At 42.4% G+C, this 243,793-nt stretch overlaps 1 protein-coding gene, 1 long non-coding RNA gene and 1 pseudogene across 7 annotated transcripts; 2 read left to right on the top strand and 1 right to left on the bottom strand.

The window, feature by feature from the left end:
• Positions 1 to 642: 642 nt before the first annotated feature.
• On the bottom strand, positions 643 to 198,194 carry MAP3K13 (mitogen-activated protein kinase kinase kinase 13). Of its 4 annotated transcripts, none has more exons than XM_089332064.1 (15): positions 198,032 to 198,194; positions 196,328 to 196,454; positions 53,526 to 54,082; positions 41,243 to 41,426; positions 37,481 to 37,672; positions 35,858 to 36,016; positions 33,106 to 33,264; positions 32,439 to 32,547; positions 20,352 to 20,461; positions 18,664 to 18,780; positions 17,879 to 18,016; positions 9,738 to 10,527; positions 6,789 to 6,856; positions 3,491 to 3,788; positions 643 to 2,990 (listed from the first exon to the last, which is right to left on the bottom strand). In XM_089332064.1, the coding sequence occupies exons 3-15, from the start codon at positions 53,998 to 54,000 to the stop codon at positions 2,889 to 2,891; spliced, it is 2,901 nt and encodes a 966-aa protein (XP_089188190.1). In that variant the 5' UTR covers positions 54,001 to 54,082; positions 196,328 to 196,454; positions 198,032 to 198,194; the 3' UTR covers positions 643 to 2,888. The 4 variants fall into 4 exon arrangements, with proteins under 4 accessions (XP_089188190.1, XP_008264806.3, XP_008264807.3 ...); XM_008266584.5 differs by having other exon boundaries at positions 198,128 to 198,194; XM_008266585.5 differs by lacking the exons at positions 196,328 to 196,454; positions 198,032 to 198,194 and adding an exon at positions 152,419 to 152,553.
• Positions 198,195 to 201,257: 3,063 nt separating this feature from the next.
• Positions 201,258 to 202,821, top strand: LOC149127050 (single-stranded DNA-binding protein 2 pseudogene; annotated as a pseudogene). Its single transcript, XR_016233207.1, has one exon. The product of XR_016233207.1 is annotated as a single-stranded DNA-binding protein 2 pseudogene (transcript).
• A 1,779-nt stretch (positions 202,822 to 204,600) lies between these two features.
• On the top strand, positions 204,601 to 225,079 carry LOC149127049 (uncharacterized). 2 transcript variants are annotated; one of them, XR_016233202.1, is made up of 3 exons: positions 204,601 to 205,234; positions 220,137 to 220,209; positions 224,640 to 225,079. It is a non-coding gene; the product is annotated as an uncharacterized LOC149127049 (long non-coding RNA). The 2 variants fall into 2 exon arrangements; XR_016233203.1 differs by lacking the exon at positions 204,601 to 205,234 and adding an exon at positions 205,471 to 205,623.
• The last annotated feature ends 18,714 nt before the right edge of the window (positions 225,080 to 243,793 follow it).

The raw sequence follows: 243,793 nt of genomic DNA, 5'->3' as shown, positions 1-243,793 counted from the left end.
ATGCTCATATGGTTAATCCAGATAAGGCAGAATTAGCATGATAGCCAATGTGAGAACTTTAAAAAACAGATGGAAGTTAGGAGTTAAAATGGGTGGGTTTTGTAGGCAGACCATTGACCCTCAGGTCTTCTGTGTTGCCACTGAAGGTGAGAAAGAACTGGACACACTCAAGTGTACTGAAACTTGTGTTTTATGTTGGACCAGAAGAGGATATGGAGTTGTAGCATCTCCATTCCAAGGAGTAATGAACCAGAGAGATGCCCACAATACACGTGATCTGTATGGATGGAAAATGTGACCTCCCAAGGTGCTTTCCAGCCTTATGATCCTCAAGCGGTACAGGTCTCCTCTGGAATTTCTCTAGTCTTGTTATGGATGACAACACAGCTAGGTGTTTCATGTCACATATTTATGCCATGTACATTATATAAATGTATATTAACATATATTAGCATATATGTGTATTCTTTTTTGACTCTTTCTGCTACTCCCAACTAGGAGAGAAAAAATTGGTTTTGTGGGCTTTGGCAGGAAGGAGATCAAAAACTATACTCAATTCTCACAACCAATCCAGGAGCTCCATGCAGAAACTCTCTGGGTCTCTCCCCTTCAGGGTGTTAAATAATTCTCTTTTGCTTCCAGTGTAGTCCCATGATTTTATTCTTAGGAAACTTGGGAAAGTATACAGCTTTTGAACTACTTGTCCATCCACTCAGTCATCTGCCCGCTTAGGAGCTTTCATGGTCAAGTCAAAATTACAATGTGTTCACTGGGCTTCAGGGCGGGACACACATCCTCAGATGATTGTTGCTGGACACAGAAAATTAGGGATTACAGCTCAGATGAATACCAGGGAGCTCCCCAATGGCAGTTCCATTTTCATTCCTTCATTAAAATCATGAAATCCATTGTAATTCATGGTTAGCAATAAACACAATCATTGTGTTACATCGTAAAACACACCTTCTGATCTACAGAAAATGAGAATGATAATATAAAATAACAATAATAATGTCATAACTTAAGATCATTCATGTAGTCCAGCTACAGAATTTATACAAAATGGAATAATTTAATGCAAACAATACTGTCCTCTGTATAAGTTACACATTTTCCTTCATCCTACCTAGATGCTATAAATTACAGACACTACATTTTAAATCAATGTCTCAACATAAAGTGTAAACAAATGGAGGGATCAGACAAGCGAAAGGAACTGCTCTCAACTCCCTCCTGCCTTTCCTTTTTGGCTGATGCGGTCAGTGGAACCCGGAGGAGGGGCAACATGTTCACCTGCACAGGAAATGCTTTAATACCTGAATGTGCAAGTCTCCCCTAACTTCCAGCATGATGTGCCGTCAGAGCTTCAAGAGTCTACAGAGGTCGTTTGACAGTGACCTGTCTTGCAGACAGAGACAGCAACGAGGTCCACGTGGGTTTGTACAGAGAATTCTAGTTAAAATTTTCCTTTAAGCCAAGGTGCTGTGGAGTTACCTTGGGATGCTTTTCTGAGTCCGTGACCCTGGAGACAGGAAGGACCTCCTCGTGCTTGGGACAATGTAAAGTCTTTCCAATCCCTGCTTGGCATCAGTTGTTCTTTCCACAAATTTCCAAATCCAGTTATCCAAGAACGGTTTTGATTCAGAGTGAAGTAAAATGTATTTTGCAAGTAGTAGTTAACAAAAACGCTATTGTGCTGGGAAAGGGTTTGCTTGCTTTTCTAAGCTGCCTAGCTTGCCTTTATTCTGACAGTGTAGTCAGTCACTAAAGCTTCAGGACAGAATGTGTTATTGAACAAAAACAAAGGAGGGTTTGGGCTTGGACACAGACGGACATCCTAGCTGCCTTCAAAGGCTGTTCTGCTGCTTGAGTCAAAATGACTCCAGCAGACAGCACTGAGCCCTCCTGAGGATATATTTTCACAAATTCTACAGATGCTTTTCTAACACTGTTGCAAATGCTCTTTTTCCCTATCCTTTTCTCCTCAGAACCCCCCAACCCTTTTTCCTAAAGGAAGTGGCTAACAGGTGGAAAGGACATAAGCTACAAGAAAGCGGCACGTGAATCTAAAAGATCAACACACTGGTCAAGATAACACATTGGTCAAGGTAGTGACAGTGACAGCATTAACAAGGGGAGTATTCGCCAGGGACTATCTGCAAGCCTCACTACCAAATGCTGCTTATAAACTTGAAAATGAAATCAGCTTCCGCATACAGTTTGTTTCCGCCCACAGGAAGCACACGCCCTCAAAGACCGCGGGTGCCAGCATCTGTTCACCCAACTTCTCTAGATCGTGTCCATCCTCCACCTGGACAAGCTGTTTGGACTGAACGTGATCTGTTCACAAGTCACCTGCCTTTCTTTTGTCCTTCACAAGCTAAAATGTTCAGTATGTCTTGCTCTGGCTCTTCTGCCATCACTTATGGCCAAGGAACTGGTCCCCTGTTGAAGCAGCAATAGTACCTCCCAGCCCCACAAATTCCAAATGATGTTGTTCCTAAATTCCACTTCTTTCCATTGTTTTTCTTTTTTTTTTCAAGAAATTATTGTGTCTCTCTATATATCATATATAGTTCACTCTTTACAGTATAAAGTGTTAAAATGTCAAAAATAAATATCAATGTTACAGTAGCTAGAATATTCAATAAAATAGATCCCTGCCATTCTTGATTGAAATGTTCAGTGAGACTTAATTTCACTTGGGTATTTTTCTCCAGAGATTTGCGAAGTCTCATGTTCCTGTTATTGCAGCTCGTTTCTAGGGGTAGTGAAGACGGGGCAGCTCCCTTCCCAGGCAAAAAGCGGGGAGAGGGTGGGCGGAGTCTGGGGGTGGGGCGGGTGTGAACCGCCGCGTGCGGGGGGCTTCAGGACCGGCTGCTTCTTCGTTACCAGGTGGCGGAGCTGTAGGGTTTGTTGGTCCTCACCGTGGCGTCGGAGCACTCCCCGTCTGAAGAGTCACAGTCCGATTCTTCAAACTGCATCGGGTTCTGCAGAGCCAAGACAAAACAGGGTCACTCAGTGGGCACGGACCGCGCGCCTCGCGGGAGGGGGCGGCGGGAAAACGCGACCCGGGGCGGTGCTTGTGAGAGGCGCGGGGCGCCGACGCCCCTTTTCTCGGGTTTGCAGTGCTGGGCCCCGCTGCGAGGGCTCTGTGTCTGGTAACTCACTTCATCCTCGCAGGAACCCTGGGAGACCGGTGCTGTCACCGCCACCGTGCTACAGAGAAGGAGCCTGCCCTACGGATTGCCCGGGGACGGCCACACGCTGGGGCAGGGTCGGATTCCGCCTACAGGCACCGCGCTATCCCGCCTGTCCTGAGCGTGCCGCCCTCACGTGCCTCGCAAGGGAGTGGGGCCGCGAGCCGGTGAGGTTGCAATCAGCCCCGGAAGTGGCGGCCTGCGGGCGAGGCTGCCCTCCCTCCGCCCATTTTCTGCCGCCGGAGCGCGAGGGGAGGGCGCCGCGAGGACACGGCCCGGGGAGCGCCCACCTCGTAGCCCCGGTCGTCGGCGCACAGCTTGCCCAGGGACATCTGCGTCTTCACGCGGCGCACGGCGCACTCCTTGTCCGAGAGGCCGTCCGAGTGTGAGGAGATGTCGATGGGGATCTCGGGCGTCTGCGACAGCAGGTCGTCCAGCTGCTCGGCCAGGCGGCCCTCGAGCCTGCCGGCCGGCTCCTCGGCGCTGTTTGAGTGGTCACTGGTGTTTCCCTCCTCTCCGTCAGACACGGAGAAGTTCTCGGAGCTGAAGGTGGAGTACGACTGGCAGCTGCTGATGCAGCGGTGGGGCCTGGAGGCGCGAGGGGCAGAGGCACTTAATCACGGGCCGCCGCCTTCCTGTCTGAAACCCCCACCCTCACCCAGACCCCGGCACAGGAGAACCTAGTTTTCAAGCAGTGCGGAGGGGCTGTGGGCCCACCGCTCCCCGCACTGACGTCCAGGGTGTCTGTGTCTGTTCCAAGACAGCGCTTGCCACAGGTGAAATTTAATGAAGCCGTCAGAGTGCGGTCCTAATCAAATAGGTGGCTTTATAAGATTTCTGGGCCGGTTAAGCCGCCACCTGCCGCACCCATGTTTTGTGTCTGAGCGAAGGCTCACCGCCCAGCTGCTCCGCTTCAGATCCAGCTCCCTGCAGATGCACCTGGGAAAGCAGCAGGGGATGGCCCAGGTCCTGGGGGCCCTGCCACCCAGCTGGGAGACCCCGGTGGAATTCCTGGCTTCATCTTGGCTCACCCTGGCGGTTCGGCCATTTGGGAAGTGAACCAGTGGATGGAAGACATTCTCTCTCTTTCTGAAACTCTGACTTTCAAAATAAGTAAGTAAATCTTAAGGGAAAAAGAGGAAGAAGAGTTCTGTCTCTCCGTCTTTCACTTGCATGCATGGAGGGAAGGCCATGTGAGGACACGGAGGGAAGGTGGCCATCAGCAAACCCGGAAGAGCCAACCGAATCTGCTGGCGTCTTGATCTGGGGCTTCCCAATCTCCAGAACCACAAGAAGTCTGTTGTTTGGGCCACCCAGTCCGTGGTAAAGCCTGCAGTGACTAACACAAAAGGGAAACCTAAATTTCCCTTTTTATTTCGCTATGCGTTTGTGTAACTAAACATCACAACCCAAAGCTGATGCCTATCACTGGTCTTTGAAAAAACCCAGCTTGTCTAATCACACTGTGTCCATGTATGCACAGTGCCGAGATGTTTGTGTGAAATTAGGTTTCTTATTCAGACTGTCATAGATTCTCACGGTGAGAGATTTTGAGATTCTCTGATCTAATTTCCCAAATAGGAAAACTGGAGCCAGAGAAGGGAAGTGGCTTGTTCGAAGCCTCCCTGTCAGAGAAGGCATGGGCCGGGCCTACTCATGTCCTGATCAGGGTCCTTCTCTGGCCCCCAGACCGCCCCAGCCACACTTCCTAGTGCCCAGTGTGCACGGAGTGTGGCCACCCTGAAAGGCTAAGTGCCTTTTTAACTGCTGAAATGAGCTGGGAAGCAGCGTTCACTGCAGCTAGCTCTGCCGAGCCAGTTGCTGGCGCCTTCCAGTTTACACTGGGCTGTAGTCAAAGCTCCTAAGAAGAGAATTTCCAAAAGATTCTCATTTTTCCCCCATTGTTTACAGGTAGCTTAGTAAATATGAATGCTGTTAGCTTACACTAATTTAAAACCAAATAATAAAAAGAAGACTGTTTCTTCTGCCATTGCCCTTTCTGTATTTCTTAGTACGAGCAGTTCTGCTGGCCAGGCCAGGTGGTGGGGAAGAGTGGGAAAGAGGCTGGCGAGAGCCCAGATAGAGGAAGCCCTGTGGGAAAGAAAAGTTGAAAGTGGGCCTTGCACAGGTTCTAAAGGCTGGTAATCCAGAAGGGAGAGGAGGAGAATATTATGACTTAAAAAGCAAAATCATGAAGTAAAAACGTAAATGGAATTTACATCAGACACCCAAAACTACCAAAAGTGTATGAGTCCCTTGAGTGTTTCGGGAATTCCTGTTTGAGGGCAGGTGCACAGACCCTCCTGGGAGATTCTTACAGCCTTAGCCTTGCACTGTAAAGACAGAATGTCTATTAGCAGAAAAGGCCTCCTGGGAGGGAAACTACCTTTCCCACTTCTAAGAAGGGGCATCTTTCATTCTAGAAGTAAAAGGAGGTGCTCTTCCTTTAAGAATGCCAGCAAATTTGTTACTGTTAGCTAAGCCAGAAGGTATCTCCTTTTAAAATTTTTATGTACTTGTTACTGAGAAGCAGAGAGATAGGGAGAGAGACAGAGGGAAAGAGAAAGAGAGAAAGAGAGAGAGAGACGCACTTTCATCCATTGTTTCATTCCCCGAGTACCTGCAATGGCTGGGCCCAGCCAAGAGCCAGGAACTTAATTCTGGTCTCCATGTGGTGGCAGGGACCCAACTACTTGAGCCATCACCTGCTGCCTCCTTCCCAGAGTGTTCATTCGCAGGAAGCCATGATGAGGAGCACAGCCAGGACTAGAGCCCAGGTGCTCCAACATGAGACATGAGCATCCCAAGCAGTATCCTAACTATGAGGCCAGACACGTAACCCTGGAGGCTATTTCTAAGGCTGGGTTAAAGGAGGACTCAACACTCAAATAATGTAATCATACTTAGGTTTGCATAAAATCCAAGGCATGGGGAATGCTGTGAATTGAACTGTGTCTGCCCCTCCACCCCTGCATTTCCTATGTTGAGGCCCTAACTCCCAGTGTCACTGTATGTGGAGACAGGTCTTTAGGAGGTAGTTAAGGTTAAAATGAAGTTATCAGGCTGGGACCCTAATCTGGTAAGGCTGGGACCTTACCAAAAAGAGAATCCCCTGACTGCCAACCATGTGAGGGCCCAGTGAGAAGGTGGCTGTGTACAAGCCAGGCAGAGCCCTCACCAGGAACTGCATTATCTGCAACCTTGATCTTGGACTTACTAGTCTTCAGAACTGTGAGAGAGTAACTTCTGTTTTCAGCCACCCATTTCTTTCTTCTTTTTTTTTTAATAGCAGCCTGAATAGGCTCACACAGGGAAGTGCAGTAAACAGATAAAATTACTGATGAACATCATGGCTATTGTTTACAAATGGCCCTCTGCATTTTCAATTGAATCTGCTCATGCTCCTCATCTTGAAGTTCCTATGAAGTGCATTTTGATGAACAGGCTCTGCTGTGCATAACCAACTGCCAAAATGTGGCAGTGGAGAAACGTGGACTCAGGGGCCTGGCAGTGACATGTGATCGAACAGGGGTAGCCAACCCAATTCCATCATTTCACTGAAAGCCATCGTGTGTTTGTTGGTTTTACCTCTGTCTTCGTGGAAATTCAACTTCACTGTCTACTTCCCCTTCTTCTTCTGAGGAGTCATCCCCACTCTGAGGAGAACAAGGAGAAAAGAATTTATTTCAACATCACTCCCTCTCATCCCTATCCCCCAGTACCTGTTAAAGATTTAATTAGCATCAAAAGGCACTTGGCAGTAGCTTGATGTGTGTCACCTTTAGTCATACATATCCTTATTTACTCATTTAGCAACTTTTCCTGGTTGTTCATTATGGCAGGCCCTGGGAGACATACAGAACTCTGTGAGACTTTATCTGAGCCCTCAGGGAGACAAATATTCCATGACAGGGTGAGATGGAGAGGGAAGCTGGAGAGGAGGTCTTGGGGGAAGTCTCATTGCTACCGGTGGTCCCAGCTCTGTCTTAGAGATTCCACCAAGAAGTGACCTTTCAGTTCTTCAAAGCCCAGCAACTCCCCTGTTACATACTTTTTCACTAATGTTATAGTGATACTAAGATATATATTCTTTGAGGGTCAGACCATGTCTTGTATTTGTATTGTATTCCTCATGCCACCATGAATACAATACTGCACACAAAAGAGATACTTATCCGCACAAATACATATATATATATGTATATATATAAAGAGTAATTATTTGCCATTTTTAAAAAAGGGGTGCCTACTGCAGTTTTACTGAGTCAGCATGTTCGCAGGGATAAGGGAGCTCCGGCTGAGACATATGAGGTCTCACGATAGGTCCTTGGTTGGTCTGGAAGGCTGAGTAAGTGTGCCAACCAAGAAGATGACATCTTTTACAAAGATCTCATCTCACAACAAGGGCATGGGAAGAGCAGCTTCATGTGACAGCACTGTTCTAACCACAGCACCACGATGCTTGGCTCTCTTTCTTGTGCAGTGGGTAACTGGGTCCAAGTAACTCTACTGAGGGTGGGGATAATTTACATATCTAAAAATCAGTTCTAAAACATCATGACTCTTTCTCATTTGTATTCTGATATGTTTTTTTGAACAGGAAAGATACAAGATGGAGTTACCCTGTCTGCTGACATGAGTGCCATCCTAGAATACCCAGGGGAGTGTATCTTGATAAAGGGAAGCTGAGCTGCAATGGGGAAGAGCAGTCCTAATGAGGCTGAGGCTGCGGCCTGTAGACCCACAGATGGCACCAAAGTGGCATCAAAGTGGCATCAGGATGGTTCCAAAATCCACGTTCCTTGGGACAGTCTGGGGATGGGTAACTGATAAAGGGTGTGGGGTTTCTTTCTGGTGTGATGAAAATGCTTTAAAATTGGTTGTGATGGCTGCACAACACTGGGGATAAAAGCATTGAATTATATACTTTAAAAGGAAGGACTTGATGGTATGCCCATTATATCCTAATAATGTCATAACCAAAAAACACACGTTACTGGCCATGGTGGTAGGGGACGTAGAGAATCAATCAGCCCAAATCAGCTGCAATCACTTGAAACACAATGTAACCTCTGGGGATGCTCAGGCACTAGCAGCGGCAGCTATAGAGGAAGAAATACAATTCTAAGGCAACGACCTTCAGCTTCACTGATTTTTTACCAAATTTTTACCACTAATTTTTACCAAATGCCTAGTTTACCAAAAAGATGGCATTGATAATCTAGATCCTTTCACTCTTTCAACTTAGTTGCAGATGAATAACACTGATGAGATGAATCAAGGCTTAGAATCCAGTGGGTGTTTACCATGTTCTAAGCAGTTTTCACCCATAATCTTATTTTCTGACTCACTAGCGAATGAACACACATTTTTAGAAGGCTGTTGCGGGTCAGGCCTGTTCTAAATGCTTTATATGTATTTGCTCATTTAATCTTCATAACAACATGAGGCAGAGTCCATTTACAGGCCCATTTTAAGGACAAGGAAATCAAGATTCATAAGGGTACTACTTGTAAATCTTTTAAAAATTAAAAAAAAATTTTTTTAATTTGGATTAAGCTGCCATCTGCAGTACCAGCATCCCATATCACTGGTCCAAATCCTGGCTGTTGCACTTCCGAACCAGCTCCTACTAATGCTCCTGGGAAAGCAGTGGAATATGGCGCAAGTGCTTGGACCCCTGCCAACATGTGGGAGATCTGGAAGAAGCTCCTGGTTTCAGATCGGCCCAGCTCTGCATCGGATGGCAGACCTCTCTGTCTCTACATGTACTAGGTGGAAGAACCTGACTTTGCACTAAGATCTGCCTGATTCCCACAATGGTGGACTGGCTCCCAGCTATGAGGCGCCAGGCAGCCAGTGCATGAGGTCATGATGCTTATTAATAAAGGCATCTTTATTAATTTTTATTTTTTATTCATCTTTTTTATTTATATTTTCATTTTTATTCATCTTTATTAAACTTGCTGGGTCATGATGCTTATTAATAAAGGCCATGTTTCCCAAAGTATAACATGCAGAAAGTAAATTCTGTGAGGGGACTTACTAGATGTTATTTTAAAAAGCTGCACAAATAGGCGAGGGAAATGTTGGATTAAACAAGCTGACCACAGGGTTTCTCAAAGCCCGTGATTTGTTTATGTGCACTAGGAACCTCCAAGAGGGCACAGAGAATACTGGTTCTCAAACTTGTTTTATAACGGGAGCCTTCCTTCCTGCAACACTCCTCAGGACCAGGGTTCTAGGGTAACGATTGCCAAACTGTGTTGATCACACATCCCCCAAGTACGGCTATCTGGCTATAAAGTAATACACATTTCAATCATTCCCCTGGTTCTGCAGTTCCCACAGGGTATTCCCTGGTCCCTCCCTTAAGCAGTGTGGAAAGCAAGTATTTAAAAGACTTCTATTTATGTTATTATCTCATCCATTTATAAAACATGTCCTTTGTATGTCCCTTTTATAACGTGCATAAAATGACAGGCTCTGGTATTCTCTGAAGGCATGACACAGATTACCCTTGTCGTGATACCTTACCTTCTGCAGGGGCCTTGTTTTTCGAGGTAGCACTGGGGGGGTCATGTGATGAGGGGTGCCAAGTGATGAGGCAGACCCACAGCCATCAAATTCATTTTCTTCCCTTTTCTCAGGACCCTGGGCATTTTCCGAGAGGGGATTGTGTGCTGGTGACTTGGAAAGGTTGGGGCTCCTCCCCACGGGCTCAGCGGTGGGTGTGTCTAAGGACCCACACTGTTCAGGCCTGCATTGGAGGTAAGGGTCATATGGGCCAGCCTGACAGCAGCCCCAGGGGCCAGGCTGGCCCTGGCCCGGCTCAGAGCTTCTCCAGCAGTCTGCTGCCATGGCTGTGGAGATGAGGTCGGGGCTGGAGCCTGGCATCTGTCTTTGAGCATGGTTGCTGAGTGGGCTCCTCAGGGCGGCTGCTGGGCCGAAATACCTCAGGTTGTTGGCGCAGGTTGCAATGTCCTGTCCGTGCATATTGAGTCTGGGGTGGGGGCTCTGAGACAAGGCAGGAGGGGGTTGCTGGTATTGCTGCTGCAGAGGAGTATGGTGACGGACAGAAGGGTGTTGGGACTCATCTTGTGGTGGGGAGGAGGTGGGATGGGGGGAATTCTCCTGGGCTGGCTGGGTTTTCAAGATGGCTGCAAAGTCACTGTGGCTGCCTCGGCTGTTCCCGCGGCGGTGCCGTGGTTTGCTCCGATATCGGCTCTTGCTGCTTGAGGTGGACATTTTGGGACTTCCGGACAAGGGGGATGCAGTAGGAGCTACTTCAGCACTGGGGATACCTTCAGATCTCAACAGATCTGGCCTGGAGAAAGAGCAGGTTTGGTATTACACACATTCAAGTTTGAAGAAATGTATTCCAAGCCTTAAAATACATACACCCCTTGAATGCACAGTCACAATTACAGGGATTTACCCTGTGAAGATAACAGATGTGCACAAAGATATACGTTTGATGATGTTATATTATGCTATTGCTTAAAATAGTGAGAGGTGGAAACAACCTAAATATCCACTAATGGGAGATTTCCTTTATATCTTTTGTTTTTTATTCTGTGCCTCCCTCCCTCCCTACAGGGTAGAATTAAAAATCTTTCTCTATCTTTTTTATCTTTCTTTTTCTTTATTTTTAAAAGATCTTATTATTTATTCAAAAGAGTGACAGAGAGAAAAGGAGACACACACACACACACACACACACACAGAGATCTTCCATCTGCTGGTTTACTCCCCAAATGCCTGCAACAGCTAGGGCTAGGCCAAAGCCAGGAGCCATGAACTCCATCTGGGTATCCCACATGAGTGGCAGAGGCCCAAGCACTTGGGTCGTCTTCTGCTGCCCTCCCAAGCACATTAGCAGGGAGCTGGATTCCAGGACAAGAAGCTGGTACTCGAACTTGCACCCCAATAAGGGATATCAGTGTCATAGACCATGGGCCAACTTATTGTGCTACAACACTGGCCCCTCTATAGCTAGCTAGCTTCCTTCCTTCCTTTTTTTTTTTTTTAAAGATTTATTTGTTTATTTATATGAAAGTCAGAGTTACACAGAGAGAGAAGGAGAGGCAGAGATAGAGAGAGAGAAAGAGAGAGAGAGAGAGAGAGAGAGGTCTTCCATCTGTTGGTTCACTCCCCAGTTGGCCTCAATGGCAGGAGCTATGCCAATCTGAAGCCAGGAGCCAGGAGCTTCTTTCAGGTCTCCCATGTGGGTGCAGGGACCCAAGGACTTGGGCCATCTTCTACTGCTTTCCCAGGCCATAGCAGAGAGCTAGATAGGAAGAGGAGCAGCTGGGACTCAAACCGGCGCCTACATGGGATGTTGGCACTGCAGGCTGCGGCTTTACCTGCTGTGCCACAGTGCCAGCTCCTCTTTTTTTTTTTTTTTAAGATTTATTTATTTATTTAAAAGGCAGAGTTACAGCGGGGGTGGGGGGGAGACGGAGAGACAGCGAGCGAGCGAGCGAGAGAGATATCTTCCATTTTCTGGTTCATTCCCCAAATGGCCACAGTGGCAGGGGATGGGTCAGGCTAACTAACACCAGGAGTCAGGAGTTTCTCCTGGTCACCCATGTGGATAGCAGGGGCCCAAAGGTCCAGGCCATCTCCTGTTGTTTTCCCAGGTGCATTAGCATGGAGCTGGATCAGGAGTGGAGCAGCTGGGACACAAACTGGCACCATATAGGATGCTGGCACTGCAGGTGGTGGTTTAACCCTCTGCCACAGTGTTAACAGCTGTGCCACAGTGCTGGACCCCTCTTTTTTTTTTTTTTTTTTTAAGATTTATTTATTTGAAAGAATTACAGAGAGAAAGAGAGAGAGAGAGATCTTCTATCCACTGGTTCACTCCCCAAATGGCTGCAATGGCCAGGGGTGGGCTAGGACAAAGCCAGGAGCCAAGAGTTTCATCCAGGTTTTCTACATAGGTGGTAATGGCCCTAGCACTTGAGCCATCCTCTGCTGTTTTCCCAGGCCATTAGCATGGAGCTGGATAGGAAGTAGAGAAGCTGGGACAAAAATCAACGACTATATGAAATGTAGGATCACAGGTGTTGGCTTGATCTGCTATACCACAACACCAGCCCCTGCACAGGCTTCTTGATCTCTTCCTCACAGTCCTAGCTGTCAATTTGGTGCCAGTATGTCAAGGTGGGGTATGGGTATTTGACCACCTTAAGCAATGTCAGATGATGAATCTGGGAAGATCTCCAAGGGATGACAGAGTAAAGAGGTCTAGAACCAGAGAAAGAAACTTCAAGTTAATCACCCAAGAGGCTAAGTTCAGGGGTTTGGGCCTAGACATGGCCTCCCCGAGGGTCTTGTTATTGTGTGTGAAGGACCGGATCAAGGAACCCTGCTCCATAAGTCTTGAAAGAAGGGAAAGGAAGGGAAGGATCTTGGAAGGGAGGATAAAGTAGAGAGCCCAGGAGGATGCACCGAGGTGGTAAGAGAAGGCTAATGAGGAGTGACGCTGGCAATCTAGTTTGGTCATAAAGGGAGGAGGTCCTCTTATAGCTCCATTTCCTATTGCCCACTGGGCTAGCCACGAAGATCATGTACAGGAAGAAGCCAGAAGCCTGAAGCTCAACTTGCCCACACTGGCTCCAAAGACTAGAGGCAAACAGTACGTGGTTTCTGAGCTGATGAAGTGACTCATGGCAGAGTGCCATGGAAGTACTGCCACTTCCTTCCTGCCAGGGAGTCACCTCACCCTTCTTTGGGACCAGACAGATAAAAATAAACTGGAGATTTTAGAGCTGGAGATCCAAACTTTTGTTTTTTTAACAACAGAATCCTTCTCCCAAATGGATTATTATGAAAGAAAAAAAAAACAGTAAATAGAACAGAATAGAAGAACTTGCTAAGGTCAGAGGGATGGTGTGTGGGGAGAGCGCCTCCCTACAGGGCTCCCTCTCCTTAACTTTCTAATCCCACGGCAGATGGCAGCCTCCACGACATCTCTGTGTAAGCCCTCAGGGATCCCAGGCCTTGCTTGGGGACCACAGATACAGCCCCACCTCCACGTATGTCACAGGGAACCCAAAGCCCAGCCAGTGTGGCTATGGCTTCATGGCTCCTCAGCGGTAGAATCCAGACAGGAAGGCTCTCCTAACTTCCAGCCTGGTCTAGTCAGTAGTCAGAGCACAAACCTGGATGTTTGTTGTGAATAAAGAGTTGGTAAGATGATTTTGATTCTGTCAGTCTGGGGTGTGGCCTTATAGCCTATGATTCTAGCAAACTCTAAGGTGAGGGAAATACTATTTAAGTAGCTGTTGCTGTAGTGTTTAGGGAATAATGACAAGAAAATCAGTCTGTACATGTCCAGTCCAAATGCAATATTTTTCCCCTAGGATTTTCTATCTGCATTTGGTAGACTCTGTTGATATAGAACCCATGGATATGGAAGGAGGGCCGACTGTAGTTCTCTTTTCTACTTTTGAAGGTTTATTTATTTGAATGGCAGAGATAGAGAGAGAGAGAGAGAGAGAGAGAGAGAGACACCTTCCACCCACTGACTTAATTTCCAAATTGCCACAACTCGCAGGGCTGAGTGAGGCCAAAGCCAGGAGGCAAAGACTCAATCTAGGGGTTGACATTGTGGCATAGTGGGTAAAGCCGCCAGCTGCAGCATCCCATATCTGCGCCTTTTTTCTTTCTTTTTTTCTTTTCTTTTCTTTTCTTTTCTTTTTTTCTTTTTTTTTTTTTTTTGACAGACAGAGTAGACAGTGAGAGAGAGAGACAGAGAGAAAGGTCTTCCTTTGCTGTTGGTTCACCCTCCAATGGCCGCCGCGGCCGGTACTGTGCCTTTTTAAGTCCTGGCTGCCCCACCTCTGATCCAGCTTCCTGCTAACAGCATGGGAAAAGCAGTGGAAGATGGCCCACGTGCTTGGGCTCCTGCCACCCACATGGGAGACCCAGATGAAGCTCCTGGCTCTGGCCTGGCTCAGGGGAGTAAACCAGCAGATAGAAGACCTCTCTCTCTCTCTCTTTCCTGTAACTCCAACTTTCAAATAAATAAATAAATAAATAGATCTTAAAAACATGGGGCTGGCACTGTGGCGTAGTGGGTTAAAGCTGCTGCCTGCAGTGCTGGCTTCCCATATGGGCGCGTGTTTGAATTCCGGCTGCTCCACTTCTGATCCAGCTCTCTGCTATGGCCTGGGAAAGCAATAGAAGATGGTACAAGTTCATGGTCTCCTGCACTTGTGTGGGAGACCCAGAAGAAGCTCCTGGCTCCTGGCTTTGGATAGGCGCAGCTCTGGCCATTGCAGCCAACTGGGGAGTGAACCAGAGGATGGAAGACCCCTCTCTCTCTCTCTCTCTCTCTCTCTCTCTCTCTGCTTCTCTTTCTCTCTCTGTGTAACTCTGACTTTCAAGTAAATAAATAAATCTTAAAACAAAACAAAACAAAAACAAAAACAAAAACAAAAAAACAAAAAATAAGAATTCAATCCAGGGGGGCAGCGCTGATGTGCAGTTGGTTAATCCTCTGCCTGTGGTGCCAGCATCCCATATGGTCGCTGATTCGAGTCCTGGCTGCTCCTCTTCCAGTCCAGCTCTCTGCTGTGGCCCAGGAAAGCAGTAGAAGATGGCCCAAGTGCTTGGGCCCCTGCACCCGCATGGGAGACATGGAGGAAGCTCCTGGCTCCTGGCTTCGGATCGGCGCAGTTCTGGCCATTGCGGCCATTTTGGGAGTGAACCAACGGAAGGAAGATCTTTCTCTCTGTCTCTCCCTCTCACTGTCTGTAACTCTATGTCTCAAATAAATAAATAAATAAAATCTTAAAAAAAAATTCAATCCAGGTCTCCCATAGGGATGGCAGGGACTCAAGTACTTGAGACATCATCTGTGGCCTCTCAGGGTGTATGTTAGAAAGAAGCTGGATCGGAAATGAAGGTGGGACTCAATCCCAGCCACTCCGGTATGGGAAATGGGCATCCCAAGTGGTGGCTTAAACAGCTGTGCCACAATGCCTACAGAATCTTGGTTTTACTGGTAGGTAGACTGCAGGGAGGAGGCAGTGGATGACTCTGTCCCTCATTAGTACAACAAAATAAAAGACGTATTTGGGAGTCCTCTAAGGGTTGTACCAGGTGCAATCCAAAAATACCATCTCAGGACCTGACCATAACATGGCCAGGGGCAGTAAGTAAAGGCAAAATTGGAATTAATCTAACCTCAGTGGAAGTTTATATTTATATTAGTCATGCTATGGTAGAATGGTTATCACTCTGACAGCCTTACTGTAAAATATTACTGAAAATATTACTGAAAAATATTTATCTATTTATTTGAAAGCCAGAGTTACAGAGAGATAAAGATCTTCCATCTTCTGGTTCACTCCCCAGATAGCCACAACATCCAGGGCTGGGCTAGATGGAAGCCAGGAAACTAGAATCCAGTCTCCCCAATGTGTGCAGGGGCCCAAGGACTTGGGCCATCTTCCACTGCTTTCCCAGGCGCCTTGGCGGAGAGCTGGGTGGGAAGTGGAGGAGCCAGAACATGAACTGGTGCCCATATGGGATGCTGGCACTGCAGATGGTGGCTTAGGTGTAAACCCTAAATGTGTTTTCTCATGACCTTTATTCTTACTGTATTTAGCTTGAGTCTCACTGTTGATCCTGCACTCCAGGTTGAAGGACATTCCTTTCCTTTACATTAACTCAGCTAGGATAGCGCTGATTCTGTTATTTGGAGGAATAAGGCTATATATAGAGTTTAGTAATAAGTGAATGGAAGATTATTCTAAGATTAAAATAAAAGTAAATACATCATCAAGTGGGGAAAGAGCAATCTTTTTTTTTTTTTTTTTTTTGACAGGCAGAGTGGACAGTGAGAGAGAGAGACAGAGAGAAAGGTCTTCCTTTGCCGTTGGTTCACCCTCCAATGGCCGCCATGGCTGGCGCTGCGGCCGGCACACCGTGCTGATCCGAAGCCAGGAACCAGGTGCTTCTCCTGGTCTCCCATGGGGTGCAGGGCCCAAGCACTTGGGCCATCCTCCACTCCCTTTCCGGGCCACAGCAGAGAGCTGGCCTGGAAGAGGGGCAACCGGGACAGAATCCGGCGCCCCGACCGGGACTAGAACCTGGTGTGCCAGCACCGCTAGGTGGAGGATTAGCCTATTGAGCCGCGGCGCCAGCCAAGAGAAATCTTTTTAAAACTATTTGAAAACCCATTTTTTTGAGCACCTATGATTTGATAGATGATTTAACATATCATTTTGTTTAAACTTCACAGAAATCCCAGGAAGGAGTCCAATGAGGGGATTCAAATGTTGGATACAGGTTATTATTAAAGTTCATGCTTTTGTTTTGGGTGTTATTAAGTTATTACATTATTAAAAAGAACTAACTAGATGTATAAATAAATGTTGGCCATGCATGAAATGTTGTGTCAAAAATCAAGTATTATGATCAATTAATTTGTGACCTAAGAATAATAAAAATTAGAAAAAAAATCTCACGGGGTTGGTGCTGTGTCACAGTGGGTTAAAGCCCAGCCTGCAATACCGGCATCCCATACAGGTGCAGTTTCGAGCAGCAGAGGATGGCCCAAGTCCTTGGACTGCTGCACCCATGTTGGAGACCTGGAAGAAGCTCTTGGCTCCTGGCTCCTGGCTTTGGATCGGCTCAGCTCCAGCTGTTACAGCCATTTGGGGTTAAACCAGAGGAAGGAAGACCTCTCTCTTCCTCTCTCTCTCTACGTCTCTCTGTAATTTTGTCTTTCAAATAAATACATTTAATAAATATTTTAAAGAAATCTCATAATCTCATGTGCTATAATTATACCACTTCAAATATGAAGACACTGGCATTCAAAGAGGCTAAATATGGGCTGGTGCTGAGGCATAGTGGGTGAGGCTGCCACCTGCAGTGCTGGCATCCCACGTGGATGCTAGTTCAACTCCCGGCTACTCCACTTCCGATCCAGCTCTCTGCTATGGCTTGGGAAGGCAGTGGAAGATGGCCCAGGTCCTTGGGCCCCTGCACCCGCGTGGGAGACTCAGAAGAAGCTCCTGGCTCCTGGCTTCAGATCAGCACAGCTCTGGCCATTGCAGCCATTTGGGGAGTGAAACAGCAGATGGAAGACCTCTTGGCCGGTGCCGTGGCTCAATAGGCTAATCCTCCGCCTTGCGGCGCCGGCACACCAGGTTCTAGTCCCGGTCGGGGCGCTGGATTCTGTCCCGGTTGCCCCTCTTCCAGGCCAGCTCTCTGCTGTGGCCAGGGAGTACAGTGGAGGATGGCCCAAGTGCTTGGGCCCTGCACCCCATGGGAGACCAGGAGAAGCACCTGGCTCCTGCCATCAGATGAGCGCGGTGCGCCGGCCGCAGCGGCCATTGGAGGGTGAACCAACGGCAAAGGAAGACCTTTCTCTCTGTCTCTCTCTCTCACTGTCCACTCTGCCTGTCAAAAACAAACAAACAAACAACATGGCCCAAGTCACAGAGCCTGGAAGGCAGGGCCAGGATTTAGATTCAGCTCTATCTATTCCTGGAGCTCATGGAATGCTCTTACCTTCCTACTGTTTTATTTCTGTTGTGTCAGTGTGCTAATGATGAGCTACAGAAGGGGCCAGCCACACCGGCCAACACATGAGAATGTAGCATCAGACAACGTTTTCCCATATATCTGAGGATCAGGTGGGCATGGTGTCTCACCGTTTGGTCTGCATGCCAGGCTTGTGAGGCACACCTTTCCTCTTCATGAGCTTCTCCATGGCATTGGGGTGGATTATTGGGCGGACAGGGTGTCGTTTGTAGGTCCCAGGGTACTTCTTTTCCACTGCTTGCTCACGCCTGCAGAATGAGAGATAAAAGCCACAGCTCAGACACTGGAGACAGAAAGGATGGGCAGGATGCTGTCACAGGCTAATTCTACCCACAGGTTCTGGCCACACTTCAAAATGCAGGTGACTTGAAAAACAAGGCTGTTATTCAGGTTAAAAAACCAAACCAAACCAAGCCAAGAAAGCACTAAACTCAAATGAACCTGACTTCATCCCGCACTTCTGTTCAGAGAGGCAGGCGCAGGCTCTCTTCCCCTGCACAGTCCCGCCTATTTGCAGGAGCCGCAGTTTGGGTCAGGACTCCTGGTCTGCCTGTCACCATCAGGATTACATGAAACCACTTTCAGCAGCCACTTTACTTCCCTGGGGGGTGATGAGCTCCCACCCCTCCACGCCGCGCTCCTCCTGATGAGGGGCCGTGCTGCAGGGTGAAGTGCAGATGCCTGCCCAGCGCGTGTTCCCCTGTGACCAGCTCTGTGGCAAGACGATCTGTACCGTCATGGGGGCAGGGACCTCTGCACAGCACATCTTTAGGGATTTCTGGGCGAATGAAAATAGTAGCTGCCGATTCTGAGTAGCAGCCACATGGAAGAGCTGTCTGTTTCTCTGACTGGCAGACTCAACGTGGCAAGCACAGGCACCTGTCTGCATACGTACTTAATGAGCTCCTTCTCCCGCATCTCCAGCTGCAGCATGATGGCACTCAGCTCCATGTATAAATTATTGGCCCGCTCCAGCTTCCTCTCATAGTGCTCACGGATATCCAGAGCATGCCTATCAGAGAAGACACAGGATCAGCAAAGCCCACCTATCTGGGGGAGAACAAGGGTGAGCTGCAATGAAATGAGAACCAGGATGGTTTGTCTGAAAAGCGTTTGCCTAAGAGCCCTCCATTTGTAAGGCTCCTTTGTTTGATGCAGTGACTCAGACAAGATGGAGCAGGAGATGGGAAATCCAAGCTCTTCACTCTGCTTATCTTTTAGGGCCCAATTCAGCCACTCGGAATAGCTACGAGGGTCACAGATAAAATCTGAATGTGACTTGTGCATAATTTGTAGCCCTCATCTGTGTGGTACTGGCACTATCTTAGTAAGAATACAGTATCGTGTACTCACATGTCAATGGAAATATGCAGTTAAGACCAACATCATCACTCATTTATGTATATCCCTGGCACAGATCATGTCAGACATGGTGGTTGCTATGGTCTGAATGTTTGTGTTCCCCTAGTTACACCCTAGGTGGTGATATCAAGAGGTGGGACTTTTGGGAGATGCTCTGGTCACAATGGCTCTGATTGGATTATTGGGCGCCTGAAGGAGGCTGGAGGGAGTCCTTTCGCCTGTTTGTGTGAGGACAGAGGGTGCCATCCATGAGGACTGGGCCCTCATCGGACACCACATCTATTGGTGCCTCCACCTTGGACTTTCCAGCCTCCAGAAATGTGAGAAATAAATTTCTGTTGTTTTTTTTCTTTTTTTAATTTGAGAGGTAGAGTTACAGATAGTGAGAGGGAGAGACAGAGAAAGGTCTTCCGTCCGCTGGTTCACTCCCCAAATGGCTGCAACGGCCGGAGCTATGCCGATCTGAAGCCAGGAGCCTGGAGCTTCCTCTGGGTCTCCCACACAGGTACAGGGGCCCAAGAACTTGGGCCATCTTCCACTGCTTTCCCAGGCCACAGCAGAGAGCTGGATGGGAAGAGGAGCAGCTGGGACTAGAACCAGTGCCCATATGGGATGCCGGCACTGCAGGAGGAGGATTAACCTACTGTGCCACAGCACCGGCCCCATCTGTTGTTTCTAACCACCCAGTTTATAGTATTTGTTATAGAAGGGTACTTTAAAAAGTACACATATTATGAAAAACCTATGCATGAGTTTGAAATTTTTTGCACTCCAAAACAAATTTATCTTTTAATTCCATTTTCCATGAGCTTTTTGAAATACCCTCACAGCAGCCCAATCAGATTAAGACAGTGGTTGTCTATAAGCCGTGTTGTGCCCCTTCCTGGATTCCAAGCACCTCGAAGCCAGGGACTAAATCTTACGCACATCTGGCCTCTGTGGCATCTGGGCCAGTGGCTGACAGAACAAACAGCACTGCTCCAGGAACTGTGGTCGCAGATTTAGTAAAGGGGGAGAACAGGACTGTGGGAGAGGATTAGAAAGAGATATGAAGGAGGGCTAACTTTCAGGGCACCGTGAAAGAGCACAACAAAAGCTGAGGTGAAGGGCATGCAGGGAGTGCAATGCTGATTCACAGAGAGGCTCCTGGTCCCCTCTGAAGACCCTGCGTGGGCGGGGTGGGGGTGGGGATGAGAGGCGGAGCAGGATGGACCAGCTGACCTGAGCTCTTCTCTGCGCCTTCGAATGAGTTCTTCATCCAATCGGTGTATGCACGTTCCTTCACTTTTGATCTTTTCAAAGTGCTTTTTCACTTCTTCTCTCCACTCAGCCTGGGTAGGGACAAGTTAAGTTTTATGAATATTCTAGGAGTTTCAAACCCTGATATCACCATAAGATCATGTACGAAAACTTTTCCCCAAAAAAGCTTCTATATGCGTTTCCTGAATTTCCTATGTGCTACCTATATGGGCCTTATTCAGAATCTATGTTCAAGAAATATGTTAACTGATAGTAAAATATCTCATGCTACTCATCTGTATGTCCTATGACATTTTCTGTATTTCTACTCCAATATATGATGCTGTCTTTCCTAGTTCTCCTGTAGCACTGGCTACCAGCAACATGATGGCTGGTATAGGGGCCTTCACTTCTGGAACAAAAGAGCTCAAGATGGTAGCCAAGACAGCCTAGTCAGAAAGGACAGCTCTTGGGGCTGCCATTGTGGTACAGCAGATTGAGCCACCACTTGTGACACCCAGCAACTCACTGCAGAATGCCGGTTCAAGTCCTGGTTGCTCCAATTCTGATGCAGCTTCCTGCTAATACTCCTGTGAAAGCAGCAGAAGATGGCCCAAGTGCTTGGGCCCCTGCCACCCACGTGGGAGACTTGGACATTGAACCATTGGATGAAGACTTCTCTCTCTCTCTCTCTCTCTCTCTCTCTCTTCTCTCTTCTCTCTGTAACTGTGACTTTCAAGTACAATAAATAAAAATTTTAAAAAAATTTTAAAAATGTATTCATTAAATAAAAATTTAAAAAACTACAAAAAAAAAAAAAAAAAAAAAAAAAAAAAGGCAGGCGCCGTGGCTCAATAAGCTAATCCTCAGCCTTGCAGCACCGGCACATGGGGTTCTAGTCCCGGTCGGGGCGCCGGATTCTGTCCCGGTTGCCCCTCTTCCAGGCCAGCCCTCTGCTATGGCCCGGGAGTGCAGTGGAGGATGGCCCAAGTGCTTGGGCCCTGCACCCCATGGGAGACCAGGAGAAGCACCTGGCTCCTGCCTTCGGATCAACGCGATGTGCCGGCCGCAGCGGCCATTGGAGGGTGAACCAACGGCAAAAGGAAGACCTTTCTCTCTGTCTCTCTCTCTCTCACTGTCCACTCTGCCTGTCAAAAAAAAAAAAAAAAAAAAAAAGAACCCAGGCACTCTGATATGTAGGCATTTTAACTGACATATTAACTGTCAGGCTAAATGTCAGCCCCTCATCTGTTTTTATAAAAGAATTATAGTTGTTTTTAAAGTGATCATTCTGCTTATATATATATGAAGTCTAATATATATATCTTATATATATTTGATCTATATATATCATATGTATATATGATTTGTTGCTTAAAAATTGAGAGAGGTTTACAAGTTAAGTTTTATGAATATTCTAGGAGTTTCAAACCCTGATATCACCATAAGATCATGTACGAGAGAGAGGTTTCTCTCTCAACTTTTAAGCAACAAATCCATCCAATGTCATCAGAAAGCCAAGGTCAAGAATGCATGAGTACTACCCCATTGTTTGGTATCAGGTCTTTGCATCTAAGCAATAAGTGAAAGTTTGCTGGAGCCCCAGGTAATGCTGTTGTCTCAATCACTAGATCAAAGTCATAGGGTGGGGAGAACATTTGAGCTTTAGAGGCCTCAGAATGGTAGGAGCTGTTAGACCAAATAAGGATAAGGGAGAGGCTCAGAGTTGGGTCTAAAGCATCCTCTTTGGGCAACTGTATGTCACTGGATCCAGAACAGAACTTGAAGAAAGAAAGGACTAAGAAAAGAGTATCTCCCTCTGGTGGTGACGAATCAGTTGTCATAGGCCAGATTTTTTTTTTTTAATTCTAGGGGAAATAAACCTGAGATCTAGTTTATGATTGTGGGAAACTTGAAGAGAATCTTTGGAAGACTGAAACCTACAAAAAGTAGATATTTCAAAAAAGAAGTGGCCTCCTGTGAAGAGGAAACAAGATGTGTGGGAAAATACCAGTTACTAATTAATAATGTGTCTTCCCCAAAGGAATCATATTCCTGGTAGATATTAATTTGGAGTTTCATCACGTACACTTAGATTCTTTATGTAACAGGAGTTCCAATTTGAGCTTAATCTGCGATTCAGACATATCTAAAGAAATGGAGGGTGGGAGGCCTGAGGCTAATTTGCAGGGACAGAAGCACCTGTCAGAGAGGCCCCACCCTGAGGGAAGAATTCCTGCAGGAACTTGACCTTTAACACCACCACCGACATGGGAGTGGAGGGGCATCTACCACTGTTTCACTAAAATATCTGTAAAATACACTGGGCCCGCAGCCAGCATTGCCAGTCACCCTTCACACAGTGTAACTCAACTTCAGAACTCCAGAATGTCATTACAGCAGGCAACAGTAGCTCTCAGCAGCTATGGAGGTGACTTAAGGATATGGAGACAATGGATTTTTCATAGAAAACAGTGATGGCTAGCCAATAGATACCCAGCAGATGCGAGGTGAGAGGCTGCTGTATCTGGCTCAGATCAGTGAAAAGTAGGACAGTCATAAAAAAAAAAACAAAAACAAAACAAAAAAACCTAAATGAAAGATCTCTGTGAGTGAGATCCCAGCGGAAAGAACAGGCCATCAAAGAAACAGGTACCTTTCTCTGAAGGGAGGAGAGAACTTCCACTTTGACTATGGCCTTGTCTAAATAAGATTAGAGTCGGTGAACTCAAGAGGCTTCCGTAGCCTTGGCAGCTCATGACAAGAGCCTCGGGTGATTACTGACGACAAAAATAAGAGTGTGAATTGTTAAATCAACAACGGGAGTCACTGTGCACTTACTCCCCATGTGGGATCTCTGTCCTTAATGTGTTGTATTATGTCAATTAACGGTATAACTAGTACTCAAATAGTTCCTTATACTGTGTTTCTGTGTGGGTGCAAACTGTTGAAATCTTTACTTAGTATATACTAAATTGATCTTCTGTATATAAAGATAATTGAAAATGAATCTTGATATGAATGGGATGGAAGAGGGAGTGGGAGATGGGATGGTTGCAGGTAGGCGGAGGTTATGTGGGGGAAAAGCCGTTATAATCCAAATGTTGTACTTTGGAAATTTATATTTATTAAATAAAAGTTAAAAAAGAATTGATATTAAATAAAATTTGCTTAAAGACAAAATATATAAGGCAATTTAAGATCCCCACTGCTCACTGGGGACTCCTCAAAAGTACATGTGGTGGAAAGGTGGGCAGAGGGAACTACTTAACAAGGTACTTAAGTTCTGTGCAAGCAAGTAAGGAAAAAATCAAGTGAACCTGGGGTCAATACCATTAATAATATATTCTTTATGTTCCAGGTGAAGTCTGAGAAACTCCGTGACATTTAGAAGGATTTTGTCTTTTGTCATCTTCAAGTTATCCAATCAGTAGATAGATGTTCTTAGGCTCAAACCTTGCTTCTATTACAGGAATGTTAAAATAAAATTGAATCAGGGGCTGTTGCTATGGCTTAGTAGTTGAAGCCTCTGCCTGTGGTGCCAGCATCCCATATAGGCTCATGTCCTGGTTCTTGTCCCAGCTTCTACTCTTCCAATCCAGCTCTCTGTTTATGCCCTGGGAAAGCAGTGGAAGATGGCCTAAGTGCTTGGTCCCTGCACCCACATGGGAGACATGGAGGAAGCTCCTGGCTCCTTGCTTCAGATTGGCCCAGCTCCGCTCATTGCAGCTATTTGGAGAGTGAACTAGAGTATGAAAGACATCTTTCTTTCTCTCTCTGCCTATGCCTCTCAAATAAATAAATAAAGATAATTTTAAAAAGATTTATTTATTTGAGAGGCACAGAGGGAGAGACAGAGAGAGACGTCGTCCATCCAGTGATTCACTCCCCAAATGGCCGCAATGGCTGGAGCTGGGCCCATCCAAAGCCAGGAGCCAGAAGCGTCTTCCTGGTCTCCCACATGGGTGCAAGGGCTGAAAGACTTGGGTCATCTTCTGCTGCTTTCGCAGGCACATTGGCAGGAAGCTGGATTGGAAGTAGAGTAGCCGGGACTTGAACTGGTGCCCGTACAGGATGCTGGCACTGCAGATGGTGGCTTTACCCACTATGCTACAGTGCCAGCCCCAGAAGTAAATCTTTGAAAAATAAAATTGAATCAATAGATGAATGGACAAACAAAATATGGTATGTATGATTAAATATTATTTAGCCAAAATAGTACTGAAGCTCTGACACATGTCACAGTATAGATGAAAACATGCTAAGTGGAACCAGTTAGAGACAAAGTACAAATATCGTGTAATTCCACTGAAATGAATTATCTAGAATAGACAAATTCAGAGACAGAAATAGAGATACTAGGAGGAAGGAGAAATGGGAAGTTATTTTTAAAGGGGTGATTAAAATTTTCAGAAATAGTGGTGACAGTGTCACAATATTGTGAATGTAATTTAATGTTACTGAATTGTACTCTTAGAAATGGCTAAAATGGCAAATTTTACACTATATATGTTTTACCACAATTTTAAAAAATTTTTATTTGAAAGGCAGAAAGAGAGACAGAGAGAGATCTTTCATCTGCTAGTTCATTCCCCAAATGCCTACAACTGTGCTAGGCTGAAGCTGGAAGCCGGGAACTCAGTACAGGTATCTCACATTGGTGGCCAGGGGGAAGTATCTGAGCCATCACCAGCTGCCTCCCAGGGGATGCATCAGCAGGAAGCTAGAATCTGAAGTGGAGCAGGGACTTGAACTCAGGTACTCTGGTATGGGGTGTGGGCACCCTAAGTGGCATCTTAACCACTACACCAAATGCCTATTTCCCCATTACCACAAGTTTTAAAAAGTAAACAAAACAAAAAGTTGAGCCACTTCAAGCCTAGCTTAAGGAATAGTAAACCAGGAAGCTGGGGGCACAGCGGGAAATCATAGCCTCTGAATCAGAAAAGCCTTAGAGAGCATCAAATTCTTAACTGGTACATGAGTTGTCTCTGCTGTCTCCCTAGGATGAGTGCCCAGCCTCTGCCTACACATCTACTCTCTCATGAGGACATTGCTCATAAGCTTAGTGCAACTCTCAAGCCCTGAACTTCCGGGTGGTTATGGTGGCACTCCAGGAGAAGCTGGATGGTGCAAAGGCAGTGGGTGGTGGAGGAGCTTGGAAGCAGATCACATAACCCACTCAGCAGGTGGGATCAGGGACAGGGCTACAATGTTTTCCACAGACGCATATCAAGTGTTAACTGAATAGCAGGAGCAGTAACTGCCTAAGTGGAGAAAGGGTGATTGTCTAGGAATGCAGCATATCCTACTGCACGGAAAGTGGCAGAAACTCATATTGCACTGAAATTGGTTGCTTTGTCATCTGTGCTATAAATCCTGTTTCTTTGCACATGGGCTGTTTAAGGGGAACAGATGAAGTATTTTCTCTCTGGAAGGAGTCAGCTGGACCTTAGGCAGGACTCTTGGCTGACAGCTCCGGTGGGAGGTGGAGACCAGGAGCCAGGAACTACTCGTTGATAACAGGCACTGAGAGGATCTTGTTAGCAGGTAGGATGAGGCAAGGCGTCAGGGACAAGACTGCTAGAGAAAGAGCAAAACCATGTGGGAGGCCGGCGCCTCAGCTCACTAGGCTAATCCTCCACCTTGCGGTGCCGGCACACCAGGTTCTAGTCCCAGTTGGGGCGCTGGATTCTGTCCCGGTTGTCCCTCTTCCAGGCCAGCTCTCTGCTGTGGCCAGGGAGTGCAGTGGAGGATGGCCCAAGTGCTTGGGCCCTGCACCCCATGGGAGACCAGGATAAGTACCTGGCTCCTGCTATCAGATCAGCGCACCGCACTGGCCGCAGAGGCCATTGGAGGGTGAACCAACAGCAAAGGAAGACCTTTCTCTTTGTCTCTCTCTCTCACTGTCCACTCTGCCTGTCAAAAAAAAAAAAAAAAAAAAAAAAAACCCACAACAACCACCATGTGGGTACTAAACAACCAGTGCTTTCCTACTGAAAAGATAGAAAAAAGTCAAAACACAATAAGAGTTCTCTAGCTGCCATCTTCTTTATTTTGGGAGTTCATCAGAAAAAATTACTCAGATGCAAAAACTCAAAGTAGGCTTAATTTTTGTAGCCTTGTGGGAGTGAATAATAACATATTTCAATTGAGCAGTTCTTGATAGTTTACAATGTACTTGCACTTTCATCTTATTATGCAGTCCTTGTGGAAACTCCCTAAGGAAGGGGAGATATGATTATCAGCGCTGTTTAGATGAGTAAGATGCAGCTTAGAGAAGTCCAGTGATCACACAGTAGTAAGTGACAGGAAAGAGTTTAGACTCAAGGTCTCTTGTTTTTCTCAGTACTTCTCTAGCCAGTTCATAAATACTGTATTATCATTAGCCAGAGAGTCTCAACTTCAGACCAGAAACAAAGTGGATTGTAAATACTTGAAAATTTTCAGGAATTACCAAGAATAGCAGATTTGGGTTTAAGGAAAAGTGATTTCCCCCTAAATTTTATTTATTTTCATTTCATTTGAAAGGCAGAGACAGAGACAGTCAGATAGAGATTTGCTAGTTTACTCCTCAAATGCTTGTAGCAGCCAGAGTTGGGTCAGGTCAAAGCCAGGAGCCTGGAACTAAATCTAGGTCTCCCATGTGGGTGGCAGTGACCCATATACTTGAGCTATCACCTCTGTCTTCCAGAGTGCACATTAGTAGGAAGCTGGAATTAGAAGTGGAGCCAAGACTCAAACCCAGGTACTTGGATATGGGATATGAGCATCCCAACTGACATTTTAGCTTCTGCACTAAATGCCAATCCCCAGAAGGCTGAAATTTTATTCAGGAAGAATAAATGAATATTAAAAGATGTTAGGCTGGGTGTATGGTTAAGATGCCAGTTGGGATGTCTGTATCCTGTATCAGAGTACTTGGATTTCAGTCCCTGGATTGAGTGCTGGGCTTCTGGCTTCAACCTGGCCAAGAGCCAGGTGGCTATTTAGGGTGAACCTGCAGGTGGGAGCTTTGTCTGTCTCTCTCTGCCTCTGAAATAAATTTTAAAGATAAGAATTGTATCTGACTTCTCAAAAGCCACATGAGCAAGAAGAGATTGGGTTGAAATATTAAAAAAAAAAATTTAAAGGTGCTACCATGTCTAAATATTTGTGTTCTACCCTAACTCATATGTTGAAATCTTAACACTCAAGGTGATGGTAGTAGCAAGAGGGCCTTTGGAAGGTGCATCCTCATGAATGGGTGAGTGCCCTTATGAAATGGGCCCAAGGGAATTTTCTTTTCCACTATGTGAAGACACAGTGAGAGCAATCATCTATGAACCAGAACTCAGGGCCTCCCCAGATACCAAATCTGCAGGCACCTTGGACATGATCTTGAGCTTCTCAGCTTCAGAACTGTGATAAATAAATTTCTGTTGTTTACAAACTACCCAGTGTGTGGTATTTTCTTATAGCAACCCAAATTAAGACAAAGGCCCAGTGCACCAAATTTTCTCCTCCTCTTCCCCGTCTTGCCTTCTTTTCCTCTCCTATTCTTGCCCTCCACGATACTTTTCTATTTTAACGTGTCATGCTATGGTATCCTGATACAGAAATGAGTTGGTCCAAGTGAAGATATGGGCTGTGGATGCTTAGTTGTCCTGCGTAGTAGCACATGGTAGTTTCTCAGAAAATGTACTGGCTTTAGACTGATACTTCGAGTAAAATCTGTTTAGAATTTTAGGTTTTCCAAATCACAGAGTTATACTGACTGTCTTAATGGCTTGTGATTTATTAGTAATCTCTTTTTTTATTTTTTATTTTTTTTTATTTTTTGATAGGCAGAGTGGACAGTGAGAGAGAGAATGACAGAGAGAAAGGTCTTCCTTTGCTGTTGGTTCACCCTCCAATGGCCGCCGCGGCCGGTGTGCTGCAGCCCGCGCACCGCGCTGATCCGATGGCAGGAGCCAGGTGCTTATCCTGGTCTCTCATGGGGTGCAGGGCCCAAGCACTTGGGCCATCCTCCACTGCACTCCCGGGCCACAGCAGAGAGCTGGCCTGGAAGAGGGGCAACCGGGACAGAATCCGGCGCCCCGACTGGGACTAGAACCCGGTGTGCCAGCACCGCAAGGCAGAGGATTAGCCTAGTGAGCCGCGGCGCCGGCCGATTTATTAGTAATCTCAACTAAAACTTGCTCTGAGCTCTGGTTGCAGTCATATCCTAAAGTTTCCTATAGAGTACTTTCATTCTCTTTCATTTCACAAAAGGGCTAAGTCTTTTCTGAATATTAACAGAAGACATTTGAAAGATTTCTTAGCCAATGCTTTATAGCCACATGTGTTTGAACAGAGAGGCAATAGTTTCATTGGTTCTAAGGGAATTTATCTGAATGCATATCAAAGAACATAGGAAATCTCATGAAATCAACTGCCTATGCTTCTTTATTTTCTCTAAAACCAAATATTTCACTTACATAGCACTTTATAAACAGTAAAAATCTATAGTGGCAAGTCTGACTGTTTAAAGACACCATTATTGCGGGAGCTAAGTTTGTGGATCATAAACACTGTGTTAGAACTTTGGGCAAGTTGTCTGGAGTTTTGGTATAGCAGGGAAAGCTGCCGCTGGCATCCCATATGAGTGCTGATTTGTGTCCCGGTTGCTCCACTTCCAATCCAGCTCCCTGCTAATGGCCTAGGAAAAGCAGCAGAAGATGGACTAAGTACTTGAGCCTCTGCCATCCATGTGGGAGACTTGGATGAAGCTCCTGGCTCTTAGCTTCAGCCTGGCCCAGTGCTGGCATGAACCAGCGGATAGATCTCTCTAACACTGACTTTCAAAAACAAACAAATAAAAACTTTCTTAGGTCCTCTAATAATGACTCTGTCCTTTGTTTTAGACCCTGTGTATTTAATCTGCGTGTTAGATTCGTTTTCTCCAGACTTGAAACTGTGAAATTCTAGATGGCCAGGCATGTGAAACCTCAGATGGAAGTAGTTTCTGCCAGCTGGCACTGCGTGTCCCTCAAGAAGTGACCTCCTGCTGGACCCTGTCTTGATTGCCATTCCCTATGCTGCCCCTTCTCAGCTTGAAGAAGCCAGAGTGGTCATTGTCCCGTATCTCCTAACAGAAGTTAGGGTCCATTCTTCTGGGGAAGGGAATGTGTGGAGTCAGGCATGTTAATAGGCAGTCAGGTTGGTCGTGGTGGAAACTGAGGGTGCAAAATGCTTGTTTTCCCCGAGTTATCCTTAGCTAGGTCAAAAGTGCCTACCCCACTCCTTGAGAGCTTCCAATCTTATCATGAGAATAGCAAGGGAGTGGCCATTTCATCCTCCTGAATTGTGAAAACAAGTTACCTATCCCAACCTTTTGATGGCTTTTTGCTTTATCATGAGCAAGCCAGACAGGGCAAATAAGATTACAAATCAGGTCTTTTGATGGGTTTTGTCTCCGACTTTTAACTAATGAGTGTCAGTTCCTCCCCCAAAAATTGTGCTTAAAAACCCCACTACCACCAGCCCCTTCAGGTTTTGCCTCATTTGGAGCTCCCATCCTGGCTACTCCACCAGGTGGTCTTTGACTTAAATGAATCATGCTTTAAAAATAAATAAATAAATAAAAATTTATTTTTGAATCTCAAAAAAAAAAAAAAGAAAAAAGAAAAAAAAAGAAAACCTTCAGGCAATAAGGCAAGAGTGTATTCCTTAGAAATTGGAAAGAAATCCAAACCCTTGTACCTTCATGAAGATATTTCTCATGTCTGATGGGCTGAGTGTTTCTAATTATCAGACACCAGAGAAGCAAGTACTCCAAGTCTCTAGTAGGGCAGTAGTAAGGCATATCCAAGGACATGTTTAACTCTCAGGGGGTGATATCTTTCCCAAATGTCAGTACTCTTTCAACACACACTTTCCTGGAAGATAAACTCATCACCCACGGGGGATGGGAGGCCATGAGAAATAGAGTGAATGCCTTTAAATGGTGGTCCCCAAACTTTGGTCTCAGAACCCCATTACTCTTTTTCTTTTAAAGATTTATTTATTTACTTAATTTTTTATTTGAGATATAGAGTTAGAGAGAGAGAGAGAGAGAGAGAGGTCTTCCAACTGCTGATTAGCTCCCCAAATGGCCACAACGGCTGGAGCTGAGCCGATCCAAAGCTAGAAGTCAGGAGCTTCTTTTGGATTTCCCATGTGGGTTCAGGGGCCCAAGCACTTGGGTCATCCTCCACTGCTTTCCCAGGCACATTAGCAGGGATCTGGATCGCAAATGTAGCAGTTGGGACTCAAACCAGCACTCATACAGGATACCGGTGCTGCAGGCTGGGGCTTTAATCTGCTGTGCCACAGTGCCACCCCCCACCCCTTAAAAATGAGACCCTAAAGAGCTTTTGTTTATGTGGGCAACATCTCTACTGATACTTACTAGACTAGAAATTGAAACTGAGAATTATGCACTGGGACATACAAGCAAATGTTCACTATCCATCAGAGCTACTTCACCACTCTGTGTCATGTGAATGAAAAAGGTAAATGACAAGGTAATATTATTTATGAAAACAGTCTCAGCCGTAAAAGGGCTCTAGGGGACCTCTGGAAGTCCCCAGATCACATTTTGAGAACTGCTACCTTATACTTGGAAGAACCAAATTATTTTGTTTCATTAACATTTTTCTCATTATTAGCTTTAAAATATGTAGCTATACATTTTCTTTTCCCGAGTTAACTTTCTTTGTATTTTAGTCTTTTTTAGTCAACTGGTAATAAAATATCTTTTCTAAAGACAAATGTTTGAAATGATACTAGAAGTCAATGGGGAGATGGATGTTCATGTTACAAAAATTCATTTTAGAAACACAGTAAAAAAGCTAAAAGAAAAAAATAAGAAATTCAGTAATACAATAGTTAAATCTGTAAGCACAAAGCTATAAATTAGGTTCCTCAAAGCCATGGTTTCACCCCTTTTGATATTTTCTGGGCCTGGTAGGGGTAAGGCCCTTACTCCTTGCTTGCCACTCCTTATTCACAGTGATGATGGTGAGACCATCAATCCTTATGACATTTACAACCTTTTCATTTAAGAGCCACAATTCCCCCTTTCTAGATTCGTGCCCTTACAACGTGCTGTTGTAGATTCTCTTGTCAACAGGTGAGAACTGTTTCTCAATCTCTAGACTCTAGGTTGTACTTCGAGTTGCTTTGGACAATGGGACATTAACAGACATGATGCAAACACAGGCTTGAAAATCACTTGTATCTTGTGGGGTGCTCGCTTGTTGCATCTGTTATTTTGGGAACTCGACGTGACCAAGCTCAGGCTAGCCTGCTGAAGAGGCTGTGGAGGCAACTGAGGTGCTCCAGCCAATGACCAGGCTATTGCCTGGCTTGTGGGTGAGGCTATCTCAGGACCACCTGCCAGCCAACCAGGCAATGGACTTGCAGACACCTACGTGAGTCAGTCAAAGCCAACAGGAGAAGGAGAAGGGTCAAGCCCAAATTACCAACCCATAGAATCATGAATTAAATAAATGCTTCTTGTCTTAAGCTATAAGTTTTGGGATGATTTTAGTACAGTACGAAGACCAACACATACATTAAATCATGTTTTATTTGGAACTACTTGTGACACACTTAGAGTTAGGGAAAAGAGTCTCTCTGGGCCTAATTGTATCATGTGTGCTTTCTGGTTTTAAACTTTCCTCTTCTATACTTCAAGGAAAGCTTTTCTACTTTTCTACTTCAAGGAAAGTAATATTTTCATTAAGGTCAGCAGTAATTCTATGTCAAATTTCATACATTATAGTTTTCACATTAATTTTTCCTTTTTTCTTCAACAATTTCACTGGATCCTGCTATAAGGATGACATTCTGATGTGTTCCTTTTGAGTGAGATAACAATATAGGCTAAACGCTTTGAAAAACTCCCAAATGTCATATACATGAAGTATCACAATCACTGTCTCACCATGAATAGAGTTACATAACTGTTGTAGGGAGGAGAATGGCCCCCTTGTAAGAGTTACTTGTCTCACCCAATAACTGTCCATCTGTCCACAGCACCTGGCAGGAAGTTTCCTGGCTTACCTGAGACTTGAAGTAAGTTTCCTGTGGGGTGGCGAGGACGTCTGCGGACGCGATATCTAAATGCATGAGTGTCTGCCGAAAGGAAGGCCGATTGCGAGGTTTACTCTGCCTGAAAGTAAAAAAGACAGCTGCGTGTTTCGGAAGTTGTGTCCAAGAGGATGCATACTCTATGGAACTTTTAGAAAAGGTATTTACTCCAAATTGGCCATATGTCAGTTTTCATGTACTGAAGAGCAAAAGGAAAATGTAATTATGAGATAATATCTGATGATGAAATGGAAACCTAGAATCAGTGAACTATTGGATGATAATCCATCTAGATGGTAAAGTAATAATAGTCATCATTTACTAAAGCCTACTATTTCAAGACATCATACAAAAATTTTTCTTCATAAATTTTAATTAGTTGGTATACAACAACTCTAGGAATAGGTGCTGTCACTATTTTACAGATGAGAAAGTTGACTCTTGGGTGACATGCCCAAAATCACAAGTTGGAGAAGGGCAGTTAGCATTTCAGCCCCAAAATTCTCAAACTCCACAGCTCCTAGTCTTCACTCTAAGGTGATCTCTTCAAATACATGTTAAAGACTTCCCTGCTGTTATAGAGTTTTATATATACTTTTGAGGAAGAAGGTAAAAAGAGTGGGGAAAACATATTTCTTACCATGTCTGTTTCATAAGGATCTTGAATCCATCAGGGCAGGTGGAAGGAACTGGAAGGTGCAGGCTATTGCTTCCAACACCCCAAATGATGGCTGAAGAATCTACATCTTTGTAAGGAATCTCCCCTGTCAACAGCTCCCAAAGCACCACTCCAAAAGACCTATGGTGATACCAGGAACAGGTTCAAGACATTTCAGAAACACTTGTTTCTATGTCTATTATTTATTAAGTTTAATCAAATGAAGCACACACCTAATTTAAAAATTGTAATATTGTCATAAGAAAAACAGAAATATCCAGGAAAACTTTAAGGGGTAACCAACACTTCCAGATATTAAAATATATTATCACAGGGCCTCAATAATTAATTCTGGTGCCAGAATAAACAGCCAGACTAATGGACGGGAATAGAAATACAGAAATAGGGGCAAGCTTTATGGTATAATGGGTAAAACCACCGCCAGTGATGCCAGCATTCCATACAGGTGCCAGCTTGAGTCCTGGCTGTTCCACTTCCAATTCAGCTCCCTGCTAATGGACTGGGGAAAGCAGTGGAAGATGGCCCAAGTGTTTGGGCCCTTGCCACCAACATGGAAGACCTGGATGAAGCTCTTGGCTTCAGTCTGGCCCAGCCATGGCTGTTGTGGTCACCTAGGGAGTGAACCAGTGGACGGAAGATCTCTATCATTCTCTATCTCTCTTGTTCTCTCTACAACTCTGACTTTCAAATAAATAATTAAATCTTTTTTATTTAAATAAATCCATAAATGGACCAAATGTATACAGACATTGGGTATACTTACATGAGAGAAGTGATGTAGGGAAAAACTGACTCAATGAATGTTGTTGGGACAACAGTGAACAGATTAAATCTACACCATACATCAATATAAATTATAAATGGATCAAATATTTAAATGTGATAAATGAAATAATAAAAATCCTAAAAGAAACCTTCGAGGGGAGATTTCTATTATAACCCTGGGTGATAAAAGGCTTTTCTAACTATGAAACCTAGATGCCATAGAAGGAAAGACTGATAAATCAAATTGTATTTTAAAACACATTTTGGCTAACCTTTTATATAATAATTGTTATTACTCTATAAAATATTCATTAATTAATGAGAATGAAGACCAGAAATTTGAGCAAAGAATGTGAGTGCTCACAACTAAGAAATTACAATTGGCTCTTGAACATACCAAAATATGCATAACTTTGCTTATAATAAAAGGAATACAAATTGAAATGTACCCAAGATACCATTGTTTACCTACATGCTTGGCCAAAGTTCCTAAGTTTAACACATTTTGTTGGTAAAGCTGAGAAAACCCTCATACTCTATTTTGGTGGCAACTTAAATTGGTATATTCCCTAGGAAGGACACTTTGGTAATAATCTTATGAGTGACAAATGTTCCCACATTTCTTTTTATTTACTTAGTTATCCTATTACTCTAGTTTGACATGCAATTTTTTTTAGAAAATTTATGTATTTATTTGAAAGGCAGATAGAAACAGAAGAGAGAGAAAGAGATCTTCCATCCACTGGTTCACTCCCCAGATGGCTTCAATAGCCAGGGCCGGGCCAGCCAGAAGCCAGGAGCCTAGAACCCCATCTGGATCTCCCTTGTGGGTACAGGGGCCCAAGGACTTGGGCCATTTTCTGCTGCTTTCCCAGGCACATAAACAGGGAGCTGGATTGGAAGTAGAGTAGCCAGGACTCAAAACCAGTGCCCATATTGGATGGTGGTATTATAGACAGTGGCTTAACCTGCTATATCACAATCCTGGCCCCTACATGCAATTTTTAAAAAAAATTATTTATTTATTTGAAAGGCAGAGCTACAGAGATGCAGAGAGAGACAGAGAGAAAGAGGTCTTCCATCTGCTGGTTAACTTCCCAGATGACTGCAATGGCTGGAACTGAGCCGACCCGAAGTCAGGAGCCAGGAGCTTCCTCTGGGTCTTCCATGCAGGTGCAGGGGCCCTAAGACATGAGCCATCCTCCAAAATGCCCCCGCAGAGAGCTGGATTGGAAGAGGAGCAGCCAGGACTTGAACCAGTGCCCATATGGGATGCCGACACTGCAAGTGGTGGCTCCACCTGCTATGCCATAGCACCAGCCCCTCTACACGCAATGTTAACATTTGTTATTTGTTTGGTTTTAAGCCTGAAAGCTACTACTCGCCAATTTTAAGGGGGAAAAAAGCAACTGCAGGGGAAACTTCAGAGGAAAAACTGATACTGATAAACAAACAAAGCACAGCTCATAGAGGCTGTTCAATAAAAGAGCAAATGGTCTTACTTATGTCCTTAAAATAAGTCTAGAACACTGAACTCTATGACAGCAAAATGTTACTGATTTGTGTCATCACGTATGAGTCATCAAGAACAGATAAACGTTGTTTAATGTACTTTCCTCAAGACACGTGGTGATTATGCAGTACATTTCAGAAAGACTTCTATACTAGATGGCCATCTAGAGTAAACTTTGTTTTCCAGAAGGTTTTGAATGTTCTCTGAAGGCCCCCCAAACTACTGATCTACTGAATGGATATTCACCCTTACTCCCCTCTACTCTTTCTCACCAAATATCATACTGGGTGGTTCCTCAGATAATGAGACAGTAATCAACCAGAAGTGAGCAACACTGAAGAATATTCTGGGGAAATAAAAGTGTTGCAGGATAAAAGTGTTAAGAGGGTGAAAGTGGGAAAAGGCTTTCTGATTGGCACAAGTGATGTCACTCACCAGATGTCGACTTTTTCTGAGACAGGTTCATTCCGTATCACCTCTGGCGCCATCCATGCAACGGTGCCAGCAAAGGACATCTTGGTACTTTTATCGCTGAGTTCCTTAGATGTCCCAAAATCTGAAATTTTTACTGCATCTGTGTGAGTCACTAAGACACTTTAAAAAGAAATAAAGAAAACATCCAGATCATTAGTACTAATGAAAACCATGACTCTAAATGGCAACTGAAGGTTTTGCTCACTGCCTCCTACTTTGCAGAATTCAACCTGTAATTTCGAATATTACCAGAGCATTAGCTATGCATTAGAAAAAGCATCATTCGTATTTGTGAGGAAGCTTAGCAGAGTGCACTTTTAACACCTGGTTTTATCCTGCTTCCACCGCCTGCTAACTATGTGATCTTTGCCAAATTACCTATTCTTCTAAGCCAGTTTTCTCATCTGTAAGATGGAGGCAATTCAAGTCATAGCATCTTATCCACAATTCAGAAAGGCAAAAAGCTTTCAAAATGGTTTACGATTTTAAAAAAGATATATTTATTTATTTGAAAGGCAAAGTTACATGAGAGAGGGAGAGAGAAAGGAGGGAGAGATCTTGCATCTGCTGGTTCACTCCCCAGATGGTTGCCAGAGCCAGGACTGGGCCAGGCCAAAACTATGAGCCAAGAACTCCACCTGGTAGGAGGGACTCAAGTACTTAACCATCATCTGCAGCTTACTAGGAACATTAGCAGCGAGCTGGATCAGAAGCAGAGTAGCCAGGACTAGAACCAGCACTCGGTTATGGGATGTGGGCATCCTACGTGGCAGCTTAACTTGCTGTGCCACAACGCTGGCCCCTGTGAATATTTTTTCGTATGTATAAAGCAAACTTCATCCTATTTTGTGTGACTATCACAGGTTCCACTATAGATATGTGAATGTGGCTGGTGACAGTTTGGGCACCAGTCATGATGGATGCCTATGTCACCTTTCTGAAGTTACCTGTCTCTAAGAGTTTTGAAAAAGGGATTAATGGGCCTGAACTAATGACCTCGTAGAATTTTCATTTTAAATTAAATTTTGAATTAAATGATATAAGATACGTAAAGCACCCACGCTCAATAAACATCTTAGTTGCTCCATCTCCTATCCAGATTTCTGCTAATGTACCCTGGGAAGGAGCAAATGATGGCTCAAGTGCTTGGAACTCTGCTACCCACATGAGACACTCAGATGGAGTTCCTGGCTCTTGGCTCAACTCAGCCCAGCTCTGGCTGTTGTGGGCATTTGGGGGAGTCAACTAGCAGATGGAAGCTCTCTCTTGTCTCTCTATTGCTCTGCCTTTCAAGTACATGAAAATAAATAATTTTTAGAGTGATGAAGTTTTTTATTATTTCAGAATAGTTTTAAATTTACAAAACAGATATGGTATAGTTGTACAAAGATTTCTCATATATCCCATATCCAGCTTCCCCTGTTTTTAAACATATTAGTATATTTGTCACAATCCATTAAAAAAAACAACAAAAACGAATATATATATATAATATAATGTATGAAAACTTTAACTGTGGTTGATACAAATTCCTATTTCCCAACAACAAAACAAAATAGCTGGAAAATAAGCTCTAGAACTCACTTTGGTGATTTGAGATCACGATGAATAATCTTATGGAGATGCAAATAATTCATTCCACTTGCAATCCCTGTGGACCAGTCTACCAGCAGTCGAGGTGTGATCTTCCTGCCAGCTCGCAAGACCTCATAGAGTTGGCCATGAGCACAGTATTCCATGATGATACAGTAACATGGGGCCTGAGTACAAACACCCCTTTCAAGAAAACACAAACAAGTGCATAAATACATACATACAAACATATTTATATTTACATTTATATTTTAAGAATATTTATTAACTTTAAGAAGATACGAACAGAATGAATGTACACTAATACATGTAATAATAATGTAACTAATAATATCCAAATTATTTTTTAACATGGATACAGAAACTATTATTAAACCACCCCTCTCCCCCAAGTCTACAGGTTTCTCTATTAGGCACATAGATTTCTGTTTTGTTCACTCCAGATACCACACGCTGTGCTGTGTCTGGTGGTTTTCTGTGGAACCATTCCATTCTGGGGCAAAGAGCACCCTCTCTTGAGGTTTGTGTAGGCTATGACACCCAGTTAAAGTCTTCAGCCAGCCACCAGTTCGTCTCCTGTCTCTTAGGCTGCCATAGGTCAGGAAAGACTTTCGAGAGCATGCTTGAGGCACTTATCATGTTAAGGACATGCAACAATAGCGGCATATGAAGAAGTATAATTCATCTGCAATTTCCCTGCCTTTTTGTGCCGGTCACATGCCACAAAGCTGTTCCTGTTACTCCCCTCTCATTTTCAAGGCTACCCAGAATTCTCTTGATTTCTAACAAAATTTTTTCTTCCAAGTTTCTGTGATTTGACTTTAAGGAGAGCTCAGTGGAGGAGAATCATACAGTAGGTACAAGTAGATAATTTAATTATCATGACAGAAATAATGAATAGGGAATAAATAATGTAATGTGTTGAAGAAAAATAGTTGTTTGAGGATACTCAGCATTCTGCTCCACTGTGTTTTAACTTGTCACACAAACACAGAAACGGTCTAGCAGTGACAACACTACGTACTTTTCATCTTTCTTGACTGACGAATGAGAAGCAATCACTCCATCAGCCCTACAAGGCTGCAAGGCTTCTTAGAAGCTATAAATAACAGTTCTATAATCACTTCTAATTGCTACCTTTTCTTCCCTTGGCACTGAATTCCATTAAGAATAGTCAGGTTGGGTTTTCTTAAAAGAATATTTAAAAAATTGGAAGGAAAAAAGAACATAATATTATTTTGCACTTTCCCTTCTGTATATGGCTCTGGCTAGCATCAAAAAAAGCTGTAAGCACAGAAATCAGTATCCAAAGACAGATCTGTTAAAATCTAATCATGCTCTCCCATCTTCCAGACAGTTCTGAATTTGATTCATTGGCCAAGCAACACATGGCACAGATGGCAGCAAACACAACACTGTACAATGCCCCAAGAGCATGGGGTAATGGGCCAGGGACACAGTCTCACTATTGTTTCCCATGAAGAGGTAAAGACTACTCAAGTATCTTGAGCACAGAGAGTTGGCACTAGCATGGCAATGCTTGACCAACAAGGCTGAAAACTGCATAGGCAGGTAGGAGGGTTGGAAGGGTGAAGTGGGAAAAAGATGGAGGAACATGGAAGAAGCAAAAATAAAGAAAGGAAAAATAATGCTTCTCATACCTTCACCCTTTCAGGACACATTTCTACCTCCAGTTGCCCAGGGCATCCTGCTAGAAGGCCCACTTTTTGGAACACACAGCCTAGTTCACTTCAGGAGGCCAAACATCCATGCTAATCATTAGAGTATTCTGTGTCCAACTTGATGTCCCAGTGATCTAAGTTTAAAAATCCTTTGTTTGGGGCTGACACTGTGGTGTAGTGGGCATCTCTGCTGTAGTGCCAGCATCCCAAAGGGGTGCTGGTTTGAGTCCTAGCTGCTCCTCTTCCAATCCAGCTCTCTGCCATGGCCTGGGAAAACAGTAGAAGATGGCCCAAGTGCTTGGGCCCCTGCACCTGTGTGGGAGACCTGGAAGAAGCTCCTGGCTCCTGGCTTTGGATCAGCTCAGCTCCAGCCACTGTAGCCATTAGGGGAGTGAACCAGCAGATGGGAGACCTCTCTCTTTGTCTTTCCCTCTCTCTGTGTGTAACTATATCTTTCAAAATAAATAAATAAAATATTTTTTAAAAAGCCCTTGGCCTTTTGTCCCCTTTAGGAGGGTATAGTATATGGCTGTCTTGGTGAAGGAAACAAGAGGGTCTCTATTCATTTGTTTGTCTAAAATAATCCTCCTGTTATCTTTGGAAATTTATCACCCTTGGAAACATTGTTACTGATCTCTATAGCATTTCATTGTGGCTGCACATCCGCTTGGCCTTAATAGGACTGCCAGTGATGAAATTACTATAGCAACTGACACTGTCTCCCATGTCCTCTGCATGAATGTCCCTTTACAAGGAAATGAATCCAAAGTTTCTTTCAGTCTCTCAGATCCTGGCAGGATATTTCTCTTTTTGTCATACATCTTTTTTTTTTTTTTTTTTTTTTTTGACAGGCAGAGTGGACAGTGAGAGAGAGAGACAGAGAGAAAGGTCTTCCTTTTGCCGTTGGTTCACCCTCCAATGGCCACCGCGGCCGGCGCGCTGCGGCCGGCGCACCGCGCTGATCCGATGGCAGGAGCCAGGAGCCAGGTGCTTTTCCTGGTCTCCCACGGGGTGCAGGGCCCAAGCACCTGGGCCATCCTCCACTGCACTCCCTGGCCACAGCAGAGAGCTGGCCTGGAAGAGGGGCAACCGGGACAGAATCCGGCGCCCCGACCGGGACTAGAACCCGGTGTGCCGGCGCCGCTAGGCGGAGGATTAGCCTAGTGAGCCGCGGCGCCGGCTTGTCATACATCTTTTCACTGCCAGAATGGATTTTGCTTGGGAATCAAAATTCAATCTCAGCACTGATTTAAACTCCCTACCTGTACCAGCGATTTCTATCTTGACTTTGAAGATGTGATTCCAACTGAGGTTTACCATATGATAGTTGTAGCTTTACGAGTTTTATCAAGAAAGGATCCCTCTTGGGGCTGAGAGAAGTTCCTTCTACTTTAGGGAAGGGGGATCTGTAAGTTATTTTATTTCTACTCATTGGTAGCCTCATTGGTCACACTACTTTCCGAGTATCAGGTATACCAAGAGCCTCTGTTTCTAAACTATCATCTTACCTAAAGGCTGCTTTTCCTACTCTTCACCCTCCCTTTGCTACAGTCACTTAGCTGTACATTTGTTCAGGTCTATGATAGCATGTAAAGGCTGGCAAGGGAAGAAAGTCAAGGGGAAGGTTCAAATAGAATATTTGGAGCTCAACATTTCCAAGTTCGGTGACTTCTACAAGTTTATCTTTGACCCTCTTCCTCCTGTTAGGGATCCCAGTTGATATGAAAATAATAATCTAGACTACAAAGAAATAGTCACATACTCTTGGAAACAGTCACCTTGAGAAATGACTATAATGTGTAACACGATTATCATAACTATTATCACTAGATTCAGAAAGCTGAGTGGCTGAGTTCTTTCTAAGCGGCACATGCTCTGGCAAAATGAACTACTGCATTATAAGATGCTTATGGACATGACTCAGTTTTAATGGCCCTTTGGTACCCTCTTGAAGCACCTAGCATAGGCTATGGAGTGTTTTTGAAACATCTTTCAAAGCAGGTACTTATGTGTAATATATTGGGAGAAAAAATTCTCTATTTCTTAAAAAGAAGAAAAAGCCTTCACCTACTTGAATGCGATGATGTTGGGGTGCTTCAGCTTCCTCAGATGCTTGATATCCGTCTCATTCTGCTCTCTCACTTTCTTGATGGCCACCTCTTCTGCTCGAAACTTGCCCAAGAAGACAGCTCCTTGGGCTCCACTACCCAGCCACTGCAGCTCTGAGATCTCCTCAAATGGCACTTCCCAAGTATCTAGGCACACGAGCAAGAAATAAACTTGAAGGAATCTCAGAATTTGCTGAGGAACTATTCTGTGAGGCCATTCTGAAGGCACCCATGCCACTGTCACCAAGAGTGATCTCTAGCCCCTGTCTTCTACCAAAAAGTAGGCCTTTCTGTGGGCCCTGGTATGGCATATAATCATATATGCATACAGACCCAATTCTATCAACTTTTAACCACTGAAGTCAAACAGATCAGAAATCTCCAATATGCTCTCCTCCAGACCAAACATCCGGACAGTCCTGCAGCCCCGTCTTCTCACTGAAGCATGCGTGTTCAGTCAATTCACCTGTTTCCACACCCCAATGATTCTTTCCTAAGAGCCTAATTATGCATTCTTCTTATCTTAGTACTTACCTTCTATTGAGTACTTACTATATATCAGGCACTAGCATAGTGTTCTACATATATCATATGCTTAATCTTTATAGTAGTCCTACTAGTCTTGTCTTATTATAGGTTTTTAAATATGAGAAAACTAAGGAATCAGGTAATTAAGTAGATTTCTCCAAGTCAGAGAGCTGGGAAGTGGCAGAACTGGGCCCACAACCCCAGAATTAGATGATTTCAGGGACGGTGCTTTGTCTGCCGGACCACATCGCCGCTCACAGACTAACCGAGGGCCATTGGTCACGATCTGCTTACACAAATGCAGCATTTTCACATTTCTATTTTCCTTAGAGCTTGCTTTTTTTTGCATCAAAAATTTAACAGAGTTATTTCTAAGTGGTGGTATTGTTGTAGTTTCACATTATATTCCTTTTCTGTGTAAAACAATTTTTTAATCACAAGCCTATGTTACTTTTATAATAAAAAATACTATTTCAAACAAAACGCTTCAAAAATTCAATCAATGTGTGCTTTTTAACCTTATGAACACTAGAAAAAAAAAAAAAGAGACTCCTTTGATCATTCTCCTGGTCCCCTTTTACTAGGACACTGTCACAGGGAAGAAATGAACATCAAAGAACTCAGAGCCCTGAGGAGTAAGGAGGAGGATAACGGTATTAAAGGTTATGTGAGATTCTTGTCAGATCACTAAAAGGCCACTGTCTGCAGAACATAGAACAAAGAAGTGTTGAGTTAGCTTTGAAGAAATTCTGGTGTTGAAAGCAAATCAACCCATTCGCTACAGCATGGATGAAGCAAGAGCAGAAAACATTTGTCAGTATCTAGAAGTACATTTTCCTATTCTCTAATTTTCTCTACCTCAAGAGAAAATAAGTTCTGTAGGTTCTTAATAAAATGTAACTTATCATTACAATAGCTAATTCTTAACCTTCAGAATATAACTAATACATCTCTCCCTTTCAAATAAATAAAAATAAATAAATTATAAAAAGAGGAAGAAAGGGGAAGGCGTTGTGATGCAGTGGGTTAAGCTGCCACTCAGGATGCTCACAACCCATAACTGAGTGCCTGAGATCGAGTCCCATCTGCACTTCCAATTCAGCTTCCTGCTAATGTGCACCCTGGGAGGCAGAAGGTGATGGCTCAAGTACTTGGGTCCCTGCCACCCACATGGGAGACCTGGATGAAGTTCCTAGCTCCTGACTTCAACCTGGCCTAGCCCCAGCTGCTGCAGGCATTTGGGAAATAAACCAGTGGATAGGAGATCTCTTTCTCTCTCTCCACTGCTTTTTCAAATACATAAAAATAAAATAAACTTTTAAAGACACAAATATAATGACATATATTACATATAGAAAAAAATAGGGTGGTTGTGGGATGGGCATTTGACCCATTATCCTGATACAAGCAATACTGTAGGTTTCTGTTCTATTGAAATTGAACAAATGCTATAGAAAGTTACATCTGTCCAAACTACAAATAGCTCACACATATGAAATCACCAAAAAAACAAGTAATACCAGGTGAGATCTGGGAGGAAACAGTGAGTTAAAGCTTCACTGTTTTCAGTATCTTCAGAGTTTTTACAGCAAGTATCAAGAGGCCCATGACATCCCATTCTCATCCCCACAATCCTATGCAGCACACACAGTAGGAGGATGTTGCTGGCCTACTGTAAGGGAATCTTCCTCAAAAGGGTTCCAGGGAAGAACTGAAGACAGCATTTCGACCATTTTGGGGGCTGAATAAAGTACTATTACAGGATTCTGGGGCAAGAATATAACAGGACAGCATATGTTAAATAACCTTACAAAGATCAAGTCACTCTAATTTTTTTTTTTTTTTCCTGACAGGCAGAGTGGACAGGGAGAGAGAGAGACAGAGAGAAAGGTCTTCCTTTTGCCGTTGGTTCACCCTGCAATGGCCACCGTGGCTGGCGCACCGTGCTGATCCGAAGGCAGGAGCCAGGTGCTTAACCTGGTCTCTCATGGGGTGCAGGGCCCAAGCACTTGGGCCATCCTCCACTGCACTCCCTGGCCACAGCAGAGAGCTGGCCTGGAAGAGGGGCAACCGGGACAGAATCCGGAGCCCCGACCGGGACTAGAACCTGGTGTGCCGGCGCTGCTAGGTGGAGGATTAGCCTGTTGAGCCGCGGTGCCGGCAAGTCACTCTAATTTTAATACAATACTAAAATTAGGCCAACGTTTGGGTGACTTTTTCCCTGTTGACTCAATCTTTATTTATTATTACATATTATAAGCTTAAAAAAGATTATAAAAATCAGAAAAACATATTTTATCTTAAATTCCATCTCCACTTGTCATCTTCCCTTCTAGCGTTCAGCCTTGTTTACAGCTGTGTAACTGTTGCATGTGATATGTAATTTTTCTTTTTTCATGTGTTATGGACTAGGGCTGGGGAATCTTTTCTCTCACTTTTTTCCATCACTTTTGGCCATACAAAACTATCAATTTAAAAATTAACCTGCTATTGGGGCCGGTGCTGTGGCGCAGTAGGTTAATCCTCCACCTGCGGTGTCGGCATACCATATGGACTCTGGTTCTAGTCCTGGCTGTTCCTCTTCCCATCCAGCTCTCTGCTGTGGCCTGGGAAGGTGGTGGAGGATGGCCCAGGTCCTTGGGCCTCTGCACCCGCATGGGGGACCGGGAGTAGGCTCCTGGCTTCGGATTGACACAGCTCCAGCCATTGTGGCCATCTGGGGAGTGAACAAGTGGATGGAGGACCTCTCTCTCTCTACCTCTCACTGTCTGTAACTCTGCCTCTCAAATAAATAAATAAAATATTTTTTATTAACCTGCTATAGATTTATTGAAATTCAAGTCCCCACTGTGGTTGCCTTGGCAAGACCAGACCAAATGACTTCGTAACCCTTAATATGGTCCATGGGCCAGAAGTTCCCCACCCCTGTTAATATGTGTTCTTCAGATAGCCACAGTCTTAAAAGTTTCAGCAGCTGTTTATTATACTCTCTTGCCTTTTCTGTGTGTGATTAAGTGATTCTATCTTTTGTTTTGTCAGTTTAAATTTGACACTGTTTCTTTATATTATTTCCTCAGCATCAATCCCTAGGTTAAGGAGTAGTTTCCAGCCTCTGGTACATACATTCCGAATTGCTACCCAAAAGCATTTTGCTAGACAGTGGCAATGTCTGAATATGTTGCTTGCACAACTTTGCCAATAGAGAATGTGAGCACTGACTTTTTTTTGGCTATAACCTTGTGTTTGTTTTTTTTTTTTCTTTTGAGAGGCAGGGTTATAGTCAGAAGGGGAGAGACTTTTTTTTTCTTAAAGGTTTATTTATTTATTTGAAAGTCACAGTTACAGAGAGAGGAGAGGCAGAGGCAGAGAGAGAGAGAGAGGTGTCTTCCATCCATCTGCTGGTTCACTCCCCAGTTGGCCGCAATTGCTGGAGTTGTGCCGATCTGAAACCAGGAGCCAGGAGCTTCTTCCGGGTCTCCCACACAGGTGCAGGGGCCCAAGGACTTGGGCCATCTTCTACTGCTTTCCCAGGCCATAGCAGAGAGCTAGACTGGAAGAGGAGCAGCTGGGTCTCGAACCAGCACCCATATAGGATGCCAGTGCTTCAGGCCAGGGCGACAACCCGCTGCGCACAGTGCCGGCCCTGTTTGTAAGCTAATTAGGGATAGTGTTCTATAAGTTTATGCTAGTTTAATTGCCAGTGATGTAGAATATTTCCTCCACATTTGTTTTATACTCACATGTGCTTTGTATGAATTTTCAAAACCCTTTTGCTCATTTATCTATTAGGGTCTTGAAGGTTTTTTTTTTTTTTTTGACAGGCAGAGTGGATAGTGAGAGAGAGAGACAGAGAGAAAGGTCTTCCTTTTTGCCATTGGTTCACCCTCCAATGGCCGCCGCGGCCGGCGCGCTGCAACCGGCACATCACGCTGCTCCGAAGCAAGGAGCCAGGTGCTTCCCCTGGTCTCCCATGCGGGTGCAGGGTCCAAGCACTTGGGCCATCCTCCACTGCACTCCTGGGCCATAGCAGAGAGCTGGCCTGGAAGGGGGAAACGGGAACAGAATCCTGCGCCCCGACCGGGACTAGAACCCGGTGTGCTGGCACTGCATGGTGGAGGATTAGCCTATTGAGCCACGGCGCCGGCCAGGGTCTTGAAGTTTTTATAAACTCAAAGAAGCTCCCTATGTATGTCTTTGATTCAGATGAAGAAACTAGTTTTATAAGCCTTTGCCTTTCAATTTTATTTTTTTAACAGAATATTTAATATGAGGCTATTTCAAAAAGTTTATGGGAAAATGGAATTAAGAGATGAAATTTATTTTTGTCCAAAATTTAAGACCATGCATAGTTTTTTCATAATATGAATTTTCCATGAACTTTTTGAAGGCTCCTTATGCAGCTGTACATCATTTCTTTCGTACTTTCTTCCACTGACTAGCCTATCTTCTATCAGGTATCTACAGCTGATTTTTAAAAATTTAATCTTTACATCCATCTGGAGTTTATTTTTTTAAAGATTTGTTTATTTATTTCAAAGGCAGAGCTACAGAAACAGAGGCAGAGAGAGACAGAGAAGCCTTCCATCTCCAAATGGCCGCAATGGCCGAGCTGGGCCAATCCAAAGCCAGAAGCTAGGAGCTTCTTCTGGGTCTCCCACATGGGTGCAGGGACCCAAGGACTTGGGTCATCTTCTAGTGCTTTCCCAGGCCACAGCAGAGAGCTGGATCGGAAGTGGAGCAGGCGAGACTAGAAGTGGCACCCATATGGGATGCAGGCACTGAAGGTGGCGGCTTTACCTTTTACACAACAACACCAGCCCCCTGGAGTTTACTTTGAGGTATGATGTGAAGATAGATATAAATTAATTTTTCCATACAGCTATTTAGTAGTGATTCCAAAATAATTTATTCAGTAGTGCTTTCTTTTCATATTGCTTTATGGTGCTTACATTGTAATTTATCATTTTTTGTTTGTTTTTTAAAAGATTTATTTATTTGAAAGTCAGAGTTACACAGAGAGAAAGAAGAAGAGGTAGAGGCAGAGAGAGAGGTCTTCCATCCTCTGGTTCACTCCCCAGTTGGCCACAACAGCCAAAGCTGTACCTATCCAATGCCAGGAGCAAGGAGCTTCTTCCAGGTCTCCCATGCGGGTGCAGGGGCTCAAGGACTTGGGCCACCTTCCACTGCTTTCCCAAGCCACAGTAGAGAGCTGGATTGGAAGTGGAGAAACTGGGACTTGAACTGGTGCCCATATGGGATGCTGGCACTGCAGGAGGCTGCTTTACCCACTATGCCACAGCGCCGGTCCCAACATAATTTTTTTAAGAAATAATTCCTATTAGTATTTTAATAAAATGAGAAATAAATTTATTATTAAAATACAAATGACAAATACATATGGCACTCAAATACCAAGTGTTCAGGATATTATTAATAAAGAATAAAATTCTTGGTGCCGGTGCTATGGAATAGCAGGTTAAAACCTCGGCCTGCATCCTTTATGGGTGCTGGTTCGAGTCTTGGCTGTTCTACTTCTGATCCAGCTCTCTGCTAATGTGCCTGGGAAAGCAGCAGAGAAGGGCCCAAGTGCCTGGGTTCCTGCACCCATGTGGGAGACCCAGAAGAAGCTCCTCGCTCCTGGCTTCTGCCTGGCCCAATCATTTGGGGAGTGAACTAGAAGATATGCAATCTCTCCTTCTTTCTTCTCTTAAATGGTTCTTTCAAATAAATAAAATAAATTTTTTTCAAGATTTATTTATTTTGGGCCAGCGCTGTGGTATAGTAGGATAAGCTTTCGCCTGTGGTGCCAGCATTCCACATAGGCTCCAGTATGTGTCCTGGCTGTTCCTCTTCTGATCCAGCTCTCTGCTATGGCCTGGGAAAGCAGTAGAAGATGGCCCAAGTGCTTCAGCCCCTGCACTCCAGTGGGAGACCTGGAGGAAGCTCCTGGTTCCTGGCTTTGGATTGGCGCAGCTCTGGCCGTTGAGGCTATTTGGGGAGTGAACCAGTGGATGGAAGATCTTTCTCTCTGTCTTTCCCCCCTCTGTAATTCTACCTCTCAAATAAATAAATAAAATATTAAAAAATATTTATTTATTTAATTAAAAGGCAGAGTCACAGAGAAGCAGAGGCAGAGGCAGAGGGGGATCTTCCATCAACTGGCTTGTGCCCTCCCTGCCAAACAGTCGAAACGGCTGGAGCTGGGCTGATCCGAAGCCAGGAGCCAGGGGCTTCTTCTGGGTCTCCCATATCGGTGCAGGGGCCCAAGCAGTAAGGCCATCTTCCACTGTTTTCCCAGGCCATAGCAGAGAGCTGGATTGGAAGTGGAGCAGCCAGGCTGCTATGCCACAGCACTGGCCCCTAAATAAATAAAACTTAAAAAAAAAAAGAAGAAGGAGAAAAATTTCCTCTACCAATTGTTACTCAGTCCTTTGCTACTGAGCTGTATTCAGCCAAGTCTTAACTATCATTGAGAAAATAAAGGGGATAGCATTGGTAATTCAATGTAAAATAAAGTAATATTACTGCCTTGTCCCTATCAATCTTTTTACTAGAACTAATTACCAGAAATAAAACTGATTGGTGTGAATTCATTCTTTTTTGTCCCATCTCAAAGTCCCTGTCAACATCTAGCGGGGAGCCAAGGAATGGGAAATCGGCAGAAGAAAGGAAGTAAGGATAAGGATGTACAAAATTGCAGCCTAGATTTCAATGAGTGAGATAATTAACCTCATAATGATAGAGGACTATCCACGCTCTCTCCAGGGTGAGTCCTAGACTTTTTGCTGCTTTTTTTTTTTTTTTTTTTTTGGTCCCCATTGGTACCCTTCCCGGCTTCTGTCGTCTCTTTGATTCATCACTATGACTACTGTCTTCATTCCAACACCCACCATGATCCCTAGGACTAAGAAAATGCCACATGTCCACCCACTTCAAGGCAGCAGTTCTCCTTTGTTTATTCAGACATGGCTATGACAGTTACTAGCTTTGAGACTGGAAACTATTTGGCAATAAAAGATTTCAATTACACATACTGCCTTAATTGGATCTCATACTAAAAGGGAGATTAAGACATTATTAAACATTAAAAAAAAAGTAGTGAAATTTTCTCCTAAGTACCAAATGTAGGGACAAGTCTGTTAGATGCAGGATTAAAGATTAGCTCCTGATCCCAGAGCTGACAAGGAAAACACTAAGTTTCTGGCTAGCAAATCTCTTTTCTGTACCATAGCAACATCAGCCCTCAATAGGCAGTATACTGTAATCTATCAAAAGAGGTAGACACCTGCTATACTTTTGAAAGAATTTTAAGCCGACTAGGCCTGCTTCTTACTTATTCCTGAAGTAAGCCTCTCTGAAAGCCACATAATCAACTGGGAGACAAATTAAGTACAAGCTTTTGGAACAGTAAAAGCATTTTAAAGGTTCATTTTTAGCAGACATCTAGGATGTGTCTGTTGAACTTCTTGTGAGTCTGAATCCCACTGATGTGTTTGAATTCCAAGATCTCCAAATTATCACTAAATTAAGTATGAGACTGGGCAAGTGGAGAGCCTAAAAATCAAATGCAGTTTATCACATAAGCAGATATACACATTAGGTTTTGTGTCTTATAAGAAAACATGGGAAATTTTTTTTTTTTTTGACAGGCAGAGTGGACAGTGAGAGAGAGAGAGACAGAGAGAAAGGTCTTCCTTTGCTGTTGGTTCACCCTCCAATGGCCGCCGCGGCAAGCGCACCGCGCTCATCTGATGGCAGGAGCCAGGTGCTTCTCCTGGTCTCCCATGGGGTGCAGGGCCCAAGCACTTGGGCCATCCTCCACTGCACTCCCTGGCCACAGCAGAGAGCTGGCCTGGAAGAGGGGCAACCGGGACAGAATCCGGCGCCCCGACTGGGACTAGAACCCGGTGTGCCGGCACCACAAGGTGGAGGATTAGCCTAGTGAGCCACGGCGCCGGCCGAACTATTTTTTTTTTTAAAAAGATTTATTTATTTATCTGAGAGAGAGAGTTACAGAGAGAAGGAGAGACAGAGAAAGAGGTCTTGCATCCGCTAGTTCACTCCCCAAATAGCTGTAATGGCCAGAGCTAAGCCAATCTGAAACCAGGAACCAAGAGTTTCTTCTGGGTCTCCCACATGGGTGCAGGGGCCTAAGCATTTTGGGCCATCTTCTACTGCTTTCCCAGGCCATTTAGAAGGGAGCTGGATTGGAAGTGGAGCTGCTGGGACTCAAAACTGGTGCCCACATGGGATGCCGGCGCCACAGAGATTTAACCTAATATGCCATAGCACTGGCCCTGAGAACTTTTAAAAATACAATAAATTAAGAACAGTTATCTCTGGGTTGTAGGATGACAAATGATTTTGATTTTCCTCTTTGTTTTATCTTTATTCACAATTTTAAAAATAATAATATTGGTTAATATAGGAATCTTCAACCTTTGTGTCACAGACAAGTTGTAGTTTCCTTGAAATCAGGGAGGGACACCGAGGGTTGCATATACAAGATATTGGAATATGGATGAAAGAGAGAGACCACAAGACAGGTAGATACACACACATAAAACCTGGGACTGACCGAGAATTTCTGCAAAGAGCAGGAACGGACGGCCAAGCAACCCTGAGAAGTACCTGGAATCGACAGGCCAGTAAATCCCAATAAGTTTATGGAGAATGAATACAAAGGGAGAAGGTGGCATTTGGTTTAAGGGAAAGTGTTTCTGAAATAGGAAAAAGAGATTGCATAAGAAACGTAATTTATGGTGACTGATGCTGACTGGCTGTTATGGGAAAGCTGTCAATAGTTTTGACTAAAAGAGATGAATACACTTTTAAGGAAGGGTTTGAAATCCAGTTATAAAATAACCTAACCTAATTTTGGTCCATATTTTTCCTTTCTAGATTTTTTTGATGAGAGATTTAATAAAAACAGAATAATTGACATAAGGCTACAAACATATTTATCAAAAGTCTTAAAAACAAGTGTTTCAGGACCAAGCACTGTGGCGTAGTAGGTTAAGCCTCCACCTGCAGTGCCAGCATCTTATTTGGGTCCTGGTTCGAGTCCCAGCTGCTCCATTTTCTGATCTAGCTCCTTGCTGACAGCCTGGGAAAGCAATGGAGTATGGTCCAAGTGCTTGGGCCCTGCTACCATGTGGGAGACCCCGAGGAAGTTCCTGGCTCCTGGCTTTGGACTGGCTCAGCTCCAGCCACTGTGGTCATTTGGAGAGTGAACCAGCAGATGGAAGACTTCTCTCTGCTTCTGACTGTGCTTCTCAAATAAATAAACAAAATTGTTAAAAAAAAAAAAAAAAGGAATAAGTTGTTTCAAGCCCCAATTAACAAATTCTTAAAAAAAAAAAGTCTTTTGAGCCCAACTATTCCTCTTCTAGGAATTTGTCTTAAGAACTAAACAAAGTATGTGCAGAAGTAAAGAAATTCAATGTTCCTTTAAATGTGGATTACAATCACCAAAAATGTAAACAAGTATTAAATGATAGGTGATTGTTTAAATAGGTATGAGTGCATTCATACAATTTAATATTTTATAAACATTAACAATGATGTTAAAGAATTATATTTAAGAGGCTGTCGGGCTGGCGCTGTGGCTAATAGGCTAATCCTCCGCCTTGTGGCACCAGCACACAGGGTTCTAGTCCCGGTTGGGGCGCCGGATTCTGTCCCGGTTGCCCCTCTTCCAGGCCAGCTCTCTGCTGTGGCCAGGGAGTGCAGTGGAGAATGGCCCAGGTGCTTGGGCCCTGCACCCCATGGGAGACCAGGAGAAGCACCTGGCTCCTGCCTTCGGATCAGCGCAGTGCACTGGCCCAGCGCGCCGGCCGCGGCGGCCATTGGAGGGTGAACCAATGGCAAAAAGGAAGACCTTTCTCTCTGTCTCTCTCTCTCGCTATCCACTCTGCCTGTCAAAAAAAAAAAAAAAAAGAATAAAAGTGAGGTCATAAAGAATAGTAGGTCTGTGGCACCCAGCTGAAGCTATGGCTTGTGATCCCATATTAGACAGAGTCCTGGTTTGAGTCCCAGCAGCTTCACTTCAATCCAGCTTCCTGTTACTATCAGAAGGCAGTAGATGATGTCCCAAGTACTGGGGTCCCTGCCACCCGTGTGGGAGATCTGGATGGAATTCCTAGCTCCAGGCTTTGGCCTGGCCCAGCTCTGGCTGTTGTGGCCATTTGGGGAGAGAACCAGAGGATGGAAGATCTCTCTGTGCACATGAGTGCTATCTCTCTCTTTTGCCTTGTCTTTCTCTCTCTGGCTCTCTTTCTCTCTCCCTCTTTGTTACTCTGCCTTTCAAATTAATAAACAAATACAACTTTTTTAAAAAAAGAACACCAGGGCCATGTGTTCTCTTTACTTCAAAAGCATAGCACTTGAATTGTAATATATGAATCTGTTATATACAGAATGCTGACATTTAAAAACTTACTTTTTAAAAAGTTGTGGGATATAGAAATAACGTCTTTCAAGCTATTTAATTTCCTCAAAATGTGTGTTCTATGCCTTGACTACAATAAAGTAATTCCTTTTCATTGCAACCTCTGTAGCCTTGTTATCTTCAGGGGCATTGCCATGTGCCCTCTGGTTTTGAATTAGGCTAGTGGCCATCAGACTTTTTTGGTGGTGTATAAAAATATATAAACATCATCCACATGATTTACTTATAAATTATATATCTGTACAACTATATTAAAATATCAAATGCATCTGAAAAATGGATGAAAGTAGAAATTTTACAGGGTGAAATAAAATAAACAGAAGCTCTAATATTTTATTCTTATGGCCCCATGAATTTTCTTGTATGTATTCTACTTTGGACACCACTAGACCAGGTGACTACAACAGATGGGATCTCCATCATGCAAAGGAACCTCATCCCTTTTCTTTTTGTCCCGGCCCACCCCCGCCTTCTATGTAGGGAGCAGAAAGAAGGCCTTTACCACCTGCTGGTGCCTTGATCTTGGACTCCTCATGCCCAGCAACTCAGAGTGTGACTTCATTTGGAGACAGGGTTTTAGAGCAGTGACTAAGCTAAAACAAGGTCTTTGGGATGGGCCCTAAGCCAATATGACTGCTATGCTCATAAACAGAGGTTAGGACACAGACCCATGCAGGGGGTGACTGTGTGAAGACAGAGGGGGAAGGCAGCCAACTACAAGCCAATGAGAGGGGCCTCAGAAGAAATCAGCCCTGCTGCACCTGGATCCAAGAACATGACATTGCTTTGGCCTCCTTATTTTTTTTTTTTTATGATTTATTTATTTATTTATTTATTTACTTGAAAGGAAGAGTGACACAGAGAAAAGAGAGAGATCAATCTTCCATCTGCTGGTCTACTTCACAAATGGCCTCAATGGCTAGGGCTGGTCCAGGTTGAAGCTAGGTACTGGAAGCTCCATTCAGGTCTCCTACATGGGTGGCAGGGGCCCAAGGAGTTGGGCCATTTTCTACTGCCTTACTAGGCACATTAGCAGGGAGCTAGATTGGAAGTGGAGCAGACTGGACTCAAACAAGTGCCTATATGAGATGCTGGCATTGTAGACAGTAGCCCAACCACTATGCCACAATGCTAGTCCCTGGCCTACTTCTTTAATTTACCTACATGCAGGTAAAAAATTTTCTAGTTACTTGTCACAGAAGTAATGGCAGCAGTGGTGATGGTGTGATCATCCAAGAAATATCTCCCTAGTCCACACTGTGGCTTACCTTGCTGCTGTAATTTGTAATCAGTGGAATATGCCTTCCCAATGATGTTCCACACAGGCCTCAAGCAACCAAAGAGTCCTTCAAGAAAGCCACCACTGCCACTGCCCGACCTGCTGAACTGAATCTTGACATCTTCTGTTCCGCTCGTGCTCTCTCCATCCACAGTGTGGCCATTCCCCTGAGACACAGCCACGTCTGGGTCATCTTGTTCCCTCAGCTGAAGAACACTGTTCTCAAACTGGTCCCTGGAATCCTCGCTTATGCTGGTCAACACAGCTGCAGTGACGGGGCTGCTCACGCTCTCCATGAGCTCTGTTTGCACCACCCCCTTTTCCTGCTGGTCCTCGAGCAGCTTGGGTGCAGAGTGGTTCCCCATGGCTGTGAGCTCATCTTGTAATCCACTGAAGGTTTTGTTTTCACTCAAGGATAGATGTGGAGAAGAGGAGCAGCTCAGGTGCTCCTGAGGGCTGGCCATCGTGCCATGAGTGTGACCGAGGGCCTGAGATGACACTCAGATTTGTAGAAAACAGTTCTGATGTAAGAGAGGGCTCCAAAACCTGAGGAATACAGGGGGAAGACATGAGATCGTCCTTTTCTTTAGATCCACACTATTATACTTCTGTTTATAAAATAAAGGCGATGAAACAATGAGGATTAGTTAAACTGGTTTATTCCACATGATGGAATTCTGTGCAGCAGTGAAAAATTATGTTGTATGAGAGTAGTTACTAGCATCAGAAAACATTCATGACATATTCATATTTAAAAGGTAAGTTATAACAATATATGGAACATTAAAAAATTTTTAAATACACACAAACACACTATAAAAGAAAAAAGTCTAGAAGGATGCAGGCAAAGAATTAACAACATTTAACTTTAGGTGCTAGATTTGGGAGCGATTTATATGGTTGTGATTTTCAAGGTATTCCATGCATTTTATATCATATCCGTTATACTTTTTTTTAAGCACAGTTGTTCCTCTTCATTCTTTTTTTTTATGAATTATTTATTTATTTTAAAGGCAGAGTTACAGAGAGGCAGAGGCAGAGAGAGCTGTCAGTTTACTCCCTAAATGGCCACAAAGGCTGGAACTAGGTCAATCCAAAGCCAGGAGCCTGGAGCTTCCTCTGGGTCTCCCACGTTGGGTGCCGGGGCCTAAGGACTTGGGCCATCCTCCACTGTTTTCCCAGGCACATCAGCAGGGAGCTGGCTCAGAAGAGGAGCAGCCGGGACTCAAACCAGTGCCCATATGAGATGCCAGCCCTGCAGATTGCGGCTTTACCCACTTTGCCACAGGGCAGGCCCCATCTATCACACTTTTAATCAGAAAAAAATTATTTCTCTTTCCAGAAGCAAAATGAAGTTGTTGTGATATAATATACATATTTTTATTAGAAGTCACATCTTGTATTATTTTAAGTCGCTACTAATCTTTTCTCTTGGTTTTAATGTTTTATCCATTGTTTCACTTTTTTTTTTTTTTTTTGACAGGCAGAGTGGACAGTGAGAGAGAGAGAGACGGACGGAGAGAAAGGTCTTCCTTTTCTCCGCTGGTTCACCCCCCAATGGCTGCTGCGGCTGGCGCACCATGCTGATTCGAAGCCAGGAGCCTGGTGCTTCCCATGCGGGTGCAGGGCCCAAGCACTTGGACCATCCTCCACTGCCTTCCCGGGCCACAGCAGAGAGCTGGACTGGAAGAGGAGTGACCGGGACAGAATCCAGCGCCCCAACCGGGACTAGAACCCAGTGTGCTGGCACCACAGGTGGAGGATTAGCCTAGTGAGCCACAGCGCTGGCCAATTGTTTCACTTTCTAAAGCATTCATTAACTCCTGTAGATAATTGTCTTGTATATATCACAAGACAAACTCCTGAGTTGCAGAATTTGTTGTTATTGCACTGCACCAACTCTGGGCAAAACAACAAAGCAACAGCTCTTTAAGTTTGTTCTTTTTTTTTTTTTTTTTAGAATTTATTTATTTTTATTTGAAAGAGTGACTGAGACACACACACAAAGAGAGAGAAAGAGAAAGAGAGATATCTGTCATCTACTAGTTCATGACTCAAAATGCTTTCAACAGCTGGGGCTAGGCCAAGACAAAGCCAGAAGCCAGGAACTCCGTGTGGGTGGCACAAACCCGGGAGGTACCTGAGCCATCATCTACTGCTTTTCAGGAAGCGCAGAGTAGCTGGAACTTGAATCGGACACTTTGATATGGGACGCAGGCATCCCAAGTAGTAGTTAAATCCACTGTGCACAACACCCACCCATGTTTGTCCTTTGCTTCTGATCTATTACCACTATTTCCTTGGGGCCACCTAATCTCTGAAAATAAAGCTCATCTTGTAGTTCTGAGATTCACCAGTTCATGCAAAGTCAATTTTAAGTTCATTCAAGGTGTGTTATTAGGTATTTACTTTCTTTGCAAATCCCTATTTAATAATCCTTCTTTCCTAAACTCTGTATTAAGCAGAGTGTGTTAAAGCCTGGTTATAAAGATGACCTCACTTTATCCAGCTGAAAAGCCCATGAGAGTATTTCAGGCATAGAAAGCCAAGACACTCTGGCAAAAAAAAAACAAAAAAAAACACTAAATGAAAGATCTCCATGAGTGAGATCCCAGTGGAAAGAACAGGTCTTCAAAGAAGGAAATACCTTTCTCTGAAGGGAGGAGAGAACTTCCACTTTGACTATGACCTTGTCTAAATATGATCAGAGTTGGTGAACTCAAAAGGCTTCCATAGCCTTGGCAATTCATGACACGAGCCTAGGGTGATTACTGATGCCATAAACAAGAGTGTCAATTTGTTAAGTCAACAACAGGAGTCACTGTGCACTTATTCCTCATGTAGGATCTCTGTCCTTAATGTGCTGTACATTGTGATTTAATGATGTAACTAGTACTCAAACAGTATTTTTCACTTTGTGTTTCTGCGTGGGTGCAAACTGTTGAAATCTTTACTTAATATATACTAAACTGATCTGTATATAAAGAGAATTGAAAATGAATCTTGATGTGAATGGAAGGGGAGAAGGAGCAGGAAATGAGAGGGTTGCAGGTGGGAGGGGGAAAGCCATTGTAATCCATAAGCTGTACTTTGGAAATTTATATTCATTAAATAAAAGTTAATAAAAAAAATGACCTCACTTTGCAAAGGGGGCAAAAGACAGACTGACAAAGGCTGACACCTCAGTACTTATCATGAGTCAAATAAGAGCTCTGAGAGCACAGAAGATGGAGGGGTCATTTCAAGGACAGATGCTACAAGATGATCACTTCTGCTCCATCTGAAGGCAGGACAGGAATGCACCTGGCAAGTGGGAAAGGCAGGAGTGAAACAAGGAGAGGTGTGAGGAGGAACGCATGCATGATGGCCTGCAGGGATGGAAGACTGTGGAACGGGTGAGAAGTCCAAAGTGGCTGGAATGTGCGTTATATGTATGTACACAGAAAGATATGAATGGATACACAGGGGAGAGGTTGTAAGGAGCTTTGGATGTTAGCCTAATAGGTTTGGATTTTAACCTGAAGGTGATGATGAGCCGCAGGTTCCTATGAGTATATTGGAGATGATGGGTAAAAATATACCCCCCATTTTATTATTTTCTTATCTTTATTCCTGAGAACCAAATGTTAACTCTTGTTTATTTGGCCATATCCTATTCATAACTTGTTTATCCTATCCTCTGAACTCTCTCATTCTTTTTTTTTTTTTTTAAAGATTTATTTGAAAGTCAGTTACACAGAGAGAGAAGGAGAGGCAGAGAGAGAGGTCTTCCATCGCCTGGTTCACTTTCCAAATGGCTGCAGTAGCTGGAGCTGAGCTGATCCAAAGCCAGGAGCCAGGAGCTTCTTCTGGGTCTCCCATGTGGGTGCAGGGGCCCAAGGACTTGGGCCATTTTCTACTGACTACCCAGGCCATAGCAGAGTTGGATCGTAAGTAGAGTAGCCGGGACCCGAACCTGCGCACATGTGTTGCTGGCACTGCAGGCGGTGGCTTTACCCGCTACGCCACAGCGCCGGCCCCTCTAATTCATTCTTTCAAGAATTTCTGAGCTCCTATTATATGCTATATAATACATTAAGCACTAATGAGTGGCACATGGGTTCTCTCCCTTTAAGAACTTACAGGCCGGCGCCACAGCTCACTAGGCTAATCCTCCACCTGCGTTGCCGGCACTCTGGGTTCTAGTCCCGATTGGGGCACCGGATTCTGTCCCGGTTGCTCCTCTTCCAGTCCAGCTCTCTGCTGTGGCCCGGGAAGGCAGTGGAGGATGGCCCAAGTCCTTGCGCCCTGTACCCACATGGAAGACCAGGAGGAAGCACCTGGCTCCTGGCTTCGGATCGGTGCAGTGCGCTGGCCGTGGTGGCCATTTAGGGGGTGAACCACTGGAAGAAAGACCTTTTGCTCTGTCTCTCTCTCTCTCACTAACTCTACCTGTCAAAAAAACAAAAAGAATTTATAATCTAGAAGGAAAGACCAACAGATAATAGCTACATGGTTGGAAATGATATAAAGACATTCACAGGGTGCTATGGGGGTTCTGAAAAATAAATGTGAAATATGGCTAGAGATGTCATAAAAGTTTTGAGTTGCATCTTAAAGAGTGAATTAGGGGCCGGTGCTGCGGCTCAATAGGCTAATCCTCCACCTGCGGCGCTGGCACACCGGGTTCTAGTCCCAGTTGGGGCGCAGGATTCTGTCCCGGTTGCCCCTCCTCCAGGCCAGCTCTCTGCTGTGGCCCGGCAGTGCAGTGGAGGATGGCCCAAGTTCTTGGGCCCTGCACCCGCATGTGAGACCAGGAGAAACACCTGGCTCCTGGCTACGGATCAGCGTGGTACGCCGGCCACAGCGGCCATTGTGGGGTGAACCAACGGAAAAAGGAAGACCTTTCTTTCTGTCTCTCTCTCTCACTGTCCACTCTGCCTGTCAAAAAAAAATAATAATAAATAAAATAAAAAAAAATAAAAAAAGAAGAGTGAATTAGGGGCTACTAGGAAAGAAAGACTGAGCAGACAAGTTAGTACTGCAGAGAAGCCCAAGACGGCTCTAAGAAAAGGTAGGCAAAAGTTGAATTTTAGTGGACCCGAATGACAAGCTAAACCTTTTGGATTTTATCCTCTAGACAACAATGGTTACTAAGGACTTTTCAGTAATTTGGTTGCATTTTAATTTAAAATCACATCCACACAAGTAGAGGTTAGATTGAGAGGGAAAACATGAAGGTGCAGTGAGAAGGAAGAGTTCAAGTAAGAAAAGATCAGGGCCTGGGCCGGGGCAGTAGCAATGACAATGCAGCACATGGGATAGATTTAAGAGACAGAATGGGTAAGCTCTAGAAATAGACAGCATATGTGGTGGTGAGGAAAAGAAAAGAAAAAGAAAAAAAGGGAAGGAAGGAAGGGAGGGAGGGAAGAAAGGAAGGCAGGTAGGTTTTCTAGATAACTTACTTAAGAAACTGGATCTTGGGGCCAGCGCTGTGGCACAGTGGGTTAAAGCCCTGGCCTGAAGAGCTGGCATCCCATATGGGCGCCAGTTCGTGTCCTCACTGATCCACTTTCGATCCAGCTCTCTGCTATGGCCTGGGAAAGCAGTAGAGGATGGCCCAAGTCCTTGGGTTCCTGCACCCACATGGGAGACCTGGAAGAAGCTCCTGGCTCCTGCTTTCAGAGTGGTTCAGCTCCAGCAGTTGCGGCCATCTGGGGAGTGAACCAGCAGATGGAAGACGCCCCCCCCCCACCCCGCCTCTCGCTGTAACTCCTTCAAATAAATAAAAAATAAACCTTATAAAAAAGAAACTGGATCTGGATAACATTGTAACTGAGTTATGAGATCCCAGAAGAAAAGAAGGTTTGGGATGAAAATAATGAGCCCAGGTATGGACATAAAGAATCCCAGGGCTATTGTGTATCACATACAGAGCTAGGCTCTTTATTTAGACACTTAGTAGAGTGGTATTTCAGGGGAGGTAAAGATGGAGACTCAAATAGCTCAGGGGCATAAGTTTCAAAATTATATGAATTTAAGATGTCTCTACGAAATATTCTGGGAGCTGAGCCACGCACTGGGCTCTGGAACATTATGTTAACTTACTATTTTTAATGATAAATAAGACCAAGTGCTTTACAATTTACAGAGCCCTGATTATATAAACAGGTAAACAGGTAAGTACTGGTAAGTCAGCTCTCCAAAACACAACAGCAATCCAATTTGGAGTGTCTGTTGATTTATCAGGTATGAATACTCCCAACATAGCAGATTTCAAGCTAACAATAGTTTAGCAACCTACTTGCAAAGTTTCTAAATATTTGACAGTTGGCTTTTACTATTGGCATAGAAGTCAAGCATTTTACAACAGAAGAAAACTCTTATTAAGTAAGTGAAGAGTAGCTCAAAATTAAGATTCCTAAATTCCCCCTCCAACCCCCCCTCTTTTAACAACACAATGGAACCTCTTAGGATAACCCTTCACTTTCTTAAAGTGCTGTTAAAATCCTGTTACCTCTGGCCCTTTGGTCTAAACATTTGATTCTCTGTGTAAGGAATCTAGAGCAAGGGATCATTATTCGCATCTTTCACAGAAGGACACTAGGCCTAGAAAGAGGAATGTGTTACAGGCCACAGAGCCAGGACTGACTACCAGGCTATTCTTCCTAATTCCATGCAGTCTCGGGGACACAGTTCCTACCCTGCTGAAGCTCGTTGACTACTTTGGAGCTAATAATTATACTGAGGGAATTATTCCCGACTCCCCTCTTTCCCTCCACAGCAAATGAATGGTATTCTGTTGTGGAGAGCTGCCAGAGAAGGACGGGCTGAATGTAAGAGCTAAGACTTGGCATGAAGCTTTGAAGGTAAGAGGTGTGACAGAGGGAAGGAAGTCGGGGTGGAATGACAGCATAGCAGAGACAGAGGAGCAGAACAGCCAGGGCCTGAGTGACAGTGTTGATAACCTAGAAATACTAAAACAGTGGCTAATGTCAAGTAGTGTGCAGTGAAGCTGACTCCTGCCTCCACACATGGGCTCTGACAGCTTATGACCCAAGGCAGGTGCTTCTTTCCTTTTAAAAATCAGAGAGACCGGCGCTGTGGTGCAGCAGGTTAACGCCCTGGCCTGAAGCACCACCATCCCATATGGGTGCCAGTTCGAGACCCGGCTGCTCCACTTCCAATCCAGCTCTCTGCTATGGCCTGGGAAAGCAGTAGAAGATGGTCCAAGTCCTTGGGGCCCTGCACCCGCATGGGAGACCCGGAGGAGGCTCCTGGCTTCGGATCAGCGCAGCTCTGGCCATTGTGGCCAACTGGGGAGTGAACCATCAGATGGAAGACCTCTCTCTCTCTCTCTCTCTCGCTCTCGCTCTCTCTCTCTCTGCCTCTCCTCTGTGTAATTCTGACTTTCAAATAAATAAATCTTTAAAAAAAAAATCAGAGAGATCACTTTAACTGGATGAGCTGGGTTAAGAGGGACTTAAATTCTAGGGCACGGAGAAATCCAGGTGTTGAAAAGCTGCCTGAGAATATGAGCTTGTGGGGAAAAGGAAGACATTTTTGAGTCTTCTCTTAGAGCGACAGCTGTTGGGTGAGTGGATCCTACTCTCACCTCACCTTTCCCAACCTCTGTTCTTGTGTTCATCTCTAAGCTTTGACATTCCCTGTCCCTTCTGCTTTCTCCCTGGTCACCTGCCACAATCTTCAGCTGTCCCTTCGTTTTGGCCTTCCTGACTTTGCTCTGCCTTATCTCTTTTGAGAATGCTGACTTTGTAGCATTTGACCTGGCCATTGTCTCAGCACTCACTTCCAATTGGCCACTGTGCCTGGGACTCCTGGTTAAACTAGATCCACAAGGCACACACTATGCAATTAGCTCACATCAAACTTTAGAGTTGTGCAAGAACTGAGAAGGGAACTTCAGCCAAATGCCTGTTTGTGTAATTTATTTCTTGAATTAAACTACAGACTTTATATTAATGCCTAGTAACTGTCCATTTGTCGGTTTTCTCCTGAGTTTCTGCCTCAACACACCATACTAGAACAAGCTCATACACAAAAAGTCAGAAAAGCACGTGTATCTTTGTAGTCTCTTCTGATCTCTGCGAGGTTAAGAGGGAGTATGAAGCAGAGAAGTTCCTGCTGGCGCTGGGAATGAGTCTATTCTGGCATCGCATGCCGTTTGATATTTAAGAGACCAAGGAAGGCAGGAGACTGCAGGAGTAGATGGTTCAACCTGCTTGTATGTATGCGGCCCAAATTGTAGACAGATGGCTGCCTCACTCACTGTAGTTGTCTGTTGCTTCAAACTGCTGATGACAAAATTAACAGTAACCACAGTGCCATTCTAGATGTGCTAATGCCACTCCCCTGGAGGTACAAGCAAGTGCTCTGGGATGGAGGGTGACTCTGCCTCTGCTAACAGCGGTGGAAGGCTGGGTACCCTGTTCCTGGTGATTCAGCACTGTTCTGAGAGTGGGGAGAGGTAAGGGACTCCTCAAGTGTGCACACAGATGTGCAGTCAAATACACCTCCCCCGCTCGCCGTGAATACCAAGTACAGTGACAGCCAACAAAGGCAGAGCAGCTGAGAGGCATAAGAACAAAGGGGGTGAAAAGTCATCGTCATAACTATTTCAAATATGATCTGAGCTGACTGTACGTAGAAGAAGAGTGTAGGAGGATCCAAGCACGCACACTCTACCTGTGTTTCTAGACATCCACACGCTGCCACTGCATGGTGAAGAAGCCGGCAAGCACAAGCTGGCGGCACCCTGCAGCTCCACACGCTCTGGTTGGTTGTCTACTGTCCTCTCAGTTTCTCTGTCCCTGTCCAGATTTGGCCCAGCTACCCCCATGGGAACTAAATTCTTTTAATTCATGAGAAATCGCAGTCACTATTTATTAAAAGGGGATGGAAAGGAAATGAGGCAAGATTGCCAAACCCTCCCTGAGAGTCAGATGGGAAAAGAAGGAACAGCAGGGGGGTAAAGGGTCAGGTTGGTGCGTCACCCTGGGCAGGAAGGTCATGGTGAGGTGATGAAGCTGCTACCGACAATGGGTCTTGAGCCTGCGAGAAACACAAGGTAGGCACCCTTCTCTGCCCTCAAGAAGCACTTCCCCAGCCCTGTGAATTTCTTGGCCCCAAGAAGAGGAAATGGTTTGTACGAAATTGGTAGGCAAGGGTTGGAGACAGCAGCAGCTGTGCATTTGGCAGGGTGCTGCCAATTTCTGGAAATTATGTTGGCTTTGTGCCAGGATCCCAGGATGCAGCACAGAGAGAAAGCGGAATGGAATAGGTAATTCGACCCTCAGATTCATGGCTTTTTTTATTATACAATTTTTCCTGTGTTGCTAATCAAGAACAATTCTATAATGATCAGGTTTTGAATTTTATATTATAAATATTAATAAATAAATGATTTGGGAAAATTTAGCTCCACAAATAAAGTTTAACCTGCTGTGCCACAATGCTGAACCCAAACTTGCTTATTCTGAAGTGGGACGTGGGCATTTTTTTTCCAGATTATTTATTTATTTATTTGACAGGTAGCGTTACAGACAACGAGAGGGAGAGACAGAGAGAAGCATCTTCCTTCCTCTGGTTCACTCCCTAAATGGCGTCAATGGCCAGAGCAGTGCCGATCCAAAGCCAGGAGCCAGGAGCCAGGAGTTTCTTCCAGGTCTCCCATGTGGGTGCAGGGGCCCAAGGACTTGGGCCGTCTTCTACTGCTTTCCCAGGCCACAGCAGAGAGTTGGATAGGAAGTGAAGTAGCCAGGTCTCAAACCGGTGCCATATGGGATGCTTGCGCTTCAGGCCAGGGCATTAACCCACTGCGTCACAACACCCACACCATGAATAAAAATTTTAAATTAAACAATATTGCTGTAAGATTTAATGACTGCAGGGGCTAATGCTGTAGCATAGCAGTTAAGCTGCTGTCTTCAGGGCTAGCATCCCATATGGGCGCCGATTCAAGTCCTAGCTGCTCCATTTCCAATCCAGCTCCCTGCTAATGTGCCTGGGAAATCAGTAAAAGATGGCCTAAGTTCTTGGGCCCCTGCACCTGTGTGGGAGACCTGGAAGATGCTCCAGGCTCCTGGCTTTGGACTGGCCCACTTTGGCCATTACAGCTATTCGGAGAGTGAACCCAATGGATGGAAGACTCTCTCTGTCTCTCTCTCTCTCTCTTTCTCTCTCCATCTGCCTCTCTGTAACTCTGCTTCTCAAATAAATAATCTTTTTTTTTTAAAAAGGAAGATTATAGTATATATAGAATTTAAGTTAGTCCTTGATAAAAGCATCATGTATACAGTAAGCACTCAATAAATGCTAGTTCTTTTCCTTTATGGTTATTTTGTGACTTTCACCTTTCTTTGTGGAATTCTGACTTTTCAAAAGATATATAGCTTAGGAAAAAACAAACAAACTGAAATGACTCTTGAGTCATTTTAAAATTAAAATTAATTTAAAAATTAAAAATCAGGCTATAATGCACACTTTGAAGTTGTTTTGCAATCATTCATTGCTCAGAATCTTCCATGTACTTCTATTGTGAGGACATAAGAGGCAAGGCACTGAAGGAAGACAGATTTGGATTCAAATCCTAATTATTTAATTTGACCTTAGCTCTCTAAGCCTCAATTTCTATATCTATGATTGGTGAGAACAGAATCCACTTCATAAAATAGATTAGATGATTATATGAGATTATGCATATATAACACACTTACCCAGTACACAAGGAGCCCCCAGTACTCATTAGCTATCTGAATTTTAGTTAGGAAAACTAGAATAAGCAGATATATAGCAATATACTCAATGTATTTGTAAAACCAAGTAGAATAAAAGGAAGGGCAAGCTTTTCTTAAGCAAAAAGACAAAAAGAGAGCCAAGAAAAAGGGGATGAAACTGACACAAGTTGAGCTTTTAACATTAACTTGAAATTATAAATGAAAGCACAAAGAATCAATAGTTAGATACCTAGTCAAAACGGCTAAAGTAAAATGGAAAATAAAAGAGAAAAATCCCAGATGTATGCAACTTCTTTTCCATACTTAATTTCCTTTGTCTTGAGTCACAGCAGTTATTTTTACATTCCAGGTTTTAATTAAATTCCAAAAAAAGACTATTAACATTATGTAGTTCTTTTTTTTTTAAAGGTAATTCTTTTTTTTTCTTATTTTTTTTATTTTTTATTTTTATTTTTGACAGGCAGAGTGGACAGTGAGAGAGAGAGAGAGAGAGAGAGAGAGAGGGAAAGGTCTTCCTTTGCTGTTGGTTCACCCTCCAATGGCACCGCGCTGATCCGATGGCAGGAGCCAGGTACTTATCCTGGTCTCCCATGGGGTGCAGGGCCCAAGCACCTGGGCCATCCTCCACTGCACTCCCTGGCCACAGCAGAGAGCTGGCCTGGAAGAGGGGCAACCGGGACAGAATCCGGCGCCCCAATCGGGACTAGAACCCGGTATGCCGGCGCCGCAAGGCGGAGGATTAACCTAGTGAGCCGCGGCGCCGGCCTAACATTATGTAGTTCTAATACTGGGGAGAAAAATTTTAATTCTGATAGTTTAAAAATTATCATGTTATAAATAAATCTTTAAAAAACTATCATGTTGGGGGCCAGCACTGTGGCATAGATTAAACTTCCATCTTTGGTTCTGGCATCCCATGTGGGCACCATTTTAAGTCCTGGCTGCTCCACTTCTGATCCAGCTCTCTGCTGTGGTCTGGGAAGGCAGTAGCAGATGGCCCAAGTGCTTGGGTCCCTGCACCCACATGGGAGACCTGAAGGAAACTCCTGGCTCTTGGCTTCAGATCAGCCCAGCTCCGGCCATTGTGGCCATTTAAAGAATGAACCAGAGGCTGAAAGACTTTTCTCTCTCTGCCTCTGCCTCTGCCTCTCTGTAATTCTGCCTGTCAAATAAATAAATAAATAAATCTTTTAAAAATAATTTTTAAAAAATTATCATATTAAATTATCACATTAAATTAGGAGTTGATTTTATTGATAAAAGAAAATATCTCTAGGAAAACATTGCTTATGCTTTAAATTAAAGAACAATTAGAACACAGGAGAACTACTGCAGGGCTGTATTCCCAGGGAGATTACGGAGTTTTCTTCCTGAGAGATCTGCTTGTTTCCACTTCGCATTAGGGACACATGATGCCAGTACGCCTTTCGGGAGCTGCCTAACTCCACACTTGAGTCACCACCTTTTTGGGCACGTGATTCTGTCTTCTGGCAGCTTCCCCAGGACAAAGTCTAAAAAGTTTCCTGTGGCTCTAGGCTGAAAGAAGTCCACACAATAGCAATTCTGCCAATTTAGAAAATACATAAAAATAATCCTTAAGTGATAAACTTTTGGCATTGTTGTTAAAATGTGTGAGCTTTGGATTCGACCTGTATGGGTCCTGATACTGATTCTATCATGGGCAAGTTAGGTATTTTGGTGTGTCTCAGTGTCCTCTTAGGGTTGTAATGAGGGCTAGAGATAATACCTACAGAGTGCTTAATATATTCCCTAGCAAAGAGTAAGCATTTAATAAAAGTTTGCTATTTATATTCCAAATGAATATATATTTTATTCTAAAATAAGAGAATATTTTTATTAATAAAATATCTGTATAATTAAAATAATAAGCTTAAATAAGAATATATATTTTAAAATAGATTTGTTCTGGGAATGGGCATTTAGTGGAGTGGTTAAGATGCCCATGTCCTATATCAGAGTACGGCTCTGGCTCCCAACTTCACCTTCCTGCCAATGAGGGTCCTGTGAGGCAGTGGTGATGGCTCAAATAACAGGGTTCCTGCCATCCACACGGACAGCCTGGATTGTGAACCTGGTTCCTGGCTCCAATCCTGGCTTAGCTCCAATAGTTGTGGGCATTGGGGAGTGAATAAGTGGATGGGAGTGCTCTCTGTCTTTCTGCCTCTCAAATTAAAAAATAATAATAAAAAATAAAAAACAAAAAAACCCCACAAAACTTTGAAAACAGTAGATTTGTCCTCGATCATAATATAATCATGGAGGGGCTGGTGCTGTGGCATAGCAGGCAAAGGTACCACCTGCAGTGCTGGCATCCCATATGAGCACCAGTTCGAGTCCTGGCTGCTCCACTTCCGATCCAGCTCTCTGCTAGGGTCTGGGAAAGCAGTAGAAGATGGCTTCAGTTCTTGGTCCCCTGCACCTGCATGGAGACCTGGAAGAAGCTCCTGGCTAGTGGCTTCAGAAAGGTGCAGCTCCTGCCATTGTGACCACCTGGAGAGTGAACCAGTGGATGGAAGACCTCTCTCTCTCTCTCTTTCTCTCTCTCTCTCTTTTTTTTTTTTTTTTTGACAGGCAGAGTTAGTGAGAGAGAGCGACAGAGAGAAAGGTCTTCCTTCTGCTGGTTCACCCCCAAATGGCTGCTATGGCTGACGTGCTGCACCAATCTGAAGCCAGGAGCCAGGTGCTTCTCCTGGTCTCCCATGGGGTGCAGGGCCCAAGTACTTGGGCCATCCTCCACTGCTCTCCCGGGCCACAGCAGAGAGCTGGACTGGAAGAGGAGCAACCAACGGACAGAATCCGACACCCTAACGGGGACTAGAACCTGGAGTGCAGGCGCCGCAGGTGGAGGATTAGCCTAGAGAGCCGCAGTGCTGGCCAGAAGACCTCTCTCTTTATCTCTGACTCTCCTTCTCTCTGTGTGTAGCTCTGACTTTCAAATAAATAAATAAACCTTAAAATAAATAAATAAATAAATATAAATAAATAAATACATCTTTATAGCCCATAGTAAAAGACAATCTTAAAACTGGTACAAAAAGATGCTATTTCAATTTTATAATGAAAACATCATTTGTTTCCAAGTGGTTAAATAGAGCAGCTTAGCTCAGAAGTAAGCCTTGGCCTAGTTTTCAAGATGTGTCACTACTCATTGGCCCCAGGCTCGGGACTATTTGGATCACTCTTTAGTCTCTATGCCTCAATTAGTTTGCAACAAAACAAAAGAAAAAAAAATCTGAAGAACAATGGATGCTGAAAAATTAATAATCCCAGCTCCTGGCTTCAGCATGGCACAGCCCAGACTGTTGTGGGCATGTGGGGAGTGAACCTGCAGATAGGAGATCTCTGTCTGTCTCTGTCTCAGTTTCTGTGTCTGTCTTTCCACCTTTCAAATAATAAAGTACAGAGATTTAATAATTGTTTTTAATAAATGTGACAATATTCATATGTAGCTATATTTGTTTACTATGGCATATTTATCTTCCTCTGTAGACTAGGCATGATTCTAAAGAAAAAAATCTAATTAGAGATTCATATTCCAAATATACTAGGATTAAACTGAAGGGAACCTTCTATACAGTTCATCATCATTTTTTAAAAAGATTTATTTATTTATTTATTTGAAAGTCAGAGTTACACACACATACACACACACACATACACACACAGACAGGGGGAGAGAGAGAGAGAGAGAGAGAGAGAGAGAGAGAGAGAATCTTCTCTCTGCTAGTTTACGCCCCAAAGGCTGCAATGGCCAGGGCTGGGCCAGGTTGAGGCCAGGAGTCAGAAGCTTCCTCTGTGTCTCCTACCTGGATGCAGAGGCCCAAGCAGCTGGACCATCATCTGTTGCTTTCCCAGGCCATTAGCAGAGAGCTGGATCAGAAGTGGAGTAGCTGGGACACAAATAGGTGCCATACGGGGTGCAGGCGACATAGGCAGTGGCTTTACCTGCTATGCCACAATGCTAGCCCGCATCATTTTCTGAATTAAGAGTTTCTGGTGTTTGAATGACAAAGTGACAGAAGATCAGCAGAAGTAGATGTCATCGCTAAAGTTGCTCTAGTAACATATATTCTTTTCTAGATGCATACGTGAACTAAATGGCACACTCAAATGAATAAATGCAGAGAGCGGTTTTTTTTTTTTTTTTTTTTTTTTTTTTTTTTTTTTAAATGAGATGACTGACAAAGGTGTGGGTGGGCCAGCACTGTGGTAAAGCCACTGCCTGCAGTGGCACCGGCAACCCATATGAGCGCTGGTTTGAGTCCCAGCTGCTCCATTTCCAATCCAGCACTTTGCTAATGTGCCTGGGAAAGCAGTGGAAGATGGCCCAAATGCTTGGGCCCCTCCACGCACATGGGAGACCTGGAAGAAACTCCTGGCTCCTGGCTTTGGATTGGCCCAGCTCTGGCAGTTGCTGCCATTTGGGGAGTGAACCAGTGGATGGAAGACTTCTCTCTCTTTCTCCCTCTCTCTCTCTTTAGTCTCATTTCAGAAATTATAATTTGAATTCATTATAACAGCATATGTTTTCAATATATGTGTTTCTCAAAAGAAGCATATAAATCATATTTTTGAAAAAGTAAACATTAAAAAAAAATCACAAGGGGCTGGCGCTGGTTCTAGTCTTGGCTATTCCACTTCCGATCCAGCTCTCTGCTATGGCCTGGAAAAGCAGTAGAAGATGCCCCAAGTCCTTGGGCCCCTGCACCCGTGTGGGAGACCTGGAAGAAGCTCCCAGATCTTGGCTTCAGATCAGCACAGCTCTGGCCATTGCAGCCATGTGGGGAGTGAACCAGTGGATGGAAAACCCCCCTCCTCTCTCTCTGCCTCCCCTCTTTCTGTGTAACTCTGACTTCAAAATAAATAAATAAATCTTTAAAAAAAAATCACAAAACACTTAGAGGTGTACCTACGGAATCTGTATTCATTAAATAAAAGCTTTCTAAAAAAGTAAAGTACTTAGCAAGGTTCAGAAAAAAAAATCACAAAACAAAAGTTACTGTTTTCAGTAACACTGGTAAATCTATTTGCAAAGTGGAGAATCCTGAAATACTAATGGTTGCATTACTATTGTTCTTCTTCAGTTAATTTAGATTATCTTCTGTCACAATGTTGGTATTAGTAGAGGAAAAGCCATCAACTTTTATGACTGTTAGTAAAGAAGCCTGAGTAGTTAGGATGTTCAATAAATCTATTGGTGGGATTAGTATTTGTCATGGGACTGGAAAGCACATAACCAGACTTGTTAGAACTGTGTGTGAAATCATAGTACTTGGGTTTTGTACAAAGGCTTGGGGACTGTTCTTATGAGTAAATCACGAGATCTTATACATGGACTTTGAGACATCTAGTCTGCCTATGTGGGAACACTTCCCCCCTTACTTTCTGTTTTTTAGCCATCTTCTTTTCAGTTTTACTTATTTATTTTTATTTATCTGGAGAGAGACAGAGAGAGAGAAGAAGAAGAAGAAGGAGGAGGAGGAAGAGGAAGAGGAGGAGGGAGGGAGGGGGAGGGAGAGAGGGAAAGGGAGAGGGAGAGGGAGAAGGATGGATCTTCCATTTGCTTGTTCACTCCACGAATGCTCACAACAGCTGGGGCTGGGCCAGGCTGAAGCCAGGAGCCCAGGTATACCTCAGGGTCTCCCACATGGGTAGCAGGAACTCAAATATTTGGTTCATCATCTGCTGCCTCCCAGGCACATTAGCAGGATGCTGGAAGGGTAATGGAGTTAGAACTTGATCCAAGACACTCTCATGTGGGATGCAGGCCTCCCAAGTGGCAGCTTAACTAGCTGCACCACAATGTCTTCCCCAACTTTTTAGCTGCATTCTAAATAACTGACAGTAGATTCATGTCTATTTATGTCTAGTTGTTTTTATTTTGTAAAGATTTATTTATTTGAAAGTCAGAGTTACAAAGAGAGAGGGAAAGATAGAGATACAGAGAGAGATAGAGATAGAGAGATAGAGAGAGATAGAGAGAGATAATCTTCCATCCACTGGTTCACTCCCCAGATGACGGCAATGGCCAGGGTTGGGCCAGGCTGAAGCCAGGAGCTAGAGCTTCAACCAGATCTCCCACATAGAAAGCTGCTTTTCCCACGTGATTAGCAGGGAGCAGAATCGGAAATGGAACAGCTGGGAATTGAACTAGTGCCCACAAGGGATGCTGGCATTGTAGGCAGTGGCTTTACCCACTATGCCACAATGCTGGTCCTGTCTAGCTGTTCTTAAAGCACAGCACAGTCTACAGTTAGAAGACCTTATAAACTGAGACTAAGAAAAGATAACCCTACCTGAAGAAGCTAAGGAAATACCAATGGCCCTTTTAGTCTCATGTTTTGCTTCTGACAATAGCTTTAAAGGGGGGTATAACTGCTTTTTTATCATCAGCATTTAATATTATAAATGATTATGATTTCTTAAACAGCAATGTTTTTCTCATTATATGAGAAGTTTACTGAGGCAGGGATTATTTTAATACTGGCTTTCTTAGCATCTAGCACAGAAGTAGGCATTAATACAAAAAAAAGGCACATTAATTAATGAATAGAAGAAACAAAATGCTTTTCAAATTTAGAAGTACCACTTAAAAATCTGTCCCAAAACTCTTGCAAATTTCAGCTGATGTTCTAGAAGGCTAGAATTCTAGAATTTGCATACTATGATTTTATAAATATGAATTTTTGTTCTTCAATATTGATGCATCTTAGGAGTTTTAGCCTGCAATCCTAAAGCAGAATGCACCCTCAAGTCATTTTGGTTTCCCTGTTTGATCTATCTCTACCTCTGCTCCATCTTCCTTTGAGATGACCCCCTGGATGTATGCTCCAAGTGTCACTGCTTCCCTGGTTGTGGATGAAGACAAGATACTGCTTTCTATTTCACTTCTATTTCAATGCACCCATTAGTGAGTTGGCCGTAGACAGTGTACTGAGCAAATTTCATCAGTGAGTAATCTACTACTACTTCAAGGTTTCCCCAGGACTGTAATAAATCATGCTGTAATTAAGCCCCGTATATTATAAATAGCTGTTTTCTCCATCATTACATTATGCTTATGCTGTACTGTAGTTGGCAAGCAAGAAGGTTTGCAAGTCAGAAGGCCTTATTTGATTCCTCATTCTGCCACTCATCAGCTGTAAAGTCTTCAACAAGTTATATAAATATTGCAAACATTAGTTGCCTCACTGGTACACAGAAGATAATAAACCTCCCTTTTGTGGTTGTTGTACATTGAATCAAACTAATAGGTACTTATTGACCACCAAATCTTCAAATGGTTTTTCTCTGTTGTTATGGTATTTCTCACTCAAAATCAGTTTAATTTCAACTGAAAAATTGGAAGATATCATTCTATATTCCCATTTTCTGATTTTTTTTGCTAGAACTACTAAAAATATTTCTAGTAAAATATGGTACCTTGAAGCTGAACATTTCATTTCTGCTCTCCTCCACCACACACCAAATTCATTAAGATGAAATTAGGTAAATAGGCCGGCGCGCAGCTCAATAAGCTAATCCTCCGCCTGCGGCGCTGGCACCCCAGGTTCTAGTCCCGATCGGGGCACCAGTTCTGTCCCAGAGGATGGCCCAAGTACTTGGGCCCTGCACCCGCATGGGAGACCAGGAGGAGGCACCTGGCTCCTGGCTTCGGATTAGCGCAGTGTGCCTGCTGTGGTAGCCATTTGGGGGGTGAACCAATGGAAGGAAGACCTTTCTTTCTCTCTCTCTCTCTCTCTCTCTCACTGTCTAACTCTGCCTGCCTGTCAAAAACAAACAAACAAACAAACAAACAAACAAAAAAAGAAATTAGGCAAATAAAAATGCTATTCGGGGCTGGCTGAGTAAAGCTACTGCCTGCAGCGCCGGCATCCCATATGGGTGCTAGTTCAAGTCCCAGCTGCTCCACTTCCTATCCAGCTCCTGTTATGTCCTGGGAAAGCAGTAAAAGATGGCCCAAGTCCTTGGGCCTCTGCCTCTCTCTCTGCCTCTACCTCTCTGTAACTCTGCCTTTCAAATAAATAAATAAATATTTTAAAAAAATAAAAATAAAAATGCTACAGCATGCAACAACATGGATGAATCTCAAAAGATTCAAAGAGAAAAATCTAAGAAGAGCGAATAAAAAGACAATGTACTATATACTGTATGATTCCATATATAAAAAGCCATTTACAGGGGCTGGCACTGTGGTGTAGAAGGTTAGGCCTTTGCCTGCAGTGTTGGCATCCCATATGGGCACCAGTTTAAGTGCTGCCTGCTCCACTTCCTATTCAGCTCCCAAGTACTTGGGCCCTTGCACCTACGTGGGAGACATGGATGAAGCTCTTGGTTCCTGGCTTCAGCCTGGCCCAGCCCCGGCCATCATGGCCATTTGGGGAGTGAACCAACAGATGGAAGATCTCTCTCTCCCTCTCTCTGTCTCTTCCTCTCTCTATATTTCTGCCTTTAAAATAAATAAATCTTAAAAAAAATCATTTACAGAAAAAAAAAAAAAACTGCAGAAAATGGATCAGTATAGGCCGGCGCCGCGGCTCACTAGGCTAATCCTCCGCCTTACGGCGCTGGCACACCGGGTTCTAGTCCTGGTCGGGGTGCTGGATTCTTTCCCGGTTGCCCCTCTTCCAGGCCAGCTCTCTGCTGTGGCCAGGGAGTGCAGTGGAGGATGGCCCAAGTGCTTGGGCCCTGCACCCCATGGGAGACCAGGATAAGTACCTGGCTCCTGCCATCGGATCAGCGCGGTGCGCCGGCCGCGGCGGCCATTGGAGGGTGAACCAACGGCAAAAGGAAGACCTTTCTCTCTGTCTCTCTCACTGTCCACTCTGACTGTCAAAAAAAAAAAAAAAAAAAAGGATCAGTATATAACACCGGCAGGATGTGGGGAACACTTTGCTTCCCCCAACTCTAAAATCTCTAAACTATCCTGAGCAATGGATGGTAGAAATCACCAGAATACATTAACAGGCTTCCAAAGACACTGACACTTTTCCTGGTACTTTAAAAAAAAAAAAAGATTTATTTTATTTATTTGAAAGACAGAGTTACAGAGAGAGACAGAAGGAGAGGTATTCTATCCACTAGTTTACTCCCTAAATGGTCACAACAGTCAGAGCTGGGCTGATCCAAAGCCAGGAGACAGGAGTTTCTTCCAGGTCTCCCATGTGGGTGCAGGGGCCCAAGCACTTGGGCCATCTTCCACTCCTTTCCCAGGCCATAGCAGAGAGCTAGATTGGAAGTGGAGCAGCCGGGACTCGAACTGCTGCCCATATGAGATGCCAGCACTGCAGGCAGCGGTTTAACACCCACTGTGCCATAACACCAGACCCTCCTGGTACTTTTGCTCGGTTGACTTTGACAAAGTCCATTTAGTTGTATACGTTATGGCAAGCTTTGTTAAAATTCAAAGACACTATAGTTATAACTTTCTATTTATGTGTACATTTGAATTAGAATCCTATAACACTGGTTAAGAGAGAGAGGTATCTCAATTGTTTCTAAGTGAAAATTAACAATTATGAGTCTAGAGAATAAAATGAGGTGAGAGTTTAGCGCAAAAGTTGTATCTTTCGAATTTGAAATCTGTCCTTTGACATTCTCACTCTAGAATCGGTATTGGATCCAGGGTCTGCTAGTGGTAAAAAGTGGTTAAGGAAGAAGACATTACTGATATTCTGAGGGGTCACAAATGCACGATCAGCTCTTCAACCCTCTCCCTCACTTAGGCGAATCAAGCAAAATGTAATTCCCATGCAATCTTTAGGGTTCCTATTGTACTTTTATGATTTTGTTTCCTTCCAGGCATGCTTTTAATCTTTTAACATAATATTACTAGATAACAGTTTTTTTAAGATTTTATTTATTTGAGAGGTAGAGTTACAGACAGTGAGATGGAGAAACAGAGAGAGAGGTCTTCCTTCCGTTGGTTCACTCCCCAAATGGCCATAACGGCTGGAGCTGCACTGATCCTAAGCCAGGAGCCAGGAGTTTCTTCTGGGTCTCCCATGCAGGTGCAGAGACCCAAGCACTTGGGCCATCTTCTGCTGCTTTCCCAGGCCACAGCAGAGAGCTGGATCGGAAGAGGAGCAGCCGGGACTCGAACCAGTGCCCATTTGAGATACTGGCGCCACAGGCGGAGGATTAACCTACTGTGCCATGGCGTTGGCCCCTAGAAAACAGTTTTATGGGAACACACCATACATTTATTTTTTTTTAATTTATTTGACAGGTGGAGTTATAGACAGACAAAGAAAGAGACAGAGAGAAAGGTCTTGTTTCCACAGGTTCACTCCCCAAATGGCCGCTACGGCTGGCGCTGTGCCGATCCGAAGCCAGGAGCCAGGTGCTTCCTCCTGGGCTCCCATGAGGTGCAGGAGCCCAAGCACTTGGGCCATCCTCCACTGCCTTCCTGGGCCACACCAGAGAGCAAGACTGGAAGAGGAGCAATCAGGACTAGAATCCGGTGCCCATATGGGATTCCGGCGCGCAGGCAGAGGATTAACCAAGTGAGCCATGGCACCAGCCACTATACCATACATTTCTTCTGGATGATCCTAACCTATCTTATGATTTCTAACTTTTGTTCTAAGGATTTCCCATAGCTCCTTTTTCCTTGCCTGGGATAAAAATAAGCACGTTTATTAGTGAGAATAGGTACCTCAATGGAGTATCCACTCAGCCTCACTAACAATTAAAATACAAAAATAAATCATTATTAAATACCTATGGAGGGGCGCTGGCACCGTGGCGTAGCAGGTAAAGCTGCCGCCTACAATGCTGGCATCCCATATGGGTGCCGGTTCGAGACCCGGTTGCTCCACTTCTGATCCAGCTCTCTGCTGTGGCCTGGGAAAGCAGTAGAAGATGGCCTAAGTCCTTGGGCCCCTGCATCCTCGTGGGAAACCCAGAAGAAGCTCTTGGCTCCTGGCTTCAATTTTTTTTTTTTTTTTTTTTTTTTTTTTTGACAGGCAGAGTGGACAGTGAGAGAGAGAGAGAGACAGAGAGAAAGGTCTTCCTTTGCCGTTGGTTCACCCTCCAATGGCCGCCGCGGCCAGCGCGCTGCGGCCGGCGCAACTCGAAGATCCGATGGCAGGAGCCAGGAGCCAGGTGCTTTTCCTGGTCTCCCATGGGGTGCAGGGGGCTCCTGGCTTCAGATCAGCACAGCTCTGGCCATTGAGGCTAACTGGGGAGGGAACCAGTTGATGGAACACCTCTCCCCCACTCTTTCTCTGTGTAGCTCTGACTTTAAAATAAATAAATAAATCTTTTAAAAAAACTACCTATGGAGGGGGGCACAAAATCTTTATACCAAGTATATTAAATGGTCTCCTTCTCCTAATTACTGAAATGAGAGGGCTAGTGTGGTTCACATATTAAAACGAAACCTTAGTAATTAACCTGACTCTAATACCTTGGCCAATCCAGTCTTTGGGATTAATGGCTTCTTCCTTTAGCCTACATTTGTCTAACATCACTGGACAAAATTAGAAGGCATGTTTGGCTACTATTACAGGCACACTCAAAGAATAGTCTGATTATTTTTGATCCCCATAGATTCAGATTCAGATTTTGATTGTTTTTTCTCATTCTCCTTAATACCACAAGAGAATCAAGAGAAAGAACAAATCCACAGTAGCCAGGATTTGGTCTGATAGTTAAAGTAGTAGAACAGAAATGTGTTTAGCATACTTCTAAATATGTCTCCCGCGTTGCTGGCTTTATTTCAAGCCTTTTGTTGACATGAGAGGATAACTGAATTAAGGAAGGTGCTACAAAAAGAAAATCGAGAGCTAAATTGCTGGCTAGGAAAGGCTAAATTGAGAGTGAAGTAGTACCTTGGGCTTCCTGTTTTTCTAACTTCAAGCTCTTTTAGGTAATTTTTCCTGGCTTCTCTGGGGCCTCCCAATCTTTTAAAACTCTTCTGTGTTTGGGCTTTCATTACTCTTTCACCCAGACTCACTCAATGATACAATTCTAGGGGACTCATTTCCACAGGCAGCCCTGTGTTTATTATTTCTCTCACAACTGATTCTCAAAGTCAAAACTGTTTCCAACAAGATCAACTGACGTCAACTGGCTGTTTGACTTTAGGGGATTACAAACCTGTGCTGTAAGCGTGTGAGATCCTGCACAGCAGTCCTTCTAATTCCTTCAGTCAGTAAACACACTGGGCATGTGCCAGACCTTGTGTTATGATGCCACAGATGATGGAAAACAGATCACACCTACCGTCAAATTGCATGTAAACCAGTGTGTCAGATAAGCAAGTAAACAAGTAATTACACTGCAAGGCAGAATTAAGTAATCCTTTAAGGGCTGCATGAGCTATGGCACAGGAGAGGAAGTAGCAACTAACTCTTGAGAATATCAGGGAAAGATTTTACAGAGGAAGAGAATTTTGAGCACCAAAGTAAGGCACTCAAGGAATAATAAGAGTCACACTGGTGGAGAAAGGATGCATGTGGGGCTGGCACTGTGGTGTAGTAGGTTAAGCCCCTGCTGTGGTGCCAGCATCCCATATGGGCGCTAGTTTGAGTCCCAGCTGCTCCACTTCCAGTCCAGCTCCCTGCTAATAGTCTGGGAAAGCAGTGGAAGATGGCCCAAGTCCTTGGGCCCCTGTACCCACATGGGAAACCTGGAAGAAGCTCTTGGCTCCTGGCCGTTCTGGCCATATCAGGAGTGAACCAGCAGATGAAAGACCTCTTTCTCTGTCTCTCCTTCTCTGCAACACTGCCTCTCAAATAAATATTTTTTTAAAAAAGGACGGAAGATGGACAGATTGGGTTATCATTTAAAAAAAAGAGCCATTTAGTTATTTGAAAGGCAGAGTTACAGAGAGGCAGGGAGAGAGAAAGAGAGAGGAGACACACACACACACACACACACACACACACAGAGAGAGAGACAGAGAGAGAGATCTTCCATCCTCTGGTTCACTCCCTAAATGGCTGCAACAGCCAGAGCTGGGCCGATCCAGAACCAGGAGCCAGGAGCTTCTTCTGGGTCTCCCACACTGGTGTAGGGGCCCAAGAAGTTGGACCATCTTCTACTGCTTTTCTAGGCCATACCAGAGAGCTGGATCAGAAGTGGGTCAGCTGAGTCTTGAACCAGCACCCTTATGGGATGCCAGCACTGCAGAAAGCGGCTTTACCCACTATATCACAGTGCTGGCTCCGTGGGGTGTCATTTAGAAGATGACACACATTCTTGTCAAAAGGAACTGCACACAGAAGAGAATGGAGGGTAAGAAAATAAATGGCATTTTCCAAAAATAGCAAGCAGTCTGGAATAGTTGGAACATAAGGTGCATGCAGAGCAGTGATCAGCACTGCTGTAACTGTAGGGTGGTGTCACACCATGGAAGGGTTTGAATGCTGGGCTACCAAGTCTCTTTTCTCTGATCAAAAGAATTAAGCCTGATAAAAACATTTTCATTACTTTTACAATGATCAGAAAGCCTTTATTCAAGACCACAGTCACAGTCATTGGAATGGGTAAAATGTATAGTTTGGAATTCATGTTATTATATTAAATAATGCATAAATATCTTATTAGCAAAATACTATTGTGGGGCACAAAACAGAGGCAGTTTCCCGTAAGTCATTCACTGGCACAGAGACAATGTTTAAAGCCATTTCTAGAAATCTTACAGTAGCCATGTAGGAATAAGAATGCTGGTCTTTGTCCAAAAAAAAGCAAGACACAGGAAGTGTTCACTGTATACTGATACGCACTGATGGGAAAAAGACAATATACTGAGAATTTTATACTTTGACAAAAGGACTGGTTATAAAATTTGTATGGACAGTACAAAATGAAATAGAAAGACCATTTGTTCAAGAACTATTAACAATTTCAGAGAGGTGGGACAAGATGGCGGCTCAGTCAGACATTCTGGTGATTGTCTCCCCAGACACAAATTTGAACAGCTGTTCACACACCAAGTCACCTTCCCAAGAGCTAAGGAAGCCAGGTGGAGAGATCACGGTGCCTGGTTATAGTATAATTAGAAAAGATGCATTAAAGAAAGCAGGAAGGAAAGAGTTGTTCGTGTCATTCCTCCCACAGCCTGAAGGAGTGCAGCATGGGGAGAGATGCCTGCCTCACCTTCCCTACAGGAAGGAGAGGGCACTGAATCTAGACCTTAGGTTGGAGACCCAGTACCAGACCCACTACAATAAAATCAGGGCTGAACGGGGCCCCATGTGTCTCCCTGCTGCAGACTGAGCCTTTGGACATCTTCAGCCAGGCGGTTAAGAATTAACCTTCACCATCCCTCTCCCACCTCTGGCAGATAGTGACGCAAGACTCCAGCTGCTGGGGAGTATGCTAGGGAAGTGTGCTTAGGACTGTGCCGGGAAGCTCAGAGCCAGTCCTGCTGCAGTGCAACCTGGCACCTGATAAAGCACAAAGGCCGCTACCCTCGGGCCAGTGTCAGCAGACAGAGCTCCTCGATTTGCCCTGGCATGCTTGTATTTCAGTCTCATTTCAGCAAGTATCAGCACTGGGCTTGGTGAGGACCCTGAGACTAGGCAAGGTAACAGTAAGACCCAGGTGTGATCCGGCTTGGTTTCAGCCTGGACTACCTTTATCCCCCACCCCCAATTTTAGGCAGACAGCAAGGAAGCCTAGGACTGTGTCTTGGGTCTGATGGCCAAGCTAGTAAAACAAGACCCTGGGAAGGCCCAGGCCAGTACCCTATGGATGGAGACTCTGGATCTTCTCCAGTGCTGGGTGGAGTTTCATGGGTCCAGTTGATCAATTTACATCCCAGAAAGTATCACCTGTGGTGGATTGCAGAGGCCTTGAAGGGACTGGGGCAATGGGTGGGGGGAAACCCTGCTAACCAAGAATACTGAGCCCAGGGGCTGGCATTGTGGCATAGCAGGTAAAGCTGCCACCTGTGACGCCAGCATCCCATATGGCCACAGGCTCAAGTCCTGGCTGCTCCACTTCCAATCCAACTCCTTGCTAATGTGCCTGGGAAAAGCTTTGGAAGATGGCCCAAGTCCTTCTGTGTGGGAGACCTGAAGGCATCTAGTTCCTGGCTTTGGCCTGGCCCAGCTCCAGCCAATACAGCCATTTGGGGAGTGAACCAGTGGATGGAAGATCTCTCTCTCTCTCTCAGTCTCTCCTTCCCTCTCTCTGTAACTGTACTTTTCAAACAAAAAATAAATAAATCTTAAAAAAAAAAAAAAGAATACTGAACCCAGTGATGCTATACGTTATTTTATTTTATTTTATTATTATTTTTTTGACAGGCAGAGTGGATAGGGAGAGAGAGAGACAGAGAGAAAGGTCTTCCTTTTGCCGTTGGTTCACCCTCCAATGGCCGCCACGGCCGGCGCGCTGTGGCCGGCGCATCACGCTGATCCGAAGGCAGGAGCCAGGTGCTTCTCCTGGTCTCCCATGGGGTGCAGGGCCCAAGGACTTGGGCCGTCCTCCACTACACTCCTGGGCCACAGCAGAGAGCTGGCCTGGAAGAGGGGCAACTGGGAAAGAATCCGGGGCCCTGACCGGGACTAGAACCCGGTGTGCCAGCGCCGCTAGGTGGAGGATTAGCCTATAGAGCCGCGGCGCAGGCCAATGCTATACTAGGAAAGAGAGATAAAGACTTAGGAATCTAAATGAACAAGAGCTGAGAGAACTTATCACCATCAGACCTGTCTTCCAACAAATGCTAAAAGAAGTTCTTCAGACTGAAAGAGATGATATTGAGTAAGAAAGGAATACAAGAAGGTAGAAAATTTATGGCTAAGAGTAACAATACAAATTCAGAGTTCTTTAATACTGTAACATGGTACATAAACCGTTCATTATCTTTAGTATGAAGATTAAAAAAATCAATTGTCAGTAATAATAACTACATTTGTATGTTAAGAAACAGGCAATACAGACTGCTGTAAAACAAAACATTAGAAATTCAAAATATGAGAGAAATGGAGTGTAAGATTCTTTATTAGTACTTCTTATTCTTTTTTCTTTTCCTATCTTTATCTTCAATATTAAGTCACTATCATTTCAAAATAGCTTGTTATAATCAAAATATGTTTTTGAGAGCCTCATGGTAACCACAAAGCAAAAATCTATAATAGACTTACCAAAAATAATATGTAAGAAATCAAAACACACTACTGGAGAAAACAAAGGAAGACTGTAAGAGAGGGAGAAACAAAGGAACTATAATGAAACTAGAAAACAAGTATCAAAATGGCAATAGTATGACTTAATCTATCAATAATCACCTTTATATAAATAAATATAAATAGTTAAAATTCTCCAATTAAAAGACAAATAATGATTTTTAAAAAGTGGATAAAAACCCAAAACTCAACTACATTCTGCTTATAGGAAATTCATTTCACCTCTAAAGATACATATAGGCTAAAAGTGAAAGATGGAAGATACTCCATGTAAATAAAACCCTCCCAAAATTAGGAGTAGCTATGCTTATATCAGATAAAATAAATTTTTTAAATCAAAAACAATAAAAAGAAAAAAGATCATTATATAGTGATAAAGGGTTCACTTTAAAGGAAATAACAATGGTAAATATATATAGGTACCTAAAATTGGAGCTCCCAAATATATAAACATTAATAGATAAAAAAGGAAAGATAGATGCCAATATAATAACAGTAGGGAACTTTAATGCCCTACTTTAAGAAATAGACAGATCATCCAGACAGAAAACCAACAAATAAACAGCATAGCTAAACTACATCATACAGATCAATTGGACCTAACAGACATCAACAAAACATCCTACCCAACAGTTGCAGAATATAGTTTCTTCTCAACAGCAAAGGGAACACTCTCCACAACAGGTGTTATGGCAAGTTACAAAACAACTCTCAATAAATTCTTAAAAATTGAAATCATGTTGAGTGTCTTTCTCAATACACTGCCATAAAACTAGAAACCAATAACCAAAACAACTTTGGAAACCAAATGAGTATATGGAAATTAAATTACCCCTAAACAACCAACCAATGGGTCAAGAAAGAAATTAAAAGGAGATTAAAAAAACTTTTTAAAAAAAGATTTATTTTATTTGAACGACAGAGTTACAGAGAGAAGTAGACACAGAGAGAAAGATCTTCCAATTACTGGTTCACTCCCCAAATAGCCACAATGGCTGGAGCTGAGTTGATCTGAAGCCAGGAGCTTCTTTGGGGTCCCCCACATGGGTGGAGGAGTCCAAGGATTTGGACCATCCTCTGCTGCTTTCCCTGGCTCATTAGCAGAGAACTGGATTGGAAGTGGAGCAGCTGGGACTCAAATCGGTGCCAATATAGGACATCAGTACTGCAGGCCAGGACTTTAACCTACTGCACCACAGTGTTAGCCCCTAAAAATTTCTTAAAATGAATGAAAAGAGAAACCTAGCATACTAGAAACTACAGGATATACCAAAAGCAATCCTAAAAGTGAAGTCTATGGCAATCTATGCCTATATAAAAAAAAGCACAAAGATCTTAAAAACTCATTGTTGCATCTCAAGGAACTAGACAAACAAGAACATATCAAAACCCAAATTGGTAGAATAAATGAAATAAATGAAGGACTAAAAAAATTGAAACAAGAGCTAGTTCTTTGAAAATATAAACAAAATTCAAATTCCTTTATCTAGACTATAAAGATTAAAATAAATTCAGAAATGAAAAGGGAGACACTGCAACTGACATCACAAAAATACAATAGACCTTTAGAGATTATTATGAACAATTATATGCCAACAAATTTAACAGCCTAGAAGAAATGGACAAATTCATGAGCATGCACACCTTAATAAGACTGAATCATGAAGCAACAGAATACTTCAACAGACCAATAACAAGAAGTGAGATTAAATCAGCAACAAAAGTTCTTCCATCAAAGAAAAACCCAAGGCCAGATGACTGCTTTCATGAATTCTATGGAAAGTTTAAAGAAGAATTAATATCAATTCTTCTTAAATTATTCCAAAAAACAGAAGAGGAGGTGAATTCTTGTAAACTCATTTGATGCAGTCAACATTACCCTGATATCAAAACCAGATAAGGACAAAAGAAGCCAATATTCTTGATGAACACAGATGCAAAAGTCATCAAAAAATACTAATAAACTGAACTCAACAGCATAAATGATTATTCAGTATGATTACGTGGGATTCACCCCAGACATATATGAATGGTTTAATATAGGCAAATCAGTAAAAGTGATAATATACCATACCAACAGAATAAAGGACAAAACCCAAATGATTATCTCAATGGGTGCAGAAAAGGCATCTGATAAAATCCAATATACCTTCACGATAAAAACTCTATACAAATTAGGTATAGAAAAGGACATACCTCAATATAACAAAGGCCATATAACAAGCCAACAGCAACATCATATGGAATGGGAAAAAGTTTAAGGCTTTCTCTCTCTCTCTCTCTCTCTTTTTTTTTTTTTTTTTTTTTTTTGACAGGTAGAGTTAGACAGTGAGAGAGAGAGAGACAGAGAGTAAGGTCTTCTTTCCATTGGTTCACCCCCCAAATGGCTGCCATGGCTGGCGCACTGCGCTGATCTGAAGCCAGGAGCCAGGTGCTTCCTCCTGGTCTCCCATGCAGGTGCAGGGCCCAAGCACTTGGGCCATCCTCCACTGCCCTCCGGGCCACAGCAGAAAGCTGGCCTGGAAGAGGAGCAACCGGGACAGAATCCGGTGCCCCAACCAGGTCTAGAACCCGGGGTTCCGGCGCCACAGGCGGAGGATTAGCCAAGTGAGCCATGGCGCCAGCCAAGGCTTTCTCTTAAACCTCAAGGAAACCTACTTTCAATGCTTTTATTCAATGAAGTACTGCAAATCCTAGTCAGAGCAATTAGACAAGAGAAAGAAATAGAATATACGCATTGGAAAAGAGGAAGTCAAACTGTCAGTGTGTGTAGATGAGATAACCTCATGTAGAGAAAAGCCCAAAGACTTCACCAAAAAGCTATTAGAAATAATAAACCAATTCTGTAAAGTTGTAGGATACAAAGTCAACTGCAAAAATCAGTATGGTTGTTATATACTAATAATGAATTATCTGTAAAAGAACTCAAGAAAGCAATACTATTGTTCATAGACACACACACACACAAACCTACCTAGGAATAAATTTAACCAAAAAGGTAAAAGATATCTATAAATGAAAACTATAAAACTATGAACAAAGAAATCCAAGGGAAAACAAAGAAACGGAAAGAGTTTTTCTCTTCATGGATTAGAAGAATCAATATCATTCAAATGTCCATACTACCCAAAGTGATCTACAGATTCAATGTAATACCTACCAAGATACCAATGCCATTTTTCACTGAGCTAGAAAAAACACTGTTAAAATTTGAATGGAACCATAAAAAAGTTCAAATAGCCAAAGTACTGATGAGCAAAAAGAACAAAGCAGGAGGCACTATACTACCTGATTTTAAAATATATTATAAAGCAACAATAATTAAAAGTGTGTCGCATAAAACAGACACATAGACCAATGGAACAGAATAGAGAGTATAGAAGCAAACCCTTGCATCTACAGTCAACTGATCTTTGACACAGAACACATACTGGACAAAGGATAGTCTGCAACAAATGGTGCTAGGAATATCAGATGTTCATATACACAAAATGAAATTTTATAACTTATCTCTCATCACATACAAAATCAATTCAAAATGTATTAAAGAGCTAAATGTAAGAACTGAAATTTTGAAATTACTAGAAGAAAACGTAGGGAAAATTCTTCAGAACATTGGATTGGGCAAGGGTCTTTTTCTTTTTTGTATCAGATCTCAAAAGCACAGGAAAAAAGCAAAATAGACAAATGGCATCTCCTCAAATTAAAGTGCCTCTACACGGCAAAAGAAACTATCAATGGAGTGAAGAAACAAACTACAGAATGGGAGAAAATATGTATAAGCTACATATCCAACAAGGGGTTAATGATCAGAATATATAAGTAACTCAAACAGCTAAAAAAAATAAACTGAAATAAGCCAAGTAAAAATGGACAATGGATCCAAACCAACATTTCTCAAATGAAGATACACAAATGGCCAATAGATACATGAAAAAATGCTCAATATCACTACTCATTAGGGAAATGCAAATAAAAAATGAGAAATCACATCATTCCAGTTAGAATAGCTATTATCAAAAGACAAAAAAAATAACATGCTAGTGAGAATATAGAGAAAAGAGAATCCTTGCACACTGTTGCTGAGAATGTAAAGTACACATCCATTGTGGAAAACAGTATGGAAGTTCCTCAAAAAATCTATGATCCAGAAATCCTGTTACTGGGTACATCTGTGAGGGAAAATGAAATCAGTCTGTTGAAGAGACATCTTCAAGGTCAGGTTTACTGCAGCACAATTTACAACAGCCAAGAAATGTATCCATCAACTGAAGAATGAAGAAAATATGGTACGTGTGCACAGCGGAATTCCATTCAGCTATACAAAGGATGGGATCTTTTCATTTGCAACAACATGAATGGAGCTGGAGATCATTATATTAAGTGAAATAAGCTAAGAATGGAAAGATATTCAAATGTGTAATCTGAAACAGCAGGATCTCAGAGAAGTAAAGACTTTAATGGTGGTTTGCCAGAGGCTGGGGAAAGCAGGGGTGTGAGGCCGAAGGGTAAAAGTCCTTTAATAAGCACTAAGCCATAGTTATACAGGGTATGAAGTAGGGTGATTATGGATAAGAAAACACACTGTACAATTTTCTAAAACAAATTAGAAGAGAGAATTTTGAATGTTCTTACCATACAGAAATTTTAAATTTGGGGGGAGATAGGAGTTACTTTGCATCCCATATTAGAGTATGGTTTGAGCTCTGGCTCCTCCACTTTTGCTCCAGTTTCTTTCTGATGGATCCTGGAAGACAGCAGATGATAGCTCAAGTGCTTGAGCCCCTGCACCCACGTGGGAGAACTGGAAGAAGCTCCTGGGTCCTGGCTTTGGTCTGGTTCAGCCCTGGCCGTTGTGGCCATTTGGGGAGTGAACCAGCAGATGGAAGATTCTCTCTCTCTCTCTACTTCTCTCTCTGTAACTCTGCCTTTCAAATAAATAAAAATAATCTTTCAAAAAAAAAAAAAAAAGAAAATACTTAAGGAGACAGATAAATTTACCATGACTGAATATTATCCAATGTATATACATATTAAAATATCATGTGGTACCTCATAATATGTACAATTTTCATGCGTCAATTAAAATTTTTAAAAGATATTTTTAAAGAAAGAATTTTAAGATGGAGCAGCAGAACATTAAAGTAAGCATGGTGCCCTGTGGAATGGCATAGGTTAGGTATCTCTGAAGCTGGCCTCCTGCCAACTCTAACTTTTAATGATAATCCATTCAGGTCCAGAGGTAAGGGGGCGATCACATTCAAGTATAGGCTTTGGCCACCACTTGACCCGCAGAATCGATCCTGTCTCCACCGCTGGCTTTCCTCCCTGCCTTCACATGCAGTGCTGAGTACAACAGAGCTCTTCTTGGAGATGTGCTGACCTTTTCACCTGTTCTGGCAATGCCATTCTTCTGCTTACTGAAAATTCAGGCTCTTTATCCTCAGTCTTCTGTGTTTAAAATGTTCTCTTCAGGGGTCGGTGTTGTGGTGCAGTGGGTTAAGCCGCTGCCTGAATGCCGGCATCTCATATGAGCACCAGCTCCCAACAGATCCATTTCTGATCCAGTTCCTCCCCAACCTCACCTCCCCCGCTAAAGTGCCTGGGACTTGTGTCCTTGCCACTCACATGGAAGACCCAGATGGGATTCCTCACTACAGGCTCCTGGCTTCTGGCTTTGGCCTGGCTCAGTCCTCTTTGTCTCTCCCCCTCTCTCTGTAACTGCCTTTTAAATAAATAAATCTTTTTCTAAAAATAAAATGTTCTCTTCCTAAATTCTTTACTAATCAAGGTAAGAGAGTAAGTTTTCAACTATACACAGTATTTAATCCTAAATGCATGCATGAGTTAGGCTACTAGTTATGCAAAGGGTAAATGTGGCTGCTACTGCTATTGATAATGTGGATGACAGTGGCGGCGGCAGTGATAGGCACTGCTTGCTGAGTGATGGGTACTGTGCTGGGTGGGCTTTCACAGTCCTGAAAAATTACCAGGAGATGATCCCACTCTTATATGATTCCCTTCTATTTTAGCCCTCACCTTCCCTGAAGGAAAGGCAAAGGAAGGAGGAAAAAAAAAAAAAACCTCATGTCAGTTTCACTACTTACTAATTCAGTTGGTAACAAAAGCCCACTGATGACTTTTAAAAATTATTTAAAACAATCACTTAATTACAGCTTCTATATTATCCGTGTGTTCCATTTATGCTCTCAACCTTCAAAGGATAAATTGGCCATTAGGTTTATCTGTATCAATAAGCTGGCCCTTTTAGGTAATAAATTCATAGAGGGAAGACACTGTGCCTTTTTTGTTTCTGTCTTCTAGTTTTATTGAAGTACAATTGAGAAATAAGAATTACTTATATTTGTGGCCAGAAAGAAATTGACAACAATGACATAAAGTGTATAACATGATGCTTTGGTATATGTATACATTCTGAAATGATTACCACAATTAATCTAATTAACATCCATCACCTCTCCATGCCTTTTTCAACTACATTAATGCAACACACACATGACCTTAATTGTCTGTGGAAAAACTAAAACAGGCATTTACTGCAGCTATAAATTCTACTCAGCCAATTAACAAGAACATATATTATACCAAGCTTTGTGCTTCATGCTATATTTAAATGGTTCAAATTTTCATAACTGTTAATATACTATCACCATTGAACTTCAAATAAACTACCTTGTGGCTCTGAATCAATCAAGATGATTTGATTGATATTGTATATTTGGTTCAGAGAGAGGTTAATCCATTTAGACTTCCCCAATTTCAGAACAGCAGCAGATCTAAAGTCAGATATTCTCAACTGATCTGAATTAAATTCTCTTGATTAGATTAATCCTATATGATTTGATTAGATGGGGAATATTTTAGCCTACTAACAATTTCCAAAGTGCTCTATGTGTAGCTGAAATTTGGTACACAGTTTTAACTTCCATTTTGCCTTTTTATTTTTGATTTGGGAAGATTAGATACCTCTCTCCTCTGAATATGAGAAAGGGAGGTTTTCTTGTTTTTTTTTTTTTGCTTTTCTTTGAATAAAATATCTCTAGTACCCAAGGATTTTTTGCCTTCTGAGCCACAGCTTAACAGCATTAGCAAAAGCAGTTCATCCAGAGGGGAATTGGACAGCAGCTGAGTCAGTCTAATAATTTACACTGGGGAAAGCCCTTGGAATTCAGAGGCACATTGCCCAGCTGGGGAGACAAATCTAATCTCTGCTAATGATGTTCCTCCCTGTCTTCCCTATCAGGGCAGGGCTTTTTACACATGCGCACATAATTATATATGCACACTCAGAGTCCAGTGAAGCCAAACAACACAGAACCCAGGATTAAATTACACAGTAAGACTTCCAGGCGTCATCTGGCCCCTACATCCTGTCTAATAAATGTTGTCCATGGTTCACATTGTGGAGCGTTCAAGATCTTAAGAGTTCAAAAACCTGCAATTAAATATTAAAATCCAAAGGTGATGATATTATGGTTTTATTATGAGAAAATAAAATAGGCTGGATTTCTTAAATAGGTTTAAGTTAAAAAGAAATGCATACTAGAAAAAGATATATGGAATTTATTCCAAAGACTTGAGGCTGTTGACAAAATGCACACAGTACAATAGGTAAAGAGGTAAAGGAAAAATATGAATAAAATGTCAGGAAAAAAGAAAACCACTCAAGGTACAAAACAGTAGATAAAAATAATTTATATGCTAACAACTTCTAAAAATGCTTCATGAATTTGGACCAGAGATTTATGTGGCTCAAAGTAAAGAAGAAGACACAGTTATTCAAACAAAATGAAAACATACCAGTTGTCCATGAAAAACAGTTTTTATTCACACTGAAGCCTGGGAAGCTTTTTGTCATTGACACATCCGAAGCGAGGAAACCAAAATCGTGTCAACAGTGCATTCACAGCAATGTAGTAGCATCTTTCCTGGGACAGTTTTTCCAGTGTACCCTTCTATACAGGCCAAAGCGCCCCAATTTCCAGAAAAGTCATACTCACAGTAAGAGTTTCCATGCAAACTGCTTGTTCAAAGTCTGATTTCAGAAGAAAGGCATGGGCTGCATCTCCCTCAGGAGATCTTCCTGATCATCATTTATCACACTCAAGCTTTCAAAAATATGGAGTAGCTAAAAATTATAGGTTATATGCCCTGGCAAGAACTGGGAATGCAAGGGTTCTGGGGTTACCATGTAAGAGGTAGACCTGTAACTTTAACAATTGGCCACCAAAAAAGAGCTGACATTCTCCAATGAAAATTTAGGAACCTGACCAGAATTTTTGCCTCAAAACTTCATTTCCACTTGGAGGTATGCCAAGAAACATAAGCCTGGCCATGTGTGTTTTTTTTTAATTATTATTACAGTGAATAATGTTCTTCACATTCTGATGAAACTTTAGTCTTTAAAATATTTTAATAAGTCTATGCGTTCTTATACAAAGCCTTTTGCAAACAGCATCAATTATTTTAAAAGGAGGGAAGCAATTTAATAGTTAATACTTCTGCTGCTTTACTGCAGTAAATAGGGAGTGGTGGGGTAGGGAGTCGCCATCTGGGGCTATAAATTGTAATCCTGCTACATGGTAATGGAAGGAGGGCTGATCCCTGAAGCTCCCCTAGGAGAGTCCATCTATCAGTGCAGCCAGCCATGGAAGGGACCATAGAAAAGCACAGCTCTGAGCCCAGACGAGCAACGGTGCAACCGCAGCAGGCACAGCACTGTCAGATCCTCCACAGAAACTCATGGACATTCACCCACTCCCGCACTGGTTCGCGAATTCAGGAAATGATAGGGTACATTCCCACACTTTCAGTATTGGCAGTTAGGATTACCCCGACTTGATCATTATCCATTGTACACACGTATCAAATTATAATACAGTACCACCTAAGTAGGTAAAATACTTCTTCAACTAAAAAATTCGAAAGATATGGGCACTTGAAGGGGAACTTAGAATTCACAGAGCTCTGGGCAGTAACGTCCTCAAGGGAGAGAGAAACGAGTAAGAGGCTCAGGACCATTTAACACATTTTCAGTCAACTCAAAAAAAAAAAATGGTGTTATTGTTTACCACAAATGAAAACTACTAAGAAGGAGTTACCCTAGCAAGAAACTATGCAATTTTGCACGGACCTGTGTCAACTTGCACAGCTCCCAAACCAGGAGACCTAGCAACTGGTTATTTTCTTCTGCTTCTTACTGTAAGAAGTAGCTGCCGTGGACTGGTTCCCCAAGATAGGACCATTTTAAAGATAGGGTGAGCAGATTCAAAGAAGTCAGAATACAGGAGTGACCCTAATAAGATGAAAAACCACAGAAAACCAAGTTTTTCAAAAGAATCAGAAAATTACAAGGTGTAAGAAACCTCACAGTTGTCCTTCAGAGCACCTCAGATTTTTCTTAGAACATAATTAGGAGTGCTAAAACACCATTTTTCAAATTACACCATTTAAATACTTAAAAACCTAGACTTGCCTTTTCTTCTAAAGTATTCAAGGACTCTAGTAGATGTCTGCACACCAGTTCTCAGCACAGCCCCCTGAGAACGGTGGTCCTCAGTTTTGCCACTGAAGTCACGAAACCACACCCTAAAACTCCCTTTTCTCTGAGCAAAGTGGTCACTTATCACAGATTTTCTATTCACTCATTTGCTGATTCCACAAATGTGCTGTCAGTCTTTTACAGTGCTGGCTCTGTGGTGAGTAACGAGGATGATGCAAAGATGAACAGAACCATGGACCCTACTCTAGAAAAGTCTATTAGAGGACAAGCATATGAATAAATCATTGCAATGTAGTGTGAGAAGCTCTCTAAGAGAAATGGGTACAGGTTTTTGAAGTACAAAGAAGGGAAAATCACTATCCAGGATGTGGAGGGAAGAGGTGTGGAGGACACGGGCCAGAGGAACAGCCAATGTGCAAATGTACGGAGGTGTGCAGACTCACATGGGTATTTGGGAAGGAGTGAAAATGGCAGTGGTGGGGTGAGGAGGGGGTGAGAGCTGCAGACAGGGCTGGAAGCTGGGTTAAAGCAGTTTTCCTCCTGGGTTACAGAACTATAGAAGGGTGAAAGGAAGTGGAGTGATTTGAAGGGAAGGAGGATGGAGCGTGGAAAAAGCTCCAGTAGGAACGGGAAGGCTCTGAGAGAGGTGAAAGGGAGAGAAACGGCAGACTTCGGGACTGGCTGATGCGATGGGGAGGGAGGGCTTTCTCTGCAGAGAACAACTAGCCAAGGCAGAAAAGCCACAAAAGGTGCCAGCTAGGAGACAGCAGTGAGGAGGTAACAAGCAAGGGGTTACGCCTTCAGACGCCATCAGGCACGGTGGCTGGAAACTGAATAAGGAAGTGTCTGGGCTGAAACTGGCACAAAGAAGTACAAATACTGCTGGAGAGAAAAACACAAGGGAGCAGTTTCATGGAATTAGCATATTCGGGTCAGGAGAGTCACACGTGGACTCACTTTGTCCTTAGCTTGGTGACCAGTGTTCATCCATTCTCTAAGGTGATTTCACCATTTCCCTTTGCTTCTTTTTCCTCCCCTTCCCTCCCCAGCACTGACATAGCCATGAATAGTCTCCAATCCTTTCTTCCAAGCCCTCTGTCTTCCAGGAGCCACTCTGGTCTCCTCAGCAAATCACTGATGGCTAAAGAATGCAAGAGTGAACTCAGGTGAACTACTTCTGTCACCTGAGGCCAAAGCCATATTCCCAGTAGCTAGGTACACCTTTATGGCTTCACTGCCTTAGTCAAACTTTAAGTCTTCTCAATAGAACACTCGGCTACTTCCGAGTTCCAATGACCATTAAGATTGTGTAATGTAGGCACCACTGTTCCAAAGGTGTTTCAGAGTAGCTACTATTTTCACAAATATCAGGTACATTGGCATTGACCGTGAGAACTCAGGCATCCAGAGAAAATGACTCTGAGCCTATATAATCTGCAAATAGAAAGGATGACTATAAGTATAAGAAGGAAGTCAATTCCACAATTCAACACAAGTTTCCGGAGTGCTTGCTACACACTAGGGACTGTGCCTATAGGAGCCACAAGGATATATAAAGTCCTAAAGCTCACATCCTCCTTATCTTTCAGTCTGCCTAACATATTTCATTATCTATAAAAGATAAGAAAACAGGGGCCGGTGCTGTGGCGCAGCGGGTTAACGCCCTGGCCTGCAGTGCCAGCATCCCATATGGGCGCTGGTTCGAGAACCGCCTGCTACTCTTCCAACCCAGCTCTCTGCTATGGCCTGGGAAAGCAGTGGAAGATGGCCAAGTCCTTGGGCCCCTGCACCCATGTGGGAGACCTGGAAGAAGCTCCTGGCTCCTGGCTTCAAATTGGCGCAGCTCCAGCTGTTGCGGCCAAGTGGGGAGTGAACCATTGGATGGAAGCCTCCCCTCTCCCTCTCTCTCTCTGCCTCTCTTCTCTCTGTGTAACTCTGACTTTCAAATAAATAATTTTTTTTTTTAAATAAGAAAACAAAGGTCCCTGTACTTCAGAACTAATCTAGCCATGTAAGGGGGGCAGCCCCAAACACAAACAGTTCTAAATGAAGGCAGACCATGCCAGGTGCTTATAATAGAGGAATCAAGTACAGGAAGATTAAAATAAGGAATAGAGAGGTTAATATTTCTGCTTTGGGGAAAAAAGAAGCTAGTCATGTATCTTTACAGGGATATGAGAAAATATTTGAAATCTGTGTGTGTGGGAGAATATTTTTCTTGCTGATGCATCTGATAAACCTTAAATGACTGTTTTTATATCTATAAACAGACATTAAGGACAGCCCATTGGATTATAGACCCACAGATGCCACCAGGTCCCCTTTCTGAGGTTAGTTATTCCTTGGAACAGAGCACTGTTTGCAAGTTCTTTATATCACACCCTTTTTGATGCTCCCCTCCTTTCCCCAAGCCTGTCTAAATAGCTCAAATCCTCTCATGGTCTATCCAACTGTTCTCTCTCTTCCTCTCACTCCTCCCCTCCCTCTACTCACACAGGGCAAGGGTGAGCCTAAAGCTTCCAATGAGTAATTTCATAGAACAAAATGCTTGCAGATTCCCTTTAAATGCAGCCCTTCCAGGAGGCAGGTGAGACCCGGCAACCTTTTACAGTCTCCCTGGCATATGGGCAGGCTCCACTCCAGCCTCATCCACACTGCCACTGACAGGCCTGGGACCCACGCCTGACAGGAATATAAAACAGCCCTTGGCTCCAGGCCACTCCACAGCCCTCATGTCAGGGAGAGAAATGTGTTCTTGTGTCTTTGTGGCCATATGACTCCTTAGATGTATTATAAAGGTCAGAATGATGACTTCCTTCTCCCCCACACCCTAAAAAGGAAAGCAAAGTAAAAAAAAAATTGTTCTGTTTAAAGCAGGGAGTTTTTTTTAGGAAGCTTTAAGGAATTCGTTATACATAATTAGCAGAAAGATTATTCTGACTTCTTCATTGGACTCAAAATCAGTTTATCCACAGTACAATATGAATATTTGCTAGACTAAAATGTGCTGCATATCCAAGTATTTATATACTGCATAATAGCATTTAATATCACTCAACCTTTATGACTTCAGTGATTTTGCAGTTTAATGATTTAGAAAGAAGTTACATGAATCAGGAGTTCCCAGCTGCGCCATACAATTCTTGGCCTTGAGCAAGTCACTTAACCCCTGCGGGCCTCAATTTTCTCATCTGCAAATTGAAGGAATTGGACTAGAATGATCTCGAAGGTCCTTTTAGCAACTGAAAAAAATTCTGTGACTATGAGGAACCAGAATAATCTGACAATGGACTAGTATGAACTGATTAGCTCCCTACCCCTGGAACTGCTCAATGCAGGACATGTCCATTAGAGAAATTACACAAAAACTCCTTCTTTGGGAAAGAAGATGGAATGAAATGGTCTCTCCTATGTCTTTTCAATTGAAAGAGTCTCTCATCTCACAGATGCACTTTGGAGGCTATGACACAATGAAAGAATGAAGTTAATTTAATAACAAAAGTTTTGGAGGGGGGCACAAGTGGTTAAGCTGCCACTTAGGATACCTGCATTGCAAACTGGCAAGCCTTGGATCAAGTCCTGCCTTTGCTTCCTATCCAGCTTCCTGCTAACGTGCCTGGGAAGCAGCAGATGATAGCTCAAGTAATTAATTGAGTTCCTGCCACCCATATGGGAGACCCAGATGAAGTTCTGCTCTTGGCTTTGGCCTGGTTCAGTCCTGGCTGTTGTGGGCATTTGGGGAGTGAACCAGCAGATGCAACATCTTTCTCTATCTCTCTCTCTTTCTCTCTCTCCTTCTTTTTCTGTTTCAAATAAATAAACCTCTTCTTTTTAAAGTAGGGGACTGGCATTGTGGAGCAGCAAGTAAAACCCAGCTTGCAACGCTGGCATCCCATATCTGAGTACTAGTTAAGTGTTCTGGCTGCTCTGCTTCTGATCCAGCTTCCTGACAATGTGCCTGGGAAAGCAGCAGAAGATGGCCTAACTACTTGAGCCCCTGCCACTCAGATGGGAGACCCAGATGGAATTACTGGTGCCTGGCTTCAACCACACCCAGCCCTGGTTGTTATAATCATTTTGAGGGTGAACCAACAGATGAAAGCGCTCTCTCTCTCACTCTGTGTGTGTGTGTGGGTTCCTGTCTCTTCACTTTGCCTTCTAAGTTAAAAAAAAATCCAAAAGAAACTACACAGATTAGTTAATTTTTTAAAAAGTAGAAGAGGAAATGCCATGTTCTGGATACAGTGTTTGATGCTTTGTTAAACAGTGATGACAGGTATAGCAAGTCACTGTTTGGCCAATGGGGATTGTTTATCTTGGGACAGGTTGCTAGGTGGTGTAAATAATTCTGCAAACACAACACCCAGCAATGAAAGGGGCTACCTGCTTTCAGTCATTCCAAACTGGGCACCCAGGGTTTCACCGCTCTAACTCTTCTGATTGGCAGAATAGCTAAGAGAAAGAAGGAAGAAGTTCACTTTTAGCTCTCTTTTGTTTGGGGACATACAGATACTCCCTAGCCTGAGTCCTTAGGGACATATGAGGGGGTCTTTAAAATGTTCATGGAAAATTCATAATGTAAAAAAAGCTATGTATGCATTTAAAAAAGTTTTGCACTAAAAAATATCCTTATACTTTAATTCCATTTTTTCAGGGCCTGTGCTGTGGTGCAGCAGGTTAAAGCCACTGCCTGCAGCACTGGCATCCCATATGGGTACCAGCCTGAGTCCCAGCTGCTCCACTTCTGATCTAGCTCCCTGCTAATGGCCTGGGAAAGCAGAGGAAGATGGCCCAAGTGCTTGGGACCCTGAACCCATGTGGGAGACCCAGAAGAAGCTTGTAATCCTGGCTTTGGCCTGGCCCAGCTGGGTCATTGTTGCCATTTGGGGAGTGAACCAGTAGATGAAAGATCTCTCTCTCTCTCTCTCTCTCTCTCTCTCTCCCTCTCCCTCCTTCTCTCTAACTCTGCCTTTCAAATTGATTTTTTTTTACAAAATATATTTATTTATTTGTTTGAAAGGCAGAGTTAGAGAGAGGAAGAGGCAGACAGAGAGAGAGAGAGAGAGAGAGAGAGAGGTCTTCCATCTGCTGTTTCACTCCCAAATGGCAGCAACCCTGATCGGAAGCCAGGAGCCAGGAGCTTCTTCTGGGTCTCCCACGCAGGTACAGGGGTCCAAAGACTTGGGCCATCTTCTACCGCCTTCCCAGGCCATAGCAGAGAGTTGTATTGGAAGTAGAGCAGGCGGGACTTGAACTGGTGCCCATATGGGATGCTGGCACTGCAGACCAGGGATTTAAACCTGCTGTGCCACAGTGCTGGCCCCTAGAATGGATAAATCTTTTTAAAAAATTAATTCCCATCATACCTGCCCTCCTACTCCCACTCCCACCCCACCTCTTCCTCCTTCTCCCATTCCCAGTCCCATTCTCCATTAAGGAAAAAAAATTAATTCCATTTTTTCACAAGCTTTTGAGGTCCCATTGTATAATAAAAGAGCAGCAAATAATGACAATCTATTATCTTACGTTTGTATAGGAGTTGCATTTCTGAAGTAACTTCATATATGCTAATTTCATTTGGGCCTCAAAATAGCCAAATGAAATAGGCAGGGCAGATTTTACCTATATTTCTTTGAGGAAAATTTCAGCTTAGTGAGGTTTGGTAATGCACCTTCTCCTCGACAATGGTAAAGATCTCCTAACCTTATTCTACTGCTTCAACTAAAAAGAGGTCTGGAAGGTTATATCTATTTGTTTATGGTTTTAGTGTATTTGTATATATTCAGGCAATGGCAGAGGAATATAATAATGATATAGAATTTCAGGAAATACATTTTAAAAGCAAAACGAACAACAATCCCGAATTGTAATTTTTTAAAAAAAAAAACTTGCATTAGAAATGCCTGTTGTATCTAAGAAATAATAAAGGGGACCATACTAACTGTAATAACCCCAACCCAATTGTCTTCCAGCAATGTCATTCTGGAAGCTTGAAACGGTAAAACTTAGCACATTGGAAAGAAAACAAGAAAAGTCATGGCATAGCGGGTCAAGCTGCTGCCTGCAGTACCAGCATCCCACATGGGTGCAGGTTTGAGTCCTGGCTGCTCCACTTCCAATCCAGCTCTCTGCTATGGCCTGGGAAGGCAGTAGAAGGTGGCTCAAGTGCTTGAGCCCCTGCACTCATGTAGGAGATCCGGAGGAAGCTCCTGGCTCCTGGCTTTGGATCAGCCCTGCTCCAGAGTGAACCAACGGATGGAAGACCTCTTTCTGCCTCTCTGTAACTCTGTTTTTCAAATAAATAAATAAATAAGTCTTTAAAAAAATGAGAAAAGTCAGGATAATGGGAAGAAAGAGAAAAGCAAAGGATTTCAAATAGGTGGTAAATACATCAATAAAAAAGGATCTTTACTGAAATCATGTTAAAAATTAAATTTAGACTGATCAAAAAGAATTAAGCAGAGGAGCTAAGAGCTAAATATAGCCCATGTTCAAATAAAGACACATTTTAGAATAAAGTAAGCATGTAAAGGCTTTATACTTTTTTTTTGACAGGCAGAGTGGACAGTGAGAGAGAGAGAGAGAAAGGTCTTCCTTTTTGCCGTTGGTTCACCCTCCAATGGCTGCCGCGGCCGGCGCACCGCGCTGATCCGATGGCAGGAGCCAGGTGCTTCTCCTGGTCTCCCATGGGGTGCAGGGCCCAAGCACTTGGGCCATCCTCCACTGCACTCCCTGGCCACAGCAGAGAGCTGGCCTGGAAGAGGGGCAACCGGGACAGAATCCGGAGCCCCGACCGGGACTAGAACCCGGTGTGCCGGCGCCGCAAGGCGGAGGATTAGCCTAGTGAGCCGCGGCGCCGGCCCGGCTTTATACTTCTGAAGAAAAAATGTCAACACCTATAAGCCACCTACTTACATTTAAACTTTAAATATACTTTATCTCCTTTAATCTTTATAATTTTTTTAAAGTTTTTTTTTTTTTTTATTTGAAAGGCAGAGTGACAAAGAGAGACATCTTCCATCTGCTGGTTCAACCCCCAAATGCCTACACAGTCGAGGTAGGGCTAGGCCAAAGCCAAGGGCCAGGAACTCCATCTGGGTCTCCCACCTGGGTGACAAGAACTCAGGCACCTGGGCCGTCATCTGCCACTTCCCAGGATGTGCACTGGCAGAAGCTGGAAAGGAGGCAGAGGCAGGACTCGATCCTAGGCACTGCTATATGGGAAGTGGGTGTCCCAAATGGTGGTTTAACCTGCTGTGCCACAACACCTGCCCTAATCTTTTTAACTTCATGGAGGTCAGTATTTTCATCTTTATTTTTAAAAAGATTTATTTATTTTATTTGAAAGGCAGAGTTACGGGAGAGATGGAGAGACATAGAGAAAGAGATCTTCCATTTGCTGGTTTACTCCCCAAATGGCTGCTATGGCTGGACCTGGACCAGATTGAAGCCAGGAGCCAGGAGTATCATCCAGGTCTCCCACATGGGTGCAGGGGTCCAGGAACTATTTTCTACTGCTTTCTCAGGCACAATACCAGGGAGCCAGATCAAAAGTGAGCAGCCAGGAACCAAGCTGGCACCCAAGGTAGGATGTGGTGCTGCAGGCAGCAGCTTAACCCTCTAAGTCACAATGCTAGCCCCCATTATTATCATCTTAAAGACAAGAGAATTGAACTGCAGAAAGGTTTAAAAAAAAAAAAAAAAAAACCTGTCCAAAGTTACACAGTTAGTAGATAGCTTATTAGGCTCATTTGATTTCAGACTAGTTCTTTTATAAAGTTGGTTACCTCTTTATAGAAAATAATATATTTAAAGTTTGCAATTAACACTTGCTTGATAGAAATTGAGAAATAAAGAAATATTTTAAAAATCTGTCCTGATAACTGGAAAGCTGAAATTCCGTAGCTGCTGTAATTTAACTCACCCATCCTAGTTAATCTGAAATTTAAAGCCGTAAGAGTTGGGTTTTCATGTTGGAATCTTTCTTGAGCAGCTCTATGACCTAAACCTTCAGGCCACAGCATGTTAGTTTTTCATTTCATATATTTATGAAACATAATTGCTCGATGTTATGCTAAACACCACAGTTATAGAAGGATGCACAATGCTTAGATCCTTTTCCTCAGAGTTTATTTTCCTTAAATCAATTTAGTTAAATCAAAATCACCTTCTATATTCTTTTATTTATTTATTTATTTATTGACAGGCAGAGTGGACAGGGAGAGAGAGAGAGACAGAGAGAAAGGTCTTCCTTTGCCGTTGGTTCACCCTCCAATGGCCGCTGTGGCCGGCACACCATGCTGATCCGGTGGCAGGAGCCAGGTGCTTCTCCTGGTCTCCCATGGGGTGCAGGGCCCAAGCACTTGGGCCATCCTCCACTGCACTCCTGGGCCACAGCAGAGAGCTGGCCTGGAAGAGGAGCAACCGGGACAGAATCCGGCACCCTGACCGGGACTAGAACCCGGTGTGCTGGCGCCGCAAGGCGGAGGATTAGCCTAGTGAGCCGCGGCGCCGGGCCCCACCTTCTATATTCTTAATCAATATCCTTCTTTCAGGTTTCCACTCCAGGTAAGCAGATCCCCAGGGACAAGTGCCCAGAGGGACACACGGTAAATGAATAGCCCTAAATGAGAGGCCACTGACATCTGTTGGTCAGAGGAGCACTGGACATAACTCTGCAAATCTTTCAGCTAGCCAATCCCATCTTGCTCACATTTCCATTCTCCTCCATTCCTGCCCAAGACTTAAACAGCACTGGTTTATAGTCTCAACCCTGCTGCACTCCTCTATGCATCCTCCTCCCTGAGATCTGCCACCAAAACTCTCCCTTTGCACCCTCCTGTTCCACTTTCCACATCTTGGCTAATGGTCCCCTCAACCTCTTTGAATAAAGTCACACTTGACTTTTCTCTCTCTTTTCCTTCCTGCTCAGCATCACTTCATCCAATTGTTTACCAAAACCCTACAGACATCTTCTTGCCAGGGGAAATTGTGAAAGATTTTGAAATGGGCAAAAAGATGACTGGGTATTCTTGCCCAGGCACAAATCTCAGTTGATGTGAGCCTATCCTTGTTTTCAAGATTACAACTCTATATGGTAACAAACACTAATGCAACTGATTCTTGTCCAGAGACATGAAAACAAATTGTGTCTTGTGGAATGCAATTGTCTATTGCCCAAAAAGGATAGGCTATACCCAACAGATTATACTGGAGCTTGTTTGAGTTTTTATTCTATCAAGTTTTTATTCTATCAGAGTGGGTTTATCAACTGATTTTGGCTCTAACTGCACATTCCTGATTGTCTACATATGTCTAAGTATGGTCTTTGAATTTTCCTTATAATATGTTACTGGTTCCCTCATTAATTCTTGAGTTAAAATCTTTGACACTTATTTTATGTGAGTATGTATCACTATTTTACCCTTTAAAAAAGCCTCCTTAAACATTCTGAATGTCTTTGGCAATTGTGCACTTTGTTTGATCCCAATAACCCTGTACAGCAAGGTCATTATCATCTTTACCTAGATTATGTTCACAGTCCCGTAATTGTATCCTTGTCTCTAGTCTCTTCATTCTATTCCATTCTCTCCACAGCCAGAAAGCCTTTTCTAGCATGTAATTCTGAACACACCACTCAACTTCATAAACTCTCCTACTCCTAGAATAAAGTGCAACCCTCTTGGCATATTTTGCTTCTCTGGCCTCATGTTTGTCCTCACCCTGCAATTTGCCAGTCAGGCTCATTTCAGTTCTCTGAATTCGCTGCCCCCTCTCTCACCTCTGGAAGTTAGCACTGGCAGTCCCCTTCACGTGCAATACATTCCGGACACCTCTCTTCACTCAATTCTTGCTTGTTCTTGAGGGCTCATCTCTATTATCACTTCCTTCAGGAAGCCTATCTGGATCCCTGAAGTCTGGATTAGACTTGGGTTTGTTTTCCTCTAGCAGCTTGTGGTCTCAATGCCTTTCCCTCTCCTCCTATGGTATATACCCCACTGTGTTACAGGTACTCTTTAGTTATCTCCCTTTTAGTCTGTAGGCTCCACAAGAGCAGGTGTCATGTTCAGGTTTGAATTCTGGAATCCTTGCTTAGGCGGCTATATGATTTGGGGTAGGTCCTTGGAACACTTTAGGTCATAATTCAATATATAATGTTTCTAGTATATTGCTTTATGTCTAGTGTGTCTGTATCTGCCACTGTTTTCACTATACCTCCACTGCACAGCATAGCACAGCATATAGCAGGTATTCAATAACATACTCTTTTTTTTTTTTTTTTTTTTTTTTTTTTGACAGGCAGAGTGGACAGTGAGAGAGAGAGAGAGAAAGGTCTTCCTTTTTGCCGTTGTTTCACCCTCCAATGGCCGCCGCGGCCGGCGCACCGTGCTGATCCGATGGCAGGAGCCAGGTACTTATCCTGGTCTCCCATGGGGTGCAGGGCCCAAGTATTTGGGCCATCCTCCACTGCACTCCCTGGCCACAGCAGAGAGCTGGCCTGGAAGAGGGGCAACCGGGACAGAATCCGGCGCCCCGACCGGGACTAGAACCCGGTGTGCCGGCGCCGCAAGGCGGAGGATTAGCCTAGTGAGTCACCGGCGCCGGCCTCAATAACATATTCTAAAAGCTGAGTTCTCTATGTGGTCCCAGGATAATAACATAAATTTTCCTATAAAAGTTCTTCTCAAGGGCCATGACCCAGCCCTCTTACTTTAGTCCCTCCCCACCCCACCTCCCAAAAAGGACAGGCTATACTCAAACAGAATGTACTGGAGTTTTTTAGGTTTTTAATTCTATCAAGTCAGAATAAACTATAAAAGCCACCTGCTTTTTAATTGTGAACATTTCTATAAAATGGCCATTTCTAGCAGAAAGAGAGAGAAGAAGGAGGAAGAGGAATAATAATAATAATAATAATAATAATGGAAGGAAGGAAGGAAGGAAGGAAGGAAGGAAGGAAGGGAGGGAGGGAGGGAGGGAGGGAGGGAAAAGAATGCCAGAATTACATGAAAACATCCCCAGTACACATGATGGGTTCTAGTTGTTGCTCATTTTTTAAAAATCTCCTACTCAGCTCTTATATGCCCCCAAGTAATATTGAGTTTTATTGAAATATTGTTATTTTTATTATTATAAACAAAAATATTGAAACATTGAAATATTTTTATTATAATATTTTATTGAAATATTGAAAACAGTAACTTCTTAGTAAGACACAAATGCAGCACATTATAGGCTATGTGCCTTGCAGGCATTTGGGGGCGTGAACACATGGACCAGCAATCTTTTTCCATGTTAGACAATCAGTGAAAGCAATGAAACTAATATACTCAAACATTAACAACTATCATTTGTCCAGGGCCTGTATATGTTAGGTACTGTGTTCACTGTGTATACACTTTTTTTTAAACCTCATTTAATTCTCTCATGTTCTGTAAATAGCCCCATTATATACATAGAAGAAACTTCAAAACATTAAGTAACTAGACATACAGATTTCTGATAAATGAAAACACGAGGCCTCACTCTTATTGACTGACTTTCTAGGCCAAAGGAAAAATGAAGAGAGATTTGAAAAACTATGATTAAGCAAGACAAAAGCTTTCTGTCTAACGCTAATGCTGAGAAGGTCTTTCCTAAGGTCAAGTTCTCAACCAGGCATGTAAGAGAGTGAAAAGGATCTCCGAAGGATCTAGTAAGGCAGAAATGTTGAAGTGTAACATCTTAAAAAGCAATGTAACAATATTTTTAAAATTTGAGAGGAAAAAATAAATATAACAACCTAATGCAAAAGTTTTTTTGGTATATGTTTTGGTATATGTTATTATTATTATTTACTTTTGGTAAAGTTTTGGTATATGTTTCTCAACTTTTTTACTTGAAAAATATTTTAAATATAACTCTAGTTCTACTGTACTTCAAACTTTGTCTCTTGTTTCTCTTCCTTTGCCACTATATCACACAGTCATCCCCTGGAATCTGTGAAGGATCGGTTTCAGGACCTCAAAAAGCTACAATGCCCTAGTCTCTTATATTTAATAGCATAGTATTTTCATATAATCCATGCACATTTTCTTCTACACATTATCTCTAGATACTTAAAATACCAACACAACATAAATGCTATATAAATACTTGTTGTATTGTTTAGGCAGGGGTGGGAAATGTCTGGCCTACAGACCACATAAGGCCTGTGAAATCCTTTGGTCTGGCCTTGCCAAGTTGCCAAGGCAACTGCAGGTGGAACTTGAAATTCAATAAATCGGGGCCAGCACTGAGGTGTAGCACATACAGGCACCAGTTCAAGTCCCAGCTGCTCTACTTCTGATACAGCTTTCTGCTATGGCCTGCTAAGCAGTGGAATATGGCCCAAGTCCTTGGGCCCCTGCACCCGTGTGGGAGACCCGGAAGAAGCTCCTGGTTCCTGGCTTTGGATTGGTGCAGCTCCAGTCGTTGCAGCCATCTAGGGAGTGAAACAGCAGATGGAAGACCTCTCTGTCTCTCTGTAACTGCCTTTCAAGCAAATAAATAATTTTTTTTAAGATTTATTTGTGTGTGCGTTTTTTTTTTTTTTTTTTTTTTTGACAGGCAGAGTTAGAGAGAGAGAGAGAGACAGAGAGAAAGGTCTTCCTTTGCTGTTGGTTCATCCCCCAATGGCCGCTGTGGCCGGCGCACCACGCTGATCTGAAGCCAGGAGCCAGGGCTTCCTCCTGGTCTCCCATGCGGGTGTAGGGCCCAAGAACCTGGACCATCCTCCACTACACTCCGTGCCACAGCAGAGAGCTGGACTGGAAGAGGAGCAACCAGGACAGAATCCGGCGCCCCAACTGGGACTAGAACCCAATGTGCCGGCGCCACAGGCAGAGGATTAGCCTATTGAGCCGCAGTGCCGGCCAGGATTTATTTATTTGAAAGTCAGAGTTACACAGAAAGAGAAGGAAAGGCAGAGAGAGAGGTCTTCAACCGCTGGTTCACTCCCCAGTTGGTTGCAAGGCCGGAGCTGTCCTGATCCGAAGCCAGAAGCTTCTTCTGGGTCTCCCACATGGGTGCAGGGGCCCAAGAACTTGGGCCATCTTCCAAATGCTTTTCCAGGCCACAGCAGAGAGCTGGACCAGAAGTAGAGCAGCTGGGACTTGAACCGGTGCCCACATGGGATGCTGGCACTGCAGGTGGAAGCTTTATCTGCTATACCACTGCGCCGGCCCCAAATAAATAAATTTTTTTAAAAGAAATTCAATAAATCTACAGCAGGCTAATTTTAAATCTTTAAGTTGTATGGCCCATGAATGATGTTATAAATATCCAAATGGCCCTTGGCAGAAAAAAGGTTCCCCACCCCTGGATGAAAAGAAAAAAGTCTGTACATACTATACAGATGAAAACTTTTTTTCAAATACTTTTGATCTGCAGCTAATTCAATCTGTAGATGTGGAGCCTGTGGCTTTGCAGGACCAACTGCCTATGTTTTTCATATTCTTACACAGATTTCACTGCCATCATTTTTAAATGGCAATATACAGTATATCCCACCAATTCGTTATTAACTGTCATTAATCCTTGTTATTTGCAAAGTTATAGTCCTTAAAGCTTCTGTAAGCATTAAATGAGTAAATACTGAACCACAGCCCCTAGGAGAAATATAGAGTTAGGTTTCTGTGAGCCTTTGGTCACACGTTCGTCAACTGATCATTATACAACCTTGTCTCTTGTGTGTTTTTGTTTAAAGACCCCTTATATAATATATATTGTTGATTCATTAACATGAAACTCAGGGCCAACAGCATACTGACTCAGGCCTAGCTGAAGCTCAAGTGTTAAAACATTTTCTCTGGAAGGCACATCAAAGCCTTCTTATGCTTAGGCACACTAGACAGCACTTCAGTATTATGCTTGAGGGCCATTTCAAATAGCAGAACCCAAAGAAAAAGCACAAAAAAGCAAAAAGCAGTGCACTAGCTAGACCCCAGGAAGGAGAGAACTGAAACAAGGCAGCAGAGATTATCTTGTGTGACCTCACCTGGGAATGTGTGTGTCAGGTGACACAAATTTTTACTGTTTTGTGTGTGTCTGTGAATAATTGTAATAGCACTAGGCGTATTTATTAATATTGGTGTAAAAATTAATTTTATGTGCTAGGTGACTTTGTAAGTATGTTATCTGCAAATAATAAAAATCAACTCTATTTCTGTATTATCAGAAGTTAAGGTATTTCTTTTTCTATTAAAATAATGCTATGATTAATATACTTATGTATAAAACTTCTCCTTTTAGGAGTATTTCCTTAGGAACCACTGGGAGAGTGTAATCTGGATAGAGCCTACACACTGCAGCAGTTCTTGGCAGATCCTTGCCACTTACAAAATGGAGTCCTAGGACCAGCAGCATCTGCATCAACCTCACCTGGGAGCTAGTTAGAAGTGTGGACAAACTCACCCCCGATCAAGAGATCAGAATTCAGTATAATGCAAATCCTTAGGTGGTTCCTATGCACAATAAAAGTCTAAGAAGCTCTGCTAGAAATCAAGAATTCTCAAACTGTAGCAAGCATCAACACGACCTAGCCAGCTTGTTAAAACACACCCCCACCAGCATTTTGATTAAGAACGGCTATGGAGTAGCAAGGGGGTGGGGGCATTTCCTGCAAGTTCCCAGGTGATGCTAATGTTCCTGGCTCTGGGACCACACTTTGGAGAACCACTGCATTCATTGCTTCTTGGATCAGATTCTTGCAGGACTAATAGCTTAAAATTCTTATTGTATCTTTTTGATAGAAGGGAAAAAATAATCAATTCACAGTTCATTGAAAGAAATCTTTTGGAGCCAGCATTGTGGTGTACTGGGTTAGGCCACTGCCTGCAATGCCATCCCATATGGGTGCCAGTTTGAGTTTTGGCTGCTCCACTTCTGATCCAGCTCCTCACTAATGTGCCTGGGAAAGCAGCAGAAGATGGCCCAAGTCCTTAGGCCTCTGCACCCACGTAGGAGATCTGGAAGAGGCTTCTGGCTCCTGGCTTCAGCCTGGCCCCATCCTGGCTGTTGGGGCCCTTTGGGGAGTGAACCAGTGAAATTCTCTCTCTGTCTCTTCCTCTTTCTCTCCCTGTAACTCTTTCAATTAAATAAATAAATCTAAAAATAAGAAAAGAAAAGAAAAGAAAAGAAAAGAAAAGAAAAGAAAAGAAAAGAAAAGAAAAGAAAAGAAAGAAAAGAAAAGAATGCCTTCTTACTGTATAGGGCTGAGCTTTGGGGAAGTGAGTTAAACTAACCCGGCTGATCAGACTTACTCATGGTTGGTAGGGTTAGGCCACCATGGATGGGACAGCTGAGAAACACCTACCTATCTTTCTTTCTTTTCTTTTCTTTCTTTCTTTCTTTCTTTCTTTCTTTCTTTCTTTCTTTCTTTCTTTCTTTCTTTCTTTCTTTCTTTCTTTCTTTCTTTCCTTCCTTCCTTCCTTCCTTCCTTCCTTCCTTCCTTCCTTCCTTCCTTCCTTCTTTCTATTTTTTTTTAAGATTTTATTTATTTATTTGAGAGGCAGAGTTACAGACAGAGAGAGGGAAGGACAGAGAGAAAGGTCTTCCATCCACTGGTTTACTCCCCAAATGGCTGTAACAGCAGGAGCTGGGTTGAAACAAAGCCAAGAACCAGGAGCTTCTTCTGGGACTCCCATGCAGGTGCAGGATCCCAAGCATTTGGGCCATCTTCTACTGCTTTCTCAGGCCATAGCAGAGAACTGGATAGGAAGAGGAGCAGCGAGGACATGAACTGGCACCCATATGGGATGCCAGTTGGAGAAACACAAATTTTTTTAAAGGTTATTTTTTTCTCTTGTTATTTAGCCACACCATAAATGAATCTATCATTAAATTATCTGAAAAATTCTTGACTTTTTTCATACATGATATTTTGTAAGTAATGTATAAAAACAGGACCGTCTTTTTTTTTTTTTAACCTTTTCTATTTCCTGTGTTGAAAAATAGTATATAGCAATAAAAGGATAGGTCCCCAAATAAGGCTTCAAAGCTTCTTTTCCTGGTCTGTGGCAAATCCATGTCTGCCACTCCCCAGGAATAATCTGGAGATTTCTTAGAAGATGGAAGCCTCAGGACTACAATTTTTTCATCTTGAGCCACAGTCGAGCCAAGTGCATAACTATTCATTCTTCCACATGCAGGAATTTCTACATGCACTTCAGATTGCTCATGCGCCTGGGGAGGCTTTAGGCAGTGTCTTCCTTTTCCTTATCCTCAGGCCCTCTGTGCTCTGCATTATTAATGACGTTTTCTTATCACCCTTCTTTACTTTCCAGACCTGGTTCCAAGGCTTTTAGCATCATCCAGCCTGTTCTTTGTTTTGAAAACCATTCCATGGCCTTTTACATCATTCACAGGAAAAAGACAAAGGCTATTTATAAAGCAATCTGTGGCAAAAGGGGTTGACTCTAACAAAAGCCAGAATCAAAGGTATAAGATTCAGTGAAAAGAAACCCTTATCAATGCAGGTAACCCTTTAATGGAAGGACAGCAGGTGATGGGGAGTGTATACCATTTCAATGTGTTCCGGCAGAAGCCCTGATTGGTGAAAATAAATCATTTCAGAAATATAAAGGGGCAAGCATTTGGCACAGTGGTTAAAATGCCACTTGGCATGTTTGCATCCCACACTGGAGTGCTTGGGTTTGGAGTCAAGGCTCTCCTGATTCCAGCTTCCTGTTAATGCACACCCTGGGAAGCAGAAGGCATGACCCAAGTGCTTGGATCCTTGCCTTCCATGTGGGAGACTCCAATGGAGATCCGGGATCCTAGATTCAGCCTGGTCCAGGCCTGGCTATTGTGGGCATTTGGGGAGTGAACCAATGGATGAAAAATCTGTCTCTGTCTCTCTTTTTCTCTCTCTGCCTTTCAAATACTTAAACAAACAAACAAACAAACAAAACCCCACAATGTTTTAAAAGAAAACACAAAGGATTATGTGATTTTTTTTCTCCCAGAAACCTACTCTGGTCTCCAGGTCTCTGAGAATACTGGAAGGCTAGATTAGGGCGTAGCTTCGATTATTAACACAAGCAGTGCATCTAAAGCAAATGTTCAGTTATTTTTTTTCCTAGACAAACAGATGGAAAGCATTCTGCTCAAGAGGAGGAGGAGGGGGAAGGGAGAACCTGGCAAAGCAGTAACATTTCTTTTCAAATTGGCTCTTGAATCCTAACAGCTGCACTATCAGGTGGGTGTTTCCCAGGAGTTTCTGTGCTTAGCAAAGATTAAAGCGAGTCTGTAATTTAGGTCTAGAAGTAGTGACTAGCAATATCCAAAGGTATGTTGCATCTGTTTATTCTTAATATGCATACATATTTAAATTTGTTATGTGAGAGAAAGTAATTGGTAAGTAATTAGTAAAATGCTTAATCTTACTTTAATCCCTGGAAAAAGCAATCACTTTTTTTTTTTTTTTTTTTTGCTGAGCTTTATCTCGCTAGTCTCAATTATCCATGGTTATCCACGCCTGCAGTTAGCTAATGTGTCCCATTAAAGGAAGCCGGCCAGCTACTCAAAATGCAGGCACAGTGCCTCAGGGGAATCAGAAGGCCTCCTGGGCTTAGTTTTGCAAATTGGGCCCTCTTTAGGAATAGCAACTGTGACAACCCCCTCTAGGACACTAGAAGAGCCTCTTTCAGTCTGGGTCCCAGATCCAGTCTCATCCATGGGAGGTGGGAACTGTGTCCTGTCTGCCACCTGCCTCATGAGGTCAGCCAGTCCCCTGGGCTCTGACTTCTCTTTTTCTCATCAACTCTCTCCCATCTTTCCTCTTTGGCTACTTCCTTGGCCCTTTGCCTTCGATCAACTTATCTTTCCACTTCTCTGGCCTTTTTTAAATCCAGAATTTCACTAAAAGGTCCTTGTAGAATTGTTTTGCTGTACAATTACTCTGGGCCCATAAATTAGCACATTGAAGATAATCAGCATCTGTCAGCAGGAAGTCCTACACTGTTTTTCCTTAAAATTTTTGAACAATTAAAATTGTACAGTTACTGCACATTCTCTTATGGTGGCCTGCAATACATGATGGCTTTTGCAAGATGTTCTTTACCACAGTGCTATGAGGGTAAGTATTGTTACTATATGGAGCAACTATGTGAAATTATCATAGTATTTAGGACTAGACACCAGGCTTGTCTGCTTGACAGTTATACAAGTCAAAAAAGATATAAGAAAAATTAATGAATTAAAATGAATTAAAAATGAGAAAGGGGTTTTCTGTTTTGTAATTTTAAAAAATTCTATCTTTTTTTCTTTGACAAAATTTTCAAATTCAAAACACCAGCCCATCAGCCAAGGAATTATTTGGAGAATTATAAAAAGATTAATTTTTGAAAACTAGCAACCATCATATAAAATAACTTAGTCATCTTATTTTTACACAGATTGGTTAGACAATGTGTGGTTTTAGCAGGTCTTCATTTTCTTGTTTATTACAGTCTTCATCCTTCATAAAGCATCAGCCAAATTAAAGTTAAAGGCCAACAGGAGTTAGTGAGAGATGGGTAGAAAAAACCAGTGTGATGAATTTTGCTTCATAAGAGCACTAACAAAGGTCACGTATAGGAAAAGGTTACAACCCCAAACCAAACCAAGGTGAACGGATTATCAGTAGCCATGCTCCCGTTAGTCCAGACAAGTCACTAGTTAACTCTTGACTACAGAAAAGCTCTCTCTTGACTTCAGAAAATCAAGCCAAACAATATTTATAACGGGCACGCACTAAGGCAGCAAGTTGGTATCTGATCAGGACTCTACTTCCTGCTAATAAAAGGAAGTCCTTGGGCAAATCTGAAAGTGATTTACCATTTTTATGTCTCACCCAGATATCTCATCTGAAATACTTCTGAAACCATCTACTTCAAAGCTACAGCAGCATCCCACAGGGGTTAAACTTCTGGAAAAGCATTGTGAAACCAGATTGCCTTAGAAATTGCCACTTGCCCATTTGATATTGGCAAATAACAACCAGATTCCAAGAATCCTACCGTGTTAGAGTTAGCAAAGAGACTTGAGCTCACTGTTCACCTCACAGGTTAAAACAAAAGTTTAGGAAAAACTGAAAAAAGCTAAGAGTGCAAGTGCATTGCCAAGGACAACTTGAGACAGTTACACAGGCCCTTTTAAACTCCAATTCTCTTTCAATTGTATCATTGTGCCAAGTAGATAGAAAATGTGTTGATTTCATCCGTTTCAATACAAATAATCTTCCAGACAAAGGCAGCAGGTAAATGGTTGTAAAATAGAACCTCACTATTAAAAAACTTTACAATATATTAAGGGTTCAACTCACCCTCCATTCAAGGTCGTTCATGTGAATCACCTGCTAAAATGTGAAAAGCAAAAGAAATGTTTCTCCAGTATTGCCTACACTGGTGGTTCTCTGAGAACAAGAGAGTTGATCTGAGAACAAGAACACATTCCCCCTCATTAGCAATGGCTAACTATATGGTGATTCCATGGAAAGGTACACACTCACATCCACAGGTACACTTAGGAGGATTGATCCTAAAAGGGCAGCAAGTAAAGATGGAAAGGATTCTCCAAGCACCACCCCTGCCCTGGCCTCTACCAAGGAGAAAAATCACTAAACAATAAACATGCTTATGGAGCATCTCCTCTGTGCCAGGCACTTCTGAACAAAAGGGTAAAATGTTAACCTCAATTTTTTTCTTTTCTTTTCTTTTCTTTTTTTTTTTTTTTTTTTGACAGGCAGAGTGGACAGTGAGAGAGAGAGACAGAGAGAAAGGTCTTCCTTTGCCGTTGGTTCACCCTCCAATGGCCGCTGTGGCCGGCGCGCTGCGGCCGGCACACCGCGGCCGGCGCACCGCGCTGATCCGGTGGCAGGAGCCAGGAGCCAGGTGCTTTTCCTGGTCTCCCATGGGGTGCAGGGCCCAAGCACCTGGGCCATCCTCCACTGCACTCCCTGGCCACAGCAGAGAGCTGGCCTGGAAGAGGGGCAACCGGGACAGAATCCGGCGCCTCAACCGGGACTAGAACCCGGTGTGCCGGCGCCGCTAGGCGGAGGATTAGCCTAGTGAGCCGTGGCGCCGGCCCAACCTCAATTTTTTGGACTTGCCTGACTTGGTTAACCACTGACACCTTTGTTTGATGAATCTAGATTTATATATAAACAATACAATGAAAAAGTCCCATTTTGACTTTAGCTACCCTAAATAATCTCTATTCTCCCCCACCTTTTTTTCTCCTTAACATTTATCACTGTCTAAACATAATGTACTTATTCACTATTCCTCTCTTTTCACTAGAAAAACATAAGCCCCAAAAGGGCAAGAATATTCATCTGTTTTATTCACAAATGTGTCTTATCTAAAACACGTAGTAAATGCTCAATAAACACTTGTTGACTAAATGAATGGGAAAAAGTGAATGTCAACACCCCTACCTCCACACTAGGCAATTCTACTTGGATCATCTTCTTTTTCATCTTTTCAATGGTTTCACCCACCATTCTCTTTCATTGTTTTCTCATGCTGGTTGTTTGGCCCGCTGTCCTCTCAGGGCTTTTTCTGCTGGCTATATCTAAGGCAGAGTGCAGACATTCTGGGCTCCTTGATCATTTATTATATGCTTATCCTTATCTATGCCCTCCCATCTTCTACTGCACCTGCTCTGCCAACTCTTATCCCAATATCACCATCTAACTTATCTCACAGTTTTCCAATCTAGTGTAGTGCTAGAGAAAAACTTTAATTCATGCTGGATTAGACCACTAACAGAAAGATAGTGAGCCCAAGAATTAGAGAATTAGAGCTGCTTTTGAAAACTGAGTATAAAATGAACTACCTGGTGTCATTGGTTCAGTCAGCAAATTTTCGAGTGTTTTTGTCTTGTAAAATGGTGATAATAGTACGTATTTACATCATGAGAATTATATTTGAAATGAAATAATGTATGCAAAAGCTCGCAAAAGATTTAGAGGCACACAGAAAGCGCATAATTAACATTAGCTTCTCCTCTTTCTCTTCCTGTAATATATTTCACTAACTTCTAGAAATACCCTCACACTCTTTCTTTGAGAGATTAACAAGAATATCCATGCTTTCTGATTTGAATCCTCTTAATTTTCCTTTCTTCCCTTCTTTTCATATCAGAATTGCAACTTTTGATTCAGAAATAATGTTTTTCTTCTTTTCTAAGACTAAGCCGCTATGCATGGCATGCCAATAGTTTTCAACTCTGGCTGCACATTAGAACCATCTGCAGAGCTTTTAAAAATGCAGATTACTGGGCCCTACCATAGTCCAATTAACTATGAATCTCTGGAGATAGGAACACAGCCTCACTATTTTTCTTTCTTTCTTTATTTTTTTTGGTAAGTTCTGTGAGAGGGTGCCAAAACAATTCAAGAGGTGTAACTATAGTCTCTTAAACAAATATTGCTGCAATAAATGGATGTCCCCATTCAAAAGAATATAATTGAGGGCCTTATAATATATGTAAAAATTAACTCAAAAATGGATCACAGACCTATATGTAGAGCTAAAAATACAAAACCCTTAAAAAAAAAAAAACACAGAAACAAATCTTCATGACCTTAAGTTAGCCAAAGCTGCCTTAGCTAAGACACCAAAAACATTAGCAACAAGAGAAAAAAAAACAGGTAAACTTCATCAAAATGTAGGTTTTTTTTTTTTTTTTTTAGATTTTTTAATTTATTTATTTGACATGTAGAGTTACAGAGAGAGAGAGAGAGAAAGAAAGGTCTTCCTTCTGTTGGTTCACTCCCCAAATGGCTGCAATGGCAGGAGCTGCGCCAATCCGAAGCCAGGAGCCAGGTGCTCCTTCCTGGTCTCCTGTGGAGGTGCAGGGGCCCAAGCACTTGGGCCATCTTCTGCTATCCCAGGCCACAGGAGAGAGCTGTACTGGAAGAGGAGCAACCGGGACTAGAACTGGCATCCATATGGGATGTCGGCGCCACAGGCGGAGGATTAACCTAGTGCGCTATAGCACTGGGCCCAAAATTTAGTTTTTTTTTAATGCAAATAGTATCAACAATAAAGTAAAAGACAATCCATAGAATGAGAGAAAAATATTTGCAAATCATCTGTCTGATAAAGAGCTTATCTACTTTAGCTATAATTTGACAATGAAAAAAGCACAAATAGGGGCTGGCGCTGTAGCACAGCCAGTTAAGCCTGTGCTTGCAGTGCTAACATCACATAAGGGCACCAGTTCGAGTTCCCGCGGCTTCACTTCTGATATAGCTCCCTGCTAATGCTCCTGGAAAGAAGCAGAAAACAGCCCAAGTGCTTGAGCCCCTGCCAAGTGCTCCTGGCTCCTGGCTTTGGCCTGGCCTAGCTCTGGCAGTTGCAGACATTTGGGGAGTGACCCAGAGGATGGAAGATCTCTCTCTCTCTCTCTGTGCCTCTCCCTCTCTCTGTGACTCTGCCTTTCAAATACATTTTAAAAATGCAAATAAATAAATAAATAAATAAAATTTTAAAAAAGCAAAAATAATCTAATTTTTAACATGGGCAAAGGATCTGAATAGATACTCATTCAGAGAAGACTTACAGATAACCAGTAAGCACATGAAAAAACACTCTACATCATTAGCTGTCAGCGTAATGTATATCCAAACCACAGTGACATCCTACTTCAGACTCACTGAGATGACTCTAATCAAAAAGACATGAAATAACAAGTGTTGATGAGTGTGTGGAGATATCAGAACCTTCACACATTGCTGATGGGAATGCAAAAGTGTAGAGCCACAGTTCATCATATCCTCAAAATGTTAAACATACAGTTATCATACAACCAAGCCAATTCTACTCCTAGGTAAATATCAAAGAGAAATGAAAACATATTTACACAAAAACTTGTACACAAATGTACATGGCAATCCAAATGTCCATTAACAGTTGAATGGATAAGTAAAATATGTATATTGGTATATTATTCAGCAATAAAAAGAAATGAAGTGCTGATATGCTCTATAATGTGGATGAACTTTGAAAACATTATGATATATTGTATGACTCTATGTGTATTAAATGTCCAGAGTAGGCAAAGCTATATACAGATAGATATAGATAGATATAGATACATACACACACATACACACCCATAAAGTACTTTCATCATTGTCTAGGCCTGGAATGAGGAGAAATGAGGAGTAACTACCGAAAGAATCCAGTTTCTTTATGTGATGATGAGAATGTTCTAAAATTGATTGTGATATAATTGTATAACTCCATGAACATACTAAAAAGCACTGAATAGTTAAAAAAAAAAAAAAGGAGAGCCAAAAGCTCCATAGCTAATTCTAATATTAAAATAAATCTTTCTAATAATAACTTTAGATGCCCTAGCTTTAAAAATTGCATCTTCTCAATCTTTGTCTCTCCTGTATTTTTACTACAAACCAACACTGAGCTGGAATGTGATGTCTTTTGAATTTTTTTTTTCAACAGCAGAGTATTCTTGGGCAATTTTCTTTATTTTAATCAAAATTACAAGAGTCAGGCTGCCACCTGGCAGAACTGGTCATCTTGGCCATCTTGATTTATTTGAGCTCCCCAAGCGATTAATTCAACTGTAGCACTTGGAAAGAGGGTAGGTAGATGGGGCAAACCAAAGTGACTGGTTCTGCCATCCAAAATCTGTTTGTTCTGTCTTACACCAGCGAATGTGGCCTCTGGTCCTTAGGAACCATTCTTTTGACAACTGCCTAGGACACAGCTCTGGTTTGAAGGACTTTGTTTACTAAATAAATTAATTCCTATTTCTGGAGAAGCTTCAATTTTTAAACAGAAAGCCATCTATTGAGAGTCTCTGATACACAGGATTTTATTGTTTGATATTAAACAATTAAGAGTTATTGTTTTTTTCTACAACTACGCTATACATGAAAATCAATATAATCTAGAATACAGCCACTAAGAGTGGGGAAGACAGGGGGATTCTACATCCATTCTCCATGTTAAAGAGACAGTTTTACTTTAATAAATCCAAAGTGCAGGCTATACTTCTTTCATGGAAACACATCTCTCTTATGGTGAAATTTGTGCATAAAAGACAGACTTTGATGAGCTTGTCTGAAGATGAATTTGATTACGTAAACACAATTTTTAAAACATATCCTACAAATTTGGCCTTTTGATTTGGTAGACTTCAATAATTTAAGATAATTTTCAAATTGTTGATTTCAACATAGTCTCTGATGGTACACAAAAAAGAAAAATGCTAAAATAAGTGAAGTTGTTTACAAATAAAGGAAAAAGTGTCTAAAACATTATCTTGTTTGTTCAAACCAACAAATAGAAAATACCAAAAATTTAAAGCTGCAATTGTCTGAGAGCATAAGACAAAGATCTGACTCAGAATGAAGCAGAGGTTTTCCCTTCAGTAACTCTAAAGTGTAGTCAGACAACCAAAATGAGTGAGGGCTTAGCCAGGATGAGAGACAAAAGAAAAAGTTACAGTTTCAGGAATGATCATTTGGAAAATAAATGAATTTACAACTGGAAGGTTCATTAAGAAGAATAATTCAAAAGATATCATTAAAACCATAATTTAGAAGCTTTGCTTCACAAGGAAAGATTTTAATATGAAAACCTCCAAACTAAGTATTGATTATGCAAGGTAAACATGACAAGGCTGGATGGAAAGACACAGCAGGCATTTTGCTCGCGTAAGCGCTCTCTCTCTTGCTTACTTTCTCTCTTTCTTCCTGGAAAGAACAACCAACCAACTGCTAGCTGCAAACTCTGATATAAATTGCTCAAAGTGAGGCAGTTGGGAAACAGAGATTATTTGGGGCTAGGAGCTGCCACAGGAGCAGAAAAATGTCACAATGTCACATCTCTCTTCTTTTCCATCACAACTGACACAGGAATAAACCAGAGAAAACCAATTTAATCACAAATGCTAACTTCACATTCAAACTACAAGCAAACTATCAAGCCAACTTCACACATGGAGCTTATCAGAACTTATCCATGTTTCCCCAAACACAAGCAGAATAAACTACTTAGGGAAATATTCATGTGTACCTCTACACAATATATGGAATTTAGTAAGAAATCACTTAGTTTTAATTAGAGGTTATGTGAAAAGCTATGAATTTAAGGGTAATTCCCTTTTTGCCTGTGTTGCAGGCTTTTAAGTTTTTGATAATGCAAATAAAATTCAGACACAAACGTGTATAAATACACCACTGTAATGCCCATCATAACAGCTTTTGACAATTGGTTGAACAAGTACTCATCTTGCCCAAATGGCAATCACAAGATGTTGACTGTTACACAATTACGAAACAAAGGCAAGGTGAAGGGTGAGAGACGGCAGAGAGGACAGCAGCAGGGAAGGCAAGTGTTCAGCAGGGTGGAACTGCGCCTTCCTGCCAGCCTGGCTTCCCCCGCACCTTCCTGGTGCTCTAGGTTTTCCTCTCAGGGCGTTCACTTCACCTTTCCGAGAAGCGAATCTCCCCTGAAGGAAACCCAAGCCAGCAACCAGAGGTGAAGCGGTAACGTGCGGAACCGTTAATGAAAAATGTCCACGTCTAAGCAAGCAGACAAGCGAAGGAAAACCAGCTGTCAGTTTCAGAGGCTCCGAGCTGTAACGGGGTTTCGGGTTTCTCTGCGCCTCTGCCTCTCTTGCTGCTGTGTCTCCCTCGATAACACCAGTTTTCTAATTACTTCAAATCACAAATACATTCTCTGAAATGAATGAAATAAATGCTGATGAAACAGAAAAATAGAGTGCAATACTCACAACAATGAAGGATTCCTACACATGCTGTCCCATTTTCTTGCTTTAAAAAGTAGAAGGTTAATTTAAACAGCCTTGCAAAATGATAAAAATACAGGCGAGGGGGATTCCAGCCACACAATCCTCCAGCCCACTGCAAAGGAGCCCACAGGCTTGCTGACGTCACAGATCATGAATGGATGTAAATTGGGTTGGTTTAGGATTCCGCACAGACTTCCCTGTGGTGTGTGCAATGAAAAAAAAAAAAAAAAGGGTGTGGGGAGGGTCCAGAGTACGCCTGGCCAATAGGCTTCAGGCAGTCACAGGCTGCCTTCTTTTAGAAGGAATCTGGTCACAGAATAAACAGAGCCCGCCAATCAGGCGTCTGCTATTGCCTTAAGACCGACTGGTCGCTGGAGGGCTGAGTGTGTGTGCGTGTGCGTGTGTGTTTCAAGTCATAATAATATTATTATTGATATAGAATGAGGGACTCAAAATAGATTTTCAGTGAAGTCAATGCTATCAAAAATACACATAGAAGAAATCACATTTTTTATTCATTGGAGCTATTTTCTTTAATGCTTTTCTTGTTGTTCAGCAACGTGAGATAAAAACAAATCAAAGTCATAGAAATAGTTTCGAAAACGGACTGACAGGTATACCCTGCACAAGACAACTCTAGGAGATTACTTTAAAACGTTTGTGGAAAGTGGAATAAAAAGCTAAGTTTATTGTGTGTAAAAGACAGTATATGTATATATACGTATATGAGGGGGTCTCCAAAAAGTTCATGAAAAATGCATATTATGAAAAACTATGCATGAATTTCTTTTCATTCCATTTTTTCCATTAACTATTTGAAGAAAAGGCAAAATAATAATAAAAATACTTGGGAATAAAAATCTAGTGACTAAGGAAACATAAATATCTGAGGTAATATTATATAAGTGTAACTGTTTTGTATAACAATAACATCTTACTGATTTTTCTGACATTTCAAAATTGGGCACGGATTAGTCACTTAATGCTATATTTAAATAAGGTTCAGTATTTCCCCATATGTATATTCAACTTCTGACAATAAATTAAGACATGGGTCCAAAATGAAGTCTTACTAATCTTTGGGCAAATTTTGGCTTCAGTGATATATCTTATTATTAGCAGTAAAAATAGCTGTGTTAAATTCACCCAAATGGGTGACAACATTTCTCCACTCTTTGTACCTTTTCAAAGTCACACAAAAGTGAAGGTTAATATAAATTACCTTGCCTGTAGCCCACCACCTTGCTCCATAATTGCCAACACTTTTATAAAGAATGTTGAACTGACCATGTTGTTTATGAGCTTGGGAAATGGTCTCAGAGCCTTGAAATTGGAACAGCAGTGGTTAATGTAAGGCCTCAGTTATGAGGTGTCCAGTGACCAAGAACATTCTGAACAGAGATCTGCTCTCTTGATCAGATCATTGTGTGTGCAGCAGGGAGAAGGAACATGGTTGCCTGTTTCTGTGCAGTTCTGGAGTGTCCAAACCTGACCATTAATAAATATTGCACAGTACTTAGCTCATTTGGTAAAAGAAAACTTTCCAGGATTATTTTACATACAGCAAAGATGTTTAGTGTACTGTCCTACTATACACTTGAGCAACATAATATCGTTGGCAAATACACAGTCAGCACATGTCTCTAAAGGAAGTTATTGAGGAATGTTAGGACTGAAAAGAACCAAAGAGGTTTACCCAGGTAAGATGAAAGTGCACAAGACCAAAACAACATTGGTGTATACCACATAAGCCTGTATTAATACACATGGCCTTATATCAAGACTCTTTAGATCAACAATGGAAAGAAGATGAAGAACTTATACCTTCCTTACTATTTGAGGAGAGAGAGAGACAGAGAGCTCCCATCTACTATTTCATCTCCTTAACACCCACAACAGCTAGAGTTGGACTGAGGCTGAAGCTGGGAGCCGGAAACTCAATCCAGGACTCCCACATGGGTGACAGGGACCCAACTACATGAGCCAACACCTGCTGATTCCCATGGTCTACATGGGAAATCAAGAGCCACAGCTGGGACTCAAACCCAAGTACTCTGATATGGGATGCAGATGCCTTGGCCTAATAGTTAAAGAATCACATTTACTTTTTCTTGCAAAATAATACACATTAACTATAGAAGGAATTATAGTGGACTGTCTTATTGTAGGCTATGTTAATAAGATGGCCAACAAGCATATCAGGTTATATACATTAAATATCTACAGTTTTCTGTATGTTAACCATACCTCAATAAAGTTTTTTTTAAATGGATTTACTTATTTATCTGAAAGGCAGAGTGACAGAAAAAGAGAAAGGGAGGGAGGGAGGGAGGGAGAGAGAGAGAGAGAGAGAGAGAATAGCTTCCATCTACTGGTTCACTCCCCAGATGACTGCAACAGCCAGGGCTGGGCCAGGATGGAACCAGGAGCTGAGAGTCCATCTGGATCCCCTACATGGGTGGCAGAAATCCAAGTACTTGGTTCATCTCTTGCTTTCCCAGTTGTATTTACAGGAAGCTGGATTGGAAGCAAAGAAGAAGCCAAGACTTGAACCAGCACTCAGATATGGGATGGAGGCATCCCATGTAGCAGCTTAGCCCTATGCACCACAGTGCCCATACCAATAAAGCTGTTTTTTTTTTTTTTAAATAAGATGGCCAGATCTATTATAGAAGCTAACATATTTGCTGTAAGGTTCAAAAGCAACATAATTACTAACAGTAAGTCACCAGGGTTGGGGGAGTCTCAAAAGCAATTTGACAAAACAAGGTCTAGAAATGTTTCTAATGTTCTTGGTTCAAAGTACAGTCTTGCAAATAAAAACCAGCTGGTTCTGTGGACATGCCACTTCAGTAAGAAACGTAGAGCAACTTGATCTGGGTTATGGGTTAGCATGATTTCCTGTGCCACAAAAATATCAACTAGGCCAACAAAGATTCTTGTATGTCAAATATCATGTAGAATCATTTGGGAAAATAAGCTGTCTCCCCAAATGTTGGAAGTTGTAGAAGTCATTCTTAGAGGAAGCTGCTTTTTTTGTTTTGTTTTGTTTTTTAATTTTAGGGACACAGGAAGAGAGGGAGAGGTCATGGAAGAATGTATACTCCAGAGTAGTACTGGCCAAGAGAACTTCCTATAATGATGGAAATATTCTCTAATTTGCAATTACACAGTAGCCCCATATTGCTACTGAGCATTTGAAACATGGTTACTGTGTGAGGATTTTAGTTTTAATATAATTTTAATTAATTTAAACTTAAAAAGTTACATGGAGCTGGTAGTTACCCTATGAGACAGTGTAATTCTAGATAGCAAGCCAAGTCCCACCATCATAAGTACTTTTTTATTTTAGCATGTAGGCATGCTAAGTACAGAGGACTCCAAAGCCGTTGTCAAGTAAGTGAACTCTTTTAATAATCAAATGAACCTCTTCAAATTTCAGTAATAATTACAAGATGACTATGGTCTCACTATCCAAGAAGACATGGAAAACTCAATATTACATAAAAATATAAGTATAGAAGTTAAGGTACAACTATTCAGCTATAAAAACAAACTTCTAGTTTTTGGGGTTTGTGTGTATGAATCAGTGGATAGAGGATCTCTTTCTCTATACCTCTCCCTCTCTCTGTGACTCTGCCTTTCAAATAAATAAATCTTCTTTAAAAAAGAAAGAAAGATCTAAGAAAAATTAAGTACTGGGGCTGGTGCTGTGGCGCAGCAGGTTAAAGCCCTAGCCTGAAGTGCCGGCATCCCATATGAGCGCTGGTTCTAGTCCCAGCTGCTCCTCTTCCGATCTAGCTCTCTGCTATGGCCTGGAAAAGCTGTAGAAGATGGCCCAAGTCCTTGGGCTCCTGCACCCATGTGGGAGACCAGGAAGAAGCTCCTGGCTCCTGACTTTGGCACAGCTCCAGCTGTTGCGGCCATCTGGGGAGTGAACCAATAGATGGAAGACCTCTCTTTCTGCCTCTACCTCTCTCTATAACTCTTTCAAATAAATAAAATAAATCTTAAAAGGGGGGGGGGGCTGGCGCTGTGGCATAGCAGGTAAAGCTGCTGCCTCCAGTGCCAGTATCCCATATGGGCAATGGTTCAAGTCCCGGCTGCTCCACTTCCGATCCAGCTTTCTGCTGTAACCTGGGAAAGCAGTAGAAGATGGCCCAAGTCCTTGGGCCCCTGCACCCGTGTGGGAGACCCAGAAGAAGCTCCTGGCTCCTGGCTTGGGATCGGCGCAGCTCCAGCCATTGTGGCCAATAGGAGAGAACCAGCAGATGGAAGATTTCTCTCTCTGTCTCTCTTTCTCTCTCTGGCTAACTCTGACTTTCAAATAAATAAATAAATCTTTAAAAAAAAGAAAAATTAAGTATTACAAAAATCTGTCCTTGTATCAAGGAAGATCATCTAAAAGCTACAGCTATCTAAAAATCATCACCCTATTACCCTTTAGTAGAGTCACTATCATTGAGTATTATGGCCTGCTTTTTTATCAAGAATTATTGAAAGAAGAACCATATTGCTTCTGTGTTGTCCATTATCTTGCATGATGTAAGGAATTCACATGAAGAATTTGTTTTACAATTTAATACCAGGGGAAAGTTTTGTTCTGTCCTTGAAAAATTATTAGGCATCCACCTTTTAGTTGACAGCAACGTAACCCACTGATATCAATTTTTTGGTTCCTACTGCTGGGAAGCTCAGAGTCAACTTTATGCTCAATTTGTATATGTATATGTGTATACATATATATAATGGTATATATGTTGTATAGATACATGGTTTTGTGATTAGCATATTTGCTTTCTTATCCTATGGTGGGTTTATTTTTCTCTTTTATTTGTAGTGGTATATATATACTGGATTTCAATTCTTCAATATTTTTTATCAATGATAATAAGTAGCTGGAGAAAAGCAATTGGTATCTTATATACCATTTAGAATCAATCTTAATGAAGTTTTAAGGTATTATCCTTCTCAAAAGGATGACTATAAATGAAAGATATATTTTTTCTGATAATGCAAATGCACTAAAGCAAATCAAAAGCAGATGATTTCTCAATAAAATACTAAACACTCCTGAAATACCATTCCATAACATACAAATTCTGGCAAAGTACCATAAACCAAACCTTTGTAGGGCTAGAAATAGTTTAGTTTATAAGGGCACTTTACACATTGAAAAAGCAAAAGGAAACTCTTCATTCATCAACATAAAATTCATACTATGTTCTGATAGCACATATAAAACAATTCTTTACCATTTAACTTTTGATTTTATTTTAACTTCTCCTTCTTTAGTTAGATACAAGTTGGCATTTCCATTTTGGTCTCATAGTACAAACAACATAACTGATGATCAAAACATCAGTAGTGGACATTCATATTTTTTGTTGTTGTTTAACTCTGCCCTTACGTCTTCTCCAGCTGAGGGAAACATTCCTCCTGAACTTTCAGTCCAAGCAGTTCAGATGGAGCTGACCCTGCCTGGGGCTATGGCTCTGAGAGCACTTGGCACAAGCTTGGCCAACTCATCTACTTGGTCACAAAGATTAGCAAAAAGATAGACACAAGATCTGAGCCAGCCAGTGAGAATCATCTGAGTCATCCCCAAGATGTTTGCTAGAATGATTGGTAGCAGTAACTCAAGTGACTCCATTTCCTCTCCTTTTAACAAAAGCTAACTGCTGACTTCGAGACTAATCAGACTTATGTTTAACTGAACAGATAAACAATGCTTGCTTAACAATTCCAGGGACTGACCTCAGGGAAGCTGGCTGAAATTGCAGGACCTCAGGATAAGGCAGGAATTTATGACAACCAGCTGTAAATAGCCAAGCCCCAGGTCAAATGGACTACCACCTGGCCAGATTCGGGATGCTATCAGAACCGTGAGAATGTGCCCGGAGGCAACAATGCTCATTATTGTCCCTAACTGCCCCTTAATTCCCCTTTCTCCTTTGAAAAGTTCTCCCATTAACCTGAGGATTTAGGATGTGCCAAAAATCCATCATACCCTCAAGTTGCCGGGCTTCTTAAATAAACCTGATTTCCTCAAGTCAATTGTCTCTCAAATAAGGGTTTTTTTTTGAGTGGTGAGTAGAGGGGAATTTGCTCTCCCTAGTACTATTGGGGAGGGGGCAACACACATTTGTTTCATCAGCTAGCCACAGGACAAGTAAGCAGACAGCTGTCATGTCTGTCTGTAAGAAGGCATAGAAAAGCAGACCAGATAGATTCCTGACAACAGTAACGGAGCATCTATCTAACTTCAGTCACTTACTCTGCCAGACCTCCCATCATATAAGCCAATCATTCTCCCTTTATTTTAATTTAAACCAGTATGATATATATTTCCATCACTTGTTGCCAAGACTCCTTATAAAATGTCATTAATTGATTCTCTTCCATCATATTCAAGAAACCCAAATTAAAATCAGATTCCCTACACTATGCGAGCTCCTTTCCTGATACTAATAATTTCGGTGCTTTGGTAGATTAACTTTCGAATTCTGCCTTCTAACTTTTACATAGTGTTTACACATTATTATTTTCCTTGTCATACTGATGTGGTCAACATTCTTAAGACTCAACATTTCCTCTCAATAGTTAGCTCTATCTTTGCTATTTTGAAGTCAGAGAATTTCACAGCACTATTTTTATTGTTTCTTCTCAATTCATTGAGGCTTTAAAATACATTGGCTCCAAAAACCTGGGTAAGGTTATGTAATGTTCCGTGCCTTTCTACAAAACGGATCTGATCAAGATGGTAAACAATGTTAGCTCCATCACTCAGTAGCCACATAATCCAAGCCAAAACTAAGCTTTTCTTTCTTTTTAAAAAACAGATTATTTATTTGATAGGCAGAATAACAGAGAGAGAAAGAGATTTTTCCATTCCCCAAGTGGCTGCAACACCCAGGTCTGGGCTAGGCTGAAGCCAGGAGTCAGGAACTCCATCTGGTTCTTCCACATGGATGGCAGAGGTCCAAGTACTTGGGCCATCTTCTGCTGCTTTCCCAGGTATATTAGCAGGAAACTCGGTTGGAAATGGAACAGCCAGGACTTTGAATTCGTGCTCTGATAGGAATGCAGGTGTTGCAAGCGGTGGCTTAACCTGCTGTGCCACAATGCTGACCCCAGAGTTTTACTCTTCTATCTCTAAACTGCATGCATTTTTTCCCACTGGTTGTCCTCATTCTGAAGCTGACAGATTATAACTTGAAACTCTTTAGACTGTTTATTATTACTCCCCATTGGAGCTCAGAAAAGGATACCCTAAAGTGAGGAAGGCCTCAGAAGCAGTCTCTGTCCTTCTTTTGTCTTCTTGTCTCCTGCTCTCTTGTCTCCACCTTCCTCCTCCCAAGGCAAGCCTTAGAAATCATAATTTCTCTTCCCCAAGGTAGGTCCTAAAAACCAGGACGCTTTCCCCCAAGGCAAGCCGTAAAGCTAGAAATATTACTCTTATCTTTCCCCTTCTTTCTGTCTTGAGGATGGCCATACAGAAATTCTCTGCCTCACATGCTGAACAGAAAGGCCAGAAAAATCTAAACAGGCCTTGCTGGATTTCTCCACTCAGTCTACTACAGTTAGATCAGAACCTTTGTATCTAATTATACATCTACACGGTTTTCCATGTTTCACTGACTATAAGCCTAAAAATGGATAATTCAGCCTAGGACCTTTTATGTCCAATCATATGTCTACACAGTTGTCCATGCTTCTTTGAATCTAAGAATAAAAGTGTATAATTCAGCCCAGGTCTTTAGGTCTCAGTCTGAAGGCTCCTGTGTCATATAAAACTATGATGAAACCAATTTGTTTTGCTTTTCTCTTGTTAACTTTCTCTTGGTATAGAGGGGAAGCAGGAAAGGAATAATCCTTTTTATCCTTTTCCTGCCCCTACATCTCTATTCAAAGAAACAAACACTGATTTTTCCTATGATTTGCCTTTCCCCTGACTTTCATTTTAAAGTTACATCTCAATTCTCTGAATATTCACTCTGAAGGGTTTCTCCCTGCTCTGATTAGTCTGTGAGTGCTGAAGGAATTTAAGCCCAACCAAAACATAAACAGAATGACAGAGTTTGCCAAGAACTTTTTCTGTCAAGTGAAAAGCTATTTTCTCATTCACTATTTGAATTATCTGTGCCACTACTCTCTTTCATTGGTGAAGACAGGATGACTGCTGACTATAATAATAACATAGCTGTAAATGATCAGTGTTTACCACACATCAAGCTTTGTGCTTAGAGCCCTGCATAAATATCTCATTTAATTCATGCGATGATTTGACATACGCATCTTAATCCTCATTTAAGATGAGGGAGGTGAGGCATAGAAAAGCTGAAGAACTTGAAGTCACATAGCCAGTGAAAAAGCCCCATGTTCCAGAATCTGTCCTTTTGTTATGCTAGACTGATTGTAAGACAAAAGATAATTCAAGTGGGAATCTAAGACTGGAAGCACTCAAATAATTGGATAAGTAAAAATTAAAAAGTTTTAAAGTTAGTAACATTTATGCTACATTAACTGTTGAAAAAGCCCATTTTAAGAGGATGATCCACAGGCCTGTGAATCCAAGAGGAGCTGCCTGGCAGCCCCACCTGTGACAGAGGCAAGGACAGTGACAGGAAATGAACACCGGATGTGCTAGAACCTGTGTCCTGCAGAAAACGTTTCAGGGCTTTCCAGGCAGACTGAGCACATGCTTAGGACTCCAGCAAGAAAAGAGACTCTTCAAATGTTTATTTGGGGCAGAGTTAGATATTTGAAAAATTGTGGTCAAGAATCAAAGTTGTTATTCTGGGGAAAATGAGAATTATATAGACTATATTATACATGTTAGTTAGCACTATGTGACGATTTTTGACTTAAAATTTGGGAAACAGGTAATTTTTGCAGTGGCCTTGAGGCCACAAGGGTCTTAATCTAGCCTTGGGTTTCAAAACATACTAATCTCATAAATTTATGGAACAAAGGGCATTGTCTCCCTAGCAGGAGGTACTCCAGATGCACTTCACAGAAGAGCAGGCTGAACACCAGAGGTATGGCACATTGAGAGGGGGTTATCCCCTGGGTCTTTTCAAAAGAACTGATGTCCTATCTTCTTCAAAAGAAGTTGTTAAAACATAGCCAGAGTTTCTTAAAATGTTAAACATACACCTATCATATGATATAGCTATTTCACTCCTTGGTTATTTACCTAAGAGAAATGACACATAAGCCTGTGTGAAGACTTGCACACAAATGTTCATAGTAGCTTTATTTGTAATGGTCCCCAAATGAAAACAACCCGAATGTCCATCAACAAGTGAATGAAGAAATTGTGATATATCCATACAATGGTAACACTGTTCAGCAATAAAAAGGAATGTACTGTTGATACATGCTGCCACATGGATGGGTCTCAAAGTAACTAATCTGAGTGAACCAAGTCAGTTAAGAGCACACACTTGGGTGGGTGCCGTAGTGCAGTGGCTTAAGCCATCTCTTGGGACACCCACAGCCCATGTTAGAGTGCCTGATTGAGTCCTGGATACTCTGCTTCTGATCTAGTTTCCTGCTAATACACCTGGGAGGCAGTGCATGATGGCCCAAGTACTTGTGTACCTGCCACCCATGTGGCCCAGCCCTTGCCATTGCGGCCTTTTGGGAAATGAACCAGAAGATGGAAGATCTCTTTGTCTGACTCTCCCTCCCTGTCACTCTGCCTTTCAAATAAATGCATCAATCTTTAAAAAAATAAAAAAAGAGGGGGCTGGCATGTGGTGTAGCTGGTAAAGCCACCGCCTGCAGCGCTGGCATCCCATGTGGACGCTGGTTTGAGTCCTGGCTGCTCCACTTCCAATCCAGCTCTCTGCTGTGGCCTGGGAAAGCAGTGGAGGATGACCCAATTCCTTGGGCCCCTGCACCCATGTGGAAGACCTAGAAGAAGCTCCTGGTTCCTGGCTTCAGATTAGCACAGCTCCAGCCATTGCAGCCAACTGGGGAGTGAACTAGTGGATGGAAGACCTCTCTATCTCTCTCTCTGCCTCTCCTTCTCTCTCTGTGTAACCTGTCTAAGTAAATAAATAAATCTTTAAAAAAAATAAAAAAAGTACACATTCTATGATTCCATTCACATAATATTCTAGGAAACACAAACTAACGTACTGTGATTCAGAACATACAATGGTTGCCAGGTAAAGGGGAGTGTGGCAGACAGAGACTGTGAAGGGATCCCATCAGCTTTTGGGGAATTTGTGTATATTCACTATTTTGACAATGGTAAGGTTTGCACGGGTATAGTTATGTAAAAATGTGTACCAGTTTCTGTATATCAATTTTACCTAAATAATGCCATTGAGAGTTTAATACACATATAGAAGTCAAAATATATTATGAATGTCAAAATTATTGCATAATATTTCATAAGTTTAAGGTAAGGAATGAGCACTATAAATAATAGTGTTCATTGTGAGAAATAATAAGTAAAACCAAATGTGTTGTATTCATATCCTTAAGTATTTAGAGTCTGCGCAATGTGTTTTTTCTATTTTAAGGTTATCAAATATTTGATAGATTCAGAAGAATGACAGGAAATATTATCTTTAAATGAATCACATGATATATATAAAAGGGACTTTAAGAAAATATTTTTGGGGCCAGTGCTGTGGCATAGTGGGTAAAGTCACCACCTGCAGTGCCAGTACCCTATATGGGCACCGGTTGGAGTCCAGGTTGCTCCACTTCTGATCCAGCTCTCTGCTATGGCCTGGGAAAGCGGTGGAGGATGGCCCAAGTGCTTGGAACCCTGCACCTGTGAGGGAGACCAGGAAGAAGCTACTGGTTCCTGGCTTTGGATCCACATAGTTCTGGCTGTTGCGGCCATCTGGAGAGTGAATTAGTAGAAAAAGACCTCTCTGTTTCTCTCTGCCTCTGCCTCTGTAACTCTGCCTTTCAAACAAATAAATAAATCTTTAAAAAAAACCTTATACTGTATTTTAGTTTACAAAGTATTTTAAAACAGGGTAATTGATATTCCCATCTATATATGAGAATTTGACTCATCTACTCTAGCTTTTTCGAAACTCTGAAATCCAATAAAAACTGACTATATTGAAAAAAGTATTTCTACTGGAAAGGCAGAGGAAAGAGAAAGAGAGAGGGAAAAAAGAAAGGTATCTTTCATCTACTGGTCCACTCCCCAAATGCTCATAATAGCCAGGGCTGGGCCAGGCCATAGCCAGGAGCCCAGAACTCTATTTGGGTCTGTGTGGAAGTGACAGGCCAACCACTTGCGCAACACCTGCTGCCTCTCAGGATGCGCTGGCAGGAAGCTGGGCTGGAAGAAGAGCAGACCATGAACTGGTACTCCCAAACAGGATGCCGGCTCCCAGGTAGCCCACTGGTCACCATACTATTTGCCCCCAACTCCCTTAAAGAGTTGTCTTTGATTATCTGATGAGTCAAAATTAAGGATGAGGGGCCAGTGCTGTGGCACAGCAGGTTAAGCAGCCATATGCAGCACCAGCATCCCATATGGGCACCAGTTCGAGTTCTGGCTGCTCCACTTTTGATCCAGCTCCCTGCTAATGTGCCTGGGAAAGCAGCGGAGGAGGGCCCAAGTGCTTAGACTGCTGCATTCATGTGGAACTTGGAAAAAGCTCCTGGCTCTTAGCTTGCACCTGGCCCAGCACTGGGCATTGTGACCATTTGGGGAGCGAACCAGTGGATGGAAGATTTCTCTCCTCTCTCTCTCTCTCTCCTTTTCTCACTGTAACTCTGACTTTCAAATAAATAAATAAATCCTTTTAAAAAATTAAGGATGGGGGCCAGCGCTGTGGCGTAGCAGTTAAAGCCGCCACCTGCAGTGCCTGCATCCCATATGGGTGCTGGTTTTAAGTCTCCACTTCTGATCCAGCTCTCTGCTATGGCCTAGGAAAGCAGTAGAAGATGGCCCAAATCCTTGGGCCGCTATACCCATGTGGGAGACCCAGAAGAAGCTCCTGGCTCCTGGCTCCAGATCGGTGCAGCTCTGGCCATTGAGGCTAATTGGGGAGTGAACCAGTGGCTGGAAGATCTCTCTCTCTCCCTCTCTGCCTCTCCTTCTCTCTCTGTAAATCTGACTTTCAAATAAAATAAATAAATCTTAAAAAAAAAATTAAGGATGAATTTTAAAATCTGAAAGGTTTCTGGTATCAAGGAGCTTTGGTGAAATAAATACACCAAATGGTGTAAGTGCTAAATTAGTGGGGTGGACTAGAATTGTTTTTGAGGTTGGAAAACAATACTAGAGGGGTTGGTGCTGTGGCGTAGCAGGTAAAGCCGCTGTGTGCCATGCCGGCATTTTATATGGAGACCAGTTCAAGTCTTAGCTGCTCCTCTTCCAATCCAGCTCTCTGCTATGGCCTGGGAAAGCAGTGGAAGATGGCCCAAGTACTTGGGCCCCTGCACCCAATGGGAGACCTGGAGGAAGCTACTGGCAGCCATCTAGGGAGTGAACCATCGAATGGAAGACCTCCCCCACCCTTTTCTCTCTTTGTACGTCTGCCTCTCTGTAACTCTGTCTTTCAAGTAGATAAATAAATCTTTAAAAAGGAGGGAAGTTAACTGAAATTTGGGGGCAAGAATGGTTTTCCTTCTATGAAGGCATTCTATAAACAGAGTTTGATATCTGCCCCTACCCATTCCTTTTTTTTTTTTGACAGGCAGAGTGGACAGTGAGAGAGAGACAGAGAGAAAGGTCTTCCTTTGCCGTTGGTTCACCCTCCATTGGCCGCTGCAGCCAGTGCACTGCGCTGATCCTATGGCAGGAGCCAGGTACTTATCCTGGTCTCCCATGGGGTGCAGGGCCCAAGGACTTAGGCCATCCTCCACTGCCTTCCCGGGCCTCAGCAGAGAGCTAGTCTGGAAGAGGGGCAACCGGGACAGAATCCAGCGCCCCGACCGGGTCTAGAACCTGGTGTGCCGGCGCCACAAGGCGGAGGATTAGCTTAGTGAGCCGCGGTGCCGGCTCCCTACCCCATTCCTATAACTGCTCTAATCTTGTTTATAGCTTTAAACAATTAATTTAAAATTTAAATTATTTTAACAGATTCAATATAATTTGTAGATAGAATTCTAAGAACATAATGATATTCCCTTCCTGCCTCCTCCCCGTCTCTCCCTCCCACCCTCTCCCTATCTTTCCCTCTCTCTCTTTTTTTTATTTGACAGGTGGAGTTATAAACAGTGAGACAGAGAGACAGAGAGAAAGGTCTTCCTTCCATTGGTTCACCCCTCAATGGCTGCTATGGCTAGAACTGCGCCAATCCAAAGCCAGGAGCCAGGTGCTTCCTCCTGGTCTTCCTTCCCATCGTACCCACCCTCCCACCCACACTCCCACCCCTCATCCTCTTCCCTCTCCTATTTCCAGTCTTATTTTTTACTAAGATCTATTTTCTTTTTTTTTTTCTTTTATTTAATGAATATAAATTTCCAAAGTACGACTCATGGGTTACAATGGCTTCCCCCCCCATACCGTCCCTCCCACCAACAACCCTCCCCTTTCCCACTCCCTCTCCCCTTCCATTCACATCAAGATTCATTTTCGATTATCTTAATATACAGAAGATCAGCTTAGTATACCTTAAGTAAGTATTTCAACAGTTTGCTCCCACACAGAAACATAAAGTGAAAAATAATAGATGATTTTTTTAAAATGATGATGAAATCAGATCAGACCTATTGTCATGTTTAATCCCAGTGAGAGTCAAGTTGGGAATTGAAAATTTCTTTCTTTTTTTTTTTTTTTTTACAGAAGATCAGTTTAGTGTACATTAAGTAAAGATTTCAGTCGTTTGCACCCCCATAGAAACACAAAGTGAAATATACTGTTTGAGTACTCGTTATAGCATTAAGCCTCAGTGTACAGCACGTTAAGGACCGAGATCCTACATGAGGAGTAAGTGCACAGTGACTCCTGTTGTTGACTTTACCAATTGACACTCCTGTTTATGGCATCAGTAATCTCCCTATGCACCAGTTATGAGTTTCCAAGGCTATGGAAGCCCCTTGAGTTCTCCGACTCTTATCTTGTTTAGACACGGTCATAGTCAAAGTGGAGGTTCTCTCCTCCCTTCAGAGAAAGGCACCTCCCTCTTTGAAGACCTGTTCTTTCCACTGGGATCTCACTCACAGAACTAAGATCTATTTTCAATTAATTTTATACACAGATTATTCTAGGGAAAGAGTTCAACACTTTGTATGAGAAAGGAAAGGAAAAAGAAAAGGAAAAAAACTGCTTTCTTTAGTTTTTGAGAGAACATATTTTAAGTTGACATTACAGTAAAAAGGCTCAATGCTTCACCAAGTAAATTTAACAAGTAACAAGCAGAGAGAGCCTAGTCTAGTAGGCAACCACTATAAACAATAATTAATGGAAACATGACCATTTCACCCATATACAGTAAATTTTAATGTAATTATAGTAGTATAACATTTCTAACCATTGGTTTGACAAAAGTATAAAACAGTTTTACAAAACTGTATTTGCAGCAACACTGATACACACCAAAGCATTTCTTTCCTTTTTGTTGATTCTTTAAAAAAATTTTAGCTCCTACATATAAAAGATGTAGGATTTGCCTTCCTTTATAGCTTACTAAAAGTGCCCCATGCGTTTGTCTCCTTAGGCACTAGGGGACTGAGACTGCCCCAATTTAAAACCTTCATGTTAGATTACAGCATGGTGCTCTCTGCTGCCCTCTGTTGACATAGAGGGGAAGAGCAGCCTTTTCAGACCAGCTCCTCCTGTTCCTTGGCAAAGAATATGAGGGTACTTCAAAGGTTTGTGGAAAATGGTATTAAAAGATAAATTTGGCCGGCACCACGGCTCACTAGGCTAATCCTCCGCCTTGCGGCGCCGGCACACCGGATTCTAGTCCTGGTCGGGGCGCCAGATTCTGTCCCGGTTGCCCCTCTTCCAGGCCATCTCTCTGCTGTGGCCCGGGAAGGCAGTGGAGGATGGCCCAAGTCCTTGGGCCCTGCACCCCATGGGAGACCAGGAGAAGCACCTGGTTCCTGCCTTCGGATCAGCGCGGTGGCCATTGGAGGGTAAACCAACGGCAAAAAGGAAGACCTTTCTCTCTGTCTCTCTCTCTCTCACTGTCCACTCTGCCTGTCAAAAAAAAAAAAAAAAAAAGATAAATTTATCTTGGTGAAGATATTTTTTGAAATCCATGCAGAGTTTTTTTCATAATACACATGCTTTTAAGATACTTGTATGTACAGATTTCAAAATTTGCATCAAAATAAACTTAACCTTTTAACTGCATTTTCCATAAACTTTGAAATATCCCTTTCTAAGTTTCTTAGGGAAAAATGTAACAAGGACAAAGATGACATGCCTCATGCTGAGGCCCAGGAAGAGCCCTAGGAACGTGGGGTGAGTCTGAATGGAGGCTCAGAGCTGCTCTTCCTAGCAGGGAAGGCGGCCAGTCCTTGAGAGTTGCTGGTCTTTGGCAAGGTGGCATGTTTGGAAAGGGAATAAAGGCCGGTCCTTACACAAACACACTCTGTCCTTCTGCTGCAGTTTTCTCTCCGCTCCCGGTTTGCAATGCCACCCTCTGACCCAGGGCTTGAATTAAGTCTTTCTTCTTTCTGATGGAATGATCGCTTGGTGGGGATGGTTATGGTCAGTTAAAGTGAGGAGTGGACTGGGACTGGACCTTGAAGGGGAAGGATTTGGGGAAACTAGAGATGACAGCAGGGACAATTCTTTCAATATCACTTCTTCCATATCAAATATAAATGTGGTAAGGCACATACTAGTACTTGTCATTCCAATAGAAGATTATAGCAGACAAGTACAGCAGATAAAGAACTGGAAGCCAGAGAGGATAAGATGTGACCCCTGAACCATAAAACTGGCCCCGGTTTTTAAAATGAACCTATATGACTCTCCAAACAAGCTCACATGACTGGGTTCACACTCAGCACTGGAGGCATCTCTTTATTATTGACACTAGTGAAGAGAGAAAAAAAAACCCAAAATATTTCAGGGGAAAATTCATTTTAAATTTACTCATTAACATATGTTACATCCAGGGAATACAGATAAAACCAAATAATGAAGCCACAGTGGAAAGCTCTTGGTTTTTCAATTACATGTAATTGTACTACCCCAAAATAATATTATCTTTACTACTTGTAGTAAGAGGCAGTAGTTGCTACTAGTAGCAATGTGCTCCAAATCAATTTATATGCTTTTTCATTTTACTACTTTGTAAATTCTAATCTAGTCTCCTCCACTAGGTTGAAAATTAAAGCTTTATATGTAATATTAGTAAAGAAGAAATAAGTAGACAGAACAGAGGATAGAGATGGAGACAAGGGGTAGGCATGGTATTTACTTAGATACCCTGAAAAATCAATATACAAAACAAATATATACTGCTTAATATCTGTGTCTAACATATATACACATAGGATTAATCACAGGCCCAAAGCTCAGCTTATTTCACTAGAGAAGAAATATAGTAAGTAGGAAAATAAAAAATTATTAAGGTGGCTCCAAACCATAATAGAAAGCAGAGCAGTGGTGACTATCCCCTACCAAACAATCTTTACTCTTTCCTTTAGTGAGGGTCCTTGACTTACAGTTTTAGATGGGGACAAGGCCGCTCCACTAAAGGCTTTGCTCCTCTCCGGGCTGCCAGTGGGACCACCTGAGGAAGCTCTAGCCAATGGGATGTGGGTGAGGGTGATGCTTGCCACTTTCACTTGGAGAATAAGCTGCTTGTCCTGGGCCCTTTTCCCCAGCCCCACGTGGAATCAGCTTGTACTCTTCAGATGACGACAATGCCCCAGGCAACAGCAGTGTAAAGAAAGAGCAGTAACCTTGGGTTTGGAATATTCTAGTGACTCAAAGTCGTCTCTGGGCTGGAATACCTGTCTGCCTTAGGGCTGTTCATGAAGAGAAAAACTATATTTTTTCTTTTCTGAGATTCTATTACTGCTGCTTAGCCTGTATCCCAACTCAAACACCCTGCCATTAGGTGGTGTAGGATTATTTCCTAAATGAGATAAACAGGCAATGATCGTTCCAGACATTCTGAGAAGAATGAATGAATGACTCAGAGGCCCAAGGAGCTGGGAGAAGCCTTGCCAATCAATCTGGCCTCTTCTTTTCTTACAAACGAAGAAGCTGAAGCTCAGAGACCTGCGCACAGTTGCAGGCCAGGGATTGATCCCAGGTATGAGTATTACATCCTCATATTCTCTCTCTCTCTCTCTAACAGTGCCCACTACTGCTTTTTTCTTTCCTCGACATAGTCAGTTAAGAGTCACTGGAACATAGAACACTGCCTTCAGTTCTAAAGGAAAACCAAGAAAACCACATCTTTTCTCTCAAATCTGTCTGCAATCTAATACAAGAGAAAATCTCAGCATACCTAGAGGATACTACTAAATCAAGGAAGATCAAACAAGAAACACAGAGAAGGAGGCGTTAATGCCTACTTCACACCGCTAAAGAGCACATGGAGGAAGGGCCAATTTTAGGGAGACCTGGAAGCAAAGAGTGAGAGGGGAGGGTCACGGTGAGGCCATTATTTACCTAGGGAGTCAATAAAAACTTGCTGAGCTCAGTCTGTGCTGGCACCGGGCTGAGGTGTGCTGAGAAGTACACGGCTCCTGCCTTGAGGAAGCATCAGCACACATCTCCACATACAGACTGTGGGCGGGCCTGGAGTCAGGGGTGAAAGGATGCTTCACCCCAAGTCATCCTAGAGTGGGAAAGCAACTCCGGCTATCTTCACTTTCGTGAAATCCAATCTGTTCGTTCCTACTCTGAGGCAGTCTTCAGGAAGGGTAGGAAAGGAAGCCGTTGCTTCTTGTACTGCATTTTTCTTACAGACTTTGGTTGCTCCTGGTTTAGGATAATCTGGTCTCTCTGCCATCAAGATCATCATTAACTTCAACTGGCCAGAATAGCAACTGGCCTTTCCCCCTCAAAACCCATAAGTACTAGGCCCGTCTTGCAGCCATTCCTCTTAGCCCATGGAGCATAATGTCCACCTGCAGTTCCTTTTGGAAACAAAAGCAGGCATGTCTCCAGGTCCCTTGCAGTGACACTGACTGCCTCTGTGTGAATGGACTACAGACAATGCTCAGCTACTTTAGGGGAGACATTCATGATTTAGAGTCAACTATTATCCTCTTGAGAGATGTGTTGGGCCTTAAATTTAAGATAACCAAGACTGGGGCTGGCATTGTGGTCCAGTGGGTTAAGCCGCCACTTGCGATATCAGCATCCCCTATTGGAATGCCAGTTCAAGTTCCAGCTGTTCTGCTTACACTCCAGCTCTTGTTGATGTGTCTGAGAAGGCAAAGGATGATGGCTCAAACACTTGGGTCCCTGCTATCCATGTGGGAGACCTGGCTGGAGTTACTGGCTCCCAGCAACTGTAGCCATTTGGGGAGTGAACCAGCAGATGGAAGATTCCACCCCCCCCAACCCCCACTCACTCTGCATTTTGAATAACTAAAGTAAATCTTTAAATTTTTTTTTAAATTAGCAAGACAAACCTCCACTGAAGACATTCATAATGGAAGCAGAGGTTTAAAAAGGTCACATTTTCTTATATTTTTACTCTATTAAATTACTCAAGGCTCTGTATTAAAGACCACTCCTCTGGAAAAGAAGCTGGTGTCTTGAAGTAGCCTTCACCATAAAGAAGTACATTTTTAAAAAGGCAGGGTGAAAAGTGGAGACTCCAGAAAAGCAGCAACACATAATTGGTAAGCATTACAACATTGAAAAATACAATGCATTTCCCTCTGGTGAGAATTTGTGGGAGCTTACTGCTTAGCTGGACTACAAAACAGTCACAAATTTTATGCTACATTTACAGGTACATTTCTGGAGTAGTCTCCATCAAAAAGCCTTTACATTTGGGGCAAGTTCCTTTATTTAGGCCCCCATAAATGCTTGATGACTTCTGAATGGGAGCAAAAAATGCTTTCAGCTGCTGCCACCAACTGTGCACTGGAAGAACATGTTTGAAACACTTGAACGAGAACATGCAATACATTAACATTACTGAAGAATATGCAAGTCAGACACGTACACTGAGATAAATGTCATGCTTCACTTTTTTTTTTTTTTTTTTTGACAGGCAGAGTGGACAGTGAGAGAGAGAGAGACAGAGAGAAAGGTCTTCCTTTTGCCATTGGTTCACTCTCCAACGGCTGCCACGGCTGGTGCACTGCAGCCGGCGCACTGTGCTGATCCGAAGCCAGGAGCCAGGTGCTTCTCCTGGTCTCCCATGGGGTGCAGGGCCCAAGCAGTTGGGCCATCCTCCACTGCCCTCCCGAGCCACAGCAGAGAGCTGGCCTGGAAGAGGGGCAATCAGGACAGAATCCGGAGCCCTGACTGGGACTAGAACCCGGGGTGCTGGCGCTGTAAGCGGAGGACTAGCCTAGTGAATCACGGCGCCGGCCAGGAATTTTCAAAAAGGATCTAGTTGTAAAGATTTTATCACATAATTGCTTAAAACAAAGATAATTTGAAACAATACTAGGGCATTTCAAAATGTTAGTAAAAAAGGCAGAATTAAAAGTTAAGTTTATGTTGGTGCAAAAAGCTTTGAAATCCACGTAGAGTGAATTAATTTTTTTTTCATGAACTTTTTGAATTACTATCATATATGTATATATATTTGTGTATACAAAATTTTGCAAGACAACAGAAAAGTACAGATGACAAGATTAGAGATGAATAGAAAGAAAGCTGTAAAATCCCATTCCCAATAACATTACAGGAGGCACAGTCACCTGGTGAAAGGGAAGGGAGACGGAACTGAGATTGCAGGGAGCAGGAGAGATTTGGGGAGCCACCACAGGGAATGCTAGAAATATGGATGAATTAATGGCAACTATTGAACTATGAGTACCAAACTGGCAATGCAAAGCAATCAATATGGTAGCAGAAAACATGAGTAGGGAGGTATTCTGTGGTGGGCACAGTCAAAAGAGGAGGAGCCGAAAGTTGACAAACAGTGAAGGAAGGACAGGAAGGAAAACTGGAGAGAGGGATTATTGAAAGACTCATGTTTCCAGGCTGGACAGGGCATGAAGGGAAAGGAGTCAGGGACATATTATGTTTGGCTACTCTGTCATCTACTGCCGTAAACAGTACAGAGTAGAGTAGGGTGATACAATGGTTAAGAAATGAAAAAGTAGAGAAAGGCTGTGTAAGGAGAGGGGATGACAGCTCATACAACTGAGCACCTACTATGAAACAGATCTTCTGGCACTGATAAATATGAGCACATTACATCTTTAGTGTCTTTTTATTGGCTGGGCTTCTTCTTTGCCTATAAGCATGTCCACGTTATCTCCTTTTCAAAATTTCCTTCTGATTTATCTACTCACTCTGTTGTCCTTTAGCACCAAACTTTTTATTTTATTTTTTTTTATTAGACAGGCAGAATTAGACAGTGAGAGAGAGAGACAGACAGAAAGGTCTTCCTTCCGTTGGTTCACCCCCCAAATGGCCACCATGGCTGGCGCACTGCACCGATCCAAAGCCAGGAGCCAGGTGCTTCCTCCTGGTCTCCCATGTAGGTTCAGGGGCCCAAGCACTTGGGCCATCCTCCACTGCCTTCCCAGGCCACAGCAGAGAGCAGGACTGGAAGAGGAGCAACCGAGACTAGAACCCGGTGCCCATATGGGATGCTGGCAGCGCAGGCGGAGGATTAGCCAAGTGAGCCACGGCGCCGGCCCCGCACCAAACTTCTTGGAAAAAAAAACAAACTGCTTACCAGGGTTGGCAGGTACTAGATACATGTGCCTCTCCTCTTACACCCACAGCAGGTATAGATGGTAGATGGTGGCAGTCTTTCCTAGTGACATATACCATAAACCCGTAAAACCAAGGAGCATCTAGCAAAGGGCTCTGTTTAAAGGAAGCATTCAACAGTGGTCTGCTGAATGAATGCATGTATGCATGCCATGCAGGAAGGTAGATTTGGGATCTAGTGGAACAAATAATAGAAATTCTTTACACTGTAGCTTTGAGCTTGGGAAATGAGCTCCCTATATGCAACTGGAGATCCTCCACCACCACAGGCTCCTTAAATGCAGGAAGCCATTGCTTAAGTCAGTCTAGCTGACTGTACACAAGCTGTTTCAAGCTATAGTACATTCCAGTTTAAGGGCTATATTTTGGGATTAAGTATATATGTTACCTGCCAGCTTTTTATTATCCCATTGCTATTCATTAAATAACACCCTTCTGAGGGAGAATCACCCATTTGCAGCATAAAGGAGGAAAAAAAATAAAAAGGCAATACATTGCCTTTTTAGTATAAAAACCATCCATCCGTCTTAAGTAATGGATGGGCCATTCATTCTACCTTGGGAGAGGCATTTGCATGACCTCCAAGTCCGCTGTAGCAGACATGCACTTCAGTGGCCTCAATATCTTTACCGCCCTGTGTTCACATCCTTGTGGGATCCCCTCCCTTTGAGTGTCGGCAGGACTTGCCTCTAATCAACAGAGTTCAGTAAAGGTGCTGCAATATACGTGATTACATGCACCTAATTATGTGCCTGTGCTATATGAAACTACGGTGCTTATCTGGAGTCTCTCTCTCTTTCTAGCTGTAAGGAAGCAAGTGGCCGTGTTGGGGAACCCCATGTGACAAGGAAGTGTGGGTGGTTTTTATGAGCTAAGGGCAGACTCCGGCCAACAGGCAGAAAAAACAAAACAGAACAAACTGAAGCTCTCAGTCCAAGCACCACAAGGAACTGAACACTGTCAACAACCACACAGGCTCCCCAGTGGAGCCTCCAGACAAGAAACCCAGCTCTGGTCAACAACTTGATAGAAGCTGTATAAGACTCTCAAGCAGAGGACACAGCCAGGCCATGCCCAGTCAGTCACTATGTGTTGTTTTAAGCCACTGAGTTTGTGATATATATTGTTATGCAGATTTATAGAAAAACAAATTCATCCACAGAACTTGATACCATCCCCACTAGAGACCACTTGGGTTTGTATTTATTTAGAAAATGTAAAACCCTGAGGCATACCTAGTAAATATTATAATGGCATGCGCAATAATTCCTTTAAATAAATAATAACACAACAGAGCAAACATTTTGACTGATGCAACTGAGTATGATTTAGAAGCCTAAAACCAGTGACAATCATCATGCATAGTATTATTAGAAAATGAGGAAAAATTGTGAAAACTACAGAAGATGCAGGCTCTGCCTTCCAATATACTTTGTTCCTAAAAGACTTGTCCATGTCATCTTGGAGCTCCTGTACCTAAAGTTCTCATTTCCCGGTATGTTTCTAAAAAAGCAAAGGCCTGTGTTTTAGATCAGACAGGCAGAACAGCTGGCCAGCTGCATTGAGATCTGCAGAAGGGGAGTATGAGGATATTAGTAGTATTTTGCATCAAAACAAATTGCTCCAAACTAAACTTAACAGCTGATAACAACAAACAAACATTTGGTGTCTCACATTATTTCTGAGAATCGGGAATCTGAGAGCAGCTTAGGTGGGTGGTTCAGGCTCGGGGTTCCTCATGAAGATGCAGTTAAGCTGTTGACCAGGGTGCAGCCATCTGAAGCCTTGAGTGGGGCTTGAAGAACTATTTCCAGTCTGTTCCCTCACATGGCTAGGTGCAGGAAGCCTCGTCCCTCTCTTGCTCTTTGCAGGAGGCCTTGGTTCCTTGTCACATGGGCCTTCCTTGGGCTGGTCTGAGTGCCCTCATGACAAGGTAGCTGATTTCCCCAAGAGCAAGTTATTAATAGCAAATGAAAACCTCTCTGCTTTTGATGACCCAGTTCAGAAATTGACAAGCTTTTTCTTAAAGAGGTAGAGAGTCACTATTTCAGGGTGCATGCCACATGGGCTCTGTTACAATCAGTCGCCTCGGCTGTTGCAGTACAAAAACAGCCACATACCAAACAGAAACAAATTGGCATGGTATGTTTCAATAAAACTTTATACATAAAATTGGCAGCCTGTGAACTGTAGTTTGCCAATCCTTGATCTTGTATCCAAATCTGCACACACCTGCACACCTTCCTCTTTATTCCAATCATTAGAAGCAAGTTATTAGGGTCTAACCCATACTCAAGGGGGAGAAGAATTAAACTCTACCTCTTGAAGAGAAGAAGCAAAAGAATTTGCAGACCTATTTTATAATCACTATTGTGGGCCTAACATAGTAAGTAGAATGTGAGCTAAATATTGCATTGATTTTTCAGGGATGCTGTAGCAAATTACCACAAACTAGTGATTTAAAACAACAGAAATGTTTTCCTTTCACAGTTCTAGAGGCTAGAGGTTCAAAACTCAAATTTGTCAGCAGGACCATGTTCCCTCTGAAGGTTCCAGGGAAGACTCCTTCCTTGTCTCTTAGCTTCTGGTGGCTCCTGGAAATCCTTAACATTCCTTGGTTTGTAGCTGATTCCCTCCCCATCTCTACCTCTGTCTTCACATGAACATCTTCCCTATGTGTGTCTATGTCCTCTCTTCTTCTTCTTTTAGAGATTTATTTTATTTATATGAAAGGCAGAGTTAGAGAGAAAGAGAGAGGGAGAGAGAGAGAGAATCTTCCATCTACTGGTTCACTCCCCAAATGGCTGCAACAACCAGGGCTGGGCCAGACTATAGCCAGGAGCTTCTTCTGGGTCTCCCATATGGGTGCAGGGGCCCAAGTAGTTGGGCCATCTTCTGCTGCTTTCCCAGGTGCATCAGCAGGGAGCTGGATTGGAAGTGGAACAGCAGGGACTCAAACTGGTGCCCATATGGGATGCTGCGGTCGTAGGCGGCAGCTTTACCTGCTAAACTATGCCACAATGCTGGCTGATCCTCTTCTTAGAAGGATACCGGTCATTAGATTTAGGGCCCTCCCTACCCAGTATGGCCTTGTATTAATGGATTACATCTACAAAGAATCTTTTTCCAAATAAGGTCACATTCTGAGGTTCTGGTGGACATTCATTTGGGGGAACACTAGCATGTGCACGTGTGTGTCTTAAGCTTTATTATATTTATTTATTTGAAAGTCAGAGAGAGAGAGAGAGAGAGAGAGAGAGAGAGAGAGAGATCTTCCATTTCTTGGTTCACTCCCCAGATAGCCGCAATGGCCATGGGTGGGCCAGGCTAAAGCCAGAAGCAATGAGCTTCATCTGGGTTTCCCATGTGGGCGGCAGGGGCTCATGCACTGGGGCCTTCTTCAACTTCTTTTCCCAGACCATTAGCAGACAGCTGGATTGGAAGTGGAGCAGCTGGGACATGAACTAGCGATGTGGGCATCACAGGCAGCAGCTTTACCTACTGTGCCATAACACCAGCCCCTACTACTGTGTTTTATAGTAAACTGATTATTGTTCTCTGAAATTCGTTTCTACCCAGAACCTCAGAATGTGATCTTATTTGGAAGTAGGGTCCTCATAGATATAGTTAGTTAATATGAAATCATACTGAGTAGGCTGGGTCCTAAGTCCAATGACTGGTATCCTTATAAGGGGAGAGGACACACACTTAAGCTCTGAAATATGTTAAGGGCTTTGTCCTCATAATCCTCAGAATAAAGTACAAACTTGTTAAGTTGGCACATGAAGTCATTCCTGATACAACTCTACCAACCTCTCTCACTTCCTGCCACTCTCCTAATGCTCAGCCCAAGCTCTCATAAAGCTAAACTTCTCCTTCTCCCAGCCAACTAGACCACATGATCTTGCTGTTGTCTCTCCCTGGACTGTTCTATCACTCTTCTTTCTTGAATTTAGAGGGTACCGCATAATTTACATTAGGTTTTATCTGTCATAACCATATTCTCTATTGTGAACTGCAGGTGTTATACTAGACTTTTATTTTGTATTTAAAAAAAATGCTTGGGGGCCAGTGCTGTGGCGCAGTGGGTTAACGCCCTGGCCTGAAGTGCCAGCATCCCATATGGGTGATGGTTCAAGACCCGGCTGCTCCACTTCCGGTCCAGCTCTCAGCTATGGCCTGGGAGAGCAGTAGAGGATGGCCCAAGTCCCTGGGACTCTGCACCCACGTGGGAGACCTGGAAGAAGCTCCTGGCTCCTGGCTCCTGGCTCCTGACTTTCAAATAAATAAATCTTTAAAAAAATGCTTGATGTATACTTTACAAAAATGAAACTCATGATTTCAAGCATTGCATACAATGAGTATTGAAAATTCTATAAATCCACATAACTACCACCAAAACAAGACCCAGAAAAATTTCTATCACCTCTAGAAAGTTCTCTAGTTCAGCTTTCCAGTCGACATTTTCCCCACCTCTCACCAAAACTGTTGTGACAAAAAAAATTAAAGTTCACAAAACAATAATTTTCCCCACTGATTATTAAAAATGCTTTACATGGTTTTAGCTTTCGTGATTATTGTTACAGTTTCACACTAGCATGCTATGTGAGAGCTCTATATTTTTAAATATTTTCTTGCCCCCCCATTTTAGCTGCATGTGTTTTGCGCATATGTGTGACAGTTATTCTAAAGCAGAGGTAGGCAAATTTTAGCCCATGGGCCAAATCCAGCTGGCTGCTTTTAAAATAAAGACACAGACCCTCTGGCTTATTTATGTATTGCCAATGGCTGCTTTTGTGCTATAAAGGCAGGATTAAGTAGTTGCCATAGATAACACATGGCGCAGAAAGCCTAAAATATTTATTATCGGGCCTTTACCTATTCTACATCAGTGTTTCTTAAATTTTTGTATGCATCAGAATCACAGATTGTTGTGCCATATCCCCAGAGTTTCTGGTTCAGTTAGTCTGGGAGTAGAGCCCAAGAATTTCATCTCTTACAAGATCTCAAGTGATGCTGACTCTGCTGGACTGTAAGACACACTTTGTGAACCACCAGTTTAGAGGTAATATTATATAATCGTAACTTACAACATTCTGTATCATATATTATACTACTTCATCTCCATCTTTGGTAATCTTGCTATATATTTTATTTCTTCATATGTCTTAACATTATTATTCACTAATATTTTTGCTTTGAAAAAGCCAGAATCTTTTTTTTTTTTTTAAATTAATGCACAGTAAAATCGACTCTAAGAGTTTGGCTCTAAGAGTATTGATACCTGGATTCTTGTAACTGTCACCAAGTAACTCCCTTTCTTAAAAGATTTCGTAGGAAAGAGACATATAACAAATGGGAAACTTGACTGCAGAGATGGAAAGCATAAAAAAAAGCAAGGAGAAATAATAGAAATTGAAAATACCATCACAATTGAAGAATTCATTTGCTAGGCATACACGTAATGCTGTGGAATGAAGGAAGCTTCTGTACTGAGTTGTAGGGTTTTCATGTTTTTAGTTTTTTTCTTTATTTAGGTAATGAACACTATTAACATCCACTCACATGTTGGTGATCTCCAACTTGCTACTAATTGCTTTTAATGCATTTCTTGTACAATTTCTTAAGTATTTTGTTTGAAAATTTCATTATTTAAGCTTTCAACTGGAAAAAGGTCTCTGGCAAAATTATTTTCTTTTTTATAGTTTCTCAAAGCAGATATACAAATCACTTGTGTTACATGTGTATTCCTATGGACCTTATTATCCAATCATTTCCCAGATAATAAATTACAGGTAGCCATTTTCAATTTTTCAATAAGTGATTTTTTTTTAATGTTGCTTCTTTGGTTTGGTTCCCTGGCTTGTCATTCCCTAGTTATTTTAGGCAACTTTTGTGAGGCAAGTTTGCAGTTTCTTAGACACTGGATAGTAACTGTGTGCCACACTCCCTTGCCTCCATTACTGAATTCTGAAAGCTGGGAAGATAATGGGAAGATGGACTAGAAGTGGGCTCCAGTAGTTCTTAAACCGTCTATTCTGGTTATACAAAGGATTGGGTTACTAGAAGAGAGATCAGGTTTGCCTCAGCAACCAGGTCCAGGTTATTAGGTATGCGAGTCAGGCAAGCTCCTTTCCATTTGATCCCCACAAAGTCCTTACATGCTTCCAAGGTACTGCTCATCCTGCTAAATGGTTATCTAAGTTTTAATACAGACCCAATTTTTTTTTTTTAGTTCCAATATGAAACTGTTTTCTTCATCATCTGTGTTGTCATCTTCCCTCTACTTATTTGCCTCAGTATTTCTCTTGCCCATTTTTTCTTTGATGAGGTGTGTCACAAAGCACTGTGCAGGGTATGTTTACTTTGTGTCTCATTTATTGACAAATAGAAGAAAGGTTGTTCTATACTTTCCAGGTGTTCCATAATTGTCTTTGATGTCTGTGAAACATCCTGTGAAAATTGCTTCCACTAAATTTGTATTACAACTGTGTTTTTTAAGGAGAAAGATTTATACTATTTGAAGAGAAACCAGAGTATACAAATGTGTTTTTTAAACTTAAAAAAGTATTCTTTTAAATTTTTAAGTTATTTTATTTTTTTTTTTTATTTGGGAACCAGAGAGACACACAGAGAGACATAATGAACAGAGACAGCTCCCATCTGCTGATTCACTTCCCAAATACCTGCAACCATAAGAGCTGGGCAGAGCTGGGAACACAATCCATGTCTCCCACATGGGTGGCAGGAACCCAATGACTTGTGCTATTACTACTGCCTTCCAAGGTCTGCATTAGTAGAAGCTGGAGCCAGGAATTAAATCCAGGTACTCTGATATGGGATGTGGGCAATTTAACAAGTAGGCTAAAAGTGCTCCTACAAATGTATTTTGAAATAAATTTTATTTGGATTCATCATATTATTTTGCTACAAAAACCACTGGTATACATAGAAAATATGGCATTCAAAATTTACTCTTTAGTTACAGTAATGCACAAAGTAGTATATTTTGATTACCTGGTTATAATCATATTTATTGTTGTATGAAGAAGGCAAAGTGAGATATTATTACCCCGTTTTCCAGACGGAGGAAGCTGAGACATGGACAGATGATTAAATGAGACAGCACACGAGAAAGTACCTAGGACACAGCCTGGTGTAAGTGTACTATAACCATATATAAACACATGTATGAGAAATATTTAAAAAGTTCACACATAGTACATATTATGAAAAAACTATGAATGAATTTCAAAATTTCTTGCACCAAAATAAATTTATCTTTTAATTCCATTTTCCCAGGAACTTCTTGACGTACCCTTGTATATACTCATACATGATTTTTTTTTTCTCTAACTGTAAGAAAAGCAAAGAAGGGGTGGGCATTTAGTAGAGCAGTTGGTGTACTGCTTGGGATGGCCACATCCCATAGTGAAGTGCCTGGGTTTGAGTCCCCAACTCCACTTCCAATTCCAGCTTCCTGGGAGGCAATGGTTATGGCTCACGAAATTGGTCCCCTGCCACCCCCAGAGGAGACCCAGATTGAGCTTCAGGCTCCTGGCTCCGCCTGGCTATTATAAGCATTTGGGGAGTGAACCAATGGATGGAAGCTTTCTGTTGGTCCACCTGTCTCTATGTCTTCCAAATAAATAAATAAATAAATAAATAAATAAATAAGTTTTTGTAAAGATTTATTTATTTATTTGAAAGTCAGAGTTACACAGAGAGAGGAGAGGCAGAGAGAGAGAGAGAAGTCCTCCATCTGCTGGCCCACCCCCTAATCAGCCGCAATGGCTGGAGCTGTGCCGATTGAAGCCAGGAGCCAGGAGCTTCTTCCAGGTCTCCTATGCAGATGCAGGGCCCAAGGACTTGAGCCATCTTCCGCTGCTTTCCCAGGCCACAGCAGAGTGCTGGATTGGAAGTAGAGAAGCCAGGACTTGAACTGGCACCTATATGGGATGCTGGCGCTTCAGGCCAGGGTGTTAACCCCGCTGTGCCATAGTGCCGGCCCCATAAATAAATTTTTAAAAAGAAAATTAGGCCGGCGTAGCGGCTCAATAGGCTAATCCTCCACCTGCAGCGCTGGCACCCCAGGTTCTAGTCCCGGTCAGGGTGCCGGATTCTGTCCCAGTTGCTCCTCTTCCAGTCCAGCTCTCTGCTGTGGCCCAAGAAGGCAGTGGAGGATGGCCCAAGTCCTTGGGCCCTGCACCTGCATGGGAGGCCAGGAGAAAGAAGCACCTGGCTCCTGGCTTCGGATCAGCGCAGTGCGCTGGCCGCAGCGGCCATTGGGGGGTGAACCAACAGAAAAGGAAGAGCTTTCTCTCTGTCTCTCTCTCTCACTGTCCACTCTGCCTGTCAAAAACAAAACAAAACAAAACAAAAAACAAACAAACAAAAAAACCAGGAAGCACCAAGTTGTCCAGAAATGGGAAAAAAAGAACATTAGTGGCAGATCTAGACCTCTTGTGTTTTTGTCATGTATAACTTGTCTAGTAAGTCCTATTCAGATAACACAGATGTTTCCATATTTGATTATTAGTTTTCATATTCAGGAGAAACTAGTATTTGTTAGAATTCAATTTAAAAAATACTACTGAGGGTAGGTGTTGTGGTTAAGCCACTGCTTAGGACACTAGCATTCCACATCTGAGTGCTGTTTTGAGTCCTGGCTACTACATTGCCCATAGAGCTTTCTGCTAATGTACCTGGGACAATGTCTCAAGGACTTGAGTAGCAGTTCCAGGCTCCTGGTTTCAGCTTGGTCAATTTCCAGCTGTTGCAGACATTTGAGGAGTGAAACAGTAGATGGTAGATTTCTCTATCTCTCTCTCTCTCTTTTTAAAAGATTTATTTTATTTATGTGAAAGAGTTACAGAGAGAGGTAGAGACAGAGAGAGAGGTCTTCCATCTGCTGGTTCACGCCCCAGATGGCCACAATGGCTGGAGCTGCGCCGATCCGAAGCCAGGAACCAGGAGCTTCTTCCAGGTCTTCCACATGGGTGTGGGGGCTCAAGCATTTGGGCCATATTCTGCTTTACCAGAAGATTGGGCCATAGCAGAGAGCTGGATCGGAAGAGGAGCAGCCGGGACTTGAACCAGCGCCCATATGGGATGCTGGCACTTCAGGCCAAGGCTTTAACTCGTTGTGCCACAGCACCAGCCACTCACTCACTCTCTCTCTCTCTCTGTCTCTCTTTCTTTCATTTTGTCTTACAAATAGATAAATAAATCTAAAAAAAAAATGCAACCTAAAGACATTATAGGGATATTTTCTCAAACTGTCCTTTCTTTTTATATTCCTTCTTGTATTATATACTATTTTGATTTCTTTTTCAAAATTTAAACTTTTTAAAAGATTTATTTATTTGAAAGGCAGAGCTACAGAGAGGCAGAGGCATGGGTGGGTGGGGGGGTTGGGGGGAGAAGTCTTCCATCTGCTGGTTTATCCTCAGATGGCTTCAACAGCCAGAACTGGGCCAATCAGAAGCCAGGAGCTTCTTCTGGGTCTCTTACGTGGGTCAGAGGCCCAAGGACTTGGGCCATCTTCTACTGCTTTCCCAGGCCATAGCAGAGCTGGATCAGAAGTAGAGCAGACAGGATTTGAACGGGTGCCCATATGAGATGCCAGCACTGCAGGCAGTAGCTTTACCTACTGCACCACATTGCCTGTGCCTAAAATTTTAAATTTTTAAAAAATTTATTTGAAAGGCAGAGAGACAGAGAGATAGAAAGAGGGATCTTCCATAAATGCCTGCAACAGCCCAGGACTAGGCCAGAAAGAAGCCAGGAGCCTGGAACTCCAGCTTGGTTTCCCACACAGGTGGCAGGGACCCCAGTACTAGAACCATCACCTGTTGTCTCCCACGGTATGCAGGAAGTTGGAAATGGAAATGGAGTCAGGACTCAAACCCAGACACTCTCATATTGGATGAGGTCATCTCAGTGTCTTAACAACTGTGCCAAAGGCACACCCCCAATTTTTAATTCTTTCCAAGATCTGTCCCTGAACAGGATGAGCCTTGGGCCAAATTTGGGTCAAAGTGAAGCTTGGCTTTGGTTTTCTTCTACTTTCTCTTCTGGTTCCTCTCTTACTCTTTGGTTTCTTTCTCTTACTTTTACTCTTTGGTTCCTCTCTTACTCTTACTCTTATGTGACAATTCATATTCCATAAAACTTCAGTTCACAGGCAACAACAGGTAGAGGAATCTGATTAAGTCAGTGAACTATGAATCAGAGATCAAGAATGCCACAGAAACCAAGAATGCATAAAGTCCAAATGCTTTCAAGCAATCAGGAACTAGGAGAACTACAGGAGTTGAGCAATCAGAGATAAAAGGTTAACAACCTGGAGTTTTATTAGGCAGTGAGAGAGCAGGACAGAGAGCAAGCACTTGAGGCTTCAAAAAGTTCATGGAAAATACACTTATTACAAAAAAATTATATATGGGTTTCAAAAATACTTTTATCAAAGCAAAATTACTATTGTATTTTGAAATGAAAACCTTAATTACTTATTTTCATTTTATTTTAAAGGCAGAGAGGGACAGATAAAGAGATCCTCCATCTACCAGTTTACTCCCTAAATGCCTACAACAGCAGTAGCTGGGCCAGGAACTCAGACTCGATTTGGGTCTCCCATGTGGGTATCAGGGACCCAAACACTTGAACCATCAACACTGCTTCCCAGGATTTTCATTAGCAGGAAGCTGGAACCGAAAGTGAAGCTGAGACTCGAACTCAGGCATTCAATGTGAGATGCGGCATCCAAAGCAGGGTCTTAATCACTGCACCAAATGCTTGTCCCATACACTTATCTTTGAATTCCATTTTTCCTTCTTCCTTTCCCCTTCCTTCCTCCCTATTTTCCTTTCTTTTTGAGAGACAGACAACGGAGAGGTCCCATTCACTGGTTCACTTACTAAATGCTCGCAATGACCAGGCTGGGCCAGGGTGAAGTTGAGAGCCAGGAACACAATCCAAGTCCCCTACATTGGGTGGCAGGAGACCAATTACACGAGCCATCACCTCTACTTCCCAGGGTGTACACTGGTGGGAAGCTAGAGTCATGAATTGCATCGAGTTACTGTGATGTGGGATATAGGCATCTTAGCAGGTAGGCTAAATGCTTGCTACAATTTTTAGTTTTATAAGCTATGATCATGTTACCATGTTGTACATATTGAGCTTTTTTGTTAAAGATCTATTTCTTTTTATTTGAAACTCAGAGCTACACAGAGAGAGGAAGAGAGAGAGAGAGAGATGTTCCATCCACAGGTTCACTACCCAACTGGCTGCAAAGGCCAGGCTGAAGCCAGGAGTCAGGAGCTTCCTCCAGATCTCCCATGTGGGTGCAGAAGCCCAAGCACTTGGACCATGGTTTGCTGCCATCCTAGGCGCATTAACAGGAAGCTAGATTGGAAGTGGAGTAGCCAGACTAGAACTAGTATCCATACGGGATGCCAGCATCGCAGGTGGCAGCCTTACCCACTATGCCACAACTTCGGCACCTGAACTTTTTCAAAAACATTATTTATTTGTGTATTTATTTATTGGGGTGGGGGAGAGTCAAAGAGAGAGATACTGAGGGAGAAAATAGAGTTTCCATTCGCTGGTTCACTACCCAAATGCCCACAATGGCCTTAGCTGAGGAGCTGGGAGCTCAATCAGGGTTTCTCATGTGGGTGGAAGGAATCTAATTACTTGATCCATCACCACTGCCTCCTGGGGTGTGCATTAGTAGGAAGCTAAGGGTATGGAACCCAGGTACTCTGATATGGGATTTGGGTGTCTTAACTCCAAGGCCAAAAGCCTGTCTATTACACTTTTCATTTCAGGCATCTTAAATTTTTCTCAGCAATGGCTTCTAGTCCTTAGTAAAAAGGTCTTTTGTTCTTTTTAAAGATGTATTCCTATGCATTTGCTATCTTAAGTGATATTTTAACTTATTTTCTAATTTTTCTAACTTCATATCAATTCTATTGTGATTTTTAGATTGACTGTAACTTGTCCCCTTCCTAAAGTCATTATTTAGTTCAAATAGTATTTTTATAAAGTCTACAGAGTTTTTAATGTACTTAAGAATTCCATATGTGAATGACAGTTTTGTTTTCTGAATTCTAGGCCTTTTATTTCTTTAAAAAATAGTTTTGCTATATCATATGACCTTACACTATGCATTTTTAATATATCATCTCCTTTAATCTTTTAAAAAAGATATATTTTATTTATTTGAAAGAGTTACACAAAGAGAGTGGGAGAGACAGAGAGAGACAGAGAGCTCTTCCATCTGCTGGTTCACTTCCAAGATAGCCACAATGACCAGGGCTGGATCAGGCCAAAGCCAGGAGCCAGGTACTTAATCCAGGCCTCCCATGTGGGTGGTAGGGACCCAAGTACTTTGGCCATTGTCTGCTGCTTCCTCAGGCCATTACCAGGGAGCTGGATCAGAAGTACGGCAGCCAGGACTCCAGCCGGGATATATATGGGATGCTGGCATTACAGGCATCAGCTTTACCTGCTATACCACAATGCTGGCTCCCCATCTCATGTAATATTGATAATAATTCAATGTTATACCTATTTAATGGATACAAAAATGAGGCTCTGTAACTGCCTGATCAAGACTGCACTGTAATCAACGATTGAGAATTCAAATGTAGGCAGTCTTATCCCAGACCTGTACCTATGACTATGACCCCTAGCTCATAAATTTGGAACACTCAGAGGGACTAGAACAAAAAATATTATCAAGTTAGTAATTCCATAAAGGGAAAAGAATATAAACAGTTCAGAGAAAAAAATGACAACTTAAAAAAAATATGAATACCCTCAATTTCTTTCATAATGAGACAAATACAAATTAAAACTAGGCTAAAATGGCACCGCCACTACAGAAAACAGTATCACAGTTCCTCAAAAAATTAAAAATAGAATCACCAAATGATCCAGCAATATGACTTCTGGGTATATATCCAAAAGAACTGAAAGCAGGATCTCAAAGAGATTATCTGCACAACCCTGTTCATAGAAGCATTGTTCACCATGGCCAAGAGATGGACTCAACCCAAATATGCATCCATGGATGAATGCGCAAATGAAAGGTGGTATATGCATACAATGGAATATTAGCCACCTAAAAAGCAAAGAAATCCTGTCACAATGCTGAACCATGGGCGAGCCTCAAGGACATAATGCTCAGTGAAACAAGCCAGTCACAAAAAGACAAACCCTGAATGAGTCCGCTTGTCAGAGGCACTAAAGTAGTCGAATTCATAGAAACAGAAAGTAGAAAGGTAGCATTCAGGGGCTGGGGAAGGCGAAGAGGGGGAGTTGCTATTTCAGTTTTCTTTTCTGTCAGTAAGACAGAAAAGTTCTAGAGATCATTGCATAACATTGTGAATACACTTAACACTATTGAATTTAAACAGAGTTAAGATGGTAAATTCTTTATTATGTTTTTAACCACAATTAAATATAAAAATTATTTTTAAAAACTTTATCAAAGAGATAGGTTTGTGTTGTAGCAGGTAAAGCCACCATTTGGGACACCCACATCTCATATGGGACTGTCTGGGATTGAGTCCCATCTCCATTTCCAATCCAGCTGCCTGCTAATGTGCACCTTGCGAGGCAGCAGAGGATGGCTCAAGTGCTTGGGTTCCTGCCACTCATGTGGGAGACCCAGATGGAGCTCCCAGCACTTGACTTTGGCTGACCCAGTCTCTGCTGTTGTGGGCATTTGGGGAGTGAATCAGCATATGGAAAAATCTCTCTCTCTGTCATTTTGCTTCTCAATTAAATAAAATTAAATAAACAAAAAAACCCACAAATTTTATTATAAATAAAATAAATATAAATACAAAAACTATGTTGATGTCATTTTAAAAAATTATTTCAAAGAAGAAAGATGTGTATATATACACATGTGTTTTATATACAAACATGTTTTATTTATAAAGTAAATAAATAATGCAAAATAGCCTTTTTTAAAAAGGCAAATCAAGGTAAAGGTAGAAGTGGGATAATTGTGCGAATTTAATCAGAGCATTCCAGGAAGGCCTCTCTGAGGAGGCATTTGAGTGGGGACCTGAAGGAAGGGAGGGAAGAAACAAGGTAGGACAGGAGCTTTCCAGGCAGCTAAGGCCTTGAGGCAGGAGCAAGGGTGATGCGATTAAGAAATAGCAAAAAATTTGTATAGCTGGAGTGAACTGAGAGAGGAGAACAATGGTAGGCAACGATGTAGAACAGATGCTGAGAGACCAGAACTGTGGGCTTCTGTAGGGCAGGGGCAGGGTTTGGATGTCACAGGCAGCTACAGGAGACTTTAAAAAAAAAAATCCCGAAGAGGGTTGGTTAAGATTCAGCCAGTGTACACCTGTGTGGCTTTCCAGGTTGTCAAAAGACTGAAGTGTTTCAAATCTATCAGGAAATAGATGTTTCCTTTGTGACACTGTCACCTGCCATGCTGGCTTCTTTGCCAAGACTCCCCCACCTCACGCCACCTTCTTCCTGCTGCTCTGTGAACCCAACAACTAAGTAAGTAACCTGGCCCAGCAGAGGCTAGTGACTGGGAAAGTTAATTAGCTTTGGGCCAGGATCCCTGAGACTCAGCACTGTAAGGGTGAATAAAGGTTTTTACCTCCTTACGGCCCTAAAGCCTGCTTAGGACAGCGTGGTCCCGGCTTCCATCCCACCAAGTGTCACCTGGGGCCCAGTACCATCGTCTAGGCTGCCGCTGGATACAGCGGGAGTAAGGAGGTAGAGAAATGGACAGCCCTGAGGTTGAGGTCTGAGATGAAGACAGAGGAAAGGGGAAGACCAGTGAACTTCTACGTAAACAACTTCTCTCCCCAGCTCTCCCCTGGTGACTGGAAGGCTCCTGGCCAACGGCCAGCTTGCAGAACGTTTACATAATATGCTAACCATGTTAAATTTTACTTCTCTATTCAAAGTCATAAAATTGTCATGTACCAGGAGGTTTTAAAAAATACATTGTAGTAAAGAGGAAATAGGAAAAAATAATCTTTCCAACACCAAATGCAACCTTAACATTCTCACAGCTGCATTCAGTATGTTTGGGTAACAACATGTAGTTCCTGGAATCCTAATCTCAAGAAAGAGGTGGAATAGCTGAAATCCAGCAACTCTAATTTCATATATGAAAAATATATGAAACTTGCTTTACATACTATACTGGGAATTTCACTTGGAAAATCAGTACATATGTCAAAGTGTTTAAGAAGCCTAAACAAATTTCCCAGAAGTTGCATGAAATGTCTCAGGCTGCTTGCCACTTTTATCTATTTCAAAAAGCTATGCCTCTTTGTAAAAACATTCCACTCTTAAACTAAGGATGCCGACACCTTGCTACAGCACCCCAGATTCTACTTTGTTCTCATTCATTTAATTTCTTTGAACTTCAGAACCTTCGGTTTAATTACCTGAGATTACTCGATAATCGCCAGTATGAATTTGTAGCATGAACCTAAACTAAAGGAAGAGCAACTGGAAAGAATGTGGGGAGAAATCTGAGCACTACTGAGAAATAATCTCTGGTCACCAGATACATCTTTGCTCACTTTCATTTTCTCACTGTAAACACCTTCACATAAGTGGCATAAGACGTTAGAAATCATTTTATTCAAGCAGGACCGGTTTTAGCAAAAACACTTGCTAAAAAACTTCCTGGCTTTCCTTTCAAATAAAACTTGTTTGTGAAATGCTGAACCTTTAAGTAGCTCACAAGATTCTGAGCCAGGCAGGAACTTGATTCAATCTTACATGAAATTAGTCTTCTAACCCTTTTTATATTAAAATATTGCAATAGTTTTATAAAAGAAACTACTTACACCAAGCCGAAGTCTGGACAGAGAGCACGAAACTACCAGCAGCCGTCTATTTCCTCACAGACTAAACTTTGTTCCCTTCCTGGCTGTTTCTGGATCAGGTTCACCCTGATACACATTTACAGTGGCCTTGGAAGCTGCCACCCAACAGAACAAGGTGGGAGGGTTTGTTAATTTAACTCCTGTTTGATAACTGCTTATCAGCAACTTCTCAAAGGTCGATTTAAATGTGTTTAAAGAGACAAATGTAAGGAAGATTATAGGGAAAGGCTGAAAAATCACATAATCTCTGAAGGCTGGGCTTTGGTTTTAGAGGGGATTTCATTCCCATATGTTCCTGGGGGACAGGAGGAAGCAGAGTTCTATAAGCTTCTTGTATCTTGCATTCTTCCTGTTACAAGTTTTCCTTCCTCCCCTGAATCTATACATCCTTGGATCCAGGTAGAAAGAAGTCAGAAAGTTGCTTCTCCACTATAGTTCCCTCTCATCCTCGTTCTCCCCAACTCTTTCTCTATAGTGAGAGAAACAACACAGAGGTCCTGCTAAACAGTGTTTTCTGACATCCAAATGACCTGCTGACCTAATGTAAAGTGAGAACCTGGCTCCCAAATTCTGTGGTTAACAAGATAGTGTTATGCTGTGTCATCCCCTTCCACATCTCCATATCTTCTCTTCTGAGCTACTGTATTTCTGAAATTTATGTCATTAGCCTTTGAAGCAGCAACTATTTCTTATATACTTCGTGCTCCGATCACTTTATGAACACTGTCTCATTCAATACACTTTGGGATCATCTTCAACTCTTCTCAGTTTGATTGTACGGATCCAGTTCGACTGCTTCACCACCCTGGTGATCCTCTGCAGTAAGAACTATGCTGGACAGAATAACGCCCTCCCCACTTCCCAAAGACGTCCAAGTGCAAATCCCCAGAGTCCGTGAGTATGGAACCTTACATGACCAAAGGGACTGTGCAGATGCAGTTCAGGTTAAGACCCCTGAGATGGAGAGATTATCCAGATGGGCCCAGTCTAATCACATGCATCCTTCCAACTTGGTGAACCTTTGTAGTTGCAGTCAGTGGGATGCAACATGAGGGCCTGGCCAGTCTTGTGGCTTTGAAGGTGGAGGATGGGGATGGCAGTCTAAGGAAGGGAAGTGGTCTCCAGAAGCTGGAGAGGCACACAGGCCTGACAACACCTTGGTTTCAGCCTGGTGAGTCCCGTCATGGACTTTCAACTGCCAGAACTGTAGCATAATCCATTTATGTTGTTTTAAACAACAAAGTTTGCGATGATTTGTCACAGCAGCAATAGAAAAGTGATATGGGTACTTTAATTCCAAAATTCCCCTTTTAAAATACAATACCCAGGACTGAAAAGAATACTCCAAATATGTTCTGATGACAAAAATGAGTAACTGTGGGACTGTCTGGGTGCTACATATTTATTGTTTTAGAGTTTTAATGCATTATACTCTTAGTAGACTCCTCAGTCCTTGTCACATGATCTACATCAAACTAGACATTTGACTCCACCTTCATTCTTTTTTTCCTTTCCTGTGTTGGGATCAAATAAATACAAGTTTCCTGAATGTGAACTAGTTCTGTCCCTTACTAGTTGAATGCCTTGTGTCTGAGCTTCAATTGCCTCATCTGTAAAGTAAACATTTCACCTCCCTCTTATGGTTTTGAAGTGACACAGCTCATACCAGTGCTTAGACCTGTACCTGGAACATAGCCAGTGTTCAATGAATGTCAGCTGTTACTGTGAGAGGGGGGTGTTCGGTGGGAGCTGAGGAGGAGACTGAGATCCATGTATGGGTTGATGTGGGACAGAAATGGTGCAGAGAAAGCAGCTGCTCCAGGGCAGACATGGCCTGGAGAACATGAGCCACTCCAGTATCTAAAAATTCCCGAGGTGGAGGTGTGCATTTGGGACAACAATTAAAATGGCATCTGGGATGTCCACATCCCATACTGGAATAGCAGGGTGTGAGTCTTGGCTTCACTTCTGATCCAGCTTCCTGCTAATGCACATTCTGGAAGCAGCAGGTGATGGCTCAAGTACAAGGGTCCCTGCCACCCCTGTGGGAGACCTAGATGGAATTCTGGCCTCTAGGCTTCAGCCTGGACTAGTTGTTGCTGTTGTGGACACTCGGAAAAGGAAAAGAACCAGTAGATGGAAGACTGATATTCTCTCTCTCTTCAAATAAATAAAACTGGCAAGTTAAAAAATAAAAATTCCTGGAATGTGGTAGGGCTTGGACCTTCCAGTACATGGAAAAAGGGCTTCAGCTGATACCAGCTGGATTTTACAGGTCTGGGAACTCCACTATACTCTGCAGTTAGGATATGAATGCCTGGAACCTGCCAGGTGGTATTTCAGTAACGAAGCAACCTGACCAGACCTGTGTTCCTCCCCTCCTCTGGACTAATGTAGTGTGGGACGTGGACAACAAATAAGCCAGCAAAGTTCAGGGGGTAACAAGTGCTGTGACTGATGAGGACAACCAGGGGAAACTCAACATTCAGGACTCAGTGAGGAGAGGGAACATCTGAACTGAGTGGGAAATAAGAACCAAGTGGAAGGAACAGTGTTTCAGGCAAAGGAACAGCCAATTCAAAGCTTCAGAGGCAAGAATGAGTTTGGTTCACTCAAGAATCAGGAGGAAGAAGGCCAGTGTGGCTGAAGCAGAGAGACTAAAGATCAAACTTGTGGCCCAAACGGTAGGCAGGGGAAGTACTGGATCTGAGACACTGACATGCCATGGGAGGCTTTCCAGGAGCCAAAGGACAGATATGTTCAACAAAGGAACACACGAACATGGCAGGAGAGGGGTCCAGCCCAAAAGTAGAGGCTTTTGGTTTCACAACCTGCTTCACAATAGCATGGTCCTCCTTGTCCTCTAAGCATTTAACCCCATCTACCTCCCCACCAGAACCAAGCAGGCACTCCTGAGGTGATCCTGGGTCAGGGCAGCCATCCCTTTGGAGAGAAAGAAGAGCAAGGGATGCAAAGCTATTCAACAAAGGCTCCAAGTTCTACTGTAATGAATAGCATGGTGGTTCCCCCAAAGATATCTATGTCTAATCCTTGGCACCTATATGATTGTATTTGGGAAGAAAAGTCTCTGCAGATGTGATTTGGTTAGGATCTCTAGAGGCAAGCATCCTGGATTATCCAGGTGGACCCTAAATTCAATGACATGCTTTCTTATTAGAACTGCTTCATTCTTTTTGCTGTTAATGTGTGACATGTAATGCAGAGTTTTACACCAAATCTTGTAAAATTTACCTTATTGGCTGGAATCCATCCTTACAAACTATTAAAATATTTTTTTTATTAAAATAATTTTGACACATGCTTCTATCCTCTGCATTGGAAGCATTCTGCAAATCCCTAATTATCATCATTGCATCCAAGTTATTAAAAATAAATAACAAACCATCAAATTCAAGAAGTCTGGTATCTTTTACTAACCAAGAATAAATATTCTGTTGGATACAGGTGTTCAGCTAGCTACAAAATCACCGATTCTCACATACTTTACATTTTTTTTAGCTCATCATGCAAATCAAGAGAATAAAATGCCTTCATAAATAAAGACATATCTATAGCATACAGGTCTACTAGAATTCTACCAGAAGTGTGCATATGTTTAGTTTGACACATGGGGATAACAAATGGGGGTATGGTTAGTTTGAGGAGTGCTTTTGTTAACTTAGTGCCAGTTCTTGGTGATTATCCTTTTCTGTTTTTAAGAATTTACAAACTATCAGTTATTCTATCTAGAAGTCTCCTGAAACTAAAAGGAGATTTACCTAATTATAGGACGTGGCACTGATTTCTGTCTCAGAAAGGACAAGGTGAAGGGAAACACCGCAAAGAAGCCTTGGTGGAAGGAATGAGCACAGTGTGCTCTGGGATGCAGAAGAAACCCGACTGGCCAGAGCAGCGGGTGTTGTTGGAAAGTAGAAGTAAACTGGGGTTGAAACACATGATGTACAGGCTAGAAATGGGATTAGGATTTACACCTTAAAATGTCAGAAAATAGGAAGAATTTAAATATTCCAAAGGAATAGAATAATAAAGGTACTTCAATAAACAACGTAACTGAAAAATGGGCAAAGTATATGGATAGTTCACAGAAGAGGAAATACGACTATTAAACATAAAAAGCCACTCAACCTCACTCAGTAGAGGAGAAATAGAAATTAAAGGTACGATGATGCCATTTTAACCTATATTTAACTTAGTGGCAAAGTTCAAAAAGTTTCATGAGCCACAATGTTGGTGAGGTTATGGGGAAATAATGGAGGATAAATTGGTAGAACTTCTCTAAAGAGCAAATTGGCCATCAAATGATGAACACATATGCTCTTTCACCCAGCTCTAGCTGAAAAAATACTTCCACATGCACAGTGATATATTTACATGGATATGCATGACAGCATTGCTTATAAAAATAAAAAAGTCAACCAGGAGAGAACTGGTAAATTAAAGTACAGATACTAAATGAGATACTGGAGTAAAAATTTAGGGCAATTTTGTGTCATAGATAAAGATTGAAAAAGCAATATTAAGTTACAAAAGCAAAATATAGAGAATACCTAAAATTCAATTATTTGTATGTAAGCTGGTGGGGGAGAGAAGAGAAAGAGATAGAGAGAGAACATGCAGAGAATCTCTTTAGAAGGATATCCAAGAAATTAGAGGCAGTGGGTTCCCTCTAGGAGAGGAATTGGATACTGGGGTCCAGAAATGGAAAGAAGACTTATACATCCTTTGTCCTTTTTGAATTTGTACCAAAGCTGGTATTACTTGTTTAAAGATAGATGTGCTAGGCTGGTGCTGTGGCTCAATAGGCTAATCCTCCGCCTTGCGGCGCTGGCACACCGGGTTCTAGTCCCAGTCGGGGCGCCAGATTCTGTCCCGGTTGCCCCTCTTCCAGGCCAGCTCTCTGCTGTGGCCTGGGAGTGCAGTGGAGGAAGGCCCAAGTGCTTGGGCCCTGCACCCCATGGGAGACCAGGAGAAGCACCTGGCTCCTGGCTTCGGATCAGTGCGGTGCGCCGGCCGCAGCAGCCATTGGAGGGCGAATCAACGGCAAAGGAAGACCTTTCTCTCTGTCTCTCTCTCTCACTGTTCACTCTGCCTGTCAAAAAAAAAAAAAAAAAAAAAAAGAAGATAGATGTGCTAGATGCTATGTGGTACTGTGGAACAGAAAAACTACAGTAGGGGTGGGTGTTTAGCACAGTGGTCAAACACTACTTGGGATGCTCACATCCTATGTTGGAGAGCCTGGTTCAAGTCCCAGCTCTTCCACTTCCAATCCAGTTTCCTGTGATTGTACACCGTGGGAGGCAACAGATGATGACTCATGTACTTGGGGTCCTGCCACACACAGCAGACCCAGATTGAGTTCCAGTCTTCTACTTTGGCTTGACTTCACCCTGGCCATTGCTGGCATTTGGGGTGTGAACCAGTGGATGGAAGAGTTCTGTTTCTGTCTCTATCTCTCTCTCTGTCTGCCTGTCTAATAAAATGAATAAAATATTTTTTAAAGTATGGTAATGGAAAAACTTAGAGCTTGGATTTTAGTTAACAGTCAAGTATCAATGTTAATTTCTTTTTTTTTTTTTAAAGATTTTACTTTATTTATTTGAAAGACAGAGTTACGGAGAAAGAGAACTCTTTCATCTGCTGGTTCACTCCCTAAATGACTGCAAAAGCTGGAGCTGAGCTGATCCAAAGGCAGGAGCCAGGAGTTTTTCTGGGTCTCCCACATGGGTGCAGGAGTCCAAGGACTTATGCCATCTTCTGCTGCTTTCCCAGGTGCATCAGCAGGAAGTTGGATAAGAAGAGGAGCAGCTGGGACTTGAACCGGTACCCATATGGGATGTTGGCACTGCTAGCCAGGATTTTAACCCACTGTGCCACAGCGCTGGCCCCCAATGTTAATTTCTTAATTTTGACAAATAGGACATGTTATTTTTTTTTTAAAGATTTACTTATTTATTTGAAAGGCAGAATTACAGATAGTGAGGGAGAGAGAGAGAGAGAGATGAGAACTAAAGAAATCAGATGGGAAACTGTGGGAGCAATCCAGGCATGAGGCCATGGGGGCCTACATTAGGATAAAGGTCATGAAAGGAATCAGATGTAAGACACATTTCAAAAGAAAAAAATTAGAATATTTGCAACATCAGAAGCAGATCAAAACAGTGATACCAGTGACAGAAGGACAGAAGATGAAAATTAGATTTATTTAATTCATGAATTTGACAAATATTTTTGGGACCTATTATGGCAGGCACTATGCAAGCCCTTGGGGTATGAGAGTGAGTTTATAAATGCCACGTACAAAGTGACCCTAAAACATTACAGTTGAATTATCTGCAAGCCATTTGGATACAGAGGATGAGAGCTCAGGTAAGGGGACAGAACTGGGAGAGCAGAGAAGGATTATACATAGTGAGGAAGGAGAAGCAAAAACTGAGCCAAGGACCATAAACACAGTTAGGGGAAGAAAGTATGTAGCAAAGAAGATAGCAAAGGAATAGTCAAGTGTTTTTGCAAAGAAGCAGGGTAGCATAACTTTCTGGAACCAAGACAAAAAGGGAGGTCTACAAAGGGTTCAATCAATGCACTGTCCAAGAAACAAGGATATATAAAAGACCACAAGATGTCTGGTTAAAAAAGAGACAGTGATCATGATGGCAAAAGGAGGTCATTTAGGAGACTACTTTCACTTCCAGTGAAGTCTAAAGGAACCCAGATCACAGAAGTCAAAATTTTCTTACCAAAAAATACTTCCGATTTAAAGGTCTTTGGGAAGTAGGATTCCATTTATTATCACGCTTCTCAAACTAAGCTAGTTGAAGCCACAAATATATCTTCATGTTGTATCAGCTTTATTTGGGAGAAAATATATTGAAATATAAAGAACGTACAATTGGCATGAGCTTTTAAGATAAGACCTGAGATTTCAAGCATAGAATGTCTTTATAGGAAGTCATCATTCTATTTCTAAGGCTACAAATTTACTTTCCTCTTCCATAAACTTGGGTAAAAATTTGAGATGCGCTTTATATAATGACCAGCTGTTGAAATGTTTGCATGCTATTAAAACTCAGGTTGCCTGTAATTTTAAGTATAACTATGAACTACGTCCTCACATGACAAGTTATAATATTTCATATTCAAAGAAAAATAATGAATAAAATCTTGAATTCATCATATTTACTACTATTTTTCTTCTGAGTACTATTTATATAGCCATTTATTATTTATCCTATATGCCTGTAGCTAGAGCTCATATACACACTTAGAGGGAAGTCAGTGTCAACTATGTCCAGATGCTTAACTGAGGTTATTTGATAATGATGAATAGGTACTGAGTTCTAGCTGGTATTACATATTTATATACACACACACATACATATACACATACGAGGGTACTTCAAAAAGTTCATGGAAAGTGGAATTAAAAGATAAGCTATTTTAGTGCAAAAGATTTTGAAATCTATGCAGTTTTTTCATGATGTATTTTGCATGAACTTCCTGAAGACTGCTTGTGTATGTGCTTGTGTGCATATGTGTTTGTGTGTGTAATGTACAGTTGTATGCCTGTGCAGTATTGCACACTTATGTGCATATGTAAAATATACATATTCAAATACACACTGTCATGGATTGTAGGGTTAATATAAAAACTGAAGAATATGCATCCAATTGTAATTTACAGGATTAGGAAATGAAAGGTTAGTTGCCTAGCTTGATTGATTTATGCTGTGTATGTATGTTGAAATATTGCATTGCCCATAAAAATGTACAAGTATTACATGTTAATAACTAAATACTAAAATGATAAAATATTTAAAAATCATTTCAAGTATATGGTAGATACTTGTAAGATCAGTTGTGGGGGGTGGGCATTTGGCACAGTGGTTAAGACACTGCATCCCATATTAGAGTGCCTGAGTTCAAGTGCCCCTCTGCTTCTGATCCAGCTTTCTGCTAATGTGCACCATGGTAGGCAGCAGGCAGTGGCTCAAGTATTTGGGTTCCGATCAACCAACTGGGAGACTCAGATTGAGTTCCTGGTTCTGGGCTTCTGGCTTCTGCCAGACCCAGCCCTGGCTATTGCAGGCTTCTGTGGAGTGAACTAGTAGATGGAGGATATCTATTTCTCTGTCTCTCTTTCTCTCTTTTAAATAAAGCAAAAAAAATTTTTTTTAAAAATCAGTTATAATTCAAGAAAGGTATTTAAGTCACAGCACAAATAATATAAACATAAAAATGACACAAATGAATCAAACTCAAGTGGTTCAAAAATAATTCTAATACACATAAAGCAATTGAAACTCTGACTTAGGTGTAGCACACTGTATAGGAGTATAATGGAAATGCACTTTTCATTTGTAATTCTCTGCCAAGTAAATGAAAATACTACTTTGATATTGGATCTCCATATACGGCAGGTGAGGCATGAACTTGAAAGCTTTGCTCAGTTATTTTCCATCCAATTTTAAATAGCCTCAGCCTAAAGCTGTAAGGCAATCCTTCTGCCAGGTAAAGATTGGCTTTAACAGTGTGAGAAAGCTATGAGAGTGCTAACAGTAAAAGTAGTGCACAGGAGCTCCTTGAAGATGTCACAGGAATACTATGCCAGGCTAATGATTTTTCTAAAGCTGTCCAGCCTGTTGAAGGGAGAAATTAAGAGTATTATTCATGATCTTAATGTGATTCTGATAGAGGCCTTTATTGTTTAAAAGAAAATCAATGATAAGAATAGTCTAAATAAACTAGCTTCTTTTTAAAATGTTTGGGTTTCTAAACTGAAAGTTATTTACATAGCAAATAGCTTTTATTACCCCATCTTGTTTACATTATCTGAAATTACCTCTCAAGGCTAGCAAACAGAAAGCTAATGGAAGACAAATTCTGGAAGAGAGAATTACATCTCTCACAAGTAATTCACTCAGCCTAGGCTGTGGCTTTCAGTTAATAACAACTGTCGACATGTTGTCACTTCTTAACACCACCTATTGCCCACAACTCTCTATGGTCACATTTTCAACACATTTTGACATTAGCATGTTTGGAGAAAGTAAATCTGAATGGATATCCTAGGGAATAATAATCTTCATAATCATGAGACTGGTAGAATTCTCATTGTTCCCCTTTTTATCAAAAATATATTCAGAGAATGTGGATGGATACAAGCTCTATGGATGTCAGTTAAATGGAACAATACAACCATGCAATTTTATATTACCTGTAAAGGTTGAAGTAGCATGTAGCTACAACCAGCAATTCAACCCTCAGGCATACACACACCCTAACCCAATTGGCATGTCAACGCACCCCAGTATACAGTGAACATACCCAGATATGGAACTTAGCTCTGTAGCCAAACAGAAGCCCCTAGACCAGGGCCACAGCTTCATTCTCTTAACACAAATGTGTTGTACAATATGATCTATCATTTTCAGTGTGCCATAGCACGAAAAAGGTTGGGAAGCACTGATAGAAGTTTTTGTATATATGTAACAAACCCCTGTACAAGAATATATCTATACATAGGGACAGTGTTTGTAAAAACTGGAACATTCCAAATGTATTGCAATTAATTTTAATCTGCAAATAAATTCTGGAATACTCATAAAATGCAGTATTACACAACAATGAAAGTAAATGAGCCACAGCTATATGCACTGACATGGATAAATTAAGGCTATAATATTGAGTAAAAAAAATGATACTCTGGTTTCTCTTCAGATCATATAAATCTTTTGCCTTGAGTAAAAAAAACTACCAGAAAAAGACATATGAGAATACTTCCAAGAGGTCATGGAAAAATGGAATGAAAAGATAAGTTTATCTTGATGCAAAAGCAAAACAAAACAAAACAAAACAACAACAACAACAACAACAAAACCCTGAAATCTGTGCATATGCAAGATCTTCAAAAAGTTCATGGAAATACATATTATGAAAAACTATGCGGCCGGTGCCGTGGCTCACTTGGCTAATTCTCCACCTGTGGTGCCGGCACCCTGGGTTCTAGTCCAGGTTGGGGTGCCGGGTACTAGTCCCGATTGCTCTTCTTACAGTCCAGCTCTCTGCTGTGGCCCAGGAAGGAAGGCAGTGGAGGATGGCCCAAGTGCTTTGGCCCCTGCACCCGCATGGGAGACAAGAGGAAGCACTTGGCTCCTGGCTTTGGATCGATGTAGCTCTGGCTGCAGCAGCCATTTTGGGGTGAACCAACGGAAAGAAGACCTTTTTCTCTGTCTCTCTCTCACTGTCTAACTCTGCCTGGCAAAAAAAACCCAAAAAAAAACAAAAAAAAAAACTATGCATGGATTTCAAAAATTTTTTACACCAAAATAAGGTTACTCTTCATTCCATTTTTCCAAAAACACTTTTAAAAGATTCTTTTTGTAGTGTGATTCCATTTTCTCTAAAGTTCAAATGCATACAGAATAAATCAATACACTCTTTAGGGATATACAGGTGTGTGTAAAAACCACCAACCAAAGTAAGAGAATTACTAACACAAAACTCAGAACTTCAATTACCTCTGAGGGAGCAAGAAAAGTGCTGAATCAGAGAACACCACACAGATGAGATTAGAAATCATGACAACACTTTCTTAAATTGAGCTATAGGTAAACATGTGTTTTTTTGTTTTGTTTTGTTTTGTTTTGTTTTTTGACAGGCAGAGTGGACAGTGAGAGAGAGAGAGACAGAGAGAAAGGTCTTCCTTTGCCGTTGGTTCACCCTCCAATGGCCACTGTGGCCGGAGCACTGCGCTGATCCGATGGCAAGAGCCAGGTGCTTCTCCTGGTCTCCCATGGGGTGCAGGGCCCAAGCACTTGGGCCATCCTCCACTGCCTTCCCCGGCCACAGCAGAGAGCTGGCCTGGAAGAGGGGCAACCGGGACAGAATCCGGTGCCCCAATCAGGACTAGAACCCAGTGTGCCAGTGCCACAAGGCGGAGGATTAGCCTAGTGAGCCGCAGCGCCGGCCACACATGTGTTCTATATAGTTACTCCACAAGTCTCCCAGATATTTTATAAGTATTTTGTATCTTTAATTCATATTGAATGTTAAGAAACATCTTTTTAAAAACACGATTTTGTCCAAAGGTAGTAAGCAACTGCATCTGCCATCCCTGCAGCAGTGTGAGGTTCATGGCACAGAAGGGTCAGAAAGCAAATCATTCAGAACTTTTTTTTTTTTTTTTGACAGGTAGAGTTACAGACAGAGAGACAGAGAGAAAGGTCTTCCTTCCGTTGGTTCACTCCCCAAATGGCCACTACGGCCAGAGCTATGCTGATCCGAAGCCAGGAGCCAGGTGGTTCCTCCTGGTCTCCCATGTGGGTGCAGGGGCCCAAGCACTTGGGCCATCTTCCACTGCACTCCCGGGCCACAGCAGATAGCTGGACTGGAAGAGGAGCAACCGGGACTAGAACCCGGCGCCCATATGGGATGCCGGCGCCGCAGGTGGAGGATTAACCAAGTGAGCCACGGCGCCGGCCCCTCATTCAGAACTTTTCACAAAGGCCCCACAGACTCATACAGCACTCCAACAAAACCTATCTGAAAGCTACCAAAACAACTAAAATTAAAATCTGATTAAAAATACTATCTTTTTATGTGCAAATTTTAACATTAAATGGAATATGGATTTAAATATTCAGGACTAAGTAAACTGCCAGCCTATGGATGAGTAACTGATCTTGCTGTTTTCTAAATAGTCAATATTTCATTGTATATTTAGACTACACAAAAGACATTTGCAGAATGACAATACTTTAATTCATCTTGCATATCCAGCAATGTGTGCTTAGTCAAATGCCTGTCTGTTTGTCAGTCATTTAAGAGCAGGTTCATAAAGCTTCAAGAGCAAACTCCCTGGTGTGTTTCAACTCATATAACTACCAAGGAAAACACATCAACAACATCTTAAGAATTTGTGCCTGTACTCTGTCTCCTGTATATTACAGGCCAGCTAGTGGGAAGCCAGTTTCCTAAGCTCTGGATATTTTGCCAATCCAGAAGGGATAATAATAAACCAAAAAGTCAGAAACTTAATTTCCAAATCAATTAAATTTATTACTTTTGTTTTGAAATTAAAAAAAAAAAAGCCATGTTGGGTTCTCCTTCTAATGTTAGAAAATAAAATAAAAAGAGTCACTTAAAAGTAGAGGGGTTAATGTTTACACAAAGGCAATTTTTCTTCTTTGTTTTTCGTCTTTCAAGTTTTAATGGGTGAGTGACCTTGCTGGAATTCTCCTGCCAGTTCTGGAGTGTCTCTCTGGAACTTTCAAATAGAAACTACTTTCACATGATACATTAGAATGCTATGCCAAGAGGTATCTGTCTCTGCACCTTGAACTTGGATGTTACAGCACAGATGAATAAGTAAACTTTACACAAAATGAAAGGCTTTTCTCCTTGTTAGGCCATTGAAGAAAAGGACAAATTTAAGCATATTTGACATTATATATTTATAGGGTCAATTATACATGGAAAAACTGCACATATTTATCCAATTAAAGAAATTTACCCTTGATACAGCTTCAAGCTGTCAAAGAGAGGCCCATTTTCAAGTCTGTCAAACAATGAATATACAGATATATATAAAATTTGAAAGAGTTAGAGAGAGAGAGACAGAGGGAGAGAGGGAGAGAGAGAGAGAGAGAGAGATCGATCTTATATTCACTGCTTTACTCCCCAAATGACCACAACAGCCAGGGCTGGGCCAGGCTGAAGCTGGGAGCCAGGAGCTTCTTCCAGGTCTCCCATGTGGGTGCAGGGGCCCAAGGACTTGAGCCATCTTCTGCTGCTTTCCCAGGTGCATTAGCAGGGAGCTGGATGGGAAGTGGAGGAGCCAGGACTTGAACCAGCACCCATATGAGATGCTGGCATTGCAAGTGGCAGCTAGCTGCACCACAGCATCAGGCCCTAAACAGTGAATATTTATGCTGAAGTGGGACTCTAAGTCTACATTAAATGCCTTAGTGTAACTATCCAAAAATTTAGGTAATATAAAGTAGTTATTGCTTTTGCTTTATTTCAAAATTTCTGAAGTATCTATTTTTAGTAAGTGAAGTTATTTTAGATTTATTGTGGAAAGGCTTATAGGAAACCTGTCTTTACCAGTGTGAGCCAGTTATGAAACAACCCTAATCCACTGAAAATCAATACAGAGTCATAAGAAACAGTGGGACGATTTAGAGTAGAAACAAAATATTTCCCTGATCTGGCCACACCTCTAGTTTCACCCTTGGCACCTCTCCCCAGTCTTCCCAGAAGGTGAAAGTACAAATACTACCCTGGCATTTTAACATTGTCATCTGTCAGGGCAGATAAAAATGTACTATTTCGCAATCTGAGTTTCTACAGAATGTATTGGTGAGATGAAGGGTACACAAGAGGGAGTAGAAACAGCATCAGGAAAGCTCAGCAGAGGGAGCACTCATTTTTAAAGTTTTCCTAGAATATCTCAGCAAATGATTTTATAATAGTGACAGAAATCTCAATTTTATATGTCTTATAAAGAAAAATCTTAAACCATTAACATGGCATCACAATAACTACAAGACCAAGTTAAGGGTTGGTCACTGTTCTTCCTGTCCATGTTCCCAATGTCTCCCCCCTCCCTTCCCTTCCCCTCCCCTCTTCTCTTCTATTTTCCATTTATTTTATTTGAAAGGCAGAGTGACAGAGAGACAGACAGACATAGATCGATCTTCCATCCACTGGTTCACTCCCCAGATGGTCTCAACAGCCAGGTACCCACCAGGCTGAAGCCAGGAGCCAGGAACTCCATCTGGATCTCTCCCGTGGACAGCAGGGACCCAGCTACTTGAACTATCCTCCACTGCCTTCCCAGGCACATTAACTGGGAGCTGGGAGCTGGATCGGAAACAGAGAAGCTTGGACTTGAACCAGTGCTCCAAAACGGGATGCCAGCATTGAAAGCAAAAGCTTAACCCACCATGCTGCAGCACTGGCCCCTCACAATGTTTCTTGTCCCTTCTGTCTCCGATTTAGTAAGAAGCAGTAAGTCTATAAAAGGGATACTAATTCCACACATAACAGTAACTCTTAATTTTAAAATAAAGGTGGAATAAAAATGGTTGAAGGCAGGGAAAAAATACGATATCAAATTTCTTTCTCACAAAGACTTCTCTCTTTCATTTCTACCTTCCTAATCACACCTAGTCAGCAAAAAGAAACAAAAAACCTTAATGACATTATTTTAGAAATATTAAAAGATGTTTAACACAAAGAATTTCTAATTACTTTTCTAATCTTTGTCCCCCAAATATTTACTTTAAAAGCTATCTGATATAGAGAGATGTCTCAAAAAATATTAATAAAAATGTTGGCATCTCAAGAAGTGAGGTGTGCAATTTCAAGAACATGCCTTCTTTTATATTTTATGTAGTTTGGTTCAAATGGATTCATAACCCCAAACCCTAATATAGTAAATTTGTATGTAAAGATTCTTTTTAATGTAAAGTTATCTATCAAAGACTAAACTCTCGAAAATAAAACAAGCAGAATTTTGGCTTCTGAGTCACAACTGCATTTTCTTAAGGAAAAAAATATATACACAGTGCCTTACATATATATGTATATATGTATATATAGACACACATGTATCACACACACACCCACACATATAGACTATATACTCTTTAATCAGGGCTTTCTCATACTGACTTCCTCTGTACTCATTTCTGCTCAGATCTCTCTCTCGTTTCTGAAATATTTTAACCAAAAATATAATAATGGGAATACTTATGAAGCCAAACACTGCTCTGAACACTTTTCATAGTTCACTTTTCACAACAACCCTGTGGGATACAGCTAGATTAAAGATATGCTCTTATCTTCATTTGATAGATGAAGGCCCTGAGAGCACAGGGTTCACAAAAGGGTGCAGTTGCAAAATGTGTTTGTGTCAAAATTACACAATTTGCTTTTTGTTTTTCTCTTCTGAATTTCTTTAGGAGGCATTCCCCAAGAAATGACACTTGGAAGGAAAATGATATGTGGATTTTGTTATTTCCATTATGTATTTCCATGTCTTTTTTCCCCTAGGATTTTTTTAATGCAGTGGTTCTCAATTAGAAACTGTCAAGTAGGACTTAGAAATATGTTTCTGCTAAGAAACACATTCTCTGTTAATTTACTCCTCCAGGATGATTCTGATGCATGTTAAAGTTTCAGAACCACTGTTCTAATGTGTGATATATATCCATCAGCTATAAAAACAGATCTCACTTAGCCACATATTTCACATATGAAAGTATAATTACATGTTTTTATTAATTTTTTGTATCTATTGGAAGGGGACACTCACTAGCATTTATTCCAAACTTTTTTTAAAATTTATTTGACAGGTAGAGTTATTAGACAGTGAGAGAGAGACAAAGAGAAAGGTCTCCCCTCCGTTGGTTCACTCCCCAGACGGCCGCTACGGCTGGTGCTGTGTCAATCTGAAGCCAGGAGCCAAGAGCTTCTTTCTGGTCTCCCATGTGGGTGCAGGGGCCCAAGCACTTGGGCCATCCTCCACTGCCCTCCTAGGCCACAGCAGAGAGCTGGACTGGAAGAGGAGCAACTGGGACTAGAACCGGCGTCCACATGGGATGCTGGCGCCGCAGGTGGAGGATTAACCAAGTGATCCACGGTGCCAGCCCCTCCACAAACACTTATTAAATACCTTCAATGTATAAAAACTGAACAGTCCCATAAGACAGGAAGAAATATAATAATTACAGAAAATATAAATAATTATAATATATAATTATTATAATTACCTCAGCAATTATGCTGAGGAGAGGTGTGTGATAAGTTGAGGACTGTGTTTTGTTTTTTTTTTCTGAAGATTTTTATTTATTTATTTGACAGAGAGAGTTACAGAGAGACAGACAGACAGAGAGAAAGGTCTTCCATCTGCTGGTTCACTCCCCAAAAAGGCTACAGGTGGGTCGATCTGAAGCCAGAAGCCAAGAGCTTCTTTTGGGTCTCCCATGCAAGTGTAGGGGCCCAAGTACTTGGGTCATCTTCTACTACTATCCTTGGCGATCAGCAGGGGGCTGGATCAGAAGTGGAGCAGCCAGGACTCGAACCAGTGCCCATATGGGATGCTGGTGCCACAGGCAGAGGCTTAGCCTGTAATGCCACAGAACTCTGTCCTGATCTCTTAGAAATGAGTGCTCTCCATTTTACCTCTAAGCAACATTGCTTCTCGCCAACTGATCCTGCTACCCTAACCCAGGGATCCCTACCTAAAACAGGGGCACTGCCATGGCAGAATTTCCTTTCACTCAGTGATGAACGAGCTTAGTAAGGACATTCTTCCCAGGTTAGCGTCAGAGGCCACGCGAGACAAGCAGACAAAGGAGCCGGTTTCTGGAGATGCCCAAGAATCTGAAGACTTCCCAGGCAACTCTCAAAACTTACTCATTTCCCACCACCATTTCAGGTTTTTCATGACTGTATCACATTTTTCAACATACTACCTTCCCAAGTTCACATTCTCCTCTCTAATACTTAGGTAACTACTATGAATTTAGTGTTCATCAGCCCAAAATAACATGTGACATTTTAAATTTTTATGAAAATGTATGGTGTCTAAATCTCGCTTTACTCCAATTTTTCTAAATTTAAATTTATTGTCTTTGTTGATTATGAGAAAGTAGATCCCTATATCTTGTGAAAATTTTACATTCATCTCACATACTCCTAAATGTACTTTCTCTCAGTGGTTATAAGCAAGGGATAGGCCTTCTAATAATCATGCTGCTTCATCCATTGTTAGGGGAATTTTCGTTGGAGAACTTTATGATCTCTTTCCACTTTGTTCAAAATACCATTCCACAACAACAATTTACATAAAGTTCTGTAATCTATTTGTGTCAAGATGCTATTTGTTTTAGCATACTGCATTTCCTCAATTTGTATTCCATGTATAATTAATTGACAGAAGCTGTTAGTTTGTTTAAAAACATCTTGATTGTATTTTATCCCCTTCCTAGAGCAGCACACAGCGGGAACATCTCAGCACCGTATAACCCCTAAACATTTCTCCACCGGGTAAATCTCCACCAAGATCACATCGATCCTTCCTGCCTTCAGGGGTACTAAAATCCCCTAACAGAATCCTGGGGGCTGGGACGGAGCTGGAGGGTTGCTCCCATTTCTTTCCAAGCATCTCTCTGCATGACGCCTGAAACACATATATGGGCAGACTCAGAGCAGCACTGCCAGACAAAATGAGAACGGAGAACTGAGCTTCCACGTTCTGTGTTTGGGAGAGTGAGAAGCAGCAGTGGTTCTAGAGGATACTGTGGACTGACTGGAGGAGGCAGCTCTGCCAGTAGATGCCCTTCTCCTTGGCCTACAGCCTCTGGTGAAAGGTTAGTCAGGCTACAGAGTACCCAAGAGAGGAGGCCTTCACATGGAAAACTGAAATAAAAAAATCCCCCTCCTGAAATCATCCGTGACATCAAAGACACAGTGGCTATTTACCCATTGCCTTTCTAAATAACATTCAGGCTCTCACAAGGGCGGGAATTTTACAAATTGTACTCAACATTACTTTTGAGATTGATCCACGTTTACACAAGGAGCTCTACAATTCACTGTTGAATGTTACTTCATTGTATGAATAGCCCCACAAAGCTTATTCATTCATTCTCCTCTTAATGGTTGTTTAGGCTGTTCCTTTTGGATTTTTCCTCTTTTAGAACAGGGATGCACTGAACATTTTTTAAGATTACTTGAACAAATATGAAAGATCATCACATTTTTCTATTTTTAAATGTCACTGAGTACCCATTTCCTCTCTTTCACTTCTGGTCAAAAGCACAGAAACTCTTTCAAAATAGTCAAGTAAGAAGGAAAAGAGGCTGGCGCTGTGGCATAGCCAGTAAAGCCACCGATGCAGCGCTGGCATCCCATATGGGTGCTGGTTCGAGTCTTGGCTGCTCCTCTTCTGATCTAGCTCTCTGCTATGACCTGGGAAAGCAGCAGAAGATGGCCCAAGTCTTTGGGCCCCTGCACCCACATAGGAGACCTGGAAGAAACTCCTGGCTCCTAGCTTCGGATCAGCTCAGTTCTGGTGGTTGTGGTCATTTGGGGAGTGAACCAGTGGAATGGAAGACTCTGTCTTTCAAATAAATAAATTCTAAAAAAAATAAAATACAATAAAATAGGAATCAAAGTGTCAGTCATGTCAAGGTACCACTGGATTGAGAACTTTAGAAACATGATTTTTAGAAATACACAATAGTTTAATTTTACCTTCTGACTCAACTCCTGCAAGCTAATCTTAAATTCCACCAGAAGAGCCTAAATTTTTTCCGGGACAAGGGTGTGGCCTTTGCCATCACTGTGAGTATCAAAAGCAAACAGAACAGAGAAGTACTAAGAAACACAGAAATGAATGAAAAGAAATGGCAATCACAGCAAAGTGGCAGATACCGACCACTTCAGACCATAGGTAAAATAACTGGGTAGTTGCAGAGTTACACCATATTATTTCCATTTTTTTTTTATCACTTTTTTACTTGCCATATCACTTTTTTACTTCTTTGTGCTTCAGTACGGATAATTTTCATTAACCTATCTATTAATTTTACTTATTCCTTTCTTGACAGTGTCTGCTTTGTTGAACCTGTCAAAGGACTTCATCATCTCAGATATCGTGCTTTTTATGTTAGCATTTCCATCTGACTATTTTTTAGTGCTTACATCCCTCCACTAAAATTCCCCAACTGTTCATGTGTATCATCCACCTTGTCCACTAGATTGCTTAACATATCTATTAATCATAAAAGTCCTGGTCTGATAGTTTCAACATCTGAGTCTTCTCTGGATCTCAGTCTGTTGATTTAGCTCTTGAAATGGGTTGATATTTGCAATTATTATTGCTATTGAATGCCAGATATTGTCTATAGATAACAATACAACAGAGGGAAAGAGCAGTTACTCCTGGAAATGGGCACGCCTATTTTTCTGCCAGGTAAACTGAAACTCCAAAGAGAGATCATCTAGTCCATAGTTGAGTAGTTGTTGTCCTGTTGCTATGGTTACCTTCTGTGTGCCTTCTGCCAGCAGTGAGCAGCTGCTATCCTGTGCTTAGCATGGAACCCGGGATGATCCAGGATTTTCTTTTTCTCAGTATTCTTGCTCCACCCACAGCTTTCAGCAGTCACTGCATGTCTCTGCCATGGAAGGAGTTCTCTCTAAATCCTTGCCCCTAATTTTTCAGGAGACTGCTGTTGTCTTGTTATTCTGTGTCATGCGTCTTGGTTTTCTTGCTACAGCCTCAATGTTAGACAGGCCCTATGTACCTATGCCTTGGGGATGAGGCTTTCTAAGCCCACAGTCCAACCTCTTGGTAGTGAAACAGCCTTGTATTTCTGGGGGAAAACTGCAAAAACCCTCTAATACCACAGCAGCCATGTAGCTACTGCTGGAGTTTCTTGTGCATCCCCGAGGTAGACAGCGTTTGCTTTTGTCCTACCACTCGCAAGCAGGGAATCTATGCCTAGAATCTGAACATAGAAAGGTTTCCTTTCCCTTGGCCAGTGGCTTAAGGTTTTCCTTTAAATTACAAAAGGGTTGGTAAAATGGGTATGGTTTTATAACTGTGTATCAGTAAATGGTGGCTCTCTCCAACCTCCTGTCTTGCTCTCAATCTTTTTTATGAGTAGTGGTGGAGGCTGTTGTGGGTTCAACTGCATCTCCCCAAAAGATAGGTTCAAATCCTAACTCCTGATACCTGTGAAAGAGACCTTACTTGGAAATTGGCTTTTTGCAGATGAAACAAGTGGAGACAAATTCATAAAAAGGGTGGGCCCTAATCCACCAGGACTGTTGTTCTTACAAGAGAAACATGGCAGAACACAAAGCCCCTGACCTCACTCCCCGAGAGATGCTGACTTAACAACAATATATGAGGGCTGCAATTGTGGAATGGCAGGTTAAGCTTTTGCCTGTGACACAGGCATCCCGTATGGACACCTGTTTGCATCCCAGCTTCTCCATTTCCTATTCAGTTTCCTGCTAATGCACCTAGGAAAGCAGAAGATGGCCCAAGTACTTGGGCCCCAGCATCCACGTGGAGATTTGGAAGAAGCTCCGGGCTCCTGGCTTTGGTCTGGTCCAACTCTGGAAGTTGCAACCATTTGGGGAGTGAACCAGAGGATGGAAAACCTCTCTCTCTGTGCCTCTCCTCCTCTTTCTGTAACTCTGCCTTTCAAATAAAAGAAATGTAAATTTTTTTATTTGAAAGGCAGAGTTACAGAGGCAGAGAAAGAGAGAGAGAGAGATCTTTCATCCGCTGCTTCACTCTCCAAATGGCTGTAACTGCCAGGGCTGGACCAGATCAAAGCCAGGAGCCAGGTACAGAGGTCCAAGTACTTGGGCCATCTTCTGCTGCCTTTCCAGGCCACAGCAGAGAGCTAGATCAGAAGAGGAGCAGCCAAGACTCGAACTGGAGCCCACATAGGATGCCGCCACTGCAGGTGGCAGCCTTATTTGCCATGCTACAGCACCAGCCCTAATCTTTATTTATTTGCTTATTTATTTATTTATTTTTAATATTTATTTATTTATTTATTTTGACAGAGTTACAGACAGTGAGAGGGAGAGACAGAGAGAAAGGTCTTCCTTCCGTTGGTTCATCACCCAAATGGCCACTACAGCCAGAGCTACGCCGATCTGAAGCCAGGAGCCAGGTGCTTCTGGTCTCCCATGCAGGTGCAGGGCTCAAGCACTTGGGCCATCCTCCACTGCACTCCTGGGCCACAGCAGAGAGCTGGACTGGAAGAGGAGCAACTGGGACCAGAATCCAGGGCCCATATGGGATGCCGGCGCAACAGGCGGAGGATTAACCAAGTAAGCCACAGTGCCGGCCCCCCCTAATCTTTTTTTAAATATATTTTTTAAAGATTTATATATTTATTTGAGAGTTAGAGTTACAGACAGAGGAGGGAGAGACAGAGAAAAAGGTCTTTCATCTGCTGGTTTACTCCCCAAATGGCTGCAATGGCCAGAGTTGGGCCAATCCATAGCCAGGAGCCAGCAGTTCTCCTGGGTCTCTCATGAGGGTGCAGAGGCTCAAGCACTTGGGCCATCTTCCACTGCTTTCCCAGGCCATAGCAGAGAGCTGTATTGGAGGAGGTTCAGCTGGGACTTGAACCGACACCTACACGGGATGCTGGCACCACAGGCAGCTGTTTTACCAGCTATGCCACAGCACTGGCCTCAAAATGTAAATCTTTAAAACAACAACAACAATATATGGTATAAAAACCCTGAAGAGAACTCCAGAAACCAGTAACAGTATCCTTGGTAAGCTCAAAGGCAAAAACAGCCCCACTGAAGTGGACAAGAAATTTCACCCACAATAGCCCTTCCTCCAAAGGCAGCTCAACTCTGTACAATTCAGAGTAAATGCCCAACATGAAGAGTAGAACATACATTCAAAATTGCAGTTTTTGGGGGGTCTGCCCAAGGGACTGGCCTTGAACCTACCTGATTTAGAGTGCTGATGGAATCAGAAATTTTGGATTTGTGGGAACTGCCAGGTGACAGCCTGACAGCTGAAAACCTGTAATAGCACAGACAGAAGCTGCCTTATCACAGCGTTTTTCTTATGAAGGAAAGAAAAAAGTAAAAAGTATGTTTAACAGCCGAGCTTTTAAAAGGGGCTGCCTAAGGGACCTGCTTCTGATTTGGAGTGCTGACAAAACCATCCAACTTTGGATAGCCTAGAGAAACAGAATAAAACAGCTCAGCAGCTCGCTGGAGCACCAAAGAACTTGTGGTACCACATATAGACACAAGAGGGAGCAAAAGATCTCTACAAGTTCCTGAAAAGAAACAAACCTCTAATAAGGAAATTACCTGTATGGCTCAGAGAAGATGCATGGTTGAGAGGTTCTAAGACACTAGCTGGGCTGACTGGTGAAGGTGTTACCTATATGAATCCAGCCCATAAGACTGGGAGAGGTAGTTGTTTCAAATGCACAAATCCCAGCGAAAAACCAACAAGGGATATGAAGAAACAGGGAATCATGGCCCAATCAAAGAAATAAAATAAACCTTACAACAAAATTGACCTTAGGAAATTGAGATCTATGAATTGCCAAAAAAAAAGTATTCAAAAAATGCATTAAAGAAATTCAGCGCATTGTGAGAGTACTAAATGAATCCCATAAACAACAGATGAACAAAATTAGAATATCAACAAAGAAATAAAATCCATGAAAAAGAACCAAACAAATTTTGAAGCTGAGGAATATGAAGGATCTTCAAAAAGTCCATGGGAAATTCATATTATGAAAAACTTATGTGTAAATTTCAAAATTTTTTCACCAAAATAAATATTTCAATTCTATTTTCCATGACTTTTGCAAACAACTTTATATAATAACTAGTCCAAAAAGTTTACTAGAAGAATTTGTTAATAGAATGATGGATCAAGCAGAAGAAAAAAAATCAGCAAATTTCAAGACAGGTCATTTACAACTACCAAGTAGGAGGAACCAAAAAGAGAAAAGAAGATGAAAAGTGAAGAATACTTATAAGGGGCTTATGGGCACCATCAAGTTGAATCAAGTACACACATTTTTGGCAATCCCAGAAAGAGAACAGAGATAAAGGACACCTTTAAAGAAACAATGAGGCTGGCGTCGAGGCTCACTTGGCTAATCCTCTGCCTGCGGCACCAGCATCCCGTCTTCTAGCCCCGGTTGGGGCGCCGGTTCTGTCCCGGTTGCTCCTCTTCCAGTCCAGCTCTCTGCTGTGGCCCGGGAAGGCAGTGGAGGATGGCCCAGGTGCTTGGGCCCTGCACCTGCATGGGAGACCAGGAGGAAGCACCTGGCTCCCGGCTTCGGATTGGCACAGCGCGCCAGCCGTAGGCCATACCGGGGGGTGGGGGGTGGGGGGTGGGGGGTGGTGGTGGTGGTGGTGAACCCATGGAAAAAGGAAGACCTTTCTCTCTGTCTCTCTCTCTATCTGCCTGTCAAAAAAAAAAAAAAAAAAAAACAAAGAAAACTTTCCAAATGTTGAGGAATAAGGTAGAAATGTAAATTCAATAAGATCAAGTACTACAAGTAAAATGAACCAAGATAGGTCTACACTGTTACAATTGTAATCAAATTGTCAAAAGTAAAAACAAACAACCAAAACAAAACAAAAAAGAATCTTGAGAGTACCAAGAAAAAAACAATTTGTCTTAAGAAAGTGAGTGCCAATAAGATTACAAATGGATTTCTTAGTAGAAGTAGTCAAGGCTATAGGGAATAAGACAATATATTCGAAATGATAAAAGTAAAAACTGCTGGGACCAGCACTATGGCACAGTGGGTTAAGCTGCTGTCCACAGTGCCAGCATCCCAAATGAGTACCAGTTGTTGCCCTATCTGCTCCATTTCTGATCCAGCTCTCTGCTAATGCTCCTGGGAAATCAGTGGAAGATGGACCAAGTCCTTGGACCTTTGCACTGGCGTGGGAGACCTGGATGAATCCCTGGCTCCTGGTTTCAGCCTGGCCAAGCCCCAGCTGTTGCAGTCATTTGGGCAGTGGAACGGCAGATAGAAAATCTCTCTGTCTCTCCCTCTCTCTCTTTCTGTAACTCTTTCAAATAAAATAAATAAATCCTTAAAAAAAAAAAAAAGAGTGCATGAGAGAAAAAATTGCCAACCAGGAATATTATACCCAGAAAAATTGTCCTTCATATGCAAATTACTTTTTAAAAGTTTTTAAAAATTAATTAATTTATTTGAAAGTCAGTATTACACATACAGAGAGAGAAGGAGAGACAGAGACAGAGAGAGAGAAAAAAAGAGAGCAAATTACTTTTAATTCTGGTATGATATTTAAAAGAGAAAAGCATAAAAATAACCCTAACTATAAAACTATGTTGATATATATATAAATATAAAAATATAATTTGTAACTTTGATAACATGAAGTGGGGGTATATAAAGTAGAAGAGTTTTTGTATGTGATTGAAGTTAAGTTGTTATCAGTTTAAAATAGCTTGTTATAACAATAAAATGTTTTATGCTATCCCCATAATAAACACAAAGAAAAAACCTCTAGCAGATACATAAAAGAAAATTAGAAAAGGATCAAAGCAGGTATCTATAAAAATCAATGAAAAAAGGGCTGGCATGGTGGCGCAGAGGGTAAAGCTACCTCCTGCAGGCCAGTATCCCATTTGGGTGCTGGTTTGAGTCCTGGCAGCTTCACTTCCAATCCAACTCCTTACTAATGCACCTGGGAAATCAGCAAAAGTTGGCCCAAGTGCTTGGGGTCCTGCACCTACGCGGGACACCAAGATGAAGCTCCTGGTTCCTGGCATTGGACCAGCTCAGTGCTAGCTCTTGTGGCCACTTGGGATATGAACAAGCAGATAGAAGATCTCTCTCTGTCTCTTCCCAACTCCACCTCTGTAACTCTGCCTTTAAAATAAATATATTATAATCTTTTTTAAAAAGTCAATGAAGCAAAAAGGAAGGCAGTAAGATAAAGAGGGATGAAAGAACTACCAGATTTACGAAAACAAATAACAAACTGGCACTAAGAGATCCTTTCCTATTAGTAATCACTTTAAATGAAAATAGATTAAATTCCCAAACAAGACAGAGTGGCTGTATGGATTTTGAAAAGATCAAACTGTATGCTATTTATGAGATTAACATTATAAGGATACATATAAGCTTAAAGTGAAACACAGAAAAAGATATTCCATGAAGATGGTAGCAAAAAAAAAAAAAAAGCAATAGGGGCCATCCTAACATCAGACAAGATAGACTTTAAGTAAAAAAACTTTTAAAAGAGATTTTAAAAAGTACATTATATAATGATAAAAGGGTCAATTTATCAGAAAAATGTAACAGTTAGACATGTATGTACACTTAACAAAGGACTCCAAAATATATAAAGCAAACACTGTAAGAATTGAAGGGAGAAATAGCTAGTAACATAATACTAGGAGACTATAAAATTCCACTTTCAATAATAAATGGAACTATCAAAAAGATCAATATACACAGGAAGACTTATCACTACAGAACAATTGGAACAGATACATTTATCAGAATACACATTCTTCTCAAGCACACAGGTAACATTCTCCAGTATAGAGCACACATATTAGGCCACAGAACAAATCTTAACAAAGCTAACAAGACTGGAGGCTGGCACTGTGGCATAGCAGGTAAAGCTGCCACCTGCAGTGCTGGCATCCCATACGGGTGCCGGTTCGAGTCCCAGATGCTCCATTTCCATTCCAGCTCTTTGCTATGGCCTGGGAAAGCAGTAGAAGATGGCCCAAGTCCTTGGGTCCCTGCACTAACATGGGAGACCCAGAAGAAGCTCTTGGCTCTTGGCTTTTGATTGGCCAAGCTCCAGCCATTGTGGCCATTTGGGGAGTGAACCAGCAATGAAAGACCTTTTCCTCTCTCTCTTTCTGTCTCTCTCCTTCTCTGTAACTCTGCCTTTCAAATAAATAAATAAATCTTAAAAAAAAGAAGTCTGAAATCATATTGAGTATCTTTTCCAACCATAATGGAATGAAACTAAAAATCAACAGCAAAAGCCGGCGCCGTGGCTCAATAGGCTAATCCTCCACCTTGCGGCGCCGGCACACCGGGTTCTAGTCCCGGTCAGGGCGCCGGATTCTGTCCCGGTTGCCCCTCTTCCAGGCCAGCTCTCTGCTATGGCCAGGGAGTGCAGTGGAGGATGGCCCAGGTGCTTGGGCCCTGCACCCCATGGGAGACCAGGAAAAGCACCTGGATCCTGGCTCCTGCCATCGGATCAGCACGGTGCGCCGGCTGCAGCGGCGGCCATTGGAGGGTGAACCAGCGGCAAAGGAAGACCTTTCTCTCTGTCTCTCTCTCTCACTGTCCACTCTGCCTGTCAAAAAAAAAAAAAATCAACAGCAAAAGTAACCACTAACATCATACTCAGTGGTGAAAACCTGAATCTCCCTCTGTCTTAATCTGGTTTCTGTTGCTGTAACAAAACACCTGCGACAAGGTATTTAGGTCACAGTTTTGGATGCTCTAGAGTGTGGTGCTGCATCTACTCAGCTCTGGTGGGGGCCTTTTGGCTACATCACAATATGGCAGACGGCATTATGATAAGGTCTTGCGCAAGAGGGAGATACTATATGGTAAGTCAGGAAGTGAGAGGAATAATTTTAGTATTTTAGCTTCTGTATTTATTACAGATGGATATTGAAAAAAATTTGACTTATTTATCCTGTTTTAAAGTTTGTAAAATACTGCTGCAGACTCATAGAAAAATGAAATTAAAACATAATGCGGTCGGCGCCGTAGCTCAATAGGCTAATCCTCCACCTTGCGGCGCCGGCACACTGGGTTCTAGTCCCGGTCGGGGCGCTGGATTCTGTCCCGGTTGCCCCTCTTCCAGGCCAGCTCTCTGCTATGCCCCGGGAGTGCAGTGGAGGATGGCCCAAGTGCTTGGGCCCTGCACCCCACGGGAGACCAGGAGAAGCACCTGGCTCCTGCCATCGGATCAGTGCGGTGCGCCAGCCCAGCGCGCCGGCCGCGGCGGCCATTGGAGGGTGAACCAATGGCAAAAAGGAAGACCTTTCTCTCTGTCTCTCTGTCTCACTGTCCACTCTGCCTGTCAAAAAAAAAAAATAATGTACATTTTCCACAAACTTCTTGAAGACTCCTCTATTTATACACGTGCACGTGTGCGCACACACACATACACACACCATGTGGGTACTTCAGAAAGTTCATAAAAATGAAATTAAAATATAAGATTATTTTGGTGCAAATATTTTGAAGTTCATGAAGCTTCTTCATAATACACATTTCCCACAAACTTCTTGAGGTACCCTCTATGTGTCTAGTTTTTATTTTAAAATATAGAAGAATGTCTCCTGAAAGACTCTCCCAAGGCTTATTAATAGATATAAGCAAAAGAGTTGTGGCTACACATGTTTGGAAAATGTTAATAAGCATTATAAATTTCCCAAAAAGAATGCAATATTTTCCAAAAGTACAGCATTACAGAACCATTTTGCTTGATAGAATTTCTTAGTTGTGTCAGACGTGTGGGCAATACTGAGTTAAAAGCCTGGACACTGTGTGGCAAAATTTGTATAAGCAAACATGATGGGAGATATTTTCTTTCTGCCACTTCAACACTTTTACTGAAAAGATCTTTCTGCTACTAATGCACTTAGCTAGAGGATATGATGACCTTTGCATTATTTTTACACTGATGGTACTGTCTGCTCTCAAGTTTTCTCCAGTTACTTATTAAATGCCAAAATGAAGAGTTGCTTGATTTCTTTAAAAATGAACATAAATTTCCTCAAAGGAATAAATATATCCTGCAAGTTCAATGACAGTTTAAATTAGTTGGAATAATGTATATTTGCAGATTAACTATAACACAATATGATCAATCAGCAACATGTTATACATAGTATTTTTGTTAAAAATGTTTTCCCTTTATGTGAATGATCCATTCCAATGGTTCCATGTTCTTTTTGTGTCTCCCCAAATTCTTTCCTAAATATATGGAACATAAAATATTTTTTTAAAAAGGACACCAAAAGTAAACTGTTGGTTTAGTTTTATTTCGACCCTGAAAAATGATACAGAAGGTTTTATTTCAAAAAGTATTTGGGGTGAGGGTGTTGCAGCACAGTGGGTTAATCAGGAAGCCTGAATCCCATATTAGTGTCCCTGGGTTCAAGTCTTGCCTCTGCTTCCAATTTAGCTTCTAACTAATGCAAATGCTGGGAGGAAGCGGATGATGGCTCAAGTACTTGGGTCCCTGCCACTCACGTGGGAGACACAGATGGAGTTCTGGGCTCCTGGCTTGGGCCTGGCCCAGGCCAGGCTATTCTGGGCATTTGGGGAATGAACTAGCAGATGGACGATCTCCCTCTCTGTCTCATTCTTTCGTGTGTGTGTGTGTGTGTGTGTGTGTGTATTGCTCTGCTTTTCAAATGAGACAAACTAAAAAAAAAAAAAAGAGTATTAATGATACATAAGTAAGACAAAAAAAAGGTAAAAAAGAAGAAAAGGTCAAATTAAGAGCTACCACATTTTGCCAGTGGAACACCACTTAGCTAAATATACTCATTGTTTGCCTCAAAATATCAGCTTTGTTGGTTCCCTGATACACTGCTGTTGAGAAGGTAATCAAGTATAACCATTATAGAAGACAGTATGGAGCTTCCTCAGAAACATGAAAATAAATCTGCCATATGACCCAGCCATCCTACTCCTGGAAGTTTACCCAAACAAAATGAAAGAGTTATTTGTACCTCCATGTTTAATGCAGCTCAATTCAAAATAGCTAAGATATGGAATCAACCCAGATATCCATCAACTGATGACTGGATAAAGAAAATGTAGTATATGTATGGAATATTACTCAGCCATAAAAAGGAATGAAATCCTTTTTCCAAGAAAAAAAAAAAACAAAAAACTGGACACCATTATGCTTACTGAAATAAGCCAGTCCCAAAAAGACAAATATCATATGTTCTCTCTGATATGTAGTAGTTAATATAGAACACAAAAAAGCATATAGGAATGAAACAGACATCTTTAGATGTGACTATCATTTTTGGCTTATTCATACTCATGTGGAACTGTGGTCTATTTTTTTACAAAAATTAAAGAATGAAAGAGGGGGGTTGAGGGAGGGAAGTAGGGAGAAGATTGAGGTAGAGGGTATGGTTATCTTCTTAGAAAAATCATATGTTCTCCCTGATCCGTGGTAATTGATAGAGTATCTAAAAGGTAATCTACAGAAGTGAAATTGACACTTTGAGACAGATGATTTTGAACAGCCCTTGTCTGGACTGTTGAGAAACAATTGTTTTTCACTCTATTTGTTGAACAATTTACTTAGTATATTGTTAATCTTACGTGTATAAAGTTAATTGAAAATAGATCTTAATAAAAAGTAAGAGTGGGAATAGGAGATGGAAGAGGAAGAAGAGTATGAGTGCAGGTGGGAGGGCAGCAGGGTAGAAGAACCTCTATGTTCCTAAATTTGTATTTATAAAATGCATGATGTTTGTATACCTTTAATAAGAGGTTTCTGGGTTAAAAATAAAAAATGTAAAAAAAAAAGAATTGTACCTATTAAATCTGTTTTTATATTAGTAAAACTTTGTTGAGTGAAAGTACTGCAGAGTTTAATGAAAGCCTGCAGTCCACCTCACATCTCTGGCTTTATTTCTGGCCTGCAGGCATTGCCACAATTTTCAGGCTCAATTTTAAATAACTAACAAAGAGAAAATGGAATTATGAGAGTATACACACATGTCCTGTATAATCGGCACACACAGGTAGCTCTGGTCTTGGATACTAAATTGATGAAAGAGTCCTTCAAGTGTAGCACATCTTTTTAATGCTCCATCCTCCTCTCCAATTCAGTGGTGGACTACAAAAGAACACATTTTTAACTTGCCAATAACCTGCCTGCGACGGAAGGCAGGCATAACTACTGGACTCTCATGCTACCTCATGATTAGAGCAGGAGAAATGAGGGTAATTTGATGTGCTGGTATCTTTGATAGCTCACTTTCAAAAATATCCAGTTACTAAGTTCAAATCAACCTTGAAAATGTCCTAGACAAATGAGCAGAAGCTGGCAGCTGTGACTTCCATTTCGTAGATGTAGCAGAGCCTCTCTAATAGGCAGACTACATACATTTTACACCAACAGGGAGTTCATTAATACGGAAAACAAGTCTTTTTCTAGAAGAGTCATTTCACAATTTCTTGTAGTTAAATAGGTTTCCTAGGTTCCTAAGACTCAAATATCTGCAATCTGTGCTGCAGGACAGAGTTCATGATTCTAGTCCACTCATCACTTCTGAGCAAGCCAGTAGTTTTAATTAAGAGTTTAAAAGTTTTAAATGAATTAAATATTTAACCTCCTTTCAACCACTATGCAGGACTTTCTGTATGGTAACTTAACCCACTTTATTATTATATCCTTTGTACTTTTTATGTCTTCCTTCCACTGTATCATAAGCATTTTTATAAACCATTTCAAAAATTTTTAGGACAAGGCAGGATATGAATAAATTAACTCAACTTAAAAAAAAAACATTTTGAGGGTGCTGGCATTGTGGTACAGTTAAGTTCATCTCATTCAGGGCACTGGTTTGAGTCCTGGCTGCTCTGATTCTAATCCAGCTCCCTGTTAATGCACCTGGGAAAATAGAAGATGGCCAAGGTAGGAGACACTGTCATCCACATGGGAGACTGGGATGGAACTCTGGGCTCCTGGCTTTGGCCTGGCAGCTTAGCCACCAGTTGTGGTAGCCATTTGAGGGAGTGAACCAGAGGATGGAAAAAAGTACTGCAGAGCTTAATGAAAGTCTGCAATCTACCTCACACCCCCTGCTTTATTTCTGGCCTGCAGGTATTGCCACACAATTCTCAGGCTCAATTTTAAATGACTAAAAAAGAGAAAATGGAATTAGGAAAGCATACACATACTAAATTGGTGAAAGATTCTCCTTCTCTTTCCCTCCCCCACTATCATGCTGTCTTTCAAATAAATAACTAAATCTTTGGGGGGAAAACCCTCATTTTGAAATATAAAGCCCACATAATTTGGGTTACAGGTTGCACTGTCCCAAATATGCATCTTTGTGAGTACAGGTTAATTCATTCATGTAGTAAATATGTTTTTTTTTTTTTTTTTTTTTTTGACAGGCAGAGTGGACAGTGAGCGAGAGAGAGAAACAGAAAGGTCTTCCTTTGCCGTTCGTTCACCCTCCAATGGCCGCCGCGGCTAGCATACTGTGGCCGGTGCACCGTGCTGATCCGATGGCAGGAGCCAGGTGCTTCTCCTGGTCTCCCGTGGGGTGCAGGGCCCAAGGACTTGGGCCATCCTCCACTGCATTCCCGGGCCACAGCAGAGAGCTGGCCTGGAAGAGGGACAACTGGGACAGAATCCGGCGCCCCGACCGGGACTAGAACCCGGTGTGCTGGCGCCGCAAGGCGGAGGATTAGCCTAGTGAGCCGCGGCGCCGGCCAGTAAATATGTTCTAATAGTCTACCATGTGGCACCTGTTCTTGGTACTGTGGAAACACTGCTGAAGAGCACATCAGTCACAGACAAGTACTACTGACAAGTAAAGTGGAGAAGGGAAATGGGGAAGTCATGTAGTGTGGTGACAACTTTTTTTATTTATTTGAAAAGCAGAGTTAACAGAGTGACAGGGAAAGAAGGAAGGAGAAAGAGAGAGAGAGAAAGAGAGAGAGAGAATGAATGAATATGAAAATTCTATCCACTAGCTTATTCCACACATGCCTGCAACAGCTGGGGCTGGGCCATGCTGAAGCCAGGAACTCAGAATTTCATCTGGATCTCCCATGTGGATGGCAGGGACCCAAGTACTTGGGCCATCATCTGTTGCCTCCCAGGCACATTAGCAGGAAACTGGATCAGAAGTGGAAATGGGACTTAATCCCAGGCATTCCAATATCAGATGTGGGATCTCAAGCAGCAGCTTTGCTGGTTTAGGACACAACACTCACTCTGAGGTTAGTTTTAAATGAGAGGGCCTCACTGACAAGGTGACATATCCTGAAGAAGATGAGAGAGTAAGCCACATAAATATGTGAAACACAAACACTCCAGACACAGAGAACATCAAGTGCAAAGGTGCTGAGGCAGAAAGCTTGGCATTTCAGAAGAGCAGCGAGGAGCCTACATGGCCAAGGCAGTCTTTCAGTGGATGATAAAGAGGTAAGAGGAGGGCAGAGGCAGATCAGAGCACTATCAGGACTTGGGAGTACACCTGGAGTAGATGGTGAGACTGGAGGGTTTCTGGACAGAGGAAGAGGAACAACCCAGAAGAATTTTCAGTACTGAAATATCTACATTAAGACTGGAGGCTGTGGGAAGAATCCATTGACAACTATTGAGTAAATCTATACTACTCATTGGACATTTTCCTTAAGCACTGGTTATAAAGTGGTAAATAAAACACAGACTAGCCTTTGTCCTCATGAAGGTTTAGTCTTGCAGACAAGACTATTAAATATGATTAAGCAAGTAATTACAACTATGTTGGGTTTCAGAAGAACTGGGTGATTTGTGAGGGTGATAGGGTAGGGAGGTGTAACAAAGTCTGAGGTATGAAAGAAGGCTCCTTTGAAGAAATAACATCTAAAGTGAGAATGCAGTTCCTGTAAGCAGCAAAGACTGAGAGGGATAAGAGGCAGGACAGTGTCCCAAAGCAGAAAGTATCTGCAAGAGCCCTGAAGAGACAGACTGAGAGAAAAAAAGGTACCTTCAGGGAACTGGAAGACCATTGTGGCTGGTGCTTGGTAGGCAAACAAGAATTACTGAAGATTGGTGTTGAATTCTATGGAAAATCAGATATCAACAGTTTAGACCATGGCAACAAAAAAGATTGGAGTTGTACTTTTTAAAGATCATTCTAAAAGCAATGACATTAGAAGGGAGAGTGAAAATAGACCAGTCAAAAGATCCTGCAGAAGTGCATGCAAAAATGATAATAAATGCAAGTGGTGGGTGCACATGAGAACAAAAAGAGATGAAGTTTGAAAAATATTTAGGAAGGAGAAAAAATTAGATCAGATGGGTCAGACTCATGAGAGCTGAGGAAGAAGGTCAAGAATGGCTGAAGTTGCCTGATCATTTTGCTTAAATATCTTCAAAAGTAGATCCTACTTTCTGCATGGAGAGGTAGTAACGTCAGTGTGATTGGGGGGAGGGCACCAAAAAGTCGGTCCTGCATGGTAATAAGCCATTAGGCCACAGCTGCCAACTGTCACACAGTGTCTCAATTTGCACAGTCTGCAACTGGCACAGTCTCCATCAATACCAGAAGATTGGCCACAATTATTCAAGAACAATGAAGCAGCTGGAGTTTAAATTTTAAACTTTTTGAAACATTTATATTGTTAAGACTGTGTACATTTATATAACTTGTAAGCAGAGATAGTGAATACCTTGCACAAACTTCTATCAAAATTTAAATAGTCCCAGAACACCAAATACAGCATTTCAGTATGTTAAAGCACTAAAGAATTACTACTGCATCAGCGCAGTGGAAGGCATACCCTTGGAGGATGAAGTCATTCCCTATGGTTCATGGATACTAGAAAAGTCACCTATCCCTAACCAATGCCATCACTGAAAAACTGAGTGTTTGTTTTTAGGGAAAATAGCAGAACAAGTTAATGTAAGTGACTTGTTTGTTTTAGATCACTAAAGATAAGTTTACTCAGAGAGAAAGGAAAATGACATTTTCTTTTGTCGAGACCATCAAATTCCCAGTAATCCTAATTATATTCAATAGATTCTCTCTGCTTAGTCTTCAAACAGTGCTAAGTAAGTAGGAGTTTTCTCTTTGCTATTAGGACAGAAAGCTAAAAGTACAAAATATCAAGAAGCAAAGATTTTAACATAATCTTTGTATTTGCAGAGGTTGAACCAACCACTTGAATACTGTTATTAGTTTTGGTGTCAGAGTAGATAGTATTAGAGTATTAAATGTCCATAGGCCTATAGGCTCTCTCTGTGGTATGAAATAAAAAGTATTTCATTTAAACCAAAGGTGAAATACTAGCTGTTAATTTCCTTTGTCGGGGCCAACACTGTGGCACAGAGGGTTAAAGCCCTGGCCTGAAGCGCCAGCATCCCATATAGGTGTCGATTCTAGTCCCGGCTGCTCTTCTTCTGATCCAGCTCTCTGCTGTGTCCTGGGAAAGCAGTGGAAGATGGCTCAAGTCCTTGGGCCCCTGCACCCACATGGGAGACCCAGATGAGGCTCTTGGCTTTGGATCAGTGTAGCTCTGGCCGTTGTAGCCATCTGGGGAGTGAACCAGCTGACGGAAGACCTCTCTCTCTCTCTGTCTCTGTCACTCTGTAACTCTGTTTTTTAAATAAATAAAATAAATATTTAAAAAAATTTTCCTTTGTCAAAAATAGCAGTTTCAAGTGAAAAGAAATGCAGTCTTGTAAGAATCCAAACACATGGAAAGGCATTTGTTTTAAAATGATACTTCGAGAAGTGCAACTGTAATTCATAGGAAAAAAATGCATTTTATTTAATGACCAAGTACACACACATATTCACATGTATAACTAAAACAATATTTACTTTTACCAAGTGGGACACACTGCAAAATGTTCCGCTCTTGTTCTTGCATTTTAAAATTAAGTAAACAAATTTTGCAAATCATGAATATGTCATAAGCCATAAGTGCTGCAGAAAATTGTCAGCACTAATTACAGTCTCCCTCCTTCTTAGAATTAGCCCACCACAGCATTCCTTAGTGAGAGAGAGGAAAATCTCACATAGCCTTGCTACCGTGTATCAGCCTGGACTGGTTTGTCACCTACCCTTCCAGGTCCAAGAGCTGAGGGAATGGCTTGCAAGTGTGTAATAGGGCCCTATGTCTGTTACACATTTTATATAAAATTTGATCCCCATTTGATCCCTACCTGTGAGGTAGGCAGGGAGAATATTGTCAGATTCTCTCTACAGATAATGAAGCTGAGGTTCAGAGAGGTTCAGTAACTTCCCCAGTTACTGTATATGTTGCAGGAGGCAGAGTAAAGCAAGACTCACCAACCTTGAGGCTGAGAGCCATGGTCTCTAAGCAATAGTTTCTTTTTCTTTTTCCTTTTTCTTTTTTTTTTTTTTTTGACAGGCAGAGTGGACAGTGAGAGAGAGAGAGAGAGAGAGAGAGAGAAAGGTCTTCCTTTGCAGTTCGTTCACCCTCCAATGGCCGCCGCGGCCAGTGCGCCGTGGCCAGCGCACCGTGGCCAGTGCACCGCACCTATCCGAAGGCAGGAGCCAGGTGCTTCTCCTGGTCTCCCATGGGGTGCAGGGCCCAAGCACTTGGGCCATCCTCCACTGCACTCCCTGGCTACAGCAGAGAGCTGGCCTGGAAGAGGGGCAACCGGGACAGAATCCGGTGCCCCGACCGGGACTAGAACCCGGTGTGCCGGCGCCACAAGGCGGAGGATTAGCCTAGTGAGCCATGGCACCGGCACAATACAGTTTCTAACCTTACGTATTTTTATCACTTCATTCTTTTTTTAAATTATCGATTCAACATTATAGAGGATACAACAAAAGAATTAATTTGAAACTTATGCCAAGCTTATGCTTCTCCAACCATGGACATTTATGGCCACAGAAAATATTTTTAGAAATCAAAGTTCTTTCGACTCTGGTCTAATGGAACATCAGTAATAGGAAAGAACTTCAAGGTCAAGAAAACTGAAGAGAAGTTAGAGGAAGGGATATAAAATGGAAGTTATTAATGGTTTTCAGTCCCTTGAAGCTTTGACTTTTTTGAGAGGGTTCTATGGAGAGGTTTAATGCAGATGAGACTTGAAGCTTTTGAAGAGGATCTAAGTCTTGATGAGGTTATTCAAACTCAAATCTTGAATGCGCAATGATGATAGGCCATGGTCTTCAAAAACTTGGTACTCCATGCTTGAAAACAAAACAAACACACAAAAATTCTACTAGCAAGTCTAACAATTTTTAAAAGGGAAATTAAAAAGCTATAACTCTTTATTCAATAATTAATCTGATCATCAGATATGGTACTCAAAGAACAAAAAGAAAATCAGAAAGAGATAGGAAAAAACCTTCAGAATATGTTCACCAGCTTATGTGATTAACATTCTTAACTACCAATTGCAACAGAATTTAAAGTTTTTATAGAACCACTTTGGGGTTCTATTATTATTTAATGATAATTTGTTGAATATATTTCATCAATATCCATGTAGCAGAGCTGTTGATTTCTGAAAGCCTGACCAAAATGTTAACTGGAAAAGATGGCATAAAATTAAGTTGATTTTGTGGAGTAGAGAAGTAGAAATAGCATAGTTTGAAAATATTTAAATGAGGAAAAAAAGTAAAAAGGCCTTCAAATGAAAAAATTCAGACCACTTTTCAGGTTCACATGAAAAACATACAGCAAAAATACTGTAAACATGTGTTGAAAGGAAGGTTCAGACCTTGTCTAAATAAGATCAGAGTTGGCGAACTCAAGAGGCTTCCATAGCCTTGGCAATGCATGACAAGAGCCTCGGGTGATTACTGACGCCATAAACCAGAGTGTCAATTGTTAAGTCAACAACAGGAGTCACTGTACACTTACTCCCCATGTAGGATCTCTGTCCTTAATGTGTTGTACTATGTGAATTAATGGTATAACTAGTACTCAAACAATACTTTACACTTTGTATTTCTGTGTGGGTGCAAACTGCTGAAATCTTTACTTAGTATATACTAAATTGATCTTCTGTATATAAAGATAATTGAAAATGAATCTTGATGTGAAAGGGATGGGAGAGGGATCAGGAGATGGGAGGGTTGCGGTGGGAGGGTGGTTATGGGAAGAAAAAGCTGCTATAATCCAAAAGTTGTACTTTGGAAATGTATATTTATTAAATAAAAGTTAAAAAAAAAGAATGGAAGGTTCAGCCATTTGATCTTACAGTTCAGTAATTAATTACTAGTGGCCCATGTCCTTCAGGGGATACTAGCATCTGTGCCATAGCCACTCCTTTTTTATTTTTTTTTTATTATTTATTTATTATTTTTTAAAAAAATTTATTTGACAAGTAGAGTTACAGACAGTGAGAGAGACAGAGAGAAAGGTCTTCCTTTCGTTGGTTCACCCCCAAAATGGCCACCATGGCCAGCACACTGCGCCGATCCAAAGCCAGGAGCCTGGTGCTTCTTCCTGGTTTCCCATGCAGGTGCAGGGCCCAAGCACTTGGGCCATCCTCCACTGCCCTCCTGGGCCACAGCAGAGAGCTGGACTGGAAGAGGAGCAGCCATGATTAGAACCGGTGCCCATATGGGATGCCGGCACTGCAGGCGGAGGATTAACCAAATGAGCCACAGTGCTGGCTTTTTTATTATTTATTTGAAAGGCAGAATTACAAAGAGGCAGAGGCAGAGGCAGAGGCAGAGAGAGAGAGAGGTCTTCCATTCACTGGTTCACTCCCCAGATGGCTGCAATGGCCGGAGCTGCGCCAATCCGAAGCCAGGAGCCAGAAGCTTCCCTTCCAGGTCTCCCACCTGGGTGCAGGGGCCCAAGGGCTCAGGCCAACCTCTACCGCTTTCCCAGGACATAGCAGAGAGTTAGATCGGAAGTGGAGCAGCCGGCTGGAACCAGCTCCCACATGGGATGCCGGCACTGCAGGCGTTGGCTTTACCTGCTCCGTCATTGTGCCAGCCCCAACCTTTTCTTTTTTGGAGATGATTTTTAATCTCATTGACTCAATTTTGTGCTCATTCTAATTGTTGTATGCTTATAAATCTTTGTTTTCCCCAAGAAAACATCAAGCTTCTAAAAATTAATGATAATAACAATAATAGCAGCTAATATTTGCTGAGTCTGTGCCAGGCTCTGCTTTAAGCACTTTATAGAGAAGAAATTTTTTAAAAAGATTTATTTATTTATTTGACAGCCAGAGTTACAGAGAGGTAGAGGCACAGAAAGAGAGATCTTCCATCCACTGGTTCATTCCCCAAATGGCTGCAACTGCTAGAGCTGGACCACACTGAAGCCAGGAGCCAAGAGGTCTCCTACACAGGTACAGGGCCCTAAGCACTTGGGTGCAGAGATGAATTCATTTAATCCTCACAGCTACATACTACTATTATCCCCAATTTACCAAAGAAGAAACTGAGGCACAGAGAAATTAGAAACTTGAGTATTTACCTTGCTAGTAAATAGTGCAGCCAGGACTCAAATTCAGGCATTCTGGCTCCAGAACACAAGGCTACCCCCATTACTCTACAAAATTAGTTTCAAAACAACAAGTACCAGGATTAAGGCTTTATTTTAATCAGTACTGTGTCATGCTACAATCTTTCATTGAATATTCTGATTAGAAAGGATGGTGGCTAATTTAAATTCCTCAAGATTGGCAACACAGAATCAGTATCAGTGGTCAGTGTTCAGAAGTGAGGAATATCAAAGCAGTGTAAAAATAAAGCACCCCTGGACTCTGTCCCGGTTGCCCCTCTTCCAGGCCAGCTCTCTGCTGTGACCCAGGAGTGCAGTGGAGGATGGCCCAAGTGCTTGGGCCCTGCACCCCATGGGAGACCAGGAGAAGCACCTGGCTCCTGCCTTTGGATCAGTGCGATGCGCCGGCCACAGTGCGCCAGCCGCGGCAGCCATTGGAGGGTGAACCAACGGCAAAAGGAAGACCTTTCTCTCTGTCTCTCTGTCTCACTGTCCACTCTGCCTGTCAAAAAATTAAAAAAAAAATAAAGCACCCCAAATTTTTTAAATGTTAACAGTTATATAGGTAACTTCACTCCTTTTTTGGGCTTACGTATATTTTATATATACTAATTTTTGTAAAGTAGACATGGATTACTGGTGTAATTTTTTAAAAGTATTTTAAGCACACCATTACTATCATGAGCACTAATATACACTAAGCTTAGACTAAAATTATTATGTAAGATTGTTCTTGCTCTACACAAAGAGAAAAAAATTAAGGTAGAGTAAACTTTATAGTAATAATGAAATGCCAACAATAGTTATTATTTACTAGCATCTAATATAGGTCAATCTTTGCATATATCTCTAACCTTCAATAAATTCATCTTTTACAGGTGAAGACATTGAGACTAGGAATGAATAATCAAACTTAACGGAATAGTTAGTAATATAATCTGGCGCTCAAACTAAAATCTGTCTATAATGCTCTCAAGTCTGTGTTCTTTCCACCATACAATGCAGCCTCTCCAAATGCCAAAATATCCATCTTCTGTTATTAAACACACTGGAAAGGTCTTTGAAAATTTCAGGTATTCTTCCTTATCTTCAACAGAAAATACTAAATGTAAATGATTCCTGTTCAGTCAGGATTATTACTTTGAACACCCATAAACACAGAACTATTCTCATCTAATCAAAAGGGACTGTGTTGCTACAATTTTATTTTTTTATTTATTTTTATTTTATTATTCTTTTTTGACAGGTAGAGTTATAGACAGAGAGGTCGTCCTTCCATTGGTTCACCCCCCAAATGGCTGCTACGGCCGGAACTGCGCCAATCCGAAGCCAGGAGCCAGGTGCTTCCTCCTGGTCTCCCATGCGGGTGCAGGGGCCCAAGCATCCTCCACTGCCTTCCCAGGCCACAGCAGAGAGCTGGACTGGAAGAGGAGCAGCCGTACTAGAATCGGTGCCCATAAGGGATGCCGGTGCCGCAGGCAGAGGATTAACCAAGTGAGCCATGGCGCCGGCCCCACAATTTTAAATTAATTTGTTTGCTTTATGTTTTTTCTTTTCCTTCCTTGTGGATGTGACTGCCTCTAATAGGAATCTGTTGATTCTAATATCTTGTGGAGTTAGACACCAGTTATTTCAGCTATTAGAACTATGTTTCAGGGGCCTGTGTCATGGTACAGCAGACTGAGCCACTGCCTGCAATGCTGATATCCATATGACCACTTGTTGGAGACCCAGCTGCTCCTGTTGTAACCCAGCTCTCTGCTAATGTGCCTGGAAAAGCAGAGGACAATGGCCCAAGTTCATGGGCTCCTGCCACCCAAGTGGGAGACCCAGATGGTGTTCCAGGCTCATTGCTTGGGCTTATCCTAGTCCCGGCCATTGCGGCCATTTGAGAAGTGAAGCAATGGATGGAAGCTTGCTCTCTCTTTCTCCTTCTCCCTCTCTCTCTGTGTGCAACTCTACATTTTTCCTTCTTTCTTTCTTTCTTTCTTTCTTTCTTTCTTTCTCTCTCTCTCTCTCTCTCTCTCTCTCTCTCTCTTTTCTTTCTCCCTCCCTCCCTCCCTCTCTCTCTCTCTCTCTCCTTTCTTTTAAAGATTTATTTATTTATTTGAAAGGCAGAGGCAGACAGAGAGAGAGAGATCGATCTTCCATCCATTGGTTCATTCCCCAGATGGCCACAATGGACAGAGCTGGGCCGATCTGAAGCCAGGAGGCCAGCAGTTTCTTCTGGGTCTTCCACGTAGATGCTGGGGTCCAAGCACTTGGGCCATCTTTCACTGCTTTCCCAGGCCATAGCAGAGAACTGGATTGGAAGTAGAGCAGCCAGGTCTTGAACCGGTGTCCATATGGAATGCCAACACAGCAGACAGCAGCTTTACCCACTATGCCACAGCACCAGTCCCTAACTCTTTCAAATAGACAAATGAATAAATCTTTTTTTTTTAAAGAACTATGTCTAAAATAAAGTAAATAAACTGAGAAAGGACCCAAGAAATGCAAATGGAATTTATGTCTCATAATTTAGGTGCTCAGGTAATTTTTAAACTTATATCCTTGTTATGGGTAAGTTGAGGTTGGTGGGTAGGTAACTGTGGGTAACTTAGATATACAAATAGTAGTATGTAAACCCATCTGTATCACTTTACTGTTGGAGAAAGGATTTCTCATTGTTCAAATACTACTTAAGCAACACTCATGATCTAGAGTTCACTCAACAATACCTTTTGTTTAGAATTACTTTTGACCTCAAATAACAGAGAACAAGCGTATTTCCTTCAAAGTATCCTCATCACTTTCAAATTCTCTATTTTCTCAACAAAATAGTCCCACTCTCCTCAATCTAGATCATCATCACAATTGACCTTCTATATAATCACAAAATTTATTGAAAATAGTTCTCTTGTTCTTTAAGGTATATCAAGTAATGAAATCAGGTTTTGTACACTAATGGCTTGCAGGTTAATGCAATCTGTTCCAACTTGGTTAATCTCGGCCATAAACAACCCGAATGCTAGAAAAGGCTTAGGGACCTAGCTCTACTCAAACAGAACAGTAATAACATTTTGAGTTCACATCTTTTTTCCTCCTCAAAACAATACCACAAACAGGATCTTAAAAGATACCCTTAACCATAATTGTTTAAATTGCCAAGTTTTTTTTGTTTTGTTTTGTTTTGACATGCAGAGTTAGACAGTGAGAGAGAGACAGAGAGAAAGGTCTTCCTTCTGTTGGTTCACCCTGCAAATGGCTGCCATGGCCGGCACGCTGCGCCAATCCGAAGCCAGGATCAGATACTTCCTCCTGGTCTCCCATGCAGGTGCAGGGCCCAAGGACTTGGGTCATCCTCCACTGCCCTCCCGGGCCACAGCAGAGAGCTGGACTGGAAGAGGAGCAACCGGGACAGAATCTGGCGCCCCAACCGGGACTAGAACCTGGGTGCTGGCACCGCATTAGCCAAGTGAGCCGCAGCGCTGGCCTAAATTGCCAAGTTTCAATTTTCTCATTGTCAGGCTTTTTTCTGCCTTCCTGTCACCTGGACCTATGAATGAATTCTTTAGGTTACCCTCAAAATTATTAATTGGCTCATGACAGGTCTCAGGCCCAAGGCTGATCTCTTTTTCTCAGTGTACTAACTAGATACCTTATCTGTATATATAGCTTATGTTATATGTAATATGTACAGATATATATTCATGTGCGGCCACATACATACATCCAGGCATGTGCCTCAATTCTGTCTTCTAAACCTGTAACTTTTATATTCATGTTCATCTCCTGTCTAACCGTATGTTACCCTGATCATATCCTGTCATCATGATTCAGGAAATATGCTACCTTGAATTCAATTCACTGCTGCCCATTCTCATAACAAGAATAAACAGTCCCACTCCAGGCATCTGGCCCAATGATTTCCCCTTTGTGATCACAGTGATTAACCCCAAAACCTTAAAAAACAAAGCATTATTTAACACAGATGACTACGTGCAAAATACTCTGCCAGAGGTATAAAATGTCTACAGCTCTTCTCTTATATTCTATCAATCGTGACTTAGTCCTAGATTAGCAGCCATCATTCTAATTTTAACAGGATATACAACCAGTGGTATTATATAGGTATGAATCGTACATATCCATTCTCAAACAAGTTTCAAACATAATTCCTCTATCAATAAAATGAGGATTATTATATCTTTCTATTTCTTGGATAATTTATTTTGCTCACCTATTACTATCATTATAAATGTCCCTCAATAAAAGTGCAGGAAGACAAAGATGACTAGAGAAGTAAAAGTCACTAGAAATTTTTGCTGAGTCCAAGGCAGATAATTAGCCAATTCAAAATAATACAGAACGATATTATCCACATATATCTCTCTGAATGATTTTTCTGATTTACTAACAGAACAAACCATTCTTTGAAATGCCGTAAGCCAGTTCTAAACATTAATACGTGAAATAATAATTCTAAGACTTGTTTGAAGAGTGTAAGGTCCCTAAATAGCATTTCAAATAAAATAAAGTCCATCCCGTTCAGCAATACTGACCGGCTCAGAAGTACCATGCCAAAGCAACATAAACTTGTCTTGCAAATCAAGGTCACAAGCATCATATTCTCTGGTCAGATCAGATATATTGAGAACTGAATCTGGAAACACTAAGCACTTACTATTCATTGGTTCTTATTAATGGGAACAATCTGATGTTAAGGTTTAAAACCTACTATAGTATCACCAAACCCTCCTTGCAGCTCTGAAAAAACAAAAACAAAAACAAAAACCCTTGCTTGTGTAACCCAACTCCTTTTAAATAATGCAAATAATAATAAGGACAGAAAGTCATAAGGAATTAGTAGCGCACTCCCATAATTAAATTATCTCCAAGCCATGCTATTGGTTTCTTAATATTATGAGGATAAAAACATGCTGAGAGTAAAAAAAAAATTCAATCCACCAGAAAGAGAATACATAAAAAATACAAGTCTTCTTCCTACTGTAGACCTCTTGTCTCATTCCCCAGGGAACTCTGCCCATAGTTCCTTATATAGGTTTGTTGTTGTCAGCTAACAATATATATGAGAGTTTTTTCTATAATTCTGCATCTTTAGATCTCTAGATCTACTCCTTTCTAAGAGCCACAAAGTATTACATTGTATGAAGGCACTTATTTAACCAGTCCTCTGAATCATGTTCAGGTTATTTAGTTTTGCTTTTGTTTTTTAAATTTCAAGCAGTATGGTAGCAAATATCTTTGCACACAAATTTTTACATGCAAGTGTAACAGATCTGAAAGGCGAATCTTAGAAATAATGCCTTCTGTTAGAATGAAAGAAAACCTAAACAAGTCAGAGTATCTTATAAAAGAGATCAGGAAAAATCACACGTTTAACGTTTATTGATTAAAAAGTGATAAACACACAAAGTTAGAAGTTAGGTTTTGAAAATTAACAAAATGATGATTTATGAAAGGGATACACACACACACACAAACACACACACAGAGTGAGAGAGAGAGAGAGGTAGAGTGAGAGAGAGAGAGAAACTTTAGCCCCTGGGACAAAAAGATAAAGGGCCTGGAGAATGAATCACTTAAGAAACTAAAAAAAGAAAAAGAAAAAATAGGAAAATAGCATAATTAAGACAACATAAAGAAAGCATATTTTTGACTTCTTTTCTCAGTTAAACCTAAATATAAAATAAAACTGACCAGTATATTTGAGACATATACTACTACATAGGCATACTTGGGTGTGAAATTATTTGAATGACTATCTGAGGCCTCATTTCTATAGGATATCCATAGATTAGTTTATCCCTACCAGGCTTGAAAGTGTTGAAAGGAGCTCTCCTCAAAAGATCAGAGCCTCACCTTCCAGGAGCAACACAGCTTCTCAGTCTTTTTCATTTTTGATCAATTTGACAAGCATATAGTAACAATCACCTCACAGATACAAAACACTCTTTGAAAGTCCTCATTAAAGCATTAAGAGATAAGGCTAAAAGCATTCAGTTACAATTCTACAATATCCTAGGCCCATCCAGGTCTGTTTTGATATCTCACCTAACATAAAAAAACAGTCAACAACTTACCTCTCTCAAATTGCTAGGATTTGAATGCCACCATACAAATTGATTCATGTTTTTGTCCATTAATGGTCCGTGGGTTTCTTTAAATGAAGTCCATGTTAGAATCCATAGTTATCAGTGTTCTGAAAAACTGAAAACCTCAAGAATGTCAATGCACATCCCTGTGTCAATCACTTGGATCCCAATTCATTATGAATAAGTTATAAAGACTCATTAGATGGGCAGAATTTAGTGGACATGACATTGAATAGCAGATTGAGGTGGCAAAATCAGACTGTATTTTTAAGACATTACTATTAACCGCATCTGGAGGATTTCAAAACATTACTTTGTACCATATTTTTATGTATTCTAAATATACACCACACTAAGAGCATACAAAGATGGGGAGAATTTGGATACCAACACTTTCCAGAAACTGGAATAACAAGATTTAAGCATAGACAAGCTTTTAAAATTTAAATATCACAAAAGTATATATACTTGTCTCGTTTATGGTTTTTTTTAACCTATCTGAAGAACATCTTAGTATTTAAATCTAAAAATGCTTACTAGTTTCTTTTTCATAAAACACACATGCAACACACAACAATATGGCACAAATTCAGGGTTTCCTCCATTACAACATCCAATCCAATGACAGGACTCTGCAATGTCTCAAGAGATTCCATCTCATTAGATGGCCCATACACACAATCACATCACTGGGGCTGCATCTAGGTAATGATTCATGCTTAGATCTCATTACATAGCTGCATGGGCCATCTGTATTTTTCCATTTGATAACCAAAAACAATCTAGGCACAATACTTGTTTTTTGGTACATGCTCATTCTTCACTACATTTTAGACGCCTAAACAAATACTCTTAACAAAGGAAACAATTTAATCTTCATGAATGAATTGGTTTTTTTTGGGGGGGGGGTTCCCACAACTGTGGTATTTCTGTGTAAATACCAGGTGAAACCCCTGAATAATTTTTAGAAATTACTATTTTCGTCATGAAATACTCCTGATTTTAATCTCAAACTAAGTATTACTCCAACATAGAAAGAAAAGCTGAAGAAAAAGAAAGGCAAGCTTATGTTGCTGAACCAACTAGCAGCTCCGCGTTGCAAGTGCCGGTTAGCATTTCATGACCTCCCTAACATCATTCTCCTGGAAGTCCTTCCCGGAAAATTAAAGGAACTTGAGAGAAGCTAAATTAGTCGCTGTATCCCGTTCACCCAGATTAAAGTATTAAGACCCATTTCTAAATTCCAATACCACAATGAAACAAAAAATAAAATCTACGTCCTGAATCTCTCCTTCCCCCGAGAGCCTCATAAACCAAACTGGAGTCACTTCCACATGCACAGGGGGACAGATCTGGGGAAGGTTCGGTTCATTCATTCACTCATTCATTCATTCGGCAGCGTCTAAAGAACGCCTAGCCGCGCCAAGGCACCGTCCTAACTGACGAAAAGACGAGGCTCCTGTCCACCTATTGGCAGACGAGTCGGGGGAGGTAGGAAGCAGACGTTAGGTCCGCTCCACCAGGCGCACCAATAGCGCCACGCAGCCAGGACGATTCCCAGAAGACTCAAGCTGTCTACACTACCTCAACGACCTCGGCCCCCACGACTCCGTCTCCAGGAGTTCCCCATATCCCTGTCTCCTCACAATGTCCCCTTTCTTCCACCCACCACCTAATTAATGCGAGAGCTACCTCTCTCCGCCCGAGCTTAGGATCCCGAACAAACCCGCAGTCAACCCCAGGTCCCACCCCCGCCCCTGGCTCAGGTAGGTACCGCGCGCAGTTTACCTGCGGGAGATGCAAGGCTCCCAGCGGACCACAGACGGCCCGCCCCGCCCATCGCGACGCCCTCCACGGCCAGGACCCGCCTCCGTGGCGCAACTTCCCGTGCGTCACATCCGGCCGGAATTTTACCTGGCTCTGTGGTGGTCCCGCAGGTCGCCCGGGTCCGTTAGTTGACGTCACTTCCAAGCTGTTTCTGGGTGCCCGGAGGACTCTGGCGCGCCCTGGATCTTGTTCGTCTGGTTCTGTTCCGTCGGCTTGCTTAAAATCCGGCCCTACGATCCAACCCTGAGAAATGCATATTTTGTTTTGTCACGCCTGGATAGCCTTCCCTTTTGCAGCCAATTTCTCTGCTCCGTCTGTTCTTTGAACTTCTCTCTCTTCTGCCTCTTTGAGAAATCACAGGGTTGGTTTTTGTGGTTTTTCTCGGCCCAGTGGATTGACTGGGAGTGCGGTGCGGGCTCTGAGGTTGCACTGCCGGTGCTACTTCCCAAGACATGTCACTCAACCTCTGTGCCCATTTCAAGAGTGGAACAAATTATTGTCTAGAAATAGGACTGTTGTGTGTATTGCTGGAGATAGAACATGGAGTGTACTGGCACAGTGAAAGCCCTCAGTGAGCATTAACGGTAACTTGTTCTATTATACACTCTCTTGTTCCCTGTTGCTTTGGAAAGGAAAGTGGAACCAGCCAAGGGTGGAATCTTACATAGGAACCAGCTGAACCCTACTTGAAATCAGCTGCTTAGTTGTGCTAGGTACTGAAGGAAAGATGAGTAAAATCCAGGCCCTGCCATTAAGAACATGGAGATACCCAATAAATGATTTTGGAAGGAAAGAAATCCACTCTGGAAGAAATGGAAGGGACCAATTGAGCTGAAGATTTATCCTTAGGACAAAAGACTCACAGGATTATAAAACTCCGAAAGAGCTTAGAGATCATCTTTAGTTAACTGATTATAGGTAAGGAAAGTTGAATCCAATGAGGCGGATGATTAAAAGTCACACAGTTAGCAGCAGTGTTAAGACCAGAGTGGAGTCTTAAGACATTGACCGCCTCTGCCTAGTCTGTCAAAGGTGTTAATAAGGTAAGAGCAGATTCACTTTGAAGACTTTTACTTCCAAGTGAAAAGCACTAGAGAAATCTCAGGATAGGAGAACCAGAGGCAACATAACCTACCAGATGCCATATAGTTCTGATGATCATTTGAATGTCTGGCTTAGCTGCTGCTGGGTTTATTTCGACCACAGTAGCCCCTGAACTCCTTGGCACATTTCCTTTCTTCTCTAGAAATGAGGGATAAGAATATTGCTCGAGATTCCTCACCTTCAGTGTTAACAGGCTGGACAGGAATCAGTTACCCAAGCAGCTCCAGAAGGTAAGCATGGATTCAATGAATGTGTTGCCAATGACAGCACTATTTAATTTACCCTTCTATAATTGAATAGAACTATATTAGCAGTTGTTCTTAACTACTGAACCTTTGTTTTAGGAATATGACAAAGCTAGTCTAAGTGATATTATTCTAGAAATCTTGGTAATGGGTCTGTTTCCAAATAGCCCAGGTAATCCTGTAGACTAATAGAATAATATGGTTGAGATAGATGAAATTTCCCCCAACTCTATCATCCAGTGGCTCAAAGATCTCTTTAGTGATTTTATAGGCCATAGGAATTCAATAATCTTCCAAAAGTCACAAAGTTAGCCAGTGGCAGTCAGTTCTAGAATGTGAGTCTCCTAATTCCATTCATTCATGTATTCATCTGTAAGGACACCTGACCAGATATTAAGGATGCAAAGGTGAATAAAATAATCCCCTGCCTAATGGCACTTTCCCCTCTTTGCTACACATAAATCATAATTTGATAAAAATAAATACAAAATATAATGATGCTTTAATCAGATTTTAAATAATTTGAGCTACATTTTTAAGATTTTCAAATAACCACAATTTATACAGGTCTTAAAGTCAGCTTGTTTGGGTTGTATGCTCAGCTCTGCTATTAACTAGCCATCTGCTATGTATTACTTCACTGCTCTGGGTCTTACTTTGCTGTTAAAGATCTTTTCCTGTATTCTGACTAGTAGGAAACATGCAGGATATCACTATGGCCAGTAGACACCGGTGGTGACAGACTAACTTTTTTCCTTTCTTCTTTTTTAATCTGGCCAAAGACATCATTGTATCACCTATTTGAACAATGGCATATATTGGTGACAACTGGATAGTCCAAGACTTTGGGAGATGATAGAGCTAAAATGTTTGTTGAATGAGTAAAAGAATGAATGGATTCCAATATTAGTCTCCTACTGCTACCACAACTAGTACTTCTCATATTAAAACCCTTGCCCGCCCCCCCCCCCCCCGCTTTTCTTTAAAGACTGCTGGTTCACTCCCCAAATGTCCACAACAACTCAGTCTTGGCCAGGCCAAAGCCAACCAGGAACTTCATCTGGGTCTCCCTCTTGGGTAACAGTACTTGGGCCATTATCTGCTGCCTTCCAGATGCATTAGCAGGGAACTAGGTCAGAAGCACAGAGTAGTTGGAAATTGAACCAGCATGCAGCATTGGATGCAAGTGTCCCAAGGAGTGACTTAACGAACTGCACCATAATGCCTGTCTCCAAACCTCTCCTTTTAAAAAATGCTGTGGTGGTGGGAAGAGGAAGAAAAGGTGAGATAATAGATAGGAGTTGGATTGGGAGGAGGACAGAGAAAAAATGAAGGCATTGTGGTGTACTTCAAAGCAAGCATCCCTAAAGCTGTACCTATGAAAACTGTATTCATTAAATAAAAGGTTTCTTTAAAATAAATAAAAAATAAAAAAACAAGCATCAGTGCCTGTAGACTTTATGGGTGGAAAATTTTAATGTGTAGGACTTACTCTAAATTAATGTGGGAAGATAATATTTGTCATATATTGATACTGTTAATATATTCTATTTTTTCATATGTTCATATAGGAACATTTCTATATATGAGCATGCTTTGGAGCAGGTTCGTTATCAACAATAAAGTAAATATTGCAATAAAGTTAGTTATATGAAGTTTTTTGGTTTTCCAGTGCATGTAAAAATTATGTAGTCTATTAAGTATTCAACAGCACTACCTTAAAAATGTATATACTACGGCTCTCGGCACAAGCATGTACGGCAAAGGCAAGAGTAACAGTAGCGCCGTCCCGTCCGACAGCCAGGCCCGGGAGAAGTTAGCACTCTATGTATATGAATATCTGCTCCATGTAGGAGCTCAGAAATCGGCCCAAACATTTTTATCAGAGATAAGACGGGAAAAAAACATCACATTGGGGGAACCACCAGGATTCTTGCATTCTTGGTGGTGTGTGTTCTGGGATCTCTACTATGCAGCCCCAGAGAGGCGGGAAACATGCGAGCATTCAAGCGAAGCGAAAGCCTTCCATGATTATCCATTCATGTCACCTCGGTACCCTGGAGGTCCAAGGCCCCCATTGAGGATCCCTAATCAGGCACTTGGAGGTGTCCCAGGAAGTCAGCCATTACTCCCCAGTGGAATGGACCCAACCCGACAACAAGGACATCCAAATATGGGTGGGCCAATGCAGAGAATGACTCCCCCACGAGGGATGGTGCCCTTAGGACCACAGAGCTATGGAGGTGCCATGAGACCCCCACTGAATGCTTTAGGTGGCCCCGGAATGCCTGGAATGAACATGGGTCCAGGTGGTGGCAGACCTTGGCCAAACCCAACAAATGCCAATTCAATACCATACTCCTCAGCATCTCCCGGGAATTATGTAGGTCCACCAGGAGGCGGAGGGCCACCAGGGACACCCATCATGCCCAGTCCAGCAGACTCAACCAACTCGGGAGACAACATGTATACTTTAATGAATGCGGTACCTCCTGGACCCAACAGGCCTAATTTCCCGATGGGCCCCGGGTCAGATGGCCCCATGGGTGGATTAGGAGGAATGGAGTCACATCACATGAATGGCTCATTAGGCTCAGGAGATATGGACAGTATTTCCAAGAACTCTCCCAATAACATGAGCCTGAGTAATCAGCCGGGCACCCCGAGGGATGATGGCGAGATGGGGGGAAGCTTCTTAAATCCTTTTCAGAGTGAGAGCTACTCCCCGAGCATGACCATGAGCGTGTGAGCCCGCGGACCCCGCGGGGAGCCGGCCCTCCGCGGAACCACTACGGAAGATAATTACTCATCACAGCGTGCAGTCAACCAAGGAATCTCAGTCACACCAAGCCGACCTTTTTATTTCCTGCTCTCTCCCCTCTCTCGTGAAGAAAGCGGGTCCAAACGTGATTCAAACAACCGTCCGGAGCGGCAGACTCGCGCTGCCCGCCGCGGAACTGCAAATCATGCCCTGTGTGTGTCTGTGTGTGGGACGGCGGATGTGCTGTCCACGTGTATGGTAAACGGACATAGGCACATGCGTGCGGTGACCCACAGGACACTCACGAACACGATCACGTGGCATCTTACGTAGCGATAAGTAGGGACTTTTATTCCATCCTTTTTTTCACGTTTACATTTTAATTATTAAAAGTCGCTCCCGCCCCCTCCCTGAACTATTTTGTGCTGTGTATATCACTGCTTTATATAAGTTATTTTTTAAGGTGAACTCAGATGTTATGGTTTTGTAAATGTCTGCAATCATGGATAGGAATAAAATGGCTTATTTCAGAGCAAAAAAAAAAATGTATATACTACTTTATTACTAAAAAAAATGCTAATTGTCGTCCGAGCTGCACCCACATGGGAGACCGGGAAGAAACTCCTGGCTCCTGGCTTCTGATCAGCGCAGCTCTGGCCATTATGGAGTGAGCCAGGGGATGGAAGACCTCTCTCTCTCTCTCTCTCTCTCTCTCTCTCTCTACCTCTGGCTTTTAAATAATAAGTAAATAAATCTTAAAGAAAAAAAAAAAAAGAGTATCCTTGTCAGGCTGCAATGGCTGACTCGGTATACTGGGGAGTGAGCCAGGGGATGAAGACCCCTCTCTCTCTCTCTCTCTCTCTCTCTCTCTCTCTCCCTCTGGCTTTTAAATAATAAGTAAATAAATCTTAAAGAAAAAAAAAAGAGTATCCTTGTCAGGCTGCAATGGCTGACTCGGTATACTGGTCAAAGTCTGTCCCAGGAGGAGTACGATCTCCTGCAAGATGGACCTCTGCAGCTGAGGGAAACCCTGAAAAAGCTGACAGTTGGGGCTATCTGCTCACCCTACTCCTTGCAGCCCAGTAGCATGTGCTTCTTAAAAGGAAATCTGGGCAGCACATCTTTGCATCTCACAAAATGCAATACAAACTGACCTAAACAAGAAGAGGAGGTAATGACCTCTGTAACTGGCATGTTATGACAGGCATTGGCGTGATTGCTCCAGCAACTCAATAATCCCACCCAGGACCCCTGTTTCTTTCCCTCCTCCAGCTGCCTTCAGTAGCACCTGCTTCCTCTTACAGCCAGCTTCCTGGAGGTGCCAAAATGCTATTGCAGTCTGAAATCACATCTTCACAAAGAGCACACTCTCAGAGTAGGTGGGCTGCATTCAGTAATTTCAAGAAGATTCTCAGGCTAGAAAAGGAGAAAAATATACATTCATTTCTGCACCGGACCTCTACTCTCAATTTTTATCTTCCCCATTTTAGGGCAAGGCTGTATTTAGTCACCATTAAATTTAATGCTATCATATATATTCACCCTAGCAGCGAATGTTGGGCACAGCAGTTAAGATGCTGTTTGGGGGCTGGCACTGTCGCATAGCTGGTTAAGCCACTGCCGGCATCCCATATGGGCGCCAGTTCTGATCCCAGCTGCTCCACTTCTGATCCAGCTCTCTGCTGTGGCCTCTGAAAGCAGTAGAGGATGGCCCAAGTGCTTGGGCCCATGTGGGAGGCCCAGAGTAAGCTCCTGGCTACTGATTTTGGATTGGCACAGGTCCGGCCGTTGCGGCCATTTGGGGAGTGGGCCAGCGGATGGAAGACCTCTCTCTCTCTCTCTCTCTGCCTCTCTGTAGCTCTCCCTTTCAAAAAAAAATATTTAAAACAACATTAACAAAAGACACGGCTTGGGGAAACCTGCACCTCATATCAATGTTCCTGGGTTCAACTCCCCACCCTACTTCCAATTTTAGCTTCCTGTTGCTGTGCATCCTGGGAGGCAGCAGCTGATGGATCGAGTGTTTGAGTTCCCACCACCCACTTAGGAGTTACATCTGTTTGCTTTGGCCTGGCCCAGCTTCAGCTGTTGCAGGCATTTAGGGAGTGAAACAACAGATGGAAGGTCTCCATTTGTCTGTTTCTGTCTCTCCCTCTCTGTCTCTCTGCCTCTCAAATAAATTATAAAATAAATGAATAGAATTTTTTAAAAATAAAATTAAAGTCAGCCTAGAATCCTGTATTAGGCAAACACTGTGGTGAGTTAATAGTCCTCAAATCTCCCAGTCTTTAAACAGTTTGGGTTAGTTTCCCACTCACACTACAAGACTACTTGGGGTTGCAGAAAGGCCCTGCTTGCTGTAGTTGCTCAGGAGCGAGGACTGACTGAGCAGCCACTGTGCTTTACACGCCAGTAGCCAGGCCAGGGAGAAAAACAAGCTAGGAAGCACACACCATTCTTAATGCTTCCACCCCTCGCCTCACGTTTTATCAGCCAAAGCATTACCACCTGAGCTCATTCATGTCAAGTGGGCAGGCAAGTGCAATCCTATCATGGATAAGAAGGGGGAGAAATCTAGGTAAATGGTGAATAGCACTAATTACTAATAGAAATTCAGCTCTGTAGTTTAGGTCTCACTGACACAGGCCATCTAAAATCCAACTTATCAGTTTGGGAAGAAAATCCAAAGCAGCAGGAAATTTCCCCAACAGTTCCCCTCATTTAATTATAGTGTGAACAGTGATATTCTACATGTATCTGCGATTGTTCTGACATCATTAGTTGCTCAGCTTGGGAAATAATATAGTTCAAGGCAGTATCAGGTCTAGAACAGTGCAGTGAACTAGTAAGAGCTTTCCTCGTGAGAGTTTCTGCATCAAGCATGAATTTTAGAATTCCCTGGAGAACTTTTTAAATTGCATAGCCCGCTTTGAATGAGTCTCCCAGAGGGAGTGCCAGGTACGTGTATTTTATTCTTTTTATTTATTTATTTATTTATTTATTTATTTATTTATTTTGACAGGCAGACTGGACAGTGAGAGAGAGAGACAGAGAGAAAGGTCTTCCTTTTGCCGTTGGTTCACCCTCCAATGGCCGCCGTGGCTGGCACGCTGCGGCCAGCGCACCACGCTGATCCGATGGCAGGAGCCAGGTGCTTCTCCTGGTCTCCCATGGGGTGCAGGGCCCAAGGACTTGGGCCATGCTCCACTGCCTTCCCGGGCCACAGCAGAGAGCTGGCCTGGAAGAGGGGCAACGGGGACAAAATCCGGCGCCCCAACCGGGACTAGAACCCGGTGTGCCGGCGCCGCAAGATGGAGGATTAACCTAGTGAGCCGCGGCGCCAGCAGGTACATGTATTTTCAAAATGTGTGTTTTTCTTTACCCTTTATTCAGCTGAGGACCACTATCCCATAACATCATGATGTAAGCAACATAAATGAAGCACCATGTCAGTTTTGCTCACATTGTATTAGCAGTGCTTAGCATACATAACTTCTAAATAACAATATTATTGGTCATGTATCCACAAAATGTGGTTCTCAAACAACCCATGTCATATGCACAAGGGTTCCAATATCTGACATGGTGAAATCTCTTTAATAATCTCAGTACAAAGTCGGTGCCACGGCTCGCTAGGCTAATCCTCTGCCTTGTGGCGCCGGCACACCGGGTTCTAGTCCCGGTCGGGGCGCCGGATTCTGTCCCGGTTGCCCCTCTTCCAGGCCAGCTCTCTGCTGTGGCCAGGGAGTGCAGTGGAGGATGGCCCAAGTGTTTGGGCCCTGCACCCCATGGGAGACCAGGAGAAGCACCTGGCTCCTGGCTCCTGCCATTGCATCAGCGTGGTGCGCCGGCCGCGGCGGCCATTGGAGGGTGAACCAACAGCAAAGGAAGACCTTTCTCTCTGTCTCTCTCACTGTCCACTCTGCCTGTCAAAAACAAAAAAAAATCTCAGTACAACATTTCCCTGTTCCTTCAATTTTTAATCTACTCAAAAATGGAAATGAAGTTAATATGGTATATCTTGTTCTCTGTGAACACAATATATCTTCTTATGATCACAACTTCCTTTTCACAAGCTGTCACCTTAGTTAATTATTGTAATACTTTATAAAGTTTTGATATAAAACTTACCAGTCTACAGCAACTTTGGTCATCTTTTTAACTATTCAGCAATCAGAACATTTGCCCATCTTTAGTCTTCTGGTCTCTGTCATTTCCCTTGACATTTCTTAAAGCTGTAGTCACATCTGCATAATCCCTAGGCTGAAAATTGAGACACTTTATGGGGGAAACCTGGTTGGAAACAATAGTCGCTAGAATGTTTGAGTTGTGTCAACTTGCTTCACTTTGACATTAACAATGCATGGTATATGAGTTTGCATCCTGTTTGTTTTTCAAAGCAGAGGAAAATATAATCCTAGAGGAAAAGACAATTCAATTTGATTCATCACAAAATAATATAGTAGTAACTGTCTAATAGTGTGACTGTTTTTATTGGGGACTTTCTATAAACCAGGCAGATTCAAAATATATATTCACTCAAAAAATGGATAAGATTGTGCTTGATGACAGAGAAAGATATGATACAGCTCATATCCCAGAACAACTAATCTAATAGTAAAAGGCATTGACAACAAGTATTAGCAAAGATGAGGAGAAATTGGAAGCCTCATTCGTTGTTAATGGCAATGTCAAATGGAGCAGCCACCTTAGAAAAGAGTTTGACAGTTCCTCGAAAAGTTAAATGTGCAGTTACCATGTGAACCAGCAGTTCTGCGAAGTGTGTGTGCCCAAGAGAAGCAAAAATGTTGCTCATGCAAAAACTTAATGAAATGTTCATAGCAGCACTATCCGTAGTAGCCAAAAGTGGAAACAACCCATATATCCATCAGCGGTGAATGAATAAACAAAACCCAGTGCATGCAAGGAAATATCATTCAGCCATCAAGAGGAATGAAGTACTAGTACATGCTACAACATGGATGTCTCTTGAAAACGTTATACTAAGTGAAAGAAGCCAGATGCAAGAGGCTGCATATTGTGTTATTCTATTTATATTAAATATCTAGAATAGGAAAATCCATAGAAATAGATTAGTGTGTCTATTAGAGAAGATTAGTGATTGCCTGGAGGTGGGGAAAAAAGGGTATGGTAACTGACTACACCATGGGTATGAGATTTCCTTTTGGAGTGATTAAAAATATTCTGGAATGAGAGTGGAGATGCATACAAAAATTTGTGAATATGTGCTAAAAATCCCTGAAGGGTGTATTTAATTTTATTTAAAAGATTTATTTATTTATTTATTTGAAAGGAAGAGCTACAGACAGGCAGAGGCAGAGAGGTCGGTCTTCCGTCCGTTGGTTCACTCCCCAGATGGCCGCAATGGCCAGAGCTGGGCCTATGTGGAGCCAGGACCCAGGAACTTCTTCCAGGTTCCCCATACAGGTGCAGAGGACCAAGGACTTGGGCCATCTTCTACTGCTTTCCCAGGACACAACAGAAAGCTGGATCAGAAGTGGAGCAGCTGGGACCAGTACCAGTACCCATATGGGATGCTGGCACTGCAGGCGGAGGATTAACCTGCTGTGCCACAGCGCCAGCCCCTAATGGTATATTTTAAAAGAGTGAAGTGTGTGGTATGTGAGCTATGTATAAATAAAAACATTTATTACCCTTTTTTAAAAAGAGCACACTGCTTGGAATTTAAAAGAAAAATGTTTTTATGAAGAAGAAAAGAGAGCGAATGTGAGTTAAGGAAACATGAATATGATCTGATTGATGACAGGTACAGAATACAGAGAATGGTTGCTAATAAAAAGAGCCACTGATAGATTTTTTTAAAAAGATTTATTTCATTTATTTGAAAGAGTTAGAGAGAGAGGTAGACACACACACACACACACACACACACACACACACACACAGAGAGAGAGAGAGAGAGGTCTTCCATCCACTGGTTCACTCCCTAGTTGGCTGCAATGGCCAGAGATGAGCCAATCTGAAGCCAGGAGCCAAGAGCTTCTTCTGGGTCTCCCATGTGGGTGCATGGGCCCAAGCACTTGGACCATCCTCTGCTGCTTTCCTAGGTACATTAGCAGGGACCTGGATAGGAAGTGGAGCAGCCAGGACTCGAACTGGTATCCACATGGGATGCCGGCATTGCAGGCCAGGGCTTTAACCTGCTGTGCCACAGCACCAGACCTAGGCACTGATAAATGTGAAGCATGTTCCAAACAACTAACATGGCAACTAGAAATATATGAACGCCGGTGCCACGGCTCACTAGGCTAATCCTCCGCCTTGTGGCGCCGGCACACCAGGTTCTAGTCCCAGTTGGGGCGCCGGATTCTGTCCCGGTTGCCCCTCTTCCAGGCCAGCTCTCTGCTGTGGCCCAGGAGTGCAGTGGAGGATGGCCCAAGTGTTTGGGCCCTGCACCCCATGGGAGACCAGGATAAGCACCTGGCTCCTGCCATCAGATCAGCACGGTGTGCTGGCCGCAGCGGCCATTGGAGGGTGAACCAATGGCAAAGGAAGACCTTTCTCTCTGTCTCTCTCTCTCTGACTGTCCACTCTGCCTGTCAAAAAAAGAAAAAAAGAAAAAGAAAAAAAAAAGAACTATATGAACATGATATGCTATGGTTTTAACATACCAGGGGTGGGGTGTGTGTGTGTGTGTGTGTGTGTATGAAAGAGAGAGAAAGAGAGAGAGAGATGGAAAGACATCTTCTATTTGCTGGTTCATTCTCCAAATGTCTGCAAGAGCCAGGGCTGGACCAGGCAAAGCCAGGAGCCAGAAACACAATACAGGCCTCCCTTGTGGGTGGCAGGGACCCAACTACTTGAGCCCTCACCTGTTGCTTCCCAGGTGTGCATTAGCAGGCAGCTGGGATCCCAAGTGGAACCAAGACTCAGACTCACATATGTGGTCATCCCAAGAAACATCTTAACCACTAGGCTAAATACCCACTCCTGGTTAAAACTCTTTAACAATAGATCCAAAATTCACTACTTGTTCCTTTAACAGTATATGCCTGTTCCAGGCACTAGGCTGCTCTTGTCCACAAATTGTATTAGAAATCAGGCTGTCCTCTCTGTAGCTCTGTCCTCTTCTGGGGGCCAGGTGTCCATCTGTATCACAAGCTGAAAGGGGAAAGGACATGGAGGAGCGTGTATGAGAGACTTTATCATTCAGGAAAGCATTATTTTCTTTGTTGCCGAAAAACCTGGCTAGTTCACCGGAGAAGTCAGTTTCAATGCCTTCATGTCACTATTCAATGAAATTTCACCCAGCACACCCTAAGTTCCAGACTAATAAATCACCAATACAGCGAAAGTTTGGTTTAGATAGCCATTTGTGTTTGTATTATGAGAACCGATTTACATGCTCTAGCACACAAAAATTGGGTATTTGCATTGAAATCCAGCTCTTTATTTACCATTTGGGCATTATGCTAAGTTATTGTGCATGTATTCTTTTATCTTCCTTTTAAGCTTTAGTGGTAACCACATTAATCAACTAATCTATTTTTGCAAAATGGGGATATGACAGCACAAGGGCAACAATGAAAACAACTACATAACAACCAAAAACAGTCATATGCAATTGGTAGGGAAGTGCACTAGCCCAGAGGACTGGAATGTTGTTAAGTAACACTTCCTCATACAAATTAAATATAATATAACAATTCATAACAACAAACAGACTGCAAAGTGGTCTCTAAGCAGCAGCATAATGGCACCTGCTCCACTGGTTTGTCACTTCCATAAACTCAGCAAGTAATGAGCACACATGGATGTAGTCAGTGAAAGATCAGCACGGTATTAGCTCTTTGTGTCTACTCACATGGTGATGCCAAACAGAGGACCATAGGTATTAGAGCTGATGGGTTGTTCTGCTATTGAACAGCACTGCAGGGGGCAACATTGCAGGAGCCTATGAGCTAGCGGGGGTTGTGGTATAGTTGGTAAAGCCACCATATGCAATGCTGGCATCTCATATGGACATTGTTTATGTCCTGGTTGCTCCACTTCTGATCTAGCTCCCTGCTAATTGCCTGGGAAAAGCAGCAGAAGATGGCCTAAGTGTTTGGGCCCCTGCTACCCACGAGACCTGGAAGAAGCTCCTGATCCTGGCTTTGGCCTGGCTCAGCCCTAGCCCAGCCCTAGCCATTGCCGCCGTCTGGAGAGTGAACCAATGTATGGAAGACCTCTGTGTCTTTCCCGCTCTCTCTCTAACTCTTTCAATAAATAATTAAATCTTAAAAAAAAAAAAGGCTGTGAGTGCCCACTTAAATTTTTTCCACCAGTTTTCTCACTTGCCTCATCCTAATCCCTGCCCTGTTGAGAAGCCAATCTGAAACTACTGTCAAGCAGTTTTTTAGATTTTTATAGAAAGTCACAGCTGTACCCTAAGTTGGAAGCAGAAGACAGCACGTTCTGCATTCTCCTAAAATGAGAGAGATGAGAAATTGCCAGTGACAGATTCCTTTAAATGGGGATGAGAAACTGCCTCAAAACTGCCACATGCCATGCTTATTTTAGACCATTTAAACCTTGCCTGCTGGTCTTTGTAGAGATGGTCAAAATTGCTAGGAAGCCTGACCAAGGCACTTCCCTAAAGAACAGAATCTGAAGTGGATGACATTTTAAACTGGAGGAGGAGAGAACCATGCAGGTCCTGCAGTCTCTCTCAGGAGAGCAGATGATGATCTTACAGAGTTTGGGTGCAAGGGAGAGCTCAGAGATTTGCGAATTTTCAGAGGTCTTAGAGATTGATATTAACGCTAAGACCTGGTCACTCCCATGAAGCCTTTGTTGATTGTTGACACCCAGAGGTGCATGCACCAGACTGTTGGTGACTTGCTGCCATTGACAGGCTGGCTAGGATCAAAGAGGCAGTTGTCCTTGCTTGGTGAATGGGTGATGGCCACAACCTGTTTCCAGAGCTCAAGGTAATCAGTACTTTTCTAGTAGTAAGAATTTTTTCTTGTTTTCGAGAAGTGAAAGAATATCGGTGAAAGTAATCCTTAAACATTGTTAAACTTTGTGAAACCTCAGTGAGCAGAATGACTCCTTCTATTTCTTCTTCTGAAACATCCAGACTGCCTTTTAGGTTTACTGAACTGTGTTGACTAGGACAGGCCAATCCCATTTAGAAAACCTTGTCCTAGCCTGAACTATTGGAGGGAAGGAGCTGGGCCTTATTTATCTCTAATCTCCAGCCGAGGTCCAGCACATCATAGCAGCTGAGTTCTTAGGTGAAGAAATGAAGTATTAGAAATCGCAGTTCAGGGGCCCGCACTGTGGCACAATGGGTTAAGCTGCCATGTGCAGTGCCAGCATTCCATATGGGTGCTGGTTCCAACACTGGCTGCTCAGCTTGTGATTCAATTCCCTGCTAATGGCCTGGAAAAGCAGTAGAAGGTGGCCCAAATCCTTGGGCCCCTGCACCCACATGGAGGGCATGGAAGAAACTACTGGCTTCTGGCTTTGCCATCCCTGGCCGTTGCAACCATTTTGGAAGTGAACTAGCGGATGGAGATTCTCTCTCACTCTCTCTCTCAATTCTTTAAAATACTTAAATAAATAAACCTTTTTGAAAAGTAGACTTAAAAAAGAAAGGAAATCACAGCCCATAGGAACAACAGCAGGAAGAAAAAAGAAGGAAACTGATAGAGGGGCTGGCACTGAGATGCTGTGGATTATACTGCCTCTTGTGATGCCAGCCAGCATCCCATATCAGAGTGCCAGTCACATCTGCTCTGCTTCCCATCTAGCTTTCTGCTAATGCAGCATATGATGGCTCAAGTGCTTGGGCTCCTGCAACCCATTTGGGAGACAGATGGAGTTCCAGCCTCCTGACTTTGGCCTGGCCCTGCACTGTTCGTTGTGGCCATTTGGGGAATGAACCAGTGATGGAAGATCTCTCTCTCTCTCTCCCTCTCATTCTGTTACTTAGCTTTTCAAATAAGTATTTAAATGTAAAAAAAGAACCTGGTAGACTTCACTAGTTTCTGTGACTGTAAGACAAGCATGTACATCTGATGGTATATAAACATTTGTTGGATATTAGTACCGTACTCTTTTAGGTGAAGTGGCTGACTTGTGTATTTTATGTGTTTTTCGGATGTGTATCATGTCCCATCCTTGCCAGGGCACAACATACCCATTCCTGGTCAGAAGGATAGGGAAGATGACTAGTGTGATGAGGACAGCTGGCCCCATTCAGCGAATCCCGAACTTGTTCTGAGAAGCCTGTTCCTCTTCGCCAGGGGGTTGCCAACGAAGACTTGCAGACAACTCCACAGTTTAACATTGTCCTCACTGATGCACTTTGTGGTGGGGAGTAGGATGGAAGCTAAGACAAAGAAAGAGATTTGTAGGGTGAGGAAGACATGTCAGACAATTGGAGGTGGATGGGGGATGGGTGGCTCCCACTGGCCCAGTATGTGCCTCTCCTTGAGGGTCTGGTCTGGTGTCCGCAGAAAAAGGGCTTGTCTCTATAGTGAGAATGAGAGGTGACTGAGTATCTGTGGCTGCCCAACTACCTGGGCCTCACCCAGCTCTGAAACCCACCTGTCAGTGTAGTCAGATAGGCTCAGTCACCTGCAGCCTGGGGACAGTGTGGGCCTTACCAGCCTGAGGGACCTGCAGGCCTTGACTCTGGTTGAAACCCAGAATGACACTGACATGCAGCAATTGATATATTCCAGGGCCTTTCCCTCTAGATTAGCTTGGTTAATCTTGGCATTGAACTCTCCTCCCATGGCTACTAAATAGGGGGCTGGGCCTGAACGGGGCCTGGCAGCGGCACCTTCATGCTGAATCTTTCTGCTTGCTTGAAACTTTGGTATCCCAGGCAAGCTTTCAGTCCCAAAGGTCTTGATTCAACAAGACCTTGATCCAACTTCACCCCAACTTGAGGTCCAGGCTGCCTTTACAGTGTGTGGCTAAAAGCTTTAGGATCGGACAATAAAGTGACTTAACATTTCAAAAAACAAGGTAAATATCAATGCAGTGAGTAGAGGAAAACTGTGCTGTAGTCCAGAAATGCAAAAATTATTTCTCCTGATCCATTCTAAACCTCAGGGCTTAGTGCTTTTGGAAATGATTCATGTGCGAATAAGCCTATTAAATAGAAATTTCTTTTAAAAAGTGTGGTTTATCTTTTATTTCATTGTGGGAACTTTCTTGTATACTACAGTTGGAACATTACTTTTAAAAGTGAGATCAATTTTGTCCCATTGGAAATTAATGAAGTTAATTTGGTTTCACTGTACAATAACTCTGGAAAAAGTATTGTTATTCATCACCATTACAAAGAGCCTGCCATCTATAGCAAGTAGGATTAGTGGGAATTATAATGACATAGAACATTCAAGGCAGAGATAGAAAGATCTTTGGTCAAAATTCTTATGCTGCTGTTAACAAAAAAATTGAAAGGAGGGGAGACCTATCAATTTCAGTTTTTTAATCCTACTGTCAGATTTATCATTGGTATTAATATTATAATTCTTGTTTAAATTTTAATTATAAGATTTAATAATAGGTTGCATGAATAAAATCACACAAGGATGACATTTTACTAACTTGCCATTCCCAGAAAAAAGCAAAATATCTGTTAATTGGTTTTGACAAGGGAAAACATAAATAATAGGATTACATATCACTTCCAGACTTATTTGTATATTGACAGAGTATCAGTATGCTGGTGCAGCTCCTTCTTATAATGGGAAACTATGCCCATCTAGACTTTGGGAACAAAATTTTCATATTGTGGCACCCATAAGTAGCAATATTTTCTGCTACTTAATTTGTTTCCATCCTCCATCCCCTGTAGGGGGAATGTTGGTAACTCCTTTTCTTTTTTAAGATTTATTTATTTATTTACTTATTTGTAAGAGAGAGAGAGACAGAGGAGATAAAGAGAGAGTGATCTTCCATCCGCTGGTTCATTCCACAAATGGCTGCATCAGCTGGGATGGGCCGAAGCCAGGAGCCTGCAACTCCATCCACGTCTCTCATGTGGGTGGCAGGGGCCCAAGTACTTGGGGAATCCTCTACTACCTTTTCAGGCCCATTAGCAGGGACTGGCTTGGAAGCAGAGCAGCTGAGACTCAAATCCACACTCCAGTATGGGATGCCAGTGTTACAGGTGTCAGCTTAACCTATGCTGGCCCACAGGGCCTTTCACAGATGGTGGTTGTCATTGTTCCTGTTGGCCAGAGGTTTGCTCCAAGCCCCTGACAACAGGCCCTGCTGCTTAGGCTCCCCTTCAGCCTCAACAAATTTCTTTCACTTGGAAGCAAATACTTCCTTCCCTTTCCTGTCTGTCCTCTCCTGAACTGTTTGTAGGTGGTGGCATACGTCCTAGCAAATTCATCGAGTTTGACAGGTTCCCTGATTTTTCTGGTTTGCTTTGTTTTATACTTTTATTTCCTTTCCCCCTTCCTTCTCTTTCCCCTTCCTATTTCTGATTTTATGTGAGCAATTATCCTTTCCTAGCTCACTGGGTGTTTCTTATGTGAATGTTTTCTTGCTCAAACAAATAATTTAAATCCTTCATTGCTACCTCCTGAGCTTCCTTCCACTTGTGTGTGAACACCAGCCCTCTTTATAAGGATAGAACAAGCCTGATTCCTGATTATGAGACCTCTCCTGGAACCCTCATGTTCTGCAAAGCAGCTCAACACAAATACAGAACTGAAAACAGTTTTGTGAAACAAAACCAATCCCTATATGTTGTATAGTTTGATTTTTTTTTCTATTACCTTTCTTTTCTATATCTTTCTTCCAAAACTCCTGGGGCACAGGACATAAATGTATTTAATGACCTTTTGTTAAAAACAAAACAAAATAAGACCTCCTATGGTAAAAGAAGCTGTAAGTTTCTGCCAGCATTTAGGAAATGTTGTCTTCACTCCAGCCTCCAGTTTTCCATCCCAGACAGGATTAAAGGGAGAAAGTCGTTTCTGAAGCTGTGACCCTTACACCACTAGGAGGCTGTGGGCCCTCTCAGTCAGCTTCAATCTACTAACATGGTGACGACCATTTTCATTTTCCTCTTTTCCCCATGTGTTAGATTTTTTAAAAGATTTTTTATTTATTTTCCTTGAAAGAGTTACACAGAGAGAGGAGAGGCAGAGAGAGAGAGAGAGACAGAGACAGAGAGAGAGGTCTTCCATCCAATGGTTCACTCCCCAGATGGCCGCAATGGCTGGAGCTGTGCCAATCCGAAGCCAGGAGCCAGGAGCTTCTTCCCAATCTCCCACATGGGTGCAGAGGCCCAAGGACTTCGGCCATCTTCTACTGCTATCCCAGGCCATAGCAGAGGGCTGGATCAGAAGAGGAGCAGCCAGGACTCGAATTGGCGCTTCAGGCCAGGGCGTTAACCCACTGTGCCACAGTGCCGGCACCCCATGTTAGATTTTTTTTTCTTTTCTTTTCTTTTTTTTTTTTTTTTGACAGGCAGAGTGGACAGTGAGAGAGAGAGACAGAGAGAAAGGTCTTCCTTTGCCGTTGGTTCACCCTCCAATGGCCGCCGCGGCCGGCGCGCTGCGGCCGGAGCACCGTGCTGATCCGATGGCAGGAGCCAGGAGCCAGGTGCTTTTCCTGGTCTCCCATGGGGTGCAGGGCCCAAACACCTGGGCCATCCTCCACTGCACTCCCGGACCACAGCAGAGGGCTGGCCTGGAAGAGGGGCAACCGGGACAGAATCCGGCGCCCCGACCGGGACTAGAACCCGGTGTGCTGGCGCCGCTAGGCGGAGGATTAGCCTAGTGAGCCACGGCGCCGGCCCCCAATGTTAGATTTTTAAAAATAAAGGACACAATAATAAAAAGGTGGAGTTAGTTGAAAGGGCGGAGAGCCATCTCTTCTCTTAGAAGCACTGATTAAGCTAATTTTGGCTAATTGTATAGCCATCCTTTACTCAGCAAGAAGTACAGTCATGCTGTGTATAATAGCATGTTGGTCAAACATAGAGCACATATCCAACAGTGTTTCCATAAATGTATAAAGTAGCTGAAAATGTCCTATCACTAGTGTTTTTATTGTAGCTTTTCTATATTTAGACTTGTTTATATACACAATGCCACCTATAGATACACAGATACCACCTATTATGTTCTGTGCCGATTTGTAGCCTAGGAGCAACAGGCATACCAGAGAGTGCAGGTGCGTAGCAAGCTCTGCCATCCAGGTTTGTATGAGCAGTCTGTTTCAGGCAATGAGATTCACACAATGGCAGATAACAACATATATTCTCTCTCTTTTTTCACTGAGACATAATTCAAATACCATAAAAATTCATACTTTTGGGGCTAGTACTGTGGCATAGTGAGTTAAACTGCCGTGTGCTATGCCAGCATCCCATATGGGCACCGGTTCAAGTCTCAGCTGCTCCACTTCTTTTTTTTTTTTAATTTTTTTTGACAGGCAGAGTGGACAGTAAGAGAGAGAGAGACAGAGAGAAAGGTCATCCTTCACCGTTGGTTCACCCTCCAATGGCCGCTGCAGCTGGTGCACAGCGCTGATCCGAAGCCAGGAGCCAGGTGCTTCTCCTGGTCTCCCATGTGGGTGCAGGGCCCAAGGACTTGGGCCATCCTCCACTGCACTTCCTGGCCCACAGCAGAGAGCTAGACTGGAAGAGGGGCAACAGGGACAGAATCCTGGGCCCCGAACGGGACTAGAACCTGGTGTGCCGGCCTATTGAGCTGCAGCGCCGGCCTTTTTTAAAGATTTTATTTATTTATTTGAGAGAGTTACAGACAGTGAGAGGGAGATACAGAGAGAAGGGTCTTCCATCCGTTGGTTCACTCCCCAGGTGGCTGCAACAGCTGGAGCTGCGCCAATCCGAAGCCAGGAGTCAGGTGCTTCTTCCCAGTCTCCCATGTGGGTACAGGAGCCCAAAGACTTGGGCCATCTTCTATTATTTTCCCAGGCCACAGCAGACAGCTGGATTGGAAGAGGAGCAGCCTGGACTTGAACCGTCGCCCATATGGGATGCCAGCGTCATAAGAGGAGGATTAACCTACTGTGCCACATCACCGGCCCCTGCTCCACTTCTGATCTGGTTCCCTGCTAATGTGCTTGGGAAAGCAGCAGAAGATGGCCCAAGTCCTTGAGCCACTGTACCTACATGGGAGACCTGGAAGAAGCTCCTGGCTCTTGGCTTCCGCCTGGCCAAGCCCCAGCCAGTTTGGGAGTGAACCAGCAGATGGAAGATACCTCTGTCTGTCTCTCCCTCTCTGTAACTCTGCCTTTTAAATAAATAAATAAATAAATCTTTTTAAAAAATCCACTCTTTTAATGTGGTATTCAGTATAGCCCTCACTGCTATCTAGTTCCAGAATATTTTCATCATCCCCAGTAGGAAACCCCACATCCATTAGCAGTCCCTCCTCATCCCCCCTCCTCCCAGACCCTGGCACCCATTAATCTACTTTCCGTCTCTATTAATTTTCCCATTCTGGGAATCTTATACCAATGGGAGTATGTAATATATAGTTCTTTGTGAATGGCTTCTTTCCTTTACAATAGTGTTTTAAGATTCAGTTATGTTGTAGCATGTATCAATGTTTCATTCCCTTTTCTAGCCAAATTATATTCCCTTGTGTAGACATAACCACTTCTTGTTTATTCATTCAACAGTTGATGGGCATTTAGCTTTTTCTACCTTTAAAGCATTTTTATTTTTTAATTGAGAAGTAAAAGTTTTATATATATATAATTAGGATGTATATACAGCATGATGTTCTGAAATATATACACATTGTATCATGGCTGAATTGAACTTCTTAATATATGAATTACCTTGTTTACTTATTTTTTGGTACTGAAAACACTAATCTTGTTTCCCTCATCTTTTAAAAGATGGAATTATTTCTCTTTCATTCTTTGGAGGATTTTAAGGGTGGGAAGGGAAATAAAAAAATGCTTTTACCTCTACTGATCCCCATTCTCCTGTGACTTTCCCCTCAAGAATTAAATACTTCACACGCACGTCCTGAGAAAGTACCAGCATCATGGAATTGTGGGCCTTAGGTTTCCAGAGAATAGCGGAGGAAGTGAGTCCATGACAAACTGACGTCAAGAACTTTGTGACTTCTAGGATTGTTTATTTTTAAAACCCTTGAGAGGAAAATGCCTTAAAAAACCTTTTTATTGTTGATAACGTCTCATTACTTATTATTGGTCTGTTTAAGTATTTTGTTGCTTTATGATTCAATTTTGTGTACAGGGATTGGCCATTTCTTCTATGTTATCCTATTTGTTGGTGTATAATTGTTCATAATAACCTCTGTTGATCCTGTGTATTTCTTTTTTTAAAAAAGATTTATTTATTTATTTATTTATTTGAAAGAGTTACACACAGAGAGAGACAGAGACAGAGAAATCTTCCATCACTTGTTCACTCCCCAAATGGCCACAATGACTGGGGCCAGACCAGGCCAAAGCCAGGAGTCAGGTGCTTCTTCTAGGTCTCCCACATGGGTGCAGAAGCCAGAGAACTTGGGCCATCTTTCATTGCTTTCCTAGGCACATTAGCAGGGAACTGAATGGAAAGTGGAGCAGCTGGGTCTCAAATCGTCACCCATATGGGTTGCCAGGCATTGAAGGCAACAGCTTTGCCTGTTACGTCTCAACACTGGCCTCTTTTTTTGTTTTGTTTAAAGATTTGTTTATTTGAAAGGCAAAATGACAGAGAAAGAGGCAGAGAAAGAGTGAGAGAGATATTCGATCTGATGGTTCCCTCCCTAAATGGCTGCAACGGCTGGCGCTGGCACAGGCTGAAGCCAGGAGCCTGGAACTCCATCTGGGTCTTTCACATTGGTGGCAGGGGCCAAACATTTGGGCCATCTTCCACTGCCCTCCCTGGCACATTAGCAGGGAGCTGGATTGGAAACAGAGCAGCCAGGACTCCAACCAGCTGCTCTGATATGACCTAAGCTGCTACCCCACAATGTAGGCCCCAGATCCTTTGTATATTTTTAAAATATTGATTTATTTATTTGAAAGGCAGAGTTACAGAGAGGCAGAGGCAGAGAGAGAGAGAAAGAGAAAGTTTTGCATCTGCTGGTTCACTCCCCAAATGGCCACAACGGCCAGAGCTGGGCTGATCCGAAGCCAGAAACCGGGAGCTTCTTCCAGGTCTCCCATGTGGGTGCAGGGGCCCAAGGACTTGGGCCATCTTCTACTGCTTTCCCAGGCCATAGCAGAGAGCTGGATAGGAAGTGGAGCAGCTGGGGCTTGAACTGGTGCACATATAGGATGCTGGCACCACAGGCAGCTAAACCACAGTGCTGGCCCTGATTCTTTGTATTTCTTTGGTGTCAGTTGGTTGTAGTGTCTCCCTTTTCAGTTCTTATTTAAGCTTCTCACTTCTTTTTCCCCCTGAGTCTAGTATAGGGTTTGTTTCGTTTATCTTTTCAAAGAATCAGCTCTTAATTTCTTTCTGGTCTGATTTTTCTTCTTTACTTCTACTAATTTTTGAGTTTGGTCTTTTTCTTGTTTTTCTCTTTCCCTGAGATGCAGTGGTAGGTTGTTTATTGGAGATCCTTCTACTTTTTTGATCTAGTCATTGATTGCTAAGAACTTCCCGCTTAGTACTTCTTTTGCTGTATTCTATCAATTTTGTTATGTTTCCATTTTCATCTATTTCAAAAAATTTTTAATTTCCTTCTTGATTTCTTCTCTGATTCATTGGTTGTTCAGGAGTAATTTGTTTAATTTCCGTGTGTATTCCAAAGTTGTTTTTGTTATTGGTTTCTAGTTTCATTGTGTTGTGATCAGAAAAGATACTAAATATGATTTCAATTTTTAAAAATTTGTTGACTACCTTTGTGATATACCATAGGATTTATCCGGAAGAATGTCCCGGATGCTGTTGAGAAGAAGGAGTATTCTGCAGCTGTTGGGTGTAATATTCTGTAAGTGTCTGTTAGGTTCATTTGATTTGGTTGCAGTTTAATTCTGCTGTTTCTTTGTTGTTTTTCTGGCTGGGTGATCAACCCATTTCTCAAAGTGAGGTGTTAAAGTCTCATACTATTATTGTATTGGAGTCTATCTCTCCCTTTAGGTCTATTAGTATTTATTTTATTTATTTGAATGCTCCATACTGGGTGCATATATACTTACAAATGTTATTTCTTTTTTGCTAAATTGAACCTTTTATTATATGATGACATTCTTTGTCTATTTTTACTGCTTTTGATTTTAAAACTACTTTATCTGATGAAAGTATGACTATTGTTTTTTTTTTTGGGGGGGGGGTTCCATTTGATTAGAATATCTTATCCCTTCCTTTCATTTTCAGTCTGTGCACGCCCTGAGAGGTGAAGTGAATTTCTTGCCAGTAGCATACAGTTGAGTCTAATTGTGATTAGAGAGTTTAATTCATTGAAATATATGGTGATTATTGATAGGTAAGGTCTTAGTACTGCCATTTTGATACTTGTTTTCTAGTTTTATTGTAGGTTTTGTCTTTCTTCCTCTCGTACAATCTACTTTTGTGATTAAATGATGTTCTCTAGTAGTGTGTTTTGGTACATTGCTAGTTTTTTTTTTTAAGTATACTATAGATTTTTGCTTTGTGGTTACCATGAGAATTACAAAAGTTTAATGTTGATTATAAAGATGGAAATAAAAATAAAAAAGGAGATAAAAAGTACTCACAAGAGACTCTACATTAACTTCATTCCTCCTCACATTTGGAATTTTTGATGTCCTATTTTACATCATCCTATATTTCCAATTTCTTAACATATTAATGTAGACAGTACTTTTAATAGTTTTGCTTTTTAGTCTTTATAATAAATATATGAGTGGTTGGGGCCAACATTGTGGCATAGCAGGTAAGGCCACACACCTGCAATGCTAGCATCCTATATGGGTGTCTGAGTGCCAGCTGCTTCACTTCTGATGCAGCTTCCTGCTAATGTGCCTGGGAAAGCAGCAAAAGATGGCCCAAGTATTTGGACCCTGCATCCACATGGGGGACCTGGAAGAAATTCCTGGCTCAGGATTTGGTCTGGCCCAGCCCCGGCCTTAGCAATCATTTGGGGAGTGAACTAAGGAATAGGAGATGTCTCTCTGTCTCTCTTTGTAATTCTTTCAAATAAATAAATCTGTAAAAATATAGGAATAGTGTATGCAACATATTTACAATATTAGAGCATTCTGAATTTGTCCATGTAGTTAGTTTTGTTCTTTTCTACCTTCTGATATTTTTTTCTTACTCATGAGAATCTTTCTTTCAGTTTGAAGAACTCCCTGTGGAATTTCTTGTAATACAGATCTGGTGATGATAAACTCTCTCAGCTTTTGTTTGTCTGGATGTCTGTCTTTCTCTTTCCTATCTAAAGAAAAAATTTTCTGAGTAGAATCCTGGTTGGCAGTTGTTTTCCTGTCAGTACTGTGGAAGTGTGGAGTTGAATCTGAATGGTGACCTCTGACCTTCCTGTACCTGGGTAGTTATATCTTTCTCTAGGTTTGGGAAGTTTCCTGTTATTATCTCTTTGAATATGCTTTCTTCCCCTTTGACTTTCTCAAGTCCCTCTTGAACCCCAACAAATCATATGTTTGCTCTTTTAGTGCTAACTGAAAGTCTCTGGAAGCTTTCTTCATTCCTCATGATTATTTATTTTTTCCTTTTTCTCCTCTCACTGTATATTTTCTTTTTTTTTCTCACTGTGTATTTTCAAACAGCCTATGTTTGAGCTCATTGATTCTTTTTTTTTTTTTTTGGTACAATTTTATTTTGGAAATCTATGTGTAACATTTTCATAATATACATTTATCATAAACATTTTGAAGAGATCTCATACAAAAATCTAGTTTTCATTCTTTCTTTTCCTGCTTTCTCTGCTCCTCACTTTCCAGCACTGGTACGGAGGCTCTTGGCAGCTGGAGTCCTGAGCCGTGGGCATCCGTGCCCTCCACGTAGGTCCACCGTGTCCCTCTAATTACAGAAGAGTTTCCTCTGCCGTTTTCTTTCCTAACTCTTCCCTGAGACTACACTGTCTCCACATTTATTAAACTATCTTTTCCAGGACTAGATCAGTCATCTCCCTCCCTACTCCACCATCTTGGATCCCTCCACTGATTCCTTCTTCTCTTTGATCTATCCTGCTGCTGATACTTGCTCTCAGATTTTTTATTTCATTCACCAAACTTTTTTTTTTTTTTTTGACAGTCAGAGTGGACAGTGAGAGAGACAGGGAGAAAGGTCTTCCTTTACCATTGGTTCACCCTCCAATGGCCGCCGCGGCCGGCGCACCATGCTGATCTGATGGCAGGAGCCAGGTGCTTCTCCTGGTCTCCCATGAGAGTGCAGGGCCCAAGGACTTGGGCCATCCTCCACTGCACTCCCTGGCCACAGCAGAGAGCTGGCCTGGAAGAGGGGCAACCGGGACAGAATCTGGCGCCCCGACCTGGACTAAAACCCGGTGTGCCGGTGCCGCAAGGCGGAGGATTAGCCTAGTGAACCGCGGCACTGGCCTCAGCATACTTTTTTTAAAAAGATTTATTTATTTATTTTAAAGGCAGAGTTACAGAGAGGCAGAAAGAGAGAGAGAAAGAAGCCTTCCATCTGCTGGTTCACTCCCCAAATGGCCACAATGGTTGGAGCTGCACGATCCAAAGCCAGGAACCAGGAGCTTCTTCCAGGTCTTCCAGATAGGTGCAGGGGCCCAAAGACTTAGGCCATTTTCCACTGCTTTCCCAGGCCATAGCAGAGAGCTGGTTTGGAACTGGAGCAGCCAGGACTCAAACTGGCACCCACATGGGATGCAGGCACTGCAGGTGGCAGCTTTACCTGCTATGCCACAGTGCCAGACCCTCAGCATACTTTTAAACTCAAGGATTTCTGTTTGATTTTGTTTAAATACTTCCATCAGTCAATCAAGTCTCTGTGATACAATGTTAAATCATCTCTGTGTTCTCTTAAAGTTCATTGAGCTTCATTAAAACACCTGCCCAAACAGGTGCTGTGCATAGTGGGTAAAGCCACTTCCTGCAGTGCCAGGATCCCATATAGGCACTGGTTCAAGTCCTGGCTGCTCCACTTCTGATCCAGCTCTCTGCTATGGCCTGAGAAAGCAGTAGAAGATGGCCCAAGACCTTGGGCCCCTGCACTCTTGTGAGAGACCCAGAAGAAGCTCCTGACTCCAGGCTTTGGATCAGCACAGCTCTGGCCATTGCAGCCAATTGAAGAGTGAGCCAGAGGTTAGAAGATCTGTCTCTCTTTATCTCTCTCCCTCTTCCTCTCCCTCTCCCTTTCCCTCTCCTTCTCTTTCTGTGTAACTCTGACTTTAAAATAAATAAATAAATCTTAAAAAAAACCACCATTGCATCTCTGGGATAACTACAACTTGATCATGATATATGATCTTTTCATATGATGTTGGATTTAGTTTGCTAGTATTTTGTTGAGAATTTTTGTGTCTCTTTTCATCAAGTATATAGGTTGGTAGTTTTCTTTTGGCATTTTGTCTTTGTTCAGTTTTGGTATCAAAGTGATGCTGGTCTCATCAAAAGAGTTTGGCAGATTTCTATCCTGTTTAATATTTTGTAGTAATTTGAAAATCATTGAAGTTAGTACCTCCTTAAATGTTTTGTAGAATTTGGTAGTAATACCATCAGGTCCTAGGCTCTTCCTTCAGTGGCATGTTGTTTAATTTTCCAGTACTTGTAAATGTTACATTATTATTCTTTTTGTTGATTTCTAGTTTTATTTATTATCTGAGAAGATAAATGAAATAATTTTAATCTTTTAAAATTTACTGAGACTTGATTTGTGGCCCAATATGTGGTCTGCCCTAGAGGATGATCCATGCATTAATGGGAAGAATATGTATTCTATAACTGTTGAATGAAATGTCCCTTATTTTATTTTATTTTATTTTATTTTATTTTATTTTTTTGACAGGCAGAGTGGACAGTGAGAGAGAGAGACAGAGAGAAAGGTCTTCCTTTGCCGTTGGTTCACCCTCCAATGGCCGCCGTGGCCGGCGCACTGCAGCCGGTGCACCGCACTGATCCGATGGCAGGAGCTGGTACTTCTCCTGGTCTCCCATGGGGTGCAGGGCCCAAGCATTTGGGCCATCCTCCACTGCACTCCCGGGCCACAGCAGAGAGCTGGCCTGGAAGAGGGGCAACCGGGACAGAATCCGGCGCCCCGACCGGGACTAGAACCCGGTGTGCCGGCGCCTCAAGGCGGAAGATTAGCCTAGTGAGCCGTGGCGCCGGCTTTATTTTTTTTTTTTAAAGATTTACTTATTAAGAAAAGAATATAGCTCACCTAGAAAGGCAGGAAGATTGCCACATGGAAATGGTAGCATGGTACATTTTATATCCACAGGATCAGTGGAGAGCTCACCAAAGAATCCTGTGCACCAGATAAGGCCTGGGACCAACAGGAAGATTCCAGAAGAGTGAAGACCTTGGCCATCTGTGTGCCCCAAAGGCATGGACCAGCTGCCACCATCATGAGTTGGCAAGGCAGAGTGAAGACAGAATTGCAATATTAGGAAGGCCTATTATTAAGTATTTGAACTGTGGAAGGGGAGCATAATGAGACTTCATGGTGAGAAATCATCTTGTGGTATATAGAGTAAAGAAAAATGCCACAGTGAGAGGCATAAGTTCTCTGGTACGCATGAGCCTTGGAGAACATCAGTCATGCAGAATTTCTTTGTTGGTTCAGGTTTTACAAAGCACAAGGTGGGCAATGTCTAAACCAGTGCCACTAGCATTGTATGTACCTTGATTATTTTGAAAACTAAAATTTGACACAACTGATTTTGAACTCATTTGTATAGCTATTATGGGAGCTGCCCAGCAGATGGCAGCAGAGGTCCTGTTGGAGCAGGTGTGGTTGGGCCTTCTGCAGCAACTTGAACTGCTGTGTTTAAAATACCTAATGCTTGAAATAAATGTTTTACTAACTGGGGGGCAAAAAACAAAGAGGAAAAGACTCAACAGATAAGATAACTGAGTTAATAACATAGAGGATAAATAGAGGCATGTTTATAGAATTCAGAAGAATTTAATAGAAAGATAAATATAAATGATGGCAACAGACATGGAAGGCAGACGGCAGAAATTTGTGCTTTGAATAAGAGCTCCCTAAGCACAAAGCGAAAAGATGAGAAGCAATCACCAAAAGAAAAAATAGAACACTTTGGCGATGAAATAGAATCAGAGAGTGTAGCAAGCACACAGTTTTTCTGGAAAGACTGATGAAGAGATAAAAATGCCTTAATGCATTTTGCTACAGATTTTAAACTTTCAGGAGATAGATTACTACAAGCTTCCAGAAGATACAAAGAAACAGAACAAAAGGTTATTTACACAGGAACTGAAACAAGGAAATAAATCTACAAATGCTAGGCATATGAAACATTTAGGAGCTATGTAGACTTACATTGATATTCTAAATCATAGGTTCTTTTTTCAATGATTTATTTATTATTTATTCAAAAGTCAGAGTTACAGCGAGGCAGGGAGGGAGGAAGGGAGGGAGAAAAAGAGAGAGAGAGAGGGAGAGAGCCTTCTATCTGCTGGTTCAATCTCCAAATAGCCAAAATGGCTGGAGCTAGGCCAATCTGAAGCCAGGCTTTACCCGCAATACCACAGCACCAGCCTCTACATCATAGTTCTTAAAGTGTGGTCTAGGTACTCCCAGCTATGTTTTAAACCATTAGGGGTCCACGAGGTCACAACTATTTTCCTAATAATAAGACATTTCTTGCCTTTTTTTAAAAAATATTTATTTGAATGGCACAGTTACAGAGAGAGAAAGGGAGGGATACAGAGAGAGCGAGAGACAGAGAGAGAGAGAGAGAGAGAGAGATCTTTGTCCGCTGGTTCACTCCCCAAATGACCGCAATGGCTGGAGCCGGGCTAATTCAAAGCCAGAAACCAGGAACTTCCTCTGGGTCTCCCCAGGGTGCAGGGGCCCAAGGACTTTAGTCATCTTCCACCGTTTTCCCAGGCACATTAGCAGGGAGCTGGATCAGAAGTGGAGCAGCCAGGACTTGAACTGGTGCCCATACAGAATGCCAGAGCTGCAGGTGGCAGCTTTATCTGCTATGCTACAGGGCTGGCACCAATTACTTGCCTTTTTCATCTCTCACAAGTGTACAGTGGAATTTTCCAGGGTTTGCTGTATGTCATGGGATAGTATAAGAGATTGAATGTAGAAGCAGATGAGAGAATTCAGGCATCTATTATAAGTGATATGTGAAAATAATTACAAAAATATAAAATTTCACTCTTTTTGCTAATTTTAAAATAATTTTTGAAACCTAATTACATTGCACAAAAGTGAATGTTAGCATGTAATGAGTTCATCATTGTTTGGAATGAATTAATAAAGAAACATTTTAAGTATTTTCAGGTTTTTAAAAAAAGATTTATTTATTTACTTGAAAGTCAGAATTAACAGAGAAAGAGAGGTCTGCCATCCGCTGATTCACTCCCCAGTTGCCTGCAATTGCCAGCACTGTGCCGATCAGAAGCCAGGAGCCAGGAGCTTCTTCCAGGTCTCCCATGTGGGTGCAGGGGCTCAGGACTTGGGCCATCTTCTACTGCTTTCCCAGGCCATAGCAGAGAGGTGGATCGGAAGAGGAGCAGCCAGGACTAGAACTGGCACCCATATATGATGCTGGCACTTTGGGCGGCGGCTTTACCCACTACGCCACAGTGCCGGCCACATGATTTTCAGTTTTAATTTTTTTTTTTTAGTGACAGAGTTAGACAGTGAGAGAGAGAGAGAGAGACAGAGAAAAAGGTCTTCCTTCCGTTGGTTCACCCCCGAAATGGCCGCTACGGCCAGCGCGCTGCGCCAATCCAAAGCCAGGAGCCAGGTGTCCAAGCACCTGGACCATCCTCCACTGCCTTCCTGGGCCACAGCAGAGAGCTGGACTGGAAGAGGAGCAACCAGGACAGAACTGGTGCCCTAACCGAGACTAGAACCCGGAGTGCTGGTGCCGCAGGTAGAGGATTAGCCTAGTGAGGCGTGGTGCCAGCCTCAGTTTAATTTTAATGCAATAAATATTGATAGATATAAGCTATATAAAAATAATACTCTTTGGAGCCCTCCAAAAGATGCAAAGGTGTCCTAGAACTAAAATAACTAACTTGCTTGTAGAACTCTGTTTTTGTGCGTAAGTCATCACCCATCACACAAGACTGTGTGTGCATGAGCCCAATTACAAGATAATATAGATTCATATGCATTAAAAAGCTTTTAAAAAGATTTTTTTAAGATTTATTTTATTTATTTGAAAGAGTTACAGAAAGAGGTAGAGACAGAGAGAGAGGTCTTCCATCCGCTGGTTTTACTCCCCAGATGGCTGCAAGGGCCGGAGCTGCGCCTATCCAAAGCCAGGAGCCAGGAGCTTCCTCTGGGTCTCCCACGTGGTGCAGGGGCTCAAGGACTTGGGCCATCCTCCACTGCTTTTTCAGGCCACAGCAGAGAGCTGGACTGGAAGAGGAGCAGCTGGGACTAGAACTGGCGCCCATATGGGATGGCGGTGCTTCCGGCCAGGGCTTTAACCCACTGCACCACAGCGCCGGCCCCTGAAAAAGATTTTTAAAATTTATGTGAAAGGTAGAGTTACAGAGAGAGGGAGAGAGGGAGAGACAGAGAGAAATCCTCCATCTGCTGGTTCATTCCCCAAATGACTGCAACAGCCAGGGCTGGGCCAGGCTGAAGCCAGGAAGCAGCAGCTTCCTCCTGGTCTCCTCTGTAGGTGCAGGTGCCCAAACACTTGGGCCAGCTTCCAGGGCTTTCCCAGGCACACTCGCAGGGACCTGGATCGGAAGTGGAGCAGTTGGAACCTGAACTAGCACCCACATGGGGTGCCAGCTTTGCAAGCAGTGGCTTAATCTGCTGCGCCACAGCACTTGTCCCAAGGCTTTTGTTTTTCTTATAAATGGAATTGGACGTTATAAATTATATATGAGAAGAGAGAAAAAAGTGTTAAATTTCTTCATTGCATCAAGTTAGAAATTGTTTACTGTTGCATTGGCATGATAAGTACATTTTTACAATGTGAACTATTTTACATATGTAATGTAGAATTCATAACAGAATGCCTCCACTCCAATAGGCTACAGAAATTCTAAGCACGTGAGACAGGTTATTCTCTAAAAGACAAAATAGAATGGAAGCAAAGAAGCGTAAAATAAAGGAGAAAATCATAGTGGTGCAAAATGAATCTGTGACTCTTGAGGGTCACAGAAATTGAAGCCTGTGGGGAACAGTGGGTTTTGTGGCTCTATGGTGAGTAAGTCTGAAAGGCAAGGGTATTGTGGGGGAAATCAGGGGAAAAAACCAAACTGGCTTTGTAGACAAAAGAAAACAAGTGAAGTAGCACTGGCCTTTTCCCAAGGCACTGCTGAAGGAGATATCACTATTTTTTAAATAATGAAGAGATTAAAAACAGCCAGAATGTGATGGATTTGGGATTTGTATAAGAAAATTCACAGTGAATTAGAGGAAATCTGGTATCTTTTTTTTACCCTTTAAAAGGGTTCCATTTATGGGCCCAGCACTGTGGGGGAGTGGGTAAGGCCACGGCCTTCGGTGCCAGCATCCCATATGGGCACCAGTTCAAGTCCCGGCTGCTCCACTTCTGATCCAGCTCTCTGGTATGGCCTGGGAAAGCAGTAGAAGATGGCCCAAGTGCTTGGGCCCCTGCACCTGCATGGGAGACCCTGAAGAGGTTCCTGGCTCCTGGCTTTGGATGTGCACAGCTTTGACCGTTGTAGCCAACTGGGGAGTGAACCAGCTGATGGAAGACCTCTCTTTCTCTCTCTGTGTAACTCTGATTTTCAAGTAAATAAATAAATCTTTTTTTTTTTTAAAAAGGGGTTTCATTTAGAAAAAGAAAATTAGTTCTTAAAGGTTGGAAAAGAAACCCTGAAGATGACTGGGACACATTGAGATGGTGCAGCTCAGAGAGGAGTGGTCTCGCCCCAGTGCCTGGGGTCTCCTCATCGGAGCTCTACGCACTGCTCTCCTGAGAGCCCTGGACACTGGCTGACCTTGGCCCGGAGGGTGGCACAAGGAAAACTGAGTTACAAGCTCAGCGTGGACGTATGGGTGGGACGTGTGTTCAGGGCCTTCGTTCTTGGAATCAAGCTAACTCTGCAACAACAGCGGAGGAACTCTTCTACTTTGGTCAATCCAAGGCAGAAGATATCTTTATAGAAATCTTGACCCCTGGCAGCTCCCAGCCACTCCCCACTCCCCCAGGAGATCTGGACACATTCCCAAAGGCACTTCCTGAAAAGCACCCAAATGCTGCTCTTCCAGAGGGTCCCCTGGCAAAAATCTCTCAAGTGCTTCTGTAATCAAGAAAACCCATTTGTAGTTCTCCGAAGTACTACTTGGAAGCAGGAAGCAAGGGTTTTGTCCCAGAAATGATGTCCACCAGCACTGTCTGTAGGAGCACAGTGACTGGAATTGTTGCCTCCAAGACTGATCTGATGCCGGCTTTGCAGAAGACAGGATGGCAGGGCAAGGAAGCCAGCTGTGTCACTGTCATCCTGAAACAAGACAAAGCAGTCATCCCCACTGGCCCTGTGGGAAGGGATGCTTTTGACCCTACCTTCTTCCTCAGGATATGCAGATCAAATTCCAGGTCTACACCTCGTGGCAAACTGCCAAGGCTGAATTTAGTGATTCTACCACTCACTGAATTTCTGTCGCCTTAGAGGTGACATTCTGTACTGGAAGTCATCAGGGCCAGGCATGCGCACAAGAGGCTACCGGAGCCCAAACCACCAGACCCTACCTGCTGCTCCCTGTGAAATGAGCAATAGTTTAAACCTATTGCTGCTGTTTAATATCACTAACTCCAGACTAAAAACCCCTAAAAGAATACTGGATTCACCAAGGTTGGGGATTCATGGGCCACACTGCACTGCCACGAGACCGCCACCCCCCATTGTCTAATCATCTCTGCTTCCTTTTCAGCTTCGGTAGCAGCAGGCAGGGCTCCAAACCTCACTGAGCAACGATTCCACACCCTAACGGAGGGATCAGAAGCCTGGGTGGCCAAAAAAATAAAATGGGAGAAGTGCTCCCCAATCATCCTGTGTGGTTTACACCTTCTAGAATGTCAACTTCACTGATAATGTTTTTTAAGTCAACAAATAAAACCCCAACCCTGATGTGTGCTGGGGGTACGGTGATCACACTGCTACAATCTCTATTGATATTATTGGTGCATCAGTCATTTTTTTTAAGATTTTATTTATTTATTTGACAGGTAGAATTACAGACAGAGACAGAGAGAAAGGTCTTCCATCCGATGGTTCACTCCACAAATAACCACAACAGCCGGAGCTGGGCCAATCCGAATCCAGGAGCCAGGTGCTTCTTCCTGGTCTCCCACATGGATGCAGGGGCCCAAGGACTTGGACCATCTTCTACTGCTTTCCCAGGCCATAGCAGAGAGCTGGACCGGAAGAGGAGCAACTGGGACTAGAACCGGCGCCCATATGGGATGCTGGTGCTGCAGGTGGAGGATTAATCTACTGCGCCACTGCCCCAGCCCCCATCAGTCATTTTTTATGTTTCTTTAGATGCTTGTAGAATATAAAGAAGATATACTTTTCTTACTTAATACTTGGGATTACCAAGATAAGCGGAATGATTCCCATCCCAACAAGGAGAGTATGCTAATGCTCCTCACTGTCACACAAACGGTGAAGGTTGGAGTTGGAGCGTGAATGCCAGGTGTCTGGTTGCCCCTGCAGTGACCCTTTCCACCACAGCAGTCAATGCAGTTCTGACTTAGTTTATTTACTAATGCATGTTTGTCTCCAGGAAACGCAACCTGCCCTGCTGGAGAGAGTAATGTTTTTTTGCTTTTATTTCACTTCTTCCTTTGATGTATTTCATTTCTGTTTTAGGAAGACATATTTCAGCAGGGGATGCACACAAGCTGGGGATTCTAGATGAAGTTGTGAACTCAGACACAACTGAAGAAGCAATCAGATTGACCCAGAGAGTTCTAGGTGAGAAGATCACAATAAAAAGAGGGCAAGATTGGAAATAAACTAAACGTCCATTTTAGTAAGGAGTTCCTTAAATACTCTCTGCGGTATTCACGTGATGGGAGAAGATACAGCTTAAAAATAAGAGAATCTGTATGCATTGATGGGCTTGAACCCTAAAATATATTGTATTGTTAAGTGAGAAAACATCCTTGAATATAGCGGTTTCCATTGGAGTAACAAAAATGAGAGGATGGGGGAGACTGTGTACATGTAGCTGTTGTCTATACCTGAAACGTTTCCTTAAGAAGTCACAGAAATGGGTCATGTTGCCTCTGGGAGTGGGGCTGGTCAGCCAGCAGGTGCAGCTGGAGGGAGGCCTTTGACTGTTTACCCTTCTGCACCTTTAGGATTTCTAACCACATGACTGCTTTTACAATTCAGAAATAGAAATGACATTAAAACAAGCAAACAAACATTTCAGCATGTAGAAGACTAGCTCTGGCAGGCGCCGCGGCTCACTAGGCTAATCCTCCACCTAGCGGCGCCGGCACACCAGGTTCTAGTCCCAGTCGGAGCGCCGGATTCTGTGTTCCAGGCCAGCCCTCTGCTGTGGCCAGGGAGTGCAGTGGAGGATGGCCCAAGTGCTTGGGCCCTGCACCCCATGGGAGACCAGGAGAAGCACCTGGCTCCTGCCTTCGGATCAGTGCAGTGCGCCAGCCGCAGTGTGCCGGCCACAGCAGCCATTGGAGGGTGAACCAACGGAAAAAGGAAGACATTACTCTCTGTCTCTCTCACTGTCCACTCTGCCTGTCAAAAAAAAAAAAAAAAAAAAAAAAAAAAAGACTAGCTCTGTAATTAGCATAGTAGGGCTGTGAGCCTCCGAAGCTCGTGTCAACAGCTGACTCTGTCCCTCTCCCTGGTTCTCACTTTATGGACTCATCATTCTCCTTTTTTTTTTTTAAATTAATTAATTTATTTGAAAGGCAGAGTTACAGAGAGGCAGAGGCAGAGAGAGAGAGAGAGAGAGAGAGAGGTCTTTCATCTGCTGGTTCGCTCCCCAGATGGCTGCACTGGCCAGAGCTGGGCTGATCCAAAGCCAGGAGCCAGAAGCTTCTTCCGGGTCTCTTACGTGGGTGCAGGGGCCCCAAGGACTTGGGCCATCTTTTACTGATTTCCCAGACCATAGCAGAGAGCTAGATAGGAAGTGGAGCAGCTGGGACTCGAATCAGTGCCCATATGGGATGCCAGCACTGCATGTGGCTGCTTAACTCGCTACGTCACAGCGCTTACTCTTTATCATTCTCCATTAAGAGCTCTTCTCATCGCACTCCTAGAGATTTAGTTTGTTTCATCTTAAATTGTTCCTTTTCATTCTATGGATGTTGTCAGCTTTCAATGAGCAAGACTCAGAAGCTAAAAATTACCAGAAAACCTAAAAGATCAGAGTGTTGGACCACAGGCAGAACAGTGTGGTGCTCGTCCGTGTTGAGTGGCAGGCAGTAGCTCCGCATCATCCGAGGGTTCTTTGGAAAAGTCATTGATTCGTTGGCCCTGGTAAAGAGCAATTTCCTGAATTCATCTCTCTTTTATGACTGTAGAAGCCTGGACAGGCATGGGGAGGGCCGTGGGGAGAAAACACTGGTGGCCCCCTAGGGGAAGCAGCAAGTCCTTGCCCACCTGGACACAAGTACCCTGATGCCCCTCTCTGCTTTCAAATGGTCTGTGCACGTTTTCCTCACTCTGCTTCCTGAGAGGCCTTGTTGCTTTGTTCCAGGAGCATCATGGTCTAACATACTTATGAAAAGGTTTGGCTTAATGTTTTATTTATTTCAAATTAACTTTTAATGATTTTTAAACATAAAAGTTTTTTTTTTATTTTATAAAACAATGTGATGTTCAGTCTCAGCAGCACTACACAGTTTGTCCACTTGGTGGCATCCAAATATTGAGGCAACATCTGCTATAAAACTTGGTAATTCACCTGTTAACAGTTGTGGGTAATGAATAATTATGTAAAACTATTTAAAATTATAATCCTGATAACTTGATGGAAACATGTAAAGTTGTTAATGAAATAAAAATGTTTAAAGCATAAATTTATATATATTCTATAATTATAGTTACACAGAGCATGAATGGAGAAAATGGAAAGGAAATACACAAAATGTTTATTTTTTACTTTAAAAATTAATAAATCAAACTATACAGTTCCATAAAAATCAAGAAAAGGTAAACATATATCACATACCAGTGAGAATTACAGTAATCTTAGATGATTCTGAGAAATTGTGAACATGTATGTTGATGGGCAACTTACATAATATAATTTTTTTTTTTGACAGGCAGAGTGGACAGTGAGAGAGACAGAGAGAAAGGTCTTCCTTTTGCTGTTGGTTCACCCTCCAATGGCCGCCATGGCTGGCGTGCTGCGGCCGGCGCACTGCACTGATCCGAAGGCAGGAGCCAGGTGCTTCTCCTGGTCTCCCATGGAGTGCAGGGCCCAAGGACTTGGGCCGTCCTCCACTGCCTTCCCGGGCCACAGCAGAGAGCTGGCCTAGAAGAGGGGCAACCGGGACAGAATCCGGCGCTCCGACCGGGACTAGAACCCGGTGTGCCGGCGCCGCTAGGTGGAGGATTAGCCTATTGAGCCGCAGCACCGGCCCTACATAATATAATTTTGAGCAAATTGATTTCCTCACAGTAATAAAGCAGATGGATATGGCTACTGGTTCATAGGGCTTTGATTGCCACACAAAGGAAACTGATGGAATGCATACTTGATAACAAACTAAAAGCATACAAAAGCAAAAATTGTACATACATTACCACATCTATCATACTAACTGCAGGAAGAACTTGGATATTTCCTCAGTGCAGTAACAGAGTGACAAGCAGATACAAGAGAATTGTGTGAAAAATAATCCATTACAATAACATTTAAAATGGCAAACAAAATCAAGGAACATAATTCAATCAAAGCTCATGCCACCTACTAAGATGACTTGAACAAAAATATTCAGTATACAGAGGTATGCTTTGGAATATTTCAAAAAAAAAAGCAATTGAGAGTGCAATCAAAATCAAAGAGGTGTGAAATATGTAGCATGAAGAAAAGAAATGATTACCCTAGTTCTTGATCAATCAATATGCTCAATGGCTTCTGTGTTTATCCTGACCAAATGCCAACTTTTATGGGCATTTGAAGAGTGAACCCACAATATCACTCCAGAAATAAACAACATTAAAAATAAGTTAGTTTTATGCACAAATTTCTTCAATGGATTTTGTGTGTTTTTTTTTTTTTTATTGTAGAGTGTCAGTTTTCCTAAATAATTCTTAATTAATTTTGGTTTTATTTCTTTTTTTCACAGCTTACTGAAGTAATTTACCCAGAATAAAATTCACTCTTCATAAGTGTAGTTTGTTGAATTTTGGTGATTGCTCACTGTTGTGGAACCCCTGCTATCATCAAGACAGAGCTCTATCAGTCTCACATGGAAACTCACACCTGGCTCTGGTAAGTCCCCTTACCTGCCCCAGGGCCACAGGCATCCCCTGGCCTGCTCTGTGTCCTTGTACCTGCTTAATGTCATTACTTCTGCAGGAGGCAAGAAACTGGATGGGAAATTAATATATTCATTGGCATATTATCAATGTTCTTGTCACATGAAACCTCCCAGCCTATTGCAGTGCCATAGATTTAGCAGAGCGTTGCAGAATTACTATGACCACACCAAATTGTGTTGGCTAAACTGAGGAGGGGAGGGCCCTATAATATTCTATTTATTTGTGCTTTCATATGGCCAAAAGCCTGCTTGTCCATGAACAGAGTAAGAGTTTTTTGAACAATATGCATTTTCTGTGTGAAATGTGTGCAGTCATTGAAAGACCAAGTGCCATTCCCTGTAGGGATGGACACAGGGGACACCCAGCTGGGAGCCTCAGCTCAGGAACCTAATGCTATCTTCTTGTCTCTGTCGTGAACCCTGCTTCTGTTGCTGAGGTTGTTCTGCGCTGTGTTAGCTGTTTTTAATAATTTGCATTCTGCCTAAAGGCATTGCTATATTTGTTTCGTTGGGTTTTGTGACTTTTCAAACATACTGGTCATTTGATTTATCATTATCTTCAATTCTTCTTCTGCCCTTTGTAATTACATCTGTGAACATTTATACAAACATACTTCAAAAGAATACTCTTCCATAGGAGGCTGTTTGGGTTTGAACAGTATTTCTCTCCCCAAGTTATGTGTGTGTTTAAACCCCAAAGTTGTAAGTTAACAGTTCTTTTTTTCTTTATTATTATTATTATTTTTTACAATTTAAGTTTTACAAGTTTCATGTATTTCATATATACAGATTCAGGAACATAATGGTAGTTTCCTCCCTCCCATCCATGCTCCAACTCTTCCTCCTCCCTCCCCCATTCCTACTCTTTGTTTTTATAGAGATCTACTTTCAGTTTACTTAGTGATTATCAGGTTGACTTTACACTAATAAAAGAGTTCAACAAATAGTATGAAGAAAAAAAAATACTTCCTCAACAGAAGAGACAGGGCTGTAACAATCATCATATCTCAACATGGCCTTTCAACTCAATACATTACATTTTAGGTCCCCTATTATTTACCACTAGTCAGGGAAAACATGATATCTGTTTTTTGGGGATTCGCTTATTTCACTAAGTATAATGGTTTCCAGTTTCATCCATTTTGTTGCAAAATACAGGATTTCTTTTTTTTTTTTACAGCTGATTAGTACGCCTTAGTATATACATATATATATACCATAATTTCCTTATCCAGTCATCGGTTGATGGACATCTGGGTTGATTCTATCTTTGGTATTGTGAATTGATTTACAATGAACATGGGGTACAGATAACTCTTTCATATGCTGATGTCTTTAGGTTTGGGTAAATTCCCAGGAATGGGATGGCTGGATCATATGGTAAATCTATACTCAGATTTCTGATGTATCTTCATATTGTCTTTCACAGTGGCTGAACCAGTTTACATTCCCACCAAGAGTGGATTAGGGTACCTTTTCACCCACATCCTTGCCAGCATTTGCTGTTTGTTGATTTCTGTATAAGAGCCATGCTAACTGGGGTGAGGTGAAACCTCATTGTGGTTTTGATTTGCATTTCCCTGATGTAGTGATCCTAAGCATTTTTTCAAGTGTCTGTTGGCCATTTAAATTTCCTCTCTTGAGGAAGGCCTACTCAAGTCCTTTGTCCACTTCTTAACTGGGTTGTTTTGTTTTATTGTTGTTGAGTTTCTTGAGCTCTTTAGAGATTCTAGATATAACCTTCTATCAGTTTCGTAGTTTGCAAATATTTTCTCTCACATTCTGTTGGTTGCTTCTTCACTTTGCTGAGTGTTTCCTTCGCAGTACAGAAGCTTCTCAGCTTGATGTAATCCCATTTTGAGCAAATTGATTTCCTCACAGTAATAAAGCAGATGGATATGGCTACTGGTTCATAGGGCTTTGATTGCCACACAAAGGAAACTGATGGAATGCATACTTGATAACAAACTAAAAGCATACAAAAGCTTTGATTGACTATGCTTCTGGGGTCTTTTCTGAGAAGTCTTTGCCTATGCCAATGTCTTGCAGAGTTTCCCCAATGTTCTCTAGTAATTTGATGGCATCAGGTGTAGATTTAGGTCTTTGATCCGTTTTGAGTGGGATTTTGTGTAAGGTATAAGGTAAGGATCTAGTTTCATACTTCTGCACATTCAGATCCAGTTTTCCCAGCACCATTTGTTGAAGAGATTGTCCTTTCTTCAGGGATTGATTTTAGTTCCTTTGTCAAAAATAAGTTGTTTGTAAATGTGAGGATTGATTACTGAAGTTTCTATTTTGTTCCATTGGTCTACACATCTATTTTTGTGCCAGTACCAGGATGTTTTGATTATTAACTGTCCCTTAGTATACCTTTAAATCTGGTATTGTGATGCCTCTGGCTTTGTTTTTGCTGTATAAAACTGCTTCAGCTATTTAGGGTCTCTTGTGTTTCCATATGATTTCAGCATCATTTTTTCTAGATCTGAAAAGAATGTTCTTGGTATTTTGATTGGGATTGCATTGAATCTATAAATTGCTTTTGGTATTATGGACATTTTGATGATATTAATTCTTCCAATCCATGTTAATCATTTTGAAGAGGGCCAAGGCTTAATCCAATTATGGTGGTTGGGTGTGGGCCTCATGGGAGGTTCCTGTGCCATTGAGGATGTGCCCTCAGAAGGCATTTTCAAGTGAGTATTGGTTATAAAAGCTGGTTTCAGACTGGCTTCTCTGTTTGCTTCCTTTCCCACTGTGTCATCATTTTTCCACACCTGCTTCACCATTGCCAACCTCTACCCTTATCAGATGCCAGATTAGTGGGGCCACTCGGTCTTAGACTGTGAAGCTCCTAAACTGTGAGCCAAAATAAACCAGCTGCCTTCATAAATAGCTTCTCTTAGGTATTGTAGTTGTGTCACAGAAACCTGGTTGATACAGACTCCTCAGTACCTGTGTGAGCCGAGCTTCCTCTCTGTGAGCTGCACCTGTCCTTGGTGACCTCCTTGAAGCCTGGGGATGTGCAGGTGCTCCGTGTATCCTTTGTAGAACTTCAGGGCTGGACATGGATCACTGCATATGACGGTTAGAAAAGAGAGAGGACTTCATGTCTGAGGAAACCACTGCTGTGAACTGTGTGCTGAGTCTCTCCTTAGCCCTACAGAGAAAAATCTCTCCCTATCAAGTTAGCAGAAGGAAAGAGGGGGAATCATCACCTCCCAGTTTTCCTTCCTTTCTGCCTTGGGTGCCTCACAGAATTAAGAAAAAAACAAAGGCATGTGACTGGGTCAATAAAAACATTTCAATTTTAAATATATTATAATCTCTAATTAGTTGCTTTCCTCTACATTTTCCTGGGCAGCTAGGGCTGAGGCTGACCTGCATAGCCCCTGTTACTATAGGAGAAGCTGGAGTGACACTAAGACCACCAAGCATATAGGAAATGCACTATGGCAGTCATACCTGTAGATCCAGAGGGGAAATGCTGAATAAGTTTTTGCAGCAATAACCTGAAGACATAACATAATAAGATCCTTCAGTTACAGCTGTGGCAAGAGAGCAATAGGGAATGGAGCAGGGAAAACTGCCTATGATTGTGCCCTAATCCACATCTCTCCAGTGGATGTGCTTAGTCTGGCCCAAGGGCTAGTCTGGACAAGTGCCCTGGACAGCTGCCAGAATGCCCTCTTGTACTCTGGGAGGAGCTGAGTCTCCCAAGATAACAGGATTACGCTGATTAGGAATAACTACTGCACACTCTGAAGCAGGCTTTTCTTCTTCTTCTTTTAAGTTTTTTTCTCCTCTCTGTTTTGTTCCTTCTTCTTTTCCTTTCAGTCTCTAACATTTAACAAAGTTGCCAGGAAGTACAGCTGTCCTTGACACAATGGCCAAGTTATCTGTCTGCTCTTGGGCCACCACAGCTAAACCTCAAAATCAGCAGCTGAATTTTTCAAATATAGCCATGTTCAGGCCCATGTTTAAGATTCTTAAGCATCTGTGATAGGGCCTGGGTTTCTTAACTTCTTAATTTCTTCATAAACATTTGGTGAGTCCTATGTTGTTTTTTTTTGTTTTTGTTTTTGTTTTTTTTTTTGTTTGTTTGTTTGTTTTTGTTTTGTTTTTGACAGGCAGAGTGGACAGTGAGAGAGAGAGAGACAGAGAGAAAGGTCTTCCTTTACCGTTGGTTCACCTTCCAGTGGCTGCTGCGGCCGGTGTGCTGCGGCCGGCGTGCTGCGGCCGGCGTACCATGCTGATCTGAAGTCGGGAGCCAGGTGCTTCTCCTGGTCTCCTATTTGGATGCAGGGCCCAAGGAATTGGGCCATCCTCCACTGCACTCCTGGGCCACAGCAGAGAGCTGGCATGTACTATGGTTTTGAGAAGCAGCCTTGGTAGTGTTGGGAGCGCAGGTAGTGACAGTACTGAGATCCAACTCTGAGATAGTCCAGACCCATCTGTGCCCTGCTCCATGGCATGGATGGCACCTGTCATCTGTTTCTGCCATGGCACTCACTGCTCATCCTCTTTGACCATAGCTCCCCCTCCACATACTTGTCCTCCTCTCTCTCCTCTCCTTGCTGTCCACTTTTGTCCTCTTGTTATCCCACCAGTGAATTAAGTCAGCTGCGGGCACTGGAAGGACCCCTTGCTTGCGGTGCTTGTGTTGTCATAAATTAGGGACTGAGCTCACTCACTCTGTAATTGAGCAGTTGTTAGACCTGTTGTGTATAGTTCCTGGTTTTCTAAAGTAGCAGGGACCAGGTGCTGCACACCAGTGTCTTCCTTTCTGACTGTCCTGTGGGGAATTGTTAATTCAGAACCCATTCTTTAGTTGTTTTTTTTTTTTTATAGTCTGGAAGGCTTTAATTTTTTTTACACTTAATATACCATGAATTCCTTGGGAATGGGTTCCAGCAGCTCAGACTCCTTTCCATTGGTTCTGACAAAGGGGGCTTCTCTCTATGGAATAGGCCAGTGCTTCAGTTGAACCCAGTAATTTTCTCTTTGGTTTCCTTTTTTCCTGATGTTTTTACTCCACAGATTTCAGAAGCTTAATATGCTCAGAATGCACATTAATTCCCTCGGCAAGGATCTTGCCCTTAATTTGTTTATTTACAATGCCAACAGCGTGCTGGGTGATATTGTAGACTTTCCTGTGCTGTGGTAATATTCATTGCACATTTCTTTCTGAGCAGTGCCCATTCCTGATGTCTACAGCATCAGCTTTCCTGTAGTTTCACATATATGTAGCCAAAGGGAAAACTCCTTGTTTTCTAAAAGGCCTGGAGAATGTATATCATGTGCCTCTCCTCTTTTACTTGGTGTTCATCATTTTGGTGAATTCCTGAAAGATGATGATTCCTGCTGAAAGGAGAAATTCTTTTCAACTTTGCTTAGTGCACAAGCTTTAATGAAATATCCTTTCTTCCGGATTAAAAAAAGATGTTGAGGGGACCAGCATTGTATTATAGTGGGTAAAGCTGCCAAATGCAAGTCCAGCATCCTATGTGGATGCCAGTTTGTGTCTCGACTACTTTAATTCCAATCCAGATCCCTGCTAATGGCCTGGGAAAAGCAACGGAAAGTGGCCCAAGGGCTTAAGTCTCCACGTGGGAGATCTGAATGGAGCTCCTGGCTTTGGCCTTGCCTGGCCCTGGATGTAGCAGCTATTTAGGGGTGAACCAGTGGATAAAAGATTCTCTCTCTGTAACTATGCCTTTCAAATAAATATATATATATATATTTATATATATAAATAAGTCAAGATTATTTAATGCCTCACATATATACTTTTTTAAAAAAGATTTATTTATTTATTTGAAAGTCAGAGTTACACAGAGAGAGGAGAGGCGAGAGAGAGAGAGAGAGAGAGAGAGGTCTTCCATCAGTGGTTCACTCCCCAATTGGCCTCAATAGCTGGAGCTGCACCAATCCGAAGCCAGGAGCTGGGAGCTTCTTCCTGTCTCCCACGTGGGTGCAGGGGCCCAAGGACTTGGGCCATCTTCTACTGCTTTCCCAGGCCATAGCAGAGAGTTGGATAGAAAGTGGAGCAGCCGGGGCTCTAACTGGTTCCCATATGGGATGCTGGCACTTCAGGCCAGGGCATTAACCCGCTGTGCCACAGCGTCAGCCCCCCACATATATACTTTTATGTGCACATGATTTCATCCAAAACATACTCATTCCCCACTTGAACACAACTTAACACACTAATTCCAGATGGGCTCACATATATGTGTTTTTATAATGAAATTGCTTTTATTGGCTTTTCATTACTACAAATACCTAAGACAAGCTACTTACAAAGGAAGGAGGCTTATTTCTGCTTATAGTTTTAGAGGTTCACAGTCTAAGATCAAGAAGCCCCGTTGGTTCAGCTGTCTGATGGGGCTGGAAAATGGCAATGTGTAAAGGGTCACACAGCAGGCCAGGAAGCAACCCAACTTGGTTTTTTTTTTTTTTTTTTTTTAAGATTTATTTAGTTATTTGAAAAAGAGAGAGAGAGAGAGAGAGAGAGAGAGAGAGAGAGAATATCTCCCATGTGGTCTCCTAAAATGTGGTCTCCCAAATGACCACAACAGCCAGGGCTGGGAGAGGCTGAAGCCAGGAGCCAGGTGCTTCATCCAAGCTTCCCACCTCGGTTCAGAGGCACCTCCGCTGCTTTCCCAGGTGCATTAGCAGGGAACTGGAAGTGGAGCAGCTGGGACTCGAATTAGAGCCTATATGGGATGCTGGCACTGCAGGTAGAGGCTTAGCCTTCAAGCTACAGCACCGGCCCCCAACTTGGCTTTCATAACCATCCTTCCTCTGAGAGCTACTTTCCAAGGGCACACCCCGAGTAATCTAAGAACCTCCTGTTAGGTGACCTCCTAAACACCATAGTTACATAGTTTCTACCCTTTCCTAATAGCACCACCCTGGGGACCAAGCCATTAACATTTTGGTATTTGAGAGACTCCAAAACTAACATCCAAATCATAGCATTGCTTTTTAAGACTGGTTGATTTTTTTCGGTCTAAATAACTAAGACACAGCCTTGCAATATAATTGTTCATCTTTGAAGAAATGGTAAGTTTTGGTAACTATAATTTCTTACACATTTATTCTTTTATACAAACATTGGAATAATTCTGTTGAGTTATTTTTTAAAAAATTGAACCATTTTCATCAGAATTTCATAATAAGACATGGAAAAATATTTATATTTTAATCCTGTTAACTACTTTTTTACAGGAGCATGGGATCACTCTATATTAAGGTCTAATTTTGTGTTCTTCAATAAAATGTCACAGCTATCTTCTGAAGGGCCTGCAGCTTTCTTGATAAATTCATTTCTAGATATAATTTTAAAGCTTTAAAGAGGCATACTTTGCCGTACAGAGTTGTGTAACCAGCTTGTAAATCAATTTTAAGACCTGTGCAATCCCATAGACTGTTCTTTCATGCCCATTACAGCTGAGTCCTGCTCACATCTGCAGCCCCAAGCAATGCCTAATCTTCATTCTGCGTCTGTAGATTTGCCTTTTTGGATATGTAGCATAAATGGCCTCAGAGACTAAGAAATCCTTTGCATCTGGCTTCTTTTGGGTGGCATAATGTTTTGGAGGCTCTTCTGTGTTGCTGCACAGATCAGCACTTTGCTCCTTTTTATTGCTGAATAGAATTCTATGGCATGGATTAATCACATTTTCTTTATTCATTCGGCAGTCAGTAGATGCTTGGGTTGATTCCAGTTTTTGCTATTATGAATAATGCTGTTATGAATATTTATATACAAGGGTTTTTTTTTTTTTGTAGATACACTCTTTTATTTCTCTTGGGCAGATCTCCAGGAGTAAAATTGCTGGGTTGAACAGTAAGCTTATGTTTATCTTTTTAAGACACTACAAAACTGTTTTCCAAAATGATATACTGTTTTACACCCTCATAAACAATATCCAAGGATTCCAGTTTCTTCATATCCCCACCAATACTTGTTATTAATGTCTTTTTCATCATAGTCATTCCAGTGAGTCTGTATAGGAAGCTTTGTAACAAATTATACCCAAACACAGTGGCTTGAAATCAAATATTTATCGCATAGTTTTCATGGGTCAGTTTCATGGTCACCTGGGTCCTCTGCCTTTAGGATTTTGCCCAAAGTTGCTATGAGGGCGTTGCTGGGGGATATGGCATCTCAAGACCGATTGGGGAGGATCCTTTTCTAGGCTCATTCACATGGTTGTTAGTGATTCAGTTCCTTATGTGCTGTTGGACTAAAGACTGTGTCCCCCTCCACCCCCGGCTTATGGGTGAAGTCCTCCCTCAGTTCTTTGTCACACTGGCTTTACCATAGGGTAGGACACACATGCAGCTGGTTTCTGTCTGAAAAATAAGCAGGAGAGCAGGAGAGGGTGAGCAAGGCTGAATCCAGAGTCTTCTTGTGACCCAATCAGAAATGACATTTCTTTCCTAAAAGTTTTTAATTAACACATAATATTTCTATTTATTTATGGGAAACTGTACAATCACTTGTTATATGTATATAATGTGTAATGATCAAATCATGGTAATTAGCACTTCTATTTCTTGCTCACTTATCATTTCTGTGTGCTAGGAAACTTTAGGCTCTTCTTTTCAGTTTATCATAAGTTATTGCAGACTCATGCTGTTACCCTAATGTGCTTTAGAACACTGCATCGGATTCCTCCTTTGCAATTGTGTTTTGTTACTTGTTCTCTACATTCTCTTTATTTCCCCATCTCCTACCTTTATGCATATCTACTGATCACTATTTTACTTGCTTCTAAGAGATAAACTTTTTTTTAACTTCCACATGTAAGTGGGAGCATGTTGTATTTGTTTTCCTGTGGCTAGCTTATTTCACTTAACATAATGTTTTCCTATTCCATCCATAGTGCCACAAGTGAAGGAATTTTAGTCTTCTAATGACTAA

The sequence above is a fragment of the Oryctolagus cuniculus genome, chromosome 4 (genome assembly GCF_051225735.1).
Source record: "Oryctolagus cuniculus isolate XC-2025 breed Fujian yellow rabbit chromosome 4, ASM5122573v1, whole genome shotgun sequence".
Taxonomy (NCBI): Eukaryota; Metazoa; Chordata; class Mammalia; order Lagomorpha; family Leporidae; genus Oryctolagus; species Oryctolagus cuniculus.
This window is presented reverse-complemented; position numbering and strand designations above follow the sequence as displayed.

What these genes read in the sequence shown, in the direction of transcription:
- MAP3K13 (XM_089332064.1), bottom strand. Translation starts at nt 54,000, where the DNA reads ATGGCCAGCCCTCAGGAGCACCTGAGCTGCTCCTCTTCTCCACATCTA. An exon ending in CCCAACATCATCGCATTCAA is followed by an intron (nt 37,673 to 41,242) that starts GTAGGTGAAGGC and finishes TTTTCTTGAAAG; the next exon opens with GGGTGTTTGTACTCAGGCCC. An exon ending in AAACTTACTTCAAGTCTCAG is followed by an intron (nt 20,462 to 32,438) that starts GTAAGCCAGGAA and finishes GTCCCTACCCAG; the next exon opens with GCTGAGTGGAGAGAAGAAGT.